Source organism: Rhyacophila brunnea, unplaced genomic scaffold (assembly GCF_057557595.1).
Source record: "Rhyacophila brunnea isolate RB1 unplaced genomic scaffold, BYU_Rbru_1.0 scaffold_4, whole genome shotgun sequence".
Lineage (NCBI taxonomy): Eukaryota > Metazoa > Arthropoda > Insecta > Trichoptera > Rhyacophilidae > Rhyacophila > Rhyacophila brunnea.
Window position 1 is genome coordinate 16,424,681 of NW_028233068.1, and position 243,699 is coordinate 16,668,379.

At 34.4% G+C, this 243,699-nt stretch overlaps 11 protein-coding genes and 1 long non-coding RNA gene across 23 annotated transcripts in view; 6 read left to right on the plus strand and 6 right to left on the minus strand.

Moving 5' to 3' along the window:
• Positions 1-4,917: 4,917 nt before the first annotated feature.
• Positions 4,918-16,025, plus strand: LOC147066989 (uncharacterized). Of its 2 annotated transcripts, none has more exons than XM_085954599.1 (4): positions 4,918-5,139; positions 10,576-10,836; positions 12,150-12,410; positions 14,578-16,025. In XM_085954599.1, exons 1-4 carry the CDS (start codon positions 5,031-5,033, stop codon positions 14,664-14,666), a joined length of 720 nt encoding a protein of 239 aa, XP_085810725.1. In that variant the 5' UTR covers positions 4,918-5,030; the 3' UTR covers positions 14,667-16,025. The 2 variants fall into 2 exon arrangements, with proteins under 2 accessions (XP_085810725.1, XP_085810724.1); XM_085954598.1 differs by lacking the exon at positions 14,578-16,025 and adding an exon at positions 14,024-14,219.
• Positions 16,026-41,740: 25,715 nt separating this feature from the next.
• BRWD3 (bromodomain and WD repeat-containing protein) lies at positions 41,741-88,144 on the plus strand. 3 transcript variants are annotated; one of them, XM_085954559.1, is made up of 39 exons: positions 41,741-41,948; positions 42,032-42,090; positions 42,166-42,195; positions 42,367-42,426; positions 44,616-44,760; positions 47,928-48,082; positions 49,121-49,313; positions 49,408-49,546; positions 50,005-50,164; positions 50,247-50,401; positions 50,509-50,614; positions 53,770-53,919; positions 54,008-54,166; positions 55,012-55,228; positions 56,906-57,015; positions 58,825-58,979; positions 59,430-59,619; positions 59,779-59,894; positions 60,109-60,207; positions 62,673-62,913; positions 63,467-63,556; positions 64,489-64,682; positions 65,082-65,248; positions 69,785-69,924; positions 70,876-70,983; positions 71,496-71,647; positions 71,783-71,873; positions 71,960-72,098; positions 72,727-72,878; positions 73,568-73,579; positions 73,758-73,857; positions 73,970-74,143; positions 74,546-74,699; positions 76,281-76,434; positions 76,879-76,958; positions 77,199-77,402; positions 85,261-85,336; positions 85,444-85,590; positions 85,963-88,144. In XM_085954559.1, exons 1-39 carry the CDS (start codon positions 41,906-41,908, stop codon positions 86,332-86,334), a joined length of 5,388 nt encoding a protein of 1,795 aa, XP_085810685.1. In that variant the 5' UTR covers positions 41,741-41,905; the 3' UTR covers positions 86,335-88,144. The 3 variants fall into 3 exon arrangements, with proteins under 3 accessions (XP_085810685.1, XP_085810686.1, XP_085810688.1); XM_085954560.1 differs by lacking the exon at positions 73,568-73,579; XM_085954562.1 differs by lacking the exons at positions 53,770-53,919; positions 73,568-73,579.
• Positions 88,145-97,527: 9,383 nt separating this feature from the next.
• LOC147066991 (glutamate receptor ionotropic, kainate 2) lies at positions 97,528-117,939 on the plus strand. The gene is made up of 18 exons (XM_085954626.1): positions 97,528-97,687; positions 98,641-98,802; positions 100,721-100,972; positions 101,330-101,496; positions 102,016-102,069; positions 102,501-102,665; positions 105,727-105,873; positions 106,527-106,730; positions 108,700-108,903; positions 108,997-109,101; positions 109,689-109,825; positions 110,283-110,403; positions 112,115-112,312; positions 112,414-112,614; positions 115,182-115,371; positions 115,898-116,025; positions 117,446-117,562; positions 117,874-117,939. Exons 1-18 carry the CDS (start codon positions 97,606-97,608, stop codon positions 117,937-117,939), a joined length of 2,700 nt encoding a protein of 899 aa, XP_085810752.1. The 5' UTR covers positions 97,528-97,605.
• An 8,415-nt stretch (positions 117,940-126,354) lies between these two features.
• Pdrg1 (Pdrg1 prefoldin-like subunit) lies at positions 126,355-126,930 on the minus strand. The gene has a single exon (XM_085954605.1). The coding sequence runs from the start codon at positions 126,861-126,863 to the stop codon at positions 126,444-126,446; it is 420 nt and encodes a 139-aa protein (XP_085810731.1). The 5' UTR covers positions 126,864-126,930; the 3' UTR covers positions 126,355-126,443.
• A 1,036-nt stretch (positions 126,931-127,966) lies between these two features.
• On the plus strand, positions 127,967-134,824 carry LOC147066993 (uncharacterized). The gene is made up of 5 exons (XM_085954602.1): positions 127,967-128,259; positions 131,354-131,485; positions 132,334-132,440; positions 133,617-133,695; positions 134,096-134,824. Exons 1-5 carry the CDS (start codon positions 128,172-128,174, stop codon positions 134,182-134,184), a joined length of 495 nt encoding a protein of 164 aa, XP_085810728.1. The 5' UTR covers positions 127,967-128,171; the 3' UTR covers positions 134,185-134,824.
• Positions 134,825-141,578: 6,754 nt separating this feature from the next.
• Positions 141,579-162,847, minus strand: LOC147066994 (uncharacterized). Of its 3 annotated transcripts, none has more exons than XM_085954576.1 (13): positions 162,747-162,847; positions 160,521-160,643; positions 155,776-155,896; positions 154,415-154,557; positions 153,200-153,447; positions 146,739-146,842; positions 145,987-146,228; positions 145,292-145,422; positions 145,042-145,167; positions 144,211-144,410; positions 143,616-143,816; positions 143,372-143,496; positions 141,579-142,651 (listed from the first exon to the last, which is right to left on the minus strand). In XM_085954576.1, the coding sequence occupies exons 2-13, from the start codon at positions 160,630-160,632 to the stop codon at positions 142,485-142,487; spliced, it is 1,920 nt and encodes a 639-aa protein (XP_085810702.1). In that variant the 5' UTR covers positions 160,633-160,643; positions 162,747-162,847; the 3' UTR covers positions 141,579-142,484. The 3 variants fall into 3 exon arrangements, with proteins under 3 accessions (XP_085810702.1, XP_085810704.1, XP_085810703.1); XM_085954578.1 differs by having other exon boundaries at positions 141,581-142,651; positions 145,292-145,419; XM_085954577.1 differs by having other exon boundaries at positions 141,608-142,651; positions 162,016-162,847.
• A 3,386-nt stretch (positions 162,848-166,233) lies between these two features.
• On the plus strand, positions 166,234-172,605 carry LOC147066995 (sorting nexin-7-like). The gene is made up of 4 exons (XM_085954579.1): positions 166,234-166,901; positions 168,392-168,530; positions 168,930-169,716; positions 170,505-172,605. Exons 1-4 carry the CDS (start codon positions 166,542-166,544, stop codon positions 170,818-170,820), a joined length of 1,602 nt encoding a protein of 533 aa, XP_085810705.1. The 5' UTR covers positions 166,234-166,541; the 3' UTR covers positions 170,821-172,605.
• A 4,184-nt stretch (positions 172,606-176,789) lies between these two features.
• Positions 176,790-190,138, minus strand: LOC147066996 (N-acetylneuraminate lyase A-like). 5 transcript variants are annotated; one of them, XM_085954591.1, is made up of 8 exons: positions 189,962-190,138; positions 189,361-189,454; positions 188,045-188,174; positions 187,440-187,585; positions 186,238-186,406; positions 185,332-185,477; positions 180,461-180,644; positions 176,790-178,915 (listed from the first exon to the last, which is right to left on the minus strand). In XM_085954591.1, exons 2-8 carry the CDS (start codon positions 189,361-189,363, stop codon positions 178,764-178,766), a joined length of 930 nt encoding a protein of 309 aa, XP_085810717.1. In that variant the 5' UTR covers positions 189,364-189,454; positions 189,962-190,138; the 3' UTR covers positions 176,790-178,763. The 5 variants fall into 5 exon arrangements, with proteins under 5 accessions (XP_085810717.1, XP_085810718.1, XP_085810720.1 ...); XM_085954592.1 differs by having other exon boundaries at positions 190,101-190,123; XM_085954594.1 differs by having other exon boundaries at positions 178,621-178,915; positions 190,094-190,115.
• A 4,779-nt stretch (positions 190,139-194,917) lies between these two features.
• Positions 194,918-199,991, plus strand: Scgbeta (sarcoglycan beta). The gene is made up of 6 exons (XM_085954589.1): positions 194,918-194,978; positions 195,333-195,491; positions 197,594-197,752; positions 198,290-198,624; positions 199,087-199,311; positions 199,414-199,991. The coding sequence occupies exons 2-6, from the start codon at positions 195,347-195,349 to the stop codon at positions 199,591-199,593; spliced, it is 1,044 nt and encodes a 347-aa protein (XP_085810715.1). The 5' UTR covers positions 194,918-194,978; positions 195,333-195,346; the 3' UTR covers positions 199,594-199,991.
• On the minus strand, positions 199,985-206,083 carry LOC147066998 (putative gamma-glutamylcyclotransferase CG2811). Of its 2 annotated transcripts, XM_085954604.1 has the most exons (5): positions 205,864-206,083; positions 205,309-205,508; positions 204,103-204,208; positions 203,338-203,469; positions 199,985-200,396 (listed from the first exon to the last, which is right to left on the minus strand). In XM_085954604.1, exons 2-5 carry the CDS (start codon positions 205,505-205,507, stop codon positions 200,354-200,356), a joined length of 480 nt encoding a protein of 159 aa, XP_085810730.1. In that variant the 5' UTR covers position 205,508; positions 205,864-206,083; the 3' UTR covers positions 199,985-200,353. The 2 variants fall into 2 exon arrangements, with proteins under 2 accessions (XP_085810730.1, XP_085810729.1); XM_085954603.1 differs by lacking the exon at positions 199,985-200,396 and having other exon boundaries at positions 203,151-203,469; positions 205,864-206,002.
• A 7,232-nt stretch (positions 206,084-213,315) lies between these two features.
• Positions 213,316-232,341, minus strand: ProRS-m (prolyl-tRNA synthetase 2-like protein, mitochondrial). 2 transcript variants are annotated; one of them, XM_085954584.1, is made up of 8 exons: positions 232,182-232,341; positions 227,724-227,978; positions 219,220-219,300; positions 216,534-216,714; positions 216,050-216,261; positions 214,570-214,776; positions 214,220-214,368; positions 213,316-213,574 (listed from the first exon to the last, which is right to left on the minus strand). In XM_085954584.1, the coding sequence occupies exons 1-8, from the start codon at positions 232,272-232,274 to the stop codon at positions 213,346-213,348; spliced, it is 1,407 nt and encodes a 468-aa protein (XP_085810710.1). In that variant the 5' UTR covers positions 232,275-232,341; the 3' UTR covers positions 213,316-213,345. The 2 variants fall into 2 exon arrangements, with proteins under 2 accessions (XP_085810710.1, XP_085810711.1); XM_085954585.1 differs by lacking the exon at positions 227,724-227,978.
• An 8,918-nt stretch (positions 232,342-241,259) lies between these two features.
• LOC147067000 (uncharacterized) overlaps positions 241,260-243,699 on the minus strand; it is a 2,447-nt gene continuing 7 nt past the window's right edge. The window contains exons 1-3 of the long non-coding RNA XR_015071527.1: positions 242,137-243,699; positions 241,730-242,027; positions 241,260-241,626 (exon numbers count right to left, since the gene is read on the minus strand). The exon at positions 242,137-243,699 is cut by the window's right edge and continues 7 nt beyond it. This is a non-coding gene — a long non-coding RNA (uncharacterized LOC147067000). The remainder of the gene's footprint in view (positions 241,627-241,729; positions 242,028-242,136) is intronic.

Below are 243,699 nucleotides of genomic sequence, written 5' to 3' on the forward strand. Positions count from 1 at the left end.
GCAAAAAAACGAACTACGTTCCGTCAAAATCGCTCGCTGGCTTGTGGCTTATCAGCGAATGGAAAATTTTGTGTGTAATCATGAAATCGCAGTAGCTGAACCGCCCGCTTTTAAATTTGCCAATAATCAGCTCATAAAAAAGCTCAATGTAATTGACGCTTAAGGCTCTTATTTATGACAATTTCATAGAGAATTGGTTGACGTGAAAAAACGTAGGTAGGTAGTAATACCGACAGAACTGTCTGCCTTCAGCAAACGGCCCCTCTAGGGTACGAAAAGACCGGATCATCGCCCTCCAGTCTATTAGTCAGCTGGTCTTGAATAAGTAAGTAACCCTCCTCCTAGCTACCATTCAAATATAATAATAATATTAATTAAGTAGTATTAATTATATTAATATTAGTCAGTCAACCTTAAAGGGTTAGATACATCGCGTGATGTATACAGGTCGATCGGGATTGGTTGAGATACCTCATACGATATGTCGCATAGCCTGTCGACGCTCCAAGGACAGGAGCAAACAGGATAAAAAAAATTTAAAAAAAGCAGTAGAAAAAAGACCTTTCGAGCGAGATGACGTTATGTTAAGAAGGAGTTGTTAAGTTGCGAGTAAAGATAATAATGTTAAAAGATAAAGCTATTGTATTAAATTTAAGTTATTGTGAAGTTATTTTATATTTAAATATAACAGTTTTAACGTACGCTGAGTTATTTATTGTGAACCCTTCCTTACTCCCGGCGAGTTAAGAAATAACGGGAAAGATGTATCAAAAAAAAATGTGGTGAAATGTACGAGGTAGCAGTAGATAGGTACCAATTCGAAAAATTGGCTTAAAATTAAATACCTAGACGAAAATAAGAGGTACAAAATTCTTCTTCCAACTTTATTCTAGTAAAAAAAAGCACATGCAAAAACGTAAACCAATAACAGACAAATTGATGACCTTATAAAAAGTTAAAAAAAAGTTTGCTGGGGAGTTCTAGGTACCTACTTAAAGTTCATCAAAATATCTCACGTAGGTACTAGGTAGGTACCTATATGAGCAAAAAATGACGCGCACTAGCTATGCGACAAGAGATTTCGCAGGGTATTTTTTTAAACCCACGCGGTTAGGTTTTGCATAGGGTACACACATGAAAATCAAATAGGTACCTAGCATGCTGAATATAGGTGAAAAAACAAAAAAACGTGCACTAACGTTCACTGCCAATGCACACGTAGTTAGGTACCTATTTGAAATTTGAAAATTTTGAAAAATCCAAGTTTAGTGACTCAAGTGTCCAGCATTTAGCTGGGTCACCAAATTGAAATTCGAATAGTCTCCTTGATGTCCGTGCACAAACCTGCACTAACAATGCAAACCGATTCACAAACAAACGGTTTAAAAAAAAGTTGATGATCCGAAGTTGGTTGATCTAAAGTTAAGCTGGATAACCAAATTTGAAATTAAAATTTTTCGGTTAATACAGGTGCACAAACGAAAAAAAATCGTGCACAAATGTGCACAAACGAACGCACCCAAACTATGTTGATATTAATTCAAAGTTGGGTGATTTAGATAAATGGACCTGTCGGAAGAGATACTACCTAGGCATATTCTATCTAAATGAAATGGGTTTTGGAATTTATCGTAGTATTCGGCGAGAAGCAAAAAACCTTGGATACATTTTTAACAATTATGACATCTCTTTTCAACTCGTGCACTATAGTTTTTACTAAAATATTATAATTTTCTTCGACCACGTACTATATTTCGGTGACCAAAATATATAAGGCAACACTGATAGAACATAGACTAATAATATGCGTGAGTTCGTATCTTTCAACCTGAACGAAATAATTCAAACTAAACCATAGACAATATACGTACAGATTGTATGAGTAGAAAGTAGATCGGAAATGGTTTGAGATTTGACGTTTGGTTCAGTGTATCATTGAAAATCAAACCGTTCTCGGACCATCAGAAATGGTTTGATATGAAACGTCAAACCAATTCGGACGATCCATAGACTAATGGCAATCTGTCAAAGTGTTGATAAGCATTTTTCGGCATTTATATATCGTGAGGTGTTCATAATAATATATTAGACATTTACACCATAGGAGTTCACTTGAATTATGTATATTATAGATTAATAATCAATACCTATTATTCATAAGTAACCATACGCGAACAAGACGCCGCTTTTGGTCTTATTATCTCAAAATCTAGCCATATTTTCTATGCAAAGAGTTCGATTTAATATCATTACTATAATTATTATGTCAGACAAAGAATTTATTTTCATTTTATTTATATTTTATAACGGATATTCAGAACTACAAACTGTGTCAAATCAACCCGGAATGATCTTTATATTACCTATTGTCGTCTAAGTCACAATATCATACTGTCGATATACAAACGGTTCCAAACAGTGCTGCCAACCGTACTATAATTATAGTATTTGTACTATAATTTTGGTCCGCGTACTATGTGCGATATAAAACAGGTATAGTACGCCCAAAATACTATAATTTTGAATATCGGAAAAAATATGTAAAAGGTACTAAAATTTCGATATTTCCGTTCGATAAATTGGTAAAAAGTACTATAATTTCGCAATATCAGAGGATTTGGAGAACTTGGAAAAAAAATTGCTCCAAAAACGTACAAAAATCCCTTGACTTTGGTTTAAAATGAAATTTCCTGAATTCTTCGAAGCATTTTTGGTCGGAAGAGGTACTTAAATAAAAAGGAGTCTCGGAGTTTTTCAAATTCTCCGTTATTTTTTTTTCAGAGAAACAAAAAACCTATACATTTTCAACAGATGACAACGCGTACTCTATTTTCCCCCAAATACTATAATATTGGAGGCTCTGTATTATAATTCCACTTTGAAAAGATGGCAACCCTGGTTCCAAATCAAATAAATCCAACGTGCCATTTGATTCGTTCAATTCAGGTTCAATGATACGAACCTGTGATGTCGGCAGTGTCCAACCGTATTAATTATAGTATTTGTACTATAATTTTGGTCCGCGTCAGTGATGCCAACAGTACTATAATTATAGTACAATACTATATTTTGATTTCGCGAAAAATGTAAACTACTATAATTTTACGCCAAATATACCAATATACTATAATTTTAAAGGATTCAAGACGAAAAATGTTCCTGTACTATATATTTTTCAGAAATACTATAATTTTTAAGCCTTTGTACTATAATCAGCATAGAAAATTATGGCAACACTGGTTCGCGTACTATGTATGATATTATAAAACAGGTATAGTACGCCCAAAATACTATAATTTTGAATATCGGAAAAAATACCTATGTAAAAAGAACTAAAATTTCAATATTTTCGTTCGATAAATTGGTGCAAAGTACTATAATTTCGCAATATAAGAAGATTTGGAAAACTAATAAAAAAAAATTGCTCGAAAAACGTAAAAAAATCCTTTGACTGGCTTAAAATGAAATTTCTTCAATTTTCGGTAAGCAATTTTGTCGGAAGAGGTACCTAAATAAAAAGGGGTCTCGGAGTTTCTCAGAAACTTTTTTTAAATTTTTTTTTTCTGAGAAACAAAAAACCCTGTACATTTCAATAGATGACAACGCATACTATATTTTTTCCCAATACTATAATTCGAGGTTTTGTATTATAATTCCACTTTGAAAAGATGGCAACACTGAAGCATATCATAGATAAGGATAAAAAGCTTATTAGCAGTGTTCCCAACCGTACTATAATTATAGTATTTGTACTATAATTTTTGCCTGAGTACTATGTACGATATAAAACATGTATAGTACGCCCAAAATAATATAATTTTGAGAAATCGGAAAAAAAGTTGCCAATAGAAGAAAAACAACGTCAAAATATTCCGTGAGAAGCAAAAAAATAAATAATCCCCATGTCTAAAAAAAGGTGACGTTAATTACTTAACACAGCGATTTCCAAACTGGGAGGAGAGGTGCGAAAACTTTAACACGATTAATGTAACCACAGGTTTTCAGTTTGCAAATGCATAGTTCATAAAACGGCCGCTAGTTATAATAAACTACATAAAAAAACAGTCTTATAAAAGGTTGTTTACAAACCTTTCTGCAAATATGTAGACTTATTTTATAATCCCTCACTTCTATACTATTGTGAAGCGCATTGGCTATCTCGTAAAAAAAATGAAATAAAAGGGTCAAATTATTCATAATGTTGAAATTTGAGGCAAATTTGTTTAGGAACAATAATTTTGTTGTTAAACTTGTCTATTTGGTTGAAATGAAAAAAAAAATGAGTGAGTAAATCAATCTAAGGACCACTAATGCATTCACTGATTTAAAACGACAAAGTTAAGGCATTCATAACGACTTGGAGCGTAGGAAATCAAAATGTTCGCCATGTCTCCACTTTTAAATGCATTCTACGCCAGATATATTAAAGCAAACAAAAATCTTTATACTGAGTTCTTGGTTAGTTGCTAATGCACTTTTCACATTATTTTATTAATAGCAAAAAAAAAACAAGCACATTCGTCAAAAATAATGTACGAGTAATATAAGTTGTAAAACCGTGTTTATTTTTTTTCTCATTTTTGTATTCTTAAGTAGGTACATCGTTGACTATTTAAAAAGGTGTCTGTATTATTTAATGAAATAAGGGGGGGGAGGCGCCTAGATCAGATTTTTTAAAAGGGAGGCGTAGTAACATAAAGTTTGTAAACCACTGACTTAACATTTGAATTTTGTCTAAAAAAACAAGACGTTAATTACCCCACGTTTAATTTTTTGAAAATGCAGAAAATTATTGGTCATTTAACGCGTACTATATTTTTTGCCGAAATACTATAATTTTGAAGTCACTGTACTATAATTCCACTTTCTAAATATGGCAACACTGCTTATTAGTCTATGTCGCGCATAAAGTAAAAAATGGTAAAAACGTCTTTCTTATCTTAGGGCGTCAGTCAGAATTGTTATCAGAATAATATAATTGACAGACTACTAATCCATTTATTACTTCTATAAACCTGCAGAACAGTAAAATGTCGGCGTATCTGATGATTGTATTAGTATTCACAGGCGTAATGGCTAAACTTGTGGAATCTAACAAACTTCCTGAAATGCTTCCGACACCGGAGCAGTTTGTTTCTGGTGAGTCACCTACGTCTGTCTGATTCATTAGGTAGACAGTTTACATACCTGTGAAATATTGTTATTATTAAAAATAATTGCAACATTATCATCTTTTTTAATGAATTATTGTATTTACTCTGGAGCAAGTCATTGGTGGCACCTACATTAAAGGAGTGAAAATTATGAGCGAGTAGAAAATAATATTAACTTTATAAAATTCTAGCTATATGACTCGGACAATTAGCCACAACACAACAGTTAAGATAAAGCAACTCGAATTACAATATTTTGTAATGTTAACATTTTGCAAGCGTGTCTACTAATGAACTCAATAATAATGTGTACAAGCTTTTATATACTGTCTGCTAAAAGTTCTGTGAAAATGTTGGAAAAAGGTGGAGGTAGGCTGGTTAATATTCGCCATACATATTGCACACTAAACTTTGTCAGACGTACTTGTTTTCATTGAACTAAGAATATAACTTGTAGATGTGCTGGTTAGTTTTTAAAATTCAATTAAACCCTGCCTAAGTCATAATAGTTGGGATATGCAATGGCGATCCTACAAAAATAGTAGCTACACTTTTTCAGTCATGCTTATTTTTTTTTTAGATTACAGCTGGTGTTGGTTATTTTTTAATTCATGAAGGCTTGCCCAAACCAAACCATAATAGATAAAAAATATTCGGTACAAGTCGGTTATGGGGAAGCCAGGCGGGAACCGCGCTAATTGTCATAGCCGATTTTGGCAAAATTAATGATTTTCAAGAATGAAAACCTAACCTAAACTAACCCAACTTAACAAATAATTCAGTATATCGGCTATTTTCAAAATGTGTTTGCCGCCGGCTTCCCCATGACCGACTTGTACCAAATATTCTTCTATCTATAAAATATCCAAAATTATGTATGGTTGTCTATACAAACGAATAATTTTTGGCTATTATCGACTATGGCTTGGATTAGGCAGTGTTTGATTTTTAAAAACTAATAAATGCTATCTACACCGGGGTTGGCGAACAATATTTCATAAGGAAAGAAACGTTTCTAGTTTAACACGTTGATCGCCATGGGGGTCACCGGTGACCGGCATTGGATTACGTTCAGGGGGCCATGGGGGTCACCGGTGACCGGCAAAGAAGACCTGCCTTAGAGTTGTTCTACAGCGCCGGCGGGCAAGCGCGCAGTGCATTTTTCGATACGCGGTGACCGGCATGGCCCTTCTGTATATTACTGCCACTTGGCCTGAAAATATGTCTTCCCAGTCACAAAATATAGGCTCACTAATGTAAAGAATGTACATAATGAAAAAAAAAGTTTTCCTTTTAAATTGTAAATGTGTTTTTGTTGATATAAAAATAAAAATTAAATAGATTATAAAAATGTAAGTTATAAAAAATATGTAAATAATAAAAAAATAGAATAAAAAAAATGATTATAAGGTATGTGGGCATTTTCGCCAAAGTTTGTACATGTTTGAAATTTGGGTAATATTATTTTTTCACTCAAATTAACCATTTTTATATAGCTAGCAGATTCCTTGTTCTATTGCTGAATTGGTGATAGCAATTTTTCAGCAAAATATTGATTAATACAATATTTATATCATTTTTATTATGAAATTGGGCATAATAAGTTTCCGTTCCGTGACTACGAAACTTAGCTTTTAAAACATGAATGAAACACTTTTTATCACTTAAAAGAGCTCTATTAGATTAAAAAAACCATACACTTCAAAATAAAACTACAAATAGTCAAAAAATATTATTGAATTTTAATTCTTGGGCACATTTCGTTCCCCTCCGTTACCCTATGTCTATAATGGCAGAGCATTTTTCCTTTAGTATTTGAAAAAACCAATCAATGTTCGTTCTGCTATTTTTTTAAAGACAATAATCACTTTTACTAAATTTTATTGGAAAAATAAATAAGTTTCGTTATTTAATAATCAAATGAAAAATAGTTAACGTTCAACTTTTTTGGGGACATTTTCGGAATGGAACGAAATGGTAACGGAGTGTAATTTGTAAAGCTTAAGTTACATGTTACCATAAAAACAAATTTTTGTTTTATGAAATTTATTTGAATTTTTTGATAGACAGATAAATATTCAACGTGCGTCAAAATAACAAAACAAATCAAACTTAATCACTAAAATAGACATATTTTATAATAAATTTCACAATACTTGTAAAATAAGGTAGGTAATAATTTTGACACACTATACATTACCATAACTTTATTTGGCATTTATATTATTTGTAACTCAGATAAAAAATATTTTTAAGCAAATTAACAATATATGAAAAAAAAAATCAGCAAGGGATTCAGACGCGAGTTCCTAGCGCGGCACGGAGTATATAACTTTTACGAAAATAATTATAGTCAAACTCGGTTATTACGATCTCTGACATAGCGAGATCTCGGATGTAATAACGAAACATTTGTTGACAATTGGTTTATGATTTTCGCCATACATTTAATTCTTTCACTGTTATAACGAGCAACTTATCGGATATACCGAGCTAAAATACTGTTAATGTGTCGACCGTTTTAAAACATTTCGACCCTAAGCAATAAAATCCGATTGGACAGGATGCCGCCGGGGTCGGATTACGTTTATGACACTAGTAAAGTGTCTAAGTACCTACCTTATTGGTGTTTCACCGACAATAATAAAAAAGTATCCACGCATATGGTTGAAAAATCCAAGGTTTGTGAAGTCCGTAGGTACCTACCAGCGTTAATTACAATAAACAACTTCTTTTGTAGTTTATGAATGCCATGCTCGTTTCGGGGATTTTTACGATGGTTTCCAAATTTTTTATTTTCGGCTTTTTGTGTAATGTGACATGCTCATTTAAAAATACCTATTCTCTGATATAACGAGTAACGCTTATAACAAGCAAATTCAGTCGGTCCCATCTTCCTCGTAATAACCAAGTTCGACTTTATGTTGTCTTGAAATTTAATTGTATTCATCAACATAAAATGTAGCTATACAGGTTGATTGTAATCAAGACGTACTTTTCTGACATTTCGTGAATACCTACAGTTCTAGGTATTAAATCTAATCGAGTACACATTTCTGTTAAACGTGACAAAAAAATACTTTTTCATACATTTTTATAAATTTCTATGCCTAAAATGTATGGAGAAGTTTTAAAATTTTGGTGGCGTATAACAGAAAGAGTATGACAGAGCCAGTGCCTGTCTCGCAATTATTTCAGTCTGGTGTTTTTTCTTTTCCTTCTGTTGTTTTTTTTTATCTCCATACTTTTATGTGCGCTATTTTTGCGTATTCAGACATATCACATACTTTTTTAATCTTTATTATATTATTATATTATAGTCAGGTTATTTTTTATATTTTTTAATGAAAATATTTTTGTTTTTCATACGAACAGACAAAATAATTTTTTTTATAATCTATGAAGAACTAAACACACACTGTAAACCCAACTTTATGCATGCCATTTCGTTACTTTTACATTCCACATATACGTTACCACCAATATAGTTTCGGAGTGGAAGTAACGGATTCTGTTTCAGAAGTGTTTGAAGCCAAAATTTAGCTTAGTTTTATTGTTAAACCTGCGATATGTTTTATTATATCTGTAGTATGAAAGATAAGCTCCATATGTGTAGTATGTGAAATAGAAATATGTGTTTTCTTACCTTATAAATCGTGGTAACAGTAGTGGAACTTCTTAAATGACCAACCCAGAAAGCAACCTGTTCCGATAGCGATACCGACACACACCAACAATTTAAAGTGTACATGGCGATCAGTGTTATACAAAAATGTTGCTACATTAAAAAAAAACATATTTATAGTGAAAATTTTTCGCCTTCATGCTAAAATCGTGGTAACGGAATGTGGAGTTCCACTTTTTCAAATATCCTGGGACACACTTTAAACGTGATTTTTTTTCAATATTGGTACAAATTTACGAAAAAACTATATATTTTCCAAAAATATATAATGTAAGCTGTTGAAAACACTACGAATTTAATTTTACACACTCAAAATTAATGACGAAATCAGACTTTGTTTATTTGAATTTATGGGTGGGACATGGTAAAAACGCACTACCTTTCGATCTAAATAATCAATTAAAAATATATACAGGTCAGATAGTTGTATTTAACTGATTGAATAGAGTAAATTAATAAATTTGCATGTTAAAAGTACATAACTTTCCAACATTTTATAATATAATAACTATGAAAAAATCAATCAAAGTCATGGGACATGCCAAAAACGCAATGTACAAACTTTGGCGAAAATGCCCATGTATACGTATATTTCCAGTTTATGTGTATCCAGGTATTATACTACCCAATTTGAAAACTTTTATTCCGTATTTGTGCCTTTTCTGTTTATTATACTATCTAAATCTAAATATAATTCGACCGCGAAATGGCACCATGCTCTCGTCAACACATATGGACAGGTGACCGGCGAAGTGGCCGGCCCGGCGCAATAGAATAAATTAACTTGTTGGCGCCGCGACGGACACATGTGGCCGGCACATCATAAAAACCAATATTTACGTAAAAAAATCATCAAAACGAAAAAAAACATTATATTCTTTCATTACCTATCAAATAATACCTTAGAGACAAATAATCATTTTTTAACTATTTTATGTAAAACTAGTTGTGGGTCAATGTGTTAATAATTTCTAAGAAATGCTATTAAAAAGTTTAAAAATGACAATTCAGTTCTTGAGATCCATTTTTCACCGTGTTTCTAGCCGAAGGTGAAGGTATCTTTTATTCTTTGAATAATTTTTTTCTTGTTCTCAAAATTTTCAAAGAGATCGTGGAAGCATTTTAACCACACTTTCACGCTTCTCCGCCGCCTGATGAGGTCAGTGCAATAATATTATGTGTGATGCATGAAGCGTAAGGACCTTCCTATGAAATTAAATGTAAAGAAAAATATTTGCCTGCTATTTTATACTACAAAGCGATCTGTCATTTATGCATGAATTTAGTCATTTCCGTTTACGCATCAATTGATAAATAATATTAAAAACCGATGAAAATATGAATGGCTATGTCATCATTGTGTTTTAATATTATACATATATATAAGTATATATTTATTTGTAAAAGAAATATTTTTTGAATTAACTAGGTAGGTAGGTACCTATAATATGTATTTTTTGTCTTCAAAATGAAACCATTTGCATACCATGCAAAACCATGTCTATAGGTTCGCCATCACTGATCTACACATTGTAGTCTTTGTTCAATGAAAACAAATATGTTTTGACTGACAAAGTTTAGTGTGCACTATTTATGTTGGATATTTACAGACTACCTCCACCCTTCGCCATTGGCGCATATTACCTGAAGATGATGAAAGGCGAAACACGGGTCGCAAAAAATAACCCAAATGGAATAGTCCATCGTAATTTAATTGATTTTAATAATCTGTTTCAGCTATCGATGGTCCATGCACGTCTGATGATGATTGCTCTTCTGTACATGGCACTACTTGCTTGAATGCCACGTCATGTCAATGCACTAATGCTTTCAAAAAGGAAAAAGATAGGTGTGTGTTTGGTGCTCCCTGTACAGCGAGTTTTGACTGCTTGCAGAATGCTGAAAATTCAAAATGTCACGGACCCACGGAATCCACGAAGACATGTAAATGTTCAGATGGTTACATGTTAAAGGGTAACTCGTGCAAATTAAACATATGTGAGTTTATCATTTTTATTATTACTATTTCACGAAGAAATAGTATTTGTTTTTATTATTTGTAGGCCAAAACATTCAAATTTTACAGTATTGGTATGAAAATTATAAGAACATTTTATACACGATTCACATGCTTATAACTTTTCAAACTAAGTATACATTTTTTTTATCCAATATCTATAGACGTCCTGTACTGTAGAACGGAACGGTTTATAGAGGTTGTATTTTGGATTTAAACAATATGTTCCCTACTACTTGTGTCACGGTGCGAACATATTTCCATTAGATAGTGTTGTATCTTAAGACTTAAGGCCATACCTCAGTTGAGACACGGTCTAAAAAGATCGTCACTAGGCGATGCGCAGATTGCGGGTCGCGGGTGGAAATGGGGCACGTCAAACCAAATATAATTTGTCTTATAAATCCAACATGTGTCCATTTGATGTTCTGTTTATTGTTTTATCAGTAACAATAATAATATATTCATTGACATGTTTTCTTTTTAAAGTAAATGGGTAACGTTTTAAGTCATCTTTACACGATTTAAGAATTATTACGGCCGCCGCCATCACGAAGCAAAATGACGTGTTTCCAGCTCTACATTCTCTCTCAGAATGGGAGCGAGTGCAAAATTTCGTCGCGCCTATGGTTGAAAATTATTTGCCGTTTCACTGATGAATCACCTTAACTGATTTCTATATGTGTAAATCGAAAATTTTAAATTTTGATGTGTCCTTTCACTAACATGTTAGCTAACATTTTGTGTCCGCAAATGTGTTAAGAATATTAAGACCTACTATTAAGACAGGCTCGCAAACCCAACGAGACATCATGATGGGAGGCGATCATGGCTGACAGTCAGGCCAGTCGGCCTGAAAATTTACCTTTAGGTTGTGAGTACAGGCTGATATGGTCTCGGGTTTTCTTTCGGTGACATGTACTGGTTACAGCCGCTGTTACAGCGTATACAATAATAAAAACTTAATTTAATATTGTAATGGAGGCACACTGCAGAGTAGCCGACATGCCGAAAGACAGAAGCCAAGTGTCGTTACTAATCTCGATAGAAAAATCTGCAAGCGAGAATCAATAATACATGCGACTCCTGCCATTGACTGCAGAGAGTAACTCCGTCTCTCTCTACCTGCAGTCTGGGGTGCCTCGCCATCCTTTACTCTGCGTCGGCAGCATTTCTGCTTAAAATTTGACAGAATTCAGTCTGAGCTGGACAATATTATTATTCTAAAATCTACAACTAAACCAAACAATGATTAAAGAAATAAATTGTGTCAATTGCTTATCTATAATTCCAGTTCCTGGTGACAATTGTAAAGACCTTGAACCCAAACATTGCGAGAACGGGGGTGTCTGTATAGACAAGTTTTGTAATTGTTCATCACCCTTTTACATATCTACATCTGAAGACAAAAAAATATGTCTTTTTGGATCAAACTGCACCAATGACAATGATTGCAGGGGAATGGGAATCAAAGATGCCATTTGCCTTACTGACAAAAAGATATGCTCGTGCCCAAATGGTCACGAACGACTGAATACACTATGTATTAAAACAGGTAAGAAAAATTTTTGATTATAATTTAAGGTTGTTCATGAATATCTGCTATGTGCATTGTGGGCAGTTTTGAGCAGGGCTTCGAACCGGAACCGAACCGAAAAAAAATATTGCTTTTTTCTAATAATTCTATAAAATTCTATAAAAACTGGTACTAGCACACAGCACGGCAAGAAAGTTCACAAAATTTACAAAATATAATATAAATGTGGTTATTTTATGAGAAGAATTTTTTTTTATTGTACGAATACCAAAATACAAAATATAGAAAGCTGAAAATTTCAATTGGGCCGCAAAAAGTCTTCATTTGGGCCGCTGGTTGAGTACGGATGATTTAAACAATAATTACTCAGAGCTGAACCGGAAAAACTGTAATTTTTTTCGGAACGAAAACCGAAATCGAACCTATATAATATATTTTTTTACTTGAACCGAATACAATATAGAGGGATAGTGTCGAGCCGGTTTTAAACATCTTGGGCGTCCAAAACTGGAGAGAAGCCGAGGCTTTCGGATATACCTGGATGGTGGCAAATTCTGGAGACCATGGCCCACATAAGGTTGTGTTGTAGCAAAAGGAAAGTCAATTTATAGACGGTGTGAGGATTTCACAAAATTTGTGTTTTTAATTTATTATTTTTATTGTTATGCAGTGTGGTGCACAGTAAACCTTCAAAGGCAAAGAAAATTCTCTCAAATAAATTCGATACATTCAAGCGTTGGTACATTGCTACATTGAGAACTTCGTGTTATATGTCGAAGGTGCCAAACATTGTTGGCTGTGCAAATGTAACTATAAAATAGAAGTTCAGCACAGAAATGGTCAATCATAGTATATGTACATTCTTTTAGTAAACAAGAATATATTTTATAGTTTTAAAAAATTAAATGTGAATGAATAACTTTAATGTGACTGAGTTCTCCATGATGTCAGAAGTCATTTACCCAATTATCGTATTTTTTTTCATATCAGAAGCAAGCACATTGATTATCATTGTGTATAATCACAAAATGACCCTGAATTCCATACCAATGTGGCATTTCATAAAACTGACAACATGTATATATTATAAATATTTTATTGAAATATGTTATGTAGTAGGTTCAAAAATCATATAATTATTGAGTTAGCGATTGAAATTGATTGATTTTTAGCAAACATCTCCGGTATCTGGTGTAATTTTGTGCAAGTTCACCAAAGACGTTTAAAAAATCTTCAATTCTAAACAGACCATAAATATATGAAAGACTACGAAGATAAACAACAGCCAGTAATAAAAAATCATTTTAGTTATTTTAGTAGTAGTTTTATCTATAAATGCCATAATGTGACAATTGGCAATGATAGGTGAAAATATGCTACACATCTTAATTGTTAAAAGACTTATCAACGTGGAATCAAATAGTAATTATTCACATATTGGGCAAGGTGACAGATCCAAACAAGAGTTTAGATATTTTTTGTACATCTTTTTTCAGGGTTTTCCACCTTGTAACGTTGTAAAGTTGTGTCAGCAAACTATTGTCATTAGTCCGACCATGTCCGATCCTAATAAGATCAAATGGGCCTCCACAGAGTGGAGGTTTGTATTAACAGATTTTTGTTTTTACCAGAAATGGATGTCAGCCACTTGCTTAACCCATCAGGTCCATACTCTGACTCATACACAAATTGAAAAACAATATGTGTGCCAGACCCAGGTTTCGAACATGGGACCCACGACGCGATAGGCCGACGCTTAAGCCGTGCGGTCATCGTGAATGATTTTTACTATGCATAATTATGTAATTACCGTAAGTGACACATTTTCACTAAATGTAGCAATATTTTCAGTGGAGCGACCACTGCTATGATGTATAGGCGTTGGATTATCAATAACCGAACTAATCTCTTTCTATTTTAATATGATTGAATTTCTTGACGCATTTGTTAACTCATTCACTGCGGACTAGTTAATTACTATTTAATTACCACATTTAAATAACATGCTAATTGTTTATAATGGCCATCTAATGCCGACAAGGCAGCGGTGTCGTCAGCACTGTATGAGTTAATTAAAATGAATATTCGTAATAATTTTGCACAATATATTTTATGCCTTGTAGGGATCCATGTTTCGTTTTCTCTCTACTTATTGTGTTGTTACATTTCTCTGCTTTTTTTCCAGACACAACAACTAACACTCCCAGTTCTACTAATCGAAATTTTGCTGCCTTAACAACAATACTGTTTATTGTTTTATCCACGATTCTGTAAATATATCAGGCAAACAATTCCTTTTTGATTCTTAGAGGTTGTCTAGTAGTTGAATGCACTTTCTTAACGAGGTGACAACTAGATTCATAAACCTATTTTGTTCTAGATAGTTGTAAAACCTCTGTAACATCTTCTAAACAGGTTGTGCACAACCTGCGGCCCACCAACAAAATAAAATATGTAATTTTTTCCTAGCGTATATCCTAATAATTACCCACCTAGACTAAAATTTCAATGAAACATTGAAAAATGCTTTCATACCTTAATTTATTATAACTTCAACGCTGCTACAGATGTCACTAAAGTATGCTGACACTGAGTTCCATTTTGTAAATATATCGTCTCTGTTCTGGCAGAACACACTAACTGGAGAATACTAGTTTTGAGTAATTTGACTTTGAAGTTGTTAAAATGTTTGAAATAGTCTATCATGTGAGTTTATTAAGTAATCGTAAAAAGGATAACTTTAAAATAAAGACTGTTTATTTATTAAGAAGGTTTCCAGACGGTAAAGTGTGAAATAATGAACATTTTGGTATAACTAACTCAATATGTCATTTTTTCGAATTAGTGTCTTCTGCCAGAACAGTGATGATATATCATATAATGCAGAGCATCTCGTATCTGCCGGTTTAATTAAAAATTATGACCGACAAAGTTTAGTTTACACTATGTATATCGGATTTTATCAGCCTACTTCCACCTTTCTCCACTGGTAAATGAGATAGATTGGCCCTACTGATAGAGAGGTTGTGCATCACTGTTCTAAAGTCAATACATTCAACTACCAGTCACAAGTCTTAAGCTATGTCTACATTCGTTCACTCCATCTCTCACTTTACTGCCAATTATAGTATAATCTACTATTGCACATCTTTCAGTTGGCAACACAATAACGTCATCATATTCAGAAAACTAATGGAGGTGGAGCTACGTCCGCTAGCACTTTCATCATGAAAAATGGCCATTTTGTAACTGGTTTGTAGCAGCCAATTCGAGCGTTACGCATGCACTACGATGCATTTCTTTAGAGAATGAAAAAATGTAGACAAGGCTTTAGGCATCCATGTATTATGTGATTTTAATTACCTTCCTAATTGTATCGAATATAATATTATCTTAGATAAGACAGTTTGAATCTGATTTTTGTCCATTGGCACTTGTATTATCTAGTGTATGTATTTATGTTATAAAAATAGGTGATTTCTATAAATGTTTATTATGTTATCTCCAAAGCTCACCACTAGGGTGTGGAATCCCGGGATTAAGAATGTTGAAATCCTCGGATTTTGGAATTTGTTTTTATAGGGTTTTTGTCAACTATAGAAGTATAATTTAAACGGGGTTGATTTATAAGTTAAAAATATATTGGAGGTAAAAAGGATTTAGAAAATACTGAATAAAATCCGGTCCGGGATTCCTATCCGTGATCATCCCCGAATGGAGGTAATTTAAGCAGACTTTGTACAAGGAATAATGTTTCGATATAATAATGATTTCAAATGACACGGCCCATGACAGATGCCAAAGGGTGTTTTTTTTCTAAGCTTGAATTATGCCAAATTTCGAAATAACTGGGTTATATTGCAATGTGATTGGGTGGAAATCATCACTCGATCAACCTTGTGGACACCATTGCTTTACAGGATAGACAAATCGAATGAACTCAACAGTCAGGCTATTGTCTTAGCCGACGATAGAAAGCAAAATATATCTGTGGTATTATACCCTGTTTACACGTGCATGGATTTAATGCTGACAGTATGTATTTTTGCGGCATTCGCTTTCTTGCAAGTTTGCATGCGTGAGTCAAAAAAGTTCAGAAGGTTCTGATAATTACGCAATAATTGGTACTTTCATGACGGTGCGCATGTGCAATAGAATAGTAGTGGCGATTCTGCCGGAAGAAATACGAACTACACCGCATGGAGATTTTGATGTTTACCGATTATCTACGAACCTGTTAAATAGCACCATACAATGACTACACCGCGACTCGCTTATGTTTGAAGGGAGTCAGCACTTTTACGTGTAAACATATATTATCATGATAGTTTAAAATACACACTATTGGTGCAAGTAAATCCATGCACGTGTACAGGTGCCATATATCGTCGGTGTTTTGTAAAAAGGGCGAATGAACCAAAATGCTACTTTACAGGAGGAGGGTTTTTAACTTTTGACGTTTATTTGTTTTTTACCTGTAGATGATTATAAATATCCAACAAGTTTATAATAAAGCTTAGAAAGAATACTGTCATTATAATAGGTATTATTATATAATATTTTAAATAGCCTAATATGTCACATTTGCTTTTTATTTCGTAATTTTAATTAATTTAATTTTAGTCGATTATCGTTTTTAAGTACTTTCCTGTGGAGATAAAAATTCGCCGTTTTTACACAACAAAGCTAGTGGGGTACATATTGTTTTTTCATTAAAAACTCGATTTCGCCAAAATGGTTGATTCGCCCTTTTTACAAAACACCGACGATATATGGAAGTGTATTTTGTAAGAATATTATGTCATAAAAAATATTACATTCCGGATGTGCAGCACCCATTTGTATAGTATTTTATGCAAGATATGATGACACCAGTGATAGATATACCGAAATTACAACTCAGTACAGTGATATTCAAAATATGTGCCACGACTAGTCCTTGGGTTGCGTGCTGCAGGCTTTTAATTCAATGATATATTTGTATGCAATAAAACTGCCAAGAATGGTTGCAAGTCTGAAACGGAATCTGTAGGGAAAATTTTCAATGAACACAGTCAAATAATCTTTGTATACTAAGGTCACCATGACACAGGATAGTTTAAAAACCACAGACCTAATGAACCCTCATAATATTAATAATATATGATAAGATTTATGAACTAGAATAATGCCCATTTTACGCGGGTTAAGATATATACATGTATTTATAAAAATAAAGATTATGTATATGTCAATTTGCAATTTGTTCATACATGCAAAGTATGTGTCGCAGAAAGATGGCCAAAATATTCATATTCGCATTGTAGTCGGGGCCTTCGAACAGTAGAACTTCTTGTGTAGTGGGAATTTTTTAATGATTTGCGCAAAAATATAGTACTTACTGTTATAAAATCAACACAATTTCTTAACCTTTTTACTGCCGGTAGGTGTATGTATCACGGTACCTTGGACGCCGTGAATTTTATTGCAAAAACAAAAAATAATATCAATTTACGTTTCAAGTGGTAAAAGCGAATTCTGTTTCAATTCTGAGTATGTGACGATATTCCCAATATAAATCGTTGTGTGTTCAACATATTTGTATGTTTAAAATAATTGATTTACTCTTCCCGTTTCCTGCTTAAAGCGGAACGTCCAAAGACGTCATTTTTGTATGAGCGGCGTTCCATTTACGGAAAAGTTCGAGTCTTGAGACGTCATTGGCAGCCATCCGGTTAATCAACAGATATTTTCGATTGAAATTTTGAAGAGAATCATTTAATCAATATATTGAGGTTTAAAAAAATATCTCGATTACTTGATAATTTTATTATATTTCTGAACTAAATATAAATATCAATATCTGTATAATATCTATACCAGTTATCAATTTATTAAATGCACTCTGCATGTTCTCAATCTGAATTGATGCTAACATTCAACGCATTATATATAAAAAATATATATCGAATCCTACTCAGTCTATCTTTTTTCAATCATTGCAGTTTGGTATTTCATGCCAATATGCATTCCCATATCTTATGTATGCCGCAAACAACTGACAGTATAAAAAAAACTTATTTTTGTGCGTCCTGTTTTTTACATATCATATGTGAGAATCTTACGTGTCCCGACGACAATGTTAATCTGATAGTGATGCCACCTTTCATTGACCGAGTGAACCATTTTCCAAAAATCAATAAACACTTCCGTATATTATAACTTCAACAGAAAGGATTCAAACGTAAAATTGATTTAGTTTAGACATTTCTTATTGGATACATAAATTCCTGACGCATTTAAAATAAATCGTATTCAGGTAAATTGACTAAACTTATTTGCTTACCGAGTTTACGTAACATTTTTTTAGAATTGTTTTTAGTGTAGGTACTAAAAATAGCAATTTTTATCTCAACTAAAAAATTGTAGATTTTCCATAGGTAGTGATTATAATTGAGGCGTCTAATTACAAAAACCGAATAGATCCACAATTGAATATTAGTGTTAAATGACAGTTTTATGCATGAAGTGTCACTGGTTGGTGTTAATGTTAGTTCTTTTTCATCGTATTTCTTTTCATAGAACAACCATGCCCTTTTCTATTTGCTGAAAAATACCTCTTTGCAATAAATATAACATTATGCAAAATATAATTGGACATATCAACATTTATTTATATCATTTAAATCGGTTTCTGTAAATCGATTTTGGCACTTTTTAGAAGTTATAGATCGGTACATATTGTGTGACATTGGATATAGAGTATGTACATATTTTTTGTAAAATTTTGACCATATGTGTGAATTATCGGTGTTTGTTATTACATGCCTCAATTGTTAGTTTTATTATGAAGGGAGAAAGGGCGGCTTATTGGGATTTTGTACGGAGATGGCTGACTCCCTCGGGGTGGGCCTGCCATCTTGCATGCATAGATATGGGGACTATGAATATGAGTGAAGATCTTAAAGGAACTGATTAGGTATACACGAAGGTTTCCAATTCCACTATTATTTTTTTATATACTTGTCTCTCAATAGAATTATAAGAATTTTCAACAGATGCTGTTCTTGTATAATTATTTGTGAATTGTATTTGCTTTCATTTTACCATGTACATTGAGTTTCTTGTGTATCTAATTGAGGAGCTGAAGACACAAGATATCTGAGTGCACATTAATTACCGAAATTACGTGAATTGACTTTAAAGACAAAAATAATCAATTGAAAATTTATGAAGTGTACTTATCACTTGGTATTCGCCACATTTTACTGGTGATTCATAATAAGTATATTAGAGTTTACCTCTAAGAGCCAAAGGTGTGGGTGGCGATTCCTTTCCACAGGCCTTTGATTCTTAGGTCTTCAGTACCTCAATTTTTACGCATTATGTCACGCAAATTGGAAGTCATACGAAACTGGATAATGGCAGTGTTCATACATGCGATAAGTTATGCAGAATTCGCATTGTGTTTTTACTCTGATGGTGTTTTTTGGGAACATACCACGATATGTCCTATTTCCGTCCACAATAATAACTACTATTGAATAAACATCAACCATCTAATGAATACTCATTGGTTTTTCTAATAAGAGTATAAGTATGTTGATAACTTAGTATTTTATATTGACATGGAGGGCTCAAGAAATACACCTAAGGGTCGTCCATATATGATTTTACACTGTATGGGGGTGGCGTATCCGGCAAATTGTACATATGTACTATATTATAATATGATTGTATTTCTAATTGACTTACCTACCTATTTTCTTCGGTCTTTCTCTTGTTTCCAGTGGTTTTTATTACATATTTTTAATTGTTTTATTTAGACATGAATATGATCTCAGTACTATACGGTATATTCTATTTCCGATACAGTATCTCACGGTGAACTGTGATACGGCCAACTGCATACATACAAATTTCCGGATATGAATTTAGACAGGCGGGTAAAACATTTTGTGGGGTGTCAAAAAAATACCCAAAATCACGTAACATCATTTATGTACGAACTTTTATCGGGTGTGTTCTAGAGTATGCTATGAGCAAGTGGATTTTATCTATGTACTGGAAAGAAAAGATTTCATTAAAGACAACAATAATATATTACAACTATGGTGCAGTGATATTACACGCGTAGGATAAAAGAAATTAATAATTAATACCATTAGAAATGCCTTATTTGGAAGATGGAGTAAGAGTTGTGGTTCTGAAGAGTGCCACACAGAAACATAGGAAGTTTTTGTATGTAATAAAATGTCCTGAGGCCGTATGAAATCCTCTGGCCTCTGGGTTAATTGGGTCCCTTGATTTTAAGAGATGGACGCATATTAGTATTTTATATACTATTAGTGCTATTATGTAAAGAAATTATGTTTAATGTGTATTTTTATAAATAGGTATGTATAAATGTATTTTTTTTAATTCTTTGATGTCTGATTTTATCTTTAATTTTTAAGTTTTGTAATCTCATATACTTTGATATTACTGAATATTAATTGTCAGGGTTATTTTGATAGATCTGAAGATATCTTAAATTTAATGATTCACTATGGTTAAAGTGAAATATGCTTTCGATGTTGTCCATAACAATAAATTGTAGTTTAATGCTCTTTTATGCCACATTCTCACGTGGCGATTTTTATCATTCAACTGTATTCATGTTGAATGACAGTTGAAAGTCAATTGATAAGACGTGGGGATCGTGTTTCAACAAAATTGATCAGCTCGTTAGTTGAATTGAACGGAGTTGAGGTGGATTCAATAGTGAATCATCTTTCGAATCAAGCGGTTGTCTAGGAGTTGTTTCACTTGATGTCATCTTGATTACGACTCAGCTCAACTTAAATCGATATGCGGGAACATTTCATTTGATATCTTATTCAACATTAACAACAGATAGTTGAATTGCAAAAATCGCCATGTGAGAACATGGCATTATAGTCTTATTTTGAATGATGGCAGTAATTATAACTGCTCAAATGCTACAATATAATTTTAATTATTATTATTATTAACAAAAACACTCAATTTGAATAAAGCTGTGCAGTCAAATGGTACCTATGTAATTGTTTCAAATATTTTCAGATAGGTATATTTTTTCTAGAAAGGTTTATAAAAAATGTACTATAAAAGTCAATCTAGTTGATACAGTTATTCATGTTTGATATAGAATTATTAATAGCTCCAAAAAATATTATGCAAGTTATATATGTACTGTAAATTAATAAGAAAGTACCTGCTTAAATTTCAAGAATTGTTATTTTTTTTATCTAAATAGGTACATACTATAGCGTGTTAGGTAGTTCGATCTGATTGTACTGCAGAGAACATTTAAATCTTTATTATTTTTGATTAATTGGAAAATTTTAGCTGATCTAGTTTGTGGTATAATAATTGTAATACTATTTATGCTCTATAAGAGCTTCCTTATAAGAACATTAAATGTAGACAATAGGTACAAATATGGTTTATTATTGTACTGTCTTCATAGATAACAGATGCATATATATTATATTGGTTTCGTAAGTTCTATACGAGATTTTGAATTTTGTCTGAGATTGATTATAAATTATAAAATCAAAATTGCAGTAAGATATTTCAAGTATCGTCAGGTATTGAAATATTGTGCAACAACATACGTTTATAAGGAGATGGGTAATATAATAATCGTAACATAATCCGACCGTTGATGGAATATAACAAAAATCTGTCAAATAAGCCATTTTTGTGTGTTTTTCTTCTTTTTCACTATTCATTTGAAATTAACAATAATTTTTGCACGGGTTTAATCAATTCTAATTTGCATCGCACATATTTCATCAATTGGATCTTCTTTCTAAATGTGTGTCCTTTGAATTTCGAATTGACCAGGTTGTATTTATAGCAAATTAATAGAATTTTTCACACCTGTATTGTTTTGTCTATATGTTATCAATGTATTTACTTTACCAATATTATGCTATTCATTTTTTATTTAAATAAACAACACTTTAAATTATATTTTGTGTTTCATTAACTGTGTCTAAAGCCAGCTGCATTCATAATAATTATGTAACTGCAACCTGGGGCGGTATACTTGCACAATATTTTGGTGTGCGCATGATAATATTGCACACGAGTCTTGTGACTACATGAGAAGGTTTGAATTTCTATACTGTATACTTGAGCAGTTACAACTCAATGTATGTAGCAAAGCTTACGCTACATGGCTGTCATGTATACTTGTGCAAAAAATAATTCAAGTATGCAGCTTACGTTTGTAGCTGGTGTAAACCAAAAATTACCAATTACTCTATTCTTCTCATTTTAACACCAACGATGGCCATGCATTTACAGTGTCAGCTTATAACATTGATGGTTCCGGGCCTGGCAAAATTCACATGTTTTTCAATGTGTGTATGGACCTGAATGATGAGTAAGTGGCTAACATATAAATCTCCACGTATGTGCATTCATAGAATTCTGGATATTTGTATAAATTGAGGTTTTAATAGACATTTTGTAATACCGCTTTTGTGATTTGCAAGGCAATACCGCGAATGTGTCGCGCGTTTTTTCTTTCTCCTGCACAATTTTGTTTTTGTCGCGGTATTGCATGCCGAACGACGGTATGTGGTGAATACTAATTATTGATGAAGTCATTTTTTAAACTCAAAATTTTCTGAATATGGTATAGGCCAGGGATGGCAAATAGGATTTGATCGGTGTGCAGGTGTTAATCATTTTAAATAATCTAAATCATTATTTTTTGAATACAAAAAAAAAAAAAAACAATTAGGTACATTGGTAACTACATATTGTTTATTGAATATATAAGAAATGATACATAATCTTCTCTTCTTCTTTGGCCATATCCGCCCCTTAATTGGGGCATATGGACACCACGCGGCGCCTCCAAGAATCCCTGTCGCTCGCCAGTTTTCTTGCTTCGTTCCAGGTCAAACCAGCATCCCGTAGCTCCGTCGTATACACTATGTAGATAGTATTTAGCGGCCTTCCAGGACGCTGAAATCCGGTCGGCTTGAAGAACAGGCAAGCCAGGTTGAGGTTCTCTTCTGGCATCCGCAGCACGTGGCCGAGCCAGGTCCAACATCGCCTCTTCACTTTCAGCGTGATAAAGAGGCTGCTTGGTGCGTTCTCTTATCTCCTCGTTGCTCCTAAAGTCATACCACCACCGCACACTCAGTATTCGTTGCAAACATCTGTTTTCGAAGCTCAGTATACGGTTGCTCTGAGCCTTCGTAAGGTGCCATGATTTGCTACCGTAAAGCAGCGCCGTCAGAATGCAAGCGTCGAATAGGTGGCATTTGGTTTTGACCGAGTACAATCGTGAGTCCCAGACATCCCGCATCGAGTTGAATGTTGCTCCAGCCATTCCCATTCGGATAGCGAGCTCTTTCTGCAAAATGCCATCTCCCATGATGTGTACCCCCAGGTACTTGAAGCTGCGGAAGGGATCCCGTATGCTCCCAGTATTATCCAGAGGGAGGGTGGGTGCGGACTGTCGAAAGCCTTCTCATAATCCACAAAGCAGCAAGCCATCGGACTGTTCAGCTCATGGCTCTGCTGCAGAAGACATCGAAGGTTGTGGATTTGGTCTGCACACGCTCGACCAGGTAGAAACCCGGCTTGGTTATTGGGTCCCTTATTCTCATCAAGAGGATGATTGCCAAAATCTTTCCCGGAACACTGAGTAGCGTAATGCCTCGGTAATTGTCGCAGCTTAGAGGGTCACCTTTTTTATGAAGTGTGATTTCACCGTTCACCCAGTCTCTTGGACAGCGCTCTTCTTCTCACACCTTTGTCATCAGATGAAACATAGGATGCAGGATTGCGCTCAGGCTGTACTTGAGGAATTCAGGATGAATCCCGTCCCCGGTGCCTTTCCGTTCTTGAGCCTTTTCACAGCCGATTTTATCTCGGTGTGCGTGGGCGGGCAATCGGAAATGTCGGTCGCTTGGGGAATGTCCAAAAGTAAAGCTTCCACAGATATGTCGAAAGGGATCCAAAGGGGGTGGGCGGTTCAGCACTCCGCAGAAATGATTCTTCCAAATTTTCTTGACACATTCTGCGTCAGACTCTATTGCTCCACTGGGGCCACGAATGGCGCCGGGAGTCGGTGGTCGCCTGCCGCAGACTTCACGGGTAATTCGGAAGAGTTTCCTGGTGTCATTTCTGCTTACCGGTTGATAAAATTGCGCTTATCCAACCGCACGAATCGTTAGAGTACCCTGTCTTGGGTCTGGTAGTCAGTCCGGCGGTCCTCGGTTCGGTCGGGGTCTGCCTCCTCGTCTCTCAGGGCTTTTAGCCTGGCTCGTTTTCCAATTTCAACCCACGTTTCGTCAGACATCCACTTTGGCTGCTCACTCCTTCTGGTACCAAGGACGGTACGGGCCGACGACACAATCGCACTCTTTATGAGGCTCCAGTCCGCCTCAATGAGGTCGGAATCAGATTTGTGCCGCTCGTAGATACGATCTACACTATCTCTTACAGCAGTTTCGAAGTCGATCCGAATTCTGCGGCGTCGGAGTTTCTCAACGTTAATTCGTTCGCGCTTTGGAGGCCTCGCCTGGCGACTGAGTTTTACTCGGATGTTTCCAATGAGTAACTCATGATCGCTATGGATATCGGCGCCTCTGTAAGTACGCACGTCGAGAAGTTCCTTTCGGTGCTTCAAGCTGTACAAGAAGTGGTCAATCTGCGTCCTAGTGCGTCCATCAGCAGACGTCCACGTATACCTATTTGTGAATGTATTTGTGGGGAAAAACAGTGCCTCCGATGGCGAGCTCGTTCAGAGTGGCGAATTCTACGAGCCGCTCACCATTATCATTGGGGTCACCGAGGCCGTGTCGTCCCATCACCGTGGGGCCAAGCACCGGGTCTGCTCCTACTCTCGCATTATAATCCCCCATTACAATCACGCGGTCTCTTCGGGGCAGGGGGCCCTGGCACCCCCCAAAATATGAAAATCAACAGAATGATTTTACCCATTGAAATTTAAAGCCAATAAACTATACCTTGGGCTAAGACAAATAACACGGCAAAAAATGATTTGTCATTCTCCAGCACCCTTTTTAGAAAAATGTCTTAGATTTTAATTTCGAAACACTAATGTTGGGTTTTTTTAGAAACCCGTTCCCTAATGAACTGTCAAAAAATTCTCGGTGTCCACCCGAATTCCAGAGTGGTGTAGGTCATGGCTGGGGAAGGCTGACAGGGCTCTAGCCTGGGGGCCTGGCGTGTTGCGTTGACCAGATAAGTGAGATAAACACACATCATAAATTAGCTTTAATAGTAAAAAAGTCGCCTGCGGCACTATTATACTTCATGACCGTGAACATTTTAAATTATATAATTGTCCAATATATTTTCTGATTATTATGTGACGATACTCGTCAGCTCCAGTAGATGTATTGAAAATCGCCAATAATTCACTGTATAAGTACCCTCAATTTGAACTAAAACACAATTTGAAAAACGTTAATGTAGTGTTTCACACTGCTTTTAATATAAGCGGTGGATAGGGGGGCCGTCAAATAGCCTAGCCTGAGGGGCCGTTTCAGGATGTGGGGGCCATGGTGTAGGTACACCGAGTGCAATAGACAAAACACCGATAAACGAGATATTAGGCTGTGTTGTGTTGAGTAGGTTGTGTATAAGTTAAATGCAATAATACTTTTTTTTCCATTTTCAATTAATCTTTTGGAACCTCAATATAACAAAACCAAAAATCTACGATAAACATTCGGCGAAAAGAACGACTACAGTCGGTGGTGGTGTAAATCAAAAGAACATTTTTTTTCGGTGGAATTCGGCATAAACATTGTAGCTCTCTAGACCAGTGTTCCCCAAACTTTCGACATCTGTGTACCCCTTCTATAATTCTCGTAACACTGAGTACCCCTCGTCAAAGAAAAATGCATATAAGTACTTTAATAACAATCAAAATATATTTATATTTTCCTTTTGTAGTACATAAACAAAATATCAATAAACGAAAAATAAATTCATTCATAATAAAATATAAATAAAAGTTATATTGTAAAAAATAACATTCATTATAATCAATGAGAAGTTGAAATTGTTTATGTTGAAACGACAGATCATCGTAATTTGGTTCCCTGGTTATTAATTTTAATCTGAGATGCGGTTCCACACTATGAAGTTGGAAAAGGCAAGATGTATTTCAGGAATCTCTCTGTTAAAACTGGATACACATGTTGCATTTGCAACCTAAATGATGTTTAAGTACACTCCTTATATTTATTTTGCAAGAATCCGTCTGAAGCTAATAATTCCAACAATTGCTCTTCTTCCGCAGCGATAAACCTTCTAGCATGGATGTTGTATTAATGCTTGTTGCACCAGGCGCAGCCATAGCCCAGTGCAGCGCGTACCCCCACCAAACTCTTCCCGTACCCCAGGGGGTACGCGTACCACACTTTGCGAAACACTGCTCTAGACCAAGCGGGTAGCACAGCCGATATTATTTGAGTTATGTTTTAGCATACTAGGTGCACATGTCCAGCATGGTCGCTGTTAGTCACTTCCAATCCGCCAGTCGCTGATGACTCGCTCGACGGTTACCGCCACTATGCCTCCAATTTAATAAAAACTAGAAGAAACTGTACAAATATATCGCCATGTATTGTGAAAATATGTAAAAATAATTATATGAAGAAGAAAAAGAGCCTATGGGACTAATTTACATTCTCCTCCTTGCCCCCCCCCCCCCCCAATATTAAATCCTGGGTGCGCCACTGCTTCGGGGGATGGCGGAGACTGCCGCGTGGAGAGAATCGTAGAAGGCATCCTTTATCTGCGCGTCGGCATCCTCAGTGGGGGCATAGCATTGAAAGACGGTCAAGGAGCTACCAGGCGTCTTGAAGGAGGCACGTATCAGTCTCTCCAAGATTGGTTCCCATTTCACGAGGCAACGGGCCGCTCTCTTTGACATCAATACTGCCACTCCCTGGCGATGATATTGCTCCTGACCTGAGTAGACAATAGAGCAACCCTCAATCAACTTTCTCCCGAATCCTTTCCAGCGCACTTCGCTCAGCCCTAGGATGTCCACACCGTAGGTGTGCATGATGCGTATGGCGTATTAATGTCATTGCGTGCAGGTCCTTTCCGGGGGGACGCAGGGTGCGAACATTATATGTACCGATGCGCATACTCGAGTTGTTAGAGAGGATTACTCTACCTGTTTCATTGTCCATTGCCATGCAAGGTCGTCGGTCGACAGAGCCGGTTGTCGTCCGAGGCTGCTGTGGAGATGTTGTATTAATCTGTTTCTGTTAACGGCCCACGTACTCGTCGTAGGTCGAAATTGAGTTTTTATTGTATTTTCAAACCATGATCCTGGACACTCCTTAAACGTTGTAGATAATCTATTTATAAAATTTTGAAGCCTTATTATCCTTTATAGATATTTTAAACATTTGATGACTGCATAAAGTATTTTTATTACATAAATAATAGTACCTATTCTTTTAAACCTCTCGCTCTAATGTTTCAGAATATAGTCATATTTCGGTACATAACTGTGCAGTGGTGTTAAGATTTTTTACATTTATTAATTTTTAAACGCATTTATAAAACCATTAGTATAATTTATTACGAGATAATTTTTGTAGAATATTCACGATAAAAAATTATATTGATAATCTCTGTGATCCCAAATTTGACAAGAATTAGCCATTTTATTATTCATAAAATCGGCAAGATTAACACATTTGAAGATGATTCTAAAGATATTTATTATAAGCTATGTCTTTGACCATTCAAGTGTGATAAACATCTTATGAATAATGATTGCTTTATAATAATTATTGACCTAAGAATAAGGTAGTGTTTTTTTGAAATACGCCATTTCTTTTGTCATTCTCCAGTGGTTAAGCTACAACATACGGCCGTAGCCATAAATTGACAAACTATAATTAAAGTAGGGAGTAAAATTATGTTAACGCGCGTGTTTAAACATGTACCTAACCTAATTTTTTTTTATTTTTTTTAAACGGTACATGTTCAAACACGCGCGTCAATATCATTTTACTCCCTACTTCAATTATAGTATGTCAATTAATGGCTACGGCCGTATGTTTTAGCTTAACCACTGGGGAATGACAAAAGAAATGGCGTATTTCAAAAAAACACTACCTTATTCTTAGGTCAATAATTATTATAAAGCAATCATTAGACACAATTTCATCGAGTGGAATAATATGATGTTTTTCTATACACTCAATTACAGCATTTGCAATATCCTCTCCACGTGTTTGACATTTGAGTGGCAATAATCCTAAAAGTTCTTCTTTAGGACCTGTAGATGAAATAAATCATACAAAACGTGAAACTTTTGCTGTATCATTTATGTCACAAGATTCGTTAACTGCTATTGATAAAGCTGAAACCAATTAAAGATCTTCGACTTGCTGGTTTGTTATATTCGAAGACATTTTGACTGTTCTATCTTTCACTGTTTTAGCCCGTACGTGGTCATTTGTGGCAGAGCCACACCCAAGGGGCCAAAGAGCCACATGTGGCTCGCGAGCCGTGGTTTGCCGACCACTGCACAATAATGAAAGAAAATAAGGAAATATAAAAACGTTTAATAACACCAATTTTCGTTTGAAGTCTTTTGTTTCATGTTATTTTTGTGAGACTTTATATCAGGGTGATAAATAGCATTGACTGCAAATTAATTTTTCATAGTGCTGAATCTTCCTTTGGCAACCTATTTCTAGTCTTTGAATGTACATGATTCAATATAGAAAAATACTTTCAGATGAGTAATGTGGTCGAAAAAATGGTTAACAACGAGTTGCTAGTTTTTTAACAGATATAAAAGTATCAGGTATTCTTTTCTATGTTTTTAATGTTATGTTTTCAATTCTACATTCCGATTCATTAATTTGAGAAAGCCGATGACATTTCTATTCTTTAATAAATTATCGCATGTTTACAATTTTTCAGTCTTAATAGGATTAGATATTAGATTGCAAATCAATAATTTCCATTTTAAAATTTTCTAACTGCATCAATCAAGAGGGTAAAAAAGAAATTTTCCATATTGAATATGCCTGGATAGTTGATGATTTTTATTAACTTTTCAATTATTTTAAAATTCTGAAACCTTTGTGAAAATGGTGTGATGGAATTAAGGAAACGTTTTGAATATTAAAAAATAAAAGTAATTAATTTCTTTGGCGTGCCATCGAAAACTTTTAGTGTGGCAAGTTGGACACGCTTGTCACGTATTTTCCATTGGTATAAGGAAATTGTTTATATATAGGTATTATTTATAAGAGATCTTTGACATACTTTGCAGTTTATTATGTAGTGTTTTTGGCATAGACTAACATTTCCGTGCTTTGGAGATTCAAAATGAAGACCTTTGGGTGAAACTGACCTGCGACGGAGACACTATTATTTACGTTTGCGTCATTTATTTTCCACCAGGAGGTGACTTGGAGGTGTATGTGTTTTATTGAGAGTATGCTGGCAAAGATCAACTTGATTGGAGATAGAAAGACTATAATGGTAGATTTTAATCTAAACTCAGCGCGTAGTGGTAAAAGAGTCAGCGATGATCTTGAATTTCTGTGTTATGTTTTTGGATTATCTCAGCACAATGATGTCTCTAACTCTAGCTATGGACTTTTGGATAGGGTATTTAGCAATATCGATTTATCGCTTTCACGATGCATGTCTCCTCTTGTACGCGAAGATGACGTGTATCATCCAACTTTAGTTTTTCTGCTCAGGTTTCGGTCGACTCGTCCGCTTCAGACTCCAATTCCCTCTTACAAAACCAACCAATTCGGGGTCGGAGGGTGGAGGTTTGAAGGCGGAATCTTCAAGCTACTTTACTCATTGATGAGTGAAGTGGACTGGAGTGAGTTTCTCGAGATTTGTGATGTGAATGAGGCGGTACAACGTTTGTATAATATTGTAAATAATATTTTTGATCACTGTTTTTCGAGGAAGTCGCCATGTCGTGGTGGAAGGCGATACCCGAGGTGGTTTTCTCGGGAGATTATTGGGGACATTAAGGTCAAGCATACCTATCATACAGCATGGAAGGCTGGGCATGATCAGACTGACTATATCATGTTTAGCATCTATCGTTCGAAAGTGAGACAAGCTGTTCGACGGGGCTCTCGAACATAAATGAAAACGGTAGGAGATTGCATTCGCGAAAATCCTAAATTGTTTTGGAATTACGTATAATCATTAAGAAGAGATGGTGAGTTTACAGATAGGATGAGTTGGAAGGGCGAAGAGGTGACCGGACATGGAGTGGCGGAAGCATTTGCTAGTCATTTCAAGTCTGTCTACGCAAGTAGGTAGTATTCCAAATCTGGATGTTGCCTCAACGTCAGAAAAACCGTCATGTGGTGCTCAATCCGTCAATATTCTTTCAATTAATGAGGGCGATGTACTTAGGTTTATTAAAAAACTAAAGAATACTTGCTCTCTAGGACGTGATTATGTCCGTACATTTTTTTAAAAGGTTGTATTGGCTTTGTCAAAGGCCCGCTTTCATATACCAGTATTTAATCTCGCAGTGGAGACATGTATCTTTCCGGAAACGTGGAAGATGTCGAAGGTTACTCCAATCCATAAGAGTGGTACAGAGTCATCAGTGGAGAATTACAGGCCGGTAGCTGTTCTCTCTGCACCAGCAAAAGTTCTTGAGACGATGATCATGCATAATATGATTTCTCCAAAAATTGAGTCATTTATAATAAATGAACAACATGGATTTAGAGCAGGCCGATCCACGGAATCTAACCTGATGGTATTTACCGATTATGTGTCATCGGCACTGGATAGAGGCCACCAGGTTGACTGTTTTTACAATGACTTCTCGAAAGCATTTAACAAAGTCGATCATGACATCCTGATGGAAAAACTCCAACTTATTGGATTGTCGGATCGATTTTTGAAGCTATTCGGGAGTTATTTTAGGAACCGTCAACAATACGTATCGTACGGCCTTTATCAGTCACAGATCTTTTACACATTTTCTGGTGTCCCTCAGGGCTCAAACTTGGGGCCGTTGCTGTTCACGAGTTTTATAAATGACATAGCGTTGCTAATAAAAAAATGATATGTTTTTGTTGTTCGCTGATGACTTGAAACGCTTTTTGGAAGTTGTCACCTTGGGCGATTGTCGTCAGCTCCAATTTGATATAGATAATATATTAAATTGGAACAGGCATAATAAACTAGAATTCAATATTGATAAATGCAATCTATTATCGTTTACCAGAGCCTCAAAAGTGTTGTTTTTCCAATACTCGATGCATGGCAGAGTTCTGTCACGAATATCATCTGTAAGGGATTTTGGCATTACGTTTGAGAGTAAACTGACATTTATTAGCCATATAGTTACCATTTGTAACAAGGCGCTTAAAATGTTGGGCTTCGTCATGCGTACTTCCCGGGTCTTTTCGGATGTTACGGTACTAAAACTTTTATTTACTTAATTCTTTAGTTCGAAGCAGACTTGAGAGTGGGTCTATTGTTTGGGCACCGCATCAGTTGAAGTATGGCCTTATGGTGGAGGATTCAGAAAAAATTCTTGAGACTCCTTTACTTGAGGTTGTATGGATACTATCCGTGGCTTTATCCAACTGACTTTCTCTCAGGCATGCTTACATACTGCAGTCTGCAATTAATCTTTATTTAGCTACGTATTTTTTTCGACTTATAGGAGGTATAAATGAGAACTCTGCCATTCTGGGCAGTGTTGACATGTGTGTCTCTGATAACTATCTTAGAAATACAGACCATCAGTTGTTTATTCTCACAAGGTGCAGAACCAACCTGCCACTGGTAATGCCAATTGGGAGGGCGATAACTATGTTCAATGAAATTGCTTCGGGTGTTGATATATTCCACCTACGTGAGGATGAGTATAGGTGGACTTTTTTTATAAATTCTTAAAATAGGGTCTGCTTAACTCATCCGGTGTACTTCCCTGTACCTATCTAATTTATATTTTTTGTATTTACAATTTACACATTACTACTGTTTAATAACATACTATCTATCTCTATAAATACTGATCTATCTTTTTTATATTTCTTTGTTTCTAAATGTCATGTTGTGAACGTCTTAAACTTATAATTTGTAATGTCCACAATACGTTAAAAAATAAATAAATTGAAATTGAAAATCTAAACCGTATGGAACGCAAAATGTCCTGAAATTACTATGTACCTACTAAGTACTAAGCTTTGTCAAAAGTGGGAAATTTTTGATAAATTAGAAAATGTCTGAATCTAGAAGAAAATTTGTGTAAGAACAAAAGCTGCCTGAATTAAAAAAAACAATACATCTAGAAAAGCTAAATAAGTTCTCGATTTTCAATCAAAACGGCAAATTTATTTTAAGTGTAAAACCACTTGGATAGAAAAAGAAAATTGGGAAGACAGACAGAAAAAAATTGACAATTTATTATTCTTTCGTAAATTATATTTTTCCCCTAACAATTCCCAATATTTTATTTTGTTTTTTAGCTCATTCCAATCCTGCACCGAACTGCAGTGATATTCTGCAATAATATTCACAACTTGGTCATTGTCCTGCAAAGTGCGCAATGTATTTCATAGAAAAGTTTTCTAATGTTGCTGTAGTTGGACCGCCCAAATTAAGAGTGCTACAAATAAAATATTACGAAGAGTAGGTGCCCACACAAAATTTTTGCCGCTAAATGTCGAGTGGGCCAAGATGGAGGACCTGATGAAGAAGAGTGTGCTTCTGAACTTGTAGCTTTACTAAAGATTATGGCTATTTAAGTCGACGATAATAATTCAGTCTTCCATGAAAATTAATCATAATAATAGTGGGGGCTCTAAAAACTCAATATAACATAATATCTTAAAAAAAGTTTATTTAGGTACATTATTTAGGTTTAGGTTATTATATAGGTACTTATATTAAATTTGCTTAAACACAATTTCTGTTACTCACGTCCATGATGCAACACGAGACTTCCTCAATATAATTATACCTATAAATATTTTATTTGATTCACCCTCAAATTGTACATCTTTGACTAGGTATATGATTGAGGAATACCTATTATGTTTCAGCACTATTTCAATAATTTATATCAGTGCTCCGAAATCTTTTGTCATTGCCCACGGCACACTAAAGGTCTTCCCAGAATTCTGCGGCACACCACACGTAAAACAATTTATACAACAAAACATGGACCCCAGGCCAGAATCTTCGGCGCCACCCCCTACCTATCGCTAACGTTAAAAACAGTGCGATACTTTAAAATAGCGTTTCTCAAATGGTGGATTCTATGTTTAGCGATTTTTTTGTATTTATTAATACATCTACTTGTACTGTGGTTAGTGTTGTCGGGTTAACAATAATTTTTTGTCGAGTATTGACACAATAATAATAAATTGTATCTCACAATCGTATGTGTTAAAATATAAATGCCAGCGAAGTAAATTAGCGCCGCAGGCGACTTTTTTCTATTAGAGAAAATTTATAATTTGTGTTTATCTCACTTATCTGCTTAACCTCCCAGGCCGCCCCCCCGAGCTTGGGCCCCTAGTCTATAGCCCACCACCTTGTGGGGGACATGCACCAAAATTACATTACATACTTATTTGATAAATAATTAAATATACATAACACACGACGAAGAACCAAATGTACATATGCCTATGTATTGTATTATCAATAAAATAACTAATTAATATGATACCTGAGCTTGTTTCAATGAACGTAAAAGTTTTTAGCCTTTGTTTGGTAACCTTGTCAGAAATACGAGGATATTCTTTATTAACCGAAATGCAGAAAATAGCATAAGCGCTTCTATAGAATTTTCGTCATTGGTTGCAAAAGGGTCTCGACTCCAGTCGTATTGATTGCATGAAAGTAATGATGAAATTTTTTTTGAAGCAAAGTTAAATGTTTTTGAGACGGATCCAAAATTAATTGCTTGTTTTCATTGGTGGTAGTGACGTCCCGTGGGCGTAGGCAGATTGAACGTTGCTTGGAGGCGACAGTTTACCCAAAGGGCGGCAAATTGAAGAGAATCATTAGGTATATATAGAAATAGCTACCTACATAATCTTAGTAATAACGGAAATATCTTTCATTAAAAAAATTAGCTCACTCGTTGGAAATAAAATATATTATTACTTAATATAAAAGTTTTAACTAGACTTTTTTGTCAGGTTCACGATGTCTAGTTTACTTTCGTTGTCCTTGGACATCACGTTCTTGGTGAACAGCAATGACACGTGCATACATAATTTAAAATTTATCCAAATATTATGTTTGCCAGTCACTCGCGAGTTTTGGAAGTTATCAGGTGTATTTTTAACTCTACCTATCTGAAACCATAGACTCGCAATATTGTCTATTGAAGCAAAGATGGCATTTAAATTAGATTTAGTGGTGTATATATATCTATTGTTAGTAATGTATCCATACAATACAATTCTTAGATATTGGAGTCACGAAAGGATGATAAAAAGTACTGTGTAAATAAAATGTGGCGGCATTTTGACACTGCCTAGGGGCGGCATTTTGTCTAGGGACGGCACTGATTAGTGGTATGGTAGGTCCTTTCGTACATTTGTAGAGATCCTTGTCTTCTCCTTCTAATTTATCAGATCACGTCAATATATTTTCATTTTGACCTTGCATTATGTTATTAAGTTCATGCAGGTGCTCAAATGTATTACCAGCCATATATGCAAATTTGGTTTTTAAGTAAGTATTGTAGGTATAATATACAACATTATTTGTGTTTTTTTTTTTGAACCAATGCTCCGCGGCACACCGGTTGCGGAGCACTGATTTATATGACGGATTCCGAGCGTTTTACCAATTTGGGGCCCTGGGCTATAAGCTTCCAATAGGTAGGTAGCTCCTTTAGCCCTATGGCAAATACAGCTCTGTAAACCATCCACAAAGTACACTAGTACCTACTGAAATATTATAACATAAAAAGCAACTGGTATTTTGAAAATTGAAAATTTGTTTTCAACCAAAGATATTGAAGACTGTCCAATCTCTTTTGTGTAATACCTACACAAATTGTTAACAAAGTACGCGATCATGTCGAATTAAAATACAAACCGTGACTAGCAAACATGTGCTAAGAAACGAAAAAAGGAACAGTGATATTTCAAATGATTACATTTATTTTAATATGTGTATTTTTTAATACTTTTAAGTGCAAAAGTGCAATGGCCTAATCTCACCCTATGTTACGGCTACATGAAAATATTGGGAAGTGTAATCTTGGATAATCTCCTATATTATTATTATCCTAAGAGATTTTGGAAAACGCATCAACAGCCCATTGTTATTTTTACATCTTCACTTCAAAATGTGCGCTACCGATTCATCTACCGATTGAATTGACCACATTTCAGACATTTTCAATGATTTTACAGGTACGTGACGTTTACATCCGATATTTTCTCATATACTGTATACAATTCGCCATATTTCATTTAACACACAGCAGAATGACGTCTTCGTCGCTTAAGGGGGGGCTGAAAAGCCGACATTCAAATATAATTTAGTATAAAAAGGACCTCGGCGTCGTAAGTACGTTAATTTAAATCGATCTTTTCGCAAAAATCACTAATCATCGGAGATTTTATTTCAAGAAACATTATTATTATTATTGATATTGTCTGCCGCTGAACATTATTATTATTTTATAAACACCTGCAAGATGTACGCCGATCAGAAAACAGGGCTGTCAAAATAATATTATGAATTAATAATTTTAAAATGTGAATTTCATCATAGTTTTTAATCAAACCTGTGCAAATACGTACTGATATTTTGGGTGAATTTTGTAGCAAACATACTATTGATATAATTATATACGGGTATATTATTATTATAACCCAATTCAAATTGAACATAGGTTGATACTCAAATACTATTATAGTATGTTTATGATTTCGAAAAAATAATACGATGGTATAATTAATCCATATCAACTATTTGAAAACATTACATTCGCACTTTGCAAGATAACATCAAAATGTGTATATAATTATCTAAATGACGAATGACATTCATGAGTGAGCACGGCTGAAAGCTTGGAAATGTGTTTTTTTCTATTTCAAAATATTTTAATTGTGTATTATTTTATTACAAATCAAGGCCAACTTCATATAACTAATAAAAAATACTGTTTGTTTCTACGAATAAAAAAAAGACAGGAAGGAAGATGTGTACAAATCACGGCAATCAGAAAGGCCGGCAAATATGGCCGACAATGCGTGATACACAAACATAAAATACACAAAATTACAAACACATTCGAAGTTTGCCGCACACGTACAGACCACGTGATATTTGTTTACGCAAAATCGTCGCTTTTCAAAATGGCGAATTTGATTGCCAGATTTTACTGCGATAAATCAGTATGTTCCTTCTTATCTTTTTTTATTCGTAGGTTTGTTTACTATGTAGGTACACCGAGAAATTTCCATTTATAAAATCGGAAACGATTTTTACAGAAGTGTTTTGGAATATAATGCAACCAAAACTGGAAAAAATTCTATCATGGGTGTTGACTTCCTGCATTAGTTAACCCCAGGTCCATGCCACTACGTGAACCACAGTGGATATTAAGCCATTTCCACACTGGCAACAAGTTGCTGGCAACCTCATTAAATTTTACGATACTTACCATAATTGCTTAAGAAATTTTACGATAATCATCATAATTATCGTAAAATCTAACGAGGTTGCCAGCAACAAAACTTGTTGCCAGTGTGGACCCGGCATTAGATGCACAAAACTTAAATAATATATATTATAAATAAAAATTTTAAATTATAAATATTTATGATTTATGTCTTCGACAGCCCTGATGAAATATGAGTCGGATCGAGTCATAGAGGAAATTTATTGACACAAACAACTTTGACACGACCTTTTTATATTAACTAGTAGACCAGATATTATGGACCACATGTTAAAAATCATATTTTCAATTCTCAAGGCCAATTCTGTAGAACGTCTCCTTAAGACCTTCTAATCCTTTAATTGACAAACGGAATCGATTATTTTTATTCAAATATCGTAATGTAGGCATTTGCGCACTTTTTTCCAGTGAGAAAACAATAATCTTGGTACAATTCACTACGTAAATTATCTTTTAACAGCAGCGTCTGCCACTGTTCGCCATTTCATAGATAACATGATATTCCAAATTTGATTTTTTTAAATACTTCTTTGTGGCTGTTACGCACTCTTTTTGTATTGAATAATTACCTAGGCTACTAATTTCCATAGATCACAATATAGTCATATTAAACTAACAAAGTTGCCATTGTAAACAACGAAAGAAATTAATACGAATTGTTATAGTTATCAAAATGTGTCATATTGTATAATATCTACCTATTTTTATCGTCCCTATCATCATCAATCTTGACCTATCCACTGCTGGATGAAGGCCTCCTCAGCCTTATTTGACTCCTTGCTTACACATGAATTGTTATATTTATCAAAATCAGTGATATTATATTATTATCTACCTATCTATATATAATGCCATTATTATCACGAGCTTCAATAAATCCACTGCTGGATGAAGGCCTCTCTACGTTGATTGTATTCTTGACAGTATTGAATTTCTAATGTTATTTATCTACATATTCATATCGTCATTATAATCATCATCATCATCAACCAGGATCAATCCACTGCTGGATGAAGAGTTCCGCAACCTGATTCTACTACTATTGGTTTAACGAATTTGTGATATTATACATATTTCTATCCATCTTATCATCATCGACTTGAACCAATCTACTGCTGGATAATGGCCTCCCTAGCCCGAATCTACTCATATTGTCATCATCATAATCATCAACCAGGATCAATCCTCTGCTTAATAAAGACCTCCATAGACTGATTCTACTCCTTTTTGTCATATGAATTTCTGTATTTATCAAAATCGGTGATATTATATTTATCTACATATTCATGTCGTCATCATCATCATCATCATCATCACATCGACCTGAATATGAATCCCTGTATTTATAAAAATCGGTGATATTATATTTATCTGCATATTCATATCATCATCAACATCAACCAGGATTAATCCACTGCTTAATAAAGACCTCCCTGGACTGATTCTACTCCTTTCTGTCATATGAATTTCTGTATTTATCAAAATCGGTGATATTATATTTATCTACATATTCATATCGTCATCATCATAATCATCGACCTGAACCAATCCACAGCTTAATAAAGACCTCCCTAGCCTGATTCTACTCCTTTCTGTCATATGAATTGCTGTATTTATCAAAATCGGTGATATTGTATTTATCTACATATTCATATCGTCATTATCATCATTATCATCGACCTGAACCAATCCACTGTTTAATAAAGACCTCCTTAGCCTGATTCTACTCCTTTCTGTGATATGAATTTCTGTATTTATCAAAATCGGTGATATTACATTTCGCGACCCGAGAACTACAGGGTTCTAAGTGTCGATTTTTGGCCAAACTAAAGTAATAATGAGGCAGTCTTCCAAGTCACATTATCTACATACTATATCAATATGAGGTCAATATTTCTTATATTTTTTCATTAAACACCAATACTACCGAGTTCTATGTGCACTTTACAAAATATCTGAGGTACTACAGAGTTTTATCATAATCTAAAAAGATCCGTCGTTCTACAAAGTTCTATGTGCTTTGACATTTCGTGGTTGTGAATACATTTAAAGTTGTTAAAATGGTTTAATTTGCAATATGAAGAGTAAAATCTTGTTGTTTTGTATTTTAAAATTATTATTAAGACTTCATGCAGTGTATTTAACAATAATCTACGAGTATTTACATAAACTACTATAGCTTCGAGATACATAACCTCAAATTTTATTTTCGTGATATTTGATATCAACAGTAAATAATTGTGAACTCACTAATAGATGAATAATAATATTATGAAACGTAAGTAAGATTTAATTATATTATGGTTATTTTTTTTTAAATTTCATTACAAACGACGTACAGTTACATATTCACAAACCGTTAATTTCAATACCTACACAATTGATTATTTTAATACCTAATGTGAATGTCGAACGAACATTGTACATTTCATTTTTTAACCTTTTGTTAATAATAATGTCTAGCTATTGATAGTATTGTAAGGCTATTTCATTCATTGATTTAATGTTTTAGGTTTAAAAGTCTTCCTGGAAGTGATATAAATGTTTGAGATGTTTGAAATCTCAGTAGATGAGGTGAAGAAATGGTTATGTGGTATTCTAAAATCCCTATTCCTGAGAATTCCCACACGATGGAGATTAAGTATATTAATTATGCAATATCATTAGATGGATCTGAAAGATATACCTCTTGCTGGCTTGAAGTTCATTCTAAAACTGAGGCGAATAATTTAATAGAAGAATTTTTACACAACATGTCCCTCAGCCATTAGTAACAACAATCTTGTATACACAATTACAATAAATGTATCTGATGTTGTGTATTTATGTGTATTTTAGTAATTGAACAATAAACATTGGGCTTGTTGCATCAACAATAGTTGTGTATTTTTATTAAATTATATTTTCAACATAATTTTCATTTTAAAATGGTATTAAACAAAAAAATTATTTTATTTATTTTAACACGAAAAGTGAAACTATTTGTCCTGAATCACCAGGATTTCCATTCAAATTTCAGTTAGAACCTTGTAGTAAAGGCGATTTGTTTGAGTTTCAGGTGGACAAAGTTCTAACTGAATTTATGATATATTAAATTAACCATTAAAAACTAGTTTTAACATAGTTTTATTGATAGTTACAACATAGCAGTATCATCATTGATATATTCAATCAAAAAAATAATTGAAAACATTCACAATTAACAAAATACAAGCGTTCAAAACTTCAACAGCCCATAACTGTTTTGCTGCAGTTGTTCACTTAGAACCCTGTTGTTCTCGGGTCGCGATTTATCTAAATATTCATATCGTCATCATCATCAACCAGGATCAATCCACTGCTGGATGAAGGGTTCCGCAACCTGATTCTACTACTATATTATACCTATTTCTATCGTCCCTATCATCATTGACCTGTACCCATCTACTCCTGGATAAAGGCCTCCCATGCCTGATTCTACTCCTTTCTATCGTTTGAATTGCTGTATTTATCAAAATCGGTGATATTATTTTATATATCTTTTTATATTTCCATTATCATTATGAGCCTGAATCAATCCACCGGTGGATGAAGGCCTCTCTAAGTTGTTTGAATTTCTGTCGGTCATATGAATTGCTATATTTTTCAAAATTGCTGATATTATATTTACTCATTCATAATATCGTCATTATCATCATCAACCTGTATCAATCCACTGCTGGATGAAGGCCTCTTTAAGCTGATTCCACATGTTTAGGTCTATTGCTTCATTATTTATCAACATTTGTCTCGATATGAATGTCCCTCACCGGGAAATTATATTGTTTAAGGTTAATTTTTAATTCAAATTTCGATTTTTTAAATATTATTCTAAGGCTGCAAGCATTTATTTTTTATAGACAATGAAACAAAATAATTTTTAAATTGATTTTTTACACTGCCAACCTTCTTCTATTATCTTAATGGGACCCGAAGGAGATTAATATCACGTTATATTGGATCGCTATTTATGATAATCACATAATATAATGCTTTATATTCGAATGATTGAGATGTATAATTATTTATCATATTTAACTGCACATACTTACATATATATTGTATTAAAATTAAAATGTCAGTGGTAGCTCATCCCGAAGGGAAAAATATGGCGCCATCTATGCATACTTCACAATTATATTAAAATCCAACACCGCCAAGCCGTCTGCAAGACCTGGCGAGACAGACTGGCGACCGCCAGCTGGCTCAGCTAGTAATATATTATTTTACGTCATACGTAATTGCTAATGTCCCCGATCCATTGATGATCAATACAGGGATTTAGGAAAGCTAGTATTTAGCTAGCATTCATTTTGAATAACTCATTAATTCGTATATAGTAAAATAAAATAATTTAGTTAGTACGCTCGGTCACAAAAAATCTTGTTATTCTTTATTAGGCTTACGCACGTATTTTTAGAAATATTTATAACGGTAAAAAATTTGACTATAGGTACACATTATGCCAATACGTTCATGGGAAATATTATAAATGAAATTTAATTATGATTCACGAATAAATAAATAATTTTATTCGACTAGCTACTTGTCGGTGTTGCCATAATAAAACAAAGATATGTCTGGATTGCTGCCATCTATTTTGCATAAATACAAACATTTTCAAATTACAGAATTCTGCTTTACCATTGTAGGCAGACATCTTGGGTAATTACAGATGCTATTTCTGCTGAGAAACGAATTATCAACAAAATGTTATTCCTAGTTCGTGTTTTTCAGAAATTATGATCAAGTGTGACGTAATATATTGTTTAAGCTTTATCCAACAGTGAATATGGATTCTGAGGAATCGATCGAGGAGCCTTTGGTAGCCCCAGGTATCATAGAATACTAAAAATACCGAAATGAAACTATGACAAAATTTTGATCATTCGAACTAATGGCCTCTCTCCCGTTTCAGAACTCTACTTTTTAGTTGCAAAATTCTTGTCTACCGGGCCCTTACAAAATACATCAGAGGTAAATATCGTTTAATAATACTCCTCTTGACATATTTCAATGCGATGGACGACTAACTTTCACGTTTATTTGCAGGTTTTAAGGCGTGAATTGGAAAAATGTAAGGTAAGTCCTGAACACATTTTGTTGATGTCAATTTTACGCTTATTTATACGTAGATGTGGTTGTTTTTGCACGTGGTGCAGCTGTCAAAATATCAGTAATCGGGTGCCTAACCCCTTATCTGTTCTTTCGTACAAAATTCTAACATTAATATTCTCATTTTCACGATTACAGATCCTTCCACGTCGTGTGGACTGGGAGGGAAACATACACGACCAAACTTTCGAAGATTTGGTAATTATATTAATTTCATCCCTTATTTGTGTCATTTTTATGTGTTTTGATTTGTTTATAGTTGTTTTCTGTGTGAAACCACGGAAAAATTCTACATTATAACCAACATTTTGTAACAAGTTTTTTTTTTCGTCTCACCGTCTTGCACAATTTAGTTATGTTTGTTTTTAATTATATTCAAAAAAAGTTTCCCCTATTCGATTGTGGATTAATTGATCAATATCCAATTACGGCGGTGTCATACCAAATTACGTGATCGAAAAATGTTGCTGTCACGCTCACACTCGTTGGTAGACGCCGTCGTGCATCTCACTTGTTCCATATTGACCTACCTTAAGTTCAATAGCAATACCGCGAATCTTATATTTTCCTTGTAATAAATTATAATGGAGTTTCTTCAATAATTATATTATTAATTATTAATAATATTAGAATATTTACATCATTGATGAGTTTACATTCGATATTATTAACACGAAAATAACAATCTTCAATATTTTTTTTATATTATTGCTGAAACATTGTTCATTATATTCATACTCATACAAGGTATTGCTACATCATAGTTAAAATATAATTCACTATTGCAGTGGAGAATCTTATCTTCTCTTTTGTTAAAAGTGTTATACCTATTTCCCTACAGTGAAAATAGTTAATTAACAATATCTACATCAGTTACATGTATTGTGAAAAATCGATGATTTCAGAAGTAATTGAAAAGTGACTGCGGTTGGTTTCGTAGCGTCAGGGGAAGTTTATTTGCGCCCCATAACTGAATTTCAAAAAGAGGCGTATCCTGACCACCCATCCTGCTTCCTACCAATGGCCGGTCTTAATTGGACACATCCCGGGGTGCAATGAAATGATAAGAGGCTCTCTGCAGTTCGCAGAAATCTATGATTGTGGTCACATAGTTTACATTATATGTGAACCACCTGACATGTTGCACAATACCTTCGCAAGGCAGATATTTTCATGCAGGGTAAATAGACGTTTCGGTGATGTCAAACGCACAACACCGACTGGACGACAGATAACATACAGAAATGTGTGAAGAATTTCACGTATGTTATGACTTGGAACTTGTAAGTAGACAAGCAAGTCTAGTATGTATAAAGTATCTACCTATAATAAAGAGAAGTTCTTGGCTGTTGCAGACGCATGTCGGTTGTGTACACACTAAACCGCAGCGATGTTGCTCAGTAATCATTTCAAACATTATTGTGCAATATTAATTTTGATTAATACTGACAACGTGCATTAATGGTGTGCGCAATATGCACCAATTGACAATTCATTGAAATATATTGTGCAATTAGCATGACAATGATCATGTTATAAATATTATTGCACAATATCACAATAGTTCAGTGTAAGATTGGAATGGCAAGCACACTATCGATATGAGTCTTTGCGATGACCAAAAACATAGCCTTATAGGTAGATACTTTATATTTGTTTATCTACTTGCTGTTCAAGTGTTATCATACATGTATTTCTTGGTGAATTTCATTAATTTTTATGGTGCCTAGATGTCGATTGTCCAGTTGTCCTGGCATCCAACCGGTGTGGTTGAATTGTCCTAGACCAGTGGTGGCAAAACCTATGGTACGTGTGGGAATTCCGTTGGCACATGGACGAATTGCAGAACCTCATCCTGTATTATGCAAAACATCTCGGTATTTAAAGGGTTCCGTAGCACATGGGAAATCGGGTCGGATTCATGATGCATCTTATTAATTATTTTCTGCAGCTGATCTTTTTGGAAGGACACCGTTCCCCAGAAAACCATTCGGATATAAAATAGTTTTTAGGAAAAAAAGCTCAAAAAACATTACTGTATTTATTTATTAAAAAAAAAAAACATATATAGTAGGTGTATACAGAGAAGAAGTTCATAACATTACATTTGGATTAGAAAACACGGGTAAATCAAGTTATAATAGAAATACAAACAAATACCTACAATCTTAGAGAAAAACTCACTTCAAACATTTTAGTTTCTATAATATAGTTTCTATAGTAATCTAAATTACGAATGAAAAATTTCTTTTCAAGGAAAAGCGCCTTAATTGAAGTTAAAAATGCTGTTTCTATTTTAAAAAACAATTCAAATATTTTTTTAGTTTTTTTCAAACCTGAGACCAATGGTAATTTTGAAACAAAATTTTAATGTTTTCTGTCATCAGGAGAGGCAGTATCCGAATGTGTCGAATGATCATCTGTTGTCAGTCTGCTCTGCTCTGCTGAAAACGCCAAAGGACAAACCCAAAAAATCACTTCTGTGCAACAGTCTATTTTGCAAACCAATACCAAAAAGACCCGGCAATGTCTGTTAGTATTAAACAGTATTATATGATATCTATGGAATAATAAGTAGTATTTTTACAGGTACTCAACGGCTTGGGCGTTAAAAATATCGCTCGTTTTGCCAAAGAGAAGTAAGTTATTGGTCATGGGTTGCCATATGTACACATAAGCATAAAAATCATAATTTGGGACAAATGTGACGTGACTGAAGTGAGATTCGTACAAAAACATAGCAATTTGCCAGATGTGCCAAACTATAATGGCCACATTATAAAACTTAATTTTAGTGAAGCCGAAGTGAGCCTTGCAGATCGGGCATAAATAGATATTCATCAAAATACTTATAACTACATTAATTTCATTTATTGTTCAATTCAAGAGTTCAAATCTGTATCATTATGTAGTAAATACTCTATCGGTTATTTGTGAGAGGTGTGTGCGTATGCGAATTTCTCAAAATAATAATTATATTGTTCGTGAGGTCATTTGTGTATGTATGAAGTTGGGTCTGGAAATTTCTACATATGCAGTTGGCCATATCGCAGTTTACCTGTTTAGCTGTTGTATCTCAAATAGATGGTCGTATAGTATTGAGATCAAATTCATGTGTAAATAATTCAACTGATAGCTAAACTATATTGAAAACAGGCTGCAAATATTTAGATGGAAAACGAAATCAGTGGAGAGATAGAAATTCGTTGCGGCATATGACATGAGTATATACAGTCACCTCTACTATTTAACCTGCACTCGGAATCTATCTTCAAAGAAGCCTTACAAAGTGAATCAGCAGGTATTGTAGCTAATGGTCAACCTATTAACAATATACGGTATGCCGATGACATAATATTGATAGCTGAAAGCATTTACATCAAAAAATGGTAGGAAAGGTTAATGAGGTCAGCAATTCTTATGGTTTCAAAATGAACCTGAGGAAAAAAAATATTAAGAGTATCAAAAATAGTGACAGCGAACACCAATCTAAATTTTGTTATTAACAGTGGACTATAACGATCCTACGGTCGTTGCGCGGCTTAAGTGTTGGACTATCAAGGCAATCATATGGTCTGGCAAGTACACATTGTTTTTCAATTTGTGTGTGAGTCAGGGTATGGATCTAATAGGTTGAGCAAGTGGCTGACATCCATTTCTCGTAAAAACAAAATCTGTTAATACAAACCTACTCTGTGGAGGCCAAGGCCTGAACAAAAACGATGCATAAGTGCGAGTGAGAAAGTATTCGGCACCCTTATAATCACTGCGACACGCGCTAGAGTAAGATAAAAGGTTTACAGATGTGGAAGATGGTTTGCTACGATGTAGCCGCCAAATCTTACCTTATTGCTTAACTAAGCGTCGATAACCGTGTTGCTAAAATTGCTATTTTTTGTGTTAAAACTGTGTCGGTGGTAAATATTTTTAGTTAATTAAGTAGAAAAGATGGTTCTGTGTGTTGTATTAAAATGTGGTAGCCGTACTGATAAGTAAGAAGATGGTATTACATTTCATAGGTAAGTTGATACATGTTCGTGATAATTTATTTGTATATTATTATATATTTTAATATCAAGTGACCGTGTTTCTTAAAAATAACTTAACCCATCGCGGCCTATCGGCGCCAATTTGGCGCCGGTGTTACAGGATGCAGGACATGATGAAAATAAAAAAATTTCAATCATTTTGATTTGAAATTACTTAATAATATATGTAGCTATCATTTTATGATGTTAGTTATATACGGTCCAATATATTTTTTAAGAAATATTTGATTTATAAAATCTATTTTTATTTAAATTTGTCAAAATAATGATCAGTTCGCTAAGATGAGGTGTTTGAGGCAGTATTAAACATAAAATGGCCCTCCATCTTCTAAATATCTTGAAGAGTATTATATTTAGCTCCAGTTTTAGTTTATCTTCCTTTTATTATTTACTTCTATCATAGACTTTTTATCCATGTCCTTTTGTATAAAAAAAGGCTAAAAAAAACCAAAAAACTATATTTGACATGTTTTTTTCATTCCACTTATACACAAAGTTTATTTAAAAGATTTATTTGAATTGAATGAATATAACATGAGTTATATCAATTTTAGTAATCAGTGTGCCTTTTTAAATGATCCTGAAAAATTAAATCTGTCTGCAATGGGTTAAATTATGGATATTTTTACCTAATGGTTGCATTTTGACCGCTTAAAAATACTATATAACGTAAAAAAATATATTTTAACTCTGAGCGTCTAGTGCGAGCACTAGCGAAATGGTCTATGGTCTCGAACATTTGTATACGAATGCGTTCGCTCGCCCACGAACCAAACGCACGGCACGCAGCTTCATTTAGCAATGCAATGGGTAGTGTCTAGATGTATCTATAGTCTAAGGTGGAGGCCCATATGATCCTATTAGGATCGGACATGGTCGAAAAAAAAAAAAATATTTATAGACCAATGAAAAATGGGACCAGTCTCGGGAAATAAAAACTAGAATTGAGATCGCAAGAATGTGCCTCCTTAGCAATCGAGACTTTACCTAGGTGTGCATAATCTGTTATGTTCTCTCAATCCTTTTCTATTGTATGGAGAAATGTCACGGAAAGTTGAGGCTTTCGAGATTTGGGTGTATAGACATCCTCTCAATTCCGTGAACTAACCGCGTTACAAATGTTGACCTTCTCAATTGAATGGGAAAAAACTGAGAAGTTCTGCGTAGTAACGAAACCAGAAAACTATAGTCTATATTGTGTAGGCCACATTGTGAAAGGATGAAAGTAAAGCATTCCCAACTTGTCATCCAAGGAAAGATCAATTGCAAGCGTAGCAGAGGATGACACTGCATTTCGTGGCTTAGAGTTACAATATTCGTTTAGAGATTAATTATAAGAATGAAAATGAAATTACTACACAAATTGTCATAGATATATTTAAGATAATTTATAATTAAGCAGAGCATATGGGAACGCACAGTGGGACTATTTATCAAATGATTGTTGGCCATTTGCCCAATCCATTGGGCTCCTGGTAAGAGTTAAATGTACATTGAAGAAACAACATGTGCCACTATAGTTAGATGTGGGATTTGAACCCACCAGTGATGGCTTCAGAGGCACTACCACTACTCCATAGAATATATGCTAATAATTATGAATTCTAATAAGTTTAATCATTGTAAAATGTATTGTTTTTATCGTTATAGTGGATAGAGTGTTTCTCCGCGAATATGGAGTCGGTACGAGGAGACCATTGCCTGCATCTGTGTATGGCTCACTACAGCTGCAGAGGAGAACTTTGGGACATCTCAGTGCGGTGTACTGCGTGCTCTTCGATAGATCTGGACGCTACATTATCACAGTGAGCCAATTTATACATTCCTTACTTATTTTAATGGTTGAAATGAAACTACATCCAACTGCACCTGTCAATGATTGTGTAATTGGGGTGAAATTGTATATGGATAGGTATTTATCTAATGTGGCAAAATGATTATCACTGTAGTGTATTCCTGAACACAAACTGATTAATTTTAGCTTAAATATAACTGAGCACTTTATACCATTATCAATTCGACACCTCCTATGTAAAAGGCCGGAACTGCGTTTTTGGCTATTTTGACTAAATTGCCTTTTATTAAATCATTATAAAGATAATAAAACGATGATATGGAAAAAAACGAAAATTCAATCAATATTTTATAGGCATAACTAAAAAATTGCGATTCCAGCATTTAAATAACATTGTGATGTCAATCGCAACATTAAAATAATTGCTCTACTGAAAAGTTACCATTTTGCAGTTCCGACTTTATACGTAGGAGGTCTTGATTTATTTATTTTCTGATCTCTTCGCATTATGGTCAGCATACATTAATATCTACCTGTCATGCAAATGATATAATCCCAAAAAAATTGTAACATTGTTAAATCATGGATGATTTAACTCCATAACCATACGAAAGACATTAGTACTAGAAGAACACATTGGTTAATCATTGCACATTCAGTCATACAAATGCATTCCATCTCAGCTTTGATTTCTGGACAATTTTGTCAGAAATTCCTTCACTTCATATATTTGCTATCCTTGGCATATGTAATTTATGAAGATTGCTTTTGAGTCCATAAAGCAGTTTGTCATAACCTTGACTTTGGAGCCATTTATCTTCAAACCTTCATCGAGGCTTGCTTCTGTAAGTTGTTGCATTGTTGTCCGGAGGTTAGGTATATGAATTTCTTCAAAAAGAAGAGAATATCATCTGCAAAACGTAGGTGACTTAAATCTTCCCTGTTTATGCAAATGCCTTTTTCGTTCTGAACATATTTTCAAGAATGGACTACTCTTTCAAAAAATATTTTGGGAAAAGAGACTCTATTAATGTTATGGTCTCTGTAGGGTGCTGATGATCTCCTGGTGAAAGTATGGAGTGCTATAGATGGACGGCTATTGGGAACCCTGCGGGGAGCTTCGGCGGAGATAACGGACATGGCGGTCGACACTGACAACAAACTGCTGGCGGCTGGCTCGCTGGATCGGCAGGTGCGCGTCTGGGATATGCAGACTTCTGCTCCAGTGGCCGTTCTGCAAGGTAGTCGATGGATACATAAAATGAAATCTATTTTATTTGAGAAAAAAATAATGTCACCGTATTGTACCTATGGGATTTTTTTTATCTTTTCCAGGTCACAATGGTATGATTACATCAGTACACTTTTGTCCATCAAAAAGTGGTGACTTGAATACGCTCGTATCGACCTCGACCGATGGATCGGTCGCTTTTTGGACTTATAGCCAATCAAATGGCGGAAAACCTTCCTTCATGTGAGTATTATTATACATATTCTCAATCCTGATTTTGAAACAATGTTTTTGTTAATTGTACTAATTTTGAAATAAAATCTTTATTATTTGCAGGTTATAAACCCATCCTCAAAATGATCCAAAGATTGCTCTCTAAAAAACAAAACAGTGAACATTGAAGGTCATGTCAGAAATTGACAGTACACTGTTAAACCTATCTGCATCGCCTCTTGTACACAACATGGCATAGTTTTCATTTGCTATGTTTATTATTGCTATATTTCATTTCAATTCTATAATTATTTATTACACTGCTATAACAGATGTAGTATTAACAAAAACTTTGTAATAAATACATTATAATGAAGCTTAATTAATGTTTACAACAAAACTAATTCAAAACCGATCCAATATTTTCTGTGTGATTAGATTTCCAGCGATATACGTATGTCTTTAAAAATGGTCTTCTGTTTGGGCAGCTCGAAGCCGGTGCAATACGTGGAACGGATGCGGCCAGGAGCCTGTCAGATGATCTGCGCTGCATGGTCGCCAGGCGGCGTCTTTCTTGCTGCCGGTTCGGCTGACCACCACGTGAGAGTCTACATGATGACCGACTCCGGACCGAACAGAATATTAGAGGTGCGTACTCATCCATCAAATTCCAACCATAGAGTGCAGATTCGACTCCCATTGGCTTAGTTTACTTTGATTTGGATTGCAGACTGCCGCTCACAGCGAAGCGGTCGACTCACTGCAATGGGCACACTCCGGTCTGAGATTTGTATCAGGCTCTAAAGACGGCACGGCCATTCTGTGGCAGCTGCACGCCACCCAGTGGAGACATTCCAAGCTCAACATGACCGATACGCTTGGCGGGTGAGATGATTCCCTACATTGCCACTTGATTGTTCAATATTAATAATTTTCGCCGCTGTGTCATTACATTTATGGAAGTATTTAATATAGTTTTATATAAATTATAGGGAACCTGTGGAATATGATGAGAACAAAAAGACTAAGGTGACGATGGTCGGATGGGACTGTACCGATAGTTACATCATAACGGCTGTCAATGATTGTACATTAAAGGTATACTATTTTATATAATTATTAGAAATTCAGGTCATATATTATGGTTGTATATGTTAACATTAGGTTAAAAAAAAATTTTCTGTATAATATAATTAATTTTTTCATCTACCTTAATTCTTTTGTTTACCAATATAAAACAGTTATTTCATTCTCATTCATTGTGACCCTTGGCGAGTGCGAATATTGTACGTTATATTGCGATCGATTTTTTAATAATATTTTGTTGTCCCGCATTTGTTTTGGCATTATATGCCACATGCCAGAAATTCTCATAAGTGGATGCGTGCATATAATATGTAGTATTTTTCTCGCTTTGTCACATAATAAAGTTGCGACCGTGAGAGAAACAAATGTAACCGTTTAGTTTATTAATACCTTGGACGCTGAAGACGCACCCGGCGTGTAATGACCAGGCGGCCGATCGATGTATTTAATGTGCATTTTAATACTATGGACGCTGAAGACGCACCTGGCGCGTAATGACCAGGCGGCCGATCGATTGTAATTAACGTGCATTTTAAAGGTGGTAATTAAAAAGTCATTATCTAGTCGGAAGCGAATGAGTTAAAGGTGGTAATTAAAAAATCAATATCTAGTCAGCAGCGAATGAGTTAATAAAGTTGCATGGGTGATGTAACATGAAAAAGTTGATTAAACCACTGTATTAAAACATTTTAAGTAGGTACAGCCTACTATCACCGAATTTGAACCACGTTTTTTTACAAGATCTTTGTAAGACCTGTGCTCACCTTCACCTCGGATTCTGGGAAATGAATTCTCTGCTATCTATGAACCAATCAGAAACCATAAGAAATGGAGGGGAAGAATATAAAATGTCGAGGCCCATGATCTGTACGATTATTGCAGCGCAGTTCAATCAATCATAATTTAAATAATTCACTTGTCGGGTCATGTGCACCGTTTGGACGACAATGAACCAATAGTGTAATATCAAATAAGAGAAGGGTCAAAAATTTACCACTGAATTGATTTTGTTTCATAAATGAGAGTATTTTGAAAGAGGCGATAAAATTTTCATGTAGAGATTTTAATAACGAATCCATTGATATAATCTCTATATATATAAAAATCTCGTGTCACGATGTTTGTGGTCGAACTCCTCCGAAATGGCTCGACCGATTTTTATGATTTTTTTTATATATATTTGTTAGGTATGAGAATAGGTCAACAAGTATATTTCATACCGCTAGGTGATTAGGGTATCTCTATCCAGAAAAATTTTCTTTTATTTTTTTGACAATTTATTTTTTTGTATTTTTTTAATTATTTGGCATAAAAAATACCTATAACCCCAAATTTTCACCCTCCTACCCCCACCCTCCCATTTTTTAATCGCGATTTTATTATTTTTGTATGAACAAATTTAATCGTCGTTCGTATTTCAAACAGAACGAAATTATGTATGTTGTTGAATGACAGATGGTACTACGTCCGAGAAGAATTCAAGAGAAGCGTCGCGTCATTTTGACATTTCATTCGGCATATCACAACGCAGTGCGTGCAAAATTTTGTACGATTTATTTTAATTTATCTATTTTTATGTGCGTGTATTACAAACAAACAAACAAAAAGTGTAAAGCAACAAACATGCGAAATAGTAGAGCAGAAAGAACAGATGAACAAATCCAACAAGATAACAAAAACGTGCGTGTAAGCATGTCGCAATTGCGTGCACCCCAATCACAAGAGGCATGAGCTGAACGAAATCAACAACGACAATTGGAACGGAGCCAAGCGCGCCGGTTCGTAGTTAACACACGCAGACAAATGAGCGACAACGCCAACAAGTACATCGAACATTTACATCCGCTTCGTTCCTTCGTTACGCATTCAAGTACGAGCCAGATATTGAATATTCCGCTCATCCGAAAGTGCTGATTGGTGCTATGGACAAAGAATGTCCCCATCGTCATGCGCTCAAATTCAAACATGAGTCAGCCGGGATGTGTTGCGCATCAGGAAAAGTGCAACTACCAGAAATTGAGATACCACCAGAACCATTGAACGGCTTGCTCATCGGCACGGTTCCAGATTCAAACCTGTTCCTGAAGTCCATTCGCACTTTCAATCCATGCTTCCAAATGACTTCGTTCGGAGCAACAGAAATAGTTCACAATATTGCGGCAAATGGTCAACAATTCCATTCTACGTTCAAAATCAACGGCCACGTATACCACAAAGTAGGCTCATTGCTGCCAATGCCAAACGAACCACATAAATTTTTACAAATCTACTTCATGGGCGGTGAGGACATCAATCATGTGGATGCACGTTGTGGCTACAATAGCCTCAATTCGCCTAATGCCAGGCGCATCGTTGGCGAACTACACGCCCTGTTGAATGAGCACAATGAATTATTGAAATTCTTCAAAGCACACATGCACGAATTGCAAAGTGACAATCACGCTATTGTCATCAATCCTGATAAAACACCAGCTGGAGAGCACGTGCGTCGATTCAATGCGAATGTTGTTGACGACATTGCTGGAATCATGGTTGGCGACCGCACATCGACGCGAGAAATCGTGATTCAAAGAAGAAACAATAATCTGGAGTTCATCGCTGACACACCGTTCATACGACGCTCTCCAATATCCGCTAATTTTCTGGAAGGGACAAGCCGGATATTGCATAAACATTAAACAACGAGATCCTGTCACAGGTAATTCATTCATTATGAACATCATTACTCATTTTGAATTGAGAAAATGAATGGTTGATGTTTTTTTGTTTTTATCGGCGGTCATCGTCTACAGCGCTCTATTTCTCTTTCTGTCATAGATCCCATCCCCACACACTTACGAAACATTCGTTATTTTTTTATTTAACAACCAAAATATTCACTAGAAATAATTTATATGGCAGAACAACGTTTGCCGGATCAGCTAGTATATTATATATCTTAATTATTTCAAAAAAGTGTTATAGCGGGTTTTGAAATTTAGCGACACATAATATGATATTATATCATATGGAATATGTACTTAACTTGCTTTAAAGTTAAAATGTTCTGGATATTTTTCACACAACATTGTAAATAGCCCTGAAATTTGTCAACAGTATTATTTAACAGTATGCAAATTATATTCAAGTGTAGTATGAAAGGTTTCATTACAATTTACAATTTACAGATCTGGTGCAGTCATACAGCAAAGTTAGTTCGCGTGTTACGCGGTCATACGGATGAAATCTACGTGCTGGAAACGCATCCTGCTCATCCCGCCATCTTGCTATCGGCCGGCCATGACGGACAACTGTTCATATGGGATATTTTAAAAGGGGTAGATATATTCATCCAAAACGTATGGCAACGTCACATTGCACCAGTGTTTTTTTTGTTTCCAAAAATATTTTTTCTTCTGTTATCAGGTGTCCCTTGGTTCGTTCCTAAACCACATAGATGGGCAGGGTCACGGCGCTGTGTTTGATGCAAAATGGTCACCCGATGGCTCCAAGGTGGCCGCCACTGACTCTCATGGACACATCCTTATAATGGGGCTGGGAAAAGGACATCCTCTACTACAGAAGGTGCATTACTACTAATAATCTTACTACATATTATACAATGAGATGTGTAGATTTTTAATATTTTTCGACTGTGACGTGCCAAGCAATTTTTCATGGTGAAAAAAATAGTTTTCTAAAAATTTTCTTCTTTTATTTATTGAATATTTTTTCAAAATTCTCAAAGAGATTGTGGAAGCATTTAAACCACTCTTCTTTCATATTATATTCTCCATCACTGAACGGTTTTCCATTTTTAGAGATTATGTTTGAGACAAAATAACAAGCAGTTATTATATTTGAATGACTGCCGATAATTAATTTCATAAGGTTTATTGATTGAATATTTTTATTTTTTATTTCCCGATCTTGAGGACCGACCTATGCAATTGTATATTCACATTAAACGCAATGACTATTCTTGAAAATGATTTGGCTGCTATTTTTTATACAATGCGATTTGTCATTTATGCATGAATTTTGTCATTTCCGTTTGCACATAGATCAGTAAATATAATATGAAAAACTGAAGAAAAAACACAAGGCTATGTCGTCTTATTTTTTAATATTATATATAAGTAAGTACTTATATATTTATTTGTAAAACTTTTTTATAAAAAAAAAACATTTTTTAAATATATATAAATTAGTAATTTCTTTTCTCTTCAAAATGAAACATTAACAAACCAAGAACTTATCTTCTCCATCATATCTATGGGATGCTTAGGAATGGCAGCAGTTGTAGAAGATACAATTCCTGGGGTCTACAATATCTTGATGATAGCAGCACAGTGAAATCAAAATGTTTCCACAGTAATTATTATTAAGTAAAAATAAGAGAGATTGTAACATTGATTGAATTAATGCAGCTGCCTCGCGAGCTGTTCTTTCACACGGACTACCGGCCATTGATGCGTGACGCGCAGGGTGGAGTGTGCGACGAGCAAACGGGTGTGCCTCCACACCTGATGCCGCCGCCCTTCCTGGTGGACGTGGAGGGAAGCCCCCATCCGCCCAAGCTGCAGAGGCTCGTGCCTGGCAGGGAGCACGCCGCCCTCGATCAACTAGTACCTGATACGGGCACAGGTAATCAGGTGTTAGGTTTTTTCTTATGACGGTTTAATAATAAAATATTCAATAACAAATAAATTTTCATTTGATGGTTCATACAAGGGTAGTCCCAAAAGTACCCAACCTAACAAAGAAAACACAAAAAATTTGGGAAAAAATATCGTTATTTCTCTACGTAGGCTCCTTTTAGTTCGATACACTTTTCCGAGCGTTGTTCAATAGCTTCGATACCCTGTTTATAGTGAGAATCGTCGAGCTCCTCAAAATAGCCATCAACCGCAGAGTCCACCTCTTCATTGTTGGCAAATCTTTTACCACCGAGCCATTTTTTCAAGCTTGGAAACAAAATAATACAAAGGGGCTAAATCTGGCGAATAGGTTGCGTGAGGAAGGAATTCGAACTTTAACTCATTGATTTTGGCCATCGCGATAACGGATTTGTGAACTCGTGCATTGTCTTGATGAAACAAAACTTTCTCTTTCGCCAAATGCGGCCGTTTTTTCTTGATTTCATCACTATAAATGCTGCAATAAGTTCGCATTGTTGATTGTTTTCCTTTCTGAAGATAATCAATGAAAATTACCCCACACGCATCCCAAAAAACTGACGCCATGACCTTGCCTGCAGATGGAACTATCTTTGCCTTCTTTTTAGCCGATTCTCCCCTTTCAGTCCATTGTTTTGACTGTTCCTTCGTCTTAGTTTCTATGTTTCATCCATGGTTATGAATTGACACAAAAATTCTGCTTTATTGCTGTGAAACTTCGCCAAACACTCGATTGAAACATCCTCACGACGCTGTTTTTGTTCCATTGTGAGTAATCGCGGCACCCGTCTTGCGCCATATAAGCGATGTACAGCACTTTTTAAATGCCTACCATGTCTGATAGCTCGCGCACTTTCAGTCGACAGTCATCCAATACCATTTTGTGGATTTTCTTCACCATTTCTGGCGTGGTCACCTCATTTGGTCAACCGCTGCGATTTTTGTCTTGGCAGCTCGTACGGCCTCGTTTAAACTCTGCCACCCAATATTTTACTGTTTACCCAGAGCTCCGATTTGATATTGGTTAGACTGAAGCCTTTCAAAAGAAAGTATTGTATCGCATAACGATGACCAATTTTTTCCATGTTTACAAATTCACTGAGAGCGTTTACTATTGATGGCTGTCAAACAAATACTGAACAACATAGCTTCGTCGAAATTTAAACTTAAGCTTTATAAGGTTGGTACTTTCTAGCATAGTCATTATCTGCCATCTATACGTCAGGTGGGGTACTTCTGGGACTACCCTCGTAACTTCCGTCTGCAGTTAACCACATAGCACAACAATAAAGTGTGAAAAGGCACCTTAACGCAAACATACTCATTATATAAGTTGTTTGAGATTTTTTACACTGTTTCCATGCTATCACTCCATGGGGGAGGGTTTTATATTTGTCAATTTGAGTGATCTCTCAACTACATGTCCTGCAATAGCAAAGAAAATGTTGAAGTTTTTTTTACATAAACCATAAATTTGTATAAAATTACTTGTTTCACAATATATTAACTATGACTCTCAGGATTGACAACACGTTGTTACTCACCGTTGAGGCCGGAGGTCTACCACGTGAACGTATCGGGTGTTCCGCATATGTTGAGTTAAAAAAACATACAAATTAATATACGATTTATTTTTTGTCAACAGTTATGCTAGAAGACGTGGCACTAAGATCTCACATTGACTACATGATTGAAGCGCTGGCTATGCGTCAGATCGGTTTTCTCAACGGAAACGCCGATGCTAATCTCTTTGAGGTGACATTTTATCTCAGCAAAGCTGATCATTTTACAGCCTTTTTAACATGTTCCATGCTGGAAGTGTGGCTCATAAAAAAACTTCAATACATAATATATCGTCACTGTTCTGGCAGAAAACACTAATTCGAAAAAATGACATATTGAGTTAGTACCAAAATGTTCCTTATTTCAAACTTTACCGTCTGGAAACCTTCTTAAAGTCTTTATTTTAAAGTCATCCTTTTTACGATTACTTAATAAACTCACATGATTGACCATTATTTCAAACATTTTAACAACTTCAAAGTCAATTTACTCAAAACTAGTATTCTCCAGTTAGTGTGTTCTGCCAGAACAGACACGATATTGTTTTTGATACTAATTTATATTCCTAAAATTAAAGTTCCATATTAATTAATTGTAATTAAAAGTGTGATTTTTGAATTTATTTCGGTACTGTTCGAAAATAGTATAAATTTTGAAAATAGCCGATAAACTGGATTATTTGTTAGGTTAACCTAACTAAACCTAACCTAACCTAACCTAAACTAACAAATAATCCAGTTTATCGGCTATTTTCAAAATGCGTTTTCCGCTGTATCCGCTTTAACCGAACAGTACCTTTATTTCTTTTGTATAATCAAAGTTTTTTTTTTTGCATCTGAAACGTATAAGCCCTTATGTTCTTAATTCTTTCTATTCCGCAATTAGCTAATTGTTGTTATTAACGTATGAATTGGTTTAATTATTGCGTTTAAACCCTCTTTTGATTGTTAAATGGCGATTCTATAGATGATAATTTTATTGATTCTTGCGTTTGCTATTATATGAATGTGGTTGGTAGTTGTCATGAAGAGAAACCGGACAGTGAAAATGATGACAATATTCCTATTCTTAAGAACAATCGACCAGCCGCGAGGGAGAGGAACAACATTTTTACACTAATTCCAGACGATGGTCAAACAGAAAAGTCAGCCTAAATCCATACGATTCACAAAAATATCTGGTATAAAAATTAATATGTCGAAAAATCAATTATTTCAATCTAATTATCAATGATGACTCGTATAATCTTTTATTCACTCAGACTAATTTATATGCAGTTACACATCATGTGCAAAACCAAAATTTTATAATATAATGTTATATAAGTAGTTTTTCGATTATGTATTCTCGAATAAATGTGTACGCGTATAAAACTCGGGTAATAATAGCGACTTTGGTAACATTACATGGCATTCTGTGCCATCTATAAGACAATTTTTTTGCATATTGAAAACAAAATTTATTATTTTTAATTATGTTTTATACCGTTTTTTTTAAATACCTAATCATTACACAACTAACATTTTGTAAGCGTATTTTGGTCCCATAAAACGTGTCAAACTATGCGGCCAAAAAAAATAGGCAAATTTTTGGCAAAAATATTGTGCCAGCACCAACCAGAATGTAATATATGCGTTCAAAGTTTGTAAATAAAGAATTGGTGATAAAAATATTTCGACAAGATGCAGAACAATAAAAAGTCATACTCATGATAAACATGGCATCATTAAATTTGGCAAATGCCACATGACAAGAGCTACTCAGACTACTTGGAATAAACATCCTACTTCAAATTGATCTCGATGATAAACGTATTGCATTTTCAACTACAAACTTCTGACTATAACTTTGACCAGATCCTATGTAAATTTTATGGATTCATATGGAAACAAATGATTCATTATACGGCATTTCTACGCCAACTTTCCGGGAAGTGAGATATTAGATATTAATGCCAATGTGAAAGTATTCTTGATATGATTTTTCTGTGCGTGTGCGCAGAATGGGCAGGGCGAAGTGGACTTTCGGCTGATGAGGGGCGAGGGGGTGCGGCACAGCGCTGGCGAGTGGCAGCGTGGTGAACAGCTGGTGAGGAGTCGGCGGGCTATGGTGGCACCACTGCACCCCGCCGCCTGCGCCACAACTAGGCTGCGTATGTCAGTACCATCTCCTAATTACACTTATCTATTTCTGGGGAGTGAGGGTAAATTACCCCAAGTTTGGTAAACATGACAATTTTGGGGGTAATGAAGGCTAAAATGTACGAGTAATGTAGCAGTGATGTAGGTACATAAATCGTTTGGACTCCAAAGACAGCATCCATATTGCTCTGACATCAAAAAAGCTTGATATTGTTTTATCAAAAATTAAGCAACACGTTTCCAAAACCTGGTGTCTTAGTTTAAGTCTTGTATTAATTCTTGAAATTGTTTTTGTAATGTACTTTGAAGTGTGTAATTGGAACACCCAAAAAGTTCCCCGAAAACTGCATGAAGCCATCCCTTCATTCATTATTTCCACGGGATAAATGTATATATCATAAATTAGAGTCTTCGATATAATATTATTATTGTTGGTATCCTGATAATGTAAATTATCTTTAACAGTGAAGAAATGCATCGGCTGGAAACTGCTTGGTACATCCGTGAGATGCGGCGCAGACCGCAGATGATCAGCACCTGCGCCTCGGGTGACCCGGGGGGAGGAGCCAAGAGACCGAGGGGGAAGGGGAGAGGGAAAGGAGGAGGACAAGCCGTCAGGAAGGCCTCCAGACCCACGCCTGCCACCCGCTACCGGGTTAGTTTTTTCACTTTATTATGACGTATTCTTCGCAAATCCTTCATGGCATAGGTTTTCGATGATTAATCGTCCCAACTTAAGTGTGAGATATTCTCACATACAAGTATATCGATTGTTTATTCACCAGCACGAAATATAAAATGAATTTGTTGTTAGGAACCCCCGGAATCACATCATTCAGAGTCAGATTCCACAGTGAAAGTATCAGGCAGTGACTACAGCGGCTATCAATCCGTCTCGACTGACCAGTCCGATGACAACAATGACTCCAGGTATGCTTTATGATATATTGTAGTGTTGACCCAAGGGAGTTATTCAAACATCCGCATATCACAGTACATCTAGGTTGGCCTTTGTCGGTTGTTAAACAATAATAGAATATGAAATAGTTATTTCCCTTTACATACTACCAATGATTTAGATATGTCTACACTCATGTTTCCTTCTCTTAATAATTGATATCATCACTATTTTATATGTTTTCAGTTCCAGCTCATCAGACTATTCGGATTGGGTGGCAGAACATCCCGGAGTCCCACTGCAGCCTCCCAAGAGATCCAAAAGGAAACCGGTGGCCAGAAAGAGGCATGTACCATACTATATAATTTATCAATAAAGCATTAAATTTACTAGGTTTTATTCTTCGGATTTCTAAACTACAGTAAAACCCCGTTTATAAGAACCCCGTTAAATCGAAATTCGTCATAATTCGAAAATATCACGAAAAAAAGTCCCCTGAACATTATTTTCATATAAAACCATACTGATAATTCGAAATACGTAATACGAAATGGTTTTTGACCCAGACAACAATGCAACATTCCATAAATTGAAAAAATCATATTTATTATTGGAAAAAGTCTGCTACCAGGGAACTCAGAAATAATGGGAACTGAAATACATAACGGGTAAGGCGATAGCAGGTAACCGACTCGAGTAAGGAAGAATCCGGGTTAAACCTACACACGTTTCAAGAATACGTTTTACGTCGAATACTGAAAAACTGCTCTCGGTTTATGCATTTACGCTCGTTTAATGTTGGTGTATTACACACACTATTGCATGTGCATAATGCGTGCTTCATTTTTCGTAGGACACTCACACATTCAAAACCCGGCATCAACATGCGGCGTAATGAATATAGCCTATCGGTATTCTATTTATTATCTGTTCTGTGTCTGCTACATTTCAGAACTCCAGCTTTTTTGACACATGGTAGATTATTTATTGCTTAGCAATATAAGCACCCGCCTGCCCTCCTCAAATGGTATGTTGGGCTGAAGTATGATGGGCTGAATTTAGGGTATTGTGTGAACTTATTTGTTTTATACTTCGTTTTTTTCCATTTTATTTTTAGATAACATGTACAAATGCCTCAAAGTAATATGTGATCGTTTATTATATAATGAAACATGCAACTGATCATTAAAAATTGTAATTACAACTTTTCGTGAGCATGGAGAAATACTTTAAAAAGTTATAAAAGTGAAATATAAAATTAGGTAATGATTATGTTCTTCCAACAAATACTATGGTTTTGACCACAAATACGGAAAAATCAGTTAACCTGAGTAGTGGACAGGTGCAAATATTTGAATTGTATATTTTCTATTGTTTTATGGTTCCATAATTTTTTCGGCTTACCATTATTTTTCAGTACCATTTCGAAATTCGCCGCAATATGTATATTTTCCATTTATGTTTTAAAATATTCGTGACGGTGAAAATTATTTAGATTATGTAGTTTTTCTAAAAATATTTTATTTAAACCCATGAAAATTAAATATAAGGTACTTAATTCTTTCTTATTTGTAATCATTTGCACCATTTATGTTCTTATTTAACTTGATTGTCGTTAATTTACACTTTATTCTATTTTCCGAAAGCAACATTCAATTTTTTCTGTAGGTATTTATTTATACAGTGAGAAATAAAATAAATAAGATTATTCCAATAGTAATTGCTTAATACGGCCCTGACCCAAGTCATAAAATATAATATATTATATTATGTATGCAAGTAGAATGAAATGAGTCAATGACAGACCTTTTTAAAACATCATTAACTTACTTATTTATGAGGGTAGAGTCGTAAAAATAAGACTGATTTTTTAAGGCTGTACTCAGTTGAGTCATGGTCTAAAAAGATCGTGGCTAGGCGATGCGCGGATTGCGGGTCGCGGGTGCAAATGACACATACCGAACGAAATATAATTCGTCATATAAATCCAACATGCGTCCGTTTAATGTTCTGTTTATTGTTCTATTAGTAACAATAATAATATATTCATTGACATGTTTTCTTTTTCAAGTAAATGGGTAACGTTTTTAGTCATCTTTACACGATTTAAGAATTAATACCCCCGTCACCATCACGAAACAAATTGACGTATTCACACATCGACGTTCGCTCTCCGATTGCCAGCGAGTCCAAAATTTCGTCACACCTATAGTTGAAAATTATTTGCCGTTTCACTGAAGTATCGTCTTAAGACCACTCACTTTTATTTGTCTATTTTTTATGTTATCTACATAAAGACAGAAATGCTTCTGACAAACAGTTTAGTATTTTTTATATTATAAAAAATACGAAACTATGACATGATGGCAGTTGGCGCCAAAAATCAAAATCGAATAAAGCTTAGCAGATAATTTTTCCGTGATGTTTTTAAACCATTTTAGAAATGAATTAATTACTTTCTCAGAAACAATAAATGATAATGGTTGTAGAACATTAATGAAATTTATTTTATATGTTTAATGAACATATTTATTTAGTGAGAATTAAATAGAAATTGTAGGTAAGTACCTAACAGAAACGTGTAATAAATATATCTTAGTTATGCGCGTTGGGCATACCCCGATCACGTGGCTAACTTCATACTGTTGCGCACTTTCGTAACGGTGTGCGCGCGCAGCTTTCAATTTCACTCTCTACCAAAAGTCCCAAAAGAAGTATAACTTCAAAAAGAATATTATCTATACCCATAGAGTACATAATTTATAAAACTATTGTTTGTTTATTAATTTGGTGCGTATCTTATTATACAGGTACAGTCCTCACACCCGCCCCACCACCACTGCGTCGTCGTCTCCCACCAAAAAGACAGAATCACAACCTCAACCGATGGCGGAAAACATCGAAGCGGAAGCCGGTCCTTCCGTGTCCAGCAAACCGGTGACGGCCGATATTCCTGAAGCGTACCGCCCTTCCGAATGGCTTTGCGCAGTCCAACCTAGGAAAGCTCCCTATCATCCACAGATGGGAGACGAGTGTGTCTACTTCAAACAGGTGCTTATGCTGACAATTCTTTATTTAATTTTCATCTTTTTTCGACTTTGAATGTGTCGTATACACTGATGATGGTTCTCCTTCCTTTCTCTCCATTGTTTCTATAATCTGATGTCAATCATGGGCGCCTCACAAAGAGGATTCTTAACAGATTTTTAAAATGGGAAATAGATGTTGGCCAGTTGCTCAAACTATGGGTTCATTTTCTGGGATCAAACACATACTAAAAAACAACATACGTATAAGTTTGCCAGACCTGGGATTCGAACCCGTGACCCATATCTTCATAAACGGACATTTAACACCTGTCCAATAAGGGCGGTATGCAGATTGCTTTAAAAAAACAATCTTGTTATGGACTCTAGATCCTTCTTCGTTCTGTCACCGGGGTGGACCTCGGCTGCCTGGGCAGTTTCCTTATCTTTTGGACTATATAATTAATGTGTTGATTAGTTTGTGGGTACATATTTATGATAGTGCTGTTCAGTGTAGCTGTAACTGTAGCCCGTTGGTCCGGCATATATGTCTTAACTTTGTACTACTACATTTCCAGGGTCATGCGAGATACTTAGATGCTGTGGCAGAAAAGAATGTGTATACTGTTACTAGTAGAGATCAACCCTGGAACAAAGTCACCCTCAAGGTTAGTAATGATGATTATTACAATACTTTATTTTTATTATTACAATAAAAGATATTGAAAAAAATCTTCCCTACCAGACAAAGAATAACTACGTGAAGTATAAATATAAATAAGTGGAGCTGATAAATGAGGTTCATAGACTCATGTTTAAATCAGCTGCAAATCAGTTTGTGCATTGCGAATTCATTTCTAGCAAATTTCAGTGCATATGAAGGACTAAAGGCAGGTAACATCTAAAAGCTATAATTATTACCTTGCAAGCATGTGAATTATTTACGATACCGATTAAATATGCAAATCTGAAAGACGAACTCTTTGTACTATCGACAATGTTGACATTATTAATTTCATAAACACACGAAATCTCGGCACAATATATGAATTTCTTGCCTTGTCAATGAAAAACTATAAGTATACGAATTCAGTATACCTTACTAGGTATACTGTATCCATGATAGGGCGATTGAATCAGTTGGTCACTGATAAAGTGACGATTAGGTTATTTAAAGTTAATATTAACTATTAATTTATAATTATTCAATTTATATTGTATTGTTTGCATACTTTTGTCATTGTATGATAATTAAAAAATATTTTAATAGCTATCAGGAAACCAAAATTTAAAAGATGGCAAGGATTCTAACTAGAATACCTTGTCTTTCAGAAAATTGCAAGCATTTCAAAACAATTTTAGATTCACTCAAACAATCAATTTCATAAATTATGCATGTTATAAGTTATAACCAATTATTACACTCGGCCTTCTTGGGCGTTTGACATGTTACCGCTGGGGTTTTGCCTAATTAAAATATTAATTTTGTTCTGCCTACCAATGTAACCACACTAAAAACGTTCAATACTACAATTTCACAAGGCTCTCTCTAGGCCAGAGTACCAACATCAATATGTAAATTGTGTTTTATGTTTTCCAGGACCGTGAAAATGTGAAAGTTATTGGGATAAAGTATATGATTCGGCCACCGCGCGTCGTCTCATTAAAACTTGTTCTAGACAGTGGAGGTCATTTTACAGTTCGTTATCATGACATGCCTGACGTTCTGGATTTTTTGGTTCTGCGGCAAACATTTGACACGGCCGCAGAGAGGCAGTGGGTGCCCGGTGACAGGTAAGCTATTGCCATGCAAATTTATATACTATTTTAGTAAACAGTTATGATTACAATACCTTTTTTCACTTGCGAAATAAATAAACATGAGGAAGGTGTTTGCCATACGGGAGAAGGAACAATTATAAAAATGTTTGGATTTTTGAATGTACTGTAAATTTCGATAGTGTCGGCAGGAAACAAGGAAGGGAGGGAGGTGAGTGAGATAAAATAATACAACAGGCAAAATCCAAACACTGTTGGCAACAGCAACCGTATATAATAAATACGTTACCACTGACTATTTCCTGTGCAAGGGAAGAATTTAGATTTGCGCGACTCAATTGTTGAACAGTCTATACCACTATAGAAAGATATTTGCTTGTTAGCTGTCATTTAATGTGTTTTTTTTTGTGACAGATTCCGCTGCATGATAGATGATGGCTGGTGGATGGGCGCAGTTGTGGAAGACAGTGAGAGTAACTCAAAGGGCTCATCCGACCTATTTCTCAGCTTGAGGGTGCGCTGGGACAATGGAGAGTATGAACAGATGAGTCCTTGGGATTTGGAGCCTGTCGATGATGATCGTGAGTTATAATTTATTATTGTAGCCGTTAATGTTCTATTCTCAACTCTAAATGGAAACTGTTTCCCAACAACTCTATTGCGGTTTTTGAACTCCACCAGCATCTGTGTGTGTCCAAAGCCACTCCTCCAGTTTTTGATGTCCAACATGACACTAGAAACTAGGGATTGCAATACCGGTATTTCAAAACCGGTATCTAATTATTTATCGATACCGAAATACCGGTTCAAATGATCCAAAATACCGGTAGTTTCGGTGTTAAATAAGCATACACGTTTTATGTTTTTCGAAAACGAATTTAATGTTATTTTTCCCATGTTTTTATTAGCTCGTATTCTTGTTTGTCCAAGATTTGTATTGGACGATTAAAGATTTTTAACTAATTTCCCGACTAGCTAGACATTTGAAACTTTTAGAATATATCAGAACACGACGACAATGCATTCTTTTAATACTTTAGCCATTTTTAAGCAGAATTGAATTCATTTTCAGTTAATTCTATTTTATATGGAAAGTTATTATTGTTGGTTGCTAAGGGGTCCTAGCAACTAAATTATTAATATCCGTACCTATGACGTAAATTGGATTGTTTAATGTTATTATTATAAAAAAACTAGTATAGTTTTAAAATACATGTAATAAAATAAGAAAATCAAGTAATTCAATGAGTTATTGAGCATTTAATGACATGAGGTTTTGGCATAAAAATATTTTCAACATTTTGACATATCATTTACAATAATAGATGTTTTATTATAGAAAACTTATGAAATTAAAACAAGATCTTGGAAATTAAATGAACACATGATAAAATGAAACTAACAGTATTAATAATAGTTGGTAAAATCTAATATATTTTTAAAATATATTTATTAAAAAAAAGAAAATTAAGTAATTACATGAGTTATTGAACATTTAATGACATATGGGGTTTTGGCATAAAAATATTTTCAACATTTTGACATATCATTTACAATAATAAATGTTTTATTATAGAAAAACTTATGAAATTAAAACAAGAGCATGGGAATAAAATAAAAACATGATAAAATTAAACCAACAGTGATAATAATAGTTGGTAAACAGTTGTTTATGAGTAATACTTATAGTATTTATATAAAAAAATTAACAGGTATTAAAATTTATATTATAAAATGTATGATAAACCGGATCTATCAATGGCAATAAACTGATGAAGTCATCTTTCTTAGATTGATTTATTGGCAGAGCTGTTATAGCATTGCTTAATTTATTAACAATGTTCCTTCTTCCTCTTGTCGTACGGCGTAAATCAAGTTGAAGAAATGGGTCATCTTCATGTAATGAATATTTAAATTTTATTAAACCAAACTCCTCATACCTGAACCATCTGATTTTGTTCCAAACGACATTTTCTCCAACTGTATTAATTTTTCGCTTCACCAGTTGATTAGAAAGAAGGCTTGAATACTTATAAATCTCATCCTGAGACACCTCTTTAACAATAAAAGATTTCTTGCCCCTTATTGTTCTAACAAACTGATACCAATCATGGGCAATATTAATTTCTATGTTGGAAGTTTTCTTGGCTTTTTCAATTCGTGAATGGTCAGTGTCACATTCAAGTCGCGTATGGCCTGGGAGCAAATATTTATGATCCATGACCTGGATAGTTGGTGATGTACTTACAAAGTAAGATAGAGCTGCAGTTATTATGTTATTTTTATTTTGTCCCGGACAAGAATGAGAGGATGCAATAACACTTTGAACAGTTGGACTTAAGGTATTCAGAAGACTTATCACACAAAACGCTATTTAGTTCAGATATTCCCTCGTGTCCCATATAATAACATGTGGTTTGGTTCGATATGCAATTTCTTACGGTCAAATTATATGTGTACAATTGATTTTTATAGTATCGAGGGCTTAGTGTCAGACAACACTATCTACAAAAGTGCAACTTTACAGGAGAGCCAAAAATCGTTATTTTAGATTCTTGTAACTCAACAAGGGAAATGTTTATTTAAAACCTAATGTTAATATTTTATAATTTATTGTGTATTGTACATTTATCTTGCTTATGATGATGTTAAAATTTATAGGGATAGTTTTTAAAAAATATGAAAACAAGGGTAACTTATGTAGTTAGCGTTAAACTTTACTGACGATTAAATAAGAAATTAAAAAAGATTGACATAACGTTGTTTTACTATCATGTAGCCGTAAATGTAAAATAACGTTATCTCAAAAAAAAAAAAAAAACACTTTTTTGTAGATAACGTTGTCTGACTTTAAGCACTCGGTATATATAGTGATATTTGAGTTAAGAGAAGGCGTTGGCAAACACTGCTGCAGGTCGAATGCTAAAAAAGCAATTATACCTTCAGATTGGCGAGCTTTGGTCTTATTGTTTTTTTTTTTTAATTCATAGCCTTTATCTGCCACTTGCAAACTTGTCGATTTTCAATTTTTGTTTTATTTGTAAATCTGTAGCACATTTTAATTGAATATTGTATGTATCACAAGTTTTTCATGTGTTTTTGCTAGGTACTTTAAATTTATATCTTTATCGGTCATATTTTTTCCGTTTGCATATCACAGTTCATTTCAAACATTTTTGATATGTTTAGCTGCCCAGACAGGTATTCTTTGGATGTGCGACGACGTGAATAATGACTTTCATGCTTAGGAAAGCTTTTTATGTGTGCAGTAACTTCTTCCCTTTCGTTTGTTTTCTTGTTAATGGGTTCGTGTTTTCCACGGTTATTCTTCTTTCGACCATGTCCGATCCTAATAGGATCATATGGGCCTCCATAGAGCAGAGGTTTGTATTAACAGATTTAGTTTTTTACGAGAAATGGATGTCAGCCACTTGCTCAACCTATTAGGTCCATACCCTGACAGACACAAATTGAAAAACAATATGTGTACTTGCCAGACCCAGGATTCGAACCTGGGAACCACGGCGTTATAGTCCAACGCTTAAGCCGCGCGGCCAATACCAATAAATCCTGTATCTTTACGATCGCCAAAACACGACTTATATGCTTCTGCCATATTGGTACGGATATATACGCGCGTTACCATGGAAATCAATATGAAATGTCAAAATGACATTTCAGTATTCTATATTTATTTAGTATTTCTATCAAGTACAATAAAAAGTTTTTATTAATACATAGCATTGATCAAGTTTATATGATTCAACAGAAAATTTAAAAAATGTGGTATATAAAAAGTTCGTTTTATCTTATAATTATTTTATTATTTATACTAGTACTATATTGTATATTATTCAATTTAGTATATAAGTTCTATGCTGCCGAAACGCAAATATATTGGCTTAACCCGATCCCTGCGTAGCGTCATCAACAAAAATAGTCACCGCTGCGTGCATATTTTTGAAATGTTATTATTCCTTGTACCGTAATAAATACATCAGTTAAAAATAATTGGTCTGAGTTTTATTATCCCCAAATCCATAAAGTTTGCGTCGATACACTTAAAAATAACAATAAAGGCCTTATGCAATAATGTAAACTTGAAGAAACATCTCTATACAAAAAAACTCACTGCTACGCAAATCCACCATTTTGTCCGAAGCTAATCGGCCGGGACCACTGCGCCGACCCTCTTTTGGTCCCTTTTTCAAACTTTTAAAGCTCGGCATCTCCTTCCGGTTCTTCCTAACCGTGCCACAAGCATTGGTTTTATTAGTGTGGAGGAATTTAAAAAGAGCTGGACTGGAATACCAATTGTCGCACCGTAAGGTATGACCTTTTTTGATATAATCGTTTAATAACGTGGTAACCACCGCACCAGATATTCCCAAATTTTGGTCGTCCACTATATCTGTGCCATCGCCACAATATATAATAAAATCGATTATATAGCCGGTCATGACATCGCACAATACAAACATTTTTATTCCAAAACGATGCCTTTTTGACGGAATAAATTGTTTAAATATGAGCCTACCCTTTAAAGCAATACATAATACTCTCGTCAATGCACAAGTATTGGTGCGGGACATGTCTCTCCAAAAATTTTGCTCATAATAAAAATGTAGGTAGGTACTTTAGGTTGTCTGATCCGTTTGATCCTTGCAAATACAAATTAAGGCGTTGTATGGCGGCTACCCATTTCTTCACATAGTTTTTGAAATAGGCGGGCGTTTTGTTTTAATATAATTTACAATTTTTATCTAGCCAGCTAGCGCTAGCTGGCGATATTCCGCGACTGTGCTGCCATCTGTAGTGCATTGGCAATTCAAAATATTATTATTTTATCACAATATTTTCCGTAACTAAGTTTATTTCAATTTTTTGGAATTATAAATAGCTGAATGAAAATGTATCACTTCCTATTTTTTTTAATTCATGTATACAGTGGCGAGGGCCCACTCAATATTCGCTCGCGACCCACTGGTGGGTCGCGACCCATAGTTTGGGAAACCATGCTCTACATAGTCAATTTTAGTAAATTAGGCCATGTTAACAACCGCAGAAAAAATATCTGTTTCGACTGATGTTTATTACATATTGATTTTGTGTTATAGGTCTGCCGAAAGAAGTAGGCGGCTGGGTTTCAGTTTTGCCATCGGAGCTGGAGGCTTTACTTTACCGACCGAGGCCTGAAGAGTGGCCGGGAGGAGATCGGCAAGCCGCCTGTCAAATGATTGCCAAAGGGATCGACCAGGTGAAAAAAAATTCTAAACATAAGTTAGTTCATATTACATATAAAGGTCGATTTTACATTTTTCAATAAGTCTTATTGATATGAATCCATACTAATATGTTGTATAAATTCTTAACCAAGGCAAATTTTTGCTCATAGAATCAATATGTATGTATATTTATGATTAAAGTTAAAGTGAAGTTAAATTCATATAATATGATTAACAGCCCACATGCCCAACGTAGGTCAAAACGGAGATTTTATGGTATTTCAGAGCATAAGCCTGGACATTCAGAGTTAACACATTTGAAGATGATTCTAAAGATACTGATTATAAGCTATGTCTTTGACCATTCAAAACATCCTACGAATAATGTTTGCTTTACCGAACCGGAAAAAGAAATCGTGCCCATCTTTTGAATAATAAAATGCCTAATTCTTGTCAAATTTGGGATCACAGAGATTATAAATATAATTTTTTATCGTAAATATTTCACTATAATAATGTCAACATAAATTTTACTAATGGTTTCATAAATGGGTTTAAACATTAATAAACCTAAAAAATCTTAACACCACTGCACATGGATGTACTGAAATATGACTATATTCTAAAACATTAGATCGAGAGATTTAAAAGAATACTATGTTATTTAATAAAAATACTTTATGCAATCATCAAATGTTTAAAATAAATATAAAGAATAATAAGGCTTCAAAATTATATAAATAGATTATCTAAAACGTTTAAGAAATGTCCAGGCTTATGCTCTGAAATACCATAAAAGCTCCATTTCGACCTACGTTGGGCATGTGGGCCCTTAATATAAATTTCAAATATTAACCAATTATTATTAATTTTCATCATACACACATTGTTCTTGATTAGGATCGTTTATTTGTTCATTAGAGCCAACTTCACATAATTATGGCTAGTTTTTTTAAATTAAAATGTAATTCTCCCGTTTTTAGGTGATGGGACTGGCTATAGCGGAACCGTTTGTGGCACCTGTTGATTTGAATGCGTACCCTTCGTATGCCTACGTTATTGAATATCCAATCGATCTGTCCACCATCAAGGTAAAATGTCTCTCTCTTAAGGTAAAGGACAGTTGATTCTTGGTTCGCCTTGTTGTTCTACCTTGGCGGCGGATCAACTGTGTTGAAAAAAATTGGGAACAATAATTTTTATCATAATTATCGTTATCACACTTTGAACAATAAAAGTCTTTTTGAATTTGAAATATTTTTTGTATGATTGAGAAGTATTCAAGTGATTCACTAGTTTTATTATATTTTTATGGATGGCGGTGAAGTTATAATTTGTAATGTTCAATACATGTAGTGAAATTGATTATGATTATTATGACAATTATTGCATACTTAGTTATGAATATTTTATTGATGTCTTGGATTAAGCGGAAAATTGATTATTCCGGGAATAGATTTTTCCATCTACCTGAGTAAATCAAGAGTCAACACTCTACTTCAAATAAATTTATTCTCTAATATTTGGGGTATTATTTTGAATGATATTACTTTTCATATGTTTTATTGATATATTGATTGTCATAATACATTTTATGTTACAGGCCCGTTTCGAAAATCATTTCTATCGACGTGTGACCTCGGCTCAATTTGACGTCCGATACATGGCTACCAATGCAGAAAAATTCAACTTGACCCACTCGCATATCATTAAGCAAGCTAGGATTATTACCGACCTGTGTCTTAAAGTTATCAGGTAAAATTTAATTTAAATAATAAATATAAAATATAAATACTTATATTCTTTCCACCGCGTAATTCGTACTATAATCATAAATGGATTTGTTTTAGCGAACATGTTAAAGTAGTATTTATATCTTTATCATTTCAGTGATCCTTTTGATATAGATGTACCGACAACATATCACAGCCTCGTTGATACCTATCATTCTTCTGATTCTGATCTTCCACTCTCGAAACAGGTAAACTGCATTTTCAACAGAATACTCAAGGTACTATGCCGAGTCAATGTTATTGTAAAAGTAATAATGTCGGTACATGATTGCAGGGTACTTCAAAAGAAGCATCCGGTGCTAAGAGTAGCGGTCGCCATTGGAAATCGCGCTGTAAAAATGTTTTGAATGGGCTGCTCGCCAATGCTGATTCATTTCCTTTCAGAAGCCCTGTGTCTGTACATCAAATGCCTGGTTAGTTGATTACTATAATACCTTACCTAAAACCAACAGAATTCTTTGTTCACCTCTATTTGAAATCTATGGAAAATTGTCTTATTTGTGATTTATTTAATTAAAAGTGGAATAAGTACCAAGAAATTTTTCATTTTATTAAATTAATCAATAATACAATGCAGTTTCACCATGAATTGACAGTTAACACAATAAAAGTAATTAAATAAATCAAAATATTTATTATTTCATAATTCAAAATTAAAGTCGTCAATTAAAAGACTTCGTTTTAATGGCAATCTATTTCACTTTTGCAACACATATCCAAACAATATTTTTTTTTTAAATTATTCATTTTATTACCGATCTCCTTTTTCCTATGAATACTGGATTTGCACGACATTATAACAGATTGAAATTATAATATAATCTGGTCGTTTTGTATTATTGGTAGGTAACTAGACGTCTGATTAATTACACCATGTTAATTTTATGATGCAAACTTCAATATTTTTTTTTACCCAACTTTCCACCGATAAAAATCAGTAAACTTCATTTTTCGTCGCCAACATACTCCCTATACAAATCTATAGAATTTTTTCCCCTTGATAATGTATTACTAATTGCATATATGTATTTGTTTTTTCAGACTATCTGCAGGTTGTAGCGATACCGATGGATTTATACACGGTACAGCAGCGCTTGCAGTCTGACCAATATCCTGATCCTCCGTCTTTTGCCAAGGACATACGGCTCATCTTTAGTAATTCAAAAATATACAACACCAATAAACGAAGTAGAGTAAGTTACGAACATTAATATTCTAATTGCTTGATATTGTCCAGTCAATAGGTGATCTGTAACCTCTCCGAACCAATGAACAGTTCACTTTGGTGCATTTGATGTTCAAATTATATTCTATTTTGATTTTAATGCGTTAACATTATATACCCGCAAAAAAATTCATACTGTAGTTAATTCGTCATGCTCAGCAAAGCCGGTGCGCATGTCAGCTAGGTCAGGGGGATGGGTGAATTTCTCCGTAGACAGACAAGTGGCAACAGTGACAAAATCCTAACTGCACACTAGGTTCTAACTATTTACATAATTCATTCTTCATCATTGATAACAATTTTTGAATCTGTAAAATAACATGATATTGATTTTATTGCAATTACACTACGATTGTGAGTGTTGCCAAGAAATTGTAAAAATAAATTATAATAATTGGATAAATGCTCGATTTGAAGATTTGAGATATCATTACAGGTATGTTTTTATCAAAAAACTAATCCGATGAATAAGTATTGTGAACTGTACACATAACACACCCGTTCATATGTTACCATTAGAGTACTAAATAATGGACGATGTAAGTGGGTTCACCTTTTCAAGAAATGTAATTTGCTATATTAGATGAAGGAATTCAAGTCATTTTACTTATAATTTACTAACAGTGTATTCTTGTTTCTTTGCACTCCTTTCTGAAGCCTCCTAATGGGGTAAGTGTACTATAAACGTATTGGAGAGAATATATATTTCGTATTAATAATTAATACACAAACAACTTTATTTGGAATAATCTTACATATCAATTTTAATACGGCGAGATTTTTGAAAATCACTCATTGTATCTTAAAAGCCTGTTTTTTTTTAGTAATGATTAAAATTTTATTCTAGGTATACGCAATGACCGTTCGATTGGAAAACCTGTTTGAGACTCTATTCAGACCAATTCTGCACAACTGGAAAGTAACGAAAAGACGAAATGGAGCACATGGTGAGATTTATCTATTTATTATTGTTGTCAATCATTGCGTCAATGGTGTGTGAAACTTGAAATCGGATGCCAATTATTTTCGGCAGGAATTGAAAGTGGATGTTGTTTTCAGCCACTTCGAATTCTTCATCGGAAAGTTATTCGGATAACTGCGGCGCTGTGGAACCGCCGCGCCGTCGCCCTGATCAGAATGGCCACGTCGTAAGGAAAAACCAAGACGGGAGGGGTAAAGACTCAGATAGCTGGGACAGTGATGTACCTCTCAGAGAGTCGCAGCAATATAAAGGTTAGGTGACATTTATATAAATTACTATAAACATACGACATTTGAATCCATTTCAAATAGATTATTATTTTTTTTTGTCCTTTTTGAATGTATGACTCGCACTCTAAATTTAAAATATGTTCAATCATATTATCAAAGATCTAGAGAAAAGTAATCTAATTTATTCATACCAAATTATTAATAAAATCAGTTAATTTGGTTCATATTTAAGGTGGGTCACACATACAAATCCAGCACGATCGGATCATGTCTCTATGTGTTAAGATGGCATTCACAATGCACATATAAGAGTTGATTCAATATTGTTGAAAAAATAGCTGTTGCAAACAGAAAGGGTTGGGAATCACTTAAATCGTTATAATATAATCTGGCTTAATTTTGAATGATTAATTTTATTACCAGGAAAAGGCAAAGGTAAACGTAGTGACCAGACAATGGAAACGAGTCCACCAGTTCGAACGTCCCGCCGCACACGCCCCCCTTCCCACACTCCCGTACAATCTCATCATGTCTCCGAGTATCTTCAACTGCAGCAGACTTCCACATCTCGCAACAGGTTCCATTCAACAATTTTCTCTTATTACCTATGCATATCTCATAACTGCATGTTGCAGGTTCATTTGTAGTAAACTTCACACTTTCTTCCCTCATATTTGTCAAAAGCTGAATGAATTTCAACACAATTTTAGATTCACTCAGTGAATCCCATAGATTATGAATTGTTCAGCTATTGCCAAGATAAATTCTGAAAGTTGCGTTTATTTCAAATAGATAGTACAGTAGAACCTCGATAATTCGTAAAATGATGAATCGATTTTCGCCGTATTTCGAATTTTTCGTCAATTTACTATGAATGGCCAAAAACTCCTAATGTACTATGACACAAATGACTTATCTCAGCATCAATATTATTATTGCAGTGAATGTCAATCAGGGTTCATGTACTTGTCATTCATGTAAATTCAGAATCCATTACTTTATTAATGTGAAAAACATGTTGTTTTTTGAAACAAATGGTTTTCAATGAAAAAAAAAAATAATTCACGAAATTAGTATCTAACTAACTTAACTAACAGAATTATGTTTTGAATATGTATTTTAATAAACTATGAGACTCTTTTCTTTTAAGTTTTTGATTTAAGTTGACAACAACTGAATGTTTAGATTATTAAACTGGCAATAATGAATACAGTGACCCTTTGTTTGACAGGACTAGTTCACTAATTGACTTAATGAGTACTTGACATTTTTATTATTGTTTATAGAGCCAATTTCGAATATGAGATATGTTTGACTGGTATCGGAAATAAAGCATTCAAATTTATCTTATAACTGTGTCTGCGATGGTCAAGCAGTAATGTGTCAGCTTCATCATTTATGGCACTACAACCCTTGGCGGGTCTTGGCCTCCAAAAACTTCATCCATCCTGGACAATCCAGCGCTGACACTCTCCAGTTGCTTTGACCGAGCATTTTTAAATCTCCCGTAGTGCAGTCTAGCCATCTCAATTTCGGCTTTCTAGGTCTTCTCTTGCCATCGGGGTTGCGTACAGCCTCGCCGGTATATCCTCCGGCATCATATGCACGTGGCCGATCCAGCGCATTCTCTGCATTTTCATATGCCACATGATCTTTTTGCCCCCATAAAGTTTGTACAGCTCCTCATTATACCTTGACCTCCAAATGCCACTTTCTTGAACAGCTCCAAAGAATTTTCTCAAAACTCTCTCATAGATATTCATATTTCTCTCATCCTGTTTGCTGAGTGCCCAGCATTCTGTGTCATGATGCGTCAGTTTATTGGGTTCAAATCCCGGGACTGGAAAATTTACATGTTGTTTTTTCAATGTATGTTTGGATCCAGAGCATGTACCTAATAGGTTGAGCAAGTCTAATCATGTATATCTCGTAAAACCTCCTTAATGTGCTGGTGTACAGAATATTAATTCAACTACACTATAAACGTTGCGTAATCACCGTCAAGTGATGTGATACAAAAAGTTGATAAGACTCACTCTAGTTATAGTTAAAAAAAAATTGTTGTATGTATTTCTATTAAATCATTTTAATAATATATAATACAAATATGCATACCGGATGTCTTGACCACAGTATCGTGAATGTGATATTATTTTAGTGAGCGCTGGGGAGATGAGGCCGATGAGGATGAGTTTGAGAGCGACAATGAGTCGCGCGTCACCGACGATGACAGCGGAGAGAGCTATAAACCGACCAAAAATGACAGCGGAGTCATCTTGGCTTTCCACGGAAAGGCTGCTAAACGAAAAAAGGTTCATTATTTTTATTTATCTCGTCTTCGTCCACTCCTACATTTCAAATGACAATAAGGCTTTCTGACATTCTTGGTGAAGTGAACAGATCCCGTCTATTTGAGCAATCAAGGTCTATTGGTGACGGCCGCCCTTCATAAAGATATTCTTTCAGTTGACAGCTTTCCGACAATCAACAAAAAAGTAATATAGAAGAATTTACTGAATGTAAAACATGAGTTTTTTTTTATGTAATTCATGGCAAATATAAAAGCATTCCCATACTAACCCGTGTGGTTATTTTTTAATGTCTATGTTGAATGATTGACAGCAATTTCTAGTAAAAAATTGAGGATGATCAAGATTGACACAGTTTGTAGACTAGTTTATGATTTTGCACAGAGATGGTTGAGTTTCCTGGGGTAGGCCTGAAATGGACAGTGATTTTATCTTAATTGTTTTTAGGGTAAAAGAAAAATGGACGACAAGAAACGAACTACGAATCGGATGAAACACAGCAGAAAACGGCCTAAAGCGAAGAGAAGGTATCTATCTCATTTTTTTTTTGTGTATGCCAATGCTATTTTAGTTGAAGTATAATTTTTAGAAAAAATGAAAGATTCTGAGAGCACTATTTAGAGCCATAAATGAAGATGGAGTTGTGATGCATGACACAACTGTAAATTCATTAAAATTTCCTGATGGATCACAATGGGGACAACTAGATGTAGTGCATAAAAGATTTAAAATTAAGCATGTAGCACGGTGCTGTTGTATGTTTGAAGGAAACGAGCCAGCGGAGTGACCACCGAAGACATGCACAGCTCATCAGAGACGGGCGTATCCATTGTGACAGGCGCCACTCACAACGGTCGGTACGAAAGTGATCACTCATTCCAACTGAGAGCCATTCACTCCGGTCAAGATAATAACCGCCAGAACAGCAATTCTGATGGTGACAGTGATGACGCCCCACTCGGAAATATGAGGTCAGTCATTTTAATTGTGTCTAATGAAAAGTTTTCACTTTTTGTTGTCATTAGGTTTTACAATTATTCAATGTAGATTTTGGCCCGCCCATCGGAGAGGTTTCTTAACATTACTCTCTTTCAGTTAATCAAAATATACAATAATTTTGTTATTATTGTTCATAAATGTTCTAAAAGACAGAATGGGGGATGATTCTTTGGGCGATAAATTTAGTAACATTAGTGATTGTGGTTGATATTGAATATTCCTATTTTGATTTGAACAATTAAACAACCAACCATGAAGGGGAGGACCATCTAACATTAATTCCAGATAATGGTCAAACATAAAAAATCAGCTTTTAAATTCATACAATTCACAAAAATATCTGATATAAGAGTTGGATAAAATCCTATTAATTATTTCGATCTAATTGTCAATGGTGAATTGTATAATCTTTTATTACGATTACATAACATTTTGTGCTATCTGTTACAGGAGCCATGGCTTACGAGTAGGCTTATAATGTCGTGGGTGCCAGGTTCGAATCCTCGGTCTGGCATTGTATTATCGATATTATTGATATACAGTAAAACCTCGTTAGTAAGAAAATTGATAATTCGAAATTTGCCGTAATTCGAAATTTTCCCGAAAAAAAAATTCCTTGAACATTATTTTCATATAAAACCATACCTTTAATTCGAATTTCGCAATTCGAAATGATTTCAGAGTCGCTGGCATATAAAAATATTCAATAAATCATAATAAAGTACACTATTTCATGAGCCAGTCATTGAAAATTATGACAGACTTTTCTTAAAACATCAAAAATTACTTATTTTATGATGGTAATAAAAATAATCCTTTAGATAATACATTTTATGACCCAATTTGGTAGGCACATCTATGATCAGAAACGAAATTAATGAAAATCAAAAAAAAAAAAAATTTCAAAATTTTAATATTTTTCCCCCATACTACAATTTTGAAAAAAAAATATTTTAATTTTCATTCATTTTGTTTCCGATCATAGATGTCCCTGCCAAATTTCCGATTCAATTATCTCAAATTAAAATCCGTGCTAAATACCAAGCGTCATTAATCCATTGCGTGTAGGGACCAAAAGAATGTATTACTAGAAGATTACTAAACGAATACATTATCATGAACATTATAAGATCCTGAAAAAATCGCAATTTTCAAAACCCGAAAACCTTATCAAAAATATGAAATATTTAGAAGTATTTAATTGAAAACGTCAGTTGACTATTTGACTCGAAGGATACGAGCAACACACGCCGCTTCTACCGGATGCGTGACTCACAACACGTCATCTAACAATGATCAAACAAGCAATGTCAAGGCGACTAAAGCTGCGTTCACACATTGCATATAACTTACGTTTTATTATTTTTTACTTTATGCTGGAAGTGATGGCGTCTCAATGCAGGCTAATCTTATCTTGCATTCACATTGTTTTCACTCATTTTTTTACATATTTTTTTTTTTATATAGGTTTTCTAACATTATCGATGTATTTATTACATTATATAACATTACTTATGTATTAGACAAATCAATGAAATTACACCATGTTTATATTCAATTTGCTACATAAAAGTTATTATTCACACTACTTATATTTATGGAACAACCTAAAACATGGATCAAGACAAAATCCGGGATTTCCGGAACAATCTGGGCAGCAAAAAATGGAATCGCAGCATTTATTGAGATTATCCAAACAATATTTACACCTTTTTGTTTTTCCGTTATTCCCTTTTTCTAATAAAATGGGTAAATATATTTTACATGGTAGAGTAGAACTCAATGGTGTAGTAGAAAGCAACAATTTTTTGATAACGGCTAGCCTAAAATCATAAAATGTAGCTTTTTTTATCACAAGTTTCTCGGTATAAATAATAAGAATTTAGCAAAATTGATTGAAAAATATGTATTCCGAGTTTTTTATACCACCAAAGTGTTTTCCGTTGACATGGATAGTATGCCATCATTTGATCATGGTAGTCGATGCCACCCATAAACTTATTGTACTCCGCTATCATTTTTGGTTTTGTAAGCCGTTTCCCGAAGCGATTTGTTGTTTCTGTAATTTCGCCATCAAATTCTGAAGATATTGATAGAACTTCTCTTCTATCCTTCCACTTCGTAATACAGACTCCGTGCTCTGTATATTGACTAATCGATTCTCCAGTTTTTAGTTTTTTATTTGCAACATTTACGGAGTTGCCTTTTCTGTTGCTTCTCAGTGTTCCAGTTACATACGTGTCTTCATTTAGCATAGATTCTGTTAGTTCTACGCTATTATAAAAATTGTCCATGAACAAATAATGACCGTATCCAGTTTTCCCATTCATTAGTTTGAAAACCATTTTGTTGGTATGATTTTTGCCACCTAACTCCATAAACTATCATTTTCAAAGCCAGGCCATTCGATTCCGCCAGTAATCCCGTATTTGGCCTTTTTACCCTTGATGTATTGACGAATAATCAATCTGCCTCTCCACAGCATGAGAGATTCATCAATAGATAAATTTTTTTGAGGTGCATAAATAGTTGAATAGTTGAAAAAATCTATCAGCGGCTTCTAGGGTTTCCAATCCAGGGATCCCGAGCTATTTTCGATACCTATGAATCCCGGGATTGGTAAACATAATCCCGAAAATTTCGGGATTGATTTTTTTTATCAATTTTTATGGAAAATAAAATACATACGAAAATATAACAGAAAAAATACTTTTAATAACAAAAAACTAAATTAGAAATAAACTGATTTTGAATGAAGTTTAATTTATACCCATATGTAAGTTGCCGATTCTTTTTATTTTTTCAGATGAATTAATAAAAATGAGAAAGATTGTAAAAAAACAATGCTTCGCGCTTTTAACAAAGTAATTCCACTATGATCTCATAAATTTTACGGCAGTTTCATATTTTGCCATAAACCACGATTTGCTTTACTATTTTAAATCACGCTAACCCATTCATTAAGTCTTTACTATCAGAAACAGCAATCTCATATTAAATTCATATTATTATTTATATTACAATATTATTTACTCCATTAAACTTATGTATTTTCAAGATTGAACATTTAACATAATTAATAATTAACAATAATAATTACAAGATAAAAATAACTTTTTATTTACAACGTTTTTAAATTTTCTGTTGAATTATTATGCTCAATATGCTCAAATTTGTACTTGATATGAAGTATATATAAGATATGAAATGTCATTTTGACATTTCATTTTGATTTCCATAGTAACGCACGTATATATTAATAATTTAGTTGCTAGAACCACCGCCTTGCCTTAGTAACCACCAATAATAGTCTTTTACTTTTTATGGATTTTTCTGAAATAACTTTCCATACAAAACAGAATTAACTGAAAATGAATTCAATTCTGCTTAAAGATGGCTAAAAGTATTAAAATAATGCATTGGAATCGTGTTCTGATATATTCTAAAAGTTTAAAATGTCTAGCTAGTCGGTAAGTTAGTTAAAAATCGATTGAAAGATTTGTACCGGACAAACAACCTCCGGACAGATAAGAATACGAGCTAATAAAAACGTTGTAAAAAAATGTCTTAAATAGTATAAATTATACTAGATTTATTTTTGACCGATTTTATCAATGCTATTTGTAAATATAAAAAAAATATATTAAATATGGAAAAAATGCCAATCCCGGGACCAATCCCGGGATTGTCAAATTGTAATCCCGAAATCCCGGGATCATAATTTTGGCTCGGGATTGGATTCCCTAGCGGCTTCACTTTATCCAATGTAGAACTATTTTCGATATTCTTATTGAAATGTAATGCACGTTATATTATCAATAAAAACCTATCTAGACATATAATAGACATTAAAATAGAATAAAGTGTAAATCAACGACAATCAAGTTAAATAAGAACATAAATGGTGCAAATGACAAATAAGAGAGAATTAAGTACCCTATATTTAATTTTCGTGGGTTTAAATAAAATATTTTTGAAAACACATAATCTAAATAATTTTCACCGCCAAGAGTCTTTTGAAACACAAATGAAAAATATACGTATTGCGGCGAATTTGGAAATGGTACTGAAAAATAATGGTAAGCTGAAAAAATTATGGAACCATAAAACAATAAAAAATATACAATTCAAATATTTGCGCCTGTACACTACTCAGGTTAACTGATTTTTCCGTATTTGTGGTATACTTCATTGTTAGTGTACGTCCTGAGTGGCAGCGTTCGGCGCAGCGTTGAGCGTTTTGCGCAACTCAAATGTATAACTGTGTGTGAAAATGTTCGTAGACAATGCCATTTTTTGGTTATACATTTATACGTTTGAGTTGCGCAAAACGCTCAACGCTGCGCCGAACGCTGGCACTGAGGCCTCACACTTATGATTATTATGATCAAAATTATGGAACCATCAGTGAAAATCTAAGGTTTCGGCCACATAGGCAGGTGCTTCGCTAGTCCTGAGCTAGATGCTATGCTTGTCTACTAAAAACACTACTACCACATTGCACGCTTTGGCTTAGGTACAAATTCATTTGATATTTGGGAGCGCTCAAATCAAGAACGATATGTCACTCTTATAACTAACCGGAAAGGTACTTCTCAGAGAATTATTTAAGTTAAAAATTTAGAATGTCGCAAATTTGAACTTGTTGCGTTCGTACTGTCAATTATTCATCCCATGCGTCATAGTTCATAGCCTCAAAACATACGGTGTTCGACGTTTGTCATACTGAAGAAACGTCCGCCATCTTGCAAAATCCATAGACAATGACAAAATCACTAGGTGACACAATAAAAAATAAACCTACACATTTGTTCGCCGGGAGACTCACGAGGTGACTCATAATCACATAGCGAGGCGCGAAGCGTGCAGTGTGGCCATTGCGATAGAATAGTGTGAGTTCGTTCACTAGGATATGTCACCTAGCACGCAGCCACCAAGCAAGGCACGTGCCTATGTGGCCGAAGCCTAAGGGATTTTGGTCTGAAACAATGAAAAACTTCAAAAAAGTATTTAACTCTTTTACTCCCAGCTGATTTAGCCTAGCATATGCGAAAACTCCCAAGCGTTTTTTGACAACAAATCGTCGATTTAGTTTTTTTTAAATAACTAATTCTACACATGTTTTAAAAATTTGAAACTTTTTTTGTGTGTTCTCAATGGTGTATAAAGCAATAATAAGTAATAATATTAATAAAACAAAAGAAAAAAATAATGTATCAATATTTATTTAGAAATGAACGGATAAAACTATGTTTGAACAACAAAACAAGTGTGACAACATTTTTTTATTTATAATTGATATATCAAATTTTATAATATAATCTATCCTTATGTAGTAACAGAAAAAAAAATAAACATATTATTATTTCTCTATGAAATAGAATTTTTATAAAGTAATCAAAAAAAATCGTATAGTGTCAAGGTATTCAAGAATATTATTCAATTCACGAAATCGCAAGAGAATTCGATACAGTATCGACGACTAACTGATATGGAATGAAGTAATTTCAAAAAAGAAGTCTCAAAGCACTAAATCATTTATAATAATATTTATATTCATGTATTTTTTCACCATCTTACCAAAAATACAGTGGCATCCATTGTTAGTTCAAAAATTACAAAATACATTTTGTAATGTGATATATGAATCATAAAACAACTAAAAGAAATATCAGAATTTAAAATGTGTCATAAAAATAATGTTTTATTATTTTTATGACCCTCTTTGGTCTCAAGTTCGACAGCAGAGCAATTATGACTTGTGAGTTATTAGGGTATGGCATAATTATAAACAATGCCGACACTAAAATAAATGTTACTCACCACCCAACACACAGTGAATATAATGCTTCGTCTACATGAGACGAAATATGACGGGTAAAAATTTGGAATAAATCGTAAATTTGGTTCCAAACTTTCGGCCGATGGATCGGCCCAGATGGAGTTTTTGCATAGGTATGGTGGGCCGAAATATCGGCCCCGTGGGAGTAAAAGGGTTAAACAATAAAAAATATACAATTCAAATATTTACGCCTGTCCACTACTCAGGTTAACTGATTTTTCTATTGTATTTGTGGTCAAAACCGGAGTATTATAGAACATAATCATTACCCAATTTTATATTTCACTTTTGTAACTTTTGAAAGTATTTCTCCATGCTCATGAAAAGCTGTAATTACAAATTTTAATGGTAAGTTGCATTTGCACGATCACATATTACTTTGAGGCATTTGTACATGTTATCGTAAAATAAAACAATATATTAACACATCGATCGCCAACTAGTTTTACATAAAATAGTTAAAAAATGATTATTTGTCTCTAAGGTATTATTTGATAGGTAATGAAAGAATATAATGTTTTTTTTCATTTTGATGATTTTTTTACGTAAATATTGGTTTTTATGATGTGCCGGCCACATGTGTCCGTCGCGGCGCCAACAAGTTAATTTATTCTATTGCGCCGGGCCGGCCACTTCGCCGGTCACCTGTCCATATGTGTTGACGAGAGCATGGTGCCATTTCGCGGTCGAATTATATTTAGATTTAGATAGTATAATAAACAGAAAAGGCACAAATACGGAATAAAAGTTTTCAAATTGGGTAGTATAATACCTGGATACACATAAACTGGAAATATACGTATACATACCTTATAATCATTTTTTTTATTATATTTTTTTATTATTTACATATTTTTTATAACTTACATTTTTATCATCTATTTAATTTTTATTTTTATATCAACAAAAACACATTTACAATTTAAAAGGAAAACTTTTTTTTTTCATTATGTACATTCTTTACATTAGTGAGCCTATATTTTGTGACTGGGAAGACATATTTTCAGGCCAAGTGGCAGTAATATACAGAAGGGCCATGCCGGTCACCGCGTATCGAAAAATACACTGCGCGCGTGCCCGCCGGCGCTGTAGAACAACTCTAAGGCAGGTCTTCTTTGCCGGTCACCGGTGACCCCCATGGCCCCCTGAACGTAATCCGATGCCGGTCACCGGTGACCCCCATGGCGATGAACGTGTTAATCAAATAAGTTCACACAATACCCTAAATTCGGCACATCATAATTCACTGCATATACCATTTGAGGCTAGCTTGCATTGTGTTTGAATACAGCGATGTTTGTTTTTAAACTTCTAACATTCTTTACGAGCTTTTTGTTGGCGAATTTATAATCTGCCTGTAAAGTCACCCAGTGTAATCATCAAACAAGCTAACAAGCAGGTTGTAAACACTCTACCGAGAAAAGTTGAAAGCCAGTCAAATTTACACGCTACACGCCTGCGTGTGGGCCTACTGCGTCTGCGCAGTAGAAACCTTCCGGTAAAAAAACGAACTACGTTCTGTCAAAATAGTCGCTGGTTTGTGGCTTCTCAGCGAATGGAAAGTTTTGTGTGTAATCATCAAATCACAGTAGCTGAGTCGCCCGCTTTTAAATTCGCCAACAAACAGCTCGTAAAGAAGCTCAATGTAATTGACGCTTAAGTAATAAATAATCTACCATGTGTCAAAGCTGGAGTTCTGAAATGTAGCAGATTTTTTCTGATAATAAATATGACTGGGTCAAAAAACATTAATTCATATTACGAAATTCGAATTATCGGTATGGTTTTATATGAAAATTGGATAGGCGCGATTATATTATGTCAGCGAAAATTCCGTATTATGACGAATTTTGAATTAACCGTGTTCGTATTAACGGGGTTTTACTGTATTCCTTAGACATACTGTCCTTATTTTGATTTTCTAAATTATAATAATATTACTTGTAATATGTCTTTATTATGCCCATAATATTTGATATATCTTACAGAAGGCCCTTGCATTCTTTGAATGGTCAAAATTCAAATGTTGGACGCTACAATCTGGATAATTCGGACGAATCCGGGGTGAGCTATGCATTTTTTTATAAAATTATCATAGAATTCTCTCGGCGAAACACTATTTACGATTGATATCTTTTTGTTGACTTTTCTAACTCAATGTTGACTCACAGGCTGGACCTTCATCGGCTCGCACGAGGCCTGCCCGTGACTCGAAACGGCCCCGCTACAATGAAGACAGCGAAGAAGATTCCATCGCTGCTATCAGCAAGAGATTGCGAGCGCATCAGAGACCAAGGTCCAATCCCATCACTGTACAGGTGAATGTCCACATTTTATTGTCTCTCATGAAGTTTAATAACATTAAATTTCTTTATTTTTCAATGCACGTATGATCAGTGCAAAGACCTATAACGGATTGGCTGAACTGCCAAGAATCACGTTTTGTTAATGATAATAACCTTCAGTCTGCGGAGACCTCTATGCTCCACATTGTAGTGAAAATGGTAGTTTTGTTATTTAAATTTCTTCCCTCAATTCTTGTTTCATTTGACAAAACTGATTCCATTTGATTTACAAACTAAGTAGTATTTATTTTGTTATTCTATAGATAAACTGAAAATCAGTAAGCATAGGAAATTCTATACTTTTACGGTATTCATTATAATGAAGCAAATCTTTTCATTTATCAGTCCCGCCTGCGAATACCCTCAGCAACATCAAATCAGACCATGGAGAGGCGAAACGGCGACAGGGGGCCTTCAGGGACCGGGCGCAGTCAAATCGGGCGACCCTCAGGTTCCGCACCACGCTCAGGCCCTTCGACGTCTTCGTCATCGGGTTCGGTAGGACGGCACATCAACCTCCCTTCGGCGCTCACTGTCAGTCACTACACAGTGCGGAGTGGGCCGGATTCGGCGTCCATTTCCATGCGAATCCTCACGCCTGCGCGTCCCGCCACTGCTGCGCAGCCTGACGACGAGGACGATGAACCTCTGTCGGTGTCGAGTCGCGGCCGCATAAGAAAGCTCACGGCCAAGGCCAGAGGTCTGCTACGCGACTGACATGAACCCGGCCTTGAAGCGCTCATCAAGCGATGGTTTTGACTCCCGGCTACCGCGCAGATTGGCGCTTTGGAAATTATAAAGTCCTCACAAATTTGCTCCCGCCGAAGTGAGTTAGTTATCTTTCTCTTTTTAAATTCTTTCCAGTGGACCGAATTCTTGCGTATCGATAGTTCTTTTACATTGATTTTTGTTATTTTAATATTCTCAGTGACTTTCGGGTCCAATATAATTGTTTCCATGTATAGTTTTTGATAATTTTGCATTGTTAATTTTATACTGAAAGATATAATTTTACAAAGATTGATCGTCTAGTGATTTTACAAGGTTTCCATCTTTAAACTGGGAAATGAAATGTACGGGGTGTTCGAGGCCAAAAAAACTTGTCTTAGCGTAATATATGGGGAAGCTTTGTTGAAGTTTGAGTGATTGTGAATTATGAATTTTTGTGATTTCATGTGGATAAAATACTGGTCGTAAATAATAATGTTTCTTTCCTGTGTGCAATTTTTATTCAGATATCGGTATAAGACTGCATCAAGAAAAATGTGATGAAACTGTAATTACTATAATCGTATGCGTATTCCCGTTTATGAGAGCTTTCTACGGCTGGTACTAAAATTGTCATTGTACTTGGATGAATCATTTAATATTATTTGTCTTATTCATCATATTGTACGGAAGAAGATGCCGCGTTGCCCAACTAACCCGGGTTATAAAGGTTTGAATACTTCATTGATATCTGCTAAACTCTCATTGGCAGAATTATGTTAATATGGTTTATTATAAAGTCCATTCTGAAATATCTGCTACTTTGTGATGTAATTTATTGGAAGTAGGTTTTCTGTAATTAAAAACACCCTATAAAACCCAATGTTATTTTGTAGCTCAATTTCGCTTTCACATTTTCTTTGTTACTTGTTTTTTTTATTCAAGACTATGTTGTATATCAAAATAAAATAAAACTGAACACAAATTTTAAACCACATTATTGTTTGATACCAAAAATAGTGTTTTATCTCTCGATACATAGCTTTACTTTGAGAAAATTTCTATTGTGCTGAATATATGTAGCATATTATAATATAATTTATTATTGAGTATGACCATTTGTGATTATTTTATAATTTGAATATTAAAATTTACTTTAGTATACATAATCAGTTTGCATTCCTATAGTATATAAAAATAATAATAACCATGCCTTGCTGGGTCGGGTACTTTGAAACTGTATTCATTAATGTTCACATTAATATTGTAATTTCATCATCTTTTTGTGCACAAAGAATTCTATTGTACAATATTGTCAATTTTTCTTTTCCAAATAATTTTACTGGTATGTTATACATACAGTAGACTCCTGCTTATCCGGGCTAGGGCTAGGGCCGGGTAGGGAGAAGCGGCATGGATAAACGAAAAACACGGATAATCCGAACTATGGTTTTTTTCTTTTTAAAATACAGTAAAACCTCATTAGTAAGAACACCGATAATTCAAAATTCGCCGTAATTCGAAATTTTCGCGAAACATTAACCTTTTCTTCATTTCCTTTGAACATTATTTTCATATAATTTAATTCAAATTTTGTTATTCGAAATGATTTCAGAGCTCTGGCATATAAAAATATTCAATAAATCGTAATAAAGTAGATGCACTATTTCATGAGCCAGTCATTGAAAATTGTCTTAAAACATCAAAAATTACTTATTTTATGATGGTAATAAAAATAATCCAGACATGGTATTTTCACAGATTTTAATTTGAAAGAATTGTATCGGAAATTTGATAGGCATTGAATATGATTGGAAATGAAATTAATAAAAATCAAAAAAAAAATTTTTTTCAAAATTTTAATATTTTTCCCCCCATACATTTCATATTTCGTAAATCAAATTTTTTTTCGATTTTCGGTCCCACGGAATTTGTATTAACGAGGTTTTACTGTACTACATATTATACATTTCTTAAGCAGACAATTATTTTAACATATTTAATACTCTTTTATTTAATACAACAATCTGATTTTGGATTGTTTGCAGGAATCTTTTAATGATTTTATAATATCGGCTCGAATTTTTCTAACAGCAATAATTATAATCATTATATTCGAATTCCCACTGGTCGATGTACACCAATAAAGTGTCATCAGAAGTCATTGCCGTGTTGTAACTGATGCGATTGATAATTCCTTCTTCCTCACATTCAGCCTCATTCTCTTTCAGCGTCACTCATTATTTGAAAACCTGGATCACATGAATCATTATTATAACCACTCCTCAATATTTTCTCTATTAACATTTTCAAAGCCATGTAAATTTGCCATTAGCTCACATAGTTCAGGTACTATTTCACTTGTCTCAGGTTCGATAGAATCCAAAAAATCATTTTCTACATTTGGTAGAATTTTCGTGTGTTATTGGCTTTATTTTGTACCAAGATTGAGTTATTCCACGTATCGCATCCAATATAGTGATTTTTTTTTCCAGAGTTAAATCAAATTGTCATCTTCGTTACGAAGGCAGAAAGCCATTACGGTAATGTCGTTTCATTAATGAGTCCCTTTGATCCATGGGTTGAATTAAATTAGGTGGTAAAAATTTTTCAACCATAAGGCCGTTGTCCGTTTTCAATATGCTTTCATTTGGATGATAAGGAGCATTATCTAATAACAGCACTGCTTTCAGTGGCGGCCGGTGGTCTTCAGAATAACATTTTCTAGTAGTGCGCAATGGTTTACCTTCTATAAAGAGAAGATCTTCTTTCATCCTGTCACGACCCAGCATTGGAGCATAGGGCAAGCACACGTTCGCGCCACTTCCCTTGGTCCATCACCAATTCTTGCACCTCCCGCCATGTCAGATCTGCATCACGTAGGTCGCTTTTGTGGCACCGCTGCAGGGTGAGTAGGGCCGGCCATGGCGACGGCGACAGAACCCTTGAGGCTGTGCCATAAGGGTACGACGTGTCACACTTTTTGGCGACATCCGGAGCACGTTTCCTAGCCACGTAAGGTTGTAAAGTGTCTTTTCTTGATTACGTCAATCACCGAAGGCTACCGTGTTCTCTTACCGACTTCTCAGAAGATAAATTAAATATGTCTTTGTTTATTTATACTATTTCTCAAAAAAGATTTGAACAGCAAGAATGATTTAATATCAATAAAGAAATATAAATGTCACAGTTTATGGCTTACGCTCTGAGCGAACAATGCTTTAGCGCGTTAGCCAAATAAATAACCGCTGATGTGTTTTTTTAATATTTTGAATGAATTTGAGTGGTTCAGAAATAAACGCGGCAGGTTTGTATTTTCGTAAAATTTTGGCGATTCATTAAATATGTTAACCGTAAAAATATTAAAAATTAACTCCCCAACATTGTTATAAAACAGAAACTGGCGTTTTTGTTTCTAGAGTCCTTCGTTTCGTGCGCCGATCTAAAAGTGTGTAAAAAATTCTACACAAAACGCCATTACAGGATCATTCGGCCGCCACCGTTTAAGCAGTATACAATGACCTCATTGTAATCCTGTGCAAACTGAAAATCTATTTGGACGCAATCGCTTTGCGCTCATGAACGGAGAATTGTTAATAATACTGCTACATGTTCTACTTTGCGAAGTGAGTGATATACATATGAATAACAATGAAAAGTTGAGCGATGTCTTAAATCAAATGCAGGCAGTGCGTTGCACTTGCAAACTTCTCTTGCAAAATCTTCAAAGATCGTTCTATCCGTTCATGCTCCTTTCTGGTTGTAATAATCACCAGGAAGATTTCTTATTTCTGTTCCTTAAATTATCTTGGTTTTTTTCTCTTTTCCAATTACCAAAAGTTTATAGGACGCGTAAACATGAAAGCGAGTGATTTAAAAAAAATTTAATCATTCACGGATAATCTGCACACGGATAATCAGGAGTCTACTGTGGTAATGTTGCCCTCCCTACCATGCAATAACACAAAAAATAATACAAATTAATTTTACATTCACAGATGGATTATAGATACTTTTAAAATACCAAGTTGACTTAAAAATTTTAAATTAAATTTTATTATCAATGCTGCCATTAAAATGCCTCCAAAGTGTGTAAACAGTCTATTATATTAATTTATAGATTTTTTAAGTTGGAGTTTAACTTTTTTATGCTTATTTAGTTCATTTTCTCAACAATGTCTCAGACCAAAGCCGACTCAAGTACAAGCCGAAGCATTCGGAAACTTGCCAACAACGAGTGGTCCTACCTCTCCTGCCCCTCTCGCTGTTGTCTATGGGTGACCTATCATTATTCTATAGAGTGCTTATACTGATGTGTCTGTCGTGTTCACTTGTCAGAGTATTTTTATTGATTACGGTAAAAACTGATTATAGTAACGTATCTTAGAGACCTCAGAGTCATGTAATTTAGTGGTTTTGCGTTATTAATAATTGGAAGTGACAATCAAAGTAAGTAGACTTCTGTATTTAATATCATAATACAGTAAGATGCTTGCTAAAGTGACAGTCAGTTCAAAATGACAATAACTAATAACTTATTTATATTCTTAAGTCTACATTATAGAACTGCGTTTCTAAGTACGTTATAAATAGTATAGTTAATACTTTGTTACAAAAAATTATATTTTATTGTGCTGCTTTTCAAAATGACAAACCTTGTCACGCAGATTTAATAAATTGTCAAACAAACATTCAAAAATTATTTAAACGAGTTAAATATACCATATTTTCAGTCATTATCATAATCAGCAATAATTATTTTAGGCGAAGACGTTGAAGTAAAATTAAAAATACTGTTTACGCCAGTTTGAGGTCATCTTTATGAAAAAGCATTTCGCAACTATCACTCAATGTAAAGCACGGTTTTTAAATAAAATATGTTGAAAGCTAATAATTATAATTTAATTTTCGAAATTAGAAACAAGAAAGAGCTTATAATTATGTGGTTTTGCAAATCAATATGTCAGGCAATCTGGGATCTGATTTTGACAGTTGAACAGTGGGACCACTCGTTTGAGAAATATGCTTGTGCAAAAAGATATGCTCTGGCTTTGTATCATAAGATGTGCGCTGCTCCGACCCAACCTTTTTTATATTTTTATATAATTTAAAGCTTATATTACACTACCATTCGTTAAGGTATTTTCTGTTGTAATTATTATTAAATAATGTAAGTAAAAATTGACTGATTTTTAGGATTATTCAAATAAAAAAGTGTACAAATTGATGTGAGTTTTATTTATCCAGCGAAAATATAAAATTCTAAACATTTCCAAATAATAAATTACTTTATTGTACAGCTTGATCCATGACCTAAACTTTCCTTTGTTTTATTGTAATGCAAAAAATATATAATAATCGAAGGTGCCTTAAGCCTCAATGACATTGAGCTACTTTACAAACTGCTTGTTGGCGAATTTACAATCTGCTTGTAAACTCGCCCAGTGTCATCCATCGAACAAGCTAACAAGCAATTATAAGCAATCTATCGAGAAAAGTTGAAAGCCGGTCAACTATATGTGCTACACGCTAGCGTGTGGGCCTAATGCGTCTGCGCAGTAGAGCGATGGTAGCGACCTCCCGGTAAAAAAACAAACTACTCAATACGTCCTGTCAAAATAGTACCAAAAATGACAATTTCAACTCGTTAGCTTGTTGGCTTTTGAGCGAGTAGAAAGTTTTGTGTGTCATCACAATCGCACTAGCGGACTTTTGAATTCGCCAAAAAGCAGCTTGTAAAGTAGCTCAATGTCATTGACGTTTTACACAAGAGTGCGGAGGCTTTTTAAATTATTAGTGATAATATTGTTACTCATAGAAGTCACAAAAAAGCTATATATTCTACAGTACAAGTTGTCCGTTGAGTAAGGGCGCCATATGCTAACATTTGACATATTCAATACTTTTTGTACTGTGAAGAGCTTAGTTGTAAATTCTAACACCGGACGATTTATGATGGTACCTATATAAATTTAGTCGGGGACACAAGGTTACCTTGAGGAATTATCGGCTAATCTCTGCCATCAAATATAGGTATATCCAGTATTAATGAAAACCTTTGCTACAATATAACATTCTGATGGTATATCAATGTTACCATGTAGTAATTCCATTTGAAGGTTGCTTCAATAATATACTAATATACTATTAATTGAGTTAGCATTTACTTGGTAGAATTCCATTTTAAAAGAAATGAAAATATAATTAATATTAAATTCTACAGGTTTTTTAGAAGGTGTCGATAGCTATTTCGGTTGTAACACCATTATCAAGACTATTCAGATAGGCCGTTTGCCTTTGCTTAAATACTATACGCATAGATAGAGACAGAATAGATTTTCTTATTCGTTCAAACAATATTATGACTTTGTATACTTATTATTAATACTTTGAAAACCCTAAGTGGGTTTTTAATGGATATCAAAATTTATCGAAAGTACAATGTTCGAGTGCTTTGGTTATTTCTTGACATTATTAATCAATTAAAATATTATTAGTATAATTTTGTTAATCATATGCTTAAATTATATTTAATAGTGGCGACGAATGCATTACCAAATTTTCATTAATTATGTGATTACTTTTGGATAATTCGCGATTAATTTCCAACTGTTCGAGTAAATTTAATTTTAGACCTTTGTTACATAATTATATGCAAACATTCTGGCATTATTTTATCACTGATGGTATGCGAATTTGATATCTTATTTATATCTATCTGTATTTAAGCAAAGGCAAACGGCCTATCTGAATAGTCTTAATAATGATGTTACAACCGAAATAGCTATCGACAAACCTTCTAAAAAACCTGTAGAATTTAATATTAATTATATTTTCATTTCTTTTATGCTAATATACATTTTCTAATAGGGTATGATAAAAGTTTATAATGCCCAACTTCATCCAAAATGCCTACGAGTTACCAATGGGGACGAGGATCAGTCATAATACTAGACATGTCATTTGTGCATGAATGATTTGATGCGTGTATGTCAGCGTCTACTCGTAAGTCAGTCATGCCATTTTTTAAGTGGATGCATCATTACGGACTAATAAAGCTGCAACATTCATTCCAGCTGGCATTCTACATGAACGATCTCGAGGCAAATACGAATCAGGAGAACATAAAATTTAAGTGACTCATTTCACATGGCTAATGGTATAGTTATCAACAAAATTTCACATGGGTTAAATCATGGTACTGTCTATAGAGTGTATACGGGATGCTGGTTTGACCTGGAACAATGCAAGAAGACTGGCGAGCGACAGGGATTCTTGAAGGCGCCTCGTGGTTGTCCATATGCTCCAACTAAGGGGCGGATATGGCCGAAGAAGAAATCATAGCAGTGGCAAAGTGTGAAGGTAGGTTGTGGAAATCCAACATGAATATTACACACTGAAGAGATTGGACGGTGGTTTCTTTCTCTTTGTTGAGGTGCAGTTTTTAAATCTCTGCCCACTATATTTTTGTCAGTCATACTTATTTGTTTTCATTAAACTATGTATACAAATTGCATATGATATTCCTTAGTTTTTAAAATTCAATTAAACACTGCCTAGACCAAACCATAGTAGAAGCGCAGGCTATGGAGATCTGACATAAATAATGCACACTTTGTCAGTCTAGTAATTATTTGTTTTCGTTTAATTAGGGATACGAGGGAACTGAAATATCTATCGGTTGTGGAGAAACAGGTAACCGATCTCGAGTGTGGAAGAATATGAGATTAACTTAAACACACTTGTCTTTCATTATAACAATTGCTCTCATTTTATGCACTGACGCTCAATCAATTTTGGTTGTAACACACTATTGCACGTCTATACTGCTTGGTTAATTTTTGTAGGACACTCGCACATTCACAACCCTGCGTCACAATATAGTGTATTGGGATATAACCTATCGGAATTCTATTTATTAATTTGTTCTGTGAAGAATCCATATCGATGGCGTTGTTAGTTTTTTAAAATTCATAAATGAATATTTTTTATCTATTATGGATTGTATGAATTGAAATGGCGTTTACGTGGTTGAACTCCATTACAATGGTTTTAAAACAAAGTTATTTTTGTTAATTTTACTTTAATTGTGCCATTGAATTTTAAAAACTAACCAATATTTTTTGTATTCTTAGTTCCAACCAATTTGTATACGTATTTCAATGAAAACAAGTAAGTGTGACTGACCTACGAGTACCTACTATTTTTGTTGGAACTCCACAGCCTACCTCCACCCTTCGCCACTGAATCATAGACATATATACCTACTTGAGGCGGGCAACTCCATCATCAATTGCCGAAAATGTTCAGGCTGTATTTTGAATTTTTTTCGATATATGTTGCCCATTGACAAATAATAATAGTCAACATTTGAAGTGTACATCGGGGTGCCGAAAGCAATTTCCAGGGGTACCAGTGGGACTATTCTATACACAAGGCCGCTGTCGACTGTAGTTTATCATCTTGATGTATGTAATTGTTACAATACCTAAGTTAGCCATTAAAACTGTCTATCTTGCTTTAAAAGTTAACACAGCCAAGAGAGAGGCTGTTAAAACATAACACTTTTTGATAGTTTAGACTGTTAACTTATTGTAACAATTAACCGCCTCAATACATAAATGTGGTAAACTATTTATTGCCTTGTGTATAGAATAGACCCACAGAGACTGAAAAAATATCTCCAGACCATCTTAATTTAATGCGCTGATGCACATTCACGATGATATATTCGTATGCTTTGGTGGCAGTTTATTTTAAACAAAATATACACTGCTCAGCCTTATATCTATGGTGACTATTCATTATTATAGATGTCATTTTATTATAATTGTGTCTATTAAAAACTCACATTATTTGCCCTGTAAGTGCGCCATGAAACGAGAAGCTTGAAAACCACCGGATTACTATAAAAATATTTCTCCCATATAGAATAAATTGCCATAACCTCTTTGCTTATTAATTATAATTTTTTGGTCGTGAATATTATATTTGTAGGCTGAATTTTTCTAAAAGATTGGAATTTCCAAAGAGAAGGCACCATCCCAATCTCTTTGGGCATTTTGGGAATTTCTTATAACAGTAGTTACAGAAAATAAACATTTTTAATAAGCTGGCTAGCCTGGTTAAGTGTTACCATGTACATTGAAAATTTAGAAAAAAAAGAAAAATGTTTGTGAATAAAGTTAGAAAAATTACCATTTATGGTGGGAATCTACCACAGTATTTAAATAGACTTTAACCCCTAATAATCCAATTTTATCGTGTATTTTAGGACTAGCTAATTTCCGTAATATTTATTTGAATCTAGTCAAATCACAATCTACTGATTTTAAATAATTTCACCTGGCAGCATTTGCCTGGCCCACCCCTACCAATTTGTGGAAGTAAAAAATAAAAATGTATGTAGGGCAGAAAACACCCTCTTTTTTGGGCTAATGTCAGTTGTTTAATCTTAGCTATATTCCTTTTAAAACTCCCTCCGCGTCCCTAGTTTTGTACAGTATACGTATTTTTATAAGCTAAACAATAAATTATTAAATATTTACATACCTATCACGGTGGTTTAATATATAAATTAAATAATATTGTAAAAAGTATTGTAATAATATGTACTACCATTTTCGATGTCAATTACTAGTTCTATTGCTTATATGTTCGAGATAAAAACAACATTACCAAACCTAAAATGGATATAAGTTAATTTTATGAATAAAACGCCTAAATGCAAGCTTAAAATCGTAAGTATTTTTATTCGAAATTCGTGTGATTCTGCTTTCAATATGACAAAATAATATTTTTACGTAGTGTTTTTTCAAGTGCGCTTGATTCTAGGCAATTTCTTTGCTTATCAGTAAATAATCTTGCCTAGACAATATTAAAATATACAGGCGTTTGATGTTTATGGTGCAGTGGTGTGCAACGAGTTTTTACTTATAATGCAATGACCTAAACAGCGAATTTTGAATGAATCTGTACAAGTGTAGTAAATCAGTGGTGATCAACTAAGTATCACAATTCTCAATAAATCATAGGCGGCCATATATTCTAGCTAAGCAGAATAAATATTAGGTATTTTTGTTCTGTTGAAAATTATTATGATTTTTTTGAAACTGTTAATTTTAGTTCACTTGTCGTGGTAGGTATAGTGTTGGTTACATTTAGATTTATAAAATCTAACATGCGAGAGTTAATGTCATAAATATTATTAATTTGTTTTGCTATTATTTCTTGGTGTAATGACATGATAGTTAAAAGAAATAACAAACACATATTATGTTGGTTAAATTAACTTTCTCGTCTACATTCACTGAGTCTTTGACTTGACCGACGCTTGGATTCCACCTTTATCCAAGTTCTGTGCTGCCTCATGAGCTATTGCTGTAAGGAAACTCGATTTGATTTTATTGGTCACATATTATTTGTAACAATGAACAAATTTAAATTTCATTAATAGTTATTATACTTGCATTTCTACCTCATTATACAGCTGCTCATTAAGGCTTGTTTACACGGACTTAGTACTCACTTACTCGCACTGATATCCCATTTACACACGCATGGATTTACTGCTGACAGTACATATTATCGCGGTCATAACAAAAAAATTCACGTGTGAACACGTATTATCGTTCAAATTGCAAGATTGCATGCGTGGATTAAGAAAGTTCAGAAGCTTCTGAATTTCCACACGACAATGAGACTCTGCGATATCTGCGTAGCAGAACGATAGTGATGAATCTGCTAGTAAAAAAATGAACTACACCATGCAGACTCATTTTTAGGTTTACCGATTATCACGACCTGTCAAATAGTACCATAAAATTAAAACATCGCGTCTCGCTTACTCCTGAAGAATGAGATTGGCGAGACACTTTTACATGTAAACAGTTATTATCGCAATAGTTTAAAATACACACTATTGGTGCAAGTAAATCCATGCACGTGTACATGTGCTATAATACTGCCTAGATGCAATTAATTAATAATAAGCATTAGTATTTGGCCTGTTTACACGTGTCGGTGTAAATAAAATAATTGTTTATAATTTTAGGAAGACGTCCAATTTAAGCCAAATCTTTTTAAATCAGTTTCAACATTTATTTAACCTGATTCAATTCAGAAAGCAAAATTATTTTATTTTATTATATTTAAAAAAAATAATATATATTTTACAGATGTACTGAATTAATTAATGTACACTATATTATCATGGCCATTACTGTTCGGATAGTCTTCAGGCCTCGTTGATCTCGAATTGTGAGGCATCTACAGTCTCTCATGATGCATGCCTCTGTAGGATGCTGGATTCTTTTGGCACATACCATAGCCACAACTGCATTGCCACCCATTATTAGGATAGGTAAATATCATTCAATTGTTATCATTATTAATAGCAAAACATGCTACAGTTATTCAAATTCTTCATTCAATTAAATAAATATGTTTTAGAGAATGGTATCTGATGTAACATAAGTACACTATGAAGAGAAGAGGTATTCTGCTGAAATCGGACCCTATTTTTATTTCAGAGTAATTTTGTTGCTTTGTCTTTTTCTCAATGCCATGCGATTCATCTCTGGTCTGTAAAATGTATTTGTCATTGGGTTGTATAGTACGTAACATCTTGTCCATGTCTCGCAGGCATATTAAGCATATTATCATCACTTGTGCCTGGATAATTGACTGTGCAGCAACTACATACCTACACTGATTCGCTCTACAAGCTTATTTTAAAAAATTATGACCTATTCATCATGATACTGTAGAACATAAATAATAACCACGACATTACAAAACAATAATTTGTGAATGAGTTAAATTAGTTGATTTTTCTTTTTATCTATTCCTGAATAATATAGGAACTATAATGTAAGTAAAGAAATTATAAAAACAATAAATTATAGCAGAATTAAAATTTCTATATGAACTGTTGTCAACCTTAATCAATTTCACTAGTATTTACTTTTATGAGTTTTATAAAGTATCTGTACTTCAGAGCCAGTGTATCATAATATGTACGATTTTGCATAAAATAAGTTATGTGCAGATTATGTAGGTACCTAAAGTATCATATCTCTCTGGGCAAATTCACCTTTTGAGTCTATTCATATTGGAAACCTGAAATTCCTAAAACCAAATTTTTTGACATACAAAACATTGGCTGTCAGACGATGTGATTGTATATTTGACCTACATTCTATATGAATAAGTTTTGTGAATCATTCTAGATAAGATGTTATAATTGGTTGTAAATCAATACGATTTTGTAAAAATATTTTTCAGAACATTAATTATATTTAATTACAATTTCAGGAGCAATATTCTCAGAAGATATGAAAGGATGCAGTGCCGAACTGGCTTTTAAATACGCCGTTTACAGGATAAACAAAGACAGGGCTCTTTTGCCGCACAGTACGCTTGTTTATGACATTCAGTATGTGCCGAGGCAGGATTTTTTTAGAGCTACCAAGAAAGGTATTATCATTATAATCCTTATACTGTAGGTATAAGAAATATGCGGAAGAAAAGCAAATGTAAAAAGGCTTGTCACAGTTGTGAAAGTTACATGAGAGAATGGCAGATGTCTTTATTCAGTTGGCAGGACTGCAGTATCCATAGATAAATTTATTATTTATAGGATAGGTTAGGTTAAGTTAGTATTAGTAGGTAGGTAATTTAAGTAACCTATAAATACATTTAGTTATAATAGAAATAGTAATAGTAAATATAGGAATAGTAAGTTTGATGTTATATTTCATCAATTTGATTATCTTGCAAAATGATCGTTTTGGAACCAAAGACTTTGATGAAAACCTTCCTACTAAATGAAAACGAGGCTTAAAAAAGTCCTCATGACCTTTGCATTGTGGTTGAACGATGAATCCTCAAATTTGGTACATACCTTGAAAGGTCTTGTACTGAATGTGGTATATTTCTGAGGCTGCTCCAACTTATGTATAATTAATAAAATTAAATTCACTTCATAGAAAGTGAATTATCTTTGAGTGGACTATGTTTTTGATATCTAACCAAATTTTAAGAACAATACAGTCGAACTTAGTTATTACGAGGAAGATGGGACTGACTGAATTTTGTCGTTATAAGCATTACTCGTTATATCGTTATATAAGATTTTTTGCGCCACATTCTATTTAAGCATAGAACATAAGAAATCTGAAAACCATCGTAAAAATCCCCGAAACAAGCATGGCATTCATAAACTACAAAAGAAGTTGTTTATTGTAATGAAGCGTTGAACCGCCGGCGCTGGAAGGTACCGTCTGACTTCGCAAAGCTTGGATATTGAGATCCCCGGGGTTCCAGCGGCTAGCTCAGGAGTCCATCGAACCCCGGATTCACAAAAAAAAGAAATTCAAACGGTTGGAGTATAAATAAAACACGGTCTTTCGTGCTCGTAACGTGGTCTTCTTATATTTTACATTTTCTTTAAACGTTTACATATTTTGTTTTAACAATAAGTTTCGCAGGTCCTATCCTATCGGAAAGGGGACGCTTACTAATTTTTTTTTTCTTTTTAAATTTCGCGTACCGACGCCGTCCAGCAAAAAGGACTCTCGTGATTGGCCAAATTTTATCGCGTGATCTTTGATTCGGCGAATCACGAGCCTGACCCTGGCGCCGGCGCGCGAGGATTTCACGCACAATGCGCGGCAAAATTTATTATATTTAAATACTTATATTTAGTCTTAAAATTATCGCTTTCATCCATCATCATTTATACTTTTTAAATTAAATTAAATTTATCTTAATTACACCTCCGCCCAATATGTGATTTTCACACACCGGACGAAGGCCCTTACTTATAAATAAAAAAATACTTACGTTGTTGAGCAAGGAATCAGATTAGATGTTTTATGAAGCCGTTTCTAGAGGTCAGGGTTACGTTTCGACTTGAGCTACTAAATGATTATTTTACACCGGGAGAAGCCCGCTTGTAACAGGGATGTATCAATATTTATATGCAATTAGAACCATATGCGTGGATACTTTTTCAATGTTGTCGGCGAAAACACTAATTAGGTACTTTAGACACTTAACTAGTGACATAAACGTAATCCGATCCTGGCGGTTTTTAAACGATCAACATATTAACAGTTTTGCTCGGTATACCTGAGAAGTAGCTCATTATAAAAGTGAATAAATGTATAGAGAAAATCATAAACTAAAATGTCAATGAATGTTTCCTCATTACATCCGAGATCTCACTATTTCCGTGATCGTAATAACGAAGTTCGACTGTATATAAATAATTTAATTTTAGCCAATGTTACTAATGCGACGAGAGTTACAGCCGAATTGGGAATATCTCACTACTTACTACTGTATTAACACATTTTTATAAAAAGCATCAAATATATTCTTTTTATTTCAGCATGTGGTCAGATAGAATCGGGAGTTCTGGCGTTATTTGGACCACAAGACACAGGTCTCGGCTCAACCGTGCAAGGCCTATGTGAGGCAATGGACGTACCCCACATGGAGGCGTCTCCGGATCATCTGGAGCCGAGGGAGTTCTCCATCAATCTTCACCCGTCACAAAAATTGCTGGACACAGCTTTTGCTGACTTTATGGCCTATTTGAATTGGACAAGGGTTGCTGTTTTGTATGAAGACAGTGGCTATGGTTAGTAATAAACGTTTTGAAACATAGAATCAGATCTTTTTTGTATTTACATTGATACAGCAATGGTAAATAATATCTTTTTAATGATGTTAACTTACTGTTGAAATAGTCTATTAACAAAAACATCGTTTTCTTTTAGTAAATTTATGGTATAAACCAGGGACAGCTGGTCAGAATTCAATTTGGTATGATTTTAAAAATGATGAATCTACTATTTTGAAAATAGATTATACTATAATTAATTAAATAATATTAATATTTCACTGTTTTGCATACACCAGGTATATGCAAATAGCCCCATTTTGGCACAAATTTTCTGTACGCTCAGTTAAAAAAGTGTACTTCATTTGTTTTCAGGAGCTTTCAGGTTTCAAGGACTCGGTCGTCAAGGCATAGATCTTTATGTGAGGCGCTGTGAAGGCCCAGAGTCCTACAGAGGCATACTCTCCGAGATCAAAGCGAAGAAAATCACCAACATTATTGTCGATACAGATTCAAAACACATGCCTAAGTTGTTTCGAGCGGTAAATTGAAAGCAGATATTTCTCTTGTTTTCCAAAATTTCATATAAATTATGCAGCATATTTTATTAGTTTTGTATACTTATACCCTGTTTATACGTGCATGGATTTACTGCCGACAGTATGTATTATCGCGGCCATAACATGAAAATGCATGACGTGTAAACACGTATTATCGTGCAACTTGCAAGATTGCATGCATGAATCAAAAAAGTTCAGAAGCTTCTGAATTTTCATGCGATAGTTGGAACATGCATGACGTATGCGCATGCGTAGTAGAGCAATAGTGGTGAATCTGTCGGAAAAAAAAGAACTACACTGCGCAAAACATTTTTGATATTTAACAGTCAGCACTATTACGTGTAAACAGTTATTATCGCGATAATTTAATTTACACACTGTTGGTGCAAGTAAATCCGTGCATGTGTACAGGCGTAATTAATGTAAATTTTAATTAACATTATTCGATTGTTTTTTTGTTTGAGATAATAAAATTTTAAATTCATTTTATTCATATTGCAGATACTCCAACTACAAATGAATAGCCACCATTATCACTATCTATTTGCATCTTTTGTAAGTATTTCTATTCTATATCAAACATCGTTAGTAAAGATATTTAATCTCTCAAATGTCAACCCCATTCTCCAAGCGTAGAAACATAATTCAATGAAGAAATAATTTCTAATAGACTTGTTGGGGTGCGATAAATAATCTATATCAGTTGTGCACAGCCTGTGGCTCGCCATCTCATTTATTGCGGCCCATTGATTATAAATGAAATTTGCAGCCTACTGGCAGATGTTTTGAACAATTAAATATTTTCTCTTCAAAGTCATATTCAACATATATATTTTAGCTTTCCTGAAAGGTTATCGACCGTTCCAACTTCGACTCCGTGTGTAATGTTTGCGATAAGGGAAGAGCAGGCTAAATTTGTTTATCGCCTGAAGCAAACAGTCACAGTCACATTTCACTGGAAGTAAAAATTAACTGTTTATTTTTAGGATATAGAACTATTCGATTTGGAAGATTTCTACTTCAACAGAGTGAATATGAGCGGGTGGAGACTTGTTGATCTGGATAGCGACAAAGTCAAAGAAATGCTGCTGCAAATGGAAAACTTTCGTCCGATTGGGTCAAATATTTTACTGGATAAAGGGACGATTGAGGTGAATTTTATTTACACCTTCATTGTTATCTGAAACAAAAATTGATATTCTTAGAGTATCAAATGGGCTTCCACGGAGTGGAGGTAGTATTTAACAGATTTTTGTTTTTATGAGAAATGGATATTAGCTTCTTGCTCAACCTGTTAGATCCATACTCTGGGCCCAAACACTTAACCATAACTTATAACCACTCGTTTCAGTAAATTAGATAATTACAGAAATCTCCCATCAGTAACTCTATATCGGTTTAGTATTATTCATGAGATATCACATGTTGTGACACACATGGCCGCTCTCTGCACATTAGCAAAGATGCGAATGTCTGTCAATGGCGAAGATACATCGACAAAGGAACTTTTTATCTTAGATATCGTCGGCTTAACTAGAAAACTGCTTATCTACGTATTTGGTCGAAAAAAAGTTGAGAACGCCATTTTGTAGAGAATTTTATACGTCATCGAACTGCAAACTACGTATAATTAAAAAAAATATGGCATTTGCACAATCTTCGCTTTAGAAAAATGCGTAACTTCTAACATCATATTAGTGACAAGAAAAGTGCGTATCTGCTTTCATTCGCTCTAAGTTTGGCGAGCAGCGAGCAACGTTCCTGTTCAGACTAGTTCAATTGCTCAAATTTGGTGTTTTTAAACGAATCTTCACATTATTCGAGGTATGTTATGTCATTATAATATCATTAAATATTAAGTTTATATGAAAAAGTGCTGTTTACATGTTTAAAATGAACTTTAAATTCACTGTGGTAGATACCTACTTTTCTCATAAGAGTGTGTCAGTAGATACGCAGTTTGCGGGCGTTTGTAATACGATTAATATGATATTATTATTTTTGTTGATCCCATTTCTTGTACTAAAACTTAATTACTGACACTACAAAAGTATAGAAAATAATTTACAGTTTGATAATAAATATTATTATGGTTATTTACTTGTTTTATTAAAATTCACGGAAGGGGTTAGTGACACATTGAATTTTTATGTTACAGAAATCAACCATGTCGTCGTTAAGAGCCCATAAAATTATGAATGCCCTTAAAAATTACGTCGTCAATGATGATGGTAGTCTCACAAAGAAAATTGAGCCAGTGGAGACAAGGACTGTAAATACAATTATTGATTCAAACAATCTTGAATTAGGTGAAATTTGCATTTCGGTAGCACAGGTGGAAAATGGTTATGAAGAAAAGACAACTCATTGTTTGCGCAAGCGGATACTCAAACTATATCCAAATGGAGTCAAATAACATTTTAGAGACAACTCATTGTTTGATTGAGCAAGTGGAGACTCAAAACTACATCCAAATGGATTCGAATAACAATTCGCTAGACGATGTGTTAGTCTTTGCAGAGCAGGTGGAAGGAATACATACAAAAAAGGAGGTACAGATTAATGCTAGTCTGTCAACTGAAGATAACACAGTTGATAAACGAAGATCTCAAACGGGTCAGATGGATAAAAACCAATGGGCAATCGCAAAAAAGAGAGAAAAGGGTGAATCTTACAAAGGAAAAAAGAAAATAAATGGAAAATGGAAGTATGGCATCGGCAAAGAGAAAAGAACACTGAAAGAAAGGTTTAATTGCAGTTCCTCAAAGAAAGATCGCTCTGTTATAAAATATCAGTCGATATCAGAAGAGAGGAGAGTTATGTTTAATGATTTTTTGGAAGTTATCTTGGGCAGAAAAGAAAGTGTTGGTTAATACGCTTGTAACAGTTAATGCAACAAATAGAAAAACCAGTACGAAAAAAGCATCAAGAAGATCAACTTCCACTGTGCTATCCTTAAAATGCAGAAATAGATATGTCAGAGTGTGCAAGAAACTATTTTTGTAAAAATTTTATATGTTAACATTTTAATAAAATATTATTCTTCCATAAGTTAATAGTTCAAACTTATTTTCCTATGATTATACTTGGTAGGAGAAAAGCTTGCTATGTAGGTACTTCTTTCAGCTTGTTATATCATGCTGTTACATTCATTGTGTGTTGATAATTGGGTAATATTAGTATCCTCACACTAAATTTGCATACTTAAAATAAGTTACGCAAACTGCGTATCTCCAAATTTTATGTTGGTAAGGAAAAGAGAATAATACGTATCTGCATTTTTTGTGTTTTTTGGGAGACAGGTTAAAATTTTTCTTAATATTTGAATGCCAAATCAACAAAAATTATTATTTACGTAACATATGTAAAATTCACAACATGATATTGGTTACAACTGATTTTATTCAGTTTTTATGCTCTCCTGAACATTTTGCTAAACTGTAGATAAGCAGTTTTCTAGTTAAGCCGACGATATTCTGTCCAGCAGTAGTAAGGCATTAACCCTAATACATACATGTTGCTCCTCTTCTGTTGATCCTCTGTCGAGGAGAATGGTGAAGGCCGTATCACTAGCAGGCCAGAAGCGGGGTGGAATGAGAAAAACGCACGTTGTGGTTGCTGGCAGGAGTTTATTATATCGCAGGGTATTGTCGTTGGCGGTGGGTAGAGACCTTCATCCAGTATCAATGTATTATAGGACACAGCTGAAATGTTTAACTATTTCTGCAATTCTTTACAATGTGGTTGGGCCTCAAAGGCAGGTACAGATTAGCTTGGCAGGATACTGGAAGATATACCAGTAAGCCGCGAATCCCAAATACATTTTTTTGCAAAATGCAAATGATCAACGCATGCACAGATTACAAATATGATATCACAGAAATTTTATATTGCTTATAGAGACATAAATGCAACAATTCCTTTCACTATGTCTAATTTATTTCTATATATTCAACAAAAGGATTCATTAGTTTTCATGTCAATACAGTTTATAAAATATATATTTTGTTAATGTATAATTTCTTAAATATCCTGGGTCAGTTTGAGGTTACTAAGCCAGCTCTACCAAAAAGATAGGTTCTATGCTTGCGCAGGCAAACCTAAATGAATAGAATTGAATAAGATAGCAATGAATTAGAATCAATTTATTATTCATGTAAAACCAATAATCGGTAAAATTTGAGTTTAGAAATTGAAATGCTCATCTTGCAGACAACACCGGCCCTCGTGTACGATGCTGTCCATGTATTGGCCCTCGGTTTGGCAGCTTTACAAGCGCCCCTGCGTCCAGCTAATCTTTCCTGCGAAACTGCTAACCCATGGGATGATGGATTGACGCTGTATAACTATATCAGCTCTGTAAGTACTTGGAAATTATGTACCGTGTGTCTGAGTCTGTACCTTCTCTTATGGCTACATTGTTCACAAAGTATATTATGGCGTTTTCGCATATAATAATTACTACTCATCTTTTGTTGTTCAGACATGTTGTATAGATACTAAGATTACATAGTTAATAATAACTGAGACCACAACATGCAAATATGATGTCGATGCATGGAAAGAAGTGAACAGGCAAGAAATGTGTTGATGACTTTCGAGATGTGAATGTACCAAATAATCCAAAGGATATCTGGAAACAAAGAATATGTAATGATGTAGTACTCGAAAGAATGGGTTTACAATGTCTGGGAGTCTAATAGATTGTGAGCAAATGAAAAGTAGACTTGTTCGGCTGCATAATGCACTGCTTCAGCTACTCATAACGTGAAAGGTACTAGGCAAAAGATGGTAAGGAAGAAGGAATGCATTTCTTGGTTGAAAAATGGTTCATCAATCAATGGTTTGACCAAAACACAGTCAATTTACAAAAGAGAGTAGCATTCAATGATTGAGAGATTGAAACTGAAATACGATGGATACACAGAAAGAAAAAAGGGGTTTAATCAAAATTTTCTAGGTATGCATTATGATTTCTGTACAACTGTAATTTTGGATAATATTTGTTGTAGGTGAGCGCCCATGGTTTAACTGGTCCAATAGAATTCACAGAAGGCCGTAGAACGGGTTTAACACTTCGCTTACTACGACTGCACGGGTCAAACTTAGCACCGGCTGGATCGTGGTCTCCCCGAAGCGGCTTGGAGTTGACCGATCCGGCGGCTTTTAGGCATGAGGCCGGTCCGAATGTTACATTGGTCGTAGTGACTAGAGAGGTGAGTTGTTCACTGTTCTTCATATTCTGAAGCCACTTAAGTTGTGCACCTTCTTCCTTTCCTGGAAGATATTCTTTCTAGCTTTATAATGTAGGATCCATTATCTCTTTTAAAAATCACTAATAAAGTATGTGGCACATTCATCCCTTAGTAACTACATGACAGAGAATGAGAATAAAAATATAAATCGATTGTAGAAAAAGTACAAAAATAAATTATAACTTTCTGTCGAGTGATAATAGTAAAAATTTCGTGTTGAATATTTGTACAAGAACATCGTCAGTGTTTTGTAAAAAGGGTGAATCAACCATTTTGGCGAAATTGAGATTTTAATGAAAAAACAATATGCACCTCACTAGCTTTGTAGTGTAAAAACGGCGAATTTGCATCTCCACTTATTTTCAGTCAAGTGATCTGTTAAAACGGTCACTACAGCTAAAACAGATCGATTCCAAAATTAAAAAATAGATTACTAGATGAACTATATATCAGTTATTCCAAATGCACCAAGAAATAAACTATATTCGTTACATTCTCACTAAAATAAATCGAAGAAAGTGAAGACGCTAAAAAATATCCAAGCTTTGACCGCGCGTTCAAAATGGCGGCTGTCCAGTCTTCACATACACAGTTTCAACACATACTACCGAGCAATTCGCCGCGTTTGTATTCGTTATACACAGGGCTGTGTTGAGTACATGCTGCCGTAGTTGATTACGGTCTATGACAGATATATTACTAAATCACTTGTGGAATAATCAGTGGGTTATCGCTTATCGCATTTAGTAAGTCGTAAACTCAAATTTTATTACCATTTCAAATTCTGAACCTATATTTATTTTCGTCGCCATAAAATAATGTCATCCACTTATTCATTAGGATGTTTTGGAGAATAAAACACTAAAAATAATTACCGCACTGCTAAAATACTATTATGATATAATTTATGAGGCGCCGTCGGCTTTTTCATTGTACAAAGGGCCTGTCGAATAATCGCCAGGCATAATATGAGCATGTGAACAGAGCTAACACAGTTTCGTGGCACATAAAAATTAAAATTATTACCCATTATAATAATGTAAATATCAAATATGGAACAATGAACAAAGCCAAACAAGTTTACTGGAGAGCTGTGCATCGATAAAATATTTTCCAGCATTATTTTTTCGATAATATTATGTGGTAGTGACATTTTGGCGGGTGAAATAATTATTTCACATATATTTATAATGACAAAAAATACTAAAAACAAATCTTCAAAATGTTTCTATCGAGATCACAGATCACTAAGAAAAAATACATAACACTAACGTAATCATAATAATTAATTAAAAGGTAAATAAAAATATTATCGATGCACACTTTTCGATGCATGACCAATGTTTTGTTTTGATAACCCTGGTGACGCATCTAGTACACCCGTCTTCGCAATGGCGCGCGATTCAAACGACTGAATAACGAGTGTTCTTTTCAAAAATATATTTCCTTGTGTTTTACTTGACATTTTTATGATCTGTTGCCTGATATGTCTACCTAAAGGTTTGAACTAATTTTTAAAGCATATTATCCACAAGTGTCTCTTCTAGTTTGGTCAAAAATACGAGATAAAGTCTATGGCATGTTTACATGCCATACGCAGGGATAGGGTTAAAAACAATAATCATAAGGGCGAATATCCAGTTAGCGTTATGGATAAAAAGCCAATGTGACATAATATTAGGCTTTTTAAATATTATAAAGCCTATTATAAAGACAGTATTATTCCTAAGCTTTATTATAAACTTGTTTATTTTATAATCATCCACAGGTAATTAATAAATAAATGTCAAAAGTAAAAAATCCTCCTCCTGTAAAATAGCATTTTGGTTAACAATAGCACATAGTACTGATATTAAATTGTTGTAATGTTTGGTCTGACATGGCAATATTGCATGTTTAAAAATCACTATTGCATATCTAAATTTTTCAGGAAAAGCCATACGTGATGGTAAAGGAAGGCTGGAATCTTCAAGGAAACGACCGATATGAAGGATTCTGCATAGACCTCCTAAAGATAATTGCAGGGCGTGTGGGCTTTACCTATAAACTGCGACTGGTTCCTGATAATATGTATGGAGTATTAGACCCTGAGACTAACCAGTGGAATGGAATTGTGAAAGAACTCATGGACCAGGTAGAAAAAAATATTTTCGGAAACGGTTATAACTCAATAACATGTATCTGTTAAATGATATTATATATTTTTTTTGTTGTGTATTTATTCCAGAAAGCTGATTTGGCCGTAGCGTCAATGACGATAAATTATGCCAGAGAGACTGTCATAGATTTTACGAAACCTTTTATGAACCTGGGCATTGGAATTTTGTTTAAGGTATTGATTATTCTGTAATTGTTATCAATAAACCTTGGGGAAAGCCCTTGAATAAAAACAATTCACCTTTACAAATTTGTCATGAGTTTTAAATAGCTCTTAAGCATATTTTATAAATGTAGACTTACCATTATGTCAGAGCTACAGACGACTTAGTGATGATTTCTGTAATTACAAATACCACCCACTCTTTCATATTTATATTGTCTATTCCCGACCGCCATTTCCTTTAGCGGCCATACGCACCTGCCGCCTATCGTTTTTTGTATGCCGGCTAACCGCAGCGGCCTGCCGCATATCGCACTTCGCATACAAAAAACGATAGGCCCGCGACGCGGCCTGCCGCAAGTGCGTATGGGCACTTACACTACATAAAATGCCATGAAATCGCAGCCATGACATACTGGAAAAAATATTTAGTTTCTATTAATGTAAATATATCAATATTTCAAAGAATCATATTTTCTTTTATTCATTGGATATAAAGAGAAATCTCAGATAAACAGCGCTCTTGAGTTTACTCTTAATGTTAAGGTTCCTATAGGTATTGTTACAAAAACCTAATGGTGTTCACTTTTAATTGGCAGGTTCCGACGTCCCAACCAACTAGACTGTTCAGTTTCCTAAACCCCTTAGCGATAGAGATTTGGCTTTATGTTTTAGCCGCCTACATTCTTGTTTCATTCACACTTTTTGTGATGGCAAGATTTTCACCATATGAATGGTGAGTACAAGAAATATTTATGAATAAGTACTAAGTCTAGGTAACTTAGGTAGGTAGGTTCTAGGCAAAAGTAACAATGATTAGCAGCTTAACAACAGCAGTTACAATACTATGTACTTCATTGATAGATTTGTTTTGTCAAAAGACTTTTTAATGTCAAGAACCTTTTAGTGTTAGTGTAAGGCCTGAGTGGACAGCGTTTGGCAGAGTGTGAGCGGCATGCGCAACTCAAATGTATAACCAAAAACAGACATTGTCTATGAATATTTTCACATTAGACGTTTGAGTTGCACACCCCGCTCGCGCCTCGCCGAACGCTGTCACATTCAGGCCTTACACTTAGGATTGTGAGGTGTGTAGTTATTATTAAAAACACTAGATAAAGAATGTTCTAATAAATCATTTATATGTGATTATTACTACATATTATTAGATATAATAGAAAATGTGTGTTTAGGTCAAATCCTCACCCTTGCGCCCGAGAGTCAAGACTGGTTACCAATCAATTCTCCGTCTCCAATTCTTTCTGGTTCATCACCGGCACCTTCCTTAGGCAAGGATCAGGTCTTAACCCCAAGGTATGTATTAGAATCTATATCAATTTGAAAAAATTATTGATAAAAAATTAATTGATCAATAATGTAAGAGACTATAATTTAAACTTTACATTTTCCCGTTCCGTTTATCTATAAGAAATACTAACCCAACTAATCTGTTAAATAAAAAAAGTTTCCAAATATATTCAGTGAAAGATAATTAGAAATACTAATATTATTTTAATTGATTTTGTGCTCCATAATTCGTCCCAACTATGCCAATCACATGCAAATCAGCAATGTATAAAATGACACTTCTGAGGTAATCAAGCTTAAACATTTTTGGGAAGTCACTATATTATTATGAGTCTTAGAATTTTGATTCACATAATAATAATAATATTACTTATATAGGGTTTTTTTTCTATTGTCTTTGGCACATTGACTAAAACGTCTTTCATTTTTTTTACACAAATGTGCCACATTCGTGCCTTTGGTTAATTTGTATTCAGTATTTACGCAGTTTCGTCAAAAATAATGTCATTATTTCGCACATTTCTAGAGCCAGTAGCACTTCTGGTTTTTGTCTTAATAAAATTTGGTTGATTTCTAGCATATCTATGCACCTACGTCAAATTAGCCAAAAAGACATATTCGTTCCACTAGGATGAATGTATATAATATCTTAGATGAGGGCTGCTTCACTGTGTATGCTGTGTGGTATCAGTGTTGACATTACATAATACAGTACACTCTCAGTAATCAGCCGCCCGATTATCCGACAACTACTATAATCCGCCGTTATTTTTACTAGCTACAAAATCAGGCTCTATAATTCGCCGGTATTCAATTGTCAAATTCAGTAGTCCGCCTCGTACAAGTATACAATGCAGATGAGATGGGTTCATTTTGGAAACTTCTCCTTCGTAAAACATACATTCATCGAGAAGAAAGTAATGTACCAGGGAGAAAAGTGCCCAAGGACCGCATCACAATTATGTTATTAGTAAATACCTACTTGATTTTGATTATAAATAAAACCGTAATTTGCTAGTACAAATTTCTCAAAAAAACTATTTTTACGAAATAGGTACCTGTTTTTACCATATTTTGTATGTATGCACTATAATCCGCCGCTTTCACTAATTGGACACTTGTCTGGTTTTTGGGGTGGCGGATTACTGAGAGAGTACTGTATAAGGCTGTAGCGTTTGATAAATTTGGAATGGAATAAAAATACCATACCTCATACCATATATTATCAAGTCATCACCGATGCAATATGCAAAAAAAAGCCCTCATCTATGACAATAACATATTTATGTTAGAGCTTATCAAAATATTATACCCATGATAGCCGAGCGGATAACGCATCGGCCTTTAATGTCAAGAGTCCCGGGATCGAATCCCTGGTCTGGAAACAAAAAAATTACATGTTATTTTTCAATGAGTGTTTGGACCCAGAGTCTGTAACTATTAGGTTGAGCAAGTGGTTTAACATTCATTTCTCCTGTGGAGGCCCATATGATCTTTTTAGGATCGGACATGGTTTAAAAGATTTTTTTTTTTAATGTATTTGAAGTATCTGAGATCTTAACAATACATGTTTATTCAATGAGTGACTTAATGGCTGATACTTCATCATCCTTCAATTTTCTTTGAATGTTTTGTGCACTTTATAATGTTAAATGTTTTGAAAACTAGTTTTTATCAACATGTCGGCAATATTAATTTATAAACAAAACACTTTCAGGCAACATCCACTCGCATTGTAGGAGGAATCTGGTGGTTTTTTACATTGATCATCATCTCTTCATATACGGCGAATTTGGCCGCTTTCCTCACAGTGGAGCGCACTGTGGCGCCCATCGAGACCGTTGCAGATCTAGCCGGGCAGTCTGCCATACAGTACGGGACACTGCAGGGGGGAAGCACCATGAGCTTCTTTAGAGTGAGTTGTGGGGATTTTTTTTGGTCCGTAAAATTTATAAAATAACATTCCGCACCGATTCGCCAGCATGACAATATTAACTGTTTTATTCTCTCACTCAGGACTCAAAAATCGATATATATCGTCAGATGTGGCGCTACATGGATTCGCAACAACCCGGGGTATTCGTGTCCAGTTATGAAGAAGGCGTTAAGAGAGTTTTGGCGGGTGGCTATGCATTCCTCATGGAATCTACTATGCTTGACCACAGAGTTCAAAGAGATTGCAACTTGACTCAAGTTGGAGGACTTCTTGATTCCAAGGTAGCAAAAGCGAAATTATTATATCCTCCGAAAACATAAATAAAATTCTTATTTTCCACTGTTATAATAAATTATGTATTGAATAAAAAGTGAACATCTTTAACAACAGCTGCTGATATCGATGCCAGAATATAAGCAATGCCTCGATACTGAACTGAACATCAGTGAAAGATTATTTCTATGTGCCTTTCATATTTATTGCACAACTTTTCGGACACACTCCACTAAGGCTAATTTTTAATTGTATTGGGCAGTGAGACATGTAAAAGAGGAAGTGGGCAAACACTGAGGTAGACTAGGTGTAGGAATTCACCTACATTCAAGGAGGACTACAGAAGATAGGGAAATATGGAGAAAGTTCAGCAGTATGATGTATATGTTAATTGATTAACTATTGAGCTACATGATTTTTTTTTTTTTTTTTTGTGATTTTACCGAGGCTTTGACTGCGACTCGCTGTCATATCGCCTCTTCTCTTCTAGAAGGGGATCCTTCGATCAGGTCCTCACTCCTATTCTGTTAGATGGCTTTATAATTATTATGTCTAGCTCTTCCGTCTTTCTTTCTTTCTTCTTTAGACGCCAGTGTTTTATGCACCAGAATCGCTCTCCTCCGTATCCATCCCTTCTGTATTTTCGATACATCGTGTAATCATTGAATTTCAGATAGTCTAATTCAGACCTCAGCCAAGTCTCTGAGATTAATGCTATTGAAATTTTTTGTCTTATTAAGTAGAGTTCTATATCATCCTTTTTTTGCTTCATACTTCTGGCATTCCATTTTAAAATCCTAATTTGTTTTTTATTATCCATTTTGCTCCAGAACCTCCCCTAGAATTTCCTTTAAGTGTCCTTCTTTGAATTGTTTGCATACCCAGTCCACTGCTTTAATTATTAGTTGTTTAATGATCTGCTGCCAGTCTCCCCCTTTCAGCAAGACTTTCATAATTTCTCCCATCGCGTTAACCTCTGTCTTCCCCTTTGAATTTTTCTTATTTTTTGTAGGCTTTACGCTACTACCTGTAGATATTATTGTTGAGCCTGAAGCTTCTACCACCGCTTCTTCTTTCTTTTTGTTTTCCTTAGTTTTTTGAATTGTTTCGCTTTCATCTCTTCCTACGATTTTTTTTTTGTTTTAATATGTCAGCATAGCTATTATTTAACATATTTTTTTTTGCTTCCTTGAAAGGTATGTTCATTTTTTTCATTGCTTCTTTGCAATTCTTTTCCTCTTGCCACTTTGGGCATTTTTGGCTGTTTGCCGCGTGGTTACCTTTGCAATTGAAGCACGTAATTTCCTCATTTTTTTCGCAGGTTTTGTGGTTTTCACCACACTTAGGGCACGTTTCTACTGTACATCCGCAATTGTTCGCGATATGCCCATATCGCCAGCATTTGTAGCATTGCATAACCCTGAATACATACGGTTCTACAGCAAAAGAGACTCCATATATGTAAATTGTTCTCGGCAATTTTTTCTCCCCAAATTTAATACTGACTGACGAGGTCTTTGTCAGCTCTCCTGTATCACCTTTTCTTGTCAACCTCTTAAGGTTGATTACTTTTGCATCACTTTTGATTTCCATTTGCAGTTCTTGGAGGTCCATATCAATATCGACTTTTCTTATTACTCCATAAGAGCAGGAGTCATTCTCTTTGGTCACAAAACCGAGATCTTTGAGTTCTCCAGCTTGTTTCACTTTATCTGCTTCTTTTTCGTCTTCTACTTGGATGTACGTCTTTAAATTTTTATTGTAAATTTTCTGTACTTTTACTCCTGCCTTATGCAGCATCTGCGCTATTTTCAATTTTAATGGAATTTTACTTCCCGTCGCTATCATGACGATGTTTTGGTTTCCCTCTGGAGTGACCCCAGAGTCTCTTCTGGGTTTTTTTCCAGAGGTCACCGTCTGCCATTCTTCTTCTTTTTCTCCAACCACTTCCTCTTCATCATCGTTTCTTTTCTTCTTCGTTTTTTTGGTTTCATTCACTTCCATCGTGGTGTTTTCCATTTTATTGCTTTTGCCGTTCACGCGGTCTTGGAATTCGCGCAACAGTGTGAACAAAAACCAGTGTGGACAACCCCTCGCTTCACAGCGTTTGACGCACTCCCCGCACAAAGTGCACTATCCGTGCAACAATAAATATTTTTCACTTTTTCTCAAGCACTGGCACTGATTGTCAAAATCACATGGGACCACACATGTTGAGTTTATTGTCAAATTCATTTACAAACAATATTATTTTTGTTGTATCCCGTATTTATAACCGTTCGCGAGTAACCAGGCGAATAGCGTCCCGAATACGCAAGCGAAGTTGTACAACCTCACTCCACCGCTGTTGGCTTCCGACTGATGGAGCTACATGATATTTATGGTGATTCAAAACTAAGCTGCATTTTGCTAATTGTAAAGATACTGGTCTGTTGAATGTCTTAACAGACAAGACTTGTCTTGGTTAATTGTTAAAAAAAAATTCACTTTTTATAATGTACAAAAATAATATGTTATTTATATAGGAGTTTTTAGTATATAAAGTTAACTACATTAATATAATGAACATTTTTAGGGTTATGGCATAGCAACTGGCAAAGGATCCCCGTGGCGAGACAAAATATCTTTGGCCATCCTCCAGTTACAGGAAAAAGGTGCAGTTCAAATTCTCTACGATAAATGGTGGAAGAACACCGGCGACGTCTGCAATCGGGAAGATAAAGCCAAGGATTCTAAAGCTAATGCGTTGGGAGTGCAAAATATCGGTGAGATTAATGTGGGGATTTTTTTAGTAAAATGATGTGGTTGAAATACCTACAATAAATTCATAAAAGACAGAAAACTCTTCAGTTATTTGGCCATGTGATACATAGGGAGAGAGGGTAACATCTTGGAGAGCAATGTTAAGCAGAGATGCTGTGGATGAGGTGCATCCTCCAGTTATAGATAAGATATTCATAATGTAATACATTCATAAGAAATATTTTTAATAGATACATCTCTGATTCTGATTTGGTAAATAAAATCACTTATTTTGAATGGCAGCCCTCATCTCAGAAATCACTGCACATTGCTGTTGGAGAGACATCATAATTGGCAGTGTAAACGCAGTATGACCAGATCTTTATTGCTCTCAGCAAAATGCTCAGATGAGTCCAGGGACATACTGTAAGATAATTGTGAGCAGAATAATTGGATGTGCTCATAAAAGACGCTATTGTCAGAAATGTAGCGATGGCTGAAAACATTAACACTACCAAGTTAATATTGTTTTTCATCGGGATATTGCAGGTGGCGTATTTGTGGTTCTGCTGTGCGGTTTGGCGCTCGCCATTTTAGTCGCCATATTAGAGTTTTGCTGGAACTCTAAAAAGAACGCCGCCCAAGGAAGACAGTCACTATGCAGTGAAATGGGACAGGTATGTTGTTTCACATCATTAAGTCATAAACATAAGTCATAAAAAAATATTTTATGGAGATGGAGCTTATATTTATGAAAGTACTATGTGGCTAAATTAGATGCAAGTCTTCACACTTCCGGCTCCGCTTAAGAGTCAGCAGCTCGCACTTTGCATTTTATTTACAGTGTATTTAGTGCTGCTAACATGGATAATAATATATTAACTTTTATACAATTACCAATTAAGCCATATAAGAAAATTTCTGGAATCGTTATCAAGCATTGTAATAAATATTGATACCGGCCTTTCTCCGTCGAGGAGAATGGTGAGGGCCGTATCACTAGCAGGCCAGAAGCGGGGTGGAATGAGAGGAACGCACATTGTAGATTGGCAGGAGTTTTTTATTTGCAGGGTATTGTTGTTGGCGGTTGTAGACGCGGTTTTTACTGGCTATTGACTTCACTGCTGAAGGCTGCTTTTCTCGGCTGAAGGCTGAAGATGCTTATGCTTGGGGTCCGAGGCAAGAGAGTCAGGGCTTGCGGCTTGCCGATGCCGTCTTTTGGCTGGGCTGGAGGTGCTTGTCGCTCGGCGTCTGACTCCGAGGCGAGAGATGCTTGCTGGGCTGGAGATGCTGGCTTGGCTTTGCGTCCGAGGCGATGCTAGCTGTCCGGCGTTCAATTTAAGAGCGTGATTTGGCGATCGATGCTGTTCGTTCGGCGTCAGGGGCAAGAGAGAGATCTTTTCGCGCCCATCCAACTGTCAGGCGGCGTCATCACGCTCTCTGTTTTACCGACGGATTGAGTAGTGACGGCGCTATCGGTAGACCGCGTCTGTTTTAGAGTGGACATAGGCTGTGGGGTATGGGAAAGTTGATGGTTCGGTCCGTCCTTTGAGGTGGTCTCCTGTGGGAGACTTCCATCTGGTATCAATATGTACATAATATTATGAACGTATTGTTGCCAAAGTAAAAAAAAATGATAAGGGCAAAAATTTTAAATTGGGATTGACAAAAAAACCGTGGCCACAAAATGGGGTAAAATACCAAACCTGAACAATCAGAGAGTGAACATGCTAAAATTTAAATTTTTCATACTTATCCGAATATAATTTGAAAACCTCAAATTATCTACGTTAAATAAATAGATGTAGTGTTTGAAAAAAGAAATATTACAAAATTGTTAGCAATGAAATTTACTTTGACTAGACAGTAACTTTTAGTAATAATTGACAAACATACTGGTAGGTACTAAAAGTTTCCTTGTTTTCAATGAATCTCGACGACGAAATGAATGGTGACGATATTCTCGTAGGTATTCCAATATATATGCACAACATATTATCAGATATTTGCAACACAAGTATTTGTTAGTATTATACATGCTTAGGAAAAAATATACATATAGAAAATTTATGGGTGATTAATACAATTGTATTTCAGGAGTTGAGGTTTGCTGTGAGATGCGGAGGCGGAGCTCGGCAGCGACCGGCGCTCCGAAGACATTGTGCCAGATGTGCTGCTCCCGCTACTTATGTTCCTTCCGCACATTACAATGGGGTGACTTTTTAAAATATACAATAACCTTCAAACCAATAAATTAAACATCAATAATGATGAATAATGATGTTTAATTATGATAAAATATTTTTTAATAACCACTGAAAAATGGCAGAATATCAAGGTGGCAAACATTTAAACCAATAGCCTCATATTTCGTATTTTATCACTAGATGTCTCCAATAAATTCACAGTACACTGCACTTTGCCTTAAATGTCAAACACAGAATGAGTACATCAATCTTATTATTATCATCTACATATTGTTGGAAATTATATTCTGCCGTATTACTTACAAACTTTGTTTCCAGGAGCTGACATATGGCACGGGCGAAAGTTGCGCTTTGCCGTTGAAAGAGTTGCGAAGTAGTTCCTAGCGACGCGCTCCAAACCCGTCGCCCCCGCCCCACCAGTCGTACTTCATCGCCGAAAGACAGGCCCCGCCCCCTTTGCAAATCACTCACTTGGCTACGTGATCTACAATTCAAGGGACCGCAGCAAGTGAATTGAAAACCACTTTTGTATTGTAATCCGGAGCGGGGATGATGATCGAGAAAGTCTGTCTGATGTAATTAAATTTGTAGATTTAAGGTACGATTTAAAAAAAAAGTTAGTGTTAAGTTTATGACAATGACTCAAAGACATCTTACACTAACGAATGTAAATGTAAAACATAAAATATTACTCTGTGCCAATCTATGTATCATGAAGGTAATCAATATCTGCTCAGATAGAAAATAAGCTTATGTTAACCTCTTCACTCACAAGAGAATGGTACAATGATATTATTTTTCAGTTCTTTTCATACGTGACTGATATCGAGTCCATCCTTAGTAGGTATACAGGCTAAGCACATACAAAGTTTGGCTCTAAAACACAGTAGATTTCGGATTTTTTCTTTATCGAAGCCTTTATTTTAAGAATTCCATAAAATTTCTCATTCCTGTTATGTGGATTGGTCAAAGTGCTCTGGTCAAAAGGTTTTGACCTCAAATTACCATCAAATAGTATTTACAATAGTCTCAATTTTTGGTGTATGTCATTTGGTTACATAATAATACAAAAAATCTGCTTAAATTATTAACCATCGAGTTTCTGCACCAAACTTAGTTCTTGGCCTATACACTAGAGATGGCCGAGCTGGTACACATTCATTATCTTAGTAAAACATAGTGGTACATCATATTTGTCCTCTGAAGACACAAACATAACACTGATAAAAACAATCAATGTGCGATTTACAAAATGTCGATTAATAAATCCCACAAATAATTATTTTTGTAAGTTGGTAGATATCACACTATTATATTTTAATCTTGACGTAACATTCGAAATAGCCGTAAACTAAAAGACTAATATCTGTGTGCGAAAGGAAAAGGGAGATAGATGTAAAATTAGTATTTTTTAGAAAAGCCAAAAGAAGATTGAGTATAGGACAATTGGCGTAACTAGAAATATTTTACCCCTATGCAAAAAATAATGTTTCTTAAAATTCTGCTAAAAATCAAAGTCGAGAGCTATTTTCTAGTTCTTTCTTCCAACATTTTTCCCCTCAGATCCAATGGGTTTTCTGCCAAATTTTTTTCAGTCCATAATGAACGCAGAGAGTAAAGTTTTAGATTTCCGAAAAATTTCGAACAAAAACTATCAGATTGAGATTTAGGGCCGCATGTCTTGCAATGCTTTGCTGACTCATGCGATTGGCATTGATTCGACCCAAAGTTTTTTTTGTGCGCGTGCATTTTATCATCCCTTTTCTTTTCTTTCAGAATATTCCAGGTTTTATTTTTTTCTTAGTACCTACGTCCTACTAATATCTTTCTGTAGACGGTATTGCATTCTTACACTTTGTTTCATATAAAATAATATCATATTCCTATTTTTAAAAGTAATTTGCTCAACAATTTAAGCTATAATTCATTTAAATATACATGGTGCCTCATACAAAAATCTTTCATGTAGTACTTCCTTTGGACACTTGATTGATTGTAAATTACTCATTGTGGATGTAAATATGTATGTACTATGATTATATTATTATTATATATTAATGTAATACAGAAATTAAATCACACGAAGAGACCTCTAGTCAGAAAACCCGACAAAGTTACTTTTACAATCTCGCACACAGACACAATTTCGGTACTGTGATGACAAACGGTTAAACTGCTGTTTACACAATTTTACAGGAGAGCAAAAACAAAGATTTGAAATCAGTCTGACAAATTAGTTTATAAGGTACCTATTTTGAAGTATTTTATATCAAAATAAGCGGAATTACCATCCCAACACAAACTTTTACATTATTTTTTCAGATTGAAGTTTTATTGTTATCTTGCATTTTAAGCTCTAATATTTTGCCACATCAAATAATGTACAATTTGGAACATATTATGGAAGAAAACCTGAAAACTGCACTTATAACCGTATGCCATCACAGTACCGATTTATTCTACAGGGTCAAACGTCAATATTGACTTAACTGTCAACAACTCAAACCAGCTAAACGTCATTGAGCAGAATGTCATTAGACATAATCTTAGGAGCGATTTTGCCAAATAAGAAGCAAGTGAATACATTGTTTGCATTCGTCATTATTCTGACAATATTTCTCAGTTTCATCGATGAAACAGATGTTATTACGATCATACGTTATTATCGTGTCGTGTGTTTGGAAAATGTCCTACAGATGGCATTGGCGATGAACTTCAGGCGAAAGTGAGAAGCATGCCACTCCGCTATCAATTTATTAGCAAATTATTTTCTTCCTAATCAACAATGTTGAGTCAACTCTGTATGCGTCAGTGCATTAAGTTGCATGTGTTTTATGAGTGTCAACTGAATTAGATTGTTATGGTTGCGTCAAGCTTGAATGCGCAAGCCCGATAAGAATAGATATTGAAACTTTTTCATTTCTGTGGGCAATCACTATTATAATAATATGTATGTAGTTGAAATTATTAATAAAAATAGCACACCGAAAAACATACAATAGACTCAGATTTAGTATAAGTTTTCGATTTCGTTACAAAATGTCGGAATAATATCAACTAATAATGAGACATATATTAAAGTTTATACATAACACTACAATAATTATTTATTAACATCAAACATTGGAAACTGTACATAAATTTCATCTTACTATATACATACATTCTTACCTACATTGTAAGTTTGTATAATGTTTTTTAATGATGATTTTTTAATAATACAATGTGTTTAAATGTTTGTATAATATAAAAATTGTAAAAATATTCTTGTATTTCTATATAGATAGGAAATTTTTAATGAAAATTGAATGTGTACGTTAGAACCAACTTGGTTTCTGTTAAACAACCGTGTTTTACAATATTTTAATAAATGTAAGTTCTAATGAATACTTTCAAAGTTTCCACATTATACAAAAAATATAATATAAAATGCTAGTCGTGTAATGGGTATTCTTGCAATATTATCAAGTGTAAAAAAGAGCCCTAATTTTCAATTTGCTAGAAGTTTTAATTTGTTAAATTGAATCTAGGTGCAACTGTAAAAAAAAACACAAGTGAGCCAATTTTTATTAATACAAAATGTGTAGATCACCTTACTTAAATTTTGTTGATGTTTTCTAGGTCAAAATATCTTTTGATTTTTGACAAAATTATTCTTGTTATATATATATATATCTATTATAGATTAATAATATAAAAGCAACATTTTGCTTTGAAGATTTAAGTGGTCCATATAGTTTATAAACTCTTCTTAAGTATAATATAATTGTTCACATTCTATATATTGGTAATACATAATTATGTTTGTAAAACTATATATAAAATATTTGGTTATTTGTTACAAACCACATTAATTTGTTATTCTAAGTAAAGTTTAATCTTTAATACTATTCATTATTATACTCCAACGGGGTGGGGTATTTGACAAAGGTAAAAAAGGTAAATTACTATCACTCGTAAATGGACAATACGGGCCTTCACAGGGTGGAAATCACCTCAACGAATGTTTTTTTTACAAATAATGGTTGTTAGCCAATTATTTAATTTGTAGTATACTTCTCTGGATCAAACAGACTCTAAATATTCTAAAGGCAAACAATCTGGAGTTATACGAAAATACATGTGTAACTACAAAAGGGCCAAGTTCTTTGACTTATACTATTTTCATGCAAAATATGTAATAAAAAAAACTAATATTTCTCCATTGTGTACCATGACTTTTAGGGATTTTACTATTGTACAACAGTTTAGTATTATTAATCGCAGTATAAAACTGTAATCAGTGACGTCCCTACGCAAAGTGCGACCCTTTGACTAACTGATAATTCGGCCCTCTGGTTTTTTTTACTAAGTCGACCATATTTAGTCTTTCAATACATCGGCATATATTTTGGAGTTTATTCCATGGCAGTATTGTATTGATTTATTATTCTGTCATTTACCGGAATAGTATTTACATCTGAGCAAAAAAATGGACTCGTTATTGATATATTATCTAAATATCATGAGTTATCTAAGGATTTGGTAATGTCTCTCAACACAAGCTGAACTTATCAATCGAAATAATATTCGGCGATTCATCCTATCTTGAATTTGCCGTCGCTATGTGGCGAATAGTCTGCCTGCCTACACAGGACGACACTGACTGTAATGAGGTACTTGTGTCATATTAACGTACACAATCTCATTACTGCCAATGTTTTTTGAAGTCATAACCGAAATGTTATTTTGAAAAAAAAACAGGTATTATATGAAATATTATATTTAAAAATAACTTTGAAAAGACCTATTTGAAAAATCCTATAATCCTAGAATAACCATGCATCTGAGGTGTTTCCCTCGATAAGATCTATGAATCAAAGTTAATAAAATTGTAAAACATCGATACCAACTGTTAGAGGTACCTGATTGAATTTGAAAACACCTCAGATGCATAGTTTTCAGGGAATATCCGCATGGTTAGTAGAGTCAATAGCTTATTTGGTAGAGCAGTTACCCAGCATGAAATTAATGTATGTTCGAAACCTACTCGAGATTTTTTCAAGGATTTTTTTTACCATGTCATTAAAAAAATAAGTTACATAATTTCAAGGCATATGAAAATTAGATTAGGTTTACAATAATTTTAGTTTTTCATAACAAAAAAAAAAACAAATATGTGCTAAATCTCTCGAGTATTATTAAAAATATGATTTAATTATTTAGTGTTTCCCAAACTGAGGTTTACATATCCCTGATAGTACGCGAAGGATTTGATATGTTTATAGGTTTTTTTCATATATAGTAACTGCCTTACCTGTTATGCAGTGTAAATAAAACCGGAGCGGCAAACATGCTTGACCAAAAGATAATCAAATTATTAGGGTCAATGCCACCTTCACCATTACAAATGTGGAACCGTATCTACACTGACATGCTATCACAAGGAGTTTCTTTGTTGACCGTATACTATACGGTCATCTCTATAGGACCGGGATGAAAAAACTACGCATTGTTCATGGAGCATTGCAGACAATAATGTTCCAATTTTATTAGATCCTCACCTTACCTAACCTAATCTAACAAATAATCCAGTATATCAGCTATTTTCAAAATTTGTTTGCTGCTGGCTTCCTGTAAACCGACAAGAACCGTGTTTTATTTAGACATGAATTTTATCCCAGTACTATAAGACCCAAAGAGGTTGGACGATCTTTAATATATCACCATATATTATTTCCGATACAACATTTTACGGTGAAGTCTGATACGGCGAACTGCATGCGTACAAATTTCTGGACACGGTTTTTGACGGCCCTAATTGTATTGTGTATATTATATAATTCACCACATATCTATGTCACTTAAGGGGTACATGCTTTAAGTTTGGGAAAAACTGATCTAACTTCTATTGTGCCAGTAATGTTGTTTAGCCTAAATATTTTTATTACAAAGGTATTACTATTCAAAAGAGGTAAGGAAAGTATAACATCTGCGATTGCAGATAACGTAGCTTATTATTAATTTCGTGAACGAAACATTGCAGATTTAATTAAACATCGAAATAAAATTTATTATCAAACTTATGTAAGATTATTAATTTTTACGAAAACTTAATTAATATTATATGAAATTGTTTCTTTGTATAGAGGTTTTTGAATTATAGTAAATTTGTTGGTACACAGTAAAATCCCTAAACTAACAAAGCCGTCACAAAATACATTTTTTTCTCCTCTACAAGTTGCGCAGAGTCTAATAATAATAATAATAATTTTAATTGATAATAGGAATGTTAAATATATTTGTGTGCCAAATCTTTTGATAAGAAAATTTAGGAAATATGATTTTATAAGATGATTATTATTCTATTGTTAACAATAAAAATTAAAGTGGTCAAATCACTTCCTCTGCTGTGAAAATGTACAGTTGTTTATGTTGTAAACATAATAAATCTAGGATCTGGAAAAGTGTTATTTTTCCAAACGTTTTAAAAATTAGGAAACAAACGTATACAAATCTTTCCGCCCTTTTACAAAATGAATGTTAAATATCTGGTTGATTTATTGGAGTCAGCACTCATTAAATGATCAAAATTAGCCAAAATAAATGCAATATAGTATGTGTCAAACATGTATCTTTCATTTAATTATTGAACGACGATAAATGAAAAAACCTATGTGTGTTATTCATCAATGTATTATTGTGTAGGTGTTTATTTGTTTAACATTAATCACACGGCTGATATTCTGATACTTAGAAGTTATATAGTTTTATTGAATTTATAGACCTTATAATATCAGAATCACTCAAACGACAGATTGAAGACTGAAAAAGAAATTCAGCAAAAACGTAACCTTCAAAAATGCCATTAGAATAGGAAAAATTTACACTCAGATATATACTGACGGTGGAAGCAATCCTGGCGACTAAACAGCCATACCTAGTTATTTATTTAGAAAGTAAGACAACATTCAAAATGTCAGTTTTGTTATTGAAAATTTATTTAAGTAATATGAATTTGTTTTATTGTTATTAACGTAATATTATTATTGATTTATATATCTGTTATTATTGTGGTAAATTAATGATTTGAGTAATTAGGTAAATGTGCCATTCGCTCATAAGTATGTAAGGTGTGTGAATATTAGCTGATAATACAATATTTTTATGACCTTTAACTGGAAAAATTTGTTCTTCATTTCTTTTGAATAATACACTACTAGCAATACTCAAATCGCAAATGATAATAAAAAATAGACTATCATGGTTTTTGAATTGCAAGTATGACAAGAAAATGAAAAAAATATCATATTCTCAAACGACATTGCATTGTACGATCACTCTAAATCAGTGGTATCTATTTTGTGGCCTAAATTTAATATGAATATTACCAAGTTTAAATATCAATTTAATGTACTTTAATTAACTTTAATACATAGTGCATTATTTGTCAAAAACCTGTACAGCAAAAAAACATACATCCCTATATTACGAATTTATAAAACATAATATTTCAATTTTGAAGACCATTTCGAATATGAAAAATCAAGTTGGTCTACTGTATAATAATGATATAAAAATATATTCCGTATCGTTTATCAAATCTGAAGAGCATTTTAATCCAGCTAAAGGGTAAAGATTGTAGTTAGGTTTTACCTAGTTGTTTTGTAATATAAATACTATGAGTTATAAAATAATCAATGTTTGTCATTCACAACAGGTGTAAACAGGATGGGGAGAATTTGATTGGTGAACGATGGAATAAAAAGAAAAGAAACAATGTTTTAATAAAATAAACAAATTCGTGTTTTATTGTAGATTAAATTAGGATCAAACACCTACCTAACCTAACACGTCATAATCATTAGAAGGGATTGACAAAAATGTACGTAAATAAAAGACAAATGTATACAGGGGGTCACTGAATTAAAAAAAAATCATAAAAATTGGTTTGAAGTTGATGTCTGTATGTTCACTTAATATATAAAGTTCCTTTTCTCTAGAACTAACAATGTTTTTCTTTGCCGAGACAGTATTGAATGGGTGGAAACAAAAAACATAAGTAAACTAAAATCGCGTTGTAAACTTAGTCTTGGGCACTGCAGACATGTCTATAATTAGAAATGCATACATGCATGTGTTTGGAATTCATTTCAATGATTTGAATTTGTTCAAAGAAATTGGAAATTACGGAAATAAAAACGTAAAACCGGCGATTAAATGTACTAAAGATGCAAAAACTACTCTACGACAACATCTTCTTGGCTACGTGTTAAAACTGTAAACTAACATGCTCCTACCATTTTTAACCGCACTTCCATTATAAACTAACAAGCTCCTCCCATTTAGTCGACAACAGCGCCTTCCTTCACGTAGCCAAGAAGATGTTGTCGTACAGTACACACAAAATAAATAGTGAATTTCAGGCCCATAAAATCAGGGTTCCACTGTACTCTAGTGTGATCGAATATCAAGTATGTAAGAAAATGTGGATTTTAAACGTCACGTTTCTGTAAAATCATCGGATATTTCTTAAATCTGTTCAATTCAATTGGTAGATAATTCGGTAGCGCACAGATCAAAGTGAAGATGTTAAAATACCAATAAACTGTCGTTTAAATGAGAAATTAGTGCGTTTTCCATATTTTCTTAGGATATTAATAGTATTATATACTATATAAGTAGGTATACCAGAAAAAAATACTGACACTTAAAATCCGCAGTATTGCTCATGCAATGAATCGGCAGCATAATACATAGATTATCCAATTTATCATAGTGTGTTTAGGTATTAATTACAATATAATAAAAAAGGCAAGCTTCAGTTTAGACAGTCAATGATTTATTTGAAACAAACTATCCACTTATTTAACAAACACTTTATTAAGTACAAATTATACATTCAAATATTAAATAGGACTCATATGATTGATTAACATTCCTTCAGATTTAGATAAGGGGACTAACATTAAGCCGGGCACTGGTGGCTGATGTTCCAAGTCTCTTAATTTATTCACTTTCAATTTGAGTTCACTACGCAGCTTATTTATATCCTGTTCCAATTGTTTTTGGTCCTTTTCGATTAATTCTATCGTCTTTATAATTGAAAACTTGAATAGGTTAGAACCTACACTGAGCCAACATTTCTTGTCCTTGCTATTCACTTTTGTAGTTATGTCGCTATTTTGTTTTTGAATGGCTCTCAATGCTTCGCGATTTTCGTTTCGACGCTTATCCAGAAATATAATAGATGTCTTATCTGAGATTATTTCTTCTGCTAGGCTTTCCACTGCCACTAAATATTTTAAACTCTTTTCTGAGTCGTCCATCGCAATAACAATAACTCTGAACTACGTATAGAGCAGGAATGAGGAAGAGGAAATGTAACCAGTGTTGCCATCTTCTCAAAGTGGAATTATAGTACAGAGCCTCCAAAATTATAGTATTTGTTGAAAAAATATAGTACGCGTTGTCATCTGTTGAAAATGTATAGGTTTTTTGTTTCTCGGAAAAAAATAACGGAGAATTTGAGAAACTCTGAGAACCCTTTTTATTTAGGTACTTCTTCCGACCAAAAATGCATACCGAAGAATTCAAGAAATTTCATTTTTAAACCAAATTCAAGGGATTTTTTTACGTTTTTCGAGCATTTTTTTCCAAGTTTTCCAAATCTTCTTATAGGATTGCGAAATTATAGTACTTTTCACCAATTTATCGAACGGAAATATCGAAATTTTATTACTTTTTACATATTTTTTCCGATATTCAAAATTATAGTATTTTGGGCGTACTATACCTGTTTTATATCGTACATAGTACGCGGACCAAAATTATAGTACAGATACTATAATTATAGTACGGTTGGCAACACTGAATGTAACAAAACAATATTATTATTAACTTTGACGTTTGACCATAAATTTGTCTATAAAACATAATATGTCCAGACCATAAGCAATTAAATATTATTCTTCTTCCACCCTGTCACGTCCCAACATTGGGGCATAGGGCGAGCACAAGTTGGCGCCACTTCCCTCGGTCCATCGCCAACTCCTGCGCCTCCCGCCATGTCAGACCTGCAGCACATTTTTGTAGTACCGCTGCAGGGTGAGGGAGGGCCGGCCAAGGCGACGGAACCCTTGAGGCTGTGCCACAAGGGTACGAAGTGCCGCACTCTTTGGCGGCATCCGGAATAGGCACGTGTCCCAGTCACGTAAATCGTCTCTTATTATAAATATTATTAGTAATTATTAAAGTTTATGCCGGAATGGAATAATGTTGTAATACAGTCATTATTCAATAAACGTACCTAGGAATTTAATTTAGTGTACATTCGTACATAATATTATTCATAGCATATTATTTATTGTATATTTTAATGGGAAAGAAAAGGCAACACCGTCCACCATAGATAACCGTCCTCCTAGTCTATGCGTCCACCGATGACGTTTCTGCTAATAACACGATTGACAGTTCGCGAGACTTCTAAAATTCGTGTCCTCAATTGGAATACGTGGGCTAATCGTTCTATAACTTGCGTCATCAATTGATTATTTGTTTGAAAAAAAACTATTGAAACTTTTATTACACTCTGCAATACCTCAAAGATTAAAAAACATATTATAATACAACCGAACATGGAACCCACAGAAGAAGATCAGCAAATGAAGTTTATGAATGAAGAACCCGAAAAACTTTTACCGTATTTCAATCCATTTGACATCGGTAAGCCTCACTTTTGAATAAGCGATAAAGATACAAAACCGTTTTAAAATACTGTTGTATTGCTTATTAAAAGTCTTTAACACTACATAATTTTATCGAGATATCTAAGAATAATATGTGTTGACGTTGGTCGACACATCAATACAACGGATGGTATTGACCTTCAATAAATATATCCATAGATTATTATGTTAATTTATGCCACAGGAAGACAATATACATCCATTCCAACTGATATAGTGAATGTGCATCATCGGAGAAGAGGGGGCTTTAGGTACTCCCTCTTGCTTGGGTGAGTATGATGACATCGTCTTGTAGTTTCTTCGGGGATATATTGACTAAAACAGACGTTTGCGGAGAGAAGAGTGTATTTATTTTGCTGAATTGTTACAGTGTAGAGCAGGGGGGGGGCAAACTTTTTGGATGGAGGGCCAAATTCAAGAATTCAGAATGAGCGGCGGGCCGCAAGTAAAATACTATTTTTAGATATACACTATTTATTATCACGAAAAATAAACATTACAAAAAACAAATGAGAAGAATGAAACTGTTGTGCATTTTTGAACATTTTTTTTTAATTCAGGTGTTAATTTTGTAGTTGATAATTATTCTCAAAACTGCTTGTAAATGGGCATCGGAGATATTTGATCGTAAATAATTTTTATTGAGGTTCATGATCGAAAATGTTTGTTCACATATATAGGTTGATCCAAAAATAACGAACATTTTTCTTGCAATAATGTTTAAGTCGGTCGAATTTGTCTGAATTAAGGGCATTGTAAAATTTGGAGATTTCTTCACGACGATGCAATTCTCTTAAATCAGTGTCACACTGTAGATCAATAATCTCAAGTTGTAGCTCTGTCGGTACACTATCAATATCTATTGAAATCGATGTTCATCGTAGAATATAGTCATTACATAGTGTGAGACGAGACGCAAGGAAGACATACTGAGCTAATACATTTACGAAACAGCAAATTCTTCAAATTCAAATCTATTGTCAATGTTTTTTTAAAAAAATTATAAAAAAGTTATTCGTAATCAGAAGTACAATTAATGATGGCGGGCCGCAAAAAAATACCCGGCGGGCCACATGCGGCCCGCGGGGTAGGCCGCAGTTTGCCCTCCCCTGGTGTAGAGTGTATAAAGATATTTGATGATTTTTATTAACTAAAATACGACCGCGCAATGTTGACAATTCCTAACCAAGTGAAAAGGCGCAAGGAAAATCTCCCGCTGCTCCCATTGCCATGCTCCTAACCCTTACTGGCATGGATGGGGAGAGTTGCCTACCAGCCAATGCGCATTTATTATCTTCTACAGTGTTGTAAGAGCTGGACGTAGCATATTTTAATGTTTTTAGTGGTAATAAAATTTGCTGAGGGCTGATAATTAAAAGGTTGATTTTATTATTGCTAATGCTTTATGATGGATTTACTTGAATTCTTATTTATATAAAAATGAAATTTTAAATATAAAAGATACTGAATTAGGCTGAGATTAATGTATGATAAATGAAAGAGTTTACATAAATTAAGAGCTGAAAAATGATTCTACGCAACCTTTGATGCTAAAAGTTGTAAAAGGGTGACTATAAAATGACCTTATGTGCTATAAATTGCAACGTCTCGTAGTCAACCCTGCTCATATTTCTATGAATCAGCTCAACAATGATTACGGGCTCTGAATTATCACATATTCACTTAATTTATATAAACTTCGCTCGGACCCAGTGTTGCTAACCGTACTATAATTATAATATAATACAATAATTTTGAATCTGCGAAAAATGTAAAATACTATAATTTTACGCAAATATTCCAAAAATACTATAATTTTAAGGGGGGACATGCTCGTCGAAGGTCAAAATTGAGTTTTTATTGTATTTTCCAACCATGATCCTGGACACTCCTTAAACGTTGTAGATAATCTATTTATATAATTTTGAAGCCTTATTATCCTTTATAGTTATTTTAAACATTTGATGACTGCATAAAGTATTTTTGTTACATAAAATAGTATTCTTTTAAACCTCTCGCTCTAATGTTTTAGAATATAGTCATATTTCGGTACATAACTGTGCAGTGGTCTTAAGATTTTTTACATTTATTAATTTTTAAACGCATTTATGAAACCATTAGTATAATTTATTATGAGATAATTTTTGTAAAATATTCACGATAAAAATTTTTTGGCAATTTATGGCTACGGCCGTATGTTGTAGTTTAACCACTAGGGAATGACAAAAGAAATGGCGTATTTCAAAAAAACACTACCTTATTCTTAGGTCAATAATTATTATAAAGCAATCATTATTCATAAGATGTTTATCACACTTGAATGGTCAAAGACATAGCTTATAATAAGTATCTTTAGAATCTTCTTCAAATGTGTTAATCTTGCCGATTTTTTGAATAATAAAATGCCTAATTCTTGTCAAATTTGGGATCACAGAGATTATCAATATAATTTTTTATCGTGAATATTTTACAAAAATTATCTCATAATAAATTATACTAATGGTTTCATAAATGCGTTTAAAAATTAATAAATGTAAAAAATCTTATCACCACTGCACAGTTATGTACCGAAATATGACTATATTCTAAAACATTAGAGCGAGAGGTTTAAAAGAATACTATTTTATGTAACAAAAATACTTTATGCAGTCATCAAATGTTTAAAATAACTATAAAGGATAATAAGGCTTCAAAATTATATAAATAGATTATCTACAACATTTAAGGAGTGTCCAGGATCATGGTTTGAAAATACAATAAAAACTCAATTTTGACCTACGACGAGCACGTGGGCCGTTAAAGGATTCGAAACAAAAGATGTTCTACTATAGGTTTTTCAGAAATATCATAATTTTTACCCTTTTGTACTATAATCAACATAGAAAAAGATGGCTAGACTGCTCGGGTCTAGTAACAGTCTAGCCTAGGGACACGCTGATGCTCTCAATAAACACAAAATTAATGGGAACTGGCTTATCCTACCGGGTGTGGTATAATAGGATACGGATCTCGAGTGTGGAAAAATATTAAGTAAGACCTTTAATTACTTATTCTTGTTAAATTTTTTTTAGGCCTTAGATTACTGGCTGCCTATGGATGGTGGGCATTAGGAGCACTATTTGTGAGTCTGTGGGCATATGATAAGTTTATGCCCAAAGTTGAGAAATGGAAGGAACAGAGAGAAGATGCCATGATGCACAAAGGTGAACATTTTGTTTTTTGTTTAAAATAATTCTATGTCCTTCTGGAATTTGAAATGGTAAAATGTTCATTTTAAACATTGTTTACGTATTGTACTGTGTTATGCATTTGCTGGTCAAGCGACATATGTGAGAGAGAGAGATGAAATTGCCATTTTGCTGGTAAAACTTTCAATGAAAAATTTACATGGGCGAAACCATCGATCCATGATACTTTCGAGTTTTTTTTAAATGGCAATATATTTCAGGCAAAATATAACTATTATATAATGATTTCATTTTGGAAAAAAGTTCTCACCTATAAATCAAGATGATGCAAGTAAGGATACTTTTTGGTAGAGGCAAAAAATTACATTCATTTATCTCTCACTCAATGTGGATTATGGCCACCTCTACTCCTCTGTACTGTAATGTCCTCCACAAATTCCCTCTATCGCCTTAGCCTCATGGATGCTGTGTTTCTTTTCACATGTCTCTTGTGATGAGATCATCCGGGAGCTCCGGGTTCGATCCCGTTGAGGACACAATATATTTGTGGTTTTTTCAAAAGCCTGGGTGTTAAAACCTAAAGCAATGTTGGGGGAAAACTTTATACCATCTCTTTTCCTTTGCCCTGAAATACTTTTTCTACTTCCTCCGACCAATGTCATCGTCTTGTAAATTTTAAATGCTTTGACGACGGTGTATTGTCCACCCTTTCTATTTGTCTTTGGATTTTTATAAATATCACAATATCCAGCTCATAGCAGATAGTGTACATGTGTTTGTGATTAAAGGTGGGCCGCCATACATTTCTACCGAGTGAAATTTACCATAATGTAGTAACTTAATTAAATTGAACTATTATTTAGATCCCGATGCATTCGCTAGTAGAATGGAAGCAATTGAAGCTGCCAGGATTAAACAACAGAAAGCCGTTGAAGTTGCCGCAAAAGAGTTGCTGATTAAAGAACAGGCGGTGTGTATAAATGTACCTCATTACTTTAAGTTTTGGCATGAAACAAGACATAGTGGGAGGGGCGCGCCAATGCAAAGCAATGCAATAGATGTGATGTAAGCACAGTCCGATGATAGCACCTGTAGACAATAATCACATTAGTTCTGCTTACTTCCTGCGTATGGGAAGAAATTGCATCTGTGCATATTCATGCTTAAACAATTCCACTATAGTTTAAGCTTATAATTATATGCGCTACAATAAATGCATGTTCAGCTTAATTGCCCACGATTCATTAGTGGTAATGTGTTTGCTTATGAAGTTGTGGGTTCCCAGTTCTGGTAAATTCAGGTATTGTTTTTCAATGTGTGTTGGGGTTAATAAGTTGAGCAAATGGCTAATCCAATACAAGCATAAATAATCTGTTAAGAAACCTCGCCGTAAGATACACATTGTATTGTAGTAAATGAAAAATGAACAAAATCCACAATCTTTAAAATTTTGCACTACCGTCACGGAGGGAGATGCTCACTTTTAGTTTGGATTCACCCTTACCAGTGATATAAAAAATATCATTGGCTGCATCATGGCCCCCACAAGGGGCGGGCTGACAGGGCTCTAGCCTGGGGGCCCGGCGAGGCGAGTCGACCAGATAAGTGAGATAAACACACATTACAAATTTGGTTTAAAAGTTTAAAAAAAAATGTGGTTGTACGATTCAATTTTTAATTGTGTATCAATACTCGACAACTCCATAATTCAAATGGATGTATTAAAATATACAATAAAACACTAAACATACACATTAATTTTACCGCGTGCCTACACCATTTGGAAAACGCTTCTGTAGAGCGTCACACTGCCTTTATCATTAGCGATAGGTAGGGGGGCCCGCCAAAGATCCTAGCCTGGTGGCCCGCTTCACGATGTGGGGCCCATGGGCTGCGTACATTATGCATGTGTCGTATGTGAATTTGGTTAAAAGCTTATCCTATTTGTCAAATCAATGATATTCAGAATTTAAAAAAAAACGTTTACACATATGTACTTAGTTTAGAACAAATTATTAGGACACACCGACATTCATTTTAATGAAAGGATTAAATAATAAAAACCGTATTAACTGAAAAGTGTTATAATGTGAATGGTAATGTATTCTATGTATAATATTCATAGCAATTTGTGTTTCAATTTCAGCGCCAAGAGAAGAAAAGGCAGCAATACATTGATAGAAATGAAGGAAAGTCGGGTGGCAATAGGCTTGGAGCCAGATCTGGTAATTAACACAATAATTATTCTATTGCATTCTACATAATATGTGATTTATGCAAAAACATTGGATTCGCAATGTAATCTGAATTTGAAATCATGTGTTCAATGTGCTGATTTCACAGACCACAAGAACAAAGTTTAATAAAAATTATTTGTGCGGTTTAACTACTGGAGTGCGAAAATTATAAGTTGAAGTCGAAGTCATGGCCGCCGACGTGGCGCTGCGATGTATTATGAAAGGATTGTCAGTATTGTAGTTCTCGAAACAGCCACGCTTCATGTTAAACTTGCCGCAGTCTATTATGTAACATTAAATAAGAAACCTTTAGAATAATAAATAACATTACATCACTTCTCTATAATATAATCATATATTAAATTTCATTGATTCAATGTTGTTTCAGAATATTTACCACTGTGCGGTGCTGGCACGTCTGGCGGGTATAAAGCGCCAAAGAAATCAAAATGCGGAGGCGGCGGATGTGGGAAATAAATAAATTATTGTATTGTTTATTTTAATTATGTCAATTGAGTGATAAGAACGGTGCATCCTACCTACTACACCGATTAGCTAAATTTATGTATCATAATTTTTTTTTTTTGTTACTATCTAATATGCCTTGTACACACCTACTAACTGTGGCTGTTGCAAGCAGTATGTGAACAGATAGTCTTTTCCTCGAGCACCCAATGAACTATCTGAACTTTTTTCACAAGGCCTTGATAGAAATAGCATGAATTACGCAACACCATTTCTTGCTTGCGGTGGCTTGCTCACTTAGAGACAAATTGTTATTTAGCCTATCCACACTGCGCCAGTGAAATCCTTTTTGTTCACGACAAAGTACATGAAGTGAAAATATGTAAAACTCATTTAGCATCATTCACTAAAATATACGCATACGCTGCAGCTCACTCAGTTGTCTAATCCTCACAGGTGTGCAACAGCCATAAAATTTTAACTGGAATACACATTGTTTCAACTGACAGTCACAATAAAATTAATAACCCATGTACTCAGTTACGTAAACATTCACAGATAAAAATATGTAAACGTGAGTAAATGTCTACCGTGATAATAAAGAATTTAAAAAAAATGTGTGGCAGTGTCAACCACTCATTGAATTTATAAATTAATTGTTTTAGTTATATTTTGTTAAATACATATGCCGTAGAATCTTACAAATCTGTGCTGGATTACTGCAAGGTATGGAAAACTGGAAAATAAATAACATGAAATTGTGAGATGTATGTATTTGCGGTTTATTTAAGATATTGTGTATTTTTATTCATAGTAGCAACTAACTGTGTTAAAATGTTCCTCAATTCACGACACAATCACCAGCCTCAGGTAATGCTGGATTACATATATAGATGTGCATTCTTGTATACAAATAATATGTCAAGCCCCATTTAGATAGCGTCGACTTCAAGTGTTAATCTACTGTATATACAATCGGCAATTGCACTTAATTCTTTCAAAGTTACATACAGTAAAACCTCGTTAGTAAGAATACTGATAATTCGAAATTCGCCGTAATTCGAAATTTTCCCGAAAAAAAGTCCCTTGAACATTATTTTCATATAAAACCATACCTTTAATTCGAATTTCGTCCCTGGCATACAAAAATATTCAATAAATCGTAATAAAGTACACTTTTTCATGAGCCAGTCATTGAAAATTGACAGACTTCTCTTAAAAAATCAAAAATTACAGGAGGACCTCGACTTTCGCACATAATTGGTTCCTGAAAAGGTGTGCGAATGTTGAATGTTCGAAAGTAGAGGGAAGTAAAAAAAAATTAAATTGTGGGTACCTATTTTGAAATATTTATTTATCAAGTAAATATAAGATGTTTAAGAGACATGTTTAAGGCCATTGGACCCGTTTTTTCCTGTCTTCTCGGAATCGCGGAAATGATAAGCATGTTTAAAACGAATTGATACACAATAAACTCTTTATTTATTTAAAATCTAATAAATAGTATTCAACTAAAACGTTCTGTGTCATTAAAATTTTTCGAATCGCTTTACTTTTTAAAATAAATGACAAATAGTAAGTCCTGTTTTCGAAATTGGTCAAAACGATTGTCACGCCACAATGAATGTTGAACTTAATAATAGTTTTGCAGGTATATATTGTATGAGAGAAATGGGTAAAACAATACATTTCATTGATTAACTCACGTACTTTTTTTAATTTCAGAAAAATAAAGATTTTAAAGCCATTTTAGTTTGAGTATACATCAGCCAATTTTGAATGATTTTTTCTCACAAAATAATATATGCTGCACAATAAAAATATTTTTTTATTATAATATAACATTTCCGTAATACTATAAATAATAATTTATAATAAAAAATAAATAAAACCCCATAAATTCGGTACAATTAGTGACGCTATATTACCAAAACACGTCGTACATTTTCATGTATTTATCCTGTTTTCAGACAATTTAGAAATATAATTATTTTGCAAAATTAACAAAAAGAGACCATTTGATCGATTAATCCATACAGTTTTTCTAATTTCTTATTTCTAACGTTAGTACATGGTTAGTACGATCTGGAATTTCAACGGGTAAGGACGTCTTTTTTTTCCCAAAATTTAGTCCGAAGCAATATTATTTGACTCATGGAAAAATGACCTCTACTCTCTTTGCAGTAACAATCAAATTGGCAAGTCGCAATTATTTGTATCGTTCTATTTCGAACACAGGACGCATGCCAGGTGCTATAATTTGTGTTGACTAAAATATCAAACATCATATCGTCACCGTTCAGGCAAAAGTCACCAACCTTGAAAATGGCAGTTTTGAGTTGAGTATGTCACCCGAAGCGTAAAATTATGTTCTTTAAGATGCAAAACTCACCACGGTACATTAGTTAGTAAAATTTTGCTTAAATCCGAATTATTTGTTTTTCACTAAATGACTTTCGATAAAATCTTAACATGCAAAAGTCATTATAGGTGAATAGACATTATTGACTATACAAAAAAAAAAATCCTTCGTTATAAATATACAAGCAAAAGTCACTATACTATGGATGGTGAGTTTTACTGATCCTTCTTTTGGCTAACATTGTTCAGATTATTAACAAGCAAAAGTCACCAAACCATAATTGAGCTACCTTGCCTCCTTCAAAACCTTCCAGATGTTTTAATTAGCATCAAAAAGTAAAATTACCTTAAAGAAATTATTAAGAAGACATGAGAAAATAATTTAATATAGATAAAACCTTAAAAACATTAAAATCTGATTTTTCCTGCATTTTCAAACTTTGAAATTGCGATATCTCAAAACTTTGTTTTTAGGGTTGGTGACTTTTGCCTGAACGGTGACGATATAGTACCACTGAATGTCAAACTGAAAAAAATGTAGTTTTATTATATTTATTATATTATTTATTATCTTGTAATTGAAATGGTTGCAGCATGTGAGATATTGTAAGATAATTGAATCTAACAACCACGATGGCTACAAGGAAGTACTGAAGGTATTCGTTCGGTGACCCATTTATAAAAAAAAAATATTTTGGTCTTGAGCAGTTTAGATAAAATATAGGTGGACTTTAATTGTTTTGACAAATATGTACCTACTTGGTTAGGCTTTAAGCGATTTGAAAAACTTTGCATGTACTTAATACAGTTTTTATGTACCTGGGTGGCCATGTTTTGTTATTTTCAAAGGGACGTACGTATCCAGGAGTATGTTTATTGGCATTATCAAAATGCGTTTTCCGCTGTATCCGCTTTAACCGAACAGTACCGAAAATTTAAAGTAAAATACGTTTTCGAATGCTGTCATCGTAATGGCCACTGAAACATGTGTCACAATTTTATTAATCGTTAAAATAATAATAAAAAAAGTCTTTTGGGGCACAAAAGCACAATCATGTTTTATGATATATGTATTTTTCAGATGGTTTGTGGTAAAATCTTTTTTTTTCATACTGCCACAATTCAACTATTCATAATTAATTGTTTGTTATATTTTTCATAGTGATCTTTGACTTTAATAGGTAGGTGATAAAGTTTTTACCTTACTTTATTGTATTAATTTATTGTTAAGTGAGAATTAGCTGCTTTCGTGAATTAGTGCCTGACGATGTCGAAAGGCGAAACCAGGATCGCATAAAACGACTCAAATGAAATAGTACAAAACTTAAATCCATTAGAATTTAATATATTTAATGCCGAGTTGAATTGAATGGAATCACCTTAGGCATTTATTAGTAATTATTTAACACAAGTAAAAAATATAATGAGGTAAGAACCTAGTTCATTGAATAATAAAAACAATATTACTCTTTACATCACAACTGACAAGATTTATATGAATTGTATATTGCCTGAACTCGTTGATCCTAGACTAACACGGTTGATGGATATAAGAAACCCTCAATATAATAATTATATTAGATGCTATCAATAGAGAAGAAAAAAAATTTAAAAAATAATAATTTATAATAGTTATTCTAATACATTACATACCGTTAAGCCTGTACACTAATTAAAGAACCAATTATTAATTTTCTATACACTAATGTTCCGAAATCCTCCGCGGCGACCAAAACGTACTGCCGTCAAATACACGTTATTATAATAATGGTTTCTTAAATCTTGATTGTTGCGTACTAAATTTAAAAAAAATTGTGCCTCGACAAATATTCATTGAATTGCTTTCTTTTATGAGTCATGTTTTTATAATTCAATAAAAACGCAATAATAACAGACATCTTTTATGCCATCTTGTGAATGTTTTAAACTTATAATTTGTAATGTTAGCTCATGAAAAAATGAATAACTTTTGTATTCATACACACCGATATATATAAATAATATACCAATTTTAAACACCTCAGAAACATACATAAGTATTAGATTTTTTTTTGAAAAATATTTGGACTGAATTTGAACCTACAATATGATAGGTTCAAGAAAAGGTGTCACTTCACAAATTCAGCATATCAATAATATGAGGTTTTTATTTGGAGGTCTATTTTTATTATTATAATTTATTCTACCTACCACAAAAATGTTTATAAAATATGTTAGAAAAAAAAATATTATTAATTCAACACTTTTAAAACCTCTGATTTCGTATCTACTCCCGGAGACGCTGAGCGAAGCGATTTTTGTTTTTTTACTTTGAAATGCGCTGAAGCTTATGGCTAATTGTTGAGGCGCTTACGTCAAATTTGATTCTTACGAATGAACCCATAGGCCTTAAGTGGGGTTTGCGGGTGTTTCCATTAAAAAGTTATCAAGAGTTAACTCTTTGCCACTCTTCTTTTTCTTATTTTAAATAAAATATTTTAAATGGTAAATCATTAACTTTACAATATTGCTTAACTGCTGGCACGAAATGTAAAGTGAACCAATTTTTTAATATTAATGCAGTAAACCCACGCTTTTTTTATTTGATTACTGGAAGCAATTCTTTATCCTTCCCTTTCAATGCTCGGGGATTTTCTGGTTGATAAATTAACATTGGCATCAATTTTAAATCACCAGCCAAGTTTCCACCAAGAAGCAATGTCAATCGGTTTTTAGAAGGTTTATGCCCAGGGGCAACTGATTCTTCTTTTGATAAGAATGTACGACTAGGCATTTTTTTCCAAAATAAACCTGTGTCATCTACATTAAATATTTGGCTAGAGGAATATTCTCCATCTTCAATAATTTTGGATAATGAGGACATAAATTCTTTTGCAGCATCTTTATCCGCATCAGCCGATTTTCCAGTGAATTTAATATAAACCAACCGTTACTTGCTTGAAAAATCGTGTTAGAATCTTCTTTTTCTAGCCTTCCAATCTTTGTAGAAACTAAGAGCCTTCGCTTGAATAATTGAATTATTCAGAGGGACATCTTTTTGATGTTGGTCGTCGATCCATGATGACAAATATTTTTCCATTTCATCCATAACTATGCAGTGTCCTTTGGAAACAACCTTTAAAGATAATACCACAATTTTGAACGTATTCCTTAATTTTATTTTTCAAAATTGAACATATCGTAGTAGACCTGTTTGTATCATACGAACGTCCGATTGAAGCAAAAGATTCACCGCAATCAGAACGTCATGTGAATTTTATAAGTCCTTGATTTCTTTTTGTTCGTATCAACACTGCAGTTTTTCCGTTTCTCACTCATGTTTATAAATTTTTAGGGTGAAATATTTCAAATGAAGAAAATTAGCAAAACGCACATCACACGCCCGCACGCGCTCCTGCGCAAGACTAAACCTATCCTAGCTAGCTCACAAGCAAAGTGACGGGTGCGAGCAGGATGCAAGTGACGCAAGAAATGCACTTGCCTGTGAGCGACCGAGAAGGGGATATCTTAACCCCACGGCCAGCGCGACGTTTTAAAAAAACGATTTTTTTTGAAATGTGCGAAAGTCGAACGTTCGTAAGTCGAGGTCCGCCTGTACTTATTTTAAGAAGGTAATAAAAATAATCCTGATATTGACGGGTGCGAGCAGGATGCAAGTGACGCAAGAAATGCACTTGCCTGTGAGCGACCGAGAAGGGGATATCTTAACCCCACGGCCAGCGCGACGTTTTAAAAAAACGATTTTTTTTGAAATGTGCGAAAGTCGAACGTTCGTAAGTCGAGGTCCGCCTGTACTTATTTTAAGAAGGTAATAAAAATAATCCTGATATATTATGACCCAATTCGGTAAGCACATCTATGATCGAAAACAAAATGAATGAAAATCAATTTTTTTTTTTCAAAATTTTAATATTCCCCCATACAATTCGTAATTCGAATTTTTTTTCAATTTTCGGTCCCATGGAATTCGTATTAACGAGGTTTACTGTATAGCTGTATTTTGTCATTATTTTGGATAATACGTCATAATGTCTCTTGGTTCATTGACTCATTGTTATGGGAAATCTATTATTTTTATTTTATTCATTTAATTTAATCTTTGGAGCGATTTCATGGTGTACTTACCATTCCACACTGTTGTATTATTTTTGTTATTATTAAAAAGTTTATATGATTTCTACCAAGGGAAAAAATAAAACAATCATTAACCTAGAAATTATTTATTCATTTTATACTTTATAAATATACCTACATAATTATAATGTTAATATTACACAAGATTCTCATTACAATGAACGATATAAAGAAAATTAAACGGGCATAGTTTTCATCACAATATGAAACGACAAGAACTCATGCGACCGATAATTTTATAATATAAATAATATTCCTACTATATATGACCAAAAACGTTAACTACAAACGTATTAACCCATCGCGCCCTATCGGCGCCGGTGTTACAGGATGCAGGACATGATGAAAATCAAAAAAAAATAATCATATTTTGATTTTTTTGAAAGTTAAAATTACTTAATAATATATGTAGCTATCATTTTATGATGTTAGTTATATACAGTCCAATATATTTTTTTAGAAATATTTGATTTATAAAATCTATTTTTATTTAAATTTGTCAAAATAATGATCAGTTCGCAAGGTATGAGGTGTTTGAGACAGTAAAAAACATAAAATGGCCCTCCATCTTCTACTTGAAGAGTATTATATTTAGCTCCAGTTTTAGTATATCTTCCTTTTATTATTTACTTCTTTCTATCATGGACTTTTTATCTATGTCATTTTGTATAAAAAAAGGCTAAAAAAACCCAAATAACTATATTTGACAAGTTTTTTTCATTCCACTTATACACAAAGTTTACTTAAAATGTAAATACTTAATAGAAAAATTCAAAACCTATAAATATTTAAAAGATTTATTTGTATTGAATGAATAATACATGAGTTATATCAATTTTAGTAATCAGTGTGCCTTTTTAAGTGATCCTGAAAAATTAATTCTGTCTGGAATGGGTTAATAACACTTAAATCTGAAATTTAATAAATCTTTTTTTTATTTGTCACGAGAAAGGACTAAAATTTATGCAATGTTGTCAAAATGTCTTATCATATCTTCGGAACATACGCTTTAACTAAATATCTTAACAAATAACAGGTTTTATTTTTAGAATGGGCCACTTCCACTAATGCCTTGTTTCCGTATATTGCAGAAACAAGGATATCCATATTAGTAGGTACTCAAAATAATAAATGAATCTCCGAAAAGAAAAATCTATAATACTGTAATTACTATTACGACTATAAATACTAATAGACATTAACTTTTTTTAGTTTCTTAAATACAGCTGCGTAACGTCGACCCCGTTTGCATAAATTATATGCTAATCGGGATATATATCTTTTTATGGTTGATAAAGATTGTATGTATCTATAACCTATCTGTGCATGTTTGACAAAAGTAACATGCCTGTTTGTAGACAAAAAAAAAAGATTTCCACTGAGCATTTTTTTCTGAAATGTTGTGCCCACAGTAGCGCATCAGTTTACTGTTGAAATACTGTAATAATTCCAGTATTTTTTAAACCTTTTCCAATATGTCAAAAACTCATTAGTTTACCAAGGCGATAAAAATGTTAATTCTGCACTTAAACTGCTTTGTAAATATAAACAGAATGTCAAGGATCTATGTATAAATGTTTTTTTAGCTGCATGCAAAGCGTTGTGTGCCATAACCTATGAAAACATTGCTCCTTTAAAAACCCACACCACAATGCCATAGGAAGTCATATAATTCAGAATGATTCCCTCATATTCAGATGCTGTATTCTGCGAACACGTATTTTTTATGAATATAATTGGCAACAGCAATAGTGGTAAAATCATCTAGCCCGGGTCAACAGAGAGAGATTCTAAGTTGAATCGAATGGGTGAAGATTTCAGTTGACGGGTGCGCTGTTATGATGCGGGGGTCCACCTCTGCGTTTACGATAGCCCCCTCCGCGCCCTCCTCGCATGTATCTTTCGTAATTTCGCTCCTGCTTCAGCCACTGTTGATAGCGATACCACCATTCTTCCCACTTGACATAGTCCGATAGAGATAGCCCTGTAATATAGCATGTTTATGATTTTTTTAAACAAGTCTACTACTTATTTGAAGTGTTTTGAGATTGTCTGTTTCGTTGCCAGTTAAGGTTAACCTTCAAATGTACTTAACACATAAGAAGCACCTTTTAAAATTGTGCTGAGCACCCAAGAAGAATTTTACACCTCCCTAATTGTGAATGAGATGCACCCAATGACATTATTAATGGACAACGCACTCAGTACAGTAGCTAGCAAGTAAATTCGCACATGTATAGGTAAGACGCCACGTGACAAAATTTCTCAATTTCCATTATGCGATATCATGCATCAGGAATTTATAGCAATATCACCTTTATTGTTAGAACAGTGTTTCTAGTGTCAATGTACATTTGAGGGAACAATATTGATATTAAAATATGAATTATGCCATTCGGCAGACCCGACAAAAAAGTGATTGTCATTTTTTTTCCAGATGCTTTGTCCATATTAATGTCATTAAATGCACCATGCAGGATTCATATTTTGATTTACATAATTCTTTTTCACCTCATGGAAACCAGCCGACTTGAGATACTTTATATACAATTTAGTATTCGATATACAAAAATAAAGTCGGTGGTCAAATGTCAATGGGTTAAGAACTGAGAGTCAATCTAGTTAGCTCAATGTGTCACATAATATTAGTGTTACAATGTAACATGTAACAAATAAATGTAAACATAATTAAATAAATGATCACCTCTGAGATAGCCTCTCTTCTTATAATAGTCATAACGGACTCTAACATCGTCCCAAGAAGGTAGTCCGACCGGAGCAGCTGTGAGGAGTTCATCCGGGTAGTGACCTTCGGGGGCTGGAGAATGCCTGTTGAAAATGAAATCATACTCATAGATGTTGAACATGAAAATATACTGTCGAGTACCAAAAAAGTTTGATGCTAAAAATGAAGTCATGATTTTTTTAATAGGGGAAAGTATACTCACGCATATCGCAGAGGAGGCTCATCAAATCCGGTACCCATGTCAATGTCATGCTGCGAGGGAACCGTTTCCTGAATTCTGACAGTAAGAGCGCCCCCGCCTCCATCACCGGCGGCTCCCCGAGTTATGCGCATGTTTTCCATTCCGTTGCTACGATCCGCCGACCACTGCGCCATCTTTCCAAAACGTTCGGACAGAGTCAGCCTGCAACGTATTATTATACACTTTCAAAAATAATGTATTTAAAGTTATCATTGGACTTCGGCTTTCATATCATTCTATGGAACTATTTTACACATGTACCATATTTCAACAATACATAAGACTTTCAGAGATTCAGATTCGGTTGTTATTGGATATGATCATTATGCAGATGATATTGATCGAAATATCCCTATTTGTCATCGTTTTTTTATTGAAATTTCATTGTTTGTTATTGGTATCTAAAAATAAGGGTGAGTCTTATCTTATAATTGATAAAATTTCTCAGAATTGGGCTTATTTAGTTAACTCATTTACTACAAGGAAAATTTAAAAGTAATGCATTTCTTGGTGAGTGCAGTTGAATAAGTGACCATGTATAGGAAGCACTGTTCACCTGTTATCGGGTTGATGTTGGGGCAGCAGGCTGTCTTCCTCACTGCTTGAGTCATATTCGCCACTGGAATCGTTGGCGAGAGCTGCTGCAATTGTCTCCGGACTGACGGCTTCTCCCTGTGGAACTGGCGGGCCTTTGCGTGCCGCGTCCGACTTTGATTTCTTTGGACGCTCGCCCTCTTTCTTTATTCGGATCTTTAACTGATCAATGAGAAAAGGACAATATACAGTTTAATTGGCTTGTCATATAGCTCACAGAACTTTATACTATGTCATGGGTCAATAGAGACTAATGTAGGATTTATTTTTTATAGAGTTAGAATTCATTTTAAAAGATCAAACATTGCAATAATATGGTTTCGGAGTATTCATTGATTTAAACAGATAGTTTTACCCTGCTAGCGCATCTATTCTATACACAAGATTTTTCAAAAAATTCTCGGCCGCTACGGCAGCTATCTAGGGTAGGTTTGTATCGAAATATTAGCATGTATTGTAACAATTACAATAAATTAGTTGTAATTGTTACAATAAGTTCTATGTTTTAACAGCATCTCTTTTGGCTGTGGTACTTAAGTGAGTGAGATAGACTGTTTAGACGGCTAACTTATTGTAATTGTTACAATAAGTGTTAATACTTTGATACAAACCTACCCTAGATAGCTGCTGTAGCGGCTGAAAGCATTCTTGTGTATAGAATTGACGCGCAGGAGCTAAAAGTTTTGTTTGGTATTCTTGTCTATAAAAATTATTGATCGACTTCAAGCTTCAAAATTCTAATAGTAGAGGTAATTGATAATGCAACACTGAGAAGTAGGTCATCATTTTTTACCTTGTGTGGAGGTTTTTCCTTCTGTACGATTGGTGCTGGCGAAGGAGTAGGATCCACTTTGTTAACATCCGGAGGACGTCTTCCTTTGTGGACACCTGTCAATTGGGTGCGCTGCCATTCTAGGACCTGATTGATACACAAAGGATTAACTGAATAATTTTCATAGCACGATCAATTCACACACACTTATCATATGGGATTGATATTATATCCAACTTTAAAATAACCGTAACATGTGAATGGTCAATACCTTTTCATCGCGAGATCTCTTCTTGGCTCCCTCGTTGGGATCCCTCGAATTCGAACTGGAAGGGGCAGCAACACCAGGAGTTGGGGGCTTTGGTTTCTTGGTTGTGTATACGTTGATACGAGGTGGACCTACTAAATACGTAGAAAGAAATGAGTACTCATTTTTCTATATTAGTATGTAAAGGTGTGAAAGAAAAAACTTCCTCTATGAGTGTGGAGACTTTATATAATATGAAAGTGATGCTGAAGAGTTATTAAGGCTGATGATTATATTAGCTGTACGGCGCAAAGCCCACGGAAGGTAACGGCGCGCACCAAATTTTTACAAGTGCTACAACCACTCGACAAAAAAGCAATGTGTTCTAATGATGCCAGAGCAGACGGGTCGTTTAGTTTACGCCACTATAGGTTTGATATGCAGCGACATCACATAGGCCACTTCCCCATCTTTTTTGTTATTAGGACTATTGATCTGAATTATTCGCCAATAATTCCTTCGTGACATGATACACAAAAAATATACCATTGATCTATTTTTTCAAGATAACACACAATATTTCACTACTTAGATACATATAATCATAAACAGTGCACATGTGTTTGATTTTTGTGTGATTTGAGCAATGCCTCATAAACACTCCATGCCTGCTGTTATTGAAAATTGTTGATACATGTGCCATTAGAGTTAAATATTACCTGTGGAGGAAGATGCAGCAGTACGTCGCAAACTCAAGGTGGAAGGGCCGGCGTTGGCATTTCCTGAATTGAGAGGTTTGGTGAGGCGCCTGGCAGTGGAAGAAGCGTGTGCATTGTTGGCGGACTGAGGGTGCTGGTGGGCAGGGGCATGGGTGGAAGTGCTCTGTGTCGGGGGTCGGCTTGGTGCCGGTGCTGGAGGCACAGCTCGGCCCGAAGAGCGCGGCACAGAGAATGATCGCGACCTGACAACAAATACATATATATATTATATTCCAATAATCAAAGTACCGGGAACGTGTAAATTTGATTTTGTATGTCCCGTTTTATATATTTGATTTGAAAGATTGAAGTAGACTAACGATGAAATGAGAAATCTTTTAATAAATCCTACACATTATACATTTTGGACAGCATAAAGTTATGATGCAGATGGGTGTTTTGTATATAATTTCTTGTTCAGTAATGTCACTAACCCATTGATTTATTCTGTAATAATAAATTGTCAACATTCAATGATATAATTGAGCATTTTCATAATATCCATAATACATGATTCTGTCAGAAAAAAATTATAAAATCGGTAGAAAGGTGATGTAGGAAAATCTATGTCTCTAAAGTGGTACTAGAATGACTATGTAAGTTTCGAAAACAATGGCCAATTGTTAAATAGATATAAACAGAATATTTTGAATTGATTATTTACAAATGATGAACTAAATGAAAAATCAAGTGACACAAATAACTGTTCCTACCTTGATCTATTCTGTGACTGCTTGGGCTGCTTGAGCGAACAAACCGAACAGGAGTCGTCAGAGCAACTGCTCAGAGATGACGCTGACGGAGATCTCCCACCACCCTGTCAATCCGTAAAACATAATATATAGTGGAAATGCTACGCAAATGGTTTTTGAATGGAAGTTGGTGGGGCTAATGTGTTTATTGTCTATGGTTGCTGTTGTATCACCTTGTCCCGCCCACTCTTTCTTGTTTCCCATCTAAATAATTGCCATGTAACAATAATATTTTCTATAATATACCCAAATGTTCATGTTACGCTGCAGTTGGTTATCAAATGATTACACATGGACAATAAAATCAAAGATGCTGAGTGATAAATATACAGGTACTATGCATACGTTATTAGAATTTGTTTTCAGTCATTCAGTGGTGAAGACTCCTTTATTAGGCAATTATTAAGAGCATAAGATATCTTAATAAAAACAACTCTTAATTAAGCACCCATACAAATTTGTTGTCCAAAACTCAATCTTCCTCCGGGTCTCCTGAAGAGTAGTGATTTTAGACTTATTGTCCATTTTCATTTGCACAAAGAAAAATGAAAAATTGCTATAAAGGTCACTACAGAAAATCTATATTCATGTGTTTAAATGATTTTGTAAAAACACATGTTATACAGTTGAAATGAAATGAATCTGTAAATAATGTGTCCATTTTAACCCTTTCTAAGCGTTACGAATCCCGACTTAGTACAACAGTGCGTGTTGTTATTTCAAGCATCAATAAATCGTAATAAATGTCAGTCAAACATACACAAATAGAGTAGTAAAAAATCGGAGTCAAGTTCAAAAATGATTGACAGAACCTAATATTATATGTGACTCTAAAAATAAACATTCGTCGCCTAAAACTGATAAGTAAAGGCCGGATCTTTCGAGTCTTTAACCGTCAACCCATAAAAAAACACATTAAAATGGTGGACGAATCCAATATCCTAAGGAGACTTTTGTCCAAATGATTCTTAGTATGGATTTCTACAATTAGTCAGTTGTTTTTTCTGGCAGCTCAGGTGCGATGATAATTATTGTAATTAAAATAATCGTCTTGCCAATATTATAATGCGAAGTGTGGCCACTTCAAACGAATTCAAATTCGCAAATCGCAATTAAAAAGATCGCATTACAAAATTGATGGTTTGTTTTATTGCAGGTAAGTAATGGTAAACCATTTTTATAAACTGCGTGTAGAATATGTTTTTCATAATTAAATATCGAATAGCTTTTGCGTACCTACCATTAATATAAATACAAATATTGAAAGATTTTGTCCGCTGACCCGTTTTATGTTCTAAATGTATCATATTGATACCTATTAGTATTACCAAGTGACAATACCGATATCGCAAAAGTACCTACATATCTTTTATTTTGTTAACTGTTAATTCATGGTGGAACTGCATTGTATAATTGTTTAATTTAATAAAACGCATTTTTTTGTGGTACTTGTACCACTTTTAATCAATAAATTAGGACCGGTTTCGTCCGCCTCAGAGGGAAATGAGTTCAGCCTTTATGCCTTCAGTTGAAAATGTCCCTCTGAGGCGGACGAAACCGGTCCTAATTTATTGATTAAAAATGGAATAAGTACTACAAAAAAAAATGGAGCCATTGTCGAAAACTACCCAATCAAGACTAGTAACTGGACAAAATCTGACATTCGAATGAAATTTTCAAAATGGCGTCCTATGGTAATTCGTAGTTCCATTTTGGCAATTCTACAGGTAAGTTTGTAGGTGTGTAATGTTAAAAAAAGTCCCGCCATCCCATTTAATTCATTGTACGCTAAAGGCGCGCCGATTAGGTGGCCATTCGACATAATTAGCATTATATTTAAATGTTATTAAAAAGTAATTATCTGATATATGATTATATTATGTATTTGATTTAAATACTTACATATTATAAAGTGTAAAGAACTATTCATCACATAAAACGACTAGTACCTAGAATCTAGATACATATTTCATTAAAACACTTTATATGTACTTTCGTACTTTTTCCACATTTATTCCATAATGTTGATATTCAACCGATTTTATCCTAATGGACATTTTCAATTGAATAACAGTACAAAATATAGGTAGGTACATATTATTGCATAAAAAGTCAATTAAGTATAGAGGACGTGGGAGTCGATTGTTTACTTGAACTAACTTGTTGGTGAAATTTGTCCTTATTTATTAAATGACTGATTTATATACATTAAGAAATAGCGTAACTTCAAAACTGTGAAAAATTTGCTGTGTTTAAAATTCCACATAGGTGTATGTATCAAAAAAGGTTCCCGACCAATGACAAAAACTTGAAGACGATTTTATTGCTTTTGTCGCATGATACGTACAAGAAGTCCACAACTTAAAAATGAATTATTTTCCATACGATAGTATGTATCATCATCAGCTGTAGTATATACCAATATTGTATATAAATTTATGTTTACATTTTAGATATAATAGTGCAACCATCTATAATACCGTGGATTTACAAGAATAAAATTACAAAGCAAAGGATAATCTTTGCAATGTGCTTTTAAAACAATATGAACGGCAGGTTTACATAGGTCGTAAGTGCATTTGCTAGTCACGCAGCCTTCGCTATCGAGGCTTGATAATTATATATTATATACTTAAACAATATTATATATGTGACATATTATAATATTTAGGAATATTATATTTCATCGATTGTTGTTATTTTTAAGTTAATAAGTCAAAAGAATAATATCAACTAAGATTTAATAACAATAAACAAAAATGCAAAATGTACAAAGTGTTTAAAAGTACCTTATATACCTTCTAGAGGAAAGTGGTATAATGGTCTCTATATCTAACGGGTACGAGTGGCAAAAATATTAATCAATAAATTCTAATTGATTTATGTTTTGTACTAGGTATTCTATTAGTCATTATTTACGACCGGGTTATGCCTTCTGGCTTCTTCGTGCACTATGCGCATCACCGATCGTAAATGCACATTGACATAATAAAAGATTGTTAAAACCTTCTTACCTATTAGTAAAGGATCAAGTAAAAAACAAATTTTGATTATCTGAAGTGTTTGTGAAAAGCCGTAATGAATATATTACATACTATTAATACATTCAATAGGTAAGCCCGTTAAAACGTCATTTCCCGTAAACAATGGAACCAGCTAATGTGAAATATCACGAAATATACCTACTCACTAAATAAAAACAAATAAACAATTTTAAGCTATAATCCATAATCGTCAAAACTGAAGTGATCTCGGATTTTAAGAAAATACGTAGATCAGTTAACAAACGCGCAGGTTAAGTTTTTTTTGTTTTTTCTACCATATTACTATAACATCAAATTATAGTTTCATGTGTGAACTCCCAGATTGGATAAAGCAATGGACTATTAGAACCAAGGTCAACTTGTTAAGGCAAATGGTAGGCACTGCAACTGTGTTATACCTATTTATATCTAATATTTTCTTGATAAAATAATTTATTATCAATGGTATTAGGTACTATATATACACAATGTATCAATGTCGACTAATTATGATTGTATCATTTTGATAACTTCCGAAATAAATAATTATATCGGGTTTATATATTTCATTGAAATAATACTATGATATATAATTTATAGTATTAGGGAGTAGCAATTAACAGAAAACGCATGTACTTACATATTTTGCATGATGAATATAAAGTGTTTGAAAATGGCCTATAAAAATGTCAAAAAAAACATTACAACATCAGTACCTACCTATATATTAAAATTGAATATCTCAATATGTCCAACCACTAGCTTGAAACACAAAAGTACGATTTGAAGTATCTTTCGTACGAAACTTTTTCTAAAGGGTTTCATTAACCACGTAGGTCCGATATTCCCCATTTTACCTATCCATAAATCCATATAATATAATAATATGTTTTCATATTATATATTTTCGTAGTATCAACATAATATACGAAATCATTCAGATTTGGTACGATTTTAATAATACACTAGCTGTCAGGTCCTTCTCATTATGGCAGCAAGTGTGATTTGTTATTTGATAGTGAAAATAAAAGTAGTTTAGTAGAAATTTTAAACTTTGATTTCAATAATAGGTATATAAAAAGTGGAATATTATTAAATATTATAGATATTACTATTAACAACTAATTCTTCCACTCTATACGTAAGCGCTTCATTAATTTCTCTAAATAGTATAGTATATCTACTAATGGCAGCGTTTCTATATAATTAAGTATCGATAAAGTCTCTTGCACATATTATCAATATCATTTATTTCATATTTCATTGTACCTACTACATCGTACAACTTATTTTTCTGAAAAACATAGGTTCCATAAATTATTAACGCATTTTTTAATTAAAAAATGTTGTAATATTCGAGTCCGTCCCAAAAAAAAAAGGACTCCAGATGTCCGGTGTCTACTGATAAGAAATCACGAACAAGATTTCTTCATTGAAAAAATGCCGGCTTACTCGAGCGGCGCCATGACACTTACGAAATGGTGCTGGACTAATGCATCGATGACAGATTAACAAGTGTAAGAACAGTTCAGTATTATAGTCTACGGCTACGATTTCGACAAATATGTCATACACATAATGAATAATAATATGGTTTATGACTTTTATGAGCATTTTTGTTGAGTGTGTTAAAAAAATATCAGTCATAAATAGCTCATTTTTATAGCATCCAGGACATCTCAAACTGTGTAACTTTTATTTGAACTCCCATACACATTGCAGCACTGCAGGTCGAGTATAAATAAATCATCCTTGAGAACTACTGGCTATTTGAGAGTAATGTACTTACCACCAGTGCCTGGTTTGTACCTACCATTGACCCCGAACTGAATGGAATCGAATGACACATAGTTTATAACAAAACGGTTTATTTTTCGAATACCTATTAGGCTATTACAATTCGTAAAATATTAAATTTCAAACACTTTTTGCACTTCTAAATGCTTTATAGTCACCACAATTTTATTTTCAAGTTCATTTGTTTTTTTTTTATTATATTACTTCAATAACCTGTGGGTCTATTCTATACTTATCGAACACTAAAGTGATAAATAGTATCAAACTTAGGGTAGGTTTGTATCAAAATATTAGCACTTATTGTAACAATTACACGAAGTTGGTTTTTATTGTTGCAATAAGTGCGATATTTCAACAGCAGCAAGATAGGTGCACTTATTGCAACAATAAAAACCAACTTCGTGTAATTGTTACAATAAGTGCTAACATTTTGATACAAACCTACCCTAAGTATGATAATATTTATTACTTTATCACTTTAGCGGTCGATAAGTATAGAATAGACCCACTGGTACTAGAATAGGTAATCTCTTATTTTATTATAATGACATGATAGTAAGTAACTTGAGTTATTTTCGACTATAAATATAAGAAGAATTCTCCATAAAAAAAAATAGTAGTCATGAATCAAACCAAAAATAATTCTCAAGTGTCTGTCTCACACCAGCAGACGATGATTTGCCGCGCAGTGTATAAAAATTCAGTAGCGCGGGACCTGGTGTTAGCGTAATACGACAATTTCCGCATTTATGCGGGAACGGGCATCTGATTGTTCGTGTCTTTTCTTTATAAATGGCTGATAACTAGGGTAAATAAATAATTTTTGTCTGTTTCACCTAATTCTATAACCAGAAAATAGTATTTAAAAATGTTAATCAATGATAAACAAAGAGACATATTGAATCGCGGACTCCTATGTATATTTAAATGACACCTTGTTCAAATTATTTTCCGAAACTATTTACTCGCGGATAATATAATAGCAGATAGGCGAATGAATGCAATCTCCAAAAGCATTCCTTTTGTAAAAATATTTTGTAAATTCACTTTGATCAATGTAAATTTCGAATATTCTATTTAACAGTTTACGCACCAAATAGTTTTTCAATCATTAAAAAACAATATAACTTATTATATCGCAAACTCGTATCGTTACAAACACGTCAGTCAAATGTCTTCGACGCACATGCACTAAGAAGCGATAAGACACTATATACGCGGCAAATTTGAATTGGCCCGATGACTGATATTTTTTTATTCAAGACACGCTCCCGAAAAATATTTATTTAAATTAGATAGAACAAAAGTTTAGGCTATCCATTGACAGATGTCAAGAGAAGGATGATTTCTGAATAAATTAAATCAATGTTCGAATTATTCGCGCCTGGCCGAAAGGAGTACTAGGCAAACGAAAATCGAAATGACTATAGTCAGCTGACGCGCGGATGACTCGCGCGTATAGGCTGACTAAAGTCAGTTGCCGCGTTAGAAAGGTTAAGATCAAGACTTTGTTTATAAGAGATCCTTATTAGGAATCCAGTTAATTTAAATTGTGAATAATGGCTTTATACAAACTAATAAAAAAAAAGGAAATGGCCTCACCCTTCGAGGAGGCGGAGATGGTGGCCTGCCTCTAGGGAGGGGAGCGCGATTGGTTCTCGCATCTCTGTCTCTGTCTCTTTCCCTGTCCCTGACATCTCTCGTATCCCTAGAATCCCTCGTATCTCTGGGATTGTCTCTGACATCCCTCCCGTCTCTCTCTCTGTCGCGGTTGTCTCTTGATGATGTCACAACAGCTTGAGATTGCGATGACGTTTCCGCCCGGGACCGGTAGGTGGATGCAGGGGCGCCTGCTCACATTTAATTAAAAAGCATATAATCTCACAAATACAATCAATATTGTCCCTGTTTTTCCAAAGCGTGAAGCAATTCTTAGTGAAACTGATATTTCTTGATTTTTTTATATATATCTATTTAAAATACCTGACGAAATGCTAAATGCATAACAAATATATTTCACGATTTAATTAGTAATAGCAAATAACATTTTAATGAAAGATTTTTATTACGGCATTGTTATTTTCATGATTGAAAAATCTTCAGGACAAAGTCGTTTTTTGTTCTCCTGAAAAGTTGTTTGAAAGGCATATTACGCTATGGAGAAGCACACAATTTTAACAAATCCCATAACTAAATTTTCTATACCACTGTCGTCTTTTACAAAGAAAAATTCATGAATTGAATCAGGGCTTCGAACCGGAACCGAACGCCGAATGAAAAATATTGGTTTTTTCAGTTCGGTATGTGTTCAAACAGGCGCATTAACATGTAACTCCCTACTTCAGTGGCGCTATTCTTAACAGTTAGCACATGTAGCTCTTTTTGGATGTTAACTGATATGTTAGAATAGCCTTGCAGTTGTCATGACGCATCTCGACATAATTTTTACAATGTATATATTATTTTAAAAATGTATGGCTACGGCCATGCGGTGCAGCATAACCATTGATTTCGGAGCGTGGCGCCGGCCTATCACAAGTACCACTAAAAGTTCTAAATTATGGTAGAAAATAAAGTTTTAATACAAATAAAAACACTTAAAAATTAATCACTCGGAGCTGAACTGAAAACTGGAACCAAACTGATATATACTTCTTTTTTTTTACTTGAACCGGAATAAAAAAAATAACGGTTCAAAGCTCTGAATTGCATTCACAAATTTATTGGTGAATATGAGTTGGAAAGTGAGTATCATAAATAACTGTGTTTTATTAAAAATTATCAACATAATATATGACGATAATGAAAGTTATGTACCATTGTCCCTTCCTGATGATCTATATGGAGTAGTTGTGGAAACCAATGGCGGAGATCTCCTTCTCGGTGATCGAGGACTCAACGAGCCCGATCTGTCGGCGCCATCCTCTAAATACATCTGTTTGTAGCCCGTGTGACGCCATCTTTTATCAAATTGAAATAAAAGGATAAATCTTCATCCAGAACCTTTGATTTAAAGATTGTCCATTAAATAAAAATCAAACTAGAACACTTACGCAGATTATAAATCAACTGCAGAAGGGAAAAATGGCGTAAACCCTCAGTTTTTTCAAAATAGGTTTTATTGTATAATAACGTACACAACTAAATACACGTTGTGTCCGAAGGACGTAAGCTACAAAGTGACATGGGGAAAACGACTTAAACATCATTTTTGTTGTTTTTTTTAAATTAGCTCGATAATTAATTATTAAGGATAATTAAGGATATAAAAACCAAATTATTAATTATCATGCACTTCAAGGTTTTGTCTATTTTGTATATATGTGTGGATTACGCCCATTTTCCTTTCCACAGTCAAGTATTGATATATTCAGAAAAAGTGTTGTGGCCGCTATTATGGTTTCAAAAATCAATCGTTTTGTCAATTTTACATCCATTTTTAGAATGACCATAAAAAAGTTTATTTTTGTTATCTTATGCTTATTCTGACTATGGCCTGTAACACCTCGTCGCTATAGGATTGGTTTGTCGAATATCCGCTTTTGTTGAAATCGACCTTTCAATGCAAAATGATTTTTTGTATCTAAATGGACCAGAACCATCGTTTTCTTTAATTTGCTTTGTAATGAAAACAGCATTCATTTGCTGTAAAAACAATAATTCAAATACCTCCATGTATTTAAATATAGGATAATGAAATTTGATTTTGTCTCCTGAACATTTGACATTTGATCTATTCGACAAACCAATCCTACAGCGACGACCTGTCAATATAAAATAACAACTCTAATATCATTGGAAAAAAAACATTATGCTTAATGGGAGTTCTACCACATAAATGTCAATCCAATTAATAACTATCAGGAACTGTTATTATTAATTGAGATGAATCATTATTATTCTGTAGTTTATTCTTTGATTTTTCTTAATATCAAAATTTCATTTAAAAAAGGGTAAGTACTTACTAACAGCATTATGAATAGTTTACCATTGATATACACTGTCGTTAACATTAAATTGGGTTATTTTTAATATTGGAGGAAAATTATAAGAAAATTTAAATAAACAGTAGGGATTTAGAGTCATTTACTTTGGAAGGTATAATAGCATTGATACCATTGAGGTTTCGATAGGAGTATTAACCGTCCACTAGTTTTTGAACATGAACATGGACCCACCTATTGGGGTCTTTCTCTTCGACTTCCAACAGTTTTCTGTCCCACGATCCCGGTGACGACGCCCTCGCCCTTTTCATGACATTGTCAATTTCCTTGCGACGACCAGCTGCCAATGATGGGTCTACGAATAATGAGACACATTCATAACCATTATATTATATCGAAAGAAAATAATTCACAGTAGAAATAAATGATACATAATAATTGTGTCGAAATGATCAGTCTAGAGCAGTGTCTGCCAAACTGTGTGCCGCAAGAAGTCTCAGGTGTGCCGCGAAGGACGAAACTTTAAAACTGTTCATTTTAAATAGTGCCTATTCATTTAAATTTTTTTCAATTTTAAATAAATTCAACATCTACATATTCAAATAAAGATTTGTCACGTTCGTACATAGTGGTCGACACAGGGATGCTGGTATATACGAAGCGTAGTGAGTGTGAGTTAAAAACTCAGCTTGATTGCTTCCCAGGTGTAGACCAGTGGTTCTCATGTGTGGCCCTGGTGGAGGATTTTGCTGCAGCCACCAGCGCTTTACAGAATAATATTTCAAAAATTTATTTATAAAATTATGAAATTGTTTGAATACACATGACTTGTCTTAAATTTCTTTCCACGCTCAAATGATCCACAATGTGTTCTTGTAATGAGATCATGTGTGAAAATAGTCCGTTTCTGACTTAATGAAATTTCTGCTGGTATACAATTTCACGCATTTGTTTAAACGTGGGACCAAATAAGGAAAGAGTTACCACAGTTTAAAAAATTTGGTCGAAGTTATATGTTGACCAAGAATCAAGGCAATTCAAAGAATTGGCAAAAATTATTTTATTAATATTGTCGATTTTTCCAACTACTGTATACTGTGAAAGATCATTCAGTGTAATGCACATCATAAAAAACAAATATCGAAGCCAGTGGACAGATGTAAACTTAGAAGCAGACATGCGGCTCACTAAAAAAGGTAGTATTGAGGAATTTCCATTTGCATTATTTTTAAATAAATACATAGATATGTACTAAAATGTTCAAATGTCTTATAAAATGGACTTGTTTATAAATAAATTGATCCATTTTTTAGTAAATAAAATTTAGCTTTCTTTTCCACAACAAAAGTGAAATTTGATGCGGCCACCAGACGTTTCCATAGAACTGTCAATGTCACTTGTGCGGCCACAGTTCAATTTCACGTGAGAACCACTGCTCTAGAGTCCAGTGTCTGCCAAACTTTTTTACTTCACGGCACACTGGTGAATGGGATTTGTTCCACGGCACACCAAATAAAAATGCCTTGACAAGGGAAATGTACCGTATTAATATGAATAATGGAGATCATTGTGTAGGTAACAAGTTTTGTGCACGTGAAATTTAACTGTGGCCGAACAATAGACATTGACAGTTCTATGGTCTGGTGGCCGCACCAAATTTCACTTTAGCTGTGATTGAAAAAATTAAAGCTAAATTTTATTTACCAAAATAATGGATTAATTTATTTATAGACAAGTCCATTTAATAAAAGACATTTGAACATTTTAGTACATATGTATTTATTTAAAAAGAATGAAAATGGAATACTCCTTTTTTCCAATGCGAGCCGCATGGCTGCTTCTAAGTTACATCTGTCAACTAGCTTCTATATTTGTTTTTTATGATGTGCATTACACTGAATGATCTTTCACAGTATATTTATTTATTCACAGTAGGAAAAATTGACAATACTAATAAAGCAATAAAATTGTTGGCAATTCTTTGAATTGACTTGATTCTTGGTCAACGTATAATTTTGAGCAAAAATTTTCAACCGTAGTATTATTAACATGGTTTTTAAGTACTTGGTCATGACTCATTTTCAATTACGCATATGTAACGTTAGCCCAGCTAATTAAACTAAATACTGAAAATGATGCTGGTGGCCGCAACAAAATCCTCTGGTCGCCGCATGCATTTGTTTTATGTATGTCATGTTTTTACGTGACAATTTATTGTAAATTTATGAAAAGAGATCAAAGAGAGAAAGAGAAAGTTTCAAACATTTGCCAGATTAACATACCTACACAAAAATATTTTTTTTATAATTAGCAATACATATGCTCCAGTCAAATCATTACTAAGGTGACGACTTACTTTAATTTCATGTGATTCATCCGCGAAAATAGTTGTCCACAAACATAATATATGTTATGAAAACATAATATATGTTATGGCAAACAAAACAACGGTTGCTAATTTTTCCATTGAATTCAATGCATGAGTGTCATTAATTTAAAATTAAAAGTACATTATCCATTCATAGAGATGTTGCTAAAAGTATATTGAAAAAATATTATTGTGATAATTTGTTCAGTTGCCAAATGAAGGTAAAAAATTCAATAGATTTTTAGATAAATCCATATTTAAATTCTATAATTATTACTAAGGTTTTGCATACAAAATTTATGTGTCAAACAAAAATGGTCCGCATGTCACCAAGTGTATTATAGGTTATGTTACACGTTGATCACTAACTTCGTTTTAGTTTGTCACTGAAAGATTTCTTTCATCAAAACAAATACCAGTACATGTCGGTTATGGGGAAGCCAGGCGGGAACCGTGCTAATTGTCATAGCCGATTTTGGCAAAATTCATGAATTCAAGAATGAAAACCTAACCTAAACTACCCCAACCTAACAAATAATCCAGTAGATCGGCTATTTTCAAAATATGTTTGCCGTTGGTTTCCCCATAACCGAACCGACTTGTACCCAAATACCTAGTTAAAAAGTTTTTTTCAAATGTTCAAAGAGATTTTTGTTCAGGAATCGTAATATTTTAATAAGGACCTATTTAAAATTGGCAATGTAATAAAATCCTCACTGCGAATCCGCAGCAATGACAGTACCAAACATCTGCGGCATTTTATGGCGAGCAAGAAGGTCTTTTCTCATCCAGAATTACAGACAAATAATTGTGGAATCACGCACACTCTAGTGCACGCCAACCAAGGTCTTGGGAAGTTGCTCCTGGGACACTTTCAACACAACTTTGAAGGGCGCCTAACATTCATTACGCCACGGTATACGCCTGTATAACGGGTGTGGAAACGTGGCGGGTGGTGGAGGGGAAAGCAAATACCAAACATTCACTGTAACGCTGTTTCAATTTCTTCCTTATGATTCCCCGAGTCTGCCCTTTCACAGGGCAAGGCCAACAGCGCCGGCGTCATACCCGTGTATGTTGTGCAACTTTTCATATGATACTGTTTTAATAAACAATTGTGCCATGTCTTTTAAATTAATTAATTTAAAAATTAAACACATTTCATAGTTAAATTATACTGAATAATCCCACCTACATAAAAAAACTTTTTTAAAGAATGTTTTTTATAGTCTTCGAATAATAGAGGTTTGCATCATACATCTACCCTCTTGGTCTAATGCGTAAGGCACTGGCTTCTCCATCCACTGGTTCCGGGTTCGATTCTCGGTCGGGCTACAGTACATGTTATGTTTAAGTTTACTCTTTATGATTTTTGAAGCCTGTGTATTTCTGTGATATTGCCAACATTAATTGTGGTCTACAGGTTTTGACAGTTTCTAAAAATGTATATTATGGGTATTTCTCGAATTATGGCAGAGGTAATTCCTACAAGAACATACATTACCGGTAAAAACAGCTAAATTTCATTACACATTTACGAGTAAAACAATATAATCAAATTATTGATATTTTGGTAAATTAAAAAATTTACTTTTTAATGTGATTTAGTATATAATTATATTGTGAAAATATTATTTGATTAACAATTCACACATCTATTGTAGACTCAAAGAGAGCTTTCTCTTCAGCAAATCTAAATCATGACACTTGAAATATCTATTTCAACTCCACTTCTGAACAAAATTAATATATAGGTACGTATTATGTGAGAATAATAATATTCACATTATTTACCAGCAATTTCTAGGTTAAGTTTCCTAAAAAATAATATTTTTTTATATAGGTATAAGTAATTAATTGTCTATTTTATTCGATTTTTAAGAAAGACTTTATAACTAAATGCAAACAAAACATCAAAAGTTTGCATTGAAATAAACGCTGTACCTAATCATCTGGTACCTACTATATTGTAGTAACATCTATCGATAAGCTTTTTTTTTTTAATCAAATTCAATCACTAAACATAAATTAGTGCACATGTTGTGACCATTTACAATTAAAATATTATTACGCAAGATGTCTGTCAATGAGATGAGTGTCAAATTCATCACACGGGCGACGGCTTGGTAAGTGGCATGGCGCTGATTGTGCGATAGACAATTTTAAACACAAAATTACTAAATTATAACTTAGAAACTTTATTCTTGCTCATGGAAAATAAATCAATCCAATAAATATTTATTCCAGCATGAAAATAGTAACAGAAAACTATAATACGACTCTATTTAGCCAACAAAAAATCAAGATTATCAAATTATATCGTGTATTTTTTACTGTTTGGATGATTGCATCACTGAATCACTTTGTGACTAATGTACAACCTTAAACCAATTTCATAGTTGTTTAAGATTAAGTTAAATCAAAAATATGTAATATGGAGGACATACAGACGCATTAAAATATACCAAACCTTCAAATTCACGAACAGCTTACCATACTTTCATGTAAGGAAGTCCCCTTAGATATCGACATTATGTTCACTACTTCGGAACAGGCAACAGTAGCCAGCTAATAAAAATTATACAGGACGACTAAGAAAATCAATTCTCACCGGTAATTCTTGCATGTGCAGGATTCCTGTCCATCCGAAGTCTTCCGGAGGCAATCTGCTCTGCTCTGCTCATAGCGGATGAGCTGCTGTTGCCCACTGCACGCCGAGACATTCTTCAATTAACTATAAAGAAGAAAAACAACCATTCAATAACTTTGCAACTTATGGCTGCATATTATGGATACAAAATCAGATGGCTTAAAGTCCATATAAATTTGGTTGAGCTGTTTTGTTAGGAATGTTGGATTTGGTCATTACTACATTTAAAACATTATCACTGCCTACCCGATTCTGAGACCCCTCCATATGAAATGGTCGTATTATTTCTAAGAATATTAGTCATCCTCTTCACTCTTATTCAAGGGATAGAAATAAAAATCAGAAAAATCATGTCACCCCATGCCATAGATTCTGAAAATTCAGTTGGGATTTTAACAATAATTAAATTATATTATGCCAGATCACTTTCCTTGGCGGCATACAATATTTCTGTACCTAAGCTAAAAGTCTAGAATGAATAATTCACATATCTTTAATACCAAGCAGCACTGGACATGTTTTCAGGTCTAAGGTACAGATTAGATGACCATAAGACCTGTTACACCTTCCAAACCAGATAGTTCCTGAAGGGTTTAGTAAATTCTGTACATTAATGTTGCTTTCTCTGAGCATGTAGTGTTCCGAGCCGGTCATGGCCTCCAAATAAAAGTGATTGCCAATCACTACTTTACAAGGTTCATTTATTTACTATGATTTTGGTATAAGTACCCACCTTTAGTTGATCGTTTAGTGACATATCCAGTCCAGCCGTAATGCACACTACGTTCGAAAATTTGAAGATCTCTGAACAAACTTTCTAAAAAGGATTGGTGGCTAGCCATTCATTCAACCCCCTACTTCATTATTGATTAACAAAATTATGTTTGCAATAAATGATTATTGAATTATTTAAATACTTATAAAAGTCCAGTCACCTTGTCTTTTCTGCTAAATCTCCAGCCAAGAATATTATGTTTAGGAAAATGTAGTTAACACAAAATTTTTAACACTATTTTTTTTAATAAATCCAGAGCTTTGGAGTATGGGGGAAAATCTTTCGAAATGAATTTTCCAGCTTTAACAGGTTCAATTAATTTCTTTCGTCGCTTTTGTGTTATTATGTATAATATTGATATTTTCTATCCAAGAAAAGACCTACTTCTTGTAGTGTATGTTATTGACATAATTAATAAATCAATACTCTCAATAGGGACATAGGTAATCGTAATTTACGTAAAAAGGGGTTGAATTTCCATGAAAGGTAGACCTAGCTCAGGTTTGCCAACCACACACAATACGAAGCTGTCAAATTCACCTACATACAAAGTAGGCCACGGATACAACATAATAATAATACAATAAAATTAAGATATGAATTTTTGACAGATGGGTGTAATGAAGACAGAACAATTTGTATAAAAACATGAAACTCACTCTCAGAAAAAAAAACCCTCACCTGGTAAAAATCAGCAATAGAAATTTGACTCAATCCAGAGGTATGTAAGAAAAGTAAGTGACTTCGTCGATCCAATGAACCGCCATATTGGGTACAAGGAAGACTCGATTCCACGGATATTTTACCGGGCGTCTGTCAACCAATGCCGATAGAATCCGTCGCGCAATCGAAAACGGCGGCATTTCGATCGGTTTTCAACAGATATTGACCGGCGGTCAGTGGTCATTTTTGCGGCGGTTTTCGAAATAGACATAGCGGCTGTCGCGGGACTGGCCAAAAATATGGCTACCGTCGGGACACCTACGCGACGACAATTTTTTATTGATTTTCTAGGATTCAGACAAGCCACGGTCCGGCGACAATATGTTGAATAATAACCACGGTCTCGTCTGTCTGCTGGGTGACCGACGACGATACTTACGCACGAATTGGCAGACGAGTCACTTCGGTTGTCGCCACCAAATATCATCGGCTAATACCCGCGGCGTCGATTATTGATTGGCGAAGGAAATGTATCGATTGTCCTTTAATCCCCGGCGTATAAAACGTCGATATATGCATAAACTGTATGCCTCCGAGTTGGCCGACGCGTTTTTATGAACGTAAATAGTTGGCGAATATGATCACAATATCAGTCTTTTCCGCGTTCTTGAGAATTCCGTAGCGATTGGATCACACCGTTGACATACATTCTACACTGTAAATATACACATCATAACATCATTACAAACCATATAACGAACCACCTTTCACTGTAAATCGCTTTTCTCTCGTCACTGCAACAGCCCGATTCACCACACGTCCATTTGCTATTTTCAGTATTTTCACTTTTTTTACTATCTTCCAGTGCTGCCAGTGTTGCCATATTTTGAAAGTGGAATTATAGTACAGAGCCTCAAAAATTATAGTATTTGGGGATAAAATATAGTACGCGTTGTCATCTGTTGAAAATGAAAATTTTCCCAATTTTTCATAGTCGGCTCGTTTTTATTAGGAGAAATATTTCGCCGCGGGCCGCATGTTCCCTATTTTTCATAGTCGGCTTGTTTTTTTTAGGAAAAATATTTCGCCGCGGGCCGCAGATTTCCAAATTTTCGAAGACCACTCGATTGCGAAATGGCAAATGCAAAATTATAGTATTTTAGGCGTACTATACCTATTTTATATCGTACATAGTACGCGGACCAAAATTATAGTACGGTTGGCAACACTGAGTGCTGCCATATTTTTGTCATCCAAGAAATTAATAGTATTTAGGCGAAAATTATAGTACGCGTTGTCATGTTGAAAAGGTTTTATGCTTCTAACCAAAAAAATATCGAAGAATATTATGTGAAATTCCGAGACCCCTTTTTATTTAGGTACCACTTCCAACCAAAAGCGTTTACCGACGAATTCAATAAATTTCATTTTAAATCAAAGCTTTTTTACGTTTTTCGAGCAATTTTTTTCCTAGGTCTCAGTTTTTTATTGCAAAATTATAGTACTATGCACCAATTTATATTACGGAAACATCGAAATTTTAGTATTTTTTCCAATGTGCAATGTCTCAAAATTATAGTATTTTGGGCGTACTATACATAATAGCGCCTGTAAACATGCATGGAATTACTGTCGGAAATTGTGCTTAATAGCGCCTGTACACGTGCATGGAATTACTGTCAGCAATCGTGCTTATTTGAAACTAACATGACAACAACTGTTCACACGTAAAAGTGCTGACTGTCTAGCCAATCTCATTCTTAAAGAGTAAGCGAGACGCGAACTTGTCATTTTATACTACTATCTGACAGGTCGTATTGAAAATCGGTCGAAATCGTTTGTTTCGTGATGGCGACGGGGGTATTAATTCTTAAATCGTGTAAAGATGACTAAAAACGTTACAAATTTACTTTAAAAAGAAAACATGTCAATGAATATATTATTATTGTTACTAATAGAACAATAAACAGAACATTAAATGGACGCATGTTGGATTTATATGACAAATTATATTTCGGTGTCATGTGTCATTTGCACCCGCGACCCGCAATCCGCGCATCGCCTAGCCACGATCTTTTTAGACCATGCCTCAACTGAGGCATAGCCTTAAGCTCAAAATGAGTAGGTAGTTCGTATTTTTACCAGCATGTTCGCCCCTATCGCTCTACTGCGCAGGCGCAGATCGAAAATAATTTTACTTGCGCGCAATAAATCATCACAATTTGGAATCTTATCTTGTTTGATTTATGTACATAGGTAATCTTGCCAACTGCAGGATAATAAATACATGTTTCCCATACATTTTCGTGCACAGTACATCGTTAGGTATATTATGCAGACGAAAATTATAGTACACATCTATAAAGCCGCGTTGACACGGTCCAAGTATACTTGGACCAAGTGCACTCGTACGAGACATCTTCACACTAATTATTCCTAGTTAACTTGGATGAGTAGGACGCAGTCCAAGTAGCTTGGATAGGAATAATTAGTATGAAGCTGTCACTTGGATGGCACTCGACCAAAGTGTACTTGGATCAGTGCTGCCATATTTTGAAGGTGGAATTATAGTACAGTGCCTTCAAAATTATAGTATTTCAGCAAAAAATATAGTACGCGTTGAGTGACCAATAATTTTCTGCATTTTCAGAAAATTTAACGTGGGGTAATTAACGTCTTGTTTTTTTTAGACAATATATCCATGAATGATAATTAACGTCTTGTTTTTTTAGACAAAATTCAAATGTTAAGTAAGTGGTTTCCAAACTTTATGTTACTACGCCTCCCTTTTAAAAAAATCTAATCTAGGCGCCCCCCGGATTATTTCATTAAATAATACAAACACTTTTTTAAATAGTCAACAATGTACCTACTTACGAATACAAAAATGAATAAAAAATAAACAAGATTTTACTACTTATATTACATTATTTTTTGCCGAATGTGCTTGTTTATTAGCACAATCAATTTCAATAGTAGTCAATCGAAATTCATCTTCGTTCATTGATAAATAGATTCTATATATCTATAACCACATATTTAAAATATTTAATAGTTTCGAAACAAAGCAGACGACTTTTTTTGCTATTAATTAAATAAAGTGAAAAGTGCATTGCAAACTAACCAAGAACAAGGCAAATAGGTTTTTGTTTGCTTCAATATATCTGGCATAGAAATCAATTCACATGGTGAACTTTTTTTTTGTCATTTTGATTTCCTAAGCTCCATTTTTTTATGAATGCCTTCACTTTGTCGTTTTAAATCAGTGAATGCATTAGTGGTCTTTGGATTGATTTATTCACTCATTTTTTTTTAATTTCAACCAAATAGACTAGTTAAACAACAAAATTATCGTTCCTAAACAATTTTGCCTCAAATTTCAACATTATGATAACTTTGACCCTTTTATTTAATTTTTTTACGAGATAGCCATTGCGCTTCACAATAGTATAGAAGTGAGTTATTATAAAATTAGTCTCCATATTTGCTGAAAGGTTTGCAAACAATCTTTTATAGGACTGTTTTTTGTGTAGTTTATAACTAGGGGACGTTTTATAAACTATGCATTTGAAAACTGCAGACCTGTGGCTACATTAATTGTGTTAAGTTTCTCGCGCCTTCCTTTGCAACACTCCGCGCCTCCCAGTTTGGAAATCACTGTGTTAAGTATTTGACGTCACCTTTTTTTAGACATGGGGAGATATTATTTTTTTTCTGCTTCTCACGGATTATTTTGGCGTTGTTTTTCTTCTATTGTCAACTTTTTTCCGATTTCTCATAATTATAGTATTTTGGGCGTACTATACCTGTTTTATATCGTACATAGTACGCAGACGAAAATTATAGTACAAATACTATAATTATAGTACGGTTGGCAACACTGACTTGGATCGTACTTGGACCGTGTTAACGCGGCTTAAGTTCAGTACGGTTGGCAACACTGCTATCTTTGAAAACTGTGTTTTCAGTGCTGCCATTTAAATTTTGTATTACCCCAGAACAGAAATATGTGTATCCACCCATAGTATCCACCTATGTAGTTATGTGGGTAATGTTTACGATTTTCAAATTTAATCGGTAATGATATTCTAGAATTTAGATATTTAAAAAAATCCGCAACCTCAACGCCCATATATATTCATTAGGTACTGAAATACACCGCAGGTTAAATTTTAAATTATATCCGTAGGTGTATATCATTATTTATTGTTGGAACAGGCGATTGACGTATGGTTTGAATGAATGTCATCGTGCAACAATTTTACACATAAAAAATCGGCCTAAAATTCTACAAATTCTGTCACAACTCGGATTTCGGAGGCGGGTATGAATTCCCACCCCAACTCCGATAAATCCTCTTCGGCCCAAGGACTGCTTCACCGCACTGGCGATAGTCTCATATTACTTAGTTTAAATCATTTTGTTATGCCAGTCTGACAGTTATCATACAACAATCGCTGTTTTTAGGTCACGATACAAATATTGGCATAAAGATATCTGGCCGAAAAATTAATCTGTTAAAATTCAATAAATATTCTGTTGCAATGGAAGCTTCCGGGGGGCAGAGCGCTATACTTGAAGTTACATCAGAGGCGAAAAAGATCAGTAATTCTAATTTGAATAAATTTGAATCTTATAATAATTCAAATGACAGTTCTACTATGGAAAATGATGCAGCTTTACAATCCCCATCTGCTGAGAGCATATCTACTTTCCAAGAGCTCGATAAAGTGTCAGATCTATTGATGGATGTGGGGCAGGATATCGTTTCAAGAGTTGATAATCCGCAAAAGGTTGTGGAGCCTTGGGGAACGTATGTTTCTTTTCGCATAAGAACCAAATGTGCCAGGTGGGACCAGGACGAAAAGGAGTATATTGTCAGAAGGAGATACAACGACTTCATGGTAAATCTATTTTAATAATCCATGAACCAACCAGATGTAATTCTATCTTATAAGATGCATCAAAAATGAGGCCGTCAGTTCAGTATTTAGTTACCTACAACTAAGTAGGTCAATGTTTTTCAGTTGATGAACTACGAGTGTTATCTCGTTATATTATCTATAAAGAACTTATTAATATAAGAGAATCAAACATAATTCTATCCAACACGCAACAAACACAAATTTGTTGATTTTAAAGTGTATATTTTTTTATCCACTTCATTGTTTCAGATCGAAATTTATTTTAGCAAAACAAATAGGTAACTATAAATCACTCTGTTGATTGTTTAGCTGCTTTTTATATATTTTTTTCAAATGTTACATCTAATATAAATTTTACTTCTGTCAACCCTTTATCTTTCGAAAGAAGGAACTCTAAAGCTCGACAATTTAAATGATGACTTGATATCATTTCACTCTTTCACTGTGGTGTTGGTGTGATTCCAACTTTGTTTATAAGGAGCGTCATGGCTAATTATTATTATGTCGACGCTTGGTGTGCCATGGGAATTTACTAGTGGGTCAAATGTGCCACTTTAGTAAGCAAGGTTGTAAAACATTGATATAGGTGCTAGCTACCTGCTGTAGACCAGTGGTTAATGCATATTTAAAACCATGGCATGGGTATTCGTATTCTTTCCACAAAAAATGATTTCCTAAATCATCTTCAGCGATGAGACTCATTTTAGGTAAAATGGCTTCGTAAATAACCACAATTGTCACATTTGGAGTAATGAAAACCCACATGCTATTCTTGAAACACCTTTACATCCACAAAATTTAACAGTTTGGTGTGGTATATGTAGTTATCTGGAGGTGTAATTGGATCATATTTTTTTGAAAACGAAAATGGCAATGCAGTTACTGTCAATGGAGAACGCTACAGAATCATAATAACTGATTTTTTCTGGCATGAATTAGATGATTTTGATCTGGACGATATGTGGTTCCAACAAAACACTGCAACATGCAATACGGCTGGTGACATAATCAGCTTATTGAGATTATTCATATTTATTTTAAATTAAAAATACATCTCTTATTTGATAACCCTTTATTATGTAGGTTTAATAATATTTCAATTGATCATTCGGTGAGATCAACAAGGTCATGTTTACATTTTATATTTGCGAAGTTCATGATTATAACTATAACAATTAAAATAATCACCAATGTCTTCATAAAATAATGAAAACGCTTTGTCCTCTGAAAATTGAGTAAAATTCTTTTGGTGGTCATTTAGACCCTTTTTATGTTTCCTCAGAATTTATCAAACCGGCTTTGACATGATGGAATCATAATTTATGACATTTAACAATTTTGGGGAACAAATATTTTGTTTGGTTTTAAACAAAACAGCACATGCCAATAGGCAGAAAATCTTATTCTTTCAATGAATTGAAAGTCAATAGGGCAATCTTATTTATTGTTCTCATTTCATCTTCATGCAGGCTCTGAGGGATCGCCTGGTAGAATCTCATCTCCAAGTGATTCCGCCTTTGCCGAGTCGGCACACGCTGTTGGCTCAGCTCGACAGATACTCCAAGGACTTTGTGTTGCAGCGCATGGGACTACTCAATATATTCATCAGTAAGTCAAACGCACCACATTGACGGATTGATCATAAACATTTGATTGACCAGATTCGGTAAAAACATACAGTGTTAGGTGTGTCTTTATTCTGGCACTGTTGCTAAATCACCAAGATGAGTAACTTAAATACAAACAGGAGACTTAGATTTGATGATTTATTCTGACCTCCTGTAAAATTCAATTTGTCGCCTAACTTCTGAGTGGTCTGGGGATATAAACTGTATATTTTCTTCATTATTGCTATTTTATAATATAATATAACACTGAATAAAGTTGTTGATTTTTAAACCTGTTCAATTGGATTAAAGGGTCTTTATTTTTTGCATTTTTATCTTATCTGTTATATCTATTAATCAATAATGTAGTACATTCATTTATATTTTAATTTTCTTGCAGAACGTTTGGTGACTCATTCCATTCTTACGCATAGTAAAGATTTGAAGGTGTTCCTAACGGCAACACCGGTTGAACTGTCAAGGCATTTCAAATCGCATTCAGGCTACCTATCAACCCTCACCGACTCGCTGCATAGTCTCACTTTATCAACAGCGTCAACGTTGAATCCAACAAACCTTACCAATACTAGCATCTATAGTTCTTCTTCCCTATCGACTCACAACAGTTGCAAATTAAAAGATCCTGAGTTTACCGCAACATCTGAGTATATGTCACACTTACGTGAAAAACTACACACATTAGCTATGATATCATCAAGAATCAATAAAGAACGAGGAGACTTAGCTTCAGAAATGCAAGCTTTGGGTCCCATTTTGGATTCTTGGTCGCAAATCGAACGGTTTAATACAGATACCTTGTCAAAAAATAGTAAATCAAGTACAATAGTGAGTAGTGTACGAATCGATAATGGTAATAAACTGATGAACAACCTACACGTTGACAATGAAGATACTTTGGGAGAGACTTTGAAGAAAATGGTAAAGCCTTTATCCGTTATATCTGCAGAGCAGGAACTAATGGTGAAATCATATCCATATGCTGTCGGTAATCCGGTGAAGGAGTATACTCTGTATGTAGATGCCGTCTGCGAGAAGTTAAAACACAGAGACGGCTTGCAGGCTAGCTTTGAGAATGCACAGGATAAAGCTTCTAGAAAACGGCAGGACACTTCAACTTCGTATGGAGGACGAGCTGCTGGAAAGGAAGTGGAAGATTGCCATGATAGGTGAGTTAATGTTTCAGCATAAACTTTCATAATACATTGGTATTTCTATTGATCTAATCACACGAGCACACTTGCTGATTACCGTCGACCGTCTGGTCCGATCCGGGAAATGTCACTAAATCTATACATCGAGTAGTGAGTGAAATAATTTTTTTTCTATTATTGCCTGACCCGACTCGATAACTGAAGACAATGATTTGCTCGCAGATTACCGAGAATACCCATAAATATACAAAAAATACATTTGGTCTCACCTCCAACTAATGCTGTCATGTTAATATTTGCTTTCGTAATTGTCGCTGGACATTATTCATTATTTGAATAGACAATAACAAACAAAATATGCTTAGGGCCATATGCATAGTCATACTTATGTTAATATTATGTAGGCTTATGTGTTATGTGGGATGGAAATTATTCTTGAATGTTACTTAGACGTGTTTCCATTTCATGTAACGCATAAGCTTACTTATTTACATGAGTATGACTATGCACAGGAGCCTTAGTAAATAAATCAGTTACTTGATCATTGTTCAAACTTGTAATAATTTCTAATCGTATAAGGTGATTATTAGAATTAAGAAAACGTATGAAGAAAGACAAGTGTAGCCACCATGTTGACAAAAAGGTATCTTTTGGTCTACTTTTAATTTTGAACACTAGCAAGACATCTGTTTTCGACCAATTTTAATAACTGTATGTGGTTGTGGATTACTCTCCGTCGGCTTAGTGTAATTTAGCCCTGTGTGATTATTAAATATTTATTTTTATTTGTTGAATATTTTCAGACTTCAATGCGCATCGGAGGCGCTTCGAAGTGATCTTTGCAGCTGGCAGCGTCAGAAGCGCACCGATATGAAAGTGATTCTCAGCGAAATGGCGCGCAAGCATATCAATCTAAATGAGAAGAGCCTCGGCTCTTGGGAAAGTGTCCTTAACAAAACAGAAGCCCAATCAGTGAGCAATGGCACTAGAAATGATCGCATGAACTTCAAAAGCGATGATCTTATAAGGCAAATGACTGAAGCGCTACAAGACCATCTGGACGCAGACGATGTTGCCAACATGACAAATGGTCAAGAAGAAATATTCGTCAACAAGTAGATTTACCCTGTTACAGATCTCATTACTAAAATTATTATTTTAAAGAAAAAGAATCTTAAGATATTTATTTAGTACTCGACGGCTAGTAATTATTTGATTAATGTCTTATTTATTGTATATCTATAAACGACTCAATTGTATGTCAGATGCTTTATTAAGCATATTCATGTTATTGTTGTTTTCAAGAAAAGACATTGTATTATTAACATTCCCGTTACTATGTCGCCTTAGGTTACCCAGTCCATTAAACTGCAAATATGTCAAGTCAATATGCACTTTGTCATCTTCATATTTCAGCTCTTTCTAGAATCATCAATATTACATCTAATTAAAATCTTATTATTTTCAACATCGATAGCATTATCCAGTAAATACATATAATTGATAGATGTCTGTCAGATGTCATTTATTAGTCATAAATTATATATGCAGATTGCAAACAGAGCGTCACATTCCATTATGAACAAATGAGATAGATCTAAAAGTATGTGTGACAAAGAGAGTGAGATGGACTCAATTGTGAGAAAGAGATAAAAAAGTAAGCAGTGAGATCAATATAGTATTATGACTTGTAGACTGTAAGAATGTATAGAAATAATTTTTGATGCCCTTTTGATCATTTTATAGATTTTTTTAGATAGGTTTTATTATCATTATTTGTTAATGATAATAAAATCTTATTTGACTTATTTTTATGTTGCCAAAATATGCCTTTTACCTACTGTAATATAAATATCTCGTATGGTAACCAAAGGTGACATCACCGGAACGGACGGAATTTATTAGCACCGTAAAGGGAAGGTTCATACAAAATCAAGAGCAACCGTCACTTTAGCAAAGCGAATCAGAACCTGCGATTTGTATACTGAAATGTAATTTATAATTTAATAAGAGTATTGACAGATTGTCATTGTTTTTGGTCATGAATGGATTTTGCATATTGCATAGTATAATATAACTACTTCTCCTTCATTACTGTACATATTGTATAGTTTTTGTCTATGTTTAAAATGATGACATCTTGGGGAAGCACTAAAACAACACTTTTCTTCTTCACTTCCTTATAAAGGTGGGCTGATAGGACTCTAGCCTGGGGGCCCGGCGTGGCGGGTCGACAAGATAAGTGAGATAAACACATCACAAATTTGCTCTAATAGTAAAAAAAAGTCTTACTTCGGAAATGTTAAAGTTTTAAAATATGTGGTTGTGCAATGCAATTTTTTATTATTACGTGTCAATACTCAACAACTCCATAATTCAAATGGATGTATTAAAAAATGCACAAAATCGAACATTATTTGGAAAACGCTACTGTAGAACGTCATACTGACATTAACGATCGGTAGGGGGCCCACCAAAGATCCTTGCGGGGGGCCCTCTTCAGGATGTGGAGCACATGCGTGTGGTACATAGATACTGTAAATGAGGAGCATCCCCAGAAATATTTGATTAACTACTATATAAAAATATGTATTATGCAATTGTATGGTTAACGTTCTTAAACAATATTTATTCTGAAGGTTCTATACAGGACATAAAAATATGGGAAGTGGATTACCTTCTGATTATGGCTGTAAGAAGGTACAATTCTCGAATGTGAAGAAACATGCGATAAACTTAAACACGTGTTAAATAATATGTTATTTACAATATTTACGTCTGTATCATGCATTGAAGCTTATCACGTAAATGAAACGCACATTCTATATTGGTAATATTTGAGGATATTCAGGTGGCATTGTATTTCTTGCGTTTTATGGCCTGACAGTCATTAATTCATAAATCAAAACAGGCTAATAAATTAAAGTCTTGGTCCATGGCGTCTTGCTTTCGCATTTCTATCTTATTAATCTATTCTGCGGATCTATATCATATATTGCTTGAGATTTTCACGGTTGGTTGGTCATCGCACGCCACTGATCTATTCTCACCATCTTTTAGCTAGCTCGAAACATTCCTTACTCCTAGGTTTATTTATTATCTTGTTATTGTTTTAGATCTATTAGCAAATTAATTTTAAGCTGATTTATAAATGATTACACCCAGTGCAGTACCTACTTAATAATATTTTGTGTAGATGTTTAAGTTATTTTTCAAATCCCTTGAGGAGGAATAGTGCCAGAGTGCCCGCACTCGAAAGCTGTGGGTGCTGGTTTAAATCCTGCGTCAGTTTTTTTAGTGTGCGTTCGAGCCAGAGCACGCATCCAAATGGGTTAGGCAAACGGCTAAGAATTATTCACTTAGAAAAAAGTTTTGTTCATTTGCCTCCTCTCTGTGAAGCCCCGCAAATTATGCTGCGAAAAATGGTAATAACTCACCTTTTTAAATGTCTAGATATTATTTAGTAAAGCATAATATGTACATAATTCTATTGATACATAAGAATATGTTATTTCACATTTTTATAGGAATGTATGTATGTAGTAGGGACAATAATATTATTAAAATGAAGCTGTTTTATATATTAAATCACGAGTCCAAGCATGTGCTTAAATCTTCATTAAAAATAAATATTGGTTTATATATGCATCATGAAAATACAGTATAACCTCGTTTTTACGTGCCCGGTATTCACGTTTTCCCGGCAATTGCGTGTAATTTTTTCGGTCCCGATGTATTTCAGTACATTTAATACCCGCATTTACGTTTTTCTTTCCCGCGATTTACCTCGGAAATATTCAAAATATGCGAGTTACGCGCGCTTCTGAAGAACTGTCTGATGAAGACGAGGTTGATATTCCAACAAAAGAAGAAGCAATGAGGTTCACCGAGGGTTTAAAAACCTACTTTACAAACTTTGCATCCAAGATGACGCTTTTAAATGTTTATATCGACTCCGTTCAGGCAAAAGTCACCAACCCTAAAAACATAGTTTTGAGATATCGCAATTTGAAAGTTTGAAAATGCAGGAAAAATCAGATTTTAATGTTTTTAAGGTTTTATCTACATTAAATTCTCATGTCTTCTTAATAATTTCTTTAAAGTATTTTTACTTTTTGATGCTAATTAAAACATCTGGAACGTTTTAAAGGAGGCAAGGTAGCTCAAATTATGGTTTGGTGACTTTTGCTTGTTAATAATCTGAACAATGTTAGCCAAAAGAAGCATCAGTAAAACTCACCACCCATAGTATAGTGACTTTTGCTTGTATATTTATAACGAAGGATTTTTTTTTGATAGAGTCAATAATGTCTATTCACCTATAATGACTTTTGCTTGTTAAGATTTTATCGAAAGTCATTTAGTGAAAAACAAATAATTCGGATTTAAGCAAAATTTTACTAACTAATGTACCGAGGTGAGTTTTGCATCTTAAAGAACATAATTTTACGCTTCGGGTGACATACTCAACTCAAAACTGCCATTTTCAGGGTTGGTGACTTTTGCCTGAACGGTGACGATATAGTCTTGAAAGAGAATTACATAACAAAAAAATCAAAAATGCAACAAACTAATATACATGTACATGATTTTTTCAATAAAAATTTTAATTGAATGTTGTTTTTTAATAAAACGTTATTTTTTTAGAAACATAAAATTTTAATGTTCTTTTTTTCAATACCCCCCTTTTACATTTTCCCTCTAATTAGGTTTTTTTTTTCCAGTCCCTTAAAAAACGTAGAATAGGGGTTATACTGTATTTGAATTATATTTTAATTATTTTATTCTTATTTAAAAAGACAAATCATATTTAATGTAATCTATATAGGTATTACTTAATTTCATTTATTTAAAAAAATATATTTTCGATCTCTATAATTTGATATTAATATTACAATAAAAAAGTACTGATATTTCCGATCTAAGATTGGCATCCCTGTATTTTTGTGGAATAATTTCTTTTTTATCTTTTTTCCCACTTGATATGATACATTTATGTTTTCAGTAGTAACACAAAGAAAATTACAATTATGTTCAATATTATGAATACGGTTATCTAAGTTCTGGTACGAATTTGTGTTTAAAATAAAACACACTTCTCGCCAACTTTTTGCGAATGTATTTATTTCAATCGATAATTTGGTCTTTGCAATTACAGGTGGAATACAATATCATTCAAATGACCCCACCGAGCCATCTTGCTGCTCACGACCCGCTTACGCCATAACTATATATCTCGGTCATAACATTACGGATGTTGTCCTTAAGAGTGTCAAAAGTTTGCCGATTGTAGACGCTTCCTACAAAAAGAAATCCAACTGTGTTAAATCACACAATCTTGATGGCAAAATAAAGTCGCCAAGTCTTAATATTAAACGGCCATCTAACTTTTCACGCAATAAAGCCAGTGTTTCACGAGCCGTATGGTATGTGGCTCCATCCTGTTGGAACCAAATCTTTTCCAAATCTAAATCTTCCAATTCCGGCCACAAAAAGGCAATTATCATTTGCCTATAGCGGACGCCATTGACCGTAAGGTCACTGTTTCATCATTTTAGAAGAAGTGCGGTCCGATGATACCTCCAGCCAAAAAACCTCATTAAACAATAACTTTCTCAGCATATAATGGCCTCTCTTGAAACACTTTTTGCCTGCTCTTCCAAGACCCAATCGCCGAATCTGCGACGTTACCCATGGTTCGTTGGCTGGATCTTATATTATGGGTGTAGGTCTTTATGCAAAATTCGTCATAAAGAGACGTATGAAAAGCCAAGTTGCTGAGATCTTGGAATTGATATTTCTGGTTCTTCGTCCACATTTTCGCGTACAGCAGCAATATTTTCGCACGAAGGTGATCCAAAACACTACTACTCTCGTCAAATTTTTCAGCTTGCAAATACACCCTTCAGTTGGACCGATGATTTCAACAGAATTCTGACATTAATTTTCGCTGAATAACCATTGCAGATTTGCCTTTTTCGCAGTATGATTGTACGATTTTTATGCATTATGCGGTGGAAGAATGATCCATTATGTTAAATGGTAGACTTTCATTTGACAATATGTCAAAAAATACGCACAAAATATTTGACAGATAACAAATGACAGGATTGTGAAATTCGTACCACAAATAATAACATTTTGGATAACCCTGTAGTAGCTGTTAGGTTTCAAATTAATTGTTAAGTATTTTTTTACTTACTATATTCTTTCGTCTTTGCCTACAACTAGTTTTCTGCGAGTGTGTCATTACTTAAAATTACATTGTTGTGATTACTTAAATGGCTATATGAGGCGTCTAATTACAAAAAGTGACAAGTCCACAATTCAATATTTTCGGGAAACAACGTTTTTATTTTTCAAGCTTCAATTATTTGTATTAACATGAGATTATTTTTTCCGTTGTATTCTATGTCGAAATTAGAACCAAATGGCAATTTGTTTCACCCGATAAACTCTTAAATGTAATAATTATAGGCAAAATAAAATTGGACGTAGCGCTATTTGTACCTCACTATTAAATTTATTCTGCATAAGGCACATATTTCCATGGCACTGTCATGAGTTTACCAAATGGTACAGAATGGGAGACGCCCTTTTCAATATTGAACGTTCCCTTATTGGTTGACTTAAACACGCGCGAAATCAACCAAGCTTTAAATATTATGAAATACGGACTTGGCGCTTTTTGTAATAAATCGATACTTACAATATTTTTTTTCATAGGGTTATGTCGCGTTTTGGCATTTATAGATCAATACATATTGTGTAAAATTATACAAAGAATACGTGTGTATTTTTTCTCGATATTGACCAAATGTGGACTTATCGCTTTTTGGAATTAGACACCTCATATTATGTATTATATCAATTTTTTTTTCCTGTTTTTTTTTGTTGAAAAGTCCTTATCCAATTCACTTCATTTGTTGAATATAGGCTTAATTAACTTATTCAATAACAATATTGTATGCTCTCTTATTTATATGTTTTCATAAAAAATGCATAATGTTACAAATCCATTAAAATAATATATATTGCAAAAACATTGTTTTATTTTGTTAATCCTAGAGAATGAACAAAAAATTATTGGATCTGTTCTTTATTTTCAAATTTGAACATAAAATAATTACAAGATAAAAAGAACTTTTTATATACCACATTTTTAAATTTTCTGTTGAATCATATGAACTTGACAATTCTATGTATTAATAAATACTTTTTATTGTACTTGATAGAAATATAGAATACTGAAATGTTATTTTGACATTTCATATTGATTTCCATAGTAACGCACGTATATATTAATAATTTAGACCCACTTAGCAACCGACAATAATAGCTTTCCATACAAAACAGAATTGACTGAAAATGAATTCAATTCTGCTTAAAAATGGCTAAAAGTATTAAAAGAATGCATTGTATTCGTGTTCTGATATACCTACTCTAAAAGTTTCAAATGTCTAGCTAGTCGGGAAGTTAGTTAAAAATCTTCAATCGTCCAATACAAATCTTGGACAAACAAGAAAAAATATGTACCTACTGGACACACAAGAAAAAATTAGTACTGGACAAACAAGAATACGAGCTAATAAAAACGTGGTAATAACAAAACATTCAGGGTAAATTTAATGTGTTCTTCATATCTGTGGGCGAAAGGAAGAAGACGATAACTCTTAAAAATCGAAAAATGTGTTAAAGATGGCAAATGAACCATAATACACATAAATGCACAAATGAGAAAAAGGATAAGTCAAATCAACACCTCTGAATTACTAAATTTCATACAGAAACATTGGAGTTCCCATACAAAATGGTCTAAAAATTAATCTTCTTTTGGCTATCCTGAAAAGTAGCGATTTAAGACTTAACGCCTTCTTCCTTTCGCACACAGGGGCCTTATGTTATAATTTGCTAGTTGAAGTCGCCCGGTCGACATGACGTCATATGACATCATTGTGACGTACTACCGGAGTGATAATAGCATTCGAGAAATTAACGCTACTCAAACACTGGCGTTATCCATTGTCCCCATACACAAATAGGTGTTTCAGCATAATAATATCTATGGTGAGCCGTGTGCGTTGGGTGGCTTGCCTCGAGCGTGTATTGGCTTACGTCACAATTACGTCATGTCGTCGGGTGACACACGAGTCGATAGTTAGGAAATCGCAGGCCAGATATTACTTTTCAAGCATTTTATATTTTACATAATTTATATCTGTAATAAGTCACTAAACTAAATCAGACATGCATTCTTTGCTATGTGACATATGTAACATTGTATCTACCGGTGGCGAACGGGGGAGGTAAGCTGTGGAGATCCGACATAAATAGTGCACATTAAACCTTGTCAGACATACTTATTTGTTTTCATTGAACTAAGAATACAATTTGCAGATGGTGTTTGTTAGTTTTTAAAATGCAACTAAACTCAATAACTGGATTTATTATAAAATTATAGGTATGTCGTATTGTTAAAAAAGGATTCACTTTAATGGTGATAGAAAGATATGCATATATAATACTTATTCTACATACCTTAATAATGGTTAGAACTGGAGTTTTGCCCACTTCAATAGGAGAATATCCTATTGAAGTGGACAAAACTCTGGTCCTGATCATTATTGAAGTAGGTACATATGTGGTATAAGTACTAAACATACTGTGTTTTATTTTAATTACTTAATACAAGAAGGATTCATTAGATTGGTTTATTAGTCGATAACTATTTCCGTTGTCTCAATTTTATTAAAACTACTAGTATATCGACTCCGATCTGTAGAATTTAATATTACTTATAATATTATCTTTTTTGTACAATGGAATTGTACCAAGTACCTAAATGCTAACTCAATTAAAATTAATATATTTTTCATTGTTAACACCTGATGTGGTATTAGAAATAACAAACAATTCAATACATAAACATTGTTAGGTATATTTAATCTTTCGTATTTATTTTCTAAATAATAATAATTGTATCATAACAAGACCAGTTTTGTCATGATGGACATTTTCAATTTCAACATCTAAGATGATAATTTGTTAAATTCTATTATCATTTATCTGTAAATCATGTATCCTTGGTTTGCAAGCTCCAGCATCATGGCATTTTTGTGCGGTTCTGGCAGCGGTTTAAGTGGGAGCCGGGGCGGTCCCACTCGAATCCCGGTGAGGCATTCCATTGCCACTTTCATCGTTGCCACCCATCCACCTAGAAACACCAACCGAACATTATCATTTCCCTTCAGTATGTCTGTATGGTCATTCATAGATAACCAACTGGTTCAGAGACCTTGGTAAATTGAAACTCTCCCAGTACACACCATTATGACATGAATAAATACTTTATGATTGTGTTTTGGTATTATCATTGTACATAATATTATGTATGTTTCAGCTTTGGTCCTTCTATATATAATAAAAATATATCGTCACTTTTACTATTTAGACCTTGTAAGTCTGATATTATAGAAAAATGAAGTTTGTTTAACAAAATTTAAACAAAAAATCATTTTAAATCATAATATCAAAACCTCGGTTCTCTAGACTATTATGCTGTCCATCTATCGACAAATTTTAAAACTCGTAGGTCTCGTGGTTTCAAACATGGAATTAAAACCTCGTATTTCATAACCAGTGTTAGCAGATTCATCGATTAGAGAGGTGTTTAAAATATTGTTTTTATTACCCTTTTCCTTCCCCTCAACAATTTTATCAAACAGACTTACGAGGTTTTAATAGTAAGGTGACGATATGTACATATCGATGGCTCAGTTTCATAGTGCTACAACTAGGAATTAGTAGTTTTGAGTAATGGCTGATCAAAGTTTTGACTCACCTATACTGACCTATAGAAAAGCGACAAAAACAACGGCCCTACGAGGACAACTAGTAATTTTTTCGAGTTTAAATTTGGAACTCAAGAGGAACGATATACGAATATAATGGCTAACATAACTCAAAACTTGACATTTTTGACTTATCATACTATGGAACTGTGTCATCGATAAATATATATATATATTCTTTTTAACATTACAACAGGCCATGAGGCCCAATGACAGTAGTCTAGTAGTAATGAAATAGTAGTGTAGTAATAGAAATGAAACAATCACCCAAGCTTTGAGAAAATAACATAAATTAATGTATTGTTACCTCACTAGGAACCCGAAAAGAATGCCTTATGCACTGGACTACTAGGGCCAATAAAGTCTTTAATTTCCTTATAATCTTTCCTAATTTTAAATCGTTATATTTACTAAACTACATTAATTCAATTTTAAATATGAAAAAACATTTTGACAAAAGATGTAAGTAAGTTTATTAAAATCATCCTATTTTATCATAGTATCATTCTGAAAATGGGTTCATAGCCTAAAACAGCTGTTAACATAAAATCACTACTTTTCCGAAGAGTCAAAAGAATTTTATTACATAAGAGAGTTATAGATAATTTTGTGTGAATTTCTATGTTTCTATGTAAAATTTACTAATTCAGCGCTGTTAATTTTTTATTTCCTTTACATGTATTTTATAAATGCAGTTATTTAATGTATTTTCTGTCATACCCTTTCCTTTTTTTATGTGGTTGGTAGAGGGCCCGTGTCTGAAGTCATGGATGCAGGTTCGAATCCTGCATCTACCGAATATTTTTTCTTAATTTTCTTAATCTAGAGCAAGGACCCGATGAGTTGGGCGAACGGCTAATAATCATTCCTTAAAAAAAGTCTTTTAATATAACCTCAAGTATGTTTACCATTTCGTGTAATAATATTTATCGATTGGTTCAGATGTATCTGGTCAGTTTGAGCTTGTTTAGTATCAGCTTTGCCCCCTTTTTGCGACATGTTTTTCAAAATGTCATGTGCCTTCGGTGCAACCATATTGAATGTTGTGCCGATACTCGAGTCAAATCCCAAAGCGGATGCTGCCAACAATATCTGCAAACGAAAACAAAATATTTTATACCGGTAAAAGCATTCTTCTTCCAAAGCAAAGCAAAGTACTGATACACCCCTGTTACAGGCGGGCTTCTCCTGGTGTGAAATAATCATTTAGTAGTCATAAGTCGAAACGTAACCCTGACCTCTAGAAACGGCTTCATAAAACATCTAATCTGATTCCTTGCTCAACTACGTAATTTTATTTTTTTTATTCATGAGTAAAGGCCTTCGTCCGGTGCGTGAAAATCACTTACTGGGCGGAGGTGTAATTAAGATAGATTTTAAAGTATAAATGGTGATGGATGAAAGAGATAATTTTAAGACTAAATATAAGTATTCATATACAATAAATTTTGCCGCGCTTGCCGGCAACGTTAAAATCTCCACGCGCCTGTCGGGGTGGTCCTCGTGATTCGTCAAATCAAAAGCATCACGCGATAAAATTTGGCCAATCACGAGAGTCCTTTTTGCTGGACGGCGTGGGTACGGGGAATTTGAAAAAGAAAAAGAAAGTTAGTAAGCGTCCTTTGTAAACCGCGTACGGACCTTGAAACGTTAACTGAAACATGGCTTAATGACAGTGTTTTTAATCGCGAATATTTTGGAAGTGAGTACTTAGTCTTTAGGAGGGATCGAGATTCCGGCGCAGGCCACAGGCAGGGTGGAGGCTGTCTTTTGGGGGTTAGAAGCATGGAGGGGTTGAAGGCCGAACGTGTCCATGCTTTAGAGACTCCAAATGAGGACCTTTGGGTGAAACTAACCTGTGATACAGTCACTATTTACGTTTGTGTTGTATATTTTCCTCCAGCCAGTGACGTGGAAGTGTATAAATGTTTTGTTGAGAATATGCTATCTAGTGTCAACTTGATTGGAGACAGAAGTATTATTGTGTTGGGAGACTTTAATCTAACTTCAGCGCGCAACGGTGAAAGGGTCAATAGTGACCTGGAATTTATGTGCGCTGTTTTTGAATTTTCTCAATACAATGATATTTCTAACTCTAGTAATGGGCTTCTGGATAGGGTATTCAGCAACATCAATTTGTCAGTTTCCCGATGCATGTCCCCTCTTGTACGGGAGGATGACTATCATCCTACTTTGGTTTTTGTGCTCAGGTTTCGGTCGTTTCGCCCGCTGCGAACTGACATACCCTCACATGAAACCGATCGGTGCAGGGGATGGAAGTTTGAAGGTGGAAACTTCGAGCTACTTTACTCATTAATGAGTGAAGTAGATTGGAGTGAGTTGCTCGGGATTTGTGATGTAAATGAGGCGGTACAATTCTTTTATAAAACTGTATATAATGTGTTTGATGAATGTTTTTCAAGGAAGTCGCCATGTCGTGGTGGAAGGCGATACCCGAGGTGGTTTTCTCGAGAGATTATTGGGGACATTCAGATCAAGCATTGCTATCACAAAGCTTGGAAGGCTGAGCATGGTCAACGCGATTATGAAATGTTTAGCCTTTATCGCTTGAGAGTGAGGCAAGCTGTTCGAATGGCCTATCGAACATATATGGAATCGGTAGAAGATTGCATTCGTGAAAATCCCAAATCGTTTTGGGATTATATTAAATCATTAAGAAGGGATGGCGGGTATGCCGATTCGATGAGTTGGAAAGGCGAAAAGGTGATCGGACATGGAGTGGCAGAAGCATTTGCTGGTCACTTCAGGTCTGTCTACGCAAGTAGTATTCCTTATTTGGATGTTGCCTCTGCGTCAAGACAGCCATCATGCGGTGCCCAGTCCATCGATATTTTTCCAGTTGATGAGAGTGATGTGTTAAAATTTATTAAAAAACTAAAAAATACTCACTCTTTGGGACCTGATAACGTCCCTACATTTTTTTTAAAGGGGTGTGTTGATTTTGTCAAAGGCCCACTTGCATATATTTATAATCTTACAATGGAGACAGGTATCTTTCCGGAAACGTGGAAGATGTCGAAGGTTACTCCAATCCATAAGAGTGGTACAGAGTCATCAGTGGAAAATTACAGGCCGGTAGCTGTTCTCTCTGCACCAGCAAAAGTTCTTGAGATGATCATGCACAACATGATTTCTCCAAAAATTGAGTCATTTATAATAAATGAACAGCATGGATTTAGAGCAGGCCGATCAACGGAAACTAACCTGATGGTATTTACCAATTATGTGTCATCGGCCCTGGATAGAGGTCACCAGGTTGACTGTTCTTACAATGACTTCTCGAAAGCATTTGACAAAGTCGATCATGATGTCCTGATGGAAAAACTCCAACTTATTGGATTGTCTGATCGATTTTTGAAGCTATTCGGGAGTTATTTTAGGAACCGTCAACAATACGTATCGTACGGCCTTTATCAGTCACAGACCTTTAACACATTTTCTGGTGTCCCTCAGGGCTCAAACTTAGGGCCGTTGCTGTTCACGATTTTTATAAATGACATAGCATTGGTAATAAAAAATGCTATGTTTTTGTTGTTCGCTGATGACTTGAAACTCTTTTTGGAAGTTGTCACCTTGGACGATTGTCGTCAGCTCCAACTTGATATAGATAATATATTAGATTGGGGCAGGCGTAACAAACTAGAATTCAATATTGATAAATGCAATCTTTTGTCGTTTACCAGAGCCTCAAAAGTGTTGTTTTTCCAATACTCGATGCATGGCAGAGTTCTGTCACGAATATCATCTGTAAGGGATCTTGGCATTACGTTTGAGAGTAAACTGACATTTATTAGCCATATAGTTACCATTTGTAACAAGGCGCTTAAAATGTTGGGCTTCGTCATGCGTACTTCCCGGGTCTTTTCGGATGTTACGGTATTAAAACTTTTATTTAATTCTTTAGTTCGAAGCAGACTTGAGAGTGGGTCTATTGTTTGGGCACCGCATCAGTTGAAGTATGGCCTTATGGTGGAGAGGGTTCAGAAGAAATTCTTGAGACTCCTTTATTTGAGGTTGTACGGATACTATCCGTGGCTTTATCCAACTGACTTTCTCTTAGGCATGCTTACATACTGCAGTTTGCAATTTAGAAGAAATCTTTATATAGCTATGTATTTTTTTCGACTTATACGAGGTATAAATGAGAACTCTGCCATTCTGGGCAGTGTTGACCTGTGTGTCCCTGATAACTATCTTAGAAATAGAGAACATCAGTTGTTTATTCTCCCAAGGTGCAGAACCAACCTGCCACTGGTAATGCCAATTGGGAGGGCGATACTATGTTCAACGAAATTGCTTCGGGTGTTGATATATTCCACCTACGTGAGGATGAGTATAGGTGGACGTTATTTTATAAATTTTTAAAATAGGGTCTGCTTAACTCATCCGGTGTATTTCCATGTACCTATATAATTAATATTTTTGTATGTACATATTTGTTTAATAACATATTATCTATCTCTTTTTTATGTCATGTTGTGAACGTCTTAAACTTATAATTTGTAATGTCCACAATATGTAAAAATAAATAAATTGAAATTGAAATTGAAATTGTAAAAACAAAATATGTAATGGACTATAAAGTAACGTTGTCCAACCAAATATTAAAATATATAACGCTAAGACCGCACGAGAAAGACTTAGTGTTTTATTTAATTTTACCAACATATTATTTAAATCCTTTTTTTTTTTTTGTGAATCCGGGGTTCGATGGACACTTGAGCTAGCCGCTGGAACCCCGGGCATCTCAGTACCAACCTTTACGCCACACTGTGCGGAATTTACATTACTCCGGGACGATATGTTTAAAACAAAGCTGCTGGTTCACATTTGTCTTCGTAACATACTGCAGAGAGTAGAGAGAGAGAGAGATGTTGCATATGTATTTCCTATTGTGTGGAATGGAACATGGCTTGTCTTATGAGTAGTGCCAAACAACTCTGAACTTTTTAGTAGTATTTCTGTGTCTCTATCGTGTGGTTGTCATATACACATAAGCTTCGAAGACTAAATAGCACTGCAGGGTAGTCGACGCTACCTCTGCAAAATGATTGTATTTTTTTATAGCTTCACCTCTCTTTCGTGTGATAAACTATTTTAAATTCATAATATTATATAGATATTGAATTTGATTTGAATATTTTTTAATACAATAGAATTAGCTCTTCTTTTATCAGGCTATTAAAAAATTAATATTGTTTTCGAAAGATTAAATTAGATTAGATCCAAAGATATTGGAAGATCGCTATATTAAAAGTATTATTAAGCCGGGTCTCAATTTAAACTCGTCTCGACTGCAACATGTCAAATATGTCAATGTGATTTAGTTGGAATTCACAAAATGCATGTAATCGCATGGACCTCAGCATACTGCTAGAATACAAATTTCATCCAACATGCAGCGCTATAATCTCAAAATGTCCCACTTCGTCATTCAGTTTGGCTGGCCATGTGACGTCACTGTTCTGGCATGGTCTCGCGTATGCACACGGAAGAAATTTGGTATTTTATTTATCGATTGAAAGATTTCAGTACATATTAAATTAAAGAATTAGAGAAGATTAAATTTATATTTACGACTATAGTGTGACTTCTATTTTATGACTGACTCGTCACAGAGACCTAAAGATTCTTCCTTCACGCTTTCACATATACCTATACTGTCGCACCTTGATTACCACAAAACTCTTTTCACATAGCACCGTGATGTGTGTCAACTGCAATATATAAGTCATATCCAACCCATTATTTGGCTTACCTGATCAGCACCCAAGAAAATTCTGTTTTGGTCTCCACACACTAATAAGACAGAAAACCCTTCTTGTAGGTTGACCGAAGTAAATTTCAGACCTCTGAAATTCTTGACTCTGCTCTTAGCTTCGTTTACCATTGATGTCATATCCACTGTAAATGGAATAATTTATTATTGATAATTTAAATAGAAATAATAACAAAGCGAGATTGAACCACTAAAAACATAGATAGTATGATCTTAATAAGATCATAATATGGGCCTCCACAGAGTGGAGGTTTTTATTAACCGATTTTGTTTTTATGAGAAATGGATGTCAGCCACTTGCTCAACCTATTAGTGTTCAGCCGTAGTGGTTTGGCGGGCGCGGCGCGGCGGCGTCTTGCGAAACTCAAACGTACAACCGTGTGTGAAATGTTCGTAGACAGTGTCTTTTTTGGGGCATAATACACACGGTTATACGTTTGAGTTTCGCAAGACGCCGCCGCGCCCGCCAAACCACTACGGCCGAGCACTTAGGTCCACACTCTGACTAATACACAAATTTAAAAACAATATGACGTGTACTTCCCAGACCGAGGATTCGAACTTGGGACCCACGACGCGATAGGCCAATGCTTAAGCCACGCGGCAATCGTGGGCAGAATATTTTTAGGATAATTTCAAAAATTTGAAAAAACACTTTTTAGAAAATTGTGATATCGTCGTTTATAGTGAGTGCATCGGTAATTCTAACGATAAAGCACAGTGTCCGAAATTTGATGGTTATAGATACAAAGTCCAAAATTATTATATAATATTTAAAACTAAGTAGTTGTATTAAAATATATTTAAAAAAATGTGGGAATATGTTATATCTCTGTATATTCCCAAAAAAAGCACAGATATTACATATTATGTTATTTTACTTACAGTGTACACCGCTGTATGGAGGATTATGGTAATACAAGATATGTGTTCTCGGTGCTGCCAAGCTGACCACCTCAATATAATCAACCAATTCTGTCACAGAAGCAGGCTTGTTGAATAATTCGGGTAAAGTTAATATGGAATCAGCTCCAATCAATTCAGCATGCTTTGCCTGGAAGTGATAATAATTATGTATTCACCAATGTAAATTATGAATTAATTGTATGTGGTTTGTGTCATGTGAAACTTAGAACAAGATGAGTGGAACAATTTTTGACTAGTGCGCCACACATTCAGTGGCAAAATTGAGAAGCAAGTGGCAGCTGTCAATAATTAATTATCACACACAGAATTCAAGCAAAAATAGTACTATGCTGTAATTCGTTGGAAATTGAATTATAACAAACCGTTTAGTTCGAAACAAGAATTTTGATTTATGCACATTCGACTACTCGCACTGAGAGTTGACTTAACAAGAAGTTATTTCCAACTGATTCCCTTTGTTGTACTAGCCATTTTGTCTTTGGCCATTTGGCGTCTGCCTTCAGAGTGTTTAGACCATTAATCTTTTCTTTTATAATTTTGCACATTTATTTCTTTATAGTCTCACACGTAGAAGTGGGTGACCCTGTTGGATAGGTCATGTCTCAAGAATGGAAGACACCCAACCATCCAAGAGGCTCCCCTTCAATAGGATTGAAATGGATGATTGGGAGACTTAAACTGAAGTGATTGGGCTATGAAAAGTCTAATATAAAAAGAGACAGCACCAGTGAAGAAAAGGCACTGGAGAGAGCTACGCAATAAGTAATATTTGAGTCATTCCGGAGAATGACAAAAAAAACCATGTGCCCACGCTGGCTAAAGTAAAATGAGTAAAAGATTGCCCAGCAACTGTGTTGTATAAACTTGGCCTTGTACTGCCAGCCGTGTCTATAAAAAAGGAATGCAATTATGCATCTACAACTTAAAATTTTAATGATTGCCGTGGATTTATGTATATGTACTTAATTTTGTTAAAATAAATTGTATTTCAAATGTAAAATGCAGGAAATAAAAATGAAAAAGCTGGTATTAAATGTACTAAAATATAACCGGACTGCAGAAATAACATACAAATAGCATTAAAACATGAATTCTGGGCATGTAAAATCTAAGTTCTATTAATACAATCACTGTCATTCATTGAAAGTTGAATTATTTACCAATTCCAAGACATCGGGTAAAGGCGCGCCTCCAACTTGTATCATGACATGCATGCCAAAGCGATGTGCTTCCTTTAACCAAGCTTCTGCCACTATTTTACGTTCCGCCACATTCATTGACATGCCTTCACCACTTGTGCCATTTACTGTAACGAAATTACATAATCATTTCAATACCATTCATTATAAACCAAATGTAATATACAGGTATTCCTCTACTTACGACCCGAGTTATGTTCTTGCGCTTTGCTCTTAAGGTGAGTTAGTTGTAAGTCGAGCTGGTCGTAAGTCATGGGTCATACGAAATATTAAAATTATAATTGAAAAAGTTTTTTTTTGTCATTCGAATAAGATCATATAGACCTCCACAGGACAGGGTAGAGGTATTAATATTTTTTTTGTTTTTACGAGAAATAGATGTTAGCCACTTGCTCAACCTATTACGTCCATACTCTGGATCCAAACACACATTAAAAAATAATGTGTGATTTTTCGCCAAATTCAGAACCTTGACACTACAGGTCGATGCGTTATCGTCGCCGATGACAATATATTTGGGAATTCACCAATGAATAAAACTAATTTCCTGTGAAAACAAAACAAACCTAAAATTCCTTCTATCTTGTTTTTCTTCAAATGTGCCACGTAGGGTGGGATCGCCTCAAGGTCCAATGAGAAGTCATCTTTGAAAGGTGTCAGAACCGGTGGCATTAAGCCTCGGAATGTAAACTCGCTCTGAAAACAGTAATGTATGAATAAAAATATACCAATTAATAAAATAAATCTGTATACTATAATAGTTAAGAATCTCCACATTGTGGGATTTATATTATTTGAATTATGACATAGTATGATTGTCATATATTAATGGCAGTTTTGAGTACTATGTAGCAAAGATGTTAGGCCATTCTTGGTAAGTTTTGATACGATTTTTTACTCCAGTCGTCAAGTTGGATCAAGCAATGAAAAAATATTTTCTATCGCTTGATAGCGTTCAAAACATATCTGCTAAATATATTCTTGAAAATCTTAGTATAAATAAATCTTAAATATAACTTTGGAACTGAAATAGTGTATAAACACAAAATCTTATTTCGTTTCTGTTCTGGCAGAACACACTAACTGGAGAATACTAGTTTTGAGTAATTTGACTTTGAAGTTGTTAAAATGTTTGAAATGGTCTATCATGCGAGTTTATTAAGTAATCGTAAAAAGGATGACTTTAAAATAAAGACTGTTTATTTATTAAGAAGGTTTCCAGACGGTAAAATTTGAAATAAGGAACATTTTGGTATAACTAACTCAATATGTCATTTTTTCGAATTTAGTGTCTTCTGCCAGAACAGTGACGATTTATTGCATAGAGGTTTAGGACATGTCATAAATATTTTTGGTACTGTTCGGTTATGAGGAATACAGCGGAAAACACATTTTGAAAATACCCGATATACTGGACTATTTGTTAGTTTGGGTTAGTTTAGGTTGGGTTAGGTTTGGTTAGGTTAACCTAAAAAATAATCCAGTATATCGGCTATTTTCAATATGTGTTTGCCGCTGTATTCCTGATAACCGAACCGTACCATATTTTTTTACAATGCATCAGACAAGTGTTTAAACTAATAGATACTATGTAATGTAATAATTTTTCTAATAATTCACGAGCCAGAATGCTATTATTTTTTTTCTCCACGAAATGGAGCGGTAGTCTTGAGGATTTTACGGATCCGCTCTGGTCCATTTCGAGTGCTGAAGTCTGCTCAATTAATTTAGTCATAACAATCAATCCCTGTTAATAAACTCTTGTCATTATTATATAGTTTTCTACATAAACAAAAGTATACCCAAACTCATAAACAAAGTTATAGATAAGAGGAAAGAACTATTAGTTAGGATTATAACAATATTTATTTGATTCCCTTACCATTGTGTTAAATTAATATGTTTATTAATTTAATTGGCAAACTGATATCTTCTAGTGGTTATGTAATCTTATGACAGCTTTAAACCAAAAACAGCTGTAAAAGATAATAATACACTGTTATGAAATATATTTGAAATGATAAGAGTCAATTATTATACTTATCAACAAAGTGAGTTTGGACCGAGTACAGATTTTGTATACAACCGATGCCATAGAAAGTTTTCAACTATTAGCGCATATATTGAACATAATATCTTGTATTCAATGTTATGTAGGTATTATGAATAGGGTAAACTTGTTATATTTTATAGGAATAAATCAATAGTATAATATATTGTCTATAATTTTTTATGGTTTGTGAGTTGAAAGTGATTAGGTGTTATCATAACATTTTGATTCATTTAATCTAATAATAATCAGATCTGAAAATACATTGCAATGCTAAAATTTCTACTATCAAAAATAGAAAAAAAAACTGTCTCACTAACATCTTGTAGAAAACATTTAAATGTGGACGAATTATTTTTATTAAAAACAAGTTTTTAAATACATACATGTGCTTATCAAATCAACATTTAGATATTCGAATACACATAGCTACCTATATAGAATAAAATGTAAGGGAAATCTTATCTTCAGGCCAATTGATAACTAGTTTTGATTTAAATATAGTAGCAAATAGAAACAAGTATTTTATATCACTCTCTATCAGATGAAGAAGAAGAAGGAATACATCTCACTCTCAGTGCCTCTCAGTAACAGTGTTGCCACTGAACGAAAGGAGAGAGCTAAATTATACTCACTCAATATTATTATCTATTCAGTGTTTCTCAAACTTATGGAATGAGTAGGTAGGTACTGGTGGTGTGCTGTAGTTACAAAACATAGATATTATATTCAATTAAACAGCATGTAATATAAAGTTTAATTGGTAAATTTAATTCAACTTTATTTTTTCTGAAGGTTATAATATATTATGTTATATAATAATTATTGTAGATATTATAATGTAGGTACATACCTACATATTTTTTTATATCGCAGAGTCGAACTCACACGATATTTACTACATTGTTGATATGTTGATCATAATATAATATGAAATAACATTTGGTGTTTGGTGACATTCTGCAATTCACATCCTCGCTTCAGTTTTGTATACAATATTTTGGTTGGTACTGATTCCTTAGTAAACTCAAGCAATTTTTTAGTTACTGAATACACAATATACTTTTCTCTAGTGCCATATGCCCATATATTTGGTTGGCTGGTGATGGTAATCTATAATCATCTTAACGCGTCTTAATATTATAGCTGACCAAAAAAATAAAAGACAAATGATGCGCCTCACATTCACAATTCATTATTAGTGGGGAAATACATGTTTATGCGTCAGGCGTTTCTGTTGGTTGTAATGTTAATTTCTTTGTTATATTATATTTTATTATCAAAGTAGAACAATATGCATTTTTCTATTATTTATCTGATTAATCACTATTTGTTAGGTTTTCAAGCATTCATTTTCATGTGGTGTGTTTTAGAAGCTATAAAGTAAACCATTACATATTGTGTGAAATTGCATATAGAATATGGATGTATTTTTTTGTTATATTTTGACCATATGTGGACTTATCAGTTTTTGTTATTAGACGCCTCAAAAGTAAACACTTATTGTCGTTGCATGCATGTACGGATCAAAAAAGTGTAGTTTATGCGTGGTAGAATGATAGTGCCAACCCAGATAACAAAATATATAAGACACGGCAACATAGCACACAACGACAACAAACATGCCTCGCTTATACTTGAAAAATGATATTAGTGAGACAAATAGTATTTTTGTCTGTAAACAGTTATTGTCGCGAAAGTTTAATTTGCAAGTTTTTGCTGGCAGTATATCCATGAATGTGTACTTATATAATATTGTTTTTCTGCAGTATGTAGAAAGGGTATCGTTTTTATTGTTTATTATCAGTAGGTTGAATACTGTTTTGGCTCATTGTTGCTCAAGTTTGGTATTCATTTCGAGTGACTACAAACTTATATGGTCAATTAATGTTATTTTCAATTGTAATATTATTTTGATCATGCGCAAATTCACAATATACCTACATTATATTATGAAAATGTATACAGACACAGCAACAGAGTCAATTTTTCAGCTCACATTTTTAATAAACAGTAAGTTGTTAAATATATTATTCGCATGGATATTCTGAAAGAAATATTATAGTTAATGTCTGAATCCAACGGGTTAAAACAATTAGTATCACTTACAAATCTTAATTAAATAATACCACCCACCTTGGTGGGTACTTAGGTTCTTATACACACATTTATAATATTTTCTTTCAAAAGCATACCCTCAATCAAAAATCGTCTTAGCCACGAAAAAATACGGAAAAAGGCTGCACAGCACAAGTTTATAGAACCATATTAATTATGGAACATTACAGAGTTATAAAGGCTAAACAATTTATAGTGGGGCAAATATTTTAATTACTAATAATTGTACCTAAACAATATTAGTCTTGTTGTGGTAAGGAAATCGTTCAAATGCTGGAAAGGAAGTGAGTATAATAACTAAAAACTAAATACACAATGGGCCTTAGGTTATTATGATAAAATAGATAGTGTTATATAGCTTCAAGGTGTTGTTACCCTCTGTACACACTGAAACAGATAATTTTTAATAAACGGATAAAGTACAAATTGTTCAGTGGCGGCACTCTGGTACTTCATCTGGTGACAGTTGGTACCCCTCAATACACCTAGAGGTGCTTTTAAATCTTTGTTCCGAATACTAAATGAATATCACATATTATTGATATGAGATAAGAAACCAAATGAATCTATAAACATCCCCGTGAAAACATGGCACAATGTTTAAAATAACCTTATGTAGTAATCAGTGAGATTTGAATATTCAAACTTTCATGTACCTACAATGGCTTCAATGAATTTTTTAAATATCAATTATGTCATCATTAATTATTTATTAAATACCTTATGTATATGCTATAGTTTGTTTCCAGGTAGCAATGTTTGTTATTTTGATAAAGTTGTTGACATCATTCTTATCTCTCTTTATTTACATTTTATACTAATATAGTAACAGATAATAATACCTCTATAATTTTAGTAGATAACGTTTACAATGTTGATAGCCCATCAAATAATTATCATCCCAATATGGGTCTTAGCCACCTTCATGAAACGTCTCCACCGCTTTAACCGAGATGCTGTGTCTTTTTCTACACTATCCAATTACCTCTAGGTCAACCGATGTTATTTTTGACTTCTGGTCTATTAATGAGAAGTTTCTTGGATGGTTTAGTCTTCCATCCTTGAGACGTAGCCTATTTAACGTTGACGCCCATTTTCATGTGTGATACGACGGAGGGATCAATGTACATCGCTTATAGTAGGTACATGGTTGTACCTTTCTTGGCATGTGCCATCGGTTGCATATGTCTCCGAAGACCAATATTACCAAGCGGCTTATGTGGTTTGAGTCAAGGTACCAATATTAACGCAATTTATGAAGTGCCTACGAAAATGATAGGTTTATAAATTCGAGTGAAAAAAGTGTTTTTTTTAGGTAACGTTATTTTACATTCTCGGCTACATGACACTTTATGTCAATCTTTTCTAGTTTTTTTTTTTTTTAAATCGTCAGTATAGTTTAACGTTGACTACATAAAGTACCTCTGTTTTCATATTTTTTTAAAAACCATACCTATAAATTTTAACATCACCATAAGCAAGATAAATGTACAATACACAATAAATTATACAATATTATGAACATTAGGTTTTAAATAAACAATATCTGCTTTGTTGAGTTACAAGAAACTAAAAATTATACTTCTTCGGCGTAACAAAACAAAATAAGCCATTACCTGAGTCTATTAATATTACAGTGGATTTTTTTTTCGACCATGTCCGATCCTCATGGGATCATATGGGCCTCCACAGAGTAGAGGACTGTATTGACAGATTTTGTTACGAGAAATGGATGTCAGCCACTTGCTCAACCTATTAGGTCCATACCCTGACTCACACACACATTGAAAAGCAATATGTGTACCTGCCAGACCCAGGATTCGACCCTGAGACCCACGGCGTGATAGTCCAACGCTTAAGCCGCGCAGCCACCGTGGGTGTCAATTTATATTAATAATTTACTTACTTACCTATTTTCTTCTGTCTTTACCTTGTATTCCGGTGGTTCTTATTAAGTTTTTTTTATGTAGGCATGAATTTGATCTCAATACTATACTGCTATCGATTTTCGATACAATACTCGTATATCACGGGGATCTGTGTTAGAGCTAACTGCATACCTATGTACAAATTTCCGGACATAGATTTACTTGAAACCGCATGTATTCTTTACAAAAAACGGTTTCATAATACTGTAAAAACGGCATTTCCATAGTTTTATCTGTTTTGCCAAGTATTTCGGTATCTTTGCTTAATATTTTTTAACTTTGTGTTGACCTTGTCACCGTAAAACAAATGCGCGTCTACAATCATTTGTATTGGTACACCTGCAAACATCGCTATCTTAATTATTATTGTTTTTGACGGTTCACATCGTACAAATTTTCGCGTTTTGATCACACCTATATTCCACAATAATTCACATAACCACACGTCGCTAATTCCGATGAAATACTAAAAGAAATGCCATTATTTTAGGCAGTGACGTCCCTAGACAAAATGCCACCCCTGGGCAGCGCTATAATGCCGCCCCACTGTTTATAAAGTATTTTTTATCATCCGTGCTTGTATCGTTTCTGGTCACCAATGACGTCGAAGGGCAATGGAAGTAAACTAGACATCACGAACCCGACAAAAAATTGCAGTCCTGTTAAACCTTTTATGTTAATTAATACATTTTGTTTCCAACCAGTGAGCGGAATTTTTAAAGAAAAGATATTTTCGTTATCAAGTAGGTACTCAGTTAAGGTAGCTATTTCTATATATACCAAATGATTCTCCTCGATTTGCCGCCCTTCGAGTAACTGCCGCCCCCAAGCGACGCTCAATCTGCCTACCCCCACGGGACGTCACTGATTTTAGGCCACATTAATTGCTTATTTGTCAGTACAATTTCATATTATGTTTTTCAAACGCGCCGAAATAGGAAAAAAATGGTATTTTGTAAATAATTTCAGACAATGTTTATTTGTTTACCGACAGATGTATTAGACAAGACAAAAGTTAGTTTGCAGATATATTATCATAGGAGGGATTGAGTTTAACAAACTGACAATCACTCATCAACTAAAAAGGTGATTAGAGGTAGTCATTTAAAATGGATACTGCAAATATTATATTTACTATGCTAAAATTCTTCTGGAATCGCTACTCATTCTAATATAAATACATAATATTATAGTAGAATCCAACTTCACGATATTGTTTAGATACGTTTAGTATGAAATTACTTGAAATCAAATTTCCCGCGTCAATAAAATGTTCCATAGACAAAATATGCCACGTCATTGGATGTATTTCAACCAATCACAACGTAGCGTCGCGACGTCTCAGTCGACGTTAGTTCAATATCGTAGAAAATACAACTTTTCCGAGCGTCTGTCACACGGAAGGTAAATAACATCAAATTAATACTATAATAAAAATACGTAACTAACAATTTCATTGTTTGGAGGCTCTATTTGATCATACGGTCATCTGTCATCCCAAAAATAATTGATGTTTTTTTCATAAACGAAATTTGCTTCGGATTTTGTATGTCCTAATTTATTTTCGTGTGATTTTCAGCCTTATGCGCTAGGTATAACACTTTGGTTTAATCTACAGTCATTTATACATAATAAATTTATGATTATAGGTTGATACAATGTGTGTCATACATTTCTACACAGACTAAATATAGACAAATAAGATATTGATTAAACACTTCGATATTCTTAATTTGACCTGGTTATTTTTATTTTCAGATTGGGTCCTCATCATGCTCTCCAGTTTCCGTGCTTCGGGGCCCCAATCCAATATACAGTCAGATGGACAGGGCCCCCAGGGAGAGAGGGCTCTTTTGACAAGCACTCCGCTTAGAAGTCGAGCGCTTTTCAATAATAACAATGTGTCCTCAAACAAAGGTATGATCATGATAATAAAATTATTATTTTACGGCACCCTTGTCGCCAAGCAGTCTATGTTTCGATGCACACAGAACAAACTTCAAACCATTACAGATGAAATCAGAATATAAATCATTTACGTTCTAATGGTAGGCTGCTTCTGAGAAACTGCCGGCACAACTTCGAAGGGCACTTGACGTTCGTTGCACGACATATACGCACGCACAAGTGTAGAGTCCAGTGTTGCCAATTGTCATTCATAAAAATATGCCAGATAGGGTAAGAAAACAAGCTATATGACTGAAAATGCTAGATTAAAAAAAAGTGAACAGCACTAGCAGTTCAAAAAAATGTGTCAATAATTATAAACATTGTTTTTACAAGAACAAAAATCGGAAAAGAATTAACTTTTTTACAACTGATGTCATAAAATTAAATAATGAGTTCAAGTAATAAATTAAGTCGTCATTTTGTATGTAGGTAACATTATACACCCACGGTGGCCGGACGGCTTAAGCGTTGGACTATCACACCGCGGGTCCCAGGTTCGAATCCTGGGTCTGGCAAGTACACATATTGTTTTTCAATTTGTGTCTGTCAGGGTATAGACCTAATAGGTTGAGCAAGTGGCTGACATCCATTTCTCGTAAAAAACAAAATCTGTTAATACAAACCTATACTCTGTGGAGGCCCATATGATCCTATTAAGAGCGGACATGGTCGAAAGAAGAACATTATACTAATCATAAGATATATATATAATATGTATATATACGTCTTGATTTACCTGTTGTAACACAGCGTAACATAGTACCAGTGGCGCACCCAGGGGGGGGGGGGGGGCAAGGGGCCCTGGCACCCCCCAAACATGAAAATTATCAGAATGATTTTAAACATTGAAATTGAAAGCCAATAAACTATACCTTGGGCTTAGATAAATAAAAACACGGCAAAAAAATGATTTTAATTTCTAACATAAAAATTTCGAAACACTAATGTCGGGTTTTTTTAGAAACCCAATCCTTAATGGAACTGTCAAAAAAATCTCGGTGTCCACCCGAATTCCGGAGTGGTGTAGGTCATGGCTGGGGAGGGCTGACAGGGCTCTAGCCAGGGGTCCCGGGCTGTGGGGGGCCCGGCGTGTCGGGTTGACCAGATAAGTGAGATAAACACACATAATAAATTAGTTTTAATAGTAAAAAAAAAAGATTATACTTTATGACCATGAATATTTTAGATTATATAATCGTGCAATATATTTTTTGATTATTATGTGTCGATACTTGACAGCTCCATTATTAAGGGGGGACATGCTCAGCGTTGGTCAAAATGGAGCTTTTTTTCTATTTTCAAAGCATGATCCTGGACATTCCTTAAACGTTGTAGATAATCTATTTATATAATTTTGAAGCCTTATTATCCTTTATATTTATTTTAAACATTTGATGACTGCATAAAGTATTTTTATTAGATAAAATGCCATTCTTTCAAACCTCTCGCTTTAATGTTTTAGAATATATTCATATTTCAGTAAGTACATAAATGTGCAGTGGTGTTAAGATTTTTTACATTTATTAATTTTTAAACGCATTTAAGAGGTTTAAAAGAATACTATTTTATGTAATAAAAATACTTTATGCAGTCATCAAATGTTTAAAATAAATATAAAGGATAATAAGGCTTCGAAATTATATAAATAGATTATCTACGTTTAAGGAATTTCCAGGATCATGCTTTGAAAATCGAATAAAAGCTCCATTTTGACCCACGCTGAGCACGTCCGTCCTTAAGTGAAACAGTTTTACACAAGGTATAGTGAATCCAGCTGATGGCTAAAGAAAAACTGTCACAGTCGATTCTAAAATCGAAAAATGCCCAAGGTGTCTTTGATTCTTTTCATTGACAACCATGCGCGCTATAGATATAATATGTACAATCATAAATAGTCTGGTGTTCGAATTTAGAACTAGGCTCATCACGGTATAAAAAGTATTGAATTATATGTCAAATGTTAGCATATTGTGGTGCACTCACTCAGCGGACAACTTATATTGGTGGTCCTATACCAATTGCACTATTCAGGCAATAACATATGATTCAGCGTTTATATTTTTTTCTAGGATATGAAGCTGTACCTGATGGCGGACAAACACCGATGGCTGGTCTCCAAGGAAGAAGGACTTTCGCATTTTGGACCTTAGTCGCTCTTTTACTTCTTTTGGCTGCAGGAAATCTGGCTCTCACTTTTACTATTCTTGGAGTATTAAGACTTGGTCAAGGTTTGTGTTGATTACTTTTTACTTAATGTGTCTACATATTATGTGCAATAATTTCACAGTAGGTACATCTTATACATTACGTATTCTAGAACCATAATAAATTGGCTGCGATTTTATCACACTGTATGCAGTGTTAAGGATTTTAGCGGAAGTCTGGGGGCATAGATACATAGCTGAAAGTGCGGGGGGATCCGTAGATAATGGAGAGTTTTTTTTATAGCAACATTGAAATGAGCAATATTTTTACATGCGGTCGGCATGATGGGATTGCACCTTCATAAGAATAAAAATGATATCTATTTAAATCTCTCAGAGTAGAGCAGACCCGGAGTCCCTATTTTGGAAACAATGTGTCAATACAATACAATAAAGTTTGAATTCTATATCTGGTTAAAAAACTTACATTGTTTTTTCAATATTGATTAAAAAATATAATTAAATTACACACTAAAAACGTTCAAAAAATGTTATCAAGGCTCCCAATTATTATTATAGTCAAACTATTTGATTAAGAATGAAACATTTCACTATTTACAGGCATGGAAAGTATTGAATTGGTGCCAGCTGCCAATACAATAAAATTCTACGGATCAGCGGATTTAGGGCACGTATATAAACGAGATGGACTGCTCAGCGGTTTCACAGATTCACCAGTTCACGTTTCAAGCGACGCAGGCAGTGTGGCCATAACCATTCCATCCGGTAGAACCAACGGAAAACCGGAGACCAGAATATTGGCCAGCGGTACTAATATCTCTTTGATGAGTGCTGGACCCTTCAAAGTTACCAACCCAACAACTGGAGAGACTGTATTTTCCACCGCATCACCTGTTTTTGATCTGAAGGATGGTACCCGACATTTAAATGCAAAGGTGACAAATGTTTGTTTTATTATTATATCATTTAGTTCATTCATTTTTCTCTATAACATGACATGATGTCACTCCAATTCTAAATTGCTTTAAGTGTGTTTAATTAGTTTTGAGTTAAGCAAGTTAGAATATTGAATTGAAATATGAAATGTTGGTGTATATACAGCAGAATAGAATAATTTCGGGTAACAAATATTAGGTAAGATATCTGTGATGTATTCCTGCATTTCAATGCACATGTTGATCATTCTGATTACAATCACGCTGAGAGATAATGTGTTATTTAATGAAAGTTAAATCACTTGACAATTATTGTCAGTTGTGCTACCGTATACACAAATTTAAATCGATGCATAAAAAGTATTTTCCCCACCCATTGTAAAAAATTCTTTCATCACATTCTGGTAAATTGAAAGTCAAATGTACATGTAATAAGTATAGTACATTTTTTTCATATTTCAGATGGCATCGACAGGTCGCATTGCCTCGCCTATAGATTCTAATTTGACTTTGCGCTCGGATCTGTCAGCCATACTGCGCGGTGCAGAGGGAACTAGACTAACCTCAGACCACATGGAATGGACTGCAGACAAGGACATCATCCTCAAGGTGGCGGCTAATGGTAGCTTGGCATTGGGCGGAAGGGGCGGAGTATTTGTGGATGTGGCAAATATTCCAATAGTGAAGGTAAAAATTAAAAGAATAACACCATTTGTTTGACTTAAAATTGCCCGTAATTACAGTGGTAATTAGAGAGAACATTGCTTGAAACACTATCTTGATTTTCAGGTGTCTAATCAAAACGCAGGTGAGACGAAACAGAACAGTGATATACAACAACCTGTCCCCCAGTATAAAGTCTGTGTCTGCATGCCGGAAGGTCGGTTGTTTAGAGTTGCCGTACCGAAAGGTGGCAGGGCCAGCTGTTCTCATATCAACATGGCGCCAGGGTATAACCCTTGTGCGTGAATCTATAAAATGGTTTAATGTGTTCATTATTGTAAGACGCTATTGATTGTTATTAGGTTTTTACAATTAGTTATATTCGTCAATAGAAATAATCATATCGTTCGTACAACTAAAAAAATGGAGTAGGAAAAAGTAGGAATAATTAGGAAGTTTAATTAATTATAATTATAGTAAGAGTCACCATAGTTACTTTTAAAGAAAAGTTCTACTCGAATCAGGTATTTTTTTTAATGTTTAATGTTAATTTTATAACTGTTACATAAGCATATAGCGTCAAGCTTTTATGGACGAAATATAAGCAGCATTTAATTGACATTTCTAGAAAACAGTGTAGTTGTTATTATACATAGAATGTTGTGTTTTGTATCAAAATATTAATAAAAAACATTGATTGTATAAAAATACTCTCTATTTATTTATAATTGAAAAAATAATAAGACAATCACTTCATCAATGAATAATACAACACTAGCCACCCGGTACTGCTCCCTATGGGAGCAAATGTGGTATGGTTTGTGAGCATATGGATGTATAATTTAATTAGTATTTAATTAGTATCTAATTAGGAGAAGAAAAATTTAATTTTTCAATATCCCCAATTCATATTTTCCCTCTATTTTTACATTTATTATTGCCATAAGTCCATTACCATTATTGCCATTAGTCCCTTTAAAAATATAAAATCGGGATTTCATTGTATTTTATTTTAAAAATATCATTATAAATTAATAAAAGAAAGCTATTATAATGCTGGAATATTTCACATTTCACTCAAATAATCTTCTACAGTTGCTTCATTGTACCTGAAAATTGTAAAAAAAACCTCTTTTACATGAATTCAAGACATAGATAGCTACATACAGCCTTTTTTAAATTTAGAATGACTTCTCGAATGACCCCGATTCTCTTTTGCACAGTGGGTACGAGTGCCTTCCAGATACTAGCGTGTAAAAAAGATATAATGGACATATAAGAATAGGAGATAGATTCCATTACGTAAAACAAACTCTCAAAACAAAAACAAAATTTTTTTGCTGAAGTTAAATCGCATTTTCCGTCACTGACTTGATATTGATATCTGTCTGCCCCTATCTGTCTGGTGTCTGGATCACATTCGGCGATAATAAATTGCTGCCTGATTTCCAGGATGTTCTATGTCACTTTCAGTAAAATTCTCAGGAGAGCAACTTGCAAGTTCACATTGAAATAATTGCACAACCAATCTATATAATATATAATATTAAAAACTGTGTTCTACATATAAAAGAATAACTTATTGTCGACATTATCAACAAATCCTTACATAATTCTTGTATTCTGAATAATAAGTTAAACAGAGTTCTGGAAATAGAACAAAATGGCACATTAAAAAGTCATTTTGCTCAAAAATGTGATATGGAACAACCTAGAAATCAGGCAGCGAAATTGCGACCAGTTATCATTTTTTAGAAGTATTAAAAGAAAACAATCTGGGTAAAAAAATAATTATGTAGTTAGATTTTCATAGATCGTGTTATTGCAACACTGTGTAAAGAGAATCAGATGTATTCTTATGTTAAATTAGATTACAGTCATGGCCCCCACAAGGGATAGGCTGACAGGGCTCTAGCCTGGCAGCCCGGGCTTAAAAAGGTCCGGCTTCACAGGTCGGCCAGCTAAGTGTTATGAACAGAAATTTTTTGTTATGTCTATCAAACTATCCTTTTGTATCATCATTTAAACTGATTATTTTTTTCCTAAATCCTGTAGAACAGTGTTTCCTAATTAAATTTAGTCGCAAAATAAAAATAATAAGATTTTTCTCTTAATCAAATGATAATTATGGTATCAGATTCTTTATTTGATTAGGTATTTGGGAATCGTTCTCGTTATGAATAGTAAAATTCGCTATTTTATTACATGTATATTAAACATTTAAATTTATGCAGCTGCACGCCGTGATTCTATCTTTGATTATATTGTAGTACCTAGGGATACGAATACCGGTTGGAAAACACTACTCTAGTACACAGAACAGAACACAGAATCACAGAACTAGCCTTAGCAATTGATAGGGAGGCCCGTCAAAGATCCCGACCTGGGGGCCCGTGTTAGGATGTGAGGGCCATGATTACAAAACATATATGCATGCGCCACCTGCCACCAGCAAAAGCGCCAGCATGACCATCCGACTCATAGCACTACTTGCCCAACCCGCCTGCTGTATGCAGAGTAATGGGAACATATAATGATCGACTACGCATTACACTGAATTGCTTCGCTCAACTGAATGTTGGCAAGGGAGAGATCAACATCGCTGGCGTTGGAGACCTTAATGCGGAGGGAAGACTGATGGAGGAGCTGTATTGTCGGCTCCCTAAAATGGATTCGGCCATGTCATTTGTGACTCCCCATCGTCCTAAGCCTGTATCTTCATTGCTGATTCTCGGCTGGGGGTCCTCCGATTCAATCACTTTTTGAATGAGTACGTCATATGTGCGGAAATCACCACCCCTGGAGGGTGTGCAGTTATAGTATGTATCATCAATGTATTTCAGCTATATGAGTCCGAGGGAAGAAATGCCAATGCTGTCGGATGCAATGATTTGTGACTTTGGCGATGGAGACGTCGTTATTGGAGCCAACACGAACTCACAGTCTCCACTTTGGGCGCCTGTTGACCAACTCACAGGCGGTGGTAAATATATCGAGAATCTCATAGCAGAACGCAACCACTCGATTATCAATAACGCCAACAGCTCACCTACTTTCATATCGAGGCAAGGGAGTTTCACATTGACAATTACGCTGATGTCTGTAAGTTAGGACTTCACGCACACAAGATTTTCATTGGCATTGAGCGGCCACTAGGTTGTGAATTCACCAGTACCCACCTTGAAACACAAGGACGATCTTTCCACAGATGTTAAGATCCTTAAGCAGGCCCGCATTGTGGCAACGCTCCCATACAGTCACTTTTTCGCTATTGCCATCTGACCGGAGGATAGAGCCGCAGTACAAAGTTATGAAGTAGCAACTCTACCATAGATGTAAGATTGTCCATGAGCTCTAAAAGTTGTTATACACGGTCTGGCATATGACGCCATGTTGCATACATGCAGACCTTCTCTTCCAACAGCAGACAAATGCATTTTTTTTTCAAATATAAAGTGGTTCATGGAGATAACCAGGCTGACCCCAGACCATTGGACTTCTCAGTACTTAACCTGATACAGTGGTTTTGCTCTGTCCACTTGGTCAGCTAGAATCTTCGACTTGATTATGTGGCAAAATACAGGATGCCGATCACATCTTTTTAGTGTCACCATATATCGATTGAAAGAGAAGAATTTTTCATGTCAGTCAAAAAGTTTTCAGCTTTTACGGTAAATGAGAAAGTCCTTTTTCTCATCGAGAATTGACCGTAATATATTATATCAGAATAAGAATCATATACTCTCTAGCAAACACTTTGGAAAGTTGCTTTTAGCACATTCTCAGCATAATTTCGAAGGGTGCCTAACGTTTATTGTGCCAGAGTAAATGCCTGTATAATGGGTGTGGAGAAGTGACGGACGGTGGAAGGAAAAGCAAGTACGCACATGCGATTTTGATTTGGATTTAAAAAATTATCTTATGTACGATATGTAGTTCGCATGCAATGTATAAATTGTCATGTGATGATTTGACCCTGACCAAGCATTATGTAGTTAGGATTTAAAAAGTTTCTTAATCTCTTCTTTAAAATTAGAAGCACGTTTAGACCTTTCAATGTATGGTAGACCATGGTCTCCACTTGAGGAGTAGTCTGAGTAGAAGTCCCTCAGTAGAAGAGAATCGTTGAAAGTCTTTTGAAAGTAGATCCAACAGTCTAATTGTAATGTGCTACCATCGTCACTGAAATAAAATCAACATCATTAATTGACATACTATTTACTTCTTGAGAGTTGTATATTTAATAAGTACGATTTAATATAATCATTAGTTGACTCCCTTTTCCGAAGTCGTGTTAACTTGCCGTAGGATTAACCAGAAAGAAGAATAAAAAAATTACATTTATTTTAACAGCACAATGTATCATTAAATTGGTGTTTGTAGCAGCATTAAAAGAAAGTGCTCAGTGATCTGCTATTCTTATTATATTTTAACATATTATGTCACATTATTCAACACATGTGGTGAAATTGAGTAAGAATAAAAATTTATTCAGGGAATAGATCTTCCCATCTATTCCGCTAACTAAGACTCGAACTTAATCGTAATTAAATAATGTTTAACAAAAGTTCATCCAACGACAGTGGCGGCCATAGACGACTATTATTAGCTGCCAATGATATATTCTTAAATGAGTTTTTAATTATCTATTTAATCTTATGGCCTCGTTAAATAAAATACACTCTAGGTAATTAATGTTACTCCTTTAAGTATGAAAGTCTATGAAGGTTAGAAGGTTAGCAATAAATTATCAAAGACTCGATTATGAGATAAATTTTGGCATATTACGACACAAGCTAAGTGAAGAGTTAGCACCTGTTCTTGAGTAGAACTTTGTCGACTTCTCTGACGAAGAATTCGGGATGTCCCTCTAATTCATCAAGTTTCTCCAGCATCTGTGAGTCGACTTCATAAACTTCACCTGAAAATATATTCATTTTGGAGATATAAGATATTGGTAAAGATTATAACTGTTGTACAGAAGGGTACAAAAAGTTATTCAAATTCTTTTACAAACTTTAAATTGATCAAAATGATACAATACTAAATACGCAAGCTGTTTTGCCTATTTGGGTGGCGATGATCAAATTCTGACATTCACAGTTTTTTTTGAATTGACAAAAATATTCGTTCAATTTAATATAATGTACAACTACCTATATCTACTTGAAAATCATTCTTCATCTAAATCTATTAACAAATATGGTTTGTACACCAGCGACCCCCTTCTTCTTCTTCCTGGTGCTTCAAACCTATGTGCCTCCTGGCCTCCATCCAAGTCTATCCAAAGCTGCTTCCCTCAGGTTTAGAATGCCCTAGGTCTTTAAATCCAACTCGACACTATCTTTCTATCTTGTATAAGATCGATCAGGATTTCGTTTGCCTTCCGGCTTTGAGAATGTCAGTTTGTCATGCGTGACTCGTCCATACTATGTACATGGCACACGTCCCACTCCACTCAATTCAACCTCAACCGTGTATCATTGATGGGTTTGATTTCCGTATCTTTGGTCATGCACCAGGATTCCGAGCCATAAATGACAATTGGTTTTAGTGTGTTGGCGTTTTTCTCAAGGATCACAAATACTTATCTGGCCGATAAATGTGTCGGAAGTATATTAGCATTTGTATTTCAATAGCACCATTCACATTAGTGGGATCCGATACAACTGTCGGCGATGACACATTTACTGGACGTTTTGTCACAATTTTACTGTTGGGTCGGATATTATTGGCATAACAACTTGTATTGCGCCGTTCACACTTGTCAGACCGGCATGTACCCCACCCACCCACGCATACCTGCTACCCGCCCCCGCCCGCCAATAGTGTTGAGGCGCGTACGCAGAGAGGACTCATTTCATGTTTGATATGGAAGCCGAAATAAATCCAGGACTTTTAATACAATGTTTAGGTACAACAGGTAGAGCCGACAATCGACCAACGACAAGTGTCGGTCCGACCTAATGTGAACCTGCTCTCAAATTTAAAAATCAATTTAATAGAAAATAAAAATAATACCGTGAATCATATTCCCCTTTCCAGGTGACTGTAGCAGGAATGGTATATTGTACTGTGTAGCGATGATCAAGGGGTACATCTGCACAGTTTCAGCTTTTCCCAGCAAAGTGGCCTTTCCATTGGACACATTTGTTAGCAAGGGGTGATTCGGTTCACCAGATTTCAGTGTCCCGTACACAAACACTTTGTGCATCGTCATTCTTCACAATAAAATAATATAAAACATCATTAAAGTACTTAACTTGATTAAAATTTAAAAAAAAAAATGATTATTGTTTATAAAATTGGGTAGATAGATATCCATGGAAAAGTTGGCTCTGTTTTGAAGTGAGGCATTAAATTCATCAGGCCGATAAGTCAACAATTAACACACTACCTCATGTTAATAAAACTTTGTATTTGACATTGGTTTGTACAACAGCTGTTGTCGAATAAAACGTGTAGATACGAAGTTGTTGGCATATTTGTATCTAGTAGGTCCTTATTATTTTGTCTTATGTCTTAAACATAGTTAAAATACATATTTATAGATTTAAGTGGTTGATGAAAACTTACCCTTTTCTGACTTTTGTTCTAGGACTTAGGTAGCTCTCTTTCTTTGTGTTCACATTTAATTTAAATATTTCAGTGTTGCAGACTCACAATTTTTTTTATGAATCACATCTATTATCTAATGAATTCTAAGATCTGTGACACGATAGCTGACATAGCATGATAACATAATATAAATAGACATCCTTGATCATCAATATATTGTTGAACTGTCAAAACAATCAAGATTTTATTCGTAAATTACCGCCATTTTTCAATTATTGCAATGGCTGTTACGTGCCAATTTATGTGGCTGACTAATATTTTGACCGAATTCTATTTTCAAAAATGGCATAGACAAAAAATATTTGGTACTTAATGCCGGCGCTCCATTGGCACGCAAGTCAGACGATTTACAGTCTTCGGACTTTTTTTTCGCGTGGAGCACCCCAGGTCTGCGGACTTTTTAATCCGCAGACCAGGCTCGTTGGATTTCAAACATGTTTGATATTTTACCTCCGAGTTGCCAGACTTCGTCCGTCGATCGCAATGCAAATTCGATTTGACATTAATACGCAATCATTCGAACCGCAAAAAAAATCTGTAATTGTTTTAAACATTTTCATTGATTTATTTGTTAATTTACACATTATATATTGAGAGATTTACCAATTATTTTTTTATTTGTATTTATGAAATTCATAAAAGAAAACGTAATTCTTGTGTTGTTTTCACTGCTATATTATTTTACGCAAGTCTACATATAAATAACACAAAATTATAGGGTTATCAGAAGACATTACGATAATCGCAATTTTTTACTTTTGAAAACTCGACTTATTTATTCGTTCATTGATCAGTAGCAGGGCATAGACAAATCGTACGATTTATTGTCCTCGGACTTTTGGCTCGCCAATGGAGCGCTGGCATAAGGGTAAGCTCTACAGAATTGCCCTTGAGAATTGAAAATATGATTTTTTTATATGTGGTCCGGAATTGTTGGTCTACTAGCAGACAGAATGGGGTGACCAAAAAATAATACATATCTTCTAATATAGGTAGGTACGTAAATGTTACTAAATTCAATTTGTTAATCAACTGTTTGGGAGAAAGTATTGAAACCAATATGATGGTGACATTTTCAATTATGTGGTTACCACAATATAAACTTAATAATATATTAATAACTTTTTAACCTGAAATTGTCCGAGAATTAAACATACGAAGGATGTTGAAATGCATATCTACCTACATTTTTATTTCATGTGCTATCCAAAAAACATTAATAATGAATAGTATTTATTTTTAATGTTTAGGACCAACATATTAAAAATAATAGGTACTTATTGCGCAATTTTACTTTTATACAACTAGTGAAACAATAGGTAAGTAGTACCTACCATTATTTATGTAAAGCCAATGGACGAAATAATTTATATCATGAGTGCCTAAAAATAATTATTAACATACAGTCACCACACACATTTATTTTTTATTCGCCAGTCGGACTGGCAGGCAAAAAATAACGTCAGGGCTGTCGAAGACATAAATATTTTGTACTTTTTAAGTTTTATTTATAATATTTATATTATTTAAGTTTTGTCTATCTAATATCCACTACGGTTCACGTAGTGGCATGTAGGTACCTGTTTTTCTGGGGTCAACTAATTCAAAAAGTAAACACCCATAATAGAATTTTTCCAGTTTTGGTTGCATTATATTCCAACTCATTTCCGATTTTATTAATGGAAATTTCTCGGTGTACATAGTAAACAAACCTACGAATAAAAAAAGACGGGAAGGAACACATTGATTCATCGCAGTAAAAACTGGCAACCAAATTCGCCATTTTGGAAAGCGACGATTTTGCGTAAACAAATATCACGTGGTCTGCACGTGTGCGGTAAACTTCGTATGTGTTTGTAATTTTGTGTATTTTATGTTTGTGTATCATGCATTGTCGGCCATATTTTCCGGCCTTTCTGATTGCCGTGATTTTTTATTCGTAGAAACAAACAGCATTTTTTATTAGTTATATAAAGTCAACTTTGAGCTTTGAGCCGTGTTCACTCATGAATGTAATTCTTCATTTAAGTAAGTCTATATAAATTTTGATGTTATCTTGCAGAGAAAACAGTTATCTGACCTTTTCACTATATTATATACATGCAAATATAATGTTTTCAAATAATTGATATGGATTATATAATATATTCCATCGTATTATTTTCTCGAAATCATAAAGATACTATAATAGTATTTGAGTATCAACCTATGTTCAATTTGAATTGGGTTATAATAATAATATACCCGTAGATATATCAACAGTATGTTTGCCACGATATCCACCCAAGTTATCAGTATATACTTGCACAGGTTTGATTAAAAACTATGATGAAATTAACATTTTACAAATATTATATTATTTTGACAGCCCTGTTTTTTCTGATCAGCGGACACGTGCAGCTGTTTATCAAATAATAATGTAAGATTGTCCACAATAATAATAATGTAGAAGGTCGACAATAGTAATAATAATATATTTTTTAAATAAAATCTCCGATGATTAGTGATTTTTGCCAAAAGATCGATTTAAATTAACGTGCGTACGACGCCGAGGTCCATTTCATACTAAATTATATTTGAATACGGAGCCCTTAACTATCACAAACGATTTATCTTTTTATCAATACCAAAAAAAGTTGTGCACATCATATTATTACATAATATTCTAATGAACAGTGGCGGAACTATTGCGCAAAACCATGTCCACGAATCATCCTTAAAAATAAAATTTAATAACATACCACTAGCAAAGAGATTGACTCCTCTCTCTCTTTGACCACTAGTGACTTTGATTTGGTGTGGTTACCAAATTTAAAAGTTTACAGCTTATCGAAATATGTATTCAATTCGACAATTTTATTTCATTATTGAATGGTACAACCAAAGAGATTGGACTCATTAAGGTAAACGTACCAGTAGTTGACCACTTAAGAAAAAAATTCAACAAAAATAACGATTAACGTTTAGCATTACGCCGAATGTTGGCAAAGCAAGTCTGCTCATAATGGATCAAATATCTTAATTAATGTGAAAAGACAAAAATTAAGAAAGGGTCTGTTACAAAAAAATTGTGTTCAATTTTTCAAGACCATGTTTTTGTTCCAGTAGTTGACCATCCAAAAAATTGAAAGTTCCAGTAGTTGACCACTATATGTTTCAGTAGTTGACCATGTCTAATCAGAAGGCTTTATGGCAAATCTGTCATCAGAGTTGCCTCAGGGCTTCCTGTCAGACCACTCTAGCCCATAGCTACTTGAATCAACTTGGTAGCAATGGGCGGTTCAGTAACAAGTTACATAGGATAGGATTTTGTTTGACAGCCAATCATCAGCTTTGTTCGGGTAACAAAAGGTGCAAAATTAGTTACTTCAAACTAAAAATACAAAAATATATTTATTTTAGCAACTAAGTACATACATACTAGATAGTAACGCATAGGCTCAGTACTTACCAAAATAAAACTTCACATAAAAATCCTTAGATATTCCAAATAAAGTCCAATTCCGGAACTAAATAAACATTAAGAGTTTTGCTTACTTGTGTCAGGTCATTTATGTGGGATACTACCGCCTTCCATTCATGGCTAAGTACATCGGGTCGCTCTGGCCATTTCCATAGTCTCCCGCACTTTTGCATCGATGAAATAGTAGCTTTTACTTTAGAAATATGGTCGATTTTCCCTGGGAAGTATTATAATATAATATTCATTTATGACTTTCATAACGGGCAGCCATCGAGTTTTATGATTAAAGCTTTCATCACTAGACTTATGCCATTCACTCTCCGCTGAGTCTGAAATGTCAACACTTGGGTTAGAAGACTCGGAAGAAAAACGCATTTTCTTCTTGACTGCTTTCAATTCCCCCATTTTTTTCTTCCTTTGCTTGCTCATTTAGTTCTTTCTTTCTTTGCAGCTCGTTCTTTTTTCAACCGTTCCATTTCTTCTTTCTTCCTCTTTTTGTTTAGGAAATACTCCTGGCAAGGTTTACCGGAAACACTGGTGGGGGTTTTTCCCTTTTTTGCTTTCTTCTTGAATTTTTCTTCCCCTTCACCGGGGAAGACAAAATGTCTCTTGAATGGACTACGAATATTTGATGGACCAGCCACGGGTTCACTGGCGATTGGAGACGAAGTATCATTACAAATCCTTATACCAGCCTTAGGTGCACTGGCGATTGGAGACGAATCACCATCACAAGTCGTTAGACCAGCCACAGGTGCCCTAGCGATTGGAGATGAAACATCATAATAATTCATAGTATTCTAGGCGGCCAAAGACATCATATCATCGGATTCCTCTTCTTGCAATGCCTCATCGATGTGTCTGACCGGGTCAGGTGGAGTGATATTTTCCAACTCATTTTTTACTTTTCGTCACAGTGCGAACAGTGACTTGTCATCTTGATCAGGTTCGTTGTTTTTGCGGAATGATTCAAGATTTTCCTCATCAATGTTTTTACTCAGGAACTCTCTCTAAATACCGCTTGGGTTCCTCTGATGTAACCATTGAAGGCACACTTTACGATTCTCCTGGTACTGTTACAGCTTAAGGGCTCCATGGACAAAGTCCACATTTTCGGAAATTTCTTGAGGAATTCTTTTGTACTTGTAGAGGACTGTAGTTGGTGTGACAGCCCCACCGACACTCCCTGTTACTATGACGGTTATGCATTCTTTATCGTCGACATTTACCTGCTGGTACACTGTCCGATTCCTTTTTTCCGATTCATTTTTTGGCTAAGACCCTGCTCCCCTAGGGGCGGCAGGTTATATGTAAGTATGGTGAAGCAGGCAGGTTATATAAAAAAGTATGGTGAGGTAGGCTGATAAACAATTCGCGGCAAAACTAACGTTAACATTATTAATTATATGGGTACGTTATAATAACCAAAGTAAATCCTCCGTGATGCCCTGAATTTTTTTTATCACGTCACTATTTCTCGTAACTTGTCGGCTATTGTTGACCTGCTTCATTCAGTTGCTATATATTCAAGTGAGATCCCCGGGGTTCCAGCGGCTAGCTCAGGTGTCCATCGAACCCCGGATTCACAAAAAAAAAAAGTACGATATATTTGAGGGTGGAATTAAATAAAACCACGTCTGTCTCGTGTAACTTGGTATTCCTTATCTTTTACACTTTCTTTACATGTTTAGGTTTTTACAATTAGTTACGCAAGTCCGTATATGTCGGAAAGGGGACGCTTACTAACTTCTTTTCTTTTTTTAAACTTCGCGTACCCACGCCATTCAGCAAAAAGGACTCTCGTGATTGGCCAACTTTTATCGCGTGATCCTTACGATTTGACGAATCACGAGGACCACCTCGGCGCAGGCGCGCGAAGACTTCAACGTTGCCGGCAAAATTTATTATATTTGAATACTTATATTTAGTCTTAAAATTATCGCTTTAATCCATCATCATTTATACTTTTTAAATTAAATTAAATTTATCTTAATTACACCTCCGCCCAATATGTGATTTTCACACACCGGACGAAGGCCCTTACTTATAAATAAAAAATACTTACGTGGTTGAGCAAGGAATCAGATTAGATGTTTTATGAAGCCGTTTCTAGAGGTCAGGGTTACGTTTCGACTTAAGCTACTAAATGATTATTTTACACCGGGAGAAGCCCGCCTGTAACAGGGGTGTATCACAGGGCTATAATTCAAGAAATTTTTGTTTTCCACCAAAAAATACACCAACCCGTTGCTGAAAAAAAAAAAAAAGTAGACGCCTAGGTCATCTACTGGACAGAACCACCCTAGGCACTTCTAATTAATAAATAATCATCGTTCCATACTTATGAATGTAAAAATTGTTCAAAACTAAGTGAAATAATTTTATTTAATTTATCTAGTAGTTGACCACCCTGGTCAACTACTGAAAAAGTATAAAAAAAAGTTTGACTAGTTGACCCCCCCACAAACTTGCTTCCTTGTAAATATAACTTAAAAATTACAAATGATATCGATACTTCAATATTATGACTGCCCGTAATACATTAACTTGATATTATGAAGTCAAAAACATTAAATTGCCATATGCTTACATCCACTTGATATCCTTAACAATTTACTTAAGAAATTAAAAATAAAATGCTTACGGCGTGATGTGTTGTTTTCAAATAGCTGCTATGACGCTCCTATGACATATGGTGATGTGTTAGTTCCTCAATCCGACCACAGATGGCTTCACTTGTCTCAACTTTACAATTAAGAGCAATCCCGTGTCTACATTTCTTATTTTGGGCATTTTATTGAAAAAAGGTCAACTACTGGTACATGGTCAACTACTGGTATATTTACCTTATATTTATTTCTACTATAATATCTCTTTGGTCACAACACGTCATGATGATGAGAAATTCTAAAAGATATATTATAATAAAATTAAAAATGGTCCAGTTGATCATCAACAATACAAATGTATCTACATAACTTTAGAAATCGGGAACATACATTGTTTGTTCTCGCTTTGGACATAATGACACAAAATGTGTGATAATGAGTTTTGATAGAAATAATTGTTTTATAAAATATGTAATATAGGATCCATTTAACTCACTCTTAGGTTTAAATAGTAAACTTAAATTTGTGATTTGTCATGTTCACTATAATGAAAAATAAATAATAATTATAACTGACAATGTTAAGTGTGCACTATTTATGTGGATCTTACCAGCTTTCCTCCACCCCTCGCCACTGATATGGTGCCCACTTGACTGTGACTGGACAAAAGCAATGAGAAATGATGAGAAGAAAGATGGAAGAACAGGCGGAGAAAGTGGGGGACGAGGTCGGGAGATTTTTAGTTCCCGGAATAGTAGTGATGATATGTCAGTTGAAATATAGAAGCCGCACTGTGATACTGATTTTTCTTAAAAATAAAATTTTTATTGACTGAGAAGGATTGTCTTAAATAAGTTTATGAATCTTGCTTTTCTTGTTTTTCATGATAATATCAGCTTCAGACGGTTTTGTATCAATGTCAACAATTAATTGTAGGTATGTATATTCTTCATCAAAGATAAAATATCACTAACACTCATACCCTGTATCCTAATTTAAATCTGGACTTCAGATGTGGTGGTCTTATTTAAAAATATGAAAGTGTTACAGTTGAAGCAAAAAATAAATTTAATTCATTTTAAACCCATGCAACCGTTTTTCTGTTTCTGATCACTTCGAATCCAAAAATATTTGCAGCTGAAAAACTCACGCCCGTTCACGAGTAATATTATAAACTGCAATAACTTTTGAGGACATATATAATAAATATGAATGACTTCAGTGAAGTGACGGAGGCAGATCAAGGTCAATGTGGTGAGTTCATTAAAATCATACTCCAATAATAATAAGAAAATTCCACCTGTGATATGTATGGCATGGGTAATGAAAATAAGGAAAATCAATATAAAACTGGTATTATTTATTAATTTATTTCAATACATTTTCCATCACAAAATCGTCACTGATTTTCTGAGATTGATTTAAAACTTGACTATTGGTGTGTGACTCCGTGTGTTCGACGGACTCCACCATCTTCTGAATCAAAGCGTCTTCACTCAAAATGGATACTGCATTTGCATTTACATCTAGGAATTCAAATTGAGGTGGGTCTTGTGTAGCCTTTTGACCCACCACAACTATAAATGGAAAGCCGACCCTGAAAATAAAACTCACTTATTACCATGATTCATTTTATAGCAGGCATGTCCAAATGCGTCGATAGCACAGTAGTCCCATAAGGATTGAATTGTAAAAATGTGAAAAAAGTGTGTAATGTCGTTTTTCTTGGTGTTAAAAATGTTATTAGACTGATGCTCTCTTCCCGTAGCACATTTTGAACCTTTCAACGAACATTGTCAGTTGGCAAAATCTGCCGGAACAACAACGAGGTCACCTCACATTGTATCGCACTGCATCGACACCTGCATGACTCAATTTATCATTTTCTACATGCCTACACATTTTCGACTCGTGTCAAAATGCGTGTTTTTTGTTTTTAGCGGTTGGCACTATGTATTTTCTATAAGAATGTTGTCTATTATCTATGGTCCGCATAATAATAATATTGGGTTCTGTCCAAAATATTATCTATGGATATAATATCACTGTTAAAATTAATTGAAATTAGCATGAATAATGAATAGTAATTCAATATACTAATACATTAGAGTTGGCACTCTCCATCATTGAATTTACAGAGGTGGTGATCATTCAAAATATTCTGCAAAATGACGAAATCAAAGACTAAATGTGTCGCAGTGACTCAATATAATCATAACTTTATAGGTATCATTTTTATTACTTTTTAGCATCCAGTATCCTCTTGCCAATAGTCAAATGTGATCTATCGTCGATAATAATATCATTCTTCAGTTTGTGGCAACTATTGTTTATCCTAGTGTAGAGAAATTCAACAAATTGGCTAGTCGAAGCTTCTTCTTTGGATCCTTCCTGAAAGGCAAAAGTAGTGAGTAAACTTTTGAAAATTGTATTGTTATTTTTTATTCCCACACTTATTCAGGAAATAAACTCCCATTTATGGGGAAAATATTCTAAACTCAGGTATAAAACTATGTTCTCAATATAGGTAGGTCAAAGTCTTACTTACTTAAATTATATAATAATTGTCTGGGAAATTAAACCATTAGTTACCTTTGGTCCTATGATATATGCGGTATATGGTGCCAATGCTAGGGGCCACCTCAGCTCTGTATCAACGCTTAAACTCTCCAATGCGGCACCAATTATTCTAGACAGTCCGATTCCAAAGCAACCCATGTGAAGAGCTTCATTTACAACTGTAGAGTACACACCAAAGGGTTCAGTGTATTTTTTACCTAGTAAGAAAGTATGGGCAACCTGGAAAATAAAATATTGATTAATATGTAGGGTTAAGGTTACCTACAACGCATACAACATTGAAACGCAGTGGTTTTGCATAGTTACTTAATCTTCAAATAGAAAGACTAAACAGTTTTAACATGTAAATCATCCGACATATTGTTTGATTTTAATGACTGTAATCCCTTAAGGCTATACTTCAGTTGAGGCATGGTCTAAAAAGATTGTGGCTAGGCGATGCGCGGATTGTGCAAATGACGCGTGTCGAACGAAATATAATTTGTCATAAAAATCCAACATGCGTCCATTTAATCTTATATTACTAATAATAATAGTATTTTCATTGACTTGTTTTCTTTTTTAAGTACATACGTAAAGTTTTTTAGTCATCTTTACCCGATTTAAGAATCTGACGCCATGACAAAACAAATCGACGTGCGGACACCTCGACTGTCTGTCTTCGATTGGCGACTAGTGAGAAATTTCATCGCACCTACTGTTAAATATTATTTGCCGTTTCACTGAAGTACGCTCTTAAGATCCCCTCTATTAGTTTATTAACAATCGGGATTGATAAAACTGAAATGTTCATATCCATTCAACCAGTAATTATTGCTTTAATGACGTCAACTGTCAATTCTTGGTGGAAATGCATTGTATTAATTAAAATAAAACTTATATAATCTCAATTGTTAATGTCCAGCTAATCGGAAGAAAGGGATGGGGTGGGTTTCCTGATAACGTGGAATAAGCATTATAATATACAGTGTTATTTTCATTGATACATATTATAACCAATAATTAGTTACAGTAGTCCATAGATTATAAGATGGATGTATTTTTTCCTGTTTTGGTGCCATTGAATATGGGTAAGTCTTATAATCGAAAGTGTCTTACAATTATTGCTCTCGAAAAATTATATTTCACAGGAAATTATTGAGTCGAAAAATGAAACTGAATCTAAAGAAGTTTCAGACTCTAATGGTGATATGACAGACGAAAGTAGATGAATAATATTACTTTTGATCTTTTTATTGTTATTGTATAACATTCATTTTCGAAATAAAGTTATTATGATGATCTATTTTAATTAAAATATTATATTATTATTAATTATTATTATCTATTTAAAAATGAGGATAAACGATGTTGAACCTTTTCTTAGTTGCCCTAGTTTAATCCTGCGCGCTGTGATTTTTAAGAATCATACCAAGTCATTAAAAATATTTGCTTTTAACAAATTTCGTTTTTAAAAATATTTTTCGATCATTATCTGATATTTTTCGCTTACTTCGATTCCATTAGTTTGTGTTAGATCATCCATTTTGGAATTGCCGCACTTAACGCAATGAGGTTTGTTTCCTGCTTTTTGTTTGACGGCTAGTTCTCGTGTCATTTTATGGTCACACTTTATGCAGTGTAAGAGTAGATCTTCCCCAATAGCTGCTTTGTAGTGATATTCATGAGAGTATGATCCGCCCATTATACCGGTATCGCCTTGCACTGAAACAATAAGTTTTGTACAGGGTGATTATTCGGTTATCTGGTCTATTTAATCTGGATAGTTGTATCATAAACATCTTTGATTCCAGGGCTGGTTCTTGCACTACAAATTTGTACACGTCTTAAGTGCAAAATTATTACACCACACAACATTAATACCATAGCACAAGCTCTGCAGAAAAATTCCTCAAATAAGCCACAAAAAAATTAAAGGACCTAATCAAATGGAAGAACATGAAAGACAATTGAATGGATGAAAGATTAATGCATACCTTTAAGGAAATCGACACCAATATTAGTAAATATTCTATGATAGGCATCACTTATTATGCCATATGTCTTTCTAGCTGCAGCGAGATCTAAATCAAAAGTATATAAGTCCTTCATGAGAAATTCTCTAGACCTTATTACTCCGAAACGCGGTCTCATTTCATCGCGAAACTTTGTGCTAACCTGCAATGGAAAGTTAACTACTTAATATTAGTTTATTCTTGGTTGGTTTATTTTCTGCAAAATTATAAACATTTACAATGCCAAGTTATATTCTTTAAACATGTTCCATTAAAGTTTTGCCTATACAGGGCATAATAATATATTATACAAATTTTTAAGAACACACACGCATGACAGTGATCACCAGATATCAGAGGTGAAGGTAGGCTGTTAAGATCTGACATAAATAGTGCACACTAAACTTTGGCATGTAACATATTTGTTTTCATTGAACCAACACAACAATGTGTAGAATAGTTTTTTTAAATTCAATTAAACCCTGCGTGATCCAAGCCATAGTAGATTACATGGGCCTGTCAATTACCTATTTGGTTTATGTATTCTGGATCGGAACCGTTTCCTTGTGTCAAGCCTATAAGGCACCATTAGCGAGGGGTGCAAGACTAGTCAATGCGCTCCCCAAAGATGTAGACATTTTCAGTGACGTGCTATGTATTTTGTATTCGAAATTTAATTTTTCTCTATAAAATTGTATGTTTTTTGTTTTAAAAATTTAATTTTTCTGTATAAAATTGTAAGTACCTGTACTAATGTTTTTTATTATTATTGTTATTGTCTGTATATTATATGTCCACAATGTTTTGTTTTCTTAAATAAATAATAGTCAAAAAATATTCTTCTATCTATAAAATATCTTTTATCGATTATGGTTTGGTTAGGCAGGGCATAATGAATTTTAAAAAAACTAACTCACACTATCTGTAATAATACGAGGGTGGGTCAATAAGTCCTTAGAAAAGCCGACAGGTGGCGCGAATTGTACTGTAAGCGGTTTGTTTTCATGCAGCGGCACTACCGATTCAGTATGCTGCGAAGTTTCAATCAGATCGGTCGGGTTGTTGTGTGTTTCTCGTACATTTAAAAAAAAAATTTGCTTGTGGAAAATGGAAAAATGGAAAATGGAGACAATTGAGTTTAGAGCTGTTATTAAACATTTTAATATAAAAGGGTTAACAGCAAAGGAAATAAAAAATGAGTTGGATTTAGTTCACGGCATATCTGCTCCTTCACTTGCAACTATTTATAACTGGTTAAATGAATTTAAACGTGGTCGTACATCAACAAAGGATGAACCACGCTCAGGACGTCCTGTAGAGGTGACTACACCAGAAATGATCAATAAAATCCACGATATGGTGTTAAGTGACCGAAGATTAAAGTTGAGTGAGATAATTGAGGTTACAGGGATCTCAAAAGGTAGCGTCATTTCTATTTTACATGACAAATTGGGCATGAAAAAAATTTCTGCAAGATGGGTGCCGCGTTTGCTCACAGTCGACAATAAACGCAATAGGGTGGTGGCCTCTAAAGCCCTGTTGTCGCTCATGCAACGCAATCCGGATGAATTTTTTCGTCGCTTTGTGACTGTAGATGAAACATGGATACACCACTATACTCCCGAGACGAAAGAACAGTCAAAGCAGTGGATTGCGAAGGCAAACCATGTCCAAAGAAGGCGAAAACCGTAAAATCAGCTGGTAAGGTTATGGCTACTGTATTTTGGGATGCACGTGAAATTATTTTCGTTGACTATTTGGAAAAAGGAAAAACAATAACAGGGGATTATTATGCATCTTTATTGGACCAGCTAAAAAACAAAATTGAAGAAAAACGGCCTCATTTAAACAGGAAAAAAATCCTCTTTCATCAGGACAATGCCCGTGTTCACACATGTTTACAATCAATGGCTAAAATTAAAGAATTGAAGTTAGAATTGGTCGACCACCCACCGTATTCGCCAGATTTAGCCCCCAGTGACTTTTTCCTTTTCCCAAACTTAAAAAAATGGCTAAGTGGACAACGTTTTTTTTCAAATGAAGAAGTCATCGATCGGACAAATGCTTATTTTGAGGACCTTCCGAAAACTTATTTTTCTGACGGTTTAAAAAAATTGAGAAACGTCTAACCAAGTGTATTGAGCTCCAAGGAGATTATGTTGAGAAATAAAAAAAAAATACAAAAATAAAAAGTGTTTTAATGCTTTTTTCTAAGGAATTATTGACCCACCCTCGTATGTAGGTATTCTTAATTCAACGAAAATAAATAAGTATGACTGAAAAAGTGTGCACTATTTTTGTTGTATCACCTTTAGCATACCTTTTTTTACATTTTGAAACCTAACTAACACTATCTGAAAATAGTGTTCTTAGTTAGAAAACAAATAAGTATGACTGACAAAGTTTAGTGTACACTATTCTGGTAGTTCACTTACACTTGTATTAGCTTAGCACAATGATCCTGTCCCGTGACCCGGTTTTCCGGTGGGAGTCACATTTTATGTGAAACATATGTAATTATTATTATGTTGATGCTTGGTGTACCACGTGAATTTGGTAAGGGTCAAATGTGCCATTTTGGTAAAGGTTGAAAAAAATACTGGTCTACGAATTTGTTTTACACAGCTTTGACACGTTAGCAATATATTCATGTGTACTAATTACTTACTTGGTAGAGCCATACAGGCAGACATCTTGGTGATACTGGCGATATCGACCCCATCAAATCAGAGATTATTTCTTCATGTGTCTAAAAAAATATATTACATAGGGGTTGAATGATGTATGGATTAAATTTTGTATAAACATGTTAAACTATTGTTCAACAAAAACTTCTTGTCCACGTGTTATGTGTATCATTTCATTTTGCATTTCAGTGGTAAACGATTAGAAGTGATGTTATAATTATTATTAGTAAACTTTTAGTTTATTGTGAAAAAGAAAAGGAGTCACATCTAAAAGAAGAGCCGATACATTATTTAAACACGCGTTGCCGCCATGACAGGTACGTCACTGGGAAATCTTTACATGGGACTACAGCGACTTCCTGTTATCGATGAGATCTTCTTGTCGGACAGTAGACAATGGTTTATCAAAAATTTACAAAAAAGTACCATATATTTGATGGGCAGGCAAGACAGAAAGAAAGATCGTTGTCATATTAATTCAGTTTAAATATTAAGTGAAAAAAATATTAACTTCCTGGTTATATTATTTATTAAGGCGATACATCAGTGAAACGGCAAATAATTTTCAACTATAGGCGTGATGAAATTTTTGACTCGCTGGCAGTCTGAGAGCGAACGTCGAGGTGTCAATACGTCATTTTGTTTCGTGATGGCGACGGGGGTATTAATTCTTAACCCTTTCAAAGCGTCAAGAATACCGCTTTAATACAGCGCGTCATAATTTCAAGTATTGATAAATCACAATAAATGTCAGTCAAACATGTACAAATACAGTCATCAAAAATATTTTAAGTGTTCAACGGTGATTATGAATAGTCGTAATATTTTTAACGATCTTAAAAATAAACATTTGTGCCCTGATTATGATAAAGAATGACGAACAAGCCGCGTTATACAAAAAGCGTGTGACTTACGTTTCAGTCGCCATTTTGTTGACGTGTCGGCTCCGGACAAGTGCGTCGATGACAGAATTATGTTTAAAACTTCAGAGTTAATGCAACCGTAATCCCAGACCACTTAATGAATTATGAGAAATCCTTTTTTACACCCCACTTGATAATATTAATGGTTTATTTTGATAACATGACAATACACTATTCACTAAACAGAACACATAATCCACATAGTTTCAAATGTTATTAATTTATAAATTTCAACATCGTCTGATATGTAGGTAGGTCATTTTAGTATTTTTGAAACACTTAAATGTTTTAATAGTTCACCTTTTCATGGTATTCTCTAAAGCACGGATACACGCATAATGGCACGTTACACTCGGAACACATGTATCTGGAATATTTTTTGGTTTTCGGCTTTTTTTTTGTATTCGCACAAAGATGACAAACTCTGCAAGGATTTATCCGTTTATTTGCGGGAGGAATTATGTCCGGCATATGCTTTGCCATCGCTCTAGCTGATAAGCGCAGTGGATGGTCGACGGGTTGCTGTGCGCGGGATGTGGCTGGAACTTGATATTTTTCAAATATTTGCCTGATTACTTTTAACTGAAAATTAGCTAGACCTGTTTTTTGCCTGTGATAGTACTAAACAGAATATATGAATTTAATAAAAACAGATCTATGATATGGAAAGCCACCTTTTTGTACCATTTTATTGATTTTCGCATACAACTTAGTGTACTTAACATCATATCAGCTTTATCTACAGATCCCATACATTTATTATATTGGATAACACATGTAGGTTTCAGTATAGGCTCTCCGGTCTGCCTATTGAATTTTCCTGTGGGTGTAAATGAATCATTGTGCAATGTAGTCAACATATGGACTTCGCGCCGGTCGTGCCATTTTATAGCCAATAGCGAGCTACTATTTTTTGACTCCACTTCTCCTTTCTTGAGCTTCCTAAATGTTGGCATATTTCTTCGATTTTTTCGGACTGTTCCGCAAGCATTTGTTTTTTTTTCGTGAAGAAGTCTGGGCTTGAATACCAGTTGTCAGTCCACATAGTATGACCTTTACCGAAATATTCGTTCATTAATGTCGTTACCACAGCTCCCGAAATGCCAAGTCCCTGCTCATCGACAATATCTGTTCCTTCCCCGCAATATATTATGAAATCTAATATATAACCAGTCATCACATCGCAAAGAACGAACATTTTTATGCCGAAACGGTGGCGTTTTGAAGGAATGTACTGTTTAAACAGCAATCTACATTTGAAAACAATTATGCTTTCGTCGATACATAAGTTCTCGTGCGGCATCATTGTTTTTTTGAATATTTCTCGGCAATGGTCGATCAGAATTTTAATTTTATGTAATTTATCTCCAGGAATTTGAGTATTGGGATCCGAAAAGTGCAACATCCTCAAAAGCAAAGTATATCTGCCTCTTGGCATTACTTTCCCAAACATTTGGCTGGATAAGAGTGGATCGGTTGACCAATGTTCCTCTATTGTGATGTGACGATTTCTAGTCATCAACATACTTACAGCAAAAAAAATGTACATTTCTGGGACGTCTGTGTTGACCCACTTATGCATTCGTGATTTCGGCGATGGTTCTTGTGTTCTAATGTCTTCTGTATAATAGTTATTTGTTTCGATTACGATTCTGTCCATTATATTTGAATTCAAAAAATGCTCAAAAAATTCTATTTCTTTAGAGCTATCTGATAAATTTGTGTGCGGGCTGACTCCAGAAAAGAAATCATCAAATTCGTGAACAACTGGTATGAAAGGTCCAGTAGTCCACGAAGACAGATCGTCAACATTACGATTTACATTTAAATTAGAGGCGGCGGCAGCAGCACTTTCTGATGGGGCACTGGAAGTATCTGAATCATCGTAGTACTCATTTTCACTCAATTCATAATCTGAATCAGGATCATGAATTGCTTCTCCCATTTCATCGCTCAAATTACCAGGGATATCCATTTTAAAATAATGACAAAATATCGACCACACACAATATGCTATTGAGATCCCCGGGGTTCCAGCGGCTAGCTCAGGTGTCCATCGAACCCCGGATTCACAAAAAAGAAATTCAAAACGGTTGGAGTATAAATAAAACACGGTCTTTCGTGCTCGTAACGTGGTCTTCTTATATTTTACATTTTCTTTAAACGTTTACATATTTTGTTTTAACAATAAGTTTCGCAGGTCCTATCCTATCGGAAAGGGGACGCTTACTCTTTTTTTTTTTTTTCAAACTTCGCGTACCCACGCCATTCCACAAAAAAGGACTCTCGTGATTGGCCAAATTTTGTCGCATGATTTTTAATTTGACGAATCACGAGGACCACCTCGGCGCAGGCGCGCAGATATTTCGACGTAGCCGGCAAGTGCGGCAAAATTTATTATTTTTGAATCCTTATATTTAGTCTTAAAATTATCTCTTTCATCCATCATCATTTATACTTTTTAAATTAAATTAAATTTATCTTAATTACACCTCCGCCCAATATGCGATTTTCACACACCGGACGAAGGCCTTTACTTATGATTAAAAAATACTTACGTGGTTGAGCAAGGAATCAGATTAGATGTTTTATGAAGCCGTTTCTAGAGGTCAGGGTTACGTTTCGACTTGAGCTACTAAATGATTATTTTACACCGGGAGAAGCCCGCCTGTAACAGGGGTGTATCAATTCGCCCCATCTGGATTAAAGTCGAAAGGTACGCCCTGATCTCATCGGCCACCCATCCAATTCCTTGTTCATCCGTTAAGTACATGGCATGATAACAGTTTATAAAAAAATTCAACTACAATCTAACTATTCTAACAAAAAAAAAACAACTAACTTTACGTATTGTTTCTATATTTATTTTAATTACTATTTTCCTGCTCAAAGCAATGCTCCTGAATAAGTCAGAGTTTGATTTATTTTCCTTTCTTATTATCATTTGTCATAATTTTTTATTATTTTATTTTTCTCCTGTAATGTCGTGCGTTTATTTTGTTTTCGTAATGTTTTTGTTATTCTTCTCGTTCTTTTATACTAGTCAGCGGAGGGGTCATGGAGCTATAGTCTTCGACTCTTGGGCTGTCCAGTTTTTTTTGTATTCCGAGAGGCTACATTTGTAGACGTTTGACCCTCGTTCGGAATTATTATTTCGTGTTATGTTTTTCTTCTTCTGGTGCAATAGGAGCGTACCTCGTTTGGCGTTGTCTGCCTTTGCAACCAGGGCGTGGTAGTGGCGTTACTATTGAGCCAGGCTCGTTCCGAGCAGCGGATATCTTTCTGTGGAAAGTTTTCCACTGATCTGCTGGTCTCTGGAGTATCACCTCATAGATGGACAGGTACTGTGTCTCCATCTGTTCCTATTACTGCGGGCAAGGCATCGTATAGCGGTACAACGGCCAGGCTCGTTGACGGCGGCACGGCTTTCCCACAGGTACTAGGATGGATTTTCACAATAAGTATCCTTTTCCCTTTCTTTTTTTTTTTATAGATGGTTACACTTCGGAGGTACCTCTTGTTGTTTCACGATATCTTTCAGGCGTCACGTCCCTAGTCTCTCCATGAACCTGCGCGAGAAAGGAGAGTGCGCACTCTCCACACCATCAAGCTTTGGTATCATGAATTTTCGGCTACGCTGCCTTTGGATGCGCTTACTTCGAGAGGTGGCTCCCTTTGTGCTTCCAAATTGTCTTCATCTGTATTTATTCGTTCATTAAACTTCCTGTACTTTAAATTTATTCGAATTTACTTTATTAATTACTCCTACCCCATACATTAAATAGCTACTAATTTTATATAAAATCTTCCCATTGTACTTATGGTACTTACTATCACATTTAATATTTTACCCTAATACCCATAATTATTTTGCAACATTGTATTGACTGTATAAATCACATTGATATTAAAAATTGAAATATTCCACCCTCTCATTATATTTATTTACTGAATCAGTAAACTTAAAACTGTGTAATTAACTTTATTTTTAGTGAAACCCGTTTTATTAAAAAAAAAAAATTGTTTCGTTTTACGCGCCCGATCCCGGCGTTATCGCGTTAAGTCTCATGTCATCCGATTCGCGCCGATTTGCGGTGCCTCTCACGTTTTATTATTATTATTATTTTTTTTTTTTTATCACAAGCATACAATCTCTACTTTCATCCTACCTAATTTTAACTTATTATTAAAATTTCACTTATCAACTATAATATACACTTCGTCGAGTGATGCCGTATTATTCCCGTTCCGTTTTCGCTGTGTTAAATTTACGATTGGTAATTTGTAAAGAAATAATAGTGACGGTCGTATACTATTTTCTTCGTTTCTCTTTGAATTCAAATCATTAACACGGCGTAACTTTGAAACAGGTTTCACGCTACTGTAGAATATCCTTTCTTTCCCGTTTATAAAATTGTTTGCGATTTTCAATGTTAATGTTTTAGACTTCATTCATATTTACTTTATTTGAACGGAAAGAATTGGCGTCACTTTGCGAAGCGTTATTTTTAAAACTATAATGTACATTTTTCTTACTAACGAACTTAAGATTATAGGGCTCAGAAAGTGGGTCCTTAATTAACTTTTTATCCGTAATTAGAAGAATTTCCGGATATTTACGATTATTATCTTCACTTTTAACTACACTGTTTACACTGACACTTCCAACAGCAACTCGGCGTTCACCCTTGACTAGAGGGTTGGCGACTGGTCCTGCTTCATCTCCTCGTGGTCGAGCCTGCGCCCGTACAGCTTCTTCGATTCATCTCAGCTTGCGCGCCTTCTCAGCCCTCTTGTGAGGCTCCCTGGCCTCGTGTTTCCTTTTTCTCTCCTCACCGAATATCCCGTGGTCGACTAGGGTACACGACATGTTAGTGATACCCTAGGAAAATCGGCATTTTGCTCGCCGTTTTTCGTCGTGAGTGGGCCGTGGCCTCTACGAGCCCTCCTCGCTGGATACCGTCGATGATGTGTCTGGTCTCCATAGGTGGGATTTGTGCAGCCATTCGTCGTACTGGAGACGCGCTGGTACTACGGTCTCCAGCACGACGCTAGGCGCGGTCAGCTCCGTATGTGGACTGTCTTCGAACACCAGAGGAGGGCTCTCCCGGTTTGATGTTGGAGACAGCACTTCTTATTTGATAAGGGTTACGTCGGAGTCCACTTTTTAGTTAACCATTTCTTGGTTGTTCCGGCTCCTGGATCATAAACTTTTATTTAGTGTTCGCGGGCGTAAATTTTATTTCGCGGGTTCGGAAGAATCCATGCGATTCTTCGAGCTTCACGTTGCCAAGGCGCCATTGAGATCCCCGGGGTTCCAGCGGCTAGCTCAGGTGTCCATCGAACCCCGGATTCACAAAAAAGAAATTCAAAACGGTTGGAGTATAAATAAAACACGGTCTTTCGTGCTCGTAACGTGGTCTTCTTATATTTTACATTTTCTTTAAACGTTTACATATTTTGTTTTAACAATAAGTTTCGCAGGTCCTATCCTATCGGAAAGGGGACGCTTACTCTTTTTTTTTTTTTTCAAACTTCGCGTACCCACGCCATTCCACAAAAAAGGACTCTCGTGATTGGCCAAATTTTGTCGCATGATTTTTAATTTGACGAATCACGAGGACCACCTCGGCGCAGGCGCGCAGATATTTCGACGTAGCCGGCAAGTGCGGCAAAATTTATTATTTTTGAATCCTTATATTTAGTCTTAAAATTATCTCTTTCATCCATCATCATTTATACTTTTTAAATTAAATTAAATTTATCTTAATTACACCTCCGCCCAATATGCGATTTTCACACACCGGACGAAGGCCTTTACTTATGATTAAAAAATACTTACGTGGTTGAGCAAGGAATCAGATTAGATGTTTTATGAAGCCGTTTCTAGAGGTCAGGGTTACGTTTCGACTTGAGCTACTAAATGATTATTTTACACCGGGAGAAGCCCGCCTGTAACAGGGGTGTATCACTATCACAAAATGTTTTTAATTTTTCCGATACAGAAATTTTCAATTGTGTGAAAATGTTTATTTACTTAACATATCTTTTCTTTATAAATGACTGATAACTAAGGTAAATAAACAACTTTTGTCCGTTTTACCTATTAGTATAATCAGAAAATAGTATTTAAAAATGTTAATCAACAATAAACAAAGAGAAATATTGAATCGCGGACTCTTATATTTAAATTACACCTTGTTCAAATTATTTTCCGAAACTATTAACTCGCGGATAATATACTAGCAGGTAGACGAATGAATGCAATCTCAAAAAGCATTCCTTATGTAAAATGTTTTGTAAATTCACTTTGATCAATGTAACTTTCTCATATTCTATATAACAGTTTATGCACCAAATAGTTTTTCAATCACTAAAAAACAATATAACATATTATATCGCGAATTCGTATCGCTACAAACGCGTCAGTCAAATATCTTCGGCGCACATGCACTAAGAAGCGATAAGACACTATATACCCGGCAAGTTTGAATTGGCCCGATGACTGATATTTTTTTATCCAAGACACGCTCCCGAAAAATATTTATTTAAATTAGATAGAACAAAAGTTTAGGCTATTCATTGACAGATGTCAAGAGAAGGATGATTTCTGAATAAATTAAATCAATATTAGATTTTTTCGCGCCTGGCCGAAAGCAGTACTAGGCAAACGAAAATCGAAATGACTTTAGTCAGCTGACGCGCGGATGACTTGCGCGTATAGGCTGACTAAAGTCAGTTGCCGCGTTAGAAAGGTTAAATCGTGTAAAGATGATTAAAAACGTTACCCATTTACTTTAAAAAGAAAACATGTCAATGAATATATTATTATTGTTACTAATAGAATAATAAACAGAACATTAAATGGACGCATGTTGGATTTATATGACAAATTATATTTCGGTCGGCATGCGTCATTTGCACCCGCGACCCGCAATCCGCGCATCGCCTAGCCACGATCTTTTTAGACCATGCCTCAACAGAGGCATATTATTTAGATAGTGACGTAATCTGCTCGACCACCGATGGAAACAAGCCAGGGTCATAGGTTCGCCCTCCACCATCAGTGGAGCTGCCAATCACGGAGGTTTTTAACCACAAAATGAGGTGTCTTTCTCTGCAGAACTTCACATTCTTAGAAGGATTTTAATTTATGTCACCGTAACTTCCAAGGAGTTTCGATTATATGTCTATACAGCCATACCTCAAGGGCTTTAACTCTCCATGACAATTTCTAGTTAAAATTAATGCAATGTAGAAATTATTATCATTTAATATAAACGCCACGGTGGCCGCGCGGCATAAGCGTTGGACTACAAAGCCGTGGGTCCCAGGTTCGAATCCTGGGTCTGGCAAGTACAAAAATTGTTTTTCAATTTGTGTGTGTCAGGGTATGGACCTAATAGGTTGAGCAAGTGGCTGACACTCCATTTCTCGTAAAAAACAAAATCTGTCAATACAAACCTCCACTCTGTGGAGGCCCATACGATCCTATCAGGATCGAACATGGTCGGAAAAAAAATAAAATAAAATAGAAAGTTGACTAAGAAATATGAACTTACAGGACTCAATATAAGCTTTTTCCCATGTCTATCACTCATTATCATCAGCTCTGAAGCCATTTCGTCAATTCTACCACTCTTGCTCCATAACTCTTCACTAGCAAGTGTAGGTAAAGTAATTTTCTGTGCTCCAATCGTCTCCATTTCATTTTCAACTAGTTTGGTTAATTTTCTCAGTGCGCGTTCTCCAAGTGGCAAAAAACTATAGAGCCCTGAACTGCCACATGGTCGAGCAATTCCCGTGTCAAACATAATCTAGAAGAAATTTAATACTTTGTTTACATATACATAGCGACAATCATTTCTTGGATAAATCTCATTGGACGCTAACGACGCGCCTAGCGCGTAATGATTAGGTGGCCATTAGATATAATTAGCATGCTATTTAAATGTGGTAATTAATTTGTAAACACCGGTGATTGACATATCGTCGGTGTTTTGTAAAAACGGCGAATTTGTATCTCCATAAGAAAGTACTTAAAAATGATAATCGTGAGGGCGAATATCCACTTATCGTTACGGATAAAAAGCGAATGTGACATATTAGGCCTTTTCAAATATTATATTATAAAGCCTTTTATAAAGACAGTATTCTTTTTAAGCTTTATTATAAACTTGTTACACATTTATAATCATCCACAGGTAAATACAGTACTCTCTCAGTAATCCGCCGCTCGATTATCCGACAACTACTATAATCCGCCATTAATTTTCTCAAGACAGTACAAAATCTCTATAATTCGCCGGTATTCATATGTCAAATTCAGTAGTCCGCCGCGTGCCTATATCAGCTGTCCACCGTCGTATTTAACGTAGCTGAGGCAAGGAACAACCTACCAGAATGAGCAATAATTTCATTGTGGGAAAAGCTGTGGCCCCTCTATGAATCAAGATGATGAAAACTGGGAGCCGGAAGACTCAGTTCCATTAGAAGAATTGATTCAGAGGGCGACTGAAACTTAGAGCTAATGCGAAATGTTTTAGAACATGGATGGCCAACCTTTTCAGCAGCCAGGCCAGATTCTAAAAATGAGATTTCCTACTGGGCCGCACAACCGATTTTTTTTTATTATACAAAACAAAAAAGAAATATATATTATATATATTAATAAAATAAAACAAAAATGAGAATCAAACATATTTATTAGATTAGACTTTTTTTAAATAATAAAAAATAAACATAAAAATAATAAATTTTAGTGAGAAGTTTGATTTTGTGTGGCAGAACTAAGTCCATCAATATCGATATCGAGTGAGGTTGTTCCTACACGCAAACAGTTTTCCAAATGCACATCAGTGATTCGTGTTCTCACTTGAGCTTTGATATGCTTCATTTGACTAAAAAGCTGTTTTCCAGATTGTGAAGTCATCATTAGAGCATGTTTATAAAATGCAGGATATTTCTCCTTGTTATGGCAGCTTGTATTCTTATTAATATGTATTTAAAAGTAGATCTGAAAATCTCCCGAGGCACGTAGCGATAACACACACAGCGACCACACCTCCAACAGCGTTGCAAACTCGCCGCAGATTGGCTGATGCTCAGTCACGCGGCGCACGACGTGGCGAGGGGAACATGTGCGTGTTCGCGCGCGAATCCAAATTTCGAGTGAACCAATATTGAATCTCAATTTGTGAAATTAGCACATCTAGCGGCAGTATTTGATATTATTTTTATTTTCTGACTGCTCCGCTAACTGAAGACGAGCTCATAAATATAGCAAGAGGCTTGGATTCTGTGGAAGAAGACAAGAATTGTCAACTGACTGCAGCTTATACAGTCAAATCAGAAGATGCATTAGCTGGGATAGACGTTACCATTAAATAGGCAGAGGAAAATAATGCTACCGTCAAAACACTCATCATGTTGCATAAATTACGATTGAATTACTGTTTAATACATATATAGTTATAAACTTAGTTTATAAATAGGTATAATTTAATACATACTTGATTTTGATTATAAATAAAACCTTAATAAATACTTTTTATTTCTCAATAAATTTCTCAATAAAAACTATTTTTACGAAATACCTGTTTAAGGGCTTGCGCAGACAGAGAGCGGTCGGAGTTCTGCGTTCAACCGACCGTTGACCGCTAACGTTCAGGGACAGCAGACAGGTGGCGGTCAACAATAAGCGTTCCATTTGTTTACAAACGTTGTACTGACACAAGCGCTGCATAATGCGAGACCGCTATATTCCGACTGCGAGTGGAAGTGAGAAAGCACCGCTGTTGCGTACTCACTCCCCCGTGTGGTTTCGCTCTATGTTGTGTGACTGCTCAAATTCCTATGACGGGACTGGACGGGAGGTACGGCGTTCTTTGTAATTCCGGGCATAGAACTCCAGAACTCTAGCGTTCCAATTGACCGGCGCGGTCTGACCGCCGGCTGTGTACCCATACAGTATGAAGTCCATACAGTACAAAGAACGCCGAACTCCGAACGCGGAACGCAGACCGCCTGACCGCGCTCTGTCTGCGCAAGCCCTTAATTTTTACCATATTTTGTATGTATGCACTATAATCCGCTGCTTTCAGTAATTGGACACTTGTCTGGTTTTTGGGGTGGCGGATTACTGAGAGAATAAATAAATGACAAAAGTTAAAATCATCCTGTAAAATAGCATTTTCGTTAATACGCCCTTTTTACAAAACACTGATGATATATTGCGAATATTGGTAGGTATTTTGACCATTTTAATGCATAGTATGGGGAGATTGAAGGGTTAGCGCGAAATCATACACACTCAATGTTCAAACAGGAAATGAAGGTGTCAAGAGTGGATGTTGGAGAGTGGTGGGCTGTAATAGGTAACCGAAAAAAAGTTCTAGGACAGTCATACTACTATGTTACTGCTCAGTTGTCGTGGGCCATTTTAAAATTAAAAAAATTAGCCATGGGATCAAATCTGAACTGACTTCTTTGGCGGCCATTTTGACCACTGAATTATTGCAGAGCTAAGATGTGTGAAAAATAAATATCTACCTATATAAACTAAACTTTAGTTTGCACTTTCGAAAACTTTCTAAAATTACGAAAATACTTGTAAGTAATATACTTAATATGACGAATAGTCAATAAATGTCACTAGATTTTCGAGATGCAATTTAATAAATGATAACTTTGTTTTTGGGTGTGTTGTTTCTTCTTCCTCGCTATATTCACTTCCATCCTCATTTTTCAAGATCGTAACTTCATCTGCTATTTCATTTTCAGTCTTGATGTGATACCCAGGGTCACCTTCATCTACTTCTAACCATTGTAAACTTATTGAATGGACTAATAAATGTATCCATTCCCTTCGAAACTGCTGTGAATTAGCGGCTAGAGTTGCAAACGTCAGTGCAACGTTCAGTCTACGAGCAGGACGGCATTATGACTCAAATTCGAGTGCGAGAGGTTATGACGTGATTATCATACGCAAAGCATTGTTTACGAGCGGTGACATTTGTATTTAAACATGTGCAACATCATCAGGATGTTTTAACAATCATCACATTTGACCGGATATTTTGTCTGTTATATCTGAAGTCCGTTTTATCGAGGTTCTACTGTATTCACGAGGTTTTTTGATAAACGCTCCGCTTTCACTCATACAATCTGAAATATTATTTGTCACGTCATCAGTGTATTTACTTTAGGTACAGAATAGTTTTTGTGTTCCTTGTTGAATATGTGGGAAGGATGCGGTAATCGAGAGTTCACTGCCTAATTTCATTTTTATGGTTAATAAATTCTCGTGGTTAAATGATTTTTCAAAAAGTTTAGGTAAACATTGAATGGTAAATAAGCATTTACTGTTGAGTCTGCCATTAAACGCTAATGGTTAAGATTTATTTTTATTAAGGTAGGCTTTAAATAATCGCTTGGTAAGGAGTCTTCACCACTGTTGAAAATACAGTAAGAGCCATTTCACATGGGACACTTGTGTGGCGCCACACATAACTGAATGGGTGCGTTCAGACAGGGACACACGAGTGTCACATTCATTTATATGTATTTGCGGAATCTCACACATGTGTCCCGTGTGAAACGGGTCGAATTCTTAGGATTAAGACACATGGCGTTACACACAGCCACATTCGTGTTGTCTATATACATTGCATTTTCCATCCGTCAACGCAGTGCGGATAGACAATATAATTCACATCTGGCACTCCAACGCAGTAATTTGCAGCGCCATGTTGCTCTTGCCATTCGTATTGATTAACGGTCGTAGGAAGACTTGTCCGTTATAAAAAATAAGATAGATTGTCAACTCTTGGAATTGGCTTAAATTTCTTGGCAAACTATTTCGTAGTATTTCTGTATAGAAACACTGCATCTGTTTATTTCTATGAGGGGATCTAATTTTCATTTGACACTTCAAAATACAAGCGGGCGACAAACTCTGACAACCACAGTAAAAAAGTTATTATATTTTATGAATGTCTAAAAATATTTAGGGGTCTTACTTTCTGGCTTTTGGAAGTGGCTTCTTTGATTTTAACCACAACATTTTTGGGTGTCACAATTACGGGCCTGAATAGCTTTGAAATATATTTCATAATACCGCAGTACTCTCCTTCTAAGCAATTTATAATCAACTATTCAACTTTAAAAATTTTGACAGCTGCTTCAGTGTTGCTATATTTTTATCACCAAATTATAGTACGCGGTCCATGAAATTATAGTATTTGAGTAAAAATTATAGTACGCGTTCTCATTATGTTGGAAATGTATAGGTTTTTTGCTTCTCACTAAAAAAACGGAGAATATGAGAAATTCCAAGACCCCTTTATATTTAGGTAGGTACCTCTTCCGACCAAAAACGCTTACCGAAGAAATTTCATTTTTAACTAGTCAATAGCTTTTTTTACAATTTTCGAGAATTTTTTTTCCAGGTTCTTCAAATTTTCTTATATTGCAAAATTATAGTATGGAAATTTCAAAATTTTAGTACTTTTTGCGTATTTTTTCCGATATTCAAAATTATAGTATTTTCGGCGTACTATATCTGTTTTATATCGTACATAGTACGCAGACGACATTTATAGTAAAAATACTATAAATATAGTACGGTTGGCAAAACTGCAGCTGCTATACGTCTTTCATAGACTAAAGAAAATGTCTTTTTAATAGAATCGGATGTGAATATAGACAATATATTATGTGGAATGAAAATAGATACGCCATAAAATAAATATAGGTCGTCTCATTTTTTTTCATTGATATGAAAATCATAATAATATGATAATATGATAATAAAAATAAACAATAGAATAGGGAAAAAATGCGGACATCCAGCAAATTTAGGGAAATAATGGTTTTTTATAATGGAATTTATTTTGTTGTACACTCTTTTTACTTATATTATCTATGATTTTTATTTAGTTATGTCAAAATATGTCAAAATGTCAAATATTTGAAATAACTTTAAATTAAATAAAACGTTTTTATAACAACTACTGTTAATTAACTAAGTACTGTTTCCATTTTATCAATAAAAAATAAACTAATTGAGGTTGAGATACTAAAAGTTTCCGAAACCTAAAAGATCTTTTGGTCGCAGGTTTGTAATTTATTAAATGGATGATGTTTATCTTGTTGAGTAGAGGTGTGATTTTAATGTTTTCATTGTATTGCTTTATTATTTTGTGTGTCAGCTTATTGTCTTCTCTACAGTTTTATGTTAAAAATCTCCCAGAAGCTTTGTTGATAAAATTTAATGGTAATTTTATAATACTCCGTTTTTGTGATAATCAATTTTTCTGACAACCTATTGTAACCCAAAAGGGTTGTTTTTCAGTAGGTTGTGTTGGCTTTTGGTTTGGTTTTTAGTCTTCAAACACCTTAACCGCAACGATGATATGGAGTAGTGTAAAATTACCAAATTTATTTAAGGAGAGTTAATTAATTATTGATTTTTTTTTAACAAGGAAACCAAGATGTAATTTATTGGTACGTTTTATAATAGAAATATACGACTTTAGGTTTATTTTTGCAACTATTATATATACATATATTATGTTTCAATTCATTGCATACAGCTTGTTTGTATTTCAGAAATTGCAGAAAATTTTGGACTAGATTTGACAGTCAAGAGTGACCTTTAATCCAGTAAGAGTACTGCACACCGTTAAGACTTGATATCCGAGCAATCTTGTAAGAATAAAGGCTTCACAAATCCTGCTTTTTCCTATCGATGCTCCGCGCTATAGTCGATTCATGCTATGGATAGAAATATCCCAAATTTTTGTAGTGCCTGCTTAAAAGAGTTTTCCTATCGAAGGAGTTTTTTAAGACATGTCAAAAAATACCACCCTCAACTGATTGACCATCAAAAAACATTAGAAAGAGAAACACACAAGGCCGCCATTAAAGAAAGATTAAGCAAAGTGGACACATCCGTGGAAAACATAGAGTTTTCATCAAAACAGCAATTTCTTATGTGGAAAGATCAGATAGAAAAGCTAGGTAATTTACAATATGTGAAGAAAACTGGTGATAAACAAAACAGCTGTACAATTATATCTCGTTATTACTGCAATAGATCTGGATTTTATAACCGCAGAGGAAGTTCAAAACGCTCACTCAAAAAACAAGGAAGTAATAAAATTAATGGCATCTGCCCATCGAAAATCATTTTGGCAATCAATACAGACAATGGAAAATTGAATGTTGAATATTTCAAGGCTCACTTTGGCCATGAATTAGATGCTCGTCATTGTCCATTGTCGTATTCTGATAAAAAATATCTCACCGATCTAATATCTGCGAACATTTCATTTGAGGTTATATTGAAAGACTTCAAAGAATCTGCCCGAGATACGAATATAGAAAGAAGACGTTTATTAACAAAGAAGGATCTATTAAATATAGCTAAGAGATTCAAATTAAAATATTTAGAGAATAATGTTGATAATGATACTAAAGCATCCAATACTGTTATTGAATCTGGCGGATCTCCTTGTAATGATGTTGTTGATGACCAAACTTTAATAACATCCTCGAATACGTCAATGGTGTTTGACGTTTCCGAAAAAAAAAATGTCGACCCGCCTGTGAACCATGTTACTGAAGCCATAGAAGATAAAGATTTACAGAAAGCTGTAAATAAAAATATAAATTTGGTTCAGTTTGAAAATATGACAGCTATTGATGTAGCTATAGAAAATAATGATAATAACGAAGACATTATTAAATGCGGAAGTACCTCTGCAATTGATTCATTTATTCATAAATTTAAGACTGATCAGACTTGTCTAACTCTTAAAAATTATTTATCCTATGATGCCACAACATCAAACGATATATGTAAAGCTAAATGTTTGGATTCCACGTGTTATTTATCTATTGATGAGAATACAAAAGATGATTTTACCTATAACACAAAAGTGGTATGTAATGAATCTGTAAGCGAATATGTCAACAAAGTTGTGGCCATAAAGGATGAGCCAGATGATGAAAACGATATTGATATCAACACAGCAGGAACTGGTTTATCTGTATCTGCATTTGCTGATGAATATGTCGACAATACAATTCCATTTACAGATGATGTATTTATAGTTGAATACACTGATGATAATATTGACTTAAAAACCGTAGTGGTGTGCGATGTACTTCTTAACAATGATGTGGATTTTGACAATAATGTAGCAAACAATATCATGGACGCAAATGATGAATCAATAGTTGAATATACGGACCATTACATAGGCTTATCACCGAATGATGCATCTATTGGTACAGATATGAACGATTTTGATAACTTTAGAACTACGATTGCAAATGATACCTCCTTAAATATAATAGATATGGAGAGTAATGTAGACTATCTGGATCCAGCACACGTTGAGAAAGATGTAGACTTGGAAATCGCATACACAAATTATGAAATTTATTCAACGGTACAAAAAAATAAATCCTAAAATCTCATGAACAAATTGTTTGAAAATATATATTTTTGAAAGAGCAACTATGAATATATTAATTAAAAAATTAATGAGAAATAATACATTGTTATTTATTTATAATTATTTTTTATGGAAACTCGCAAGATGTAACATGAAGAGATAATCACAGTGGCTGTTGGGGTTTGTCATAGGACTACATTAGTTGGGAATCAGTGGGTCTATTCTATACCTATCGACCGCTAAAGTGATAAAGTGATAAATATTATCAAACTTAGGGTAGGTTTGTATCAAAATATTAGCACTTATTGTAACAATTACACGAAGTTGGTTTTTATTGTTGCAATAAGTGCTATATTTTAACAGCACCTATCTTACTGCTGTTAAAATAAAGCACTTATTGCAACAATAAAAACCAACTTTGTGTAATTTTTACAATAAGTGCTAATATTTTGATACAAACCTACCCTAAGTTTGATACTATTTATCACTTTAGCGTTCGATAAGTATAGAATAGACCCACAGGTTGTGTGATCGAAGTAATGAATTTAAGATGGCCCCCACAAGAAAGGCGCTGGCTCTAGCTTGATTACCCGGCGTGGTGGGTCGACCAGATAAGTGAGATATACAAACAAATTTGCTTTAATAGTAAAGCAGTATTTTACTTCAAGAATAAATAAACATTTTATATTATGCGTCGATAACTTGAAAACTCCATGATTAAGTGGATCTATTAAAAGATACAAAAAAATCGCCAAAAATACTGAATACCCTTAATTTTACCTCAAACACCTTTAACCTAAGCGATAGGTAGGGGGACATGGAATGTAAGTTCAAGTGATTTCATTTGATGGTTGAAGCCATTTTGATTCAATTTATAGTTGTTGATGGGGCTTGATGTTGTAATGTCGCTGTTAGTATGAGCAGCCTCTCTTTTCTTTCTCTGTTTATAAAGTTCTGTACACTTTATATATTATATTGAATCTAATTTTGGTTTGGCCACAATATTGAAGCTTGATTTGCGTATAATAATTGCTGAAACTATTCTACAGAAATACCTATACAATATTAACAACAGTGCTGTGGTGAACAGTATTTTTTAGTAACAATAACTTTAAATAATCTCAAAGCTTGTCACTGTTTGTATACCACGCTCTGAAATGGCAAGCTCCAGAGTGCTGAAATTTTTACTAAAGATTCCTTGGCCAATAGTTAATTCAGCGCAAAAAAATGAGACCAATGTGTGCTTTCATTTATGCGATATGGACACTCACAAGATCAATAATAAATCACAAATTATCTAGCTGAACGGAATAGTACTTACTATGGTGATAAACTAAGAAGTGTTTGCTTTTAATATTGCAACAAAAAGACAGGACCGCACGGCGCAAACAACACAAACAGTTATATTAATAATTATTTGGACTGATTACGTGCATATGATAACTACCTGTGAGTGCTACAGGTTGCAGCAATTCAAATGTGAGCATTCCACATGTAATTATAGCTATAGGTCCAAAGGAAGTAAAATAAAAGCGTGGAATGTACCTGGGAAGTGCAGAGATCTGCAGTTGAAGAGATGGGGTGCGGTAAGTGGTAGACGGGAAAGAGTAGTAACATAGTGAAATTTAAATAATATCCCCCCTCCGAACTTCAATAAATTATTATAGTTTATTTTAATTTTGCCATCATATACCATTTTGCTCACTACTGACACATCGCACCGTAAGTGTAAAACCAAGGCATCTGCAAAAGACATATTTTGGATATATTAGGGTTTGAAGTCTTCGTTTTGTTATGAAAAATAGAGTTTCTAAAAGACCATAATATTTGGTTTATATCTACATTATATTGCATGTTCTTTCAGTTACTTCACTTTTACATTATCAAGTTCACGACTTTTGCAGTTGTTTTGCATTTAATCTCGAAATTTAAAAATTTGCAGATGCCTTGGTTTTACACTCACGATGCGACATGATTTCTATAAAAATCAACATTTTTTTTAAATTAAAATAAAATACATTTTAAAATCAGAGAGAACTTATTAAACTACATTTTAATGATTAAAGTAATATATAGTAATAATAAGATGAAATTATCATGAACTAACATAATTATTTTTAATGTACCTACTTAGGTTTAATCTTCGAAACAAAAAAGTTCGTAATTTTCGTTTTAATGTTTTTATGAATTGATTTACATTTTACATCGAAGGCTATAATAATCACATGTATTTTCAATAAATTAAATTTCATCTTTCGAGTTTTGTCGCTAGATGCCTCCAATAAATCAACAGTAACGAGGAAGCTGCTTTAGTGTGATTTCTAAAGGCCGGATCTTTCGAGTCTTTAACCGTCAACCCATAAAAAAACACATTAAAATGGTGGACGAATCCAATATCCTAAGGAGACTTTTGCCCAAATGATTCTTAGTATGGATTTCTACAATTAGTCAGTTGTTTTTTCTGGCAGCTCAGGTGCGATGATAATTATTGTAATTAAAATAATCGTCTTGCCAATATTATAATGCGAAGTGTGGCCACTTCAAACGAATTCAAATTCGCAAATCGCAATTAAAAAGATCGCATTACAAAATTGATGTTTTGTTTTATTGCAGGTAAGTAATGGTAAACCATTTTTATAAACTGCGTGTAGAATATGTTTTTCATAATTAAATATCGAATAGCTTTTGCGTACCTACCATTAATATAAATACAAATATTGAAAGATTTTGTCCGCTGACCCGTTTTATGTTCTAAATGTATCATATTGATACCTATTAGTATTACCAAGTGACAATACCGATATCGCAAAAGTACCTACATATCTTTTATTTTGTTAACTGTTAATTCATGGTGGAACTGCATTGTATAATTGTTTAATTTAATAAAACGCAATTTTTTGTAGTACTTGTACCACTTTTAATCAATAAATTAGGACCGGTTTCGTCCGCCTCAGAGGGAAATGAGTTCAGCCTTTATGCCTTCAGTTGAAAATGTCCCTCTGAGGCGGACGAAACCGGTCCTAATTTATTGATTAAAAATGGAATAAGTACTACAAAAAAATGCGTTTTATTAAATTAAACAACAATACCTACATATCGATAAAAAAGTCATATACTTATTTATTTATTTAGATATTTAAGTATTTTGAGGATGCTCTGCCCAATCTGGTCTATTTGATTATAAACTATTGACATTGAAGAATTTCATCAAATTGATCGTAAGAAATTTCCTCTTCAAAATACCAGTGGCGTACGGTCTATAGAATACATATGTAGATGCGAGACATCCCTGGAAATATTCGTTTGAATAATTAAAATACCTACTATTATAATATTGTGTATTGCATACGCCGTAATTGCATTTTTCTAAAAGGTTTGCAGTATAATATTACTTCAGATTTTCACTTATTGAATAGGTTTATTATAAATATTACGTATTACGTTAATATATTTAGATTTAGAATATTCCAGAGCTACTAATCCGCAATGCCACACACTAAACTACTCACCGTGATTAAATTAGTTATAAGACCTTGAGTAGATAAAATGCATGTTACAGACCTACAAACTTATCTGAAGAATGGGATGGGGGAGCCATTGTTGAAAACTACCCAATCAAGACTCGTAATTGGACAAAATCTGACATTTTTCAAATTTTGACCAATTTTCAAAATGGCGTCCTATGGTAGTTCGTAGTTCCATTTTTGGCCATTCTACAGGTAAGTTTGTAGGTGTGTAACGTTAAAAAAAAGTCCCGCCGTCCCATTTAATACTTCAGATTTTCACTTAGTGATTGTATTGCGTTAATATTTATTGTTGTTTAATTAAAAAAACGCATTTTTTTGTAGTACTTATTCCACTTTTAATCAATAAATTAGGACCGGTTTCGTTCGCATCAGAGGGATATTTTCAACTGAACAAGGGAAGATTCAGTTGAAAATGTCCCTCTGAGGCGGACGAAACCGGTCCTAATTTATTGATTAAAAGTGGAATATGTACTACAAAAAAAAATGGAGCCATTGTCGAAAACTACCCAATCAAGACTAGTAACTGGACAAAATCTGACATTCGAATGAAATTTTCAAAATGGCGTCCTATGGTAATTCGTAGTTCCATTTTGGCAATTCTACAGGTAAGTTTGTAGGTGTGTAATGTTAAAAAAAGTCCCGCCATCCCATTTAATTCATTGTACGCTAAAGGCGCGCCGATTAGGTGGCCATTCGACATAATTAGCATTATATTTAAATGTTGTTATTAAAAAGTAATTATCTGATATATGATTATATTATGTATTTGATTTAAATACTTACATATTATAAAGTGTAAAGAACTATTCATCACATAAAACGACTAGTACCTAGAATCTAGATACATATTTCATTAAAACACTTTATATGTACTTTCGTACTTTTTCCACATTTATTCCATAATGTTGATATTCAACCGATTTTATCCTAATGGACATTTTCAATTGAATAACAGTACAAAATATAGGTAGGTACATATTATTATTGCATAAAAAGTCAATTAAGTATAGAGGACGTGGGAGTCGATTGTTTACTTGAACTAACTTGTTGGTGATATTTGTCCTTATTTATTAAATGACTGATTTATATACATTAAGAAATACCGTAACTTCAAAACTGTGAAAAATTTGCTGTGTTTAAAATTCCACATAGGTGTATGTATCAAAAAAGGTTCCCGACCAATGACAAAAACTTGAAGACGATTTTATTGCTTTTGTCGCATGATACGTACAAGAAGTCCACAACTTAAAAATGAATTATTTTCCATACGATAGTATGTATCATCATCAGCTGTAGTATATACCAATATTGTATATAAATTTATGTTTACATTTTAGATATAATAGTGCAACCATCTATAATACCGTGGATTTACAAGAATAAAATTACAAAGCAAAGGATAATCTTTGCAATGTGCTTTTAAAACAATATGAACGGCAGGTTTACATAGGTCGTACGTGCATTTGCTAGTCACGCAGCCTTCGCTATCGAGGCTTGATAATTATATATTACTAGCTGAAGTACCCGGCTTCGCACAGGGTCGCTTCGTGGTTATATTTATCTTAGATATTTGAAAAGTAATAAGAGGTAATTATTTTGTTAATATTAAAATATCTGTGTAATACAATATGGCAATATGAAAATAATTCTAATAGGAGTAAAGGTCAAACATAAGAACACTAAATTAAAATCGAATCCAAAATATGAAAACGTTATTAATGTTATTAATATAAAAAAATCAAAATTGGATGGAACAAACAAACTTTGTATGTTATATAATAATAATTTAGAAACCTTCGCAGGTGTGCGCACACAACTGATAAAAGTTTCATCGCAATCGGATGAATGGTATAGGAACGCATACGAATAGTAGAAGAAGATGATCTTCTAATTCAGAAATCTTCGTGAGCATGCGCATGACAACTCACCAAAGTTTCATTGCAATCGGATTAATGGTATAGGAACGCATACGAATAGAAGAAGAAGAAGATGGTCGTACTAATTGAAAAACCTTTGCGGGCGTGCGCACAACAACTGGTCAAAATTTCATCACAATCGGATGAATGGCATAAGAACGCATACAAATAGAAGAAGAAAAATATGGTTATACTAATTCAGAAACCTTTGCGGGCGTGCGCACAACAACTGGTCAAAATTTCATCACAATCGGATGAATGGCATAAGAATGCATACAAATCGAAGAAGAAAAAGATGATTGTACTAATTCAGAAACCTTTGCGGGCAAGGGCACAACACTTGATCAAAATGTCATTGCAATCGGATGAATGGTATAGGAACGCATACGAATAGAAGTAGAAGATGATTTTCTGATTCAGAAATCTTTGTGGGTATGCGCACGACAACTCACCAAAGTTTCATTGCAATCGGATGAATGGTGTAGGTACGCATACGAATAGAAGAAGGAAATGATGGTCGTACTAATTCAAAAACCTTCGCGGGCGTGCGCACAACAACTGGTCAAAATTTCATCACAATCGGATGAATGGCATAAGAACGCATACAAATAGAAGAAAAAGATGGTTCTACTAATTCAGAAACATTTGCGGGCGTGCGCACAACAACTGGTCAAAATTTCATCACAATCGGATGAATGGCATAAGAACGCATACAAATAGAAGAAGAAAAAGATAATTGTACTAATTCAGAAACCTTTGCGGGCAAGGGCACAACACTTGATCAAAATGTCATTGCAATCGGATGAATGGTATAGGAACGCATACGAATAGAAGTAGAAGATGATTTTCTAATTCAGAAATCTTTGTGGGTATGCGCACGACAACTCACCAAAGTTTCATTGCAATCGGATGAATGGTGTAGGTACGCATACGAATAGAAGAAGGAAATGATGGTCGTACTAATTCAAAAACCTTCGCGGGCGTGCGCACAACAACTGGTCAAAATTTCATCACAATCGGATGAATGGCATAAGAACGCATACAAATAGAAGAAAAAGATGGTTCTACTAATTCAGAAACCTTTGCGGGCGTGCGCACAACAACTGGTCAAAATTTCATCACAATCGGATGAATGGCATAAGAACGCATACAAATAGAAGAAGAAAAAGATGATTGTACTAATTCAGAAACCTTTGCGAGCAAGGGCACAACACTTCATCAAAATGTCATTGCAATAGGATGAATGGTATAGGAACGCATACGAATAGAAGTAGAAGATGATTTTCTAATTCAGAAATCTTTGTGGGTATGCGCACGACAACTCACCAAAGTTTCATTGCAATCGGATGAATGGTGTAGGTACGCATACGAATAGAAGAAGAAAATGATGGTCGTACTAATTCAAAAACCTTCGCGGGCGTGCGCACAACAACTGGTCAAAATTTCATCACAATCGGATGAATAGCATAAGAACGCATACAAATAGAAGAAGAAAAAAATGGTTCTACTAATTCAGAAACATTTGCGGGCGTGCGCACAACAACTGGTCAAAATTTCATCACAATCGGATGAATGGCATAAGAACGCATACAAATAGAAGAAGAAAAAGATGATTGTACTAATTCAGAAACCTTTGCGGGCAAAGGCACAACACTTGATCAAAATGTCATTGCAATCGGATGAATGGTATAGGAACGCATACGAATAGAAGTAGAAGATGATTTTCTAATTCAGACATCTTTGTGGGTATGCGCACGACAACTCACCAAAGTTTCATTGCAATCGGACGAATGGTATAGGAACGCATACGAATAGAAGAAGAAGAAGATGGTTGTACTAATTCAGAAACCTTCGCAGGCTTGCGCACAACAACTGGTCAAAATTTCATCGCAATTGGATGAATGGTATAAGAACGCATACGAATAGAAGAAGATTGAATAGAAAAAAAAGAAGAAGGAAATGGTTGTATCAATTCAGAAACCTTTGCGGGCGTGAACACAACACTTAATCAAATTTTCATTGCAATCGGATGAATGGTATAGGAACGCATACGAATAGAAAAAGAAGAAGATGGTTGTACTAATTCAAAGCTCTTTGCGGGCGTGCTCACAACAACTGGTCAAAATTTCATCGCAATCGGATGAATGGTATAAGAACGCATACAAATAGAAGAAGATAAAATAGTTGTAACAATTCAGATTCCTTTGCGGCGTGAGCACAACACTTGATCAAAATTTCATTGCAATCGGATGAATGGTATAGGAACGCATACGAATAGAAAATAGAATAGAAAAAGAAGATGGTTGTACTAATTCATGGCACAATTACTGACAAAAATTTTATTGCAATCGGATGAATGGAATAGAAACGCATACGAATAGAAGAATATAGAATAGAAGAAGAAGAAGATAGTTGTACTAATTCAAAAACCATTGCGGGTGTTACCACAACAACTGATGAAGGTTTCATCGCAATCGGATGAATGGTATAGGGACCATACGAATAAAAGAAGATAGAATGAAGAAGAAGAAGAAGAAGAAGAAGATGGTTGTACTAATTCAGAAACCTTCGCGGGTATTGGCACAATTACTGACGAAAATTTTATTGCAATCGGATGAATGGAATAGGAAC

What these genes read in the sequence shown, in the direction of transcription:
- LOC147066993 (XM_085954602.1), top strand. Translation starts at nt 128,172, where the DNA reads ATGGAACCCACAGAAGAAGATCAGCAAATGAAGTTTATGAATGAAGAA. An exon ending in TTTCAATCCATTTGACATCG is followed by an intron (nt 128,260 to 131,353) that starts GTAAGCCTCACT and finishes AATTTTTTTTAG; the next exon opens with GCCTTAGATTACTGGCTGCC. An exon ending in TAGGCTTGGAGCCAGATCTG is followed by an intron (nt 133,696 to 134,095) that starts GTAATTAACACA and finishes ATGTTGTTTCAG; the next exon opens with AATATTTACCACTGTGCGGT.
- LOC147066994 (XM_085954576.1), bottom strand. Translation starts at nt 160,632, where the DNA reads ATGTCTCGGCGTGCAGTGGGCAACAGCAGCTCATCCGCTATGAGCAGA. An exon ending in GAAGAGAAAGACCCCAATAG is followed by an intron (nt 154,558 to 155,775) that starts GTGGGTCCATGT and finishes ATTTGATAAAAG; the next exon opens with ATGGCGTCACACGGGCTACA. An exon ending in CAGTCACAGAATAGATCAAG is followed by an intron (nt 146,229 to 146,738) that starts GTAGGAACAGTT and finishes ATTTGTTGTCAG; the next exon opens with GTCGCGATCATTCTCTGTGC.
- Pdrg1 (XM_085954605.1), bottom strand. Translation starts at nt 126,863, where the DNA reads ATGGACGACTCAGAAAAGAGTTTAAAATATTTAGTGGCAGTGGAAAGC.
- BRWD3 (XM_085954559.1), top strand. Translation starts at nt 41,906, where the DNA reads ATGGATTCTGAGGAATCGATCGAGGAGCCTTTGGTAGCCCCAG. An exon ending in TTGCCAAAGGGATCGACCAG is followed by an intron (nt 69,925 to 70,875) that starts GTGAAAAAAAAT and finishes TCCCGTTTTTAG; the next exon opens with GTGATGGGACTGGCTATAGC. An exon ending in CTGTGTCTTAAAGTTATCAG is followed by an intron (nt 71,648 to 71,782) that starts GTAAAATTTAAT and finishes TTATCATTTCAG; the next exon opens with TGATCCTTTTGATATAGATG.
- LOC147066998 (XM_085954603.1), bottom strand. Translation starts at nt 205,507, where the DNA reads ATGACGATGCACAAAGTGTTTGTGTACGGGACACTGAAATCTGGTGAA. An exon ending in AAAGGGGAATATGATTCACG is followed by an intron (nt 204,209 to 205,308) that starts GTATTATTTTTA and finishes ATATATTTTCAG; the next exon opens with GTGAAGTTTATGAAGTCGAC. An exon ending in AAAGTTCTACTCAAGAACAG is followed by an intron (nt 203,470 to 204,102) that starts GTGCTAACTCTT and finishes ATTTTATTTCAG; the next exon opens with TGACGATGGTAGCACATTAC.
- Scgbeta (XM_085954589.1), top strand. Translation starts at nt 195,347, where the DNA reads ATGCTCTCCAGTTTCCGTGCTTCGGGGCCCCAATCCAATATACAGTCA. An exon ending in CAATGTGTCCTCAAACAAAG is followed by an intron (nt 195,492 to 197,593) that starts GTATGATCATGA and finishes ATTTTTTTCTAG; the next exon opens with GATATGAAGCTGTACCTGAT. An exon ending in CCCGACATTTAAATGCAAAG is followed by an intron (nt 198,625 to 199,086) that starts GTGACAAATGTT and finishes TTCATATTTCAG; the next exon opens with ATGGCATCGACAGGTCGCAT.
- ProRS-m (XM_085954584.1), bottom strand. Translation starts at nt 232,274, where the DNA reads ATGAAATATATTTCAAAGCTATTCAGGCCCGTAATTGTGACACCCAAA. An exon ending in CCACTTCCAAAAGCCAGAAA is followed by an intron (nt 227,979 to 232,181) that starts GTAAGACCCCTA and finishes AATTTCTTCTAG; the next exon opens with ATTATGTTTGACACGGGAAT. An exon ending in CACAAACTAATGGAATCGAA is followed by an intron (nt 214,777 to 216,049) that starts GTAAGCGAAAAA and finishes TTTATTTTCCAG; the next exon opens with GTTGCCCATACTTTCTTACT.
- LOC147066996 (XM_085954591.1), bottom strand. An exon ending in TACCCGATGTCTTGGAATTG is followed by an intron (nt 186,407 to 187,439) that starts GTAAATAATTCA and finishes TATCACTTCCAG; the next exon opens with GCAAAGCATGCTGAATTGAT. An exon ending in TCCATACAGCGGTGTACACT is followed by an intron (nt 185,478 to 186,237) that starts GTAAGTAAAATA and finishes TTCCATTTACAG; the next exon opens with TGGATATGACATCAATGGTA.
- LOC147066989 (XM_085954599.1), top strand. Translation starts at nt 5,031, where the DNA reads ATGTCGGCGTATCTGATGATTGTATTAGTATTCACAGGCGTAATGGCT. An exon ending in ACCGGAGCAGTTTGTTTCTG is followed by an intron (nt 5,140 to 10,575) that starts GTGAGTCACCTA and finishes AATCTGTTTCAG; the next exon opens with CTATCGATGGTCCATGCACG. An exon ending in TACACTATGTATTAAAACAG is followed by an intron (nt 12,411 to 14,577) that starts GTAAGAAAAATT and finishes CTTTTTTTCCAG; the next exon opens with ACACAACAACTAACACTCCC.
- LOC147066995 (XM_085954579.1), top strand. Translation starts at nt 166,542, where the DNA reads ATGGAAGCTTCCGGGGGGCAGAGCGCTATACTTGAAGTTACATCAGAG. An exon ending in ACTACTCAATATATTCATCA is followed by an intron (nt 168,531 to 168,929) that starts GTAAGTCAAACG and finishes ATTTTCTTGCAG; the next exon opens with AACGTTTGGTGACTCATTCC. An exon ending in GTGGAAGATTGCCATGATAG is followed by an intron (nt 169,717 to 170,504) that starts GTGAGTTAATGT and finishes GAATATTTTCAG; the next exon opens with ACTTCAATGCGCATCGGAGG.
- LOC147066991 (XM_085954626.1), top strand. Translation starts at nt 97,606, where the DNA reads ATGATGCATGCCTCTGTAGGATGCTGGATTCTTTTGGCACATACCATA. An exon ending in TGGATAAAGGGACGATTGAG is followed by an intron (nt 102,666 to 105,726) that starts GTGAATTTTATT and finishes CTCATCTTGCAG; the next exon opens with ACAACACCGGCCCTCGTGTA. An exon ending in CTTCCGCACATTACAATGGG is followed by an intron (nt 117,563 to 117,873) that starts GTGACTTTTTAA and finishes CTTTGTTTCCAG; the next exon opens with GAGCTGACATATGGCACGGG.